This window comes from Lepidochelys kempii, chromosome 8 (assembly GCF_965140285.1).
Source record: "Lepidochelys kempii isolate rLepKem1 chromosome 8, rLepKem1.hap1, whole genome shotgun sequence".
NCBI classification, from domain to species: Eukaryota; Metazoa; Chordata; order Testudines; family Cheloniidae; genus Lepidochelys; species Lepidochelys kempii.
This window is the reverse complement of record NC_136387.1, coordinates 97,105,489-97,307,380: the sequence shown is the minus strand read 5'-3', so window position 1 is coordinate 97,307,380 and position 201,892 is coordinate 97,105,489. Positions and strand designations below refer to the sequence as shown.

At 42.3% G+C, this 201,892-nt stretch overlaps 5 protein-coding genes across 20 annotated transcripts; 3 read left to right on the top strand and 2 right to left on the bottom strand.

Moving 5' to 3' along the window:
* Nucleotides 1-2,830: 2,830 nt before the first annotated feature.
* ORC1 (origin recognition complex subunit 1) lies at nucleotides 2,831-37,975 on the bottom strand. Of its 2 annotated transcripts, none has more exons than XM_073357704.1 (18): nucleotides 37,828-37,975; nucleotides 34,194-34,469; nucleotides 33,284-33,411; nucleotides 24,830-24,999; nucleotides 23,315-23,699; nucleotides 20,308-20,602; nucleotides 18,669-18,779; nucleotides 18,450-18,554; nucleotides 16,130-16,331; nucleotides 14,962-15,068; nucleotides 13,930-14,031; nucleotides 13,157-13,328; nucleotides 10,505-10,612; nucleotides 9,623-9,772; nucleotides 6,797-6,916; nucleotides 4,933-5,099; nucleotides 3,632-3,719; nucleotides 2,831-3,177 (listed from the first exon to the last, which is right to left on the bottom strand). In XM_073357704.1, the coding sequence occupies exons 2-18, from the start codon at nucleotides 34,280-34,282 to the stop codon at nucleotides 2,983-2,985; spliced, it is 2,694 nt and encodes an 897-aa protein (XP_073213805.1). In that variant the 5' UTR covers nucleotides 34,283-34,469; nucleotides 37,828-37,975; the 3' UTR covers nucleotides 2,831-2,982. The 2 variants fall into 2 exon arrangements, with proteins under 2 accessions (XP_073213805.1, XP_073213806.1); XM_073357705.1 differs by having other exon boundaries at nucleotides 34,194-34,287.
* A 92-nt stretch (nucleotides 37,976-38,067) lies between these two features.
* Nucleotides 38,068-43,228, top strand: PRPF38A (pre-mRNA processing factor 38A). Of its 2 annotated transcripts, XM_073357715.2 has the most exons (10): nucleotides 38,069-38,313; nucleotides 38,785-38,944; nucleotides 39,782-39,903; nucleotides 40,551-40,636; nucleotides 40,796-40,906; nucleotides 41,463-41,575; nucleotides 41,739-41,765; nucleotides 41,844-41,941; nucleotides 42,320-42,368; nucleotides 42,712-43,228. In XM_073357715.2, exons 1-10 carry the CDS (start codon nucleotides 38,184-38,186, stop codon nucleotides 42,752-42,754), a joined length of 939 nt encoding a protein of 312 aa, XP_073213816.1. In that variant the 5' UTR covers nucleotides 38,069-38,183; the 3' UTR covers nucleotides 42,755-43,228. The 2 variants fall into 2 exon arrangements, with proteins under 2 accessions (XP_073213815.1, XP_073213816.1); XM_073357714.2 differs by having other exon boundaries at nucleotides 38,068-38,313; nucleotides 42,320-43,228.
* Nucleotides 43,229-45,673: 2,445 nt separating this feature from the next.
* On the bottom strand, nucleotides 45,674-121,849 carry TUT4 (terminal uridylyl transferase 4). Of its 14 annotated transcripts, none has more exons than XM_073357688.2 (31): nucleotides 121,658-121,849; nucleotides 117,628-117,652; nucleotides 111,296-111,436; nucleotides 110,355-111,033; nucleotides 108,023-108,186; nucleotides 106,393-106,509; nucleotides 102,076-102,253; nucleotides 97,991-98,079; nucleotides 92,466-92,517; nucleotides 87,395-87,464; nucleotides 85,911-86,037; nucleotides 82,879-82,998; nucleotides 81,277-81,495; nucleotides 80,968-81,142; nucleotides 77,728-78,479; nucleotides 75,201-75,351; nucleotides 73,499-73,585; nucleotides 71,221-71,324; nucleotides 70,791-71,048; nucleotides 70,047-70,136; nucleotides 65,716-65,829; nucleotides 64,512-64,589; nucleotides 63,933-64,110; nucleotides 63,504-63,551; nucleotides 63,327-63,409; nucleotides 60,287-60,402; nucleotides 59,245-59,405; nucleotides 55,242-55,342; nucleotides 52,778-53,303; nucleotides 50,205-50,378; nucleotides 45,674-49,128 (listed from the first exon to the last, which is right to left on the bottom strand). In XM_073357688.2, the coding sequence occupies exons 4-31, from the start codon at nucleotides 110,917-110,919 to the stop codon at nucleotides 49,037-49,039; spliced, it is 4,989 nt and encodes a 1,662-aa protein (XP_073213789.1). In that variant the 5' UTR covers nucleotides 110,920-111,033; nucleotides 111,296-111,436; nucleotides 117,628-117,652; nucleotides 121,658-121,849; the 3' UTR covers nucleotides 45,674-49,036. The 14 variants fall into 14 exon arrangements, with proteins under 14 accessions (XP_073213789.1, XP_073213795.1, XP_073213797.1 ...); XM_073357694.2 differs by having other exon boundaries at nucleotides 111,296-111,400; XM_073357696.2 differs by lacking the exon at nucleotides 111,296-111,436.
* Nucleotides 121,850-127,559: 5,710 nt separating this feature from the next.
* Nucleotides 127,560-157,512, top strand: GPX7 (glutathione peroxidase 7). Its single transcript, XM_073357716.1, has 4 exons — nucleotides 127,560-127,797; nucleotides 149,140-149,401; nucleotides 153,927-154,259; nucleotides 157,204-157,512. The coding sequence occupies exons 1-3, from the start codon at nucleotides 127,561-127,563 to the stop codon at nucleotides 154,088-154,090; spliced, it is 663 nt and encodes a 220-aa protein (XP_073213817.1). The 5' UTR covers nucleotide 127,560; the 3' UTR covers nucleotides 154,091-154,259; nucleotides 157,204-157,512.
* A 5,658-nt stretch (nucleotides 157,513-163,170) lies between these two features.
* Nucleotides 163,171-186,056, top strand: SHISAL2A (shisa like 2A). The gene is made up of 4 exons (XM_073357717.2): nucleotides 163,171-163,352; nucleotides 174,800-174,939; nucleotides 180,978-181,054; nucleotides 184,598-186,056. Exons 1-3 carry the CDS (start codon nucleotides 163,171-163,173, stop codon nucleotides 181,004-181,006), a joined length of 351 nt encoding a protein of 116 aa, XP_073213818.1. The 3' UTR covers nucleotides 181,007-181,054; nucleotides 184,598-186,056.
* The last annotated feature ends 15,836 nt before the right edge of the window (nucleotides 186,057-201,892 follow it).

Below are 201,892 nucleotides of genomic sequence, written 5' to 3'. Positions count from 1 at the left end.
GATAAGTGCAGGGTCCTGCACTTAGGACGGAAGAACCCAATGCACAGCTACAGACTAGGGACCGAATGGTTAAGCAGCAGTTCTGCGGAAAAGGACCTAGGGGTGACAGTGGACGAGAAGCTGGATATGAGTCAGCAGTGTGCCCTTGTTGCCAAGAAGGCCAATGGCATTTTGGGATGTATAAGTAGGGGCATAGCGAGCAGATCGATGGACGTGATCGTCCCCCTCTATTCGACATTGGTGAGGCCTCATCTGGAGTACTGTGTCCAGTTTTGGGCCCCACACTACAAGAAGGATGTGGATAAATTGGAAAGAGTCCAGCGAAGGGCAACAAAAATGATTAGGGGTCTGGAACACATGAGTTATGAGGAGAGGCTGAGGGAACTGGGATTGTTTAGTCTGCGGAAGAGAAGAATGAGAGGGGATTTGATAGCTGCTTTCAACTACCTGAGAGGTGGTTCCAAAGAGGATGGTTCTAGACTATTCTCAGTGGTGGAAGAGGACAGGACAAGGAGTAATGGTCTCAAGTTGCAGTGGGGGAGGTTTAGGTTGGATATTAGGAAAAACTTTTTCACTAGGAGGGTGGTGAAGCACTGGAATGCGTTGCCTAGGGAGGTGGTGGAATCTCCTTCCTTAGAAGTTTTTAAGGTCAGGCTTGACAAAGCCCTGGCTGGGATGATTTAATTGGGGATGGGCCCTGCTTTTGAGCAGGGGGTTGGACTAGATGACCTCCTGAGGTCCCTTCCAACCCTGATATTCTATGATTCTTCATTCATCTCACTGGACTTACTATTAGTTTTCAGAGTTGTTATTTAAAGCCAATTTTATTAACTATTTCACTGTTGATAATTTTAGCAGAAATATGCAACTATGGTGGTTTATTCCATCCTAAACTGCTACCCCCCACCTTCATGTGCCAAAAGTTCTAAATATGCCTACCTAATTACCAAAACCTTCAGATTTACCTCCACAGTCCACAATGCAGTTGTGTTAAACACCAATCAGTGGCAAATTTGAAAATTTAGACAGAATAAAAACAAAATATTGTACCGTTTTATTCTTTAAATCATGACTTCCATATTTACATTTTCCCTAAGGCTGCTTTGAAGTTCCAGTCTCCCACAGAAACTGGGGTCTTGCTATGGAATTTAGATCCAGTCTGCCACAATATTTTGGGTTATGAGTTACTGTAGAAACTGATGAGTTCCTAGCTCTCAACTAGTGTCGATTCCATAAAAACTCATTGTGAGGTAAACCCTCTATCTGTACAGTAAGCCATTCCCACATTTTCTAAACTGAAGTCACTTAGTACAAGCTTGAACTATTTTTGCAGCACGTTTCACGCTAATAAATCATTTTAAAGTGATTAAAATGTCATTTAAAAATAGCAGATCAAGATATTTTTGGTAATTTTTTTCTCAAGTACAGTTTCACACTGAAAACACAATTTAACCAAACCTCCGTCAGCTATCTTCAGGCAAATCCTCTGAAACTCTTCTTTGTAACAGATAAATATGCTTAAATTCAAAGTGAAATGTAAAGCTCATTCTTCTATGAAAATACAAATTTCCACTGGCATTTTTATTTCCTGTAGCAAACACTCATGCTCCCCCCACCTCTTTTGGCCTTGCCTACAGCTCTGTATACTTTCACTGCACATAAGGCTATGTTTTAGTCATAAGTATTTTTAGTAAGTCACGGACAGGTCACGGGCCGTAAAAACTCACGGCCCGTGACCTGACAATGATTTATAATGTATAACCCTAACTAAAACTTGCGCTGGGGGCTGCAGGTGCTCTGGATGGAAGGCACGGGGGTGCCACAGGGCAGACGGCAGCGTGAGTGCTGGGTGGGGAGGAAGGACAGCAGCACGTGGTTTGGGACCCCTGCTGGTGCTGGGGTATGGGGGAGGGTTGGCGGGGCTGACAGGCTCCCTACCTGGCTCTGCGCAGCTCCCTGGAAGCGACTGGCATGTCCCTGCAGCTCCTAGGGGGAGGGAATGCCGGGGGGCTTCGCACACTGCCCCCGCCATGAGTGCTGGCTCCGCAGCTCCCATTGACCAGGAACCGCAGCCAATGGGAGCTGCGGGGGCAGTGCCTGCAGGCAGGGGCAGGGCAGAGCCCCCTATCCCCTCCGCCTAGGAGCTGCAGAGACATGCCAGCCACTTCCAGGGAGCCCCCTGAGGTAAGCACCTCCCCGCACCCCAACCCCCTGCCCCAAGCCCCCGCCCACACCCAAACTACTACTACTGCTGCTGTTGGGATGGGGAGGGTTGGGAGCGCAGTGGCCCAAGACTGCCCCAGCAGCATCTGGTGTGGCTGGCCCAGGGGCTGCCCAAGCTTCTCGGGCAGCCCCGGAGCCAGCCACACTGGCTGCTACAGAAGTCACGGAGATCACAGAAAGTCATGGAATCCATTACTTCCGTGACAGACACGCAGCCTTACACATAAGCAACAGATGAGAAATTTAAGTTTAGAACATGTTTGAAAAGTGTTAATCAGGTCTCATGTATCCAGTTGAAATTTTAGAGGGAAAATTACCTAAATTGCAGTTTAGTAAAGATACCCCTACTCTTGCAAAAAGTGCTTTAGCATCTTTAGCAACCACAAGTGGTCAAAATCTGTTTTCACATCTTTCCACGGCTTATTTGAAAGAGGGCACCTTCCACTTTGTTTCATGGCACTCTTTCAAGTACTGGCTCAGAGGAGAGAGTGCTACCTACTGAACATACCACTTACTGCAGCACCGAAAAACATTCAAAACAAGTGATTTAAATGCAAAGGTATAAAACACTTAGTAAGGAATTCTTTATTATACAAAAAAGTGCTTTAATAGATTAAAAATTTAAGCAAAGAGTTTAAAAACAATGGTTTCTGGTATGTTCAATTTTTATCAACACAACTTTTTAAAACCAGTCTTTTTAAAAGTTTAACAATATTTAAAATATTTACACCTACAAATATACACAAAACCTCTGTTGCCTTATTCCTGCTTGAGTGCATACATGACATCATCTTGGCTGATATTCAGGCGCACCCGCACGTGCAGGTATTTATTACTGGACTCTACCAGCAAGAAACGGCAGGCACCAAGTCTTGAGCAAATTGCCATAATTTCTGATACCGTAGGAATTTGCAGACCTTCAATCCTACACAGTGCTACATGCTGATGATAGATCTAGAGGAACAAGATACAACTCAATTTAGACACTATATTAGATTGGAACAGGAAACAGAAGAGGTGGAAAAGATGGGCTTTCTACTCTCAACCTCTATGGATGGGGAGAAACAAACAATTGAATCTGTTTGGAATGAAGATGACACACATGCTGTTGAACACAGAACATTAGGACTATGTCCATGAAATAAGAAATTGTAACTCAGCTAAATTTCCTCTATGACCCAACCATACAAACACATACAATAAATTAGGATGCCAGCATTTATGTTTTTTTGTTCTATCAAGACCTTTCCATTCTGATCCTCCTTAGCTTTTGTGAACGGGGTTATATCAATTACATATATTATCTTTGCTTCTATGATTTGTTTCAAATAGATTTACACTTTGAAAATAGTCAAACAATTAAGACAAAAGCTAATGTCCAAGTTATAAAAAAAACCAGTAAATGTACCTGTTGAACTGTTGCTTCCTCGAGCCCTGACCTGCGAAACTCTGCTATAATTGCTTTCAGGAACATTTGCTCATGCAATGAAGCATTCCTGAAAGAGAATAGGAAAATCTTACTACCAATCTTGCTCGACCAAATCTAGGGCTTCACTGACTCGTAGGAGGTGGTTTGAGTTGTAGGAAATATCTGATAAGGCCTTGCTGAAAAACATTACATACATTTTTTCCCTTTTCTGCCTCAGAAAGTAAGATTATTTAGTGCATCGCCCTGCCAACATATTCTCGTGTCACATTTCACCCCATATATTGTAACACAAGGCTTTACAAGGTATTTAGAAACATTTCATGCAGTTTAATCATCATGCCACTATTTACAAGCACTCACATACTACGATGATGGGACCATGTATAGGTACCTAGATAGGCAGAGTGCAAGTACTTTAATATGGCAGATCTGTGGAATTAAAAAATTCCAGCACCTAATGATATTTGTATTTGTCCTTCTGGTGAACAAGTCTGTATCTCAGTAAATAAAATACTGGCGCATGTGCAATGCTCAGTATGTTATGAATGATTTACATTTGTGAATTAAGAATTTCACGTTCTAGTTTTGACCTAAAATAAATATTTAAAGCACAGTTCTACTCTGAAAAAATGACACCTTCTTACTGAAGGCATCTCTTCCATGTGTGCCTTCAAGTCATATCTGCTTGCTTTACTGACTAAAATAAAATATACTTTTTCTCCCATTAAGCTCTGCAGAACTGAGGCTGAGCCAGATTCTCTCCTTTCTTGAGTTTCACGAACAGCTTTCTAAATTCATGTCAGTTACAACCTGTGCAAATGCACTGAAGGCAATTGCGTTCCACAACTTTAACTGAGAGACTAATTTGGCCTGCAGAATTTCCTGATGCTCAAGAAAGAATCCAGTTTAAATTGTTTCAGAGTAACAGCCGTGTTAGTCTGTATTCGCAAAAAGAAAAGGAGTACTTGTGGCACCTTAGAGACCAACCAATTTATTTGAGCATAAGCTTTCGTGAGCTACAGCTCACTTCATCGGATGGGAATCAGAATCTTTGCATTCTTCCCAGATCTGTCACTTGCCACAACAAAGCACTTATTCTGTACCTTCATCTGGAAAAGAGAAATGCTTCCTACCCTCCTAAAGGTGCTGTGAAACAAAGTTTGTAAAGTGCTTGATATAAGTGCAGATATTACATATTCTCCCAGATAAACAAAAACTATATAATTGGGCTCGAGGTTGGGGCAGAAATATGGGAAGATACCGCTAAACTGCAATTTTACCTGATTGAATTTATATAAGGGGATGAAAACATTTCATCTATAGCTTTCATGACATGGGCCATGCTGACCAATCCAGAGGTACTTTTCTGGCTTGAGAACTCGCAGATCTCAGTGGACCTTCTACAGATATCAAGACAACGCCTTGCATCACCAGATAATGCTGCTACCTGAAAAGGAAAAGCATCACATCAATAAAAGTAGTTTCCCAGCAGCTGAGAAACAGCAACAAGAATTGACAGGGTTCTTTTAAAATCAGCAGAGCTGTGCCATTATAGACAGCCATTCCTAGAGATCCTTGTTTTAAAAATGTAACTTTTATTGATGAAACCCAAAAATCCAATCTGGTCATTACATCAATTGCTGTAAAGGTACATGTATAACAAGTTCTACATATAGGGCGGGATTTTTAAAAACCTCTCTGCATTGGCTCAACTCTGCACCTATCAAAGTTAATGATAAAACTCTCACCAACTTCAATGGGAGTAGAGTTAGGTCAACACTGGGAATTTTTGAAAATCTTACCCATAATCTGTATTCTAATCAATTTTCAACCAGAAAAAAATCATACCATGAGCAATACACACAGGTGTTTATCACTCAGTAATGCTTGGTATTCTCATCTGTTGTTTCTAACAGACTGCAGGAGAACATTGCAAAACGCTTTCCCCAAATATATAGCTGGGGGATTTTCAAAAGTGCCTGATATTTCATGCCCAACACCCATTGAAAATCCCTTAAGTGCTTTTGAAAATCCCATCTGTAGTTTACATTTTAACACAGGAAAGAATTTGTGTGAGAGAAATATAGTAGTGGCCTAATTTTCAAAGGTGCTCAGCACTTACAGCTCCCCTTGTTATCAACAGGAGACAAGCCAGCAATACTTTTGAAAATCTGGCCATAAGTGATTGTTCTTACAGAGCGCAATCTCTTTAAAAAAAAAAAAAAAAAAAAATCACACTGACCAGAAGACCCATTGCAGATTAATAATGTTAATTTTGCAGATTAGTCAGTAATCTTACCAAAATCCAAGCTAGTTCATAAAATGTTTTTTTTTTAATTTTGACAATTATTTGTGAGAATATTTCATAGCATACTAATTTATGTTTTGCAATAGCAATGAAGTCAGGAAAAGGCACCTCACTTTTAAATCCATGTCAAGAAGTAAGTTACGATTGTGGGGTTTTTAAGGAGAATTATTGGTTTGCAATTAACAGTGAGAATTAGTGAGCTAATGTGTATCTCAAAGAAGGTTGTAATGATCAATATTAACAACATACAATAACACAGACATTTTAAACTATTTATACATCTTAATTTGGAGTGTTATTGACTTCAATATATTTGTACAATTTTGTACACTAAATTGAATATTAATCAGAGGAGTGTATCAATCTGGAAGCACAACAGGTTCCAAATAAGAGAGACAGAATGGTGAGGAGTACTTTGGAGCCTGATCATCTCATTGAAGAAAGTGGATCTGGATATTTCCATCATGATTATCAGACTAATTTTTGCAAGGCCACACAGTAATTCACATTATGCCAAATACTGGAGAAAGATATCACCACTTTATATTATCAGGATCCTACTGCAATGCTCCTAGTCTTCATTACTGTGTGACATTACTGAACCAAGAGGGAACAGGCAAGCAGATTGCTCCAGCATCACACCTTACAGCACTGCTCTGCACACCAGTCTGTTGAGGGCACAGTGCCAGCATCCTCCTCCACCCATTGGAATGAAATGTCCAACCATGGGGATGGGTCTGCTCTCCATTACTGGCTATAGTCTGTTATGTTCCTCTGACACTAACCCCCTCACTTAATGGTGCAACACAGATAACCCAGTCCTGTACTGTGTTTACCTTTCTGGAAACTAGCTGGATTGCATCCTCTTCAAATGCTTTTATGTGGTTCAGCCTGGATGAGATAATCTGCTGTAACTGTTTGTAGGTGTAGGGCTGGAAGGACATTCTGGTGAGACCCTATAGAGAACAAATGAGTAAGAATTATTTACTTGTTAACACACAGTATGGATTTATTGATGCTGTGTAATTTCACAGCAAGGAGTGCTTGTCTAAATAATTTCTTGACTCTTAAGGAAAGCGTCCCCTCCTCACCAATTAAAACTCTTAGGGTATGTCATGTCTACACAGCAAAGAAAAACTCATGGCTAGCCCATGCCAGCCAACTCAGGGTCGTGGGGCTTGGATTGTGGGACTATTTCATTGCTGTGTAGGCTTCGAGCTTAGGCTGGAGCCTGAGCTCCATAGATGGTCCTAGAGCTCAGGCTCCAGCCAGAGCCCAAAGTCTACACAGCAATGAAATAGCCCCACAGCCCAAACCCCGCAATCCTGAGTTGGCTGGCATGGGCCAACCACGGGTTTTTATTTGCTGTGTAAACATACCCTTAGAGGCTGTTCTACATCCCCTTCACACACATTGCAGCCTGCGCATTAATGGCTTCCAAAATAGCTCATTGTCAATCTTCTCACAAGCATGGCTTGCTACGGATAACTTTTTCAACTTCTGCAGTGGGAACAGTCTCTCCATTCATCCCCCAAGTCCAGTTCAAAACTTTCATCATTGCTGCACCATACATGCAAAAGAAAAAGGTGCACCCATTCAAGTGAAAGCCATTGAAACTCTCCAGGGAAGCTGACAGCATGGCCTGCCCCCACTGCAATGGGCCTGAGGAGAAGGAGCACCTACTTTCAAAATGCAGGTTTCCAGCACAGAAACTATGGGCCATTAGGCTGCCCCAGTCAAGGAAGCTTTTAAATGTGACTCATTTGTCTCAGAATCATTCAAGGAGAGACTCTACTCTATGTAAAAATAGCCCTTTCTCACTTAACATATATACCTGTGTGTGTACATAAACATGCAAAGTCTTAACTACTGACTTTAATGACTAAAGTACTCCTTTCAGAGTAGCAGCTGTGTTAGTCTGTATTGGCAAAAAGAAAAGGAGTACTTGTGGCACCTTATGCTCAAATAAAGTACTCCTGTTATCCCTGGACAGTTAGTAACTATTAGGAGTGAGATAGTTCTGTTCTGGCTCAGGCATCAATGGAATTAACTAAATGTCAATTGTCAGGCCAAACTGTGCCTTTGGTTGCACCCGTGCAACCTACTGCCTTCAATGTTCCACAAGACAACAGAATTTAGAACTACCCAGAATCTTTATTTCTATTGATTATACATGAGCCAAAAAGTAATCAGATCCCAGGTTAAGTTTGCAGGCCGGGCATTTAGAAAAAATAATTTTACTTGTAAACTGAGATCTGAAAGTCACTGAAGGAATCAACCTGCAATCCTGGTCCAATTTTAACAAGCCACTTTTCTGAACAGCATTGAAAATATGGTTAGGAAAATATAATCTGTTACACACTGGATCAGACCATGTCCAATATTCTGTCCCGAAGTAAGCAACACCTTATACTTCAGAGAAAGGCAATAAGCCATTGTGCAATGATGTGATGGAGATGAGAAGCAAAGGAATTTTCTCTGACGCTGGGGCAATCAGTTTACCCAGTGAAGTATGACATGTAATTATCCAAATCCTAACATGTATAACTGCAAATTTTATAAAGTCATCTGGCTCCAATTTCCCTAATTCATCCGGACACGAAAGAATACAGAGGGCTCCTGTCATAAATATAAAGGGAAGGGTAAACACCTTTAAAATCCCTCCTGGCCAGAGGAAAAACCCTTTCACCTGTAAAGGATTCATAAGCTAGGATAACCTCGCTGGCACCTGACCAAAATGACCAATGAGGAGACAAGATACTTTCAAAGCTGGGGGGGAGGAGAAACAAAGGGTCTGGGTCTGTCTGTGTGATGCTTTTGCCGGGGACAGAACAGGAATGGAGTCTTAGAATTTAGTAAGTAATCTAGCTCGATATGTGTTAGATTATGATTCCTTTAAATGGCTGAGAAAATAAGCTGTGCTGAATGGAATGGATATTCCTGTTTTTGTGTCTTTTTGTAACTTAAGGTTTTGCCTAGAGGGATTCTCTATGTTTTGAATCTAATTACTCTATAAGGTATTTACCATCCTGATTTTACAGAGGTGATTCTTTGTACTTTTTCTTCTATTAAAATTCTTCTTCTAAGAAACTGAATGCTTTTTCATTGTTCTTAAGATCCAAGGGTTTGGGTCTGTGGTCACCTATGCAAATTGGTGAGGATTTTTATCAAGCCTTCCCCAGGAAAGGGGGTGTAAAGGTAAGGGAGGATTTTGGGGGGAAAGACGTTTCCGAACGGGCTCTTTCCTAATAATAATAATACCGGTTAGATGTTTGGTGGTGGCAGCAAAAGTCCAAGGGCAAAGGGTAAAATAGTTTGTACCTTGGGAAAGTTTTAACCTAAGCTGGTAAAAGTAAGCTTAGGAGGTTTTCATGCAGGTCCCCACATCCGTACCCTAGAGTTCAGAGTGGGGAAGGAACCTTGACAGCTCCCCTTCTTGATATAGCCTCTATTTAGCGAGCTGGCTCCTGCATTTCCTTTCTTTGGATCCAGAACATTCATCCACCACCTTTTCCCCCCTTGAGAGAAGGAACTAAAAAGGCAATATTTTAGGTTTACTTCTGTAATGTTGCTCACCCTCTGCCTCTTCCCAGTCACACTGGACTGCAACTAATCTCCCCATATCGCCTCTCAGCATAGCAATCAAACTTGTCAGGACATACCAGCCTGCTAGCTACTCTGTTCATCATGATCCTCTCCGGCAAATCCATGGTGTTAGCAATGGCCAGGATGATCAGCTTGGCTTGCTTTTGGGTTGGCCAGTCAAATAGATTGTACATCACATCCTGCTTTCGGGTCCACAGGAGGTCAAGCTGGACCCAGGAGAGAAAGGAGACCGATGTTAATTGGAGAGGAAGGATGGTCTTCCATCCTTTATCTGTCTCATCTATTTAGACTTTAAGCTCTTCAGGGAAGGGACTGTCTTTTACTAAGAACTTGTACATTGAATCCAGTCTTAGCTGGAATCTCTTGGTGCTGCTATAATACTAATTCTACTATTACTAATAGGTTTGTAAGACAAGATGCTTGTGCATCCGAGTAAGATCACAGCACCGAGTGTGGTCTATTAGTTTTTCATTACTACACATAGTATGCATTTGCAAAAAGTTTGCAAATAGAAGGTTTACAAACTAGGACACAGTGTCCCCATAACATTACTGAATTTGCGCTTGCAGTAAGAAGAAAACACCCAGACAACAGGCAGCCTCTATTGTAGCTGAATCACAGTCTATTTTAAGTGCTTTGCAGACTGTAACTAACTCCTTAAATTGTACCTAGAAGCGAACCGGAAGCCAACACAGAGCAGAGTTATAATGTGCTCTCATTGGTCTAACCTACTAAGGCAGCAGAACGGCTCATTCTGTACATTCAGTTTCATAGGATTGCCCAAAAGATTCATTTTGGTGCCTTAAATCTCCCACTGTCTCCTAATTTTAAAACACATACAGGCCATTTGATAATCCCCCTTGCATTCTCATCTAGCCCCCAAAATATCCACTCCCTGTGATATTAGAGTTAAGGGGGCGTGGGACCCTTCTCCTCACCTCATCCACTATCAGCACTGTGGTCTTCCTTTTTGGCCCTGGTGTGCTGAATAGCTTTGCCAACAGCTCTGCAGCATGGGTTGCTGTCACCTTCTGACCGGTCAGTAGCTGAATGAGATTAAACAGTACACAAGATTAATCAGTCTGTAGTCCAATACCTAGGGGTCTAATTCTTAGTCTGTTTGACATCTGTCTACTGCATATCACCAAGTAGCTGAACACTATACACACACACAAGTTAACCCGACAGAACTGGGCTCAGGAGCCCTCAAAAAGACAAATCACTCTACCAAAAACTGGACAAAAAGGAAAAGAGGAGGAATCAGGAAAGACCTAGTTAAAAGGAAGGTCATAATGGTCACGGGTGACTTGTTCAAATAGAGAGATCTTGCAACAAACCCTTGAAGATAGTCTTAGAAATATTTAAGCAGGCACACTTAAAGAGGGCTTCACAGAGACCCTGAAATAAGAAAGCCCTGCTGCCAGCCCAAAGCAGTTGCAAGAATAACTTGTCTGACTCCATCAATCTCGGGTTCATATTAAAGAATTTATGTTTAGCCAAAGAGACCTTGGATTGAATACTCTTCTGTCTAATCTTTCTCCAAGTTTACTTCTGAATTGATCTTTAAAGCAAGAGGTGGTAATGTAAACTGCTGTCCATATTATAGCTTTTCCTTTGCAGCTCTTGAGGCGCATAGGAATCAGTGTGACCATTTCAGAACTACATCACATACATAACAGTCAGATAGCCAACAAGTTCAGAATCATGCGGGTACAGGAAAACCAGGTAAACATGACTGTTTAGGAAGGGGCATATAAAGTACATTCTTTTCCCTGCCATACATTATAAGCCAGGGCACTACGAATTCCATGACTGCAGAACTGTGCTCCAGAATATCAGCTTTCATTTAAAAAAAGTGTTTCTAGGACTGAGGATTGCAAGATAACCTTGAAAACACAGAATGTAAATCGATGCATTATTTTCTTCCTCAATCTGAAGACAGCCTGAAACAACAATTGAGAGGTGTGCACTCCCTTGGTCATCTGAGTCAGGTCCCATGGACTCCATGATTCCACAGCTATGGAATTTTGCATTTTCCCAAGATGCCATGGAATTCAGTATTTTTGCCACAGCATGGGGCCTGAAGATCTGTTTTCTCACTCCCTGATCTCTGCCAAAACCTGCTGGTAGCTGCCTGTTGCTTTCCTCACAAAGGAGAGTCAAATGGATTACAGTGATTGTTCCCTGCACTGTTCCATGGAGCCATATAGCAGAAGGTCAGGGAACCAGAGCGGGACAAGCTTTCAGCCAGGGAAGTAGCTGGAACCAGAAGTGTATGTTGACTGGCTGAGCTGCCTGGAGAGCAGTGCAGTAGTCAAGGCCAGGGGAACCAGAGAGATGAGTAGTTTACGTTGGCTACAAGCTCCCTTTGCCTGGAACCCAGGGGAGAGGAAGGATGTTCTAAGCTGGGATGCCTGCATAACATCACAAATGGTGGGGCTGACAGAGACCAGCCTTATGGAAAGCAGTGAAAATGCCCTATTGTCAAAACTAATCATTGCTGAAAATAATCCTTGACCTATTTTACACCAGTGAGCGTTTTCTACAATGATCCATAGTTGTGTGTGTTTTTGTCAGAGTTGGGAGGATGGATATCTTATGGCAAAAAAGTACCTTGGAACGGAGAGGTGCTTGCCATGGAACTTGGTTTCATTGTGCTGCAGAGCAAAGGGCCATGACTACAGCAGCCCTTTCCTGCACTCCTCTCACCACTGTCTTACACTTGCACACTCCCCCCACAACAAATACCTCTCTTACTTTAGCATAGAAACATTTGTAGCTCAGCCAATACCACCAGCCACCAGGGCAAATGCAACCTTGAATTTTAATTAGGAACAGAAATCTTGCAAGGGAAGGAACTGATGTTTCAGAAAATTTGTAATGGAACACAGAATCTTTCTTTTCTAGGTCACTGGTTTGACAGCCTAGACTGACAGAGGCCATGAGTTGTTACCATTGATGGCTATTTAGTGATCTCAGTCCAGTTCTTAGAAGACTGGTGTCTACACAATAAAATACTTTACCTCTCAACTGGCAGCATTTGTGGCAGCTTCGAGAGAGATACTAAGGATTAACTTGTCAGGGAGATTGAAAACACTGTATGTTCCACAGAGGCAGTCCCTCTTTGTCAGGGCTGAAGCATGGTGGCTATCAGGTCTGTCACCCTTTAGGTAACTATTCTGTTGCTAGAGTGGGCTCTTATATAGTCAGCTCAGCAACTTTCAGACACACAGGCAAGCATGCACAAAGAATTATGGGGGGAAAAAAATCAGGAATCTACTTTGTAATTTTTTTTAAAGGAATTGATGTTATAAAAACTGATTTCCTTGGTGCTGCCGCCTTGGTGAAGTTCAATACATCAGAGTACTCAAGGAACAATTTCTGCAGCCTTAATAGTAGGAATCTCCAAAATGAGATCACTTTACAATCCTGTCCTAGGAGAAAAGCATGCTGTTCCTTGAGAGGACTGCTGGGATGTGTTAGTTAGAGTTATGGCTCACATAAGGCTGGGTATAGGGATCTGAGAAAGAAAAGTGACTGGAGTTCAATTTCCCTTCATATCAGGGATATGTCAGAGAGGCCTTACTCACCTGTAATATTTGCACATAGGCCTGGTGAGGGTCAGTCAGCTTCATGCCATTGATTTCTATGAATTGGAAGGATGGTAGCTCATCATTTTCTACTGCTTCTTGGAGACAACGAATTACTTCGTGAACAGTTGCTGTTTTGCCTGTTCCAGGAACCCCAGAAATGTACATACACCTGAAACAGGAGAGGATCCATTCATGATCTCAGTGATCTGCACACAGAACTGGGAGCTGGGAACTCCCAAATTCTAAACCCAGCTTTGAAAATGACTCTCTTCGGTTGCCTTGGGTAAGTCCCTAAACGTCAGTTTTTCTATCTGCACATTGGGGATAACATTTGCCTGCCTCACAGCAGGGTCATAAAGATTATATGCTGAGTTATTACTACTTCTATAGAACAGGCAAAAAAAATTATCTTTCCCAGCACATCTGAAATTGACTAGATATCTCAGTCTTTAGTTGAAATCTCAGTAAGCAGAGAGACTGCATGAGAGTTTTTTTATCAAGTAGAGACAAAAGCAAAACCCTGCTAGGATTATATGAATTTCAACAAACTGGGAATAACTTATTCAGAAAGATAGACAGACAGACTACTGCTGCTCTTTTGCCACAGACAAACATGATCTGGGTGAGTTACTGCCTCCTTTCCTTTCCCAAATTGCATTTCAGTGGAATAAAATTTCTCTCTATTTACCCAAACAGCCTGCTGAAGTGCTTATAGGTGCCTCTGACCAACCCCTCAACTGTATACAGAAGTAGGCCATCAGACAACTCACCCTCCTGTTCCATCAATAAGTTTGCTTTCTACAAAATTATAGATATCCTGGAACTCCTCTTCTCGGCAAGGCAGGGAACCTGGGATGATGGAAACGTGCAGCCTTTGATTGAAACAAAAAAGAAAACACACTAGTCAAGATTTAAGAGTTTTCAAAGCTCCAACTTGCAGAAAGGCAAGTGGGAAGAATCCCCCTCTTCCTACACACACAAATACATATAGATACCTGGAATCTGCCTTACACTGTAAGAGTGCTTGGTTTATTTTTTGTTTTTGTTTTAAAAGGAACCTTAAATCTTAAAGTCTTTTAGAAAGTGACCGTAACCTAGCCTTCACATGTGTTCTCCAAAAACTTCCAGATGCCACATGCTCTAATCTTCGCAAGCAAACAGCACGAATGTGCAAAAGTCAGGAAAATTAATCTACTGCTTGTCCAGACAAATTTACAAAAACCACAAAAAGGAAAGAATGAAGGAATAGGAGAACCTGATAACAGGAAGTATTGGGGGTGAGACAGTCAAGTAAAGGGAAGGAATTGAGAGAAAGACACGGCCAATCCTACAAGCATTTATTTCAATGGAGCATGTAGGACTAAAAACTAGTGGTTTTTTTCACTAATGGGAACCAGTACGTAACTGCCCTGCAGAAGGTAGGAGAGACCCATTGATTCTCTAGCATTGTGCAGAGTAAAATAAATATTGCTACCAATTTCTGTAGCTCAGGGATCTTAGTAATGAATATTGTTGAGAAGCAAAAAGGAAAATGTTGGAAAAAAATTTACATATCCAGAAACCTAAACTTAGTATGCATAGACCAGTCTAAATGTTTTTAATCCTGAAGAGTATTCCTGCCCTTAGTCTCTGAACCAAGGATGCTTCTGCTGTTGCCAGTTCTTGAGGAAACCCTTAGCTTGGAAATTGCATGTGTGCCTTTACCCCATAGGAAAAAAGCAAAGGTGGCATTTCCTTGGTGTTACCCCTTGTTCCTCATTTCTCTGCTGAAGTAACAGGATAATCCCTCTGCTACACTTTACCTTAATCGGGCCTCTTCTAGCACATTGGCTGGTTTCTCTGTTGCTTGGTTTCGAATGGGAATTCTGGGAGTAGCATTTCGGGGCGTCTTGGGGGTTCTTGGCTCAGACTGCAGAGAAAAGTCAAAATCCTCAAACACTAGAAGTAGGTTCTGGATAGTATTAGACGTATTTATATTAGAGACCATCTTCTGTCTACATTTGCAAAAGATTGTTTATGCTCAAAGATCATTTGAGGATTTCAGGGTGTGAAAGTGAGGAGAGAGCTGGACTTTATTAAGGATATCTGACAAAGATTTAGACATAAAATTTGGGCTTTTTTTTTTTTTTTTTTTTTTTTTAAAGAGGGATATTTGAAACCCCCAATTAAAAAAATCCCATGAAACTTTTAAGCATCTGAAGACTTTTTAAATTTAAACAATCCCCCTTGCGATGCTGTAAAACCACAAGAACCAGAGAGACTGAATAGGCAGTGACTCTCATGTCTAATTTCAGTGACCAACTGAAAAACAAAGCAAACAAACAGCACCTCAATTATTTGTATTACCACAGTGCCTAGAAGAACCAGTCACCAATCAGAACCCCACTGTTAGACACTGTATAAACACAGAAGACCATCAATAGCGACATAGATTTAAATAGTTTCAGTTTTAATAGTTTAAGGTGGGATTCTTCAAGTATTCTGTACATCACTTTTTCAAAGAAAGATTCTTTCATGGACCACCTCCCTACTAAACATCTCAATACCTCTTCACCCCTTGGTTCTTGATTTTTTATTCTATCTACCATCAGCCAGGGACCTGTGTCCTGATCCACAGTTTGAGAAACACTGATTTCAGGCATTAGTAACAAAGGACTTCATTTCTATTGTGTTTCAGGAAGCAGAGGCGTAATCCAGAAGATAGGACATCATGCACATCTATAATTTATCTTTCACCTCCAGTCCAAAACAACATTTCCCCCCCCCTAAGGCTGGCCTCTTCTGATTTATAGTGGCACAATATACATAATTCAGCAGGTACTTTACTTCGCACACTGAGCCACCTTGCTCCAGATGATTTGTTCACCTTGGTATACATGCATGAAACACTCAGATGAAACAAATGGCTTAGTTAGAACTAACAAACCCAGAGCAAATGTTTTTCAGGCCAATGGCCTGCAGGAATCTTACAGCATTTCTGGGGGTCTTAGCAGGGGTGGTATCAAAGGATTTCCTCGAAGATATTGGGGTGCTCAGTGTGGTGCTTGATCTTGTTTTCCTTTTGGGTGTAGAGGGCACCATGCTCTCCTCTTCCTCACTGCTACTGGAATCAGAGCAGTCTGTGCTGGGCAGGTAGTCATCTTCCTGATCCTGCTCAGATATATTTAAAAAACTAAAAAAGAAAAACAGACAGAGGATTTGGAAAAACCAAACAAGGAATTTCTAATGACAGTATAAAAACAGCAGCACAATGTTTCAGTCACCTGGGAATAATTATTGATAAGAGAAGGTTGCTTGTTGTTGTTTTGTTTCTCTAATTATCATGGCAATGAGCAGGCAAAGATTTTGTACCTGCCCTTGTAAATTTTCCATGGTCATTACGCTAGGCTGGTTTAAGAAAAGTCAGTTTGCTGATCATCAAGTGTAACTATCATGTTATTAAGTCCTGCATACTCTATACTCATTTTTGTTGCTCTGGAGCTGCATTTGAACTTCTTGCTATTACCACTCTGCTTCTGGATGCTCAAGTGTCAGTATTTAAAGACTTGTAATAGCAGGTAACATCATCTGGGCTGTTTCTGTTGTCAGTGTCTGGGACAGAACTCTGTATACATTAGAGTAGTTTGCTAATACTGATCATAGGTACCCGAACAAGTGGGCAGTCTATAGACTCAGTCCTGGCCCACAGAGAGCCTACTTCTGATTCACCAGACCCAGAGTTTGACAGACTTCCCAACATCAGGAATAGCATGTTGGCTTAGTCAGGCTTTGTGAGAAGAGATCTATTCACTAGTGAAGGCAGCCATTGGCTAACATTAATAGGGTCGTCTGACTGCCCCATATGGATGGCAGTTCTATAGTACTAATATGAAGCACTTGCATCTGTGCTCTTTATTGCTCCTTTGATGATGTATAAAGACAGCCTCAATTCACTCCTCTCCCTTCCAGTTTATTTTTAACCTTAGAAAGACCGTATTCACTCCAGATGCTTCAAGCAGACTTTTTACACCAACATGCAAAAAAGTGACCTCACAAAGCCCACTTGGGACCGCTATTATCATTTTACATGGACAGTGTTCAAATATTATGGTGATGGGCTGCAATATAAAATCCTAAAATAGAACCAAATCTTTTTGTGTTTATTTGCAAGTTAAAACAGAAGATACAGTCCACACCATATTTATTTTATCTGTATATTTAAAGGCAAACTGTAAAGTAAAATTTAGTTTGTGCCTCTTCCTACTCTTCTTTTCTGACGTGTGAAGATGACCTCACTGTTTCCAAATACATATATTCCCTTTCCTCCTTCCCCTCCCCATTGGTAATATCAGGAACATCAGATTCTTGCTCCTCTTAGGACTGCTAATGTAAGGCCAGTCTGCACTACATCACTTAACTATGATTTTGTAACCACTTAATGGCATCATCAACTGTTCACACAGCAGAGGTCTTGCTATCTCAGTTGTGCACATCCAAACCTACTATGCTGTCTAACCCTTAATTCACTGGATTCTGGGAAAACAGTGCGTGGTGGATGCACATACAGAGCAGCAGCATCTGCATATGGGGCAGGGCACTAGATAGGTGGGAAGGAGGAGGACTTGTCAAACTGGGTACACAGGCAGAGAGAGAGTGCTGTTTGAACTTCAAAAAAGCATGCTGAACTGGTAGCGCTCCAGGGGTGAACACTGTTAGTCCTCAGTTACTAAATAAGTTTTTTATATGAAGTGTGAACATAAACCTATTTAGAGACCACTGGCCTGGTAACTACCAGGTTACAAACTAAACTAAAAGTTGCACCATGGACAGGACCTTGGACTCAAGACCCCTCTCCCACTCAGATGAGAACTAGAAAAACTGTCACTCAGGCTTCAGCCATTGGTGATGTCACCATTTCACTTCACCTCTCAAAGAATCCACCAGCAAGAAGAGTGGAAACATCAAATCCCAATTATCAAGTAAAACAATATGCAGAAAGCATTTTTGGGAAAAAAAACAAAAACAAATGAGTGTCTTAATACATCACAGAACAACAGTAATGGGTAAAACAATTTTTCTTGTTTTTTACTTGCTGTTTACTTTAATTAAAGGATGAAAGTAATTAATTTGAAAATGCAGCAGAAGGATTTTGAATTGTTTTCTTGAGAACAATTTGCCTTGCAATCACACAAACTATTTCCTTGCATGAATGAGATTCATTTGATTTGCATTTCAACATTAGACTACGTCAACACTCAGAGCTGAAAGCCACCAATGGCAATCTGACTCAGACACAATGGAGAAAACTTACTGGAGTTGCTCTGCAATGCGAGCAGTAGTCTTCTGCACACATTTCCTATGAGAACGTGGGATCACCACTGGACTCCTGGTCTTCAGCTCTTGCTCCTCAGCTAAACTAGAGAAAGAACAAAGCTATTTGTATCTAGTCTTTATGTCAAGTGACCGAAAAATCACTCTTGGAATAAGTGAACATAAGACATGTGAACATCATTTGAATATCAGGATTTACTTTGTGTCGCTTTTAGAATTGCTCTTGGAAGTAGCTGCTTGTTTGGTTGTTCTTTTGGATTCCCTGGTTCTCTCCTCAGTTTCCTCCTCTTCATTTCTACTGTTCAAATGCCTGATGAAAAAAAAGGGACATCTACCTATAGCATTACAAATACAAATTGTCCATTAGATGGGCCATATTGTGGTGAATTGCTCACTTTAATTCATTGCAGATACCTCTTTATTCTTTTAGATTTCTTAATTGCACTACATTGCAGACTCTGAGTGTACAACACAACAAACATTTAACAGCACACCAACACTGTGTGACCAAAAGACTTTAGATCACAGTTCCATCAAATGTCAGGTTTCAGAGTAGCAGCCGTGTTAGTCTGTATTCACAAAAAGAAAAGGAGTACTTGTGGCACCTTAGAGACTAACAAATTTAGTTCCATCAAATGTTTGCTCCATAGTAACACTTCTTTAAAAAGGACATGTAAAGAAAAATGTGTCCCTTTTTGCATTTTTATGGATGTACAATATAAAGACGACCTGATTTTTTTCCTGCTTGTTGTGATTTTTAGCGATTATTCTGATAGAAAATACACTGAGCAAATTTAATTAAGATTATTGTGTGGAAGATTTTTTTTTTTTTTTTTTTTTTTTTAATTTGCCACAAACTTAAATAGATTAGCACATAAAGTCTGGAGAAGGACTCATATGACAAATTTTATGAGGCCCAATATAGCTTGGCTATCTTTGAGCAGATCTATCTATATATATGTGTGTATGTGTAGCTTACACACATGGGGTGATAGGAGAGCTGTGGGGTATATATGCATCAAGTGAGGGGAAACTGATGAGGAGAGGAAGAGACTATGATGGCAGTGTATAGACTTGTAAGGGTCAACATGACTAGACCACCTCCCCTTTCTGCATCCCCATCATATCTGCCCTGGACCCCTACACTTCTCACTCTAACATCCTGACCTGTGTAGCCCACAACCCCATTTTCCAAACCCCTTACATTCCTCCCCCTCCATGTACCCTTTTGCTCTGGAAGCTCCTCCATAACCCAGGTCCATGGAGCCTCTTGTAATTATTAAAGCTTTTCTACATCAGTAGCAGGCAAAGCATTTGAGCATATTCTGGGATTTCACAGACTGTCAGTACTCTCCTGTGATCGGAAAATTGTTCAAAGTGGGATTTTTTTAAAATAAAAATTGAGTAGGAGGGCAGGGAATAATGGGAGCAAAATAAAATATAAAACATGGTAAAGCTTTCCCCACTACTCCAAGCAGATAGAGGAAATAGCAACCAATTTGGAAAAGAAAATGAAAGCTAAAAAGTCTTCCCAAAATCCCAGTATTAAAAGTGTTAGGTTGTAAGTATTTTTGGAAGGGCACTGAATACTCAGTTACCAACCCTCATATCCAATATTTTGTCTCTCAGGGTGTAGTTTTTATATGGATTCCCCCAATTTGCTGTAAAGAACATCTACTGTTAACCAGTGACATCCTTGCAGGAAGCACCTGCTCTTTCCTGCAGGATCTTTGATAATATCTTGCTTCAAGACAATGATTTATTTTAAAAAAGGGGAAACAAGATACAAAGAACAGGGGTGCCAATCAAAGATGCATTAGAACAATGCTGCCACTTACCATGTGTCATCATCTTTCCCATCAAGATTCTTGGCTTTCAGGCTGGAATCTTGGCCCCTTCTGTAGGGAGATATCCTTATTGTTTCAGCTAGCTTAGTCCAGTCTCCCCTGATACTCAGTGGTGAGTCTGGCTCACCATTGGTGCGAGATATTTTTGGAGGTGAGCCCAAAATCTCAGTGAATGTCACCTTTCTCTTGGTAGCTGATGGTTCCAGGGCCTCTAAAGCATCACAGTCATCACCCAAGAGTTCTAAAACATCGCATCCTGTGAGTTTGTTTCTAGATTTCGTAGGACCTAAAAACCAACACCATAACAAAAGGTCACCAAGTTTTAATATGGCTGATTTGGTTAACTCTTAGCTGCCAAGCCACTCATGGCATATAATCTAACTGCTTTTTAGGGTTACATGATGGAGGATGAATAATTGAACTACTTAATATGAAAAACATTTCTTTTGTGAGAAGATGGAACACAGATTTAGGGTCTGAATTTTCAAGCCCCATATTCCCTCTTTCCCAAGTATAAGCTCATCTGAGCATTAGCTTGCATGTGAACATCCAGACGTATGTGTATTCTTGATTGCACACATACACAGCTAAACAGTCTCTTATCTAGCCAGGCCATAATGCAAAGTAGCCACCTAAACATATGCTTAACCAGTAGACTGGAATAATCTGACCCTCGGTGTCTACTGAAGTACCCACCTACTCTTCATAACAGGAGACAGACATCAGAGCAGGGAAATTATCAACAATGTGTATGTGCTGGTTGATCCATTGCCCAACACTCCCGCTTGACAGATGATGTACATATTTTACAATCACCAACATAGCAGGAACATTGCATGATTTACAGCAACCTCAAACCAGTACTTTTGAAATTAAAGGGATCTAACTCTTAGTACTCCTACAGACAGTTTATCATCCCCTTTAAATAATGGCCCCAATTTACAAAGGTCATTCAAACAAAAATACTATGCTTACCAGACCAATTAATTTTCACTGCACTCTTTTTTGTTTTGCAACTTCTGTATTAAAAAACAACTAGAGCTTTATAATTCTATCCAAACCTATATCATTCCTGAGCCAAAGCATTCTTCTGCTCTTGAAAATGACATGAAAATTGCACCTTCTTAGTTAGCAGATTTGCTCCCCCACACCTGAACTGAGACATTCTATTTGCTACAGTAATTAAAATATGTTTTTACTGCTGCTTGTTTGTTATCCATGCATAGCCAACACAGCTGAGAGAGGAGGGAGCTGAATGTAATTCCTTCCTGTGCAAACAAAACTGCTTATAAAAGTTTATTAAAGTTATAAAACTGTTTACAAAGATTCCAATTATTTGAACGTCTGCAAATCTATGCAAGACTCTAGGGAATGCACAAGGACATTACTAAGAACAAAAGCTGGCCTACAGAACTTTTATCATTGGTAATGATATGAGAGAAGGAAAGAACCCAGCTTGACTCAGATCCCAGACTGAGTTTCCAGGACTGCCAGTTGGAAATAAGTTTTGCTTGTAAACTGAGCACATTTGATATAGAATCGTTGAGACACAAACATGGAATCCCACAATGGACCACCACACTAACTTCAGCACTGGCTAATCCTTCCCCACTTCGAGAAATTTTTTCTAATACTTCCTAACTAAGCAGCAGTCACTGAAATTTATTATTAAATGGATTCCCCAGGCGACATCCCATTAAAGCACGTGGATCAAATTGGGCTGACTTCTGGCAGCTTGGCAAACCAGCACTTTTCTGTCACACATGGATTTTGTGCTGCAGTATATCATCTTTCATTTAAAATGCAGATTACATCTCTAGCCCCTATTGTTGCAAATGTAACTATTACTACATGAACAGAATGCAATTCAATGCAATGGCTGAGCCTTTGGACTACCTGAAATAATAGCAACATGCAAGATAAATAGATAAAGTTTGTTCCTCTGTAGGGCATTAACTCTGAAGCCTAAAGAGGCTAGTTTAAGTGTCAGTGTTTACTATTTCACTGATCAAAGAACACAAGAAAGAAGAGGGACAATCATTCCAAAGATCTCCCCAATGTATTGAGTACAGTCCCTGGTGGTTGGGGCTTAGGGTGAGGGTGGAGAAGGGGAGTGTGCTATTACTTCTTCCTCCTTCAATTCAACCCGAGAGTGGCCCGCCAATTGTGTTAATCATAGCTAAGTGGCTGGGTCACATGCAGGGACTGAAGCCAGGGTCTCTGTATCTAAGAGAACAAACCTCTACTGCTTGAGTTAAAGATCCAGGTCCATTAACTTAGAGGTGGAAGCAGTCTTCAACCACTGCACCTGGTCTAGAAACTAAAAGGGGACAAAGAGCCATATTGCATGCACACGGGTTACATCTACTAGAAAACCAGACTACCTTTTCGGATTATTTATTTTCTTCTTTATGTGACATCCTTTGCCCAACGATAACTCCTTCAGTGCAAAATTCCCTACAGTATTTACTCAGAAAATCTGTCATGACAGGCAGTAATAAAGATCTCCAATACACCTCAAAATACATCTCCAATACAGCTCAAAAGGCCAGCTACTAAGGGGACGATGATCAATAGTCAACTGCATAGAAAGGGGTAGCCATCCTCAATGTGCTGATCCCACACTGGTCAGCATTTTATATCTATTCCTTATGACATATTCAGTGGCTGGATCAGCTATGAAGCAGGTAGAGATGGGACTCTTGCTCTTGATGCTGCTACTACCCAAAACAAGAACCCACTTGCTGAAAGACTGTACTCCCTATAAGCCCCCTTTACCACATTCCCAAGTGAAAAGACCTGGCAGTGAGATCACAGCAGCTAGAGGAAGGCCAGGCCCACAGGAGTTACTCAGAGAGCTGCTTCTCCCTGTACTATGAATAAACACAAGACTTCAGTCTCCAGGTCCAGCAACTCTGCTATTAGGTTTACTACTAGTTGCCAAATTACTAGTAAAACCAAAAGTATTGCATTGGATAAAGTATTGCTGTGTACATACTGTTTAGCTGTAACTTCTTCCTTGCTCCTGGGGTGTTAATGCCATTTGCCACCCTTTGGGAATGTCTCTCCTTAGACAGGGAGGACTTGGAAGCAGAGTGTCTTGATTCTATTTCCATCTGAATGTTCTTGGTTTTCATGGTACTCCGAGTGACTCTGTTAGTCTCTGTTTTCAAGGAACAAATGAAGTCCGAAGAAAACACCTGGCAGTCAGTTAAAGGGCTTGGGCTGCCAACTCTTTTCTTTTTCTCTGCTTCTTTCAGCTCAGACAATAAGCCAGGGGACAGAGGCTTAAAGCATTTCCCATCCCAAGATTCCTTTACAAAGAATATCTGTTTTCCATTTGACCTAACAGGCACCTCCTCCTCTGGGGCCAAAGGTATCACCTATAAATGGAGAAAAATATCAAGTCACCCTTTAGTATCTGCTGTTTACTTAGTTCTTTGTTATTTTTCCTAATCACGTATCTTAACATTTTATCCCATGACTGTGCTATTGGTACACCTGTAATGAAGAATTACAGAGGACACTGTTGTTAGACCATATTAAGTATTCTACTCCTGGGGGAATTCTGTCAACAAGTATGTCTGTAACAATACACAGCAAAAAAAAGATTCTGGTAATTTTTTTTTTGACAGATTCCTTACTAGGCATATTAATACAGAACATTGAGTTATTTATTTAAACTATAATACAGAACTGTATTTCCTGCACCTGTCAGAAGTAATGCATAGGCTTAGGTGAGTCAGGGGAAACAGAGGAGCTGAGGGAGAAGGAAGGAGCCTAGCAGTGGAGGGTGTTGAGTGGAGTGGGTGGGTGGGTGAATTTTTTTTTGGGGGGGGGGAGGGGAGGGGGGGAGATTCTTAAGGAGTTGGGAAACCTCCCCCATGCAGACCCTGGCTGACCCCAAGCCTCTCCCATTCAGTCAGGCACATCTGCCCCCTCCCCTCCGATCCCCACAGGTCTCTGCATCCCCCCTCCCCCATGCTCAACGTTGTCACCCCACTAGCTCCCGAGACCATGCCCCAGTCTGTCCCCCCGTTAGCCATTCTGAACCCCAGTCTGTGACCACCCCCAGCAGCCGTGTGCGCCCCACTGTGTTCTAACCTGGCTCCGCGGGCGGGGTGCTGTGATGAACTTCTACTCCTGGAGGAATTCTGCAGCACTAGACATTTTATTTTATTTATTTATTGGGGGCGGGGGGGGGAGGAATTCTTTCTGCCCCAGAAGTGCTACAGTTCTGCCTCTGGTGGCCAAAAGGCAGCACTTAGGCAAAATGTATTTTTTGTGGAAAAATATAAAATTATGCAGGACAGAAAAATTCTGTGCGTCCGCAGATGTGCAGAATTCCCCCAGGAGTATAAGTATTAATGATTCCCAACATCCCTACAGAGCTGCATTAAGAATTCAAATAGGTTTCATGAGGGCAAATAAGTAGTTCCACCCTTGCTTTAGGCTTTCCAAAGTTCTTCCATCCCCTCCTTTCCTGCATGCAGATCGTGACCTGGGTACACACCTTCACGTTTTTAATTATGGTCTCCACATTTATGTCAGTGTCATATCCAGGACCTTTATCCAAAAATATCTCCTGGGAAGAAACCTCTCTTTGCAGCAGTTTCCGTTTATTGAGTGGTAGCTCTGTAATACGAGAGAACCATTGAACAACTGCATGCTTTTCTTGAGAGCCTACAGCAGAGGGAAACAGGGAAAAATTGAATCAGCATTCAAAACTCTAATTTTAGTTATAGCATTATTATTCATTATTTGTATTATAGCAGGCCAAAAGGCTCCAACTGAGATCAAAGCCACATTGTGTCAGGCACTGTACATACACATAGTAAGAAAGAGCCTTCTATCCCTAAGCATGTAGTCAAAGACCTAGTCTATGCTACGAGTTTAGGTCGAATTTAGCAGCGTTATCTCAATTTAACCCTGCACCCGTCCACACGATAAAGCCCTTTTTTTCGACTTAAAGGGCTCTTAAAATTGATTTCTTTACTCCACCCCCGATGAGAGGATTAGCGCTGAAATCGGCCTGGCCGGGTTGAATTTGGGGTACTGTGGACACAATTCAACGGTATTGGCCTCCGGGAGCTATCCCAGAGTGCTCAGTTGTGACCGCTCTGGACAGCGCTCTCAACTCAGATGCACTGGCCAGGTATACAGGAAAAGGCCCACGAACTTTTGAATCTCATTTCCTGTTTGGCCAGTGTGGCGAGCTCACCTGCACAGGCCACCATGCAGAGCTCATCATCACAGGAGACCATGCAGTCCCAAAATCGCCAAAGAGCTCCAGCATGGACCAAACGGGAGGTACGGGATCTGATCGCTGTATGGGGAGAGGAATCCGTGCTGGCACAACTCCGTTCGAAAAGACGAAATGCCAAAATATTTGAAAAAATCTCCAATGGCATGAAGGACAGAGGCTATAACAGGGACCTGCAGCAGTGCCACATGAAAATTAAGGAGCTCAGGCGAACCTACCAAATGTTTGAAACCATTCCCACATGTTATGAAGGTTAAAGAAGCCAAAAGACCGTGGTTTACCATGGCTACTGCAAGCCGAATTCTGCTGCCCGGCCCTGCGTGAGTAATCCCTCACACCAACCGGCATACCCTCAATAAGAGGCAAAATGTGACCTTGTAACGAAAGTACATGTGCTATGTAATGTTAACAGCAAGGTTTACTGTGAAAGAGTGTACCCATTGTTCTATAAAATGTGTCTTTTTAACTACCACGCTCCCTTTTTTTCCTTCCACCAGCTGCATATGTTTCTCCTTCCCAGAGGCTAGCAAAGATTAGAAGCTGAAAAAAACGCACTTGTGATGAAATGTTCTCTGACCTCATGCTGTCCTCCCACACTGACAGAGCACAGCAAAATACGTGGAGGCAGGCAATCTCAGAGTGCAGGAAAACATAATATGACCACAAGGAGAGGTGGCAGGCTGAAGATGGTAGGTGGCGTCAGCTTGCTGAAAGAAGGCAGGAGTCAATTCTCAGGCTGCTGGAGGATCAAACTCATGTGCTCCAGCGTATGGTTGAGCTGCAGGAAAGGCAGCAGGAGCACAGACCACCGCTACAGCCCCTGTGTAACCAACCGCCCTCCTTCCCAAGTTCCATAACCTCCTCACCCAGACACCCAAGAATGCGGTGGGGCGGGCCTCTGGCCACCCAGCCACTCCACTCCAGAGGATTGCTCAAGCAACGGAAGGCTGGCATTCAATAAGTTTTAAAGTGCTGTGTGGCCTTGTCCTTCCCTCCTCCAACACCCCTCCCGGGCTACCTTGGCAGTTATCCCCCTATTTGTGTGATGAATAAATAAAGAATGCACGAACATGAAGAAGCAATGACTTTATTGCCTCTGCAAGCAGTGATCGAAGAGGGGAGGGGAGGGTGCTTAGCTTACAGGAAAGTAGAGTGAAATCGGGGGGGTTGGAAGGGGTCTGTTAAGGAGAAACAAACAGAACTTTCATACCGTAGCCTGGACATTCCAGAAACTGGTTTTCAAAGCTTTTCTGATGTGCACCGCACCCTCCTGTACTCTTCTAACCGCCCTGGTGTCTGGCTGCACGTAATCAGTGGCCAAGCAATTTGTCTCAACCTCCCATCCCGCCATAAATGTCTCCCCCTTACTCTCACAGATACTGTGGAGCTCACAGAAAGCAGTAATAACAATGGGAATATTGTTTTCGCTGAGGTCTAACCGAGTCAGTAAACTCCACCATCGCGCTTTTAAACACCCAAATGCACATTCTACCACCATTCTGCACTTGCTCAGTCTCTAGTTGAACAGCTCCTGACTACTGTCCAGGCTGCCTGTGTACGGCTTCATGAGCCAGGGCATTAAGGGGTAGGCTGGTTCCCCAAGGATAACTATAGACATTTCAACATCCCCAATGGTTATTTTCTGGTCTGGAAAGTAAGTCCCTTGCTGCAGCTGTTGAAACAGACCAGTTCCTGAAGATGCGAGCGTCATGTACCTTTTCTGGCCATCCCACGTTGATGTTGGTGAAACGTCCTGTGTGATCCACCAGTGCTTGCAGCACCATTGAAAAGTACCCCTTGCCAGTAATGTACTCGCTGCCTTGGTGCTCCACTGCCAAGATAGAGATATGGGTTCTGTCTATCGCCCCACCACAGTTAGGGAATCCCATTGCAGCAAAGCCATTCACTATGACCTGCACATTTCCCAGAGTCACTACCCTTGATATCAGCAGCTCAGTGATAGCATTGGCTACTTGCATCACAGCAGCCCCCACAGTAGATTTGCCCACTCCAAATTGATTCCCAACTGACCGGTAGCTGTCTGGCGTTGCAAGCTTCCACAGGGCTATCGCCACTCGCTTCTCAACTGTGAGGGCTGCTCTCATCTTGGTATTCTTGCGCTTCAGGGCAGGGAAAAGCAAGTCACAAAGTTCCATGAAAGTGCCCTTACGCATGCAAAAGTTTCGCAGCCACTGGAAATCGTCCCAGACCTGCAACACTATGCGGTCTCACCACTCTGTGCTTGTTTCCCGGGCCCAGAATCAGGGTTCCACACCATGAACCTGCCCAATTGACACCATGATGTGCACACTGCAGGGGCCCCTACTTTGTGAGAAGTCTAAGTCCATGTCCTCATCAGCCTTGTCACGGCACTGCAGTTGCCTCCTCCTCACCTGGTTTCGCTTTTCTTGCAGGTTGTGGTTCTGCATATCCTGTTGGATAACGCGCGCGGTGTTTATAGTGCTCATCATTGCCGCGGTGATCTGAGTGGGCTCCATGTTCCCAGTGCTATGGCATCTCGCTGAAAAGTGGTGTGAAACAACTGTCTGCCGTTGCCCTGATGGAGGGAGGGGCGATTGACAACATGGCTTACAGGGAATTAAAATCAACGAAGGGGGTGGCTTTGCATCAAGGAGAAACAGAATGGCCCCCTCAAGGATAGAACTCAAAAGCCTGGGTTTAGCAGGCCGCTGATTTCATGGAGGGAGGGAAGAAGGGAGGAGAAAATGAATACAAATCAAATCTGGTCAATTTCTTGTTTTGATCCACTTCATCTATCTTTATACATCTTGCTGGCAGCAGACAGTGCAGTATGACTGCTGGCCATTGTCATCTCCTGGCTGCTCATTAGAAGACGGTGCGGTATGACTGCCGGCAGGACTGAACTGCCATAAGACGAAACTTAAAAGGGAAATGACCTGGCTGAGTCACTCCCATGTTTGCCCAGGCGCCCCTGACCGACCTCACCGAGGTTGGCTAAAAGAGCACCCTCGAGTACGGCGACAATGGCTACCAGTCATACTGCACTGTCTGCTGCCAAAAGGCACTGAGCTGCTGCTGTGTAGCAATGCAGTACTGCATCTGCCAGCACCCAGGAGACATACGGTGACGCTGAGCTGAGCGGGCTCCATGGCGTCTGCACGGGTAACCCAGGAAAAAAGGCGCGAAACGATTGTCTGCCATTGCTTTCACCGAGGGAGGGAGGAAAGGGGGTGCCTGACGATATGTACCCAGAACCACATGCGACAATGTTTTTGCCCCATCAGGCATTGGGATTTCTACCCAGAATTCAAATGGGCGGCGGAGACTGCGGGAACTGGGGGATAGCTACCCACAGTGCAACACTCCGGAAGTTGCCGGTTGCCTCGGTACTGTGGACGCACTCCGCCGACTGAATGCACTTAGAGCATTTGTGTGGGGACACACATAATCGACTGTATAAAAACGCTTTCTACAAAACCAACTTCTATAAATTCGACCTAATTTCATAGTGTAGATACACCCTAAGTAGGCCAGACACAGAGAGGGAGAAAGAAAGTACTATTATCCTCATTTTCCAGACTGGAAATTGAGGAACATAGAAGTTAATTAACTTGCACAAGATCATACAGGGAGTCTTTGGCAGAGATAGGAATTGAATCCAGAATGCCTAGGTCCCAGCCCAGTGCCTTAACTCCAAGATCATCCTTCCGCTCAATTACTAATAGCCACAGTCATTCTAGCTAGACAAAAATAGAAGGCATATAAATCCTTGTGCTGCAGCGCATAAGGCTACCTTACTTGAAAAAGGTTAAGAAGAAATTCACGTTATGAACCGCTATTCCACAAGTGTTCACTATAGGGTTTGTTGAGGCTTTGTCTAAAAACTTCAGGTCACAATCAGTGAAAGGATATAAAACTAAATGGATTACTGGTCTATTTCAGTATGGCAATTCTTATGTGTCTATTCTATTGTGAAGCTGACAGGCCTACACATAAAAATTGAAACCCAAAATTGTGATTTTAGGAGGAAAATACTTTTTTACTGTGAGTTAAAGTCTAACCTTTCTCCCAGATTGTGTGTGTGTCAAAAAAATGCTGTTCAAAATTGACCTGCTGCTCAGTACCAAAATATAAAGAAGTTATAAGCATCTCTCTGTAAAACACAAACCCTCCCTCTCTGGGCATGGCTGAATGAACATCTGATTGGTGTATTTGTATGATTTCAGTTCCAATCTTTTTCTAGCTTTGTATTTTTGAAGTTATTTTTGTATTGGGAGTTTAGGATGGTTGAGATAACGTCTGTGGACTATGACCTCAAATATCCCAAAATACGTATTAACCTGACTATCAGTATATTTTTGGACCTGTGGACTTTCTGAGCCCAAAGTTACAGGGATGGGGAAGTTCTTCATTTGCATGAAGGTGACCTAATCAGACCCCACTAGGTGATGCCAGTGATGTTGCGAGTGCCCCATTTTGATTCACTAAGAAGCTCCTGAGAAGGTTTCCAAAAAGGAGGAACCAACTACATCACCATGTTCAAAAATTGAATGAAAGGAAGAAGTCTCATTACCGGTCTCTAGCTATGCAATGCCATAATGCCTGATAAAGAAGTGGTGACACTGGCAAACCATCTAACCTGTTGTCATAAATATAAAGGGAAGGGTAAACCCCTTTAAAATCCCTCCTGGCCAGAGGAAAAATCCTCTCACCTGTAAAGGGTTAAGAAGCTAAAGGTAACCTCGCTGGCACCTGACCAAAATGACCAATGAGGAGACAAGATACTTTCAAAAGCTGGGAGGAGGGAGAGAAACAAAAGGTCTGTGTCTGTCGGTATGCTGCTTTTGCCGGGGATAGAACACGAATGGAGTCTTAGAACTTTTAGTAAGTAATCTAGCTAGGTATGTGTTAGATTATGATTTCTTTAAATGGCTGAGAAAAGAACTGTGCTGAATAGAATGACTATTCCTGTCTGTGTGTCTTTTTTGTAACTTGAGGTTTTGCCTAGAGGGATTCTCTATGTTTTGAATCTAATTACCCTGTAAGGTATCTACCATCCTGATTTTACAGAGGGGATTCCTTTACTTCTATTTACTTCTATTTCTATTAAAAGACTTCTTGTAAGAAAACTGAATGCTTTTTCATTGTTCTCAGATCCAAGGGTTTGGGTCTGTGGTCACCTGTGCAAATTGGTGAGGATTTTTACCAAACCTTTCCCAGGAAGTGGGGTGCAAGGGTTGGGAGGATTTTTTGGGGGAAAGACGTGTCCAAACTATGTTTCCCAGTAAACCCAGTTAGAGTTTGGTGGTGGCAGTGGATATTCCAAGGGCAAAGGATAAAAGTAATTTGTACCTTGGGGAAGTTTTAACCTAAGTTGGTAAAAGTAAGCTTAGGAAGTTTTCATGCAGGTCCCCACATCTGTACCCTAGAGTTCAGAGTGGGGGAGGAACCTTGACACCTGTGTACAACCCATAACAACTTAACAAGAGGCATTACAATTGTATCAGGACAATTCACTTGTATGTGAATATCAAAGAAACGTACTAGACCAGCAATCACTAACCCATTCATTTGTAGTAACAGAAATCAAGGATAGATGCTAAATGTGTTTGTCTGGGTACCTGTACCCTGTTAGAAGTTTACCAAATTAGATTTTAGATATTAAATCCTTTTCATGTCTTAATTACCTTACATTATGTATGCAACTGTGTTCAGTTAACCTTAAGATCAAAGATGTGAGACACTGCAGGAAATTAATAATATTATCTAATTGTCCTCAGCTTATCTATCCTTGTTATAATGAATGACCGGCTGTTGCCTTATGGTGTAACTAGATTACCTAGTATGCACAGGAAATTGAATGTTAACTTCAAAGTGGTGGGTCAGTGTGTCCTCAACAAGGAAGAATCCTCAGTCACATGCTGTGCTCAAAACACTTGACAGCCTGACAGCCAGCTATAAAAGTGAAACCTCCGGCCTGGTCCTGCACCTCTAGTCTGCTGAATTTTAAACAGGGAAAGTTTAAGCCATGGGATTGAGATCTTCCAAGTAGTTATTTGGAATACCCTGGAAAATGCATGGAAAGACTCTAGCAGACTTTACATTTAAACTGCATTTGTATTCTAATCTTTTGGGATGATTCCAGAGATTTTTGCAAGCCAGCAGATTCATCCATCACTGCCACAAATCTGATATAAGGACCTTGCAGGCATTTGTAATGTATATAATATTTTAACTATTCAATAACTCTTCTTTTCTTTTATTAATAAACCTTAAGTTAGTTTACTAAGGATTGGCTGACAGCATGATGTTTGGGTAAGATCTGAGATACATACTGACCTAGGGATAAGTGTCTGATCCTTTGGGATTAGTAGAACCTCACATATGGCAAATTGTTTTCGGGAACAATTTCGGGTTTTCAGGAACCTCTCACTATATTAGACCTGTTTGCCTAGATGGGAGCCAAGGGCTGTAATGCCTAAAGGGGACTGTGTTTGCCTTCTTGTTAACCTGTATGTTGCTGCAGGAGCTCTTTTGATACTGGTTTGGTGAGACTAATTATAGAATAAACCTCCAATTTTGGGGGATTGTCTGCCCTGTTTCTTGCAGTCTGCCCTGAGTGTGACATTCTCAGTGTGGCCTATCCCAGGCATCCAGTCTCAAAGACCTATGCTACCTCCACTCTTCTGGCTGGCCACCAAGGCGTAGGAGTCCAACATACAACATCTATATCCTCATTGTCTAAATGACCACAAACACATATATTTCATGGGTTACGAACTGTATACTTAATCCTGAGATGTTATTTGTTATTGAAATATTATATGTAACAAGATGTCCCATCCTGAGTTATATTGGAATGGTCATAAATAAAAAGGGAAGGCTAACCACCTTTAAATCCCTCCTGGCCAGAAGAAAAACCCTTTCACCTGTAAAGGGTTAAGAAGCTAAAGATAACCTCGCTGGCATCTGACCAAAATGACCAATGAGGAGACAAGACACTTTCAAAGCTGGAGGGGGGGGAAAACAAAGGGTTCTCTCTGTCTGTGTGTTGCTTTTGCCGGGACCAGAGCAGGAATGCAGGCCAGAACTTCTGTAAAGAGTTAACAAGCAATCTAGTTAGATATGCGTTAGATTCTGTTTTGTTTAAATGGCTGATAAAATAAGTTGTGCTGAATGGAATGTATATTCCTGTTTTTGTGTCTTTTTGTAACTTAAGGCCCTTTCCCGGTTATATTTGTTAGATGCTTGGTGGTGGCAGCAATAAAGTCCAGGGACAAAAGGTAAAATAGTTTGTACCTTGGGGAAGTTTTAACCTAAGATGGTAAAAATAAGCTTAGGGGGTTTTTCATGCAGGTCCCCACACCTGTACCCTAGAGTTCAGAGTGGGGAAGGAACCTTGACAGGAATGTTTTATTGTATCTATGCTGGAGTGAGGGGAGAGAGATCAGCTACTACTTAACCACCAATAATTTGGGAAAGCTGTCAATTAATTAAAATGATGATGTTTTTGTTTTAAATGACTTAGGTCCTGAGTTGTGTTCTGGCACTGACTTACAATGTAGCTTTGGGCAAGTCATTTAGCTTCTCTCTGCCTCAATATCCCTAATGTTATACCTATCTGACAGTGGTGAAGAAGTTTAGTTAGCGTTCGTAAAGTGGCTTAAGATCCCCAGATAGAAGGCACAATGGAACTATTATAATGAAAATACTTGCTCTTACCATCTTCATATAGTTTCAGGAGTTTTGCCACAAAAGGTTGATCCGCATTCTCCCCTTCTACTAAAACAAATTCTCCAAGTAGTATACACATTTCTGTTAGACTTCTTTCTGATTTAATCAAGACCCCCCTAGAAAATGGAGGTACATATAGATTAACAAATTCATTTCATATTCTTTACAGATCAGAGACTATCAGGTTGTCAGTCAGTCAGATTTGGATCTTGTTCTTGCCCTCTTGCCAGATCTCCTTGCAAAGTCCATGCATATGTCTCCTCCTCAAATGTTTCAATTCTTTTCACCCACAACAGCAACTAATGTAGGTAGGTCAGAATCCATGAGTAACCGGACAGCTAGCTAGCTTTCATGCAAGCCATGGAGTTACATCAGTGATACTACCAAGGAATTATCAGAAACAAGCCCCTGCCCTCATCCCATCCCCCCCCCCCTTTTTTTTTCCCAAGAGTCACAGACTTACATTTTTATAATCCCTTTTATCCCAAAGAATACAAAGTGCTTTACAAACTCAAGCCCACACCACAAGAGTCACTTACCTCCACCAGTAGATGCAGAAAATACAACAGCACAGAGCATATATATAAACTGTTTAGGTTGGAGTGTTGAATACCTTATCCAGTTGCCAAGATGTCTAATTTACAATGCAAGAGCTTTGTGGCCAGTCTTGTTTGATGTTTACAATATCATACAAGGCAATAGCACTGAGCCTTATTTGAGATGACGGTTTTCATAAGATATTGCTTATGCTTATTCCAACCCTGTTACATATACCTGACACAAGTGCTAGTAATACAGTTAGTTGTTACTACAGCACTTTTGTCCATGATTACTCCCTAAAAAAAATGGCATGTTTCTTTAGGAGTCTCTGTCTCAGCCTAAAATAAATATTATTTACCTATATTGAAAGGTCTTCAGTTGCTGGTCTGAGCTCTTTGCTCTTCCAACCCATGAGTAGATGCGCTTGCATTGCTGTCTTGTATTCATGATTTCTGCGGCGAGATTTTAGAACGTATCAAATTAATTTTGCTGGTGAATGCAAGTAGTGTTGTCTAATGACCAAAGCAACAAACTGGAGTCAGTATTCCTGGATTCTTAATTCCTTGCTCTGCCACTGATTCACTGAGTTATCTTGGGCAAGTCACTGGACCTCTCCATGCCCAAGCTTCTCCAGCTGTCAATTGAAATTATTACATATTTCAGAGGTGTTAAGAGAATTAGAAAAAAATATTTAAACTGGGTCACTAAAGTTAAGCACCTAGATAAAGAAGTCCGATTTTAAAAAGTGCTGAGCTTCCAGTGATTTCCATGGGACAGAGTGCTTAGCACCTTTGAAAAAAATCAAGCCTCTTATTAGGGTGCCTAACATTAGGCCCTAAGTTTGAACATTTTGTCCTTAACATTTTATAAAGCACTCTGAGCATTCCAGTGAAAGGCAATCTGAAAATGCCAAATATTTATTTTTACAGACCAGTATTTTATGTAGTAGGGCTCAGTACCCCTGTGGTAAAATTGTAGAACCACGTGATAACTGTACCTGAGAATGCCCAACTTGCACCCTCTTCACTAACACATCTCCACCAGGACCACTTCTAACATTCAAAACCTCTGAGCCACTCAAACAAATCCTAATGTGTGATTTCTCCCCTCTGATTATACTGGTTCAAGGTTCAGAACCAGTAATAGTCATTTCTGTACCCAACAGTAGCACATGAAGGTGGGAAAAACTCTCCTTTCCCCCCAACCAGCAATGCCCTACTGAGAAAACTCAGCCTCTCTGGTACTGGAAAGAGAGAGGATGCAGAGATTTTTAATAGCAGACTGTCCTTGGACCCTGCACTGGGGCCTCTATTTTTCATATCAGCAGCTGGCTAACAGTGATCTGATAAATATGAAGCACCCTTGTAGCTGCTGGAAATGAGATATACGTGTTTGTCTTTTCACCGCTCTCCAAAGTCACTGCCAGGATTGAAGGTCCTTCTTCTGTCTCTCACCAAGATCCTCCTGACTGATGCAAGCAGGCCGTGCCGTGAGATAAGGACCATCTAGTCCTCCCAAACTCCCTTTTCTATATCTTCCTCCCCCACAAATAACTCCAATGCCTGTTTCTGCTGATGGCTCAGCTTTTTCCCCAAGAGCAGTAGAAAAATCACATGATTATTATTTATGCACTTGTTGTTGGGCATAGTCCTTGACAGTAGCAAAGAGGACAAACATAAATCTAGTCAATTTCAAAAGAGTTTAAAATAGTTTAAGGTATTACAATGGCCTGAGTACCACCACGATTTATGCTTTTTACAACCACATTAGATTGTGAGCTCTTCCTGTCTGGGATCTATCTCTGTATAGCATCTAGGACAATGGGCCCATTTGAAATGTTTTTCTTTCTGTTACTGTGTCAAAGACCCACACAAACACAAGAGGAAACTGAAATTTATACAAAAAGAGCTGCCAGGCCAGAAGGGACCATCTGATCATCTCGTGGCCACTAAACCCCACACATTTACCCATGTATTGAATCCAATAACCAGGATTAAACTACAGTATTATAACCCTCAGGAGACTGAACTATTGTGTGCCACATGCAAAAAACAGAAGAGACTGAGGTGTACCAGTGCCCAAGACTCCTGCAATGGCAAAGAATTGATATGCTGAGATATACCCAGAGCCCTGAAAAGAATTTTTTCTCTAGTCTGTTACAAACAACACTTAAGATTACTGTAACAATAGAAGATAAAACATTTTCAGACTCATCCCTTCAAACTCTGCAGAAATTGATGGTGTGGGTCCACCAACCACCAGAAATTGATATATTTAAAGTCTTCTGTTCAAAAAAGGCTGGTTTTGGTCCAGATCCCACAATTTGCTGCACTCATGCAGACTAAAGTACCAGTAAAATCTTTTCAAACACAAGAAGATTTTTAAAGTATTTTTTTTCTGAAATACACTATTCACAGAACCCTGACAGCATGGTGCACTTAAAGGTTTTATTTACACCCAAGGTCTGTGACCCATAACCATCTTCCCCAGGTTATTTAGGGTATAGCTACAATTTAAGTGCTGCAGCTACACCACTGTAGCATAGAAACATACTACAGCAACAGAAGGTTTTTTTTTCCTGTGGTTGTAGTAAATCCACCACCTTGAGAGACAGGGGCTAGGTCAACAGAATAATACTTCAGTCACCATACTGGAGTTTTCAGTGGGGGTTAGATCAACCTAATTACTTTGCATCAGGCGTGAAATTTTTCACAGCCCTGAACAAGGTAGCTAGGTCGACCTAAGATTTCGAGATGTCAGATTTATGCAAGACACGAAAAAGCACCAGGCAGGGCTCCAGCCTCGGTTAGACTTGAGGCTTGTCTACATGAAAATTTAGGCCTTGTCTACACTTAAAATTTATATCTATATAGCTACGTTTCTCAGAAGCATGAAGAATTCACACCCCAGTGTTGTAGCTATGCCAACCTATCCCCCAGCGTAGCAGCTAGATCATGAAAGAACGCTTCCATCAACTAGCTATTGCCATTTGGGGAGGTGGACTACTTATAGTAATGGAAAAAACCCTTCCTTCACTGAGTGGAAACTCTATGGCGCTATAGGGCAGTACAAGGCTTAAATTCAGCTGTGTGGGACGGGGTCTTGGGGCTTTAGCCCTATGGGGGGGGAGGAGGAGTTCCGGTAAATATTTTCAAACCCACAGCAGAAGGCCAGATGCACCCCCCACTCCACCTCCCGGGCGAGGCTAAAGCCATGAGATCCCTGCCCCTGCAGCCCCGAATCTGTGTGTGTGTGTGTGGGGGGGGGAGGTGGAGGTGTGAGAGGCTCCAGGAAATAATCTCTGAGAATTTAAACCCTGACGCTGCGTACCACTGTAGTGCCCATAGTGTAGACGTGGCCTTAGTTTGCAGCAAACTGTGGCGTAAATCTAGGCAACTATGCCCTAAGTGTCCACATGGAGATCAGTTCCTTAATGCGCTTTCATCTGCCCTGCTTTGAAACTGGAGTCGATTAAAATGCACCAGGGAACTTTTGCAGCACAGCAGCACGCTCCACATGGACACTTAGGGCGCAGCAGGTTAGATCTAAACGCTTGCCTAGACAAGCCCCGAGCGAATGCTAGGCAAAATTCCAACAAGTAAGGATTTGTCCGCACTGGAAAATTAATCCGGATTAAGGGTGGGCGTGAATTTAAAGCACAATAATTCTAGAGTAACGCCACGTGTAGACAAGGCCAAAGTCACAGCTGCTGTTTTCTAAGCCAAGGAACCAAGGAGGTGTCAGACTGGGGTGGGGACCTGCCTGGGCCATTGCCCCCCACCACTGAGACCCCCAGGCAGAGGCTCCCTAGGGACCCTATAGCTGAGGGAAACAAAGGGAAGGAGGAAGCAGGAGCAGCGCTCCACGGGGTTTCTACCAACCGCCACCGCGGAGAGAGGTCAACAAGCCGGGCCTGCTCCGGCCGCTCCCGGGGCTCTCCCCGCGAGCCTTCCTACAACGGGGGACCCCGCGCAGCATCCCCCGCTCCTCACCTGCTCAGCCCCAGGCCGGCTCGGTGGCTCGCGATGACCGAGTCACAGGATAGAATTTCGCGCCAAACCCAGCTGCAAGCTCCGCCCACCCCCCGCGCGCGGGAGCGAGCAAGCGCGCCCTGCCGCCATCTTGGTTCCGGGCGCAATGAAGCCCGTAGCGGGCGGGTTGCCCGAAGCTAAGATGGCAGCCGGCGAGCGGCGACAAGACAAACTCCTCCCCTCCCCCGCGCCGCGAGACAGACCCGGAAGTGAAGCGAGGGATCTCGGCGGAAGCGGAGTCGTGCTCCCCGGAAGCGGAAGAATGTGAGCGCCTTGGTGTTCAAGTCCGTTCGTTCCTTTTTCCTCTCGGTCCGGCCATGGCGAACCGGACGGTGAAGGACGCGCACAGCATCCACGGCACCAACCCGCAGTACCTGGTGGAGAAGATCATCCGCACCCGCATCTATGAGTCCAAGTACTGGAAGGAGGAGTGTTTCGGCCTCACTGGTAGGGGGGCCGGGCCGGGCCGGGCCGGGGGAGGAAGCGGGGCTGGAAGGGCCAGGGTAGAGGCGGCGGCGCCCCAGCCTGCCCGGTGCTGGGGTTTCGGGGGGAGGCTGGCGGGGTGTCGTCGGCCCCATCCGCATCCCCGAGCCCAAGCGCTGGAGGGGGCTCTTGCGCGGGGTCGGCCTGTTGGGCCCCTGATGTGGGCGCAGGCGGTGACCCAGGCTGGCAGAATCCTTCCTGGCGCTTACCAGCCCGGGCACTGAGTCCTCTCACCCCCCCGCCTGCTCTGGTGAGGACCCAGAGGCCTGTTCCCCACCCCCGCCCCGGGCAGCGTGAGTCGGCCAAATCCCCCTCCTGTGCTCTGCCCCGAGCCCCGCTAGGGCTCTAGAAGGGGTGATGATATTCGTTAAGAGCTGACAACGTGCTTAGCTCTAGTTTAAAGCCTGTAATTCCTTTCGTAACCCCCTACTCTAGCTGAGCTGGTGGTGGATAAAGCCATGGAACTGAGATATGTTGGTGGCGTTTATGGTGGAAACATCAAGCCTACACCATTCCTCTGCTTGACCCTGAAAATGCTGCAGATCCAGCCTGAAAAGGACATCATTGTTGAGTTTATAAAGAATGAGGATTTCAAGTAAGCAGATGTTGTTTTCTTTAGCTGTCATATCAGAGACACAAACTGAAAGCAAACAGGAAAAGAATGGGTAATATAGATAAAGTGGCTTGGAGTGCCAGGCTTGGCAGCAGTAGGAAGCCAGTTAATAGTCTTTCTCCCATGCATTGTTCATAGTAGAGTCCTCTGGACAAATCATGCATTTCTCCATGCCTGCTCTCCAAAAATGTGCTCCACACCATGCAAATTTCCCTGTTACAACTACTCATCTCAGTGACACCATTTCTCCTTTCTACCATTACACTCACTTGTGTTTAAGGTGATCAGATTCACCTGTTTCCTCTAGCATAGTGATATTCAGACCTCAGTGTTTCAGGAGCCAAATTAGTGATCAGCATTACCTAAAAGAGCCACAGTAGTGTGAAGTCATTGTTTCATTTACTACAGTATATATATTCATATTTAAACAGTATGACAGGAAATATTTAATTTATATATTCTCACAGTAAAATGACTGACCCAAGTATTATCTTATCATATCATGGAATTGGTTAATACTTAAAACAATGTTTTAATATCATGTGCTGCAAAGAGCCACAGGAGAGGCATTTAAGACTCAGTCTGAGTATCACTGGTCTAGCATTTTCTTCAGCTGCGAGACTGATAATGCAGTCCCTGCATGTGCAAAATCCACGTAGGGGCTTGTGGGACTGGATACTAAATGAGAAAAATTGAGCAGTCTCCCATATTGTGTTTATTGTACTAAATCAGTCTGCCTCTGAGAAAAATGTAGAGTTTTAGATTATCTGTGCAGAATGATCAGATTTGTAAACTACTATGTGACATTTTGTGTTCCAGATATGTCAGAATGCTTGGTGCATTGTATATGAGATTGACTGGCACTGCCATTGACTGCTACAAGTACCTTGAACCACTGTACAATGACTACAGAAAAATAAAAAGTCAAAACAGAAATGGGGGTATGTATGAATTGCTTATGTAACCAGCGTTAGGTACTGCAGCATAGACTGCCTTTTATCAGGAATCTAGACGTCTGCAATGCTAATTGTATACTTTATCAACATAGGCTAAAGTATGTGGGGGAAGAGTATCTCTCTGGTATATTGCTTTTGTATTTATTCACTGATTACTGCTGTTCATTCACTGATCCTAGACATGCTACATTGCCTAGGCAGTATTAAATCAGCTGCCTTGATTCTGTGTACGTGTCTTCAACTTGTTTGTTTGTAACATGGAATTGATTTTCAGTAGACAAGGGAAGAGAGGTATGACCAGAGCACAGAATTGGAACTTTGGAATTTTAGCTCTGCCATGATCTCCTTATCTATAAAATAGTTTTAATAATCTTCCCAGCCCTTGGAACTTTGAGGATTAGTTTTATTCAGCACTTTGCATGGAATGACTCACAAATGTTAAATGCGAGTAACTAGGGTAAAGGTTTCAGAGTAACAGCCGTGTTAGTCTGTCTTTGCAAAAAGAAAAGGAGGAGCTGTAGCTCACGAAAGCTCATGCTCAAATAAATTGGTTAGTCTCTAAGGTGCCACAAGTACTCCTTTTCTTTTAGGGTAAAGGTGACTGCTCTAAATACTAATTATTTTTCTTCCAGAATTTGAGCTGATGCATGTGGATGAGTTTATTGATGAACTCCTTCACAGTGAACGTGTGTGTGATATCATTTTGCCTCGACTGCAGGTATGTAGGCTGGTAATCAATGCCTTGTTAATGATAGCACATTAGGAGCTTTCTAAATTACCAGCTTAAGGGCCTGTCAAGTGCAAAGTTAGTCTGATTTTGATGTACTGTATGTTCGTATTTGGATTATATAAGATGAAAACTTGGTGTTTCTTTTAGAAACGTTATGTTCTGGAAGAAGCGGAACAACTAGAGACTCGGGTTAGTGCTTTAGAAGAAGATATGGATGATGTAGAGTCCAGTGAGGAGGAGGAGGAGGAAGATGAGAAGGTTTGTGAATTAGCCCACAGTTTCTGTTATTTTAAAGAGATATTTACTTTTGGTGCTGAAATCTCTTATGCAGTAAACTGCTCTCAGATGATTCTAACTGAAGTGGGGAGGCCTGACCTTTACCTGTAGTCCTCACATGAGTGGAGAAGAAATCTTCATGTACCATGCCAATGGAAATTTTCTTGGTCATAAAATAGCAGCAAAATACTCTATTCAGGATTATTCTTTGCTGAACTCTACTAACTTGAATCTACTCTTTCCTATTTAAATGGATTCCTATAAAAAATTATCAGCTTATGATGGTCAGATTTTTTTAGTTTGTCCATTTTGATATAGTTTTTTGGAGGGTAAGAGAGAAGCAAGATAGGGGTTGCCTTAATTTCAATGTATGTGTATACCACACAATCATCAAAGCCAGGCAGTTTCATTTTATTTAAAGTACTTCGTTTGAGTAGAAGCTACTGATCTTTGAATGGTTGCTTGGTCATCCTGGTTCATAACTAATATGAAGGTCAGGGGATTCTTACAAAATTGTATATTTTTGCAATGCTTTCAGCTGGAGAGGGCACCTTCCCCTGATCATCGCAGAAGAGGCTACAGAGACCTAGATAAACCCCGCAGATCTCCAGCTCTGCGATACAGGAGGAGTCGAAGCAGGTCTCCAAGAAGGTGATGTATTTAAACCATCTTTTTTTGTTATAAACAGTTTCACCCAAAATAATATTTATCTGGTGATGTTTGCAAAGAATTAAAACTGTTAGTGAGTTGTGTGAATGCTTCACCAAAGTTCTGAAAAATCCATCCACTCTATTTTTTCCTTTTTAATTCACAGGCGAAGCAGATCTCCAAAGAGGAGAAGGTAGGAGAGTTATTGCTTTAAAACTGCATTATAAAAATTGTTTAAAATTCAGTTGTCTAACAGTCTTCTTCCTACTAGCCCCTCCCCACGTCGGGAGAGACATCGCAGCAAAAGCCCAAGGCGACACCGGAGCAGGTCCAGGGAGAGGCGCCACAGATCAAGATCTAAATCTCCAGGTACTCTAGTGCTTATTAGTGACTTATGGCAAGCGTGTCAGAAATGTACCTGGTGGTGGAAAAATCTAGTTCCTGCTGTCAGCTAGTAAATATGTTTAGCTTATTAAATGGCTCAAGTTGTATAGTTACACTTTGCAAACTGGTTTAATATGTGAGATTGCAATGTAAGTTTGTTTATTTTTCAAATAGCTCTACCACTAACTCAGTATCTATGAAGAAATTTTAAAGTTAACTGCCCACTGAGGACAAGTGTTCAGCTATTTTTTGACATTTTACATAGGGTATTGACACAGACTGCGTTAATGGAAACGGAGAATTAAACATGTAATTGTTCTGCTCATGATTACCACACAAGTAATTTACCTTTTATCTCAACAGGGCATCATCGTAGCCACCGACACAGAAGCCATTCTAAGTCACCTGAAAGGTATAGGCTAGCTGTCTTATTTCTTAAAGATGTCCCTTTATGTGAAAGTGTCCCTCCAAACAAATACAGGGGCTTCTTTCTTTACAATGAACCTGAACTTTTGAGATTTTTCACACCACTTTTGGGGGTACTGACTTCTCATATCACCTTTCTCCTATCATTGGTCTTTTAAAGCCAAGACAGCTTGTGGGGCAGCTTTCTCTATTAAGCATGGAGTGATGCATCCTCAGTGCCAGTACTGGAATGATAGTAACGTTGTTTGTCCTGCATAAAACAATGTACAATTTCTGTTGTCTCAGATTATCTTTAACACACGACATAAGTAATTTTGTTGCTGTTTCAGATCTAAGAAAAGCCATAAGAAGAGTCGGCGAGGGAATGAATAATGGACTAAATCCACTAGGCAGTTTAGGGACCTTGAACTATAATGTTTGTAGATAGTGACCTATTTACATTATGGAACAGCAGGATATGTACTGGCTGCTTTGGCAGTCAGATTTTTTTTAAAATCTTCCTTCCAACCACCCGTTTATCCCCTTCTTGTAAAAGAGCTTTTTTTTTTTTTTTTTTTAAAGGCAGGGAAACTTTTAATGTACACTATTCGTTTATCCTTCTAGTAGAAAGCATTTCTTAGTGGGAGGATGGTTGTTGTTTTTAAATGGCTTTCTTGAAAGCCAGTGTAAAATATAAGAGCAAGATCAAGTTGTTTAAAATACTTTGTACATTTTTTAAAATTGTTATTAAATGCTCTTGTTCCTAAAGGCCACTTGCTGTTCCCATATTACTTTGTTTGTATTCATTTACACAAACACTGCCAAATGTATTGAAAACATTTCTATAAATATTTGTTATAGGATTAATCAGCTATTTGGTAAATCTCCTTCATGAGACAAACTATCAATGTGTAGCAATGCTACTTGTTTGTATGTTACATTTTTGGTGATAGTAGGTCTGTATGTGTTATAAGCAAAGTATATCAGTAACCATTCAACACTGAATACACATTTAACAGGCAGGTGGAGTCAAAGTGGCTACAGCACGCAGAGCTCAGAGTTGCAACCCTCAACTCTTATTTACTAAGAAATTCTAGTTATTAAAAACCCCTCAGTGTTCTAGCCTAACAAATCGCATTGCTTTTTTTATACTTAAACCATTTTTATCGTAACATGTTAAATAAATCAAGCATATAAACAGCTAGTACACTTCTAATACTAGCTTCCAACTCAGGAAATTGGGCAAGCGTTAGCTCAAATGGGCAACTCAGTCTAATGTAGTAATTGACTACAGTTATGTGCATAAACTGTTCATATCATTTGGATCAAAGTTTAGAGAAACAGTTTCAAGTGTATAGTTGTAGGAGTATACAGTCCTTTCTCCTACTGATGATCTGAGTGGCACAAAGTTTTGAGTAGAACAACTTGAGGTTTGTGAATAGTAACTGAAGTCTTAATTGTCATTTATTTGGTACATGACTGTCACATTCAGCATCACTGGGAGGAAAGGCTTCACTGCATGATCCATCCTTTATTCTTCCTCTGTGTGTGTTTTTCCTTTTACACTTTCTTCCCATCTCTCTGCACTAAAATTAGCTGTAATTAAGTAGCTAATAGTTATATTATGAGCCCTCTGCTTAAGAATTAACACCTAATGAAATTGAGGGGTTGTGGGTGCATTTACTGTTAGAGCCATTGTTTCAGACTGTCCTTGTGCAGACTCAGGGAGAAAACACTGCATCAGTTTCTAGTGTTATATTTGGAAGGTTTGTTCATAACCATGAAGCTTATAGCAGTTAACAAAAAGCATAGAATCTGAAGCAATTGCATCAACCACGTAAGCCAGAACTGCACAAAACAGGATGGGCTGACCCCCTTGACCACTTAAGCTGTGTCTTAATTGCAGTTAAGCCTGGGTTTTGTCTCTAATTCTCCCCTCCACACACAAAAACGTGTCAGCTGAGTTTGGTGGTGTTTTCAACTCAAGTTAGTTGGCTCACTTGGGGCTATAGGCTAATGCCTGCATGAGACTTTTGCTTGGACTAGTAACCCACACACACAGCAGTGAGGACACAGGTTAAACTTATCAAGTGTAGATAAGTATGTTTCATTGAACAGCAGAGGTCACTCAAACCAAAGCAGGTACCTTTTGCAACAGTGAAATCCACAATAAATGAAGTAAATAAAAATTGAACTATGGCTGGTAAGAAATCAACAAATTCCATGAAAAGTTATTCTTTATGTATAACAAAAGGTAGGACATGAGGAGGGAGACTATCACATTACATGTGCAGTCAAGGATCAGGCTCATTACAGATGAGATTTCTTTACATTGCAGATGACAGTGGAGAGAGGTTATTGATTGCAATGGGTGTATCAATTGATTGCAATAGATGTGAATTATGTACAGAAGAAATATTAAAAGTTAGGGGTCTATTGTCCCATCTACGTATGCTGTAGGATTTGCAAACCAAAGTCTCATCATCATTAATGGAAGTTCCCCATGTAAAGATCCTGTGCATCAATGGGAGATCAGATCCCCAAGCACGTATTCATGGTTTTGTTGCATAACAGAACAGAAATTCAACAAAAGGTACCTTCAATGGCAATGCATTTGGATGTCCACTGTTTCTCAAAGGTGGTTAGTAGTTTCTTCTGCCGAATGCTGATCACATATTCTTTGAAGTCAAATTCTTCAGTGTAGAATCGCAGCAACCCTAACCAGAGTTCTCCAAGTGACTCGGTGTTCTTTCCAGGTGTGTCTTAAATAGTTCAAGTTACTAACTATATTAATAAAGACACTGTAGAAATTGCAGTAATCAAGGTATCAGCAGAGACTGAAGAATAAAGTAGTACTGAAACAGGCTGATAAATTAAATAGCAACAAATCACTAGGACCGGTCACTCAAGTGCTGAATGAAGTGGCTGAGCTGCTAATAAATATGCACTCATTAAAATCAGTGACTGGAGAGCAGAGCCTATTCTGCTTAAAAACACTTTAGCAACTCTTAAAAAATAAAAAGGCTTTAGGGGTGACTTTACAGAGCACTGAGCCTTACATGAGTAACCAGGGAGGTAGTTACTACTCAACGCACAGCAGTGTTCAAACACAAACAAAATGTTGATGTATGAAGGACTGAAAGATGAGAATATGCCATCTAAATCAGTAGAGCATCTTCACGAGGAATGCTGAGTTCAGGTTTGGTCACCGTCTTAAAAACGATATAGGAGGAGATAAAACAGAAGTCAGTCATCATATAAAGGGCCATAAAAATATTCCTCTGTTAACTGAAATTGAAAAGACGAGGCCTGGTAAATCAAATGTTGTTTATTGTCTAGTTTTACAAGAAGAAGGGTTTATCCAATGAAACTAAACAGCAATGCATTTTAAACTGAAAGGATTTTTTTAAACAACCAGTGCAATAAAGTGTCAAAGTCTAAGAGCTTAGCAGAGTTCAAAAGGGTTTTATATGATTAATGAGAATACCCATTGTTAGAGAGGATTTTTTTTTTAAAGATGCTTATGTTTCAGGGCATAAGCCTGTCACTAACAGAAGGAGGAAGAAACTTCCACGAAGGCAGGGTTATTCCATAACAGTCTTACAGAGATTCGGGCACCTTTTTCTGAAGCATCTGGTACTAGCCACTGTTGAAATACTGATATTGAAATAGGTGGACTCCTAGTATGATCCACTGGGGGAAATTTCTGTGTTCCTAGCAGCATCTGCCTCATTAACTATCAGCAGGAAGAGGGGAGTGACTAAGCCCATACCTGTTTAATAAATCTGAATGAGAACAACTGTACTGTCACCATTTCTGTTTATCTTTAATAAGAGGTTAGCAACTAAAAAGCTGAACAAGCATGTTGTTCCAAAGCCAAGGGGGCAAGAGCTGAAACATTAGCTTAGACTACCTTAAAAACAAAAATTCAGAGGAAGGATATGCAATTTTCATCATTTTAAAAGTGTTATATGCTCTTACAAATAAACATGGCTATAAAATTAACACATCAACTGACACTAACCAATTGATTCAAGGAGGTGCGCTAGGGTTACCCAAAAGATCCCTATATAGAAAAATGTCTAAATCATCTTGGGCAAAAGACTGTGCAATAGATGGGACTTAAAAATGTACCCCGAGGTCCACAAATACAGGCTTTGTTGGACCAGTGGCAAGTGAATTCCAGAATCTGAGGCCCCTTACTGAGCATCCTGTCATTTAAATCTAGAACCTGTTAGCCCAAGCAAATCTCAAGTGTTGGCAAGAGGGAGTCTAAAGAATAGCCAGAAAGAGACTGACAGTCCAAATCAACATCTTGCATTGGAATCAGAAGCAAACTGAAAGCCACAGTAGACAAGTATGCTGGCAGGCTGCTCCTTGTTTGAATCCGCCACCACCAGCAAATTGAGCAGCAATGTTTTGCACTAGCTGAAGTTTCCATATTGTCTTCAGTTGCAGCCACAAGTAGAACATGTGGCCATAATCGATGATGAAGACAACAAATACATCAATAACTGTGGCAAGGTTACTCACCAAATGCAGATGGAAAACGCTACTTTGTCTAAAAGCAGTTGGGGATCCAGAAGGCCACATTGGATTGCATCCCCTATTAACAAATAGAAACAAGTGTCCTCTGGAGGATTCCCCATGCTTACTATGATCAACTCTTGTCTTGTCCAAATGGAATTTCAGGCATTTATCCCTCACCTAGGCCCCATTCCTAGTCAGATACAAAGATGGAGAGTTTGAGCATCATCAGTGAACTGAGCCTTTATTCTAAATCGGTCCACACATCCTAATACTGAATTTGTTACAAATCCAAAGACAAACTAACAGCATACATACATAACATTAAGCACCTCTCATGACAGTCACCCTTTTCATCTCATGCCCTATCCCTTTGCTATCTCTTGTTATAGATGTGTGTAGACAGGTCATATTGTCTGTGACTCACTCGTGCCTTCAGTGCTATATACAAAATGGTGAGGGAACCATCTTTTCATCCTCCTTCCAACTGGATTAGTGACCAACCCTAAAAAGGAGCAGATAACAACTGAACTTTCACACAAAAGAGAGCTCTTCATACTCCATGCTCAACTCAGAGAAAAGATATCCTGTCAAGCACTACACCACCTGTGCCAGTTGGGGCCTGGCACCACATCAGTGATACCTCATGGTCAACACACTCAAAGGGAGCTAATTTTTAAAAGAATGTCTACTACATCTCTCAATCATTCCGTCAATATTTTTAATGATATGAAACTATGGCTCTTTGGGAGACTAGTGAGTTCCACATCCCAAAGCTTTCTCAAGGCCAAGGGCAGAATTAGTGCAGTTGTTGGTCATGTAGGGAACAATAATCTCTTTGGAAGGAATTTTTTCCACTCAAAAAGAGTATCTTGTGATGATTTTTCTAGATTTCATAGATTGATCCAAATCTGCTACTATAATCTGGAAAACAACCTTCAGCCCATGGCATGCTAAAGACGTAAGATACAAGCACAGGGACTAGACGCTCAGGACTGCAAGCAATAGCACAACCAGCTTTTAACATATTAGATAAAGTCAGACAATAGTTGACAGAGCTAGGTAAATTCAGAATGGAGTTTTAAGACTGTTACACAACAAACTGGCTATGCTATCAAATCAGCGGTTTGGGTCAGATTGTCCTAAGGAAGTCAAACGAAAGACTAAAAATTAGCAACAAGAAATCACCTCCCTCTTTGAAAGGCATGAATTCTAAAAAGTCAAGACAGAATATATCCCTGCAGGTTAAAGCCTCTATCAACTTACAGAGTATATGATGCACAGTAAGCACGCAAGATGCAATTTATTGAAGGATCACCTTAATGACCGGTTCCTCTCCCCCTTGACTGAGGCCCTGTGTCACAGCACAGCTTGATTCCTGTTGAGTACTTGCACATAATTGGATTTAAAGCTTGTGAATGTGGAAGCAGATGTACACTCTCTTCCTCCATATATACTGAGTACATTTAGAGGAAAAATGTGTGATCAGTAAAATACAGTAATAGTATATGGTGATGGTAATGATTTTAGAAACACTTGAAGTGATCAGGTACATTTTGGTTCTGAATATATCTGACCCAGGTTTCCAAGCCACTTACAGCTTTCAGATCCCTTCTTTCAAAAAGATTTTAAGCTGGAACTATATTTTATTTGTTATATTAATTACCCAAATATGGACCAAACACATTCCAATATACAAGTATGGAAAAACCTTAAACCCTGGTTTTGCACTTTTGTTTTATTTTCTCTTTTAAAAAAATTTTTGGCACTACATAGTTCTGTAAAGAATAGAAGTGACAATTTTTTTAAAACACATGAAATCCCTTTCTAATTTTATTTTTAGAACAATATATATAAAGTCTGAAGCAACCAAAGTATGAATACAGCTAATAGAAAATAAAGAACTTAATTTTAAAAATTCTCTCTTTACAGTTTACCAAGATAAAACAAAACACAATTGCCCTTAAAAATAGGGTAATAAAATAGATGAAATTTGTATCACTCAATTTTGTGATACTAGTAAAAACTATAGATCATATCTATATACAAATGATACAGTTTAAAAACAGTCTTAAATAATCTTGTATCTAAAGATGTTGCATTAAGATTTTAAATCAGAACCTGATTTTTCCCCCCCTCCCATTACATTTATTTTTTCTGCTGAATGTAATTCATATTCAAGTGTGGGAGTCCTTGAGACAGAAGCGAGAACCGCTGGTTATTCTGCATCAGTGGACCAGCTAAAAGAAAATGAATTACAATTATTTTAGCAAAATAGATGTACTTAAAAGTGCTTGGCTATATTCAATATATTAGATATTTATAAATAAAAGCATCTACTTGACCGGTACGTTGGATACCAGCACAACTGGAATCTCTATCTGTAAGGCAGCACTATTTTAACCCAGTCTCTGAATATCCCACAGAGTCATCGATACACTTTTATTTGCACATTAGTTTATCCGAATGCATTTAAGTTACAGTAGGAGATAAAACAGGGCAATTTCAGAAGAGATGGAAATGTTGGCCTCACTCATTCAATAGATGCAAGTGAAGGAAATAACTGGACTTACATACTGGAACTTTCACCCTAAGGATTCTCTCTAATATTATATAAGATTGTCCATCATCATAGTATCCTGGCACCTTCAAATTTTGGGCCTGATTCAACTCCTACGGGAGTCAAAGGACAACTTTCCACTGACTTCAATGGGATTTAGATCAGGTCCTTTATCAACTAAGAGCCCAACCCTGCAGGATTACACAGAAGTCACTAAAAGTTGAGAGTGCTCATCATGCTGAAGATTAGGCCTTAAGGGCCTATTCCCTTAACCTTTACTCACGCAAGTAGTCCCTGAAATTGATGTATGGAACACAAGCAATAGTGAGTGAGGAATATTCATGGGTAACACAGTTGCAGGTATGGAGCATAACACACAGGAATTGGTTTACCCCTACTGAAATATAAGTGGCTCTATTGTTGGGGGCAACAGTCAGGAGAGAAGGATGGATGGCAGGAAGGAGTAGGGGGTATTCTGGTCAAGGAAAGCAGTGCAAACCCCTATGCTTTCAGAAAGTGCCATAGAATGTTTGTGCTCATGCAGTGAACATAGGATCTTGGATTTTAAAGTCTCATTTAAAAAGATCCCAACATAGACTTCAATTGATCTACTATGTGAGGATGAAGTGTTGAGTTGACTCTGTTGGAATTCAAATTGTGCTTCCAGGGGACCTAAGTATTTGAAACATGATTCATCAGCCTCTAAGCCACTGAAACAGTAAGAGAGACACAGCTTTTATTTATTTATTCTAGTACCTTGAGGGTAGAAAGGTTTGTTCGGTGGATAGCTGGCATTTCCCTGCTGCATGTAGTTCTGAGGCATATTGTAAGGCCACACTCCTCGGAGGAGAGGAAAATGGGTAGGGGTCCCATGGTCCCAAGGGACAGAAGGAGGGTTCATTTTACCAAACTGTCCTTGGAAACCCTGATCTATTTTTCAATTGAAAGGGAAAAGCATATTGCAAAGTTCAGATGAAATAATGAAACAGTCAGTCATAAAATACAATTTGCATCTCAACAAATTACTATGTGGGACTGAAAGCAGCCAGATTTGGAAAGTTAAAAGCTTAATAAATAAATTATATTTCACATAAAACTACTGTTTGTCACCTTAATGACTCAATTTTTAATGTAATACTATTAGCTTGTTGGTGCCAGAAGCTGAATTAGCACTTAGTATCAAGATATAAAATCTTGCCTGTCAGTATAAAAATAAATTAGATGTACTGTATGTTACTCTAACAGGTTCTTAAAAACAATGTTTATATCTAATCCTGAAAAAATCTTCAAGCATCACTGATGTCAGTGTGACCTGAGGGCAATCATCCTATTACAAAACTGGATCCTTAAAAGAAGTGATGTGATGGAATTTTACTAATTTTTGTACGTTTAATAAACTTAATACAATACATATACAATACCAATTTCTCTTAATATATAATTCTAGAAAGAAGTATTAAAAAACCTCTTCAAGTACTATACAGTACGTATGCTAATCCATTCACAAATCAAGTATTACTGGAACATTAAGGATGAGAAATCGAGAACTCAGAAGTCAGGGCATTCCAAAAGTTAATGTTGAATGCTCAATCGTAACTCTCCCCTCTTGTGTGTTTGCCTTACAATTTCAGAAGACAGAATATTACATATCATTTTTTAAAAAATAATCAGATGAATGATCCATATTTATTAATTTCAAAATATTCTTTAATAAAACTAATAGTATCAACCCTTCTGCGATATCAGAGACCAACTCTCATGTAGTTCTCACTGCTTCAAGCAAAAAAGCTTTTACATATGCATTTACGCAGACTGGTATTGCTGATGAACCATGTGGTTGTCACATGATTGAAAAGATTTTAAAAAATGAAAAATCAAATTCAAATTATATACAAAAAATAGTATTAAAAGAAAGCACTCAAATTGTTAGGAAATGCCAGATTTAAGGTTCCCTGTGCAACCTTAATACAGTCCCCTAATGAGTCTTTACAAGATCACACACCATTTTTTCCACAGGACCCCTGACTTATTCAGTACACAGGATGAATGGTGCTCTAGGCAGTAAAGGAGGCTGTTGTCTGTAGAACCTCTGCCTCATTTGTTGCTAAAGCTGGAAGGTGTGTAATGAATGTGGCAAGGGGCTGCAAGAAGAGAAAGGACCGTCTCATGGTTAAGGTATTTGAATGCTGCCCTGGAGAACTGGATTCTATCCCTGCCACTGCTACAGAGAAACTCTGTGATGCCACTTAAGCCACTTAACTTTTCAGAGGCAGTCATTAATTGTGTGTTCCTCATTTTTTGGGTATCTGACTTGAAATCCTGTGGTCTGATTTGCAGAAGCGCTGAGCACTTAACAGCTTCAACTGAACTCAATAGTAGCTGTGCTTGAGTATATAAAATGCTGTACAATGCTAAGTATGCTGAAAACTCAGGCCCTAGGACTCCCAAACTGGGCACCTAAAATTAGTGGAAACTTTTCACTTTAATCTCTCTGTGCCTCAGTCCCCTCACAAAAGTGTTGTGAAGATTAATTAATGTTCATGAAGGCCTCAGACACTATAGTGATAAGCACCACAGAAAAGTCCATGAGGAAATTAATAATTCTGCCTTCAGAATAGGGTTTGAATAGTGTGCAGTAATCAAGGCAGGATCACACATTGAACAAAGAGGAAGAAAAAAAACATTGAATAGCTGTTCACTAACACCATGCGTCCTGTGCACTGAATGAGGCATTGGTGCTATAGAAAAATAGTACGTGATAATGTAGTCTAAGCCGGCCTCTGCATAAGGGGACTGAATTAAGGTTGTACAGGCAACCTTAATTCTGGCATTTCCTAACTTTTGAGGATGTGACTTTGCAACCTTATTAATGTTCTTTTAACTTAACTTTTTGCGTCTAATGTATTATAATAATAAAGGTATAAACTGAGAAAACAAATTCATAAAATTATGGTTGAGGTTCATATTTAATTATTGGAATTTTCTGAACTGAGTGCTTGATTTCTCAGCCTTATTGGTGCATTAACATTGCCTTTTTTACATTGATGTAAAGGTTCACTTCCTTCTGCCAACACTAATACTACTGGATTTCTCACTGGAAAGTGCCACCATGTTTCCTGTGGATGCTAATGGCAGGACCACCAACCCCTAATATCCAACCCAGATTTATGTAGTTTTTCTGGAAAAATTGTACAGCCAATGTCAGTGACTCAGTTCTTTAAACTTCACATTTCTTTAGGGTAAAACAGATTTAGAGAGTTAATTGGTTCTGTAACATTTAGCATTTGTACAAAATGTGTGAGATGTTTGATACAACAGAGAAGAGTTACCTGAATTCCCCACAGTGCCATTGTTCACCAGTGAGTTTGGAGTCACGGGGTTGTGCCAGTGTCCCTCATGAGAAGTGCTGGGGATTCCCATGGGCCTGGCAGCAGGCTGTGCAAAGATGATACTGGGATCATTCAAGCTTACACTGCTCTGGTTATTTGTGGTGTTGCTGCTGCCAGACCTCATAGAAAATGGAACATTTGTTGAATGAGGAGGGTTACCCGGTGCAGAATGAATAACGGGCCCATGAATAGGCCACGAAGTGTTGGGAAGCTGAATTTGGTGGTGATGGTGCATCTGAAGTAGTCCCAGGTTATGCAAGGTGGAATACTGACCTGGGGGAGATTGGGTAAAGTTAAACAAAGGCAGCTGGACCTGATGGGGTGGCTGTGCACCCTGCTGTGGCTGTGGAACGTGCTTAGACTGGGACATTGGCTGTGGCTGAGCCTGGTTAATAGAGGCTGGTTGAGAGGAATTCTGTGTAAATTGCTGAGGCTGTGGAGAGTAAGATGACTGATGCGAATCAGACTGGAGGGGAAAAAAAAGTACGTATTTCCATTAGTTCACTAGCTATTTAATGTTTCTCTTTAATAAGCACCTGACGTATAACACTCCTCATAAGGAATGTAAATACTACCCACCAACACATTATCTGAGCTCTGACACATGTTGAGCCAAATTCTCTGCTGGTGTAAATTAAAAAGCTCCAGTGACTTCCATTTTCACCAGCGCAGAATTTGGCCTGTTAAAGCCATTTGGCACATCCCACAGTCTGAAAAGTTATGCTGGGCAACTGCCAGCCCTAAGCCACTATTAGTTTCCTCCAACATCAGGTTCTGATTTGTGGTCAGAAGTGTCCTTTCCTGCCTCTTCTTCTATAGCACAGAACATCACTAATTCCCTCAAAACCCCAACAGGTTTACCTTCCTCCTCAGCAAAGAGTTCAAGAGTGGCTCTCAGCTCCACATGCATTTTTGTAAGTGTTTCCATAGTAAACACCCAGTAATTTTTGAATCTTTATTTAACCTGTTAATGAGAAATTAGACAGGCAAGGTGGGTGAAGTAATATATTTTACTGGACCAACTTCTGTTGGTGAGAGAGACAAGCTTTGGAACACTTTTCCAACAGACGCTGGTCCAATAAAAGATATTACCTCACCCATCTTGTCCTTCTAGGATCCGGGGGCCGACACAGCTACAACACCACCATTGAGAATAACAAATGAGAAATTGTCATTCCAAAGACCCAGCCTCATCTACTACTTCTTGGTGCCAGGCTTATGAGGCGAAGTATTTACAGCATGAGCAGGCTGTCTTTTTTCTCTCTCCAAGCTCTTCCCATACAGCAGATAAACGTAGGAGTAGGGAAGAGCCAGGGAAAGCTGCTTGTTGCTGCCACAGGGTAGAGGAGCATGCCAAGAACTGGCCTGACAAGGAAAGAGAGAATTTCCCTGCTCCCTTAGCACAATTCTTTACAGAGTTCCTGAACCTGGTCGATTACCTTGTCTGCTCCTCTCTCTATCTAGGTCAGCAGGTTATTCCCTCCAGCAGCCAGTAGAATAGTAACGCTTCTCTTAAATCTCTCCCAACCCTAGGTTTCTCTTCCACATTGACAGCCCACAAATTGGCTCCTTAGTGTGGAGGTGGATGACATGCAACAGGCAAAGCACTTGCCCCCTGCTGCTACTCCAGTTACTCCTGCATCAGTCTCAGCCAGTTTCATCAAACCAGGAAGAGAAGGCAAGGGTTGAGAACTGGCAGAGACAACTTCTAGTTTAAAAGCTTATACAAGTTTTTAAAAAATATAACTGAGGACTTACTACTATAGACATTTTTAAAATGTAAAAGTGTATTTGGTGGCATGTAACCCACCCATATTAGCAGATCACTATAATGAGGTGGTATATTACCAAGACTCTACACCTGTTATAGAGAATTCTATCATGAGACTTCTTTTCCCTTCTGCTTCCCATTTTTTCTACCTGCCCCTGATGGTCACCATCCCAACTGATCATCGAAAGGCCCTGACTTATTTCATCTTTTTAAGCTAGGGGAGAGACAGAATTATGAAAATCACCAATTCACAGTCCCTTGCATGGCTGAGTTGAGCTGTGCTCTAGTTCAGATTTAGTTTTATCTATGTGTATTTCTAGTGAGCTCATCTCTATGATAACTAGGCACAAAGCCTCTTAGTTTAGTCTGACCGGTAGCAAGGCCGGCCTTTAAGAACTGCTGGTTGCCCAGAATGAAGCTTGCCACAAGCGGTCTCTAAATGACAATGCATGGCAAACCAGATATCAGTTTCAGTAGCTGGTACTGTTGAGTAAATGCATTGTTGTCATTATAAAAACCAGAAGTCATTCAGAGCAATTAGTGCAAACATTTTACTAGCTCAGACCAGGTTTGCTGGTTTCATTATAATTAAAAGTATTTTATTTTAAAACTTTCAAGCTAATTGGAACTTACACATTCTGACGGTTGTCTGGTACGTAATGGTCGTTCCACTTGTTGTTGAACTGACCCTGTCACTAGCTGTGCATTTACCAGGCTTCGGACCAACTGGGCACCTAAACAAGAAAATATCATAAACAGAAGTTTTAATATAAAATCAAGAGACTATGCATTCTAAGAGACTAAGAAAAGCTATCCTGGGTCAGACCAGTGCTCCATCTAGCCCAGTATCCTGTCTTCTGACAGTGGTCATTGCCAGACGTTTCAGAGGGAATGAACAGAACAGGGCAATTATCAAGCAGTCCATCCCCTGTCATCCAGTCCCAGCTTCTGGCAGTCAGAGGTTTAGGGATCCCCAGAACATGGGGTTGCATCCCTGACCATCTTGGCTAATAGTGACTGATGGACCTATCCTCCATGAACTTATCTAATTTTTGCACTCAGTTAGACTTTTGGCCTTCACATCATCCCCTGGCAATGAGTTCCAAAGGTTGACTGTGCATTGTGTGAAGAAGTATTTCCTTACATTTGTTTTAAACCTGCTGCCTATTTATTATACCGGGGGACCACTCGTTCTTATGTTATATGAAGGGGTAAATAAAGTTACCTATTCACTTTCTCCACACCATTCATGATTTTATAGACTTCTATCATGCCCCCCCCCCCCCAGCTGTCTCTTTTCTAAGCTGAACAGTCCCAGTCCTTAACCTCTCCTCTTATGGAAACTGTTCCATACTCCTAATCATTTTTGTTGCCCTTCTCTGTACCTTTTCCATTCTAATATATCTTTTTTGAGATAGGATGACCAGAATTGCAAGCAATATTCAAGGTGTGAATTACCATGGATTTATGTAGTGGTATTATGATATTTTCTGTCTTATCTACCCCTTTCCTGATGGTTCCTAACATAGTTAGCTTTTTTGGCTGCTGTTGTACATTGAGCAGATGTTTACAGAGAACTATCCATGATGTCTCCAAGATCTCCTTCTTGACAGGTAATGGCTAATTAAATCTCCATCATTTTGGATGTATAGTTGGAATTATTTTTTCCAATGTGCATTACTCTGTACTTATCAACATTGATTTTCATCTGCTAGTTTGTTGCCCAGTCACCCAGATTAGTGAGATCCCTCTGTAACTCTTCACAGCCAGCTATGGACTTAACTATCTTGAATAACACTAAGCAAAGGACCAGGAGCAAAAAACTCCTGAGTTCTAATCAAAACTCACTGTATGGGTTTAGGTATATCACTTAATCTCATTAGCCTTGTCTACAGCAGAAAATTTATCCATTAATGAAAACAGGTGTTAGCAATGAGTGCAACACAACTGGCCGTTTAACCTTGTTCTGAGCAATATGAATGCTCATGTAAACAAGACTCCTTATCTAGAAGGCATGGAAGCCCCGTCTAAATCAGAGCTTCAAGAATTGCTACCAGCAGTGGAACTTTACCAGCATTAGCATCATTGGGAAATTTTTGCCAAAAAACCCTAATGCAAAAAATGGGGTAAACATTTTCAAAAGCAACTCTGAAACATAGGAACCTAACTCCTTGATTTTCAATAAGACTTTGGCTCCAAAGTCAGTTTTTAAAATAGGATCTAGGCTCCTAAATGATTTAAGTGCTTTTGAAAATTTTAGTCAAGGCCTTTGTGGGATTATATTTACCTAAATCAGAGGGATGCTGGAGGGTTAATGTTTGCAAAGCACTTTCAAGAGGAAATGCACTACATAAATGTGAAGTATTGTCATTTATTATTAAATGCATCAATCAGGGAATGAAAGGCATTTAACTATAAAACTTTGGATGGGGAATCAAATATGATATTCTGAAACTAAGACTAGAAACTAGATTACTTACATAATGGTTTTTAGGCAAGTCAGGCAGAAATTGTTGTAAATTATTAAGACACTTAAAAAATCTATTCTAATGTCAATCACTGTTTTATGTAAGGGTTGCTCTGCCTGCCATTTTTTCTGAAATTTTAAACCACTGATCCCCATTCCTCCCTCTGCAAATCGCAGCATAGGAAGTCTCATTCTAAATACCTCTCCACTCTAACAGTATTTTTGCCTCATACAGCAGAACCTTCACTTTCAGAGGGATCCATGAAGCAGCAGACAGCGTGTGGAACAGTCTATTACAGCAGTTAATTAGAATTAGCATTTTTTTTCTTTGCTAGTCTAAAAAGCAAGATATTCTGTGGGTTCATAGAATTTGGTATTGTCAAAACAATGTGTGACAGCACTTTGTAATGTCACAGAGAGACAAGGGCACAAACTCTTACCAAGGGATACTGTAAGTGGTCTTGTGAATGATATATACAGGCAATACAAAGAACTAGTCCATGATACTAGTCCATGTGCTGGCTAAAGAGCAGGGCTGTAGTAAGACTAACTGAGGCCTGGACCCACCACAATTTCAGCACAGCTATATCACTCTCCCCATTCAAAGACCTTGTCTACACAGAAACTTAGTGCAGGATAAATACGTGTAAATCTGTAGTGCGCTAGCTTGCCATGCACTGATTGGTCATGTGTACACTGCTTCTGAGCATTAAGCTCCATAGTGCACTTTGATGTATGTCAAAATGTATTAAGGAACTTTTAATGCAGGGTAACAGGATCCACATGGTAACATAGCGTGCATCAGGCTACTGCGCTGTACAGTCACATCCTGGGTTGCTGCGCACTAAGCCTCCACATAGACAAGCCCAAATAGAGATATCATCTCCCAACACTTTCCTCCTTACTCTTCCTTCCCAGCTCCTCTGGTTATCTACCCCTGTTTGGTGGTCTTGTTCTTTCCTCACTCCCAGTCCCCATACTCATACTATACTTAATTTCTCACTGCTTTATGCTGTTGGGCCCCTTCAGACCACTCAGTCATGTCCCAAGGATCCTCCCTTAACCCACTCTTGCCAAACAGTGAGAAACTACACTTTATCATTTCAGAAAGAGATATGCAAGGGAGCCTGATGATATTATTTAAGAGAGGTGTATGACCAAAACCCTGGATCCAAACACCATTGCACTCTAAAGGATTTTGGATTTCAACTTTACATCTTAGACCCACCTCCAACTATAAAGCACTTCAACACAGAAAAAGGTATATAATTTAAAAGTATGTTTATTTGTGAGAAGAGAGAAATAAAAGCTAGTGTTAATTAAACCGCCATACCCTTCCTGTCTTCACTATAATGGAATGCACTTTCACACAGCAAGGCTCTGAGTGCAACCCCCCCTTATAAATTACACACACATTTTTTTAAATTTAATACCATTATAAATTCTGGAGGTGAAGTGGGGTTTGGGGTGGAGGATGACAGCTCGCGACGCCCACATATTAACCTCACAACCCCCTGAGGGGTCACGACCCCCAGTTTGGTCTCAATGAACAAGAGCTAGGATCCCTGCCCCCCGTTGTGGCTGCTTTGAGCTGGTCATGCAGCATAAAATACTTCAGGATTCTGTTTACATAGGGGAATACCCAAAAGGGATTAAGCTGGTGCAGCTGACTCTAAACCAGCCAATCCTGGCCCTTCCAACGTGGCGTAGGGTGGGTAGGCCAGCGGCATAGCCTAACATGCTAAATCCTTAGCCAGCAAAGCAGACCCTTCAATAGCCGTTCCTGGTGGCATAATTTACAGCAGCGCTTAGGTTGCTTTAAATTATGCTGGGGTCCAAAATACCTCCCCAACTTTTCCAGGATCAAGAGAGTGGAAAGGTGACTTAGATATACCTTTTTCCATCCATTCACTGTGTCTTATGATGAACTCAGCATATCTGGACTCAAGAATCTGGTCCAAAGATTCTAAAGCTTGAGCAACATCCCTTTTGGAGAAAAGAGGTGCTTAAAATGAAGCTTGTGTTGACAGACAGTGGGTGTCTTGTGCTGCAAATGTGAGAAGGTGTAATGCTGAGGAGGGTGGTGTAGAAACCCAAATAGAATAGAATAGCCTCAGAACTTTCTAATGACAACAACAGAAACCGTTATAGATGAGACCGCTTGTTTACCTGGCACGCTGTTATTTCTCTGTCGAGTTTGTTTGAATTCAGGACAATCCCTTCGAACATGTCCCACATCCCCACAGATGAAACATCTCTTCTCTCTAGTCTCTCTATCCTCTTCCTTCACTTCTTTTTCATCGTCTTTCTCATTCTCCTTCTTCTTCAGCCTACATGGTAAAGTTTATTAACACTGGTTAATAAGTTTATTAACACTGGTTAATGATGTTTATTAAAACATCATCTGTACAATTCTACAATTCCTATGCCCAGGAAGGAATATCATGACCAACATATGTACTGGAACACAACTACCCCAGAGCCCACAGGGAAACACTTTCCAGAGCCTGGGCTGGTTAAGGAACAGCTTGTAGTAGAGTCAGTGAACTCAGTTTCTGTTGGATGGTGGAGGTGCTACAGCACAAGGTATTCTCAGGAAGAATACATTAGCATCCTGGTCCTGGCCCAGCAACAGCACTGATGGGTGCAGCACAAAGCAGTTGAGCACTGACAGAAGAAATGGCAAACTGGAATTAATGTGAGGAATAAGAAACAACCTTTCTTTAAGCTGCACTGTTTTTTCATCATAAGCAATACAATAATCCACTGTAACAGTTTATACAGTTGTACACTTTAAAGTCATGTGGTAAAACGTAGTCCCCCTCCCAAAGCTTACAATCTAAATAGACAGTGTATTGACAAAGGCTGGAGGACTGCTTGCAATGAAGAGCAGATGATAATACTGGTGTTTAGCACATATCTTGTTAGTTCAACCATGCATGTGTGTGCACGTTCTTTCAGGAGAGCACTGGGAACTGGTTGTGGTTAGTCATACAGCTTGGGCAAGGCAAAAAGGGGGTGGGAAGGTGAGGTCAATGGACTCTTAAGAAGGATAATGGGAAGCTTTGATAAGAAATACGCTGTACTCTCTGTAATATGTTTTTCTTATCTGCATTGAACATGCAAGCCATGAAAGTCCTCCTCAGTTAATATGATGATCGGAATTAAATAAATTTTAATGTAAGATGTCTGCTTCATGTATTTTACCCACCTTCTCCTTTTCGGACAGTCTTTCATGTAGTGACCAATTTTTCCACAGACACGACAGCATCTATCATTGGGTGCCAGCTCCCCATCTGTCAACACTTTGGAATCAAAGAAGTATTCCTGCAGACAAGTATCAGACTTTTACACTACAGAAGTTATTCATTTATTAATTTACAACAGCCAGAGAGGACAGATAAATCAGATTGTCCCAAAGACCTAAAGTGGGGTGGCATGCTTTCATTTCCTACTCTCTCATGTTCGTTCTATGACAGACTCCACGCAGCCTTTAACTTACTCTAAGTTAAAGCCAAAATATGTGTTTTATAAAGAGAGCAGCTTGATCTACAGGAGTGAACGTAGTAACTCCCCTGTTATAATCAGAGCTCTGGGACAGACTCCCATTGTGAACTTGGGCAAATCATTTAACTCATCTGTATGAATGGGTGTGATCTGGAGGTGTGGGGATTAGTTGTTTATTAAAGTGCTTTGAATAAATAAAACATTATAATACCATAATTCATAGTATTTCCCTCATGTTAGGGTGCACAATTAGGGTGCATATGTTGACTTGGCCAACTTTTCTGTTAAATGTTGGATGAAACCTTGGGACAGACCACTGCAAATTGAAGAACATCCAAGATATTTCCATTTAGGTACTGGAGCATCTTGTTGAATGCCCTTGCAAACAATAAACTCAGATGCTGCTTGAGAGACAGTTGATTAATAATAATCTGTGAAGTGGTTATTACATAGACACACATACACTTAGTTCATTTTATTCCTCAAACACAAAAAACTAAGTCTAACATGCTAATTTATTACTTATTAATTGTATATATGCAACACCCAAAAACCCCAATCAGATCAGCACCCACTGGGCTAGACACTGTCTAAACACAGAGCAAGAGACAGACCCTCCCACAAACAGCATATGATGCAAGCTAAGACAAAATACAAGCGAGTATAACCAACAAATGGAAAGAGTGGAGGAAGGAGGACCATGGTAATTGTGATAGCCATATTTATTTACATATACCAGTTATATGTCCAATTTGCAGATTTTGAAGGTGAGGGTTTTTTTGTTTTTTTTAAAGATATAAGCGAACAGTAAGGTTGAGATTTTCAAAAGCACCTAAGTGACTTAGGAGCACAAGTTCTATTAATAATTAATGGAACTTGCACTCCTAACTCACTTGCTTTTGAAAATCCCTTCTTATCTAAATAATCCCATCTGGCCACCTGCTTAGCTATTATTTCAGGGGTGGGCAAACTACAGCCCATAGGATTGCCAACACGGTGGTGCCGCAGGCCCCGTGCCACTCCCGGCACCACGTCCCTACGGTCCCTAGTGGGGAGCGGGGCGAGGGGGGCTGCAGGCTCTGCGTGCTGCCCTCGCCTGCAGGCACCACCCTGTGCAGCTCCCATTGGCCAGGAACGGGGAACCGTGGCCAGTGGGAGCTTTGGGGGAGGTACCTGCAGACAAGGGCTGCAGGGACTTGGTGCCGGCTGCTTCCGGGAGCAGCGTGGGGCCAGGTCAGGCAGGAAGCCTGCCCTAGCCCCGGTGCGTGCCACTGTCACCCTGGAGCTGCTCCAGGTAAGCAACGCCAGGCCGGAGCTCGCACCCCGAACCCCTTCTGCACCCCACCCCCTACCCTGAGCCTCCTGCCACACCGTGCACCCCAAACCCCTGCCCTCAGCCCCAAGCCGCACCCCTCCTGAGCCTCAACCCCCTGCCTTGAGCCCCCAACCCGCTGCTGCACCCCACACCCCTCCTGCACCCCAACTCCCTGCCCTGAGCCTCCTGCTGCACCCCATGCACCTCAACCCCCTGCCTTGAGCCTCCAACCCCCGCCGCACCCCACCTTCACCCCAACCCCCTCCTGCACCCCAAGCCCCTTCCCTGAGCTCCCTCGTACACCCCGCACCCCTCCTCCTCCCCAACCCCTTGCCCTGAGCCCCTTCCTGCACACCGCACCCCCTCCCACACGCCAACCCCCTGCCCCAGCCCTACATTCGTGGCCCTGCATGTAATTTCCCCACCCAAATGTGGCCCTCAGACCAAAATGTTTGCCCACCCCTGTATTATTTCAAGGTTTTTCAAAGATGTTGTTTGTTTTCTGTCTAAGATACAGGTGTTTCAGCTAAGACCCTTCCTTGGGGTGTAAACATCAGTCTGCAAGCACAGGTTCTTTGAAATACTGATCGCTTAATGGGAATGGATTTCTGATAGTGGTTTACAGTGGACAGTACACGTTCTACTGGTTAGGCTTGAAAAGTTTATTTTCTTAATGAGCAACCAGTCATTACCACTGAGTGTAGAAATTAATAATACTGGGTATGTGCAAAGCCTGATGCGATTGTTCCTTCTATTTAGCAACTAATTCAGACTATCACCAAAGTTCTTAAAGCCTTTAGTGTGTTTTAAAGCTGATTAAGCAAAAAGTCTTCTGACTGCTTTGGCAAGAAAACTAGTATTGATCATTATTTTAAGGATTCACACTCAATTTTTGCTCCTAGATAAAATCTAGGATTCTCTTCCCTTTTGATGATGTATTTTGTACATTAGAGCTGCTTAGCACATAGCTGGAGAGCCAAATGCTGCTCCCTGTCTGTAAGTCTAAGACAAGAACAAAGCTCATCAGCTTCACATTTTTATTGCTGAGGAACTCAAGCAATAAGCAAATTTTATTTGTTTATCAAATAAAATATAATGATAATGGTTATGTGTGTACTCTTTTTTTTTAAATAAAAAAAGTTATAAAAATCTACATACAACTCAGGTGCTTCTGGGAAGTTGCCAGTGCAGTACTTACTATTACAAAGGGTTTGATCTACTACATAGCTCCCTTCTCTGAGAATGCTGAAAATACCTGCTGGTCTGTTTCTATATGCCTAGTACTCAGCCTTCTATCCAGTTGTACCTTTTTTATTCAGTTTATGCATGAGTGCATGTCACACAGATTTGAAAGAAGCCAAGAGAATGCACCACTGATAGATATAGGAAAGGAAACTATACTAAAGCTTAAGACACAAAGAGAACTTACAGCTTCTCTTCCCAGGATTGGATAGAATGGGGTACCAAACAGTTTTCTCCCATTGATGAATGCCTTCATTATGAAATTGGTCACTAATGAAGAGAAGATAAAATCATTGGAAGACAAAAGAAAGGCACTTTGCTTTAGAAATTAGTAAGAGCTCTGTAGTAGGAATAAATATCTTACTTTTTCTGGAGACTCCAGCACCAAGATTATGATTCAAGTCAAAAGGATCTAAGGGAAGGAAGAAAAATATCCAAGAGTGGGCAAAATATGTTGCAGTATAAAATATTCTCTCACTTAATGTATCTATTTAAATGTGTATGGTCCCTTATTACATATACCTATAGGTGGGAGCAGAGCAATTTTTTGGTTATTGATTGCAATGGGTGTATCAATTGATTGCAATAGATGTGAATTATGTACAGAAGAAATATTAAAAGTTAGGGGTCTATTGTCCCATCTACGTATGCTGTAGGATTTGCAAACCAAAGTCTCATCATCATTAATGGAAGTTCCCCATGTAAAGATCCTGTGCATCAATGGGAGATCAGATCCCCAAGCACGTATTCATGGTTTTGTTGCATAACAGAACAGAAATTCAACAAAAGGTACCTTCAATGGCAATGCATTTGGATGTCCACTGTTTCTCAAAGGTGGTTAGTAGTTTCTTCTGCCGAATGCTGATCACATATTCTTTGAAGTCAAATTCTTCAGTGTAGAATCGCAGCAACCCTAACCAGAGTTCTCCAAGTGACTCGGTGTTCTTTCCAAGTGAAGGCAAACGCTTCTTCTACATGCAATTTAAGACACAGTTCATATAGGTACAATTAATCAAGTACTTTCCCCCACAAACTACACATCTTAATAAGGGGCTTGTCTACATGAAAAAGTTATACCTGTATAAACTAAGCCACAACTTTAAATGGATATTTTTATACTGCCATAACTCCCCAGGTGGACATTTATTCCAGTACAAGAGTGCCTTTTTCTGCTTTAACTTATGTTGCTTTGGAAGCAAGTTTGGGGTTTTCAGTTTAGCTTACTCTTATACTGGAGTATGAGTATCTACACAGGGAGTTATAACAGTATAATCATCACAATTTAACTATGCTGGTATAACTGGTAAAACTCTCCCATGTATTCAAGTAATGGTTTTATGTTTTAGTGAGTATTTTGGAATTGGAACATTACCAGCTCTTCCATGTCATCAAAGAAAAAGGCATTCCACCCATCAACCATTCTCTGTGGAATCTGTTTTCCATCAAATATCTGCAAAAACACAAGAACAGTTATTTTCCTCGTGTTCACTGCCACCTTGGGTTTAAGTAATCATAAAACAGTGACAGTTTTGCTGCGAAGACTCTTGCAAGAACAGCTTTCTATTTCAGTATTAGTTTGAAAGGTGCTTGGCATTACATGGAAAACATTCAAATGCATTTTACCTAAAGGCAATTCTGCTCATCTATCAAATATTTCATGTATTTTAATTTCTTTGTTCCTTAGAACTAAGAAAATGTGCATAAAATCCTCCCACCTGGTTGCAGTCAGCTGCTCTTTCCTATTAAGTCTCTAAATTAAGAGAGACCATAGCTGGCCTCACCCATCATGACTTTAATTTGGATAGGCCAAAGGGAGACTCAGCTGTTACTTAAATACAGCCCCAGAAGTAGCAGTATTAGACCATTAAAGTAGTGGCAATGAAGTAATGGTCTCAAATAGAGTGACTCAGCCAGAGTTCCTCTTTTATGCAAAAGAGGAAAAGGCAGATAGATCTGAGAATTATTCCTATCAGGGAGCTCCAGAGAATGTCAACATTTCAGGGAAAGGCAGATGGCTGAATAAATGCAGTTTGCCTCACCTTAAACAATAATGGAGGTATATAATGTTATTTTATTAGTAAAATTTCTTAGCATTTATGTAACACAATCTTCAAAGCGATAGAAACATTAATTGTTCCAACACCTTATCAGGTAGGAACATAAACATCACCCTTCTTTTGCAGATGACGAAGCTGAAGAGCATTTGAGTAATATGCCCAAAGTCATAGAGCAAGTCAATAGCAGAGCTGGAATTAGAACTCAGGACTTCTAACCTGGACCATCATTACACCTCCTTGCTGACTGAATCCTCTTTCTCTTGATTGTACAAACACCATAATTTGACCAAAACCCAAGAAAGTGAATGCGGTAGCACATAACCAGGTCCAAAATACATTCCTGGTTTTGCTGCTGTTTTCTTTTTAAGTGTTACTTACAAAGTAAAAGTTAGAAAATGGATGATGAAAAGAGGCCCAGGATTTTCATTTGCACCCAATACCCCTAGGACAAAAAACTCTCAAATCTGACTTGAAAAAACAATGCCATTTTTTCCATTACATCTTTTCCTGAAAACCTACCTCCTGAAGAACTGGGATAACTGGGGGATTTCTCTGTTGCAGAAAGTACAACACCATAAGGATATAGGCATATGAAGATAGGCTTCCTCTGGATGCATCTCCAATGTCGCAACGCTGGACAAAATACATTTTGAACAAAGCACTGAATAAAAATTAAATGACAAGGTATTTAACTCTGTGAACTATGGAAATGAACCAAAACTCAGTTACTGTTTCAGAATTAAAAACTGTTTAATGAAGTCTGAAAGATAACTATCAACAAATTTAGAGAGAGACACTGTCAAGTAGTTTAGGAACAAAATTTGACCAACTCACAAAGCTTCAATGATCTGATGGGAAAATGTCTTCCAAATTCTATGGCCCAAATTTTCCAAAGCAGCCTCTAAAATTGGGCAGTTTTTGATATCCAGCTCAATTCAGTTCCAAAACTTCTATGTTGTGAAACCAACGTTTTCCTAACCTTACGTTAACAAAGATGCTTCCATATTTTTAGTTTTATTTTTTATTTTAAATTTTTATTTTAATGATTTTGATGTGAAGTTAGTTATTTTCCTGTGGTATTTGCAACTTACTTAATTGTTACATTACACTAGTGTATAACACCCGCTAAATGTGAAACCAGCTAGCCTACTTTCATTGCCTGGGCTCTATGAACATCACACATAAATGGTGAATTACCTTATTAAAATTGAAAAATGTATAATTTATTATGGTTTTATTAGTCACAGATATGGACATAAGATTTTATGAAACATATCAATTTTAATCTGGCAAATTCCCTTTAAAATATTTTGAAAATATAGATGATTGCTTTGCTGTAAAAAAAAAAATCTTCTTTAGCTATATATTAACTGTAACTATTATCAAAATGGAAGACATTTATTAACCTGGTCTGGAAAAATGAGAGCAGTATTTTGTGCTACTTACTGACCCCTGAGCTCACATGCTAACATACAGATGTGCTTTTAAACTCTGTTCCCATGTCTAGCATACAAATAACTCTTATTGGCAGTTCACTTTACTCTAAATACATACACACAATGCAGTGCAATTTTAACAGCCTCTTATTAGGGCTGTCAATTAATTGCAGTTAATGCCTGCGATTAACTGAAAACAAAATTAATGTGTTAATTTTTTTAACACGTTAATCACATACCTCTGGGCGGGGAGGAAGGTATGGGCGGCGGGCGGCTGAAGCGCTCTAGGGGCGGCAGAGGGGCTGAAGTCACAGCTCCACGGGCAGCGGGGAGCTGAGACCCCAGCCCGCAGCCCCGGTGGCAACGGGGAGTGAGGGAGGGCTGAAGCTGCAGCTCCAGGGGCGGCAGAAGCCACAGGAGATGGGTGGGCCTGAAGCCACTGCTCCGGTGGGCAGTGGGGATGGGGGCCTGAAGCCACTGCTACGGGGATAGCGGGGACCAGAGCCCCGCATCCCGAGAAGGGCTGAAGTCTGGTGTCCCCCACCCTGAGGGGGGTTTAAGCCTAGCGGCCCCCATCCCAAAAGGGGGTTTAAGCCCCTCACCCTGAGCGGGGCGAAGGTGTGGGGGGGGGGCAATTTTTTCGGGGGGGGGGGGCAAACATTTTTTTTTTTTCGTCAAAATGGGGTCACCATCACAAAAAGTTTGAGAAACATTGCCATGGAGAACAGAGGCCTGGCAAACTCAGCGTCCCTGCACCAGCCTCCCCTCCCCTGCCGCATGCCAAATACCTGAAGTAAAAATCCACCCTCCCTTGTATACAAGAGCTAAGTCAGCTAAAGGGAGTCATGTAAAAATAATAATACCCCTCTACCCCAATATAACGCAACCCGATATAATGCGGGTTCACATACAACACGGTGAAGCTCCGACATGCTGCTCTGAGCAGCGTGTTAAGGGGGCCAGGCCAGGGCCGAGGGGTTGGATAAGGGGCAGAGGGTCTCGAGGGCGGTCAGGGGCTCCCCGCACCCCCAGGGTCTGGGAGGCAGGAGCCGTGAGGGGGCACTTTTGGGGGCCCCACAGTCCCAGAGTGGCCCAGGTGATTAGCAGGGGGCCGGAAGCAGCCCGCTCTGCTTCCCTTGCCCCAGCCCCAACCGTGTCGCTCGGGGGCAGGGGCTTGGGGGAAGAGATCCCCCCCGCAGTCACCAGCAGCAGAGCAGCCCGGTCCCAGCCCACTCCACTCTGCCAGCTCCCAGCCGCTGTGCTCCGCTTCCCGCCGCATGTGAGTGCAGGACCTTTCCCCACCCCCCAGCGACACGGCTGGGGAAGGGGTAAGGAAAGCGGAGCGGGCTGGGGCTGCGTTGCTCCGCTTCCCACCGCAGGTGAGTGCAGAGGACGTCCTTTCCCCAAACTCCCTGCACTCACCGGTGGCAGGAAGCAAAGCAGCCCGGCCCCAGCCCGCTCCACTCCTCCAGCTCCCAGCTGCAGTGCTCCGCTTTCCACCGCAGGTGAGTACAGGGGGCATCCTTTCCCCAAACTCCCCGCACTCACCGGCGGTGGAAGCGGAGCACCGCGGCTAGGAGGTGGCAGCGGAGTGAAGCAGGCTGAGGCTGCGTTGCTCCGCTTCCCGCCACTGCCAGTGAGTGCCTGTCAGGAGGCGGAGCATGTGGATAGGGGTCAGAGCAGTCAGGGGACAGGGAGCAGGGGGGTTGGGTAGGGGGTGGGGTCCTGGGGGTGATTAGGGACTGGGTCTCTGAGGGGGTGGTCAGGGAACAAGGAATAGGAGGGGCACCAAAGCAAGTTCAATATAACATGGTCTCACCTATAACGTGGTGGGATTTTTTGTCTCCGGAGGACCGCAACCCGATATATATCGTTATATCGGGGTAGAGGTGTAATAATAATTCTACATTTGTAAGTTCAACTTTCACAATAAAGAGATTGCACTACACTACTTTTATGAGGTGAATTGAAAGACATTTCTTTTATCTTTTTTACAGCGCAAATATATGTAATCAAAAAATAATATAAAATGAGCACTGTACACTTTGTAGTCTGTGTTGTAATTGAAATCAATATATTTGAAAATATAGAAATCATCCAAAAATATTTAAATAAATGGTATTCTATTATTGTTTAACAGTGCAATTAAAACTGCGATTAATTGCAATTCATTTTTTTAATCACTTGACAGCCCTAGTAAATATTAATCCAAATTCTTTGTTATTAATAAACACATCACACCTTCCACTATCCCAATTTTGACAGACAGGGAAACGGAGGCAAAAGGATTTAAGTGATTTGCAGGCCAGAGGAGGAGTGTCCCAGCCAGAGAAAGTCAGGAATTCCAGGCTTTCAGTCTTGGGCTTAGACCCTATCCCTCTCTCAGTTCCCATTGTGCTCTTCCAAAGAATGTAAATACAGAGTCTAATCCCCACTTGTGAATTAATTATTAGCATAAGTGATAATACACTGGACAAATGACTATCACATTCTGGAACAAAGTCAGAAGTATATTTCAATTATCTCAAGGGACAGCAGTACATTAACAGCTTGTATTATGGTACAGCTCTGAAGCAATAATAAAACAAATTCCACTAGTCTTTTCATGAAAATCCATTCATGTAGTTAATTAAATAATGTAGAGCAAATAAAGAGATAGTGTTTCAGTCAACAAACAAAGAGGCTGCATGCCAAGTCATTTACAGAGCCACATACCATTTATCTCCAAGATCTCCCTGCATAAAAAAACAATTTCTATTACGCTTTTCTGCATGAGTATAGGGGAAAGAAATAATATTTTTTTTAGCTAGAAAAAATACCATCTGGATGCACAGTGCATTCTGATTCCCAATTATATTGTTAAGCTTTTTTGTTGGTGTAGCTGGCTTGAGTTAAGGAAATTAAAACCTACTTTTTCAGAATATCAGCTTTCCATCGAACACAAACGGTTCAACAGCCAACAGAGAGCATTTAGGCCAATTTCTGCTCTGGAATATGTTTGCAACTTCACTGGCTTCAATGGGAACTCACCGTACATACCTGAGGACAAAATCTGGTTCTAAGAGCTTGTCTACATGAAGCGGCAATGCGCTCTAGAGGGGTGTGATTTCTAAAGAATACTATGGAAGATTAGTTTGTGCCAGCAGGGTCTACACAGGCCATTTAGTGCACTTTAAAAGTCACACTCTTCTAGTGCACATGTATAGACATGCCCTAAGGCTTGAATATGCCCATACACAGCCATTCAGAAGGTAGCATCTTAATTCTCAGATTAAGAAGATTCCGCTTGTCTCATTTCTAGCTGGCATCAGCATCATGTAAGCTCTTTGGGACAAGGACAGTCTAGCACAGTGCATAGTGCTATACAAATAATAAATATTGATAAAGTCATGTTGTACTGTATCTTTATACTACCTTAGCAAAAACTTTCATTGTATATCCCAAATATTGCACTCTAGGATCAATAGCTGCATACGTAGCCAGCATTCTTGTGTTATGCTGTGCCTGGAAAACAGAAAAGTATTAGACATAGTTTAAAATGGTACAGCTTGCAGTTCAGACATGGGGATGTAGAGAGCCAAAATATACAGGGAGGCAAATTCTATGCTCAGTGACACCCATGCAACATTTCAGTGTGGTTGCAAGAACACAATTAAAGGCTGACTTCAGACCAGTATATATGTAAAAATTAGCACCTGAACACACCAGCTTGTTCAAAGATGGAGTCACTCAAAAACTGAGCGAATCTGGGGCAAACCCTGGTCTCTCCTTTGCTGGTCTGGAGGGGTCCACGGCAGGGAAAAGCTGTTTGTTTTCACAATGTAAGAAAAGAGCCAGAAACTGAAGGACACACAGGTTCCATTAAGCTGAAAGGCCACAGTGACTCCTCTGCAGCTCAAAAAAGGAAGGCCCCTCCACCACTGTGCCACAAAACTAACCAACTACCTGGGCTGGGCACTGGGGTGAGGATTTGGGACTATTTTAATTAAAATATTTTAAAAAATAGGATATGGTAGTTTCATTTCTAATTCAGAATTATTCCCTAGTAACTTTAATGCTATCTCCATCTTTTAGACGTCCAAGTATCACCACCTGTAGGCAAACTTTCCAAACAATCCTGCAAAGTATGCATTAGCTTTTACAGAAAGAGACACTTACTAGCGTATTGTATAAGCTGATGTCTCCCTCTAAGCCACTCCGTCTGTGTTCAAATTTTACTATAGGCACTTTGGCTGTTGTTATAGGCAAGATGTTTTTTAAACCTGAGGAGGCAGGATAAAATATTTCCATAAATGTTAAACATACAAATAGATACATGTAATTGTAAATATCATGTAGAGTACATTTAAAATACATACCTGGATGCTTTTTAAGAATTTTTGCCAAACCTTCAATTATTTCCTTACAATTTAGTTTCTAGAAAAATAAATAGCAAAATCTGAGCAATTAACTATGGATCCTCGCCCCACAAATTGAACAAATATTATATTATATTTCATGGAGTAAGTGAATGAAGGATCATAAATCTTTCCTCATTTTCAGTATAAAATGTAATTGCAACACGTATTTTCAAATATTGAACTCCCACCTCTGCATTTTCATGGCCTTCCAAGGTCATGCAGATATCCAGATCACTGTCCCGGAATCCAAATCCATTTTTTGAAGAGCCAAATAAGCACAGTCTGGCTTTGTCTAACCAAAAGAATAGACAAAAAAGTCACTTTTTTTGTAATATCTTTTGGCACTGCTTACTACTGGAAATTGTTTATTTGAGATGAGAGGCTGGACCCAATTTTGCATAATATATTTAATGGACTTTTAAATCAGTTTTTATTGGACACCTCTGACATCTCATGTCAAACAGAAGTAACTGGTACATTATTTTAATTTCTATGTGCAACTGACGAGAAATTAAAATGCAATTTTTGATGTGCCTGCTGTGTTAGGGACTCGGTAACTAATTATTACATATAAATTTCTACATGCATTAATTGGTTTTTTACTGTACAATACAGTTTTAACAGTTTTGAAAAGTATATAAGTACATGCAAAAAACTAGTCATAATACATGTTAATGACACCGATACTAAGGTATAGCTATTCGTACTTGATTCTTTGTGATTTTTTGGTTCGTGTATACTTCCCATGGTTTTGCAACTGTAGGGATATAGGCTGACAATAAACCAGGATGGTTTTAAACTGAGCTGGGATATTAGCATGAGCATTAGGCTCAAAGCAGGTGACCAAAAAGAATGCGATCATGAGAAAGAAGAGTTGTTGTGTTAAACTGGCAATGACCATTTGAAATACCAATGTTATCTTATTTAAGGTTGGGCTGCAGTAATAAAAATAAAACAAGGTAAATTGGGAACCAAGCGCAGTAAATAATTGGCTATGTAAGATACTGCTTCTTCTGGCTTTAGCTAAGGTCTGATAATTGGCAATGATATCACTTGTTTGTTAATGGGTATAAAAAGGTAAACTCAGAAGTTCATTGCTAATACCTGCCTGATCAAGTTGGAGCTGACAATATAGGTTTAAGCACCCCTGAGTTCAGCCCATTTGTAAGTGCCTTGATCCAACAGCTTATAAATGGTTTGTTGCTCTTTGGATGTAATAAATTGCTTATTTAGGCTTTATAGGCATGTTTAGAGCAATTGTAAACATATTATTGGGCTTTGGATGTAATAAAGGAATTTAAGGTTAAATTGTTGTTGTGGTAATAAATACAGGTAATAACCCTGTATAAATCATGATAATTCCAACAACAACATGAAAATTCCATTTTCTGTTACTAGGAAAGTTTGGTTGATTGGGATGTTTCTCTGTGCCCGTTAACCATAGTCTATGGTACAAGATACAAATAATTAAGCCAATGCAGTTCCTGAATGAAACTTTTTATTTCCATTTTGGGTTATTCATTTCCATTTTTGTTTGAAATTTATTTTCACTCACTTATTAATAAGCATGGTAATATAATTGAGAAGAATTTCTTTCTGAATGACCTGTTTTAGATCACTATAATTTGTTCACTTTGAAATCAGTGATAAGAAACTATGTCGATCAGCTCATGGCTACTTTCAAACCTTTGATGGAATCAGAAACCTTCAGTCTTAAGTTTTTGTGACAGAAAGATAGTGCCCTCAATCCTCAGCTGTCACCAATAAGCACAGGGCACAGCTGAAGAGTGGGGCTGCAAAAGCAGCATTCACAGCTACCTGATCTTGGGGCCAATTCTGGAAGAAAGAATGGTCTTCTGGGTAAGACAATAGACTGGAACTCAAGTGACCTGGTTCAATTCCTGATTGTGCTACAGACTCTGGGTGTGACCTTAGACAAGTCACTTAGTTTTTCTATGCCTTGGTTTCCACAATAGATATATATTGAGAATAATGTTTCCTACTTCATGGAAGTGATGCGAAGATAAAATCATTAGGATTTCAGAGGCACTCAAACACTATATTGACAGGGTCCATGTAAGTATATGGGCCACAATGCTACTCTAAACTATATGTAGTTGGCTACAGCCCAATAATACTCTTTCCCTCCCATGGCATGCCTCCTGAGCTTGGGGTCAGCTCAAGGGTTTGGTTATGTCAACCTACATCATGAAGGCTTTTCCCCATGCTGGGGAGATGCACCAGTTGCCAGCATCACTGGGGCAGCACAAAGGGGCCAGAGAAGGGTTAAGGATTGAGTTTATATGTCTACAGGTACCTTTATATACACAGTCAAAGGGAAGATGCCACCATTTTAAAATAGACAAAGGAACAAAGAAAGACAGTTCTATATTAATGGGCTAGACAACTGGAATGAAGGGAGAAATTTTAACAACAAATGATAAGTGGTTACCTATTATTACATACCATTGTATTCTTTTCTAATAAATCTTTCCAAACTTGCCAGAATTTGTTCTCTGTTTTGTTGCTCAGAGAAAGGAGGTGATAATTCATCTGAGAAAAAAAAGTTAGACTCTGATGTAACATTCCACTACATTTTTGGCCCTAAATATCTGATTTTATGAATTAAAGTATTTGCTAATATTTATTCTCTTTGAATACCGATTTTTTTTTTTTTTAAAGTCTGACATTTTCTATGGTAGTTAGTACTGACTGCATTTTACTTTGGGACTTGATCCTGTTGTCATTACTCAGGCAAAACTCTTGGGAGCCAATAAGAGCTTTGCCTGAGTAAGAGCTGTGCAATCTGGCTAATACTGAGGGCTTGTCTATGGTAACAGTGCTGCAGCTGCATCAGTGCAACTGTGCCGCTGTAGCATGTAGTGAAGATGCTACCTATGCCGATGGGAGAAGCTCTCCCATCGGCATAGGTACTCTGACTCCCCAAGAGGCAGTAGCTACATCGACAGGAGAAGCCCTCACGTTGACATAGTGCTGTCTACACCAGGGGTTAGGTCAGTATAACTGCATCACTTAGGGGTGTGGATTTTCTACACCCCCGAGTAACGAAGTTATACCTGAGCAATGTAGTTATACCAACATAACTTGGTAGCATAGACCAAGTCTGCGGCCACATTGCTTACCGCACCAAATCTCTATTACTCCTGGGGGGATTCTGCATCAAAATATTAAAAATTCTGCCCCAAAAAATTAAAAAATGTGAAAAACTCTGCAAATTTTATTTGTCAAAATAATGCAATATAATCAGTATAATATATATAATAATATATAATGCAATATAAACCAGTTTCAATTGTTTTGGTAAGTTATTTAAATTACAATATAGAATAAAGTCACAATAACCATCAGCATTTCCTAAACACATGAAAGTTAAATTACAAATGCTTGGTAACTAATACCCTGCATTCCACTTATAATCCTGGATTTTCATTTAAATTAAATTACAGATCACCAAACAGCAATAAAAAAAAAAAGTAGAATGTCATTTTAAATTGCTCAGACTTTTACACATGAAAGTCGTACAGTTTTGCTAATCATTGTCCTGGACCTGGCTGAGTACTTTGGGAAGTGCTTGGTTCTGCTTGTCCTGACATTTTATTGACTGCTTGGTAAATGTTTTATTTGCGCCATGACAGTGATCAACGTCTCCCCCACAGGCACGCATGCCCAGCCTCCCTACCCGCACAGTGATTTGCCTTTCTGAGGCTGCTTCAGGCACGCTGGAACAGACACACTGTCCCCCTGCATACATCTTTTGCATTTTTCTGTGTGGGGGGCATGGAAATATGTAGACCATATGAATTCTACGTGCCTGCAGGTGTGCAGAATTCTGTCAGGAGTACTCCATGCACATTGGCTGCCTGTTCTCTCCAAAACCAATAATAACTGAAGATAAAAATTCTTGCTTATTTTGGGGCCAAATTCTTTGCCAGCATAACTCTACTGACCTCAAACTGTATGACAAAACAATATGGGCCAAATTCTGTTTCAGCTACATTACTGTACTTCCTCCCACTAAAGTCAATGGAGTAACCATCACATTAAAGGGAACAGAACTCAGCTCTACGGCTTTAATTTTTAGAAATTATGAATTACAGCCTATGAAGTGAAAAGTCCTACACTAGTCCAACAGTAATACTGTACTTACCAAAGCATCTCTTACACACTATATCAAGTATTTCCCGAAATCTGTTTGTCATTGGTGGTAGTGGTTTTAGATCAATTTTCTTAAAATCCTCTGGGCAGTCATTTTTGGAATGGCCATCACGTTTGCAGATGCTGCATACTATAGTTGGAGGCTATTAGAAGAAATAAAATAAACAAATTTTAAAATATTTCAATAAATGCATACTATTTCCATAGGAGTGTGGTGAGCAATAACAGCATTTATCTACAGAACAATAAAAGAACACCCCCCTTGACAAATCACCTTTAGCTCTTGCAGTGCACTACAGAGCTCAGGAATTCTGCCCCCAGAGGACAAAGGGAAAGGAGAGGGCCGAAGAGGAGGGAATCACTCTCCTACTGAAAACAAGAGCTTTTCATGAGGAGGAAGGGAACTAGCCTTCCTACTCCAAAATTGTATTTGCCACCAAGTATATGCACAATTAACCTCCTAGATAGCCACCCACTGACTGATCTGTTAAGGGTGATAAAAATGTAATGTTACAAGCCCAGTCATGTAGTACTTCTTTACAACCTTCTGCCCCATAATTCTCTCCTGATTCTAAAAGTCAAGGAGAATCGAAAAGATTGTTGGACAGAAATCTGATTGTTACCAGTGTCCCTTTAATAAATTGGACTTTTACAAAAAAAAGTCTGAAATGACTAAAACATTTTAAAAATCAAAATGAGGAAATATACGTTTATATTACACAGCTATCACTCACAACAGATCTAGGCCCTTAGAAACTCCACTTTCATAACATGCTATATTATCATCTTTAATACCACATGTTATCTGACACTCTGAAATTACAATCAGACTGTTCTCCAGTCTAAGTGTCAAGAAAAGGTGGGAGTGGATAAAAATCAATGTTTCAAACAAAAATTAAATATATTTTTATTTAATTTAAATAAAAATTATTTTAAAAAAATTAAATCAGATTTTTTTATTTACATTTAATACAGGTTTATTTTTAGGGGGAAAAACTAGTTAAAATTAAATTTGAAATTAACAACCTATGTTAAGGTCTAAACTTTTTACAATCGATTAAAATAATCTAAATTAAATACAGAAAATAATATTAAGCAAGACGTTTCCTACCAAGTTGTAAAAAAGTCAAAACAGCGAACTCATGGAAGTTACTGGCTAAGCACCTGGAACCAGAGTTTGCTGAAATGCTACATTAGTTTTTGACAGCAATTGCCTCTTCTACAGGTGCAGAGAGAATGTTTTCCTCATTTCAGTTTATTCAATTAATTCATTTCAATGAATAGTTCATTCAAAGCTAAGAAAGCAATGGGAGTTAAAAAGCAGGAAAGCTTGTTTTCCTCTTCCAAATAATGAATAAAAAGTAGATATGAGATTCACTAATTCTAAAATATTGAAAAACATGATGACTAGAAACAATAGTTCAAGTTACTAACTATATTAATAAAGACACTGTAGAAATTGCAGTAATCCTATAAAGTCTGGCAGAATTGAAGTAGCACATACCCTGAACTCCCATTTAATTCCTTCAGTGGCAGGCAAAAGAAAGGAGATGTAATCAAGCTGGAGTCACTGACCATTTTTTGATAAGGCCTTTTTGGCTCTGGTCACTTTTGGCTGGGTGCAAACTGAGTGATGTCAATTTGCTCTAAAACATCTAATATTCAGGAAGATGCCTGCATACTTCTTATCACTGCACTGGCAAGTCTTTTCTCGGAGTTACATTTTTTAAAACTGAAAATCTGGAGTTTTCCATATTGGAATTTATCAGTTGTTTTTACCTAGAGAAGGAGAATATGAGGAAAGCCAACCTTCCAGTCCTTGGGGATAGCTATAGCTAAGGTGGTAGCTAAACATTAGTCTGGTACATTTAGATAGGGTCAAATTAAGTAATGTTTGTACAATCCTTTGAAAACTGGCAAATGATATAAAACTACTATCAATAAGTTTTATTCAACATAATAATTTGCCTTCTTACAAATGAACAAAAAACAAAAAAACAAAAAAAATCAGGTCCCCAAAAAGATGGGCTATCCATCTTTCTTTCATTCTCTTCTATGGAGAGCAACTGCACTGCACTTCCCAACTGTGGAAAAGTAATGAAAGTTAGAAAATAGCCTATACCTCTCTAATCTGACACAGTGAGGAACATCACATTATATAACCAAGATAATTATACATCTCTTTGTACCATAGGTAAATGGGTCGAGGTGCTGGTAAAGGTATGTTGTAACTCCTCTCAAACCATGGTGATACCCTGACATGTTAACTTATTTCAGCCCCCTAACAATATATGCATCTGTGCTGAGGGAGCAAGTATTTGAAACAGGAAAAGTAGTAATCCATGACAGAGAATGGAATAATTACTAAACCATTCTCCCACCTAGCAGTCTAACAGTTTGGAAGCAGGAATACAGTTCTAACAGGTAGTGAAAGGAGATACTTTGCAGCCAACTGTATCTTTTATTGATATGGGAGTGAAATAACTCCATCACTTACATATCTTTAAAATGCATCTTACCTTTCCAGAAGTCAAAATGAATTTATCAAACACATAATGCATTTCTTCTCTGGAGAGTTTATCTTCATCTTTAAGGTTACAAAGATCTACCATTGCTTTGCAGTTGTGCGAGGTAGCTGATGTGCTAGTGCACTTATTCTTCGGTGAACACTCCATTACTGAACTCTGTCCACTTTCAACATCAACAAATTCATTCACAGAATTTGGGTCATGGAACCAACGTTCACTGCAATTACAATGGTGACTTAGCTTGTCTTTAGTTAGACAAATTTCTGAAAGCTCTAGATCATCTTTCTCTTTGAGTGATTTTTGCTTTAATTCACAGCATTCTTTAGAAATAAGAGATACTGTTTCCTCTCTGTCTTCATCATAATTGGAGTCCAATGCATCTGTTTTATTTACTAACAAACAGTCTGTGTCCTCAGAAACACATTTCCTGGATGTAGATTCCATTTCATTACATTTAAGTTCATATTCTTGTATACTACATCCATTTCCTGCGTTCTGTTTCTCTAAAATGTTTTCTCCCTGTGAAAGACAACAGTTGGCTACAGGTTCTCCAGATTTTGCAGATTTCTTGCTGCTAATTTTTTCCTTTTCTTTTTGCTTGGTATCTGATTTGGATTTAATCCCATCTTTAGTTTGTGGACATGCAAAATATTTATAAGCTGTCCTGAACCGCTCCAGGATGTACTCAAACACCATCTGGCTATTTAGGCTTCGTGCAACATTCCTCTTTAGTGCAAAAGGATCTAGAAAAAGACAATTCAAGTAGTAATTTACTACTTTACATTAAGTAATACTTACACAATAATGTATTTCAAATGCATAAATTATTAGTATTTTGTATTTCAAATTACAGAACCCTATAATATAGTCCAGAACTATATTTATCATGCTATACATCCTCTTCTTCATTTCATCCTGGTACCTGACTGTTTTCATTACAAGGCTGAAGGATATAATGGAATAAATAGCTCATAATCATATATTGTTCTTAAGTACCATTTAAGGATCTGGATCCCAAGAGAGTCTTTAGATTTTTCTGTATAATCACCATATATTTACTGTAAATGTCTGATTTAATTAATGAAAAATTGTGTACCCTTTCTGCTTTGTTAAAAAAATCCCACATTATGGCTGATTCCTAAACTTCAAAGTAAAATAAATATCCAGACATTACAATCAATCTTCGGGCAACTCTGCCCAATATTTTCCTCCTTCTTTGATTTTTTTCATTGATTTAATTTGATAAATAATTTATTTAAAAGTGAAGCAACAGTCAGGAAACTGACTATTTAAAATGATCTCATAGAGTTTCATATTTAGTCTCTCCTTGTAACTTACAGATCAAATTTGTGGTTTACAAGTCAAAAGAGGACCTTCATAATTGCAATTACTGATCATTCCACCTCAGATCTTAAGTATCAAGGTGGGTTGCTTCTTCCTCTTACACAACTCCTGTACTAAAAATTCATCAAATGGAATTTAGCTGAAAATATTGTTAAAAGAATATAATCCCTCCCTCTTAGAATAACCCCTATTTGATCATTATCTTGACACACTTTCCCTTTTTTCTCATGGTTCAGATACTCTTTGACTCTATTCAGTTCCTTACTCTAATCTCAGGATATGTCTACACTGCAATAAAAGACATGCTGCACCAAGTCTCAAAGCCCAGGTCACTTCCTTGGGCTCACAGAGCTCACACTGATGGGCTAAAAATAGCAATGTAGATGTTCCAGCTCTGGTCGGAGCCTAAGCTTTGAGACGCGGTGATGCAGGTTTTTCTTTGCAGTGTAGAGATACATACCCTTAGGGACTTCAGTTTCCAGGATGATGACTAGGTTGGATTCTCATCTCCCAAACTCAAAGTTTATTCACACAGACTTAACTTCCCCTCCCCAACATTTCTTTGATCATGTCCAATACAGATATCCATCTTACCAACACCTCCGTCACCAAGGTCATTAACAAACTTCCTTTTAGCAATGTCAGAGGAAATATTTTCAAATCCTATTTCACTTTGTCTCCTGCCTTTGACACATTTCATTACTGTTCTCTCTACCTTCCCTAACACTGTTCTCCTCATATCTCGTGGATTCCTCCTCAGCATCCCTTTGCTGACTCCCATTCTCCTCTTTTCTGTTGGCATTCTTTAAGATTCTCTACTTGATCCATTCCTTTTCCCTCTATGTGCTTTATGAGATCTCAGGCACTACCATTTCTAAGCTGATAACTAACCAATCTACCTCCTACTTACAACCTCCACCCCTTTTGTCCAGTTTCTCGTATCTAGCCATCTCTCCTATACCCCCCTCCTGGCTGTCTCACTATTTCCATCTCTTATGGAAACTGAACTTATCTTCTTTCCCAACCTTTTTCCCCACTTCCTCACTTTTCTATCACCACTGACAACAGAGTTCTGGTACGTTATTTGCTGATCTTTCCGAACCAATACTGTTTATTTTTTTAAAAAATAATAAACAAAAGATTAATGTTTTCCAAATGGAAATGGATAAAACTTAGGCAAAGAAAGGGAACTATTCTTTCTCCCATCACCACATAAGGTATCACCATCAAATTTATTTTGCCTCAAGGCTCCCAAATGTATTACTTATGGTCAGACATCTAGTTTTTAATATATTCTCCAGGACATACTCATCATTCCACTATGCTGACAGTCAGCTTCCCAGTGTGGGAATATGGCCCATGGGAGCTTTTACTCCACTGAGCTGGTTCCATTCACTCCAATCAATGCTCTCCTCTCTGCTCTGCCCATATGTCAGAAGCAGGGGAAATAAACTGATGATCAGAGGCAACTAGAAGACCCAGTGGTATGGGATCTTGCAGAGGTAATGTTCCCACAATCCCAGAACAAATGGAGGAAGAATGGGTGGAGAAAAGTGCAGATAATGGGGAATGAAATAGATGGAGATGGTTCAAGGAGAAAAGGAACAGTACTGCAGAGACGGAATGGAAAGAAAAAAGGGCTGGGGGGAAATGGTGCTCCATCCATATTTCAGGAGTCATTGTACTCATACTGCTATGCTGGGCAGATGACACATCCTCAAGTAGCCTGATTAACTTTTGTACATTTGCCAGCTAAACTGGTACTTTCCTCTCCATTTGCATCCAATGCAATTTCTTGTCCAAGTACTAGAAATAAATGTTAGATAAGTAAAATCCAAAGAATAAAGCATAATGCCTGTAGACTTGGTAGAAAGAACATTACCGCACCTTCAATGGCTATTCGCCTTTTAGGCCAGTTTTTGTTCTCTCTGGTTAAGAGTTCTTGTACCCGTATACTGATGACATATTCCTCCAAAGCAAATTCCAGTGTGTAAAACTTCAACAGTTCTAACCACAGTTGCCCCAGGGATATTTGGTGGGGTTTTTCAAATGCTAAGGGAGACTGAAACAAACATGAATGTTTAGTTGCAGTAAGAAATTAAGATTCCAGTATTTTTCTAAGTTTTTTTTTTTTAAATAAAAAGTTTAAAGATCAGACAGCAGATGTGGTCTCCATTCAGATAAACAATTACTCACTTTGCCATGTTTCTCCTTTGCATTACTTTGGTTGTCCGTTTCTGAGCTTGTTGACTTCTTACCACCTTTCTGCTGTTCAGCTTTAGCTTTGCCGTCTACACCACTTGAGTTTTTCCCCGCTCCATTATTTGGTGGCTTGTATTCCCATCTTACAAACTTCTCCTCTTCTATACCTCTCAGTGGGTAGTCATCTGCCCTCTTTAAATCAAAGCCTTCAATCTAAATACAGTTAAAGGATTTCTGAGAACAAGATTGTATGTCACATACCATACTTGGGCCAAAACACAAAAATGGCAATTTCAGGGCCTAAAAAAGATAATTTCACCAACACTGCTAATGCTGGTTATGCATGGTAAGAAAAGGGTATCACATCTCAGTGTGTCAACTGAGTTAACCCTGACCCAAAGCACAGAATTGCACAATTGTCCACGTGTATTATGAGAGTCTTTCACTTTCCTCAGAAGCAACAGGCACAAGTCAACCACACAAAGAAAAATGTGCTAAGGTCTTTATTTGCAGCAGGGTCTCAAACACGCAGCCCCCGAGTTATTTCCTGCAGCCCGCCATAGGCACTGACTCCCCCTCTCTGCCCCTCTCCCCGCCCTCCCCTCCTACCCGTCCCCCCAGAAAGCGCCGCATCCCTGCTCCTCCGCCTACCTCCCAGCGCTTCCCGTCACCAAAGAGCTACTTGGCGGCACTTAGGACTTTCCAGGAGGGAGGGGGAAGGAGCGATGATGCGGCGTGCTCAGGGGAGGAGGCAAGGAAGAGGCGGCTTCAGGGCTTTGTTGCAATGCACGTTCTATCAAAGCCTGTTCTGAAAGGTGCTAAGCACCCTGAGATCCCACTGGTCTCAGTAGGAGGAGAAGGCATCTCAGCTCCACACAAAGGAAGTTCTAACAGAGAGATGACCCAAGGGAGGAGGGGGGATTCAAAACCTGCGTCCCAGCCCCTTGCTGTTCTGGGCTGTGACCTGAGGCTGAAAAGTGCTGCCAGCTGCGGGGTTCAGCGCATGCTCACGGCCAATGGCTCTTGGCCCATCAGTCCCCATGACAGCTCCCTCTGCTCCCGCAAGGGTAATGGCAATGTTTGGAAATACATATATATGTGAACATGAAGATTAACAAATCCATGAAGATTAACAAATCTGTGTTAACGTCAAGGCTCACTGATGAACATTTGCAAGCAACACTGAGATTGGTTTCATCTCAGGATATCAAACCTAATATTGATGCTCTGGTTGATGCAAAATGCTGCCAGCTAAGTGGCCAAAAATGAAATGACTGTCAAAATTAGCACTGACTTTTTGCATTACAGTTTTTAAAAAGTTAATACATTGACTTTTAATAGCATACTATATTACTCTTCATTTTTTTCATTTTTGACTATACTTTTGTATCGTTGTATGAAAAGGTTTCAATGATGTGGCCCTCGGGCCAATGTACTAGTCCTCATGTGGCCCTCATTGTGATTTGAGTTTGAGATCCCCAATTTAGACTATTCAATCTCGTATGACACATTTTATGATCTGTAAAATAACCGTGCAGCACTGCCCCTTAAAAATATTGCAAGTGTAGGATTATTATATTGTCAAAAAGAACTTACCCAAGTGCCTAAATAGGATGGTAAAATGGGTGGTTTTCTTTGTTGAAGAAAAAATATCACCATTAAGGCAAAAGAATATGAGGGAATCCCACCTTCTGCCTGGCAGTCAATATGGCACAACTACAAAAAGATAAGACAGTTATAGTTTTCTGATAAGATTTTAGCATTTTAATTATATAATACATAATATAAATGAGCCATTAGAAAAGTTCAAAAGGAATATGGAATATATGCTAAAGCTAACTAGAAAGTCTTTCATCTCAAAATCTAAGGAAACAGTAAACTTTTATATAGATGTTTTCTGTGTTATCTCCTTCTCACTCACAAGCCATTCAGAACAGAGCACCTCACCTACTTTTTTCCACACCTTGCAACTCCCATGTTACAGCAGTATTCAGAAAGTTACAGTAGATATACATTGGCCAGAGGATAAAATGTAAACTCTAATCATTTGTAAAGTTCTTCAACTTTACTATTATTATTATTACTATTATTTATGATTACACATTGATTCTATTATAACTCTGCAGTTGTGGTTCACATTTATGCTTCTGCCAGGGATTTATGTTTTTGATAAAGAGAACCTGCTATTGTGCAATCGCCAGGTATTCTTCATATCTGGCTCTATGCTGATAAGATGCTTTTCCATGTGAGCTCAACAGGTTTTTCAGTATTTTTAAAGTCAGACTTCAAACAGTTCTCTTTTCTAGTTTGTAATGTTATGTTCTTATGTATTGTATGGCACTAATCGATTTATGAAAGCCTCTTCACAAAAATATCAATAATATTAATAATACTATATAATGGAATGCACTTTTCAATAAAGTCAAGTCATTTAAAGTCAAGTATTGCTTAATAGTGACCCCAAACCTGAACTATAAAAGGATTTGACATCTGAAGTATACTTTATACAGCTGATACAGCTCAATTCTTATACTCAACAATGGTATCTCTAGATGACCCAGTGGGAGATGGAGACAAAAACTCGTACAATTGTTTTGCTGGCAGCCTGACATGAGCTCATTTTTTAAAACTGCCTTGATTTTGATGAGTGGTGGGTTTGGCAAACGATGCTTGCTTTCTTGGGATGAATTCTGGGAAAGTTCCCAGTCCTAGAATGAGGATCTGCAGAGCCCTGCACCTGTTGAAACTGTACTGTGGGTGTCCAATGTTTGCTAGTTGGTCTGCTTCATAATGTTATGGAGGCCAGAATAGAGCCAATGATATAGAGGCAATTTCAGAAGTGTGTATAATATAAATGAAGGGTGAGATCCTCACCCCCTCTCTGGCCCCTTTACATCAGATAAAAGGGCCAGAGCAGTTTAAGGGGGCATGTCAGAGGGAGGCTAGCCCCTGTGCCACAGCAGGTGCTCCTAGCTGGGCACATTAAGGGGGTAGGGGCTGCACCTGGGCTATAAATGGTAAGAGGCTGCTCCAATACAGGAGGACTGGCTGTGATAATAGAACTGAGAAAGAGGCAGGAAGCTGCAGGAAGCAGGAGCAGCAGGACTACCACAGTCCTCTGAGAGGGGAGGCAGGGAGTGCCCAAGATGTGAAGGTTGAGTGAGGAACTGTTTAAGTTTGAATAATAAAACTGCTAAAAGGAGATTGTGAGTGTGGCAGTGTGTCTTTGCAAGCAGGGGAGAAGTCATGCCTTGTACAGGGCCCTATAAGCCCCAGTTCTGACTAGGGGAGAATTCCCCTGCACAGGCACGGTGGACAACAGCCATAAGACAGCCATTCAGCAATCTCCTTGCAAGCCCTGGAGTAGGGGGCATGCCAAGGGTGTGGATGGGGGCAGGGCTGCAGAGATTCTGGCCAGTATCACAGCCAACAGGGCAGCCTTGGACATCATCCATAACTTTGACAGGCCCCATCCAGCCCCCAGAGTAGCCCAGGATCAGGAGAGTACAAAAGTGACTTAAAGGTACCTTAGCTCTCTCCTCCCTCTGGGCTGTAAGAGTTCAGTGCTGGCAGAGCACAAAATCTTACCCAGTAGATCTTTGGCCAAGTTCCACTGGAAAACTCTTCATGAGTCACTAGTGTACTGCAACCTGGGAAGATTTCATGACTTTTACAAGTTAGACTTTTTCAGGAATCTAGCTAGGAATTTTAGCAACACAAGTTCCTTAAACTTAGTTGCACCACTGGGAGTCTGCAAGCAATTTAATATAAAACATCTCTCCACAGATGTCAAAAAGGCGGCATATACTTGCCTCTAGACACAAAGTGGACATATTCTGCATTACATGCCACTGCATACACTTCAACTCACAATACAGAACAGAAGAGAGAATTCAGAGTCATCGGGTTTTTTTAAAAAAAACTATCTATTGTAACCATGCATAAGACTAAGCACATAGAGCTGCAATCTACTTCCAGGTTCTGATGATATTAATAAATCATTCCAGAGACAGTTCACTAGAACTCACAAAGGTTTATAACCCTTTTACATACAGCTAAGATTGTGTTGCTTCTTGTATTTCAGAATCCAGTTCAGAACTACCCTCCTTAAGCTTACTGTAGCCTACTTCATAGACCTTGTCTTTGTATTCCCTCTACTCATCTTGCACCTCTCTACTCCCTCTTTTCGTTCATCAAAATCTTGTCCCTGTTGATGAAAGAGTGCCTCCTCCTCTGCAGCTCCTCCTGTCAGTTCTCCATCTCAGCCTCAAATACGGCTCTGCCTTAAGTCTCAGAAGAAAGTATTTTTCACCCTTCCATACCTCTCCATTCCTCTCTCCCTATCCTAACATTTCTTTCTGTAATTGTGGGATACAAATGCTGAAGAACTTGGGGACACAGTTTACAGGAGAGATGGATGCTACATTTGACTATAGTACATTTTGATTTAGGAAAAAAAGAAAAAATTCATTACAAACTTTGATACTACTGTATTACAAATTACATGCTGGTGTCTGTGTCCCTGGAAATTTACTCCCATAACACATTTGTTGCTGTATTATATTTTATGTGCAATCCTCAAGGGGAGAACAGACATGTTTAAGCGGTCTTTATTTGTATTAACTTACTCTAGCCCAGTAGCGGAAAGCCAACACCAAGGGAGCAAGGACAGGTTCCAGTTTGCCAAGTGCAGCCAGCAAGTCAGTTGTAAGACAGGCCACATCATTTCTAGCACTCACTTTACAAGTTAAACCACTGTCATTAAGAGAGAAATAAGAAACCAGTTTAAGTTCATAATTTTAACTACAAGTATGCAGACAAAGTTGGAAAGATTGCCACTCCCAGCATACTGAAAGCAAATACCAGAACACACCTCGTGAATGAAAGTGACCATTTTAGCAAGCAACATGATACCGATCAAACTGAGTTAGATTTTCATTACTGCAGGAGTTGGATTTAGAACTCACAAAAATCCCTTCCAGCTATAACAATGAAAAATGTCATAGATCTATGCTCAACTCTGCCACTGATTAACTATGTAACCTTATGCAAGTCACAAACTTCCTGTGTATCTTATCTCCTCCTCCTATTTCCTTCCCCATTGTTCACTTGACATTAAATGATATTGGGTACAGAGTGGACATTTGACTGAGATGGGTTAATATTTGTTGCCCTTGTGGAGAAAGTGAATCTGCAGGAGCGGGAGGAGTGCCAAATCAAAGGAAACTTGGAAAAGCTAGTACTTTAAATATAAAATATATGGTAAACTAGGGCCTTAATTATCATCTCTGAAGTGCACTTTTTTGGTTTCTCTTTGTATTATCTTGATTTATCTTCTCTCTCAGATTTTTTTTTTTTTTTTTTTTTTACACCAAACAGTAAAAGGGCCTTGACTTTTTCAGATTAAACACAAAAACCAGAGCCAGCCCACTCGTTTAAGATCTATGCTATGTGTTTATTTTTTAATGTAAGAGCTGGGATGTACCAGCTAAATCTTCTCTCAAGAAACTTCATTCTGCCTCCCTAAATTATTATTTACATTGTGTTGGTACCTATAATGTGCTAGCAACATCCACACACAAAGGAAGCAATAGTTCCTGCCCCAAAGAGTAGCCAGGGACTCTCCTGGGTTCAACCAAATACTTCCTATCCTAAACTGTCATATAGTGGTGCTGTACACCATTAAACAGCACCTAATTTCATTGAGGTGGCTGCATTTCAGTAGTTGATGAAGTTAACTGCCCATCTCCCCTTTTCAGCCTCTCACGTGGGTAGTGAGGCTTAAATTTGTGAAATGCTTTGAGATCCTTGGATTAAATGGTTGGTATAAATTTTAAGTATCCCCTGAGAATGACTTTCCCTTTTCCTTATTTAACTCCATCCAGAAGGGACATGACCAGATTCTCTCAACTGGTGTCCTTGGTGAATCAGGACTAGTTCAAGTGAGAAGATGAAGCCAACCTCTCTTTCTGGGCTACCCTTTCTACTGTTAGCATGAATATTACATTGACATTTATTGCTGGGAGTGCAAGCAACCAGCTGCCAGGAGGTATGAATAAGCAGAATAAATGTTGATATATTGTTAAGGATCCTTTTGAACTCTTAAACACACCTTTTAACATCTCTGCAAAAGACAACAGGAACTTTGGCATGGAAATCTGACTCCACATCTGAGTAAAAAGCTAAACAAGGAAGAGAAGACAAAAATGTTAGCTATAAAAGTCTTGCATAGTTCTCCCTAATTGTTTCTTTTAGCTGCTAGATTCAAATTAAGTACATTTAAGTTGCAGGTGCCATATGTCTAAATATTTTCTGATCACTTTGGATTCTCACCACCACGAAAGTATATTCAGTAAGGAAGAAAGGTTACAGTAACTATGGTTCTTTGAAATGTATTGTTCACATGGACTACATTCTTGGTGCACATGCTCCTCATGCATCAAATTCTTTTTTGCCAGCAATGTCTGCTGGGGCTGCATCTGCACCTTCAATATCCTCCTATCCCCTCACCCAATGGCATAAAGGGCTAAGGAAGCCTACACATCCCTCAGTTCCTTTGCCAATACAGAACCCCAAAGGAGGACTCTAGAGTAGCGGGAAAGGAGGTTGGAGCATGGAATCCAAATGGACAATACATCTTTAAGAACCACAGTTACTGTAAGGTAAGTAATCGTTCTTTCTTCGAGTGATGGTCCACATGGATTCCACTCTTGGTGACAAACAAGCAGTTACCTGTTTGCTAGGATGTGGATCAGAGAAGTCTTACTTAAACAATAATTCCAGAACAGGCCTGTGAAAATGAGCATCCAATGTTGGAACCTCTACCAAAGAACAGTGTCTTGGAAATGTGTAGACTGAGCTACACTTTGCTGCCCTACAAATTCCGGAAACTGGACATACTTCAAACAGGCAGCACAGGCTGCTTAAGCGCTATTGAAATGAGTCTAATATGTCTAGGTGTATCTAAACTGGTTAACTCTCTGACCAGTGAGTAAGTATGGAATAGCCCTTTGAGGAACTTTGATACCATCAGGTGGGGGCGGGTAGGGGGAGGAGGGAACATGATTTTAGAGGCAGACCGTAAGCCAAAATTGCTACAAGATGGCCCTTAACAGAACTGAACAAAAGGCCAGCCTGTTTTAAGTGTGATAGGTAGTTGAGGGTCTTTGGTATTAAGGCCTGGATCAGGTCCAGAACCTCTTGAGCTGCCCATATTTCTTGTTTATGTTTTCCTGCTCTCTATTAGGACTTCCTGGACCTATAGGGAGCAGTCTCTCTATGGTACTCAGCCAGCCAACAGCCACACTGACAGTTGCAGTGACTTCGGGTCTGGGTGGAGTATCTGGCTGTGGTGCTGTGAGATCACTTTTGGGCAGTCTGGGAGCTAGATCAGTGTCTGAATGGACATGTGTATTAGTTCTGTCAGCCAAAACTTGCTAGTGCAGAATATTAGACTAATCGTGGCTTTGTCTTGTGATTTTGGAAGTTAACCTGGGGATGAGGGGAAATTGGTGAAAAGGCATACAGAACACCATGAGATCCTTGCAGAAGGAAGACATCCAGTAACTACCCCAGGTTTACAACCCCTTTGGAACAAAAGTTCTGGCTCTTTGCATTGCCATTGGGGTCAAACAGGCCTATCAGATGGTTCCCCCAATGCAAGAATATCGGCTCTATGATGGATTTCCTCAACGTACGCTCATGTGTGATAACAGACTGACTGCCAGGTTGTTGCTGACTCCCACGAGATGAAGAACCATTGGGGTTATCCCATAGCGGTGGCACCATGTCCAGAGCTTCATAGTTTCTAGAACTAGGAGGAACAAGTGTAAACCACCTTACTTGTTTATATAGTTCATTGTTGACATGTTGTCCATCACTATATGCACTGTGGAGTTTTGGAAAACAGGTAGGAAGGGCATACAGGTTAGTGTGATGGCTCTGAGCTCCAGGGCATTGATGTGAAGCACCGTATTTTCTAGGGACCAAGCCCCTTGGATCTTAAGATGGTCCGGGTGGGCTCCCCAAGCCTGTTCCTGACACATCTGTGATTAAAGTCCTTGTAGGGGAGGGAACCCACTGCACACATTTGTGGGTTTCTTCCACCATCTGAGTTCTGTGATGATGTGAGATAGAACCATGATCTTCTCGTACTTCTGGTGTTTTGCCAGGGAACAAACCAATCTGAGACAGATTTGGAATGGGCAGAAATGAAGTCTGGCAAGTGTCATCACATACATCCATACTGATATATGGCCTAGCACCCCAGACATGTCTGACCCATCATAGACAGGTTTGATTCTATCCCAACCAGTAGTGACTATACTGAAACCCGGAGTCAATTATGGCTCTGTCGCACTCTATTGCCTGCAATACAGTAAGATGATTTTGTTTACCAGGAGGCCCAACTGAAAGAACAAAGTGTCCATTCCAGGCTTGCTGCCATCTCAGCCTGGGATCTGCACTGCTTCAGCCAATTGTCCAGGTAAGAGTAGATATGAATGCCCTTCCTGCTGAGATCTGCTGCTACTATCACTAGGCACTTCATAAAGACTCTTGGTTCCATAGAGTCCAAATGGCAGTACCTCATACTAGTAATGAGTGGGCCCTACCACAAATCTTAGGTATTGCCTGTCAGATGGATGGATGGATGGCTACGTGGAAGTACATATCCCAGATGTCAAGAAACACTCATCAGTCTTGAGAAATGCAGACAAGCATTACCATCCTGAATCTGAGGTGGTGTATATACACATTCAGTCTCCGCAGGGCTAGGATAGGACAAAAACCACCTTTCTTCTTTGGGATAAGGAAAAATTGGGTGTAGTATCTCTTCTATGCCTCCTAGACAAAGCAATGAGGCCATTTCTGTTTATAACAGGCTCTTGTGAGAAGGATCCCTGCAAACGTATGAGGAAGAGAGCAGGGTGGGTAAAGAATGGAAATGTAAAGGGTAGCTTTGGGCAATGACGACTAATGCCCATTATAAGCTGTGATGGCCATACAGTCCTGGGGAAAGTAGCAAGGTGGTTCCTGAAAGTGAGAGAAGGCTCTGAATGTCTTTAGGTATGCTTCAACACTCCTGTTAAAGCTGCTGCCTCCAAGAGGCTTGCCAAGGAGGGGCAAGATGGGAATCCCCTGAAGCATCTGGTCTTCTTTCTGTGCTGCTTCTCTCAACTCCAGATGTAAGAACCAGTCCTCTCTTTGCTGGGGCTGATGCTTGCATAGTCTTCTATAGAGAGCCAGTGTGTAGATTCCCAGGGACCACAGTGTGGCCCTTGGCCTTAGTCTGTTCTCTGGCTGAAGAGCTCTAATCCCTCAAAGGACAGATCCTCTACAGTAGCCTGTACTTTGCATGATACCTTGCCCAGTGCTTGGAGCCATGAGGCCCATCTCATTGTGACAATCCTGGCCACTGATCTTGTGGACATATCAACCACACCATGGCTGCCTATAACAATCTCATAACCACCTGAGATTCTTCTGAGATCTCTTTTTAACTCTTCACGGTCTGCTTTGGACATAACTATCATGAGTAATTTTGTATCATCGCCAAACTTTTCCACCTCACTGCTTACCCCTTTTTACAGATCATTTGTGAATATGCTGAACAGCACTGGTCCCAGTACAGATCCCTGGGTGATCCTGCTATTTACCTCTCTCAATTCTGAAAACTGACCATTTATTTCTACCCTTTGTTTCCTATCTTTTAACCAGTTATTGATCCAGGAGAGGATCCCTTCATCTTATCCCATGACTGCTTACTTTGCTTAAGAGCGTTTGGTGTATGGCCTTGTCAAAGGCTTTCTGAACGTCCAAGTACACTATATCTACTGGATCACCCTTGTTCACATATTTGTTGACCCAGTCAAAGAATTCTACTAGATTGGTGAAGCATGATTTCCCTTTACAAAAGCCATGCTGACTCTTCTCCAACAAATCGTGTTCATCTATGTATGTGGTTATTCTGTTCTTTACTCTAGTTTCAATCAATTTGCTTGGCACTGAAGTTACGCTTACTGGCCTGTAATTGCCAGGATCGCCTCTGGGGCCTTTTTAAAAAATGTGTCATATTAGCTATTCTCCAATCATCTGGTACAGAAGCTGATTTAAATGACAGGTTACATACCACAAATAGTAGTCCTGCAACTTTATATTTGAGTTCCTTCAGAACTCTTGGGTGAATACTATCTGGTCCTGATGACTTATTACTGTTCATCAATTTGTTCCAAAACCTCCTCTACTGACACCCCAATCCAGGACAGTCCTTCAAATCTGTCACCTGAAAAGAATGGCTCAGGTGTGGGAATCTCCCTCACATCCTCTACAATGAAGACTGATGTAAAGAATTCATTTAGTTTCTCCACAATGACCTAGTCTTCCTTTAGTGCTCCTTCAGCACCTCAATTATCCAGTGGCTCCACCGATTGTTTCGCAGGCTTCCTACTTCTGATGTACTTAAAAAACGTTTTGCTGTTAGTTTTTGTGTCTTTTGCTAGTCGTTCTTCAATTTATTTTTGGCCTGCCTAATTACACTTCAATACTTGACTTACCAGAGTTTATGCTCCTTTCTATTCTCCTCAGTGTGACGTGACTTACAATTTTTAAGGCATGCCTTTTTTCCTTTAACTGCCTCTTTTACTCTGTTGTCTAGCCTTTGTGGCATTTTTTGGTCCTCTTATTATTTTATTTGGAGTATACATTTAATTTGAGCCTCTTTTATGGTGTTTTTTAAAAGTTTCTACGTGGCTTGGAGGCATTTCACCCTTGTGACTTTTCTTGTAATTTCCTTCTCGAAGTTAAAAGCTATTGTCTTGGGCTTCTTTGGTATTTTCCCTCCACAAAGATGTTAAATTTAATTACATTATAGTTACTATTACTAATCAGTTCAGCTATATTCACCTCGTGGACCAGATCCTGTGCTCCACATAGAACTAAACTGAGAATTGCCTCTTCCCTTGTGGTTTCCAGGAGCAGCTGGCTCCAAGAAGCAGTCAGTGTCAGTCTAGCACCATTCACTAGCATTAAACTGATTGAAAAAGGCTACAGTAAAACATAAAATCTCTATCCTTTTTGTAATTCAAATATTCTGTGTGCTTTTTGTTGTATTTTTCCCAGCAACGTTAGTACAAAAAGCAATTAAATAAGCAAAGCGTTAATTACAGATAAAGAAGTTAACTCACCACAGGTTTTTAAAATGTCAAGCACCTGTATCAGAACATCCGGGTGACTCATCTAAAAATGAGGACCAAACAAAATTAGGACAGGGTTATTTTATTCAGAAACTGAGTTACTGAATTTTATAATTAGTTTAACACCATTTAAGGTGTACAATTTAAATACATAATGTTTATTGTAAATTTTCCTACAATAATTCATTGTATTCATCTACTGATATTTATGAAAAATGTTAAATATATTCATCTACTCCATGAAAACGGGCACTACTAAATAATTCAGACATCTTTCACTTTCAAGTTATATTCTATGAACTCTTCTGGTAAACCCATCTGCTCAATCTATCCATTAAAAAATAATTTGAATCCTTAAGTACCGACGTTGAAATCTGAATCCTCTGATATAGCATATGTTCAGCTGTGAGTGTTGGATCTTTACTCCTGGGGGAATTCTGCGCCACTGCGCATGCACAGACTTTATATCCCCCAAAGATTTCTTTGCTTCCCCATAGAAAAATGACTTTCTGACGAGGAAGTAAAGAAAACACACAAGAGCAGCCATACAACCCTCCCCAGCGTATGTTTCAGGGGCCCAGGGCAGCCAGCAGAGAGGTAAATCACTGTGGGGCAGGAAGCATGACTGGGGAAAACCCAGCTGGTAACTCCTACCCTGCACCGAGCTCAGCGGCTAGTCCAGGCTGGACTGGGGAGGACAGGACTTACTCTTCCCCTGCACAGCATCCAGGGCCGGGTCAAATCCGCCTCCAGATTTTTCCCCCAGGTGCAGGAAGCTATGCAAACTCCCACTTCCTCATCCCATCTCCCTGCTTCTTGCACTCATCCCTCCTCAGCTGCCGGGGGAGAGATCCCTGTACAGAAAGCTGCTACCCCATCCACCCAACCCCCTTGCATCCAGACCCCCTTATACCTATACCCTCCCCAATGAGCCCCACTCCCGACGAGCCACCCACACCCAGATCCCCATCCCACCGAGCCCCCCAACCAGTTGCACCTGGATCTCCATTCCACTGATCCCCACTCATCAAGTATCTGGACCTCCCCACTGAGACACTCACACCCAGACCCCCCTGCCGAGTTCTGTCCTGCACACCCAGACACTCCCCCCACACGCTGAGCCCCAACCACCTTCACCTGGACCCCCCTGCAGAGTTCTATTACCACTGCACCCAGAAACCCCCAAGTCCCTGTGCATCCAGAGCCCCTCCACACCCAAATCCCCCATTGAGCCGCCTGCACCCAGACTGCCCCACACAGAGCCCTCTCAACTCACACCTGGATTCCCACACATACTAAGCCCCTCCATATTTGGATCCTGCCTTGCTGAGCCTGCCTCCCACACTTGGTGCACCTGGCATGGAGGAGCAGTGCCCTGGGGTGTTTCTGGGGCAAGTCCAGACCTAGCACTGTCAGGGTTGGGTGCAGCCTCACCCCTGAGACCATGTCTAGGGAAGGGGAGGGGGAAAGGGAAGAGGGGGGAAAGCTGCACAGTGATCTCCCACCTCTGTGTAGCCAGTAGCCTGTGCTCCACAATGCCATTCTGGAGCCTCTACATTTATTTGACAAATAACATTTGCAATATTTTGCAGAATTTTAAAATATGTGCAGAATTTTAATTTTTTGGCACAGAATGCCCTCAGGAGTAGCTCTTGAGCTCGTCAAATAAATATGTATCATGAACTTTGGTTTACTTAATGAATTTTGTTAAAGTAACACATTTTTATACATGGAAAAAAATCTTATTTTCCAGAAACCTAATACACTTTTCAAAACAATATTTTAAAGGTGAACTGGAAATAAATAGTTTTAACAAAAATGAGTTAAAAATTATTTTTATGCGCTCAGAGACCCAACCAACAACAGACATGAGGTACTGAGCATATATTTGCTTTAAAAGGTATCCCAGTGTAGCTCCAGCTGATCCTAATTACTGAAACACCTCAGAATGCAATACTGCACCCCAAAGTACCAACACAGATGTCATGAACTTCACTGGAACAACACAGTCAGCCCAAAAGGGCCCACGGTAGTAAGGTTTTTGAGTATGTTTTGAGGGTGTTGGTTTTTGTTTGTTTTAATTATATGTTTTGTTTCTTACATTACTTTTGTATTAAGTTAAAGATGATCACCCCATGTATTATAAAAATGCACCAATAACCTTAGCCTCCTAAGGGACAGCTCCATTATTCTGGAGGAGTTTTTGGTATTTGTGATATCTGAGATGTGACAGCAACAAGGAGCTGAGTAGAATATCAAAGGAAATATTATGGCAATTTTAATACAACTTTCCATCAAATTTGAGTGTTTAGTGACTTTTCAACACTTACTATTTGGGCATCCTGCACATAAAGATACAAAACTTATTTGGGGTAAACTATTTGCATTTAATCTCTAATGCTTAGAAGCAGATTCAACAGAATAGAAAACGAAACGGCAAGTAGCCCACATAAAGCTGCAAAAAACTGAAATTAAAGCTACCACATAGATGTAATTTTCTTGAAATGATGCAAAATGATAAAACTTGTCAATTTGACTTATAATTAGGGCTGTCAAGCGATTAAAAAAATTAATCATAATTAATCATGCTCCTAAACAATAACAGAATACCATATATTTAAAGATTTTGGCTGTTTTCTACATTTTCATATATATTGATTTCAATTACAGCATACAATATGAAGTTCCAGTGCTCACTTTATATTTATTTTATTACAAATATTTGCACTGTAAAAACAAAAGAAATAGTATTTTTCAGGTTTCAGAGGAACAGCCGTGTTAGTCTGTATTCGCAAAAAGAAAAGGAGTACTTGTGGCACCTTAGAGACTAACCAATTTATTTGAGCATGAGCTTTCGTGAGCTACAGCTCACTTCATCAGATGAAGTGAGCTGTAGCTCACGAAAGCTCATGCTCAAATAAATTGGTTAGTCTCTAAGGTGCCACAAGTACTCCTAGTATTTTTCAATTCACCTAATATAAGTACTGTAGTACAATCTCTTTATCAAGAAAGCTGAACTTACAAATGTAAAATTATGTGCAAAAAAAAATCTTCATTCAAAAATAAAACAATATAAAACTTTAGAGGGTACAAGTCCACTGAATCCTACTTCTTGTTCAGCCAATTGTTCAGACAAACAAGTTTGTTTACATTTGCAGGAGATAAAGCTGCTCGCTTCTTGTTCACAATGTCACCTGAAAGTGAGAACAGGTGTTTGCATGGCACTGTTGTAGCGACGTCACAAGATATTTACATGCCAGATGTGCTAAAGATTCATATGTCCCTTCATGCTTCAACCACCATTTCAAAAGACTTGTGTCCATGCTGATAACGGGTTCTGCTCAATAACGATCCAAAGCAGTGCGGACCGATGCATGTTCATTTTCACCATCTGAGTCAGATGCCACCAACAGAAGGCTGATTTTCTTTTTAGGTGGTGTGATAAATGAAAGGCGGGGGGCAGAGGGGAGGGGGCAGCTCCCTTTTATGGACCCAGTCAGCCAGTTAGCTATAAAATCCCTCTTAGCAGCTGTTCTCTACTTGCTTTACCTGTAAAGGATTAAAAGTCTCACTGCAATGCATAGGTAAAAGGAAGTGAGTGGGCACCTGGCCAAAAGAGCCAATGGGAAGGCAGAACTTCTAAAAATTGAAACAAGACTCCCCTTTTGTCTGTCTGTTGTTGTTCTCAGGGAGAAGCAGACAAGGCTACAGTTATGCTGTATGGGCCAGGTATGAAAAATCATCAGTATCATACCTAGAAACTACTCATTTGAAATCCCAGATATGTAAGTAGATCAGGAAATGTCTAGGAAGACGCGATTAGGTTTCTCTCTTTTTATTTCTTTATTTCTTGTAGACTCCTCTGTGCTAACCCCAAATGATTTTGTTTCGCTTGTAACCTTTAAGTTGGACCTCAAGAAAGTTATTCTTGATGATTAATCCTTGTGTTTGTTTTTTAAATCTAGCAATAGCCTGAGTGTCCAGATGTATTTTCTTTCTTTCTGTTTTTAATAAAATTCACCTTTTTTAAGAACAGGATTGGGTTTTTGTGTCCTAAGAGGTTTGTGCGCATGTTGTTTAACTAGCTGGTGGCAATAGCTCATTTCCTTTGTTTTCTTTCTCAGCTCTTCTCCGGAGGGGGGTGGGTGGGTGAAGGGGCTTGAGGGTAGCCTAACAGGAAGGAATTCCCAAGTGCGCCTTCCTAGGTCCTTAAAGGGGTTTTGCACTTGGGTGGTGGCAGCATCTACCCATCCAAGGTCAGAGAAAAGCTGTAACCTTGGGAGTTTAATACAAGCCTGGAGTGGCCAGTATTAATTTTTAGAATCCTTGCAGGCCCCCACCTTCTGCACTCAAAATGCCAGAATGGGGAATCAGCCTTGACAAATGGTTTGGGATCTGCAGTTTCCACTTCGGAGTATTGCTCTTTTAAGATTTCTGAAAGCTTGCTCCACACCTCCTCCCTCTCAGATTTTGGAAGGCACTTCAGAGTCTTAAACCTTGGGTTGAGTGCTGTAGCTATCTTTAGAAATCTCACATTGGTACCTTCCTTGTGTTTTGTGAAATCTGCAGTGAAAGTGTTCTTAAAAAGAACAACATGTGCTGGGTCATCATCCAAAACTGCTATAACATGAAATACATGGCAGAATGTGGGTAAAATAGAGCAGGAGACATACAATTCTCCCCCAGTGAGTTCAGTCACAAATTTAATTAAAGCACTATTTTTTTTAACGAGTGCCATCAGCATGGAAGCATGTCCTCTGGCATGGTGGCGGAAGCATGAAGGCACATACAAATGTTTACCATATCTGGCACATAAATACGTTGCAATGCTGGCTACAAAGGTGCCATGAGAACATCTGTTCTAACTTTCAGGTTACACTGTAAATAAGAAGTGGGCAGCATTATCTCCTGTAAATGTAAACAAGCTTGTTTGTCTTAGCTGAACAAGAAGTAGGACTGAGTGGACTTGTAGGCTCTAAAGTTTTACATTGTTTTGTTTTTGAGTGCAGTTGTAACAAAAAAAAAATCTACATTTGTAAGTTGCACTTTCACAATAAAGGGATTGCACTACAGTACTTGTATGAGGTGAACTGAAAAATACTATTTCTTTTATCATTTTTACAGTACAAATATTTGTAATAAAAATAATACTATAAAGTGAGCAATGTATACTTTGTATTCTGTGTTGTAAGTCAAATCAATGTATTTTAAAATGTAGAAAAACATTCCAAAAATTTAATACATTTCAACTGGTATTCTATTGTTTAACAATGCAATTAAAACTGCGATTAATCATGATTAATTTTTTTAACCGTGATTAATTTTTTTGAGTTAATCACATGAGTTAACTGCGATTAATTGACAGCCCTACTTACAATATATTAAAATACCAAATAACATTCAAACTATGGGCTATTTGCTATTACAACAATTAGCCTTAGTGGAAGATACAGACAATGGAGCAGATATAAAGTGCAGGTTATTTACTCTTTTTAGTTTGACAAGATACTACTCACCTTGGAGGGAAATTTTATGTCAATATTAACATCACTGGTTTTAAAAGCAAATCTAGTTAGACAGGAGCCATACATCCTCAGTGAACACTCTGGAAAACAGAGAAAGGCTTTGTAACTGAGCTGGTTGCCTCCACTACGCCCTCTTATGGCCTAGGGTAAGCTACAGGTAGCCTGCCTCGTTTTCCCCTCTTGGACTGTTCTAATAAAATTTCCCATCAGGCTTTGTCTTGGTCAAAAGCAGCCCTCTATGAAGACTGGGTTTATTAATAAAACTCAAAACCCCAAAACAAAGTCCATTCATAAGTCCACACATCCCAAGATTTTTCTTTCTCTTCCCAGATCTTCCTGCCTGGGACCTTGGCAGTCTCTCCCCAGCTTGGAAAGAGTCTTTCCGGGAATGGGGGGAGGGCTGGGAAAGCCAGCAGGAAGTCTTACAGTATGGGACAACTGACTTGGCTTGCGCTAGGGGATAAAAAATAGCAGAACAGACATTCCTACATGGGCTCTGAGATCTACCCCCTTCACCATATTTCAGCACAAGCTTAGTCAGTTAACCCAGGCTCTGAGACTTGTTGCATGAGTCTGCTTGTTTTTTTAGCAGCGTATATGTATCATCCCAGGCCTCTGTGCCTAAGCTTTCCTCGGTCTCTGCAGACTCCACCACAGCTTCCTGGGCTCTCCCCACTTCACTACAACTTCCTGCTTCAGGGCTGAATTACCTGATTCAACTCAAGTATGCCTCATTCTGTAATCAAGGTTAGTTAGCTACAGCCCTCCTAGCCCTTAAGGGGCAAGCCACCCTATTATAGGTTTAAGTGATGATGGGCCAAATTATCCCTTCACTGAAGACATTTAAAACTTTCTTGAGACACTATATCTAACCTCAGCAGTTATACCCTAATGAATGATTAATCACCTCCCCCACTCGGTTACTCATTCTAGCCACACTTCCAATGTGGCATCACAGGAAACTCAAAGAACAAAATTTTCACACTCTCACAACAAAGAAAATATTGTTCTCTAAATTTTTATGCTGTAATTTATTTATTTTTTATCCTGTAAACTACAGTTAGTGTCATGGTATTAGTGTATACTTTTTAATAATGTTTAGGTGGTTATCAAGTAGCACTGTTCCACCTGAGTATCCAATGCCCTGCAAAACTTTTCTCTGATATACTCCTTTGCCACAAATATTACTCCTTGTATTTACCATGGCATCTGTGCCAAATAATTAGATTAGCAAGTGCTTGTGCATTATTCACTAGTAAAACTTACACACAAAACATAAGTTACCAACCTGGAAACCATCGTAGCCACAGAAGTACAGTAGCTACTTAAACAATTGTATTTCTATAGCTACAATGGTTTCTGACCAGTTGAAATACACATTAGGTCTGCTCTAAGCCAAACAATGGTATCGTAAGCAAATGCCATTCCATTGCACAACATCATTTATCAAACATTTTGATATAATTTATGTAGGAGACAATTATTCTGTGTTGTTTGTGCTGTAGTCATTGAACAAAATCTGGCTAGCCACAAAACTGGCAGTAGTCCCTCCTCCCCTCAATTTAGGACATGCTGCTAAAACAGTGTTAGTTGCCTTTATCCTGGCTGTGATCAAACCAAAGAATGTACAGATTCTCAGGAGAAATCATGGTTTGGTAGAAACTGTTTTCCACATATATACAGAACATTCCACTGACCAGAAGTAATGAGGCCCTGTGGAATAGACTTGTGTACGTTAACCATGGAGCTAAAGTTGTCAAAATCATCATTTTTCATGCATCCCTGCAAGACAGGAGTTGACTTGTTGTTGTTATGGTGGGCTCATGTGAACAAAACAAGCCAGAATGTTCATTTGTTCCTGGACTGTTACTGGATAAAAAATTTAGTCAGATTTTGATAAAAATCAAATCCAGAAACCAGTTTTTAAAAAGGAGCACAACAAATTGTCTTTCATTACTAGTATCATTTTCTCTATTTACCATCATATTTTAGTTAATATGCATAGTGTATGTTTAAGAAGCATAAGAGATAATTACCCCTAAAATGAACAAAAAAAGTCATAATTACTACTACACTCTTATTGAGAAGGAAAAAAAGCAGCTATTTATCAAACAAAAAAAGATGATAATATACTAATTTCTAGTCAGTTTTGATATAAATGAAATCTGCTAGAAAAAGCTATTGTCTACCAATGAAAAACCAATACCTCATTCACTGCAGCTTCTCTAATAATTGAAATATTGCTAACATAATGCTGACATATTTGTCTAACTTCAAATATCTGCTCTCTTGTTTTGAGTCTACCAATTAACATCATAGGAGATAACAAGAAGTTAAAGCGAAGAAGGAAAATAAAACCAACAATACAAATTATAGGGACATACATAAATTGGATTTGAAAGTTAAATATTTTGTTAGTGAAGTAACATGAGGGATGGCTGATGTATGAAGGTTTACAAAATATGTGATCAAAATAAAGCAAGAGAAGGAGGATGGATAAAGCTGATACTGAATCTACAGAGAGGTATTATGTATTTTGGCTGACCCAGCAGAGACAGTTTGCACAGCTGTTAAGAACAAAAAAGGTATTCAGGTGATTCTTGGAAGCCATAATAGACCTCCAGAGCTGTAAGAGAAGGAGAAGAAAGGAAATAAAGGCAAAATTAAAAAATTACATCTGGAAGGTTTTGATGAAATTGAACAAGACAAAGGTACTTTAATCAATAAGTGGAAATTCTGTAAAAAAATAAGCAACAAGGTTATCTAGTCTATTAATTTAAATGGAATTTACATTTTGTCTAGAAAGCATATATGGCCTGATTTTAAAAGGTGATCAGCACCTGCAGCTCCCACTGACTTCAGTGGGATTTGTGGGTCATCAGCACTTCTGAATATCAGACCCATAGTGAATGTTAAAACAGCAACTTTCTTGATAATTTTCAAAATTCTGATGTTACTATCCATAACCACCACAGGCCTTTGCAATGCATGGTTCATATCTGGCAAGTGCAATAATACTGAAATCACTGAAAGTCCAAAGAAAACAAATTTAAGGCCAGAGTTAATCCCACTAGAAACATACACCTATCAGGAATAATTATTTAAAGAGATCACTGAGACTGAAATGTCATTGACTGCACACAATCTTTTTCACTAACAGATGTGCCATCCTGGTTATTTACTAATCCCCAGGTTGTTTACAAATTCAGTCAAGCTAGTTTATGTCATTACTGCATTGGTGAGGGTCACTCACCATTGAACTTCTACCTGTGAGTGGCAGTAAAAAGAGAGAGCACAAACAGCATGAAATAACATTTAGAATTTAGATACTCAGATTTAAACAAAATTATCAACTTCTACCAGCAATTTTGCTCAGTTGAGGATCCATTGCCCTCATATTTAACATGGAGAGACCTGTGAGAGCTATGCTCCTTCTTGATTTGAGCGACCTCCACTTTCAGTAAAAGAATGCATATGAGGACCTGTAGGCCATGTTTCACCTATGTATCAAGAGTGAACTGTAAATAAAACTATTGGGATTGGGTTGTTTTTTTTGCTGTTTCTTTTTAATTTTTTTAAAATTTTATTAATTAAAGTCTTGTCTATCCTGACAGATTCCACAGACAACTGGAGAACTAGTAGAGAAAAAGTAAAAATTAATTGAGAAGGGAAGTGATATTTAGTCACACTGTTTAAAACTCTTTATTTTGTTTACACCTATTTAATTTAAATGTATTACAAATACTTGTAAGAAGAAAGATCTTCGTTGTAGCCACACCACTATGATTAAGGACTGGAACTTTGATCCTAAAAATGCTTGTGTAACGTTAAGCGCATATGTAAGAGTTTGTGCAACTGAGAGCTAAATCTCTTTGAGACCTCAAACAAGCCAGCTAACAAAACCAGGGAAGGTAAGACTTGACATTCCTGATACTTCTAAAGATATAATAAAGATATTTCAAAACAAAATTAAAACTATTCCAAACTGATGAAGAGACCAAGATTTAACTTATAATTGTTAGAATAAATTAAGAGAATGTCTTGTATTTAAAGAAAATGAGGGAGATCACACATACCTGGTAAGGGCTGTTGAATAATCTTCTCCATCTCGTTTACAATTTCTTGGCGGATTCTGAAGTCATCATCCGATATGCCTTGTTCATTTGCTGCCTCCATGAGCGTAAAAGTCAAAGCAGCCACCTGTGCAGGGGAGGAAGGTGGGAGGCCACGCAGCTCATTTTCTTCCTGTTTTTCCTGGAGAATTTTTGGATGATAAGAAGATAATTGTACTTGATTATATTATTTTTAACTTGAGGGTTTGCTTTATATGGTGCCCTGAGCAGCCCATTTCCACAGGATTCAAACTCTGCACAGCCCAATTGGCATATATGACAACTGGGCTCATGGAAATGACACTGGATGCTCCATTTAGCAAAGGAGCAGGTTCTTGCAGAGCCAACAGCCAAAGAGGGAATCTGAAAGCTTATGTTCCCTGAATTACATTTGCATGGCTGAGAGCTCTGAAACAGAGTTTATCCGAAGACATGAAAGAAGATGTAATTTTTTTCTTGCACAATAAACACTAGTGATTGAAAGGCGAGCCCATGTGCAGGACTCCAATGAGGCAAACAGTTTCCTCTGACTCCCAATTAAATATAAGGGGCTGGTTCTCCTCTCACTACAGCCCAACCAGTTACTCTCATCAGGTGCTAGTTTTAATCAATTGCATTGTAATAATTAACTTCATCTATTGGAGATAACTACTTTAGGAGCATTAAAACCTGATACATCTCAGATCACATGGAATCAGCAGTGACCACCAATTGGTTCTGAAATTCACTGATTAATTGAAATTGTATGACTCACCATGGAAACATCTTAAGCAATAGCATAGTTTTTGAATAAGTGAATAACAACCTGTTATGCATCCACACAACATACCACCATAATAAAAGTGTTCTACCAGATCTCCACACTTATATGAACACAGTTAAGTTTATTTATCAAGTTAGCTCTATTTTGATTTCCTTACTTTAAAAATTAAAACTTGACAACAAAAAATAATATAAATTTTGCAAGATTTTTTTAAATTATTTATTTTGTCACTGTTGGGTTTGCTTTTCTGTGGGGTTTGTTTTTTGTTTGTTTAGGGGTTTTTTGGTGCAGAAGCTGCTATTGGTAAGCTAGTTTAGTCACTCATTAAGATAAATGTATCTATCCTCAGCTCTACTGGAATATTAATGTTAAATAATATTAATAAAAAAGAGTGTATACTTAGATGTATAAAATTAGAAACACATGATATTTTTAGGGCTTGACCCAAGTCTTAGACCCATTGGATGGGAATGGATGGGCATATTTTACAAAATACCATTTAAAAGTTTATTTTGCACCCATCATTGCGAATCTGGACTTACTCTATAAATTAAAATTACAGTGGACAACAAATGGCGTAGATCAAACCCAGCTCTTCACTCATTAATTAGAAGTATCCACATCTCACCCTCCCACCCTGACTATTCGGATATACCAATGTAGCAACAGTGGCCAAAAACACCTTACCTCACATCTCCTGGCTAGATCATGCCCTTTGGTCTCAAATGCAGAACTAATTATAGGGATCTGTGATTTTTGTGACTTCAAGATTGGATTATTACAACACACTATACCTTAGTCTGACCCAAAAGACAACCCACAAACTACAGATAATTCAGCACACAAAAATCCACCTATTAAGTGAAGCAGACCAATGAGAGCACATCATACCAAAACTTTGTGCCATACATAGGCTGCCAGTTCAGTTCTGAGAAGTCCAAGAGCCCAGTCCTTATCATTAAAGACCTAAATAGGCTAGGACCAGTCTATCTCAAGGACTTCCCCTTTCTGTGCAGCTCCCCAAGTCATTCATATTCAATAGAGATGTCATGAGTGATGGAATCCTGATATGAATTATAAGCTGAAGAAGCTCTTTCTCAATAGATTCAATAGAGTGCTCTCAACTGTAGAATATGCTACCACTGGAGATTAGGGTATGGCCAAGTCTTGCAATCTTCAGACCACAATGTAGAACTCTTCATCAGGTATTTGCTCCAACAACTAAGCTTCAGAATGTCCCCAGCAACCTGCTCCTGGAGAAAAACACTTATATCCATCTACTCATAATGGAGTGGCTTAAAAGTAAATGGTGACAAGGGAAGATCAGGTTTCTTCTCTTGAAGGATTAATGAGGACCTTTTTTAAAATTTTATGGCATTTAGATATTACAGAAATAGACATATTAGAAATTACTCCTGGGAGAATTCTGCACTACTGCGCGTGCTCATAATTAATGAGCCACACATATTTTTAATTTTTTGCACAGAAAAAACCATCTGATGAAATGTGGCTGCAGTTCTGCCTTTTGCCCACCAGAGGGTGCTGTGGCAATAGAACACAACAGCAGTTCCCAGCCAGCGAGGGAAGAGAAAGAGCCTGCCTTTCTTCACAGTACCAGTCAAGCCAGGTCAGGAGACAAGAGCTATGCGGAGACAGAGCATGGGCTGCTGGGGGAGAAGGGGTGTTCAGACAGGGGCTCATAAGGGCTAGTGGGGGAGGACAGACTGGGGCACAGGCTGAATGGGAGTGGAGGCAGAGGGCCACAGGGGTGAGGGAAGTGCAGGGCCACATGGTGATGGGGTGGGGGGTTCAGAGCTACATAGGGATAGGGAGGTGGCTGGAGAGGAGCACAGAGACACATGGGGACGGAAGAGTGGGGACAGCGGGAGGGGGTGCAGGGTCACATGGGGATGGTGGAGTGGGAGTTTGAGTGGGGGTAGAGGGACACATGTGGAAGGGTGTGCAAGAACACATGGGGGCACAGGGAGACAGAGGCAGATGTTCCTGACTGAATGGGAGAGGCTAGGGATCAGCCAGCGTCTGAATGGGAACACTCCCTAACAATCCCTCCCCAACTCTCAAAAAATTTTGTTCCATACTTTTCCCATCCATACCCAACAACCCTCCAAGTTCACACCCAGGCTCCTTCCAGGCAATTTACTTCCCTCTCCCTCAGCTCCTCCATTATCCCTGATTCCCCCAAGCCTCTGCACTGCTTCTGAGGGCTGCGGGAAATATGGTTCTGTATTGTAGTTTAAATGAACTATTATCAGAGTTCTGTATTAATATGCCTAATAAGGCATCTATTTGTCAAAAAACAAAAACATTTCCTGAATCTTTTGTTGTCGTCTGTGTTGTTACAGACATACTTGTTGACAAATATTTTGAAATAAATGACCAAAAATAATTGAAACTTGCGTGATTATATTGTGTTATTTTGACAAATAAAATCTACAGAATTTTGCATAATATATTATGCACATAATTTTTAAATTTTTGTTGCAGAATTCCTCCAGGAGTATAAAAATGCTTCTGAAAAAATTACTATTTTTATATGCGACATTATAATGGGCCACACCAACTGGCTAACATGGCAATGTACCCCACAGAAGTTCTGTTTTTTATAGGTAGTACTTCTAAGAGTGAACTTTATCAAAAATTTTAGCTCCAAGTATCAGAGGGTGAATTAGACACTTCTGAGTCACCTGGATAGGTTTGTGGGTCAGGTATTCCACATTCTGTATTTTCTAGTTCAAAGGAAATTTTATATTATATAGAGAATTCTGGTTACAACATAAACAGTATTACCATATATACTCGTTCACAAGCCAAATATTTTTGGTAAAAAAATGACACATCAAAGAGCGGGGGTCAGCTTATAAACGGGTCTACACCAAAATTTGATGATTTTAAACTCTATGAAATCATTGAATTGAAAATCTAATACATTGTTGTTTTGTTTACCTGGAGCATCTGCAGGCATGGAGCCCCTCAGTGCCCTGTGGCCACGGATTGCTGTTCCCAGCCAATGGGAGCTGCAGGAAGTGGCACTACTTCCCGCAGCTCCCACTGGCTGGGAATGGCAAAGCACAGCCACTGGGAGCAGAGGGGCTCCGTGCCTGCGAATGCTCCAGGTAAACAAATCATCCCGACCTGCCAGCGGCTTACCCTGACGGGCCGGGAACCGAAGTTTGCCAACCCCTGAAATATAGGGTCGGCTTATGAAAGGGTCATACAGTTTTTACCATTTTTACTTATCCATCTTGGGGGAGTCGGCTTATAATTGAGTAAATACGGTACATATTGTAAAGTACATTATAAAAAGATTAATAACCTGAAATAGATTCAGTTACAAAATACTTAGCCAGCACTAATCTCACAAAAAACAATTACTTTTTTTTTTAGTTCTGATTTATCAGATTCACAGCATATGCTATCAAAAAAGTAACCTGAAATTCTTACTACAAAACAAAATGTATGTATTTCACCAGACTCAAAGTCTTCATTAATTAACTTACCATTATATTTTTCTTATGGCGTTTTTCTTTAATGTGCTTGTGAGCTCCCTGGATATTTTCAATGTGAACCAAGCAGAGTTTGCATAGATACTGGCAATTCGCATATTCTGGGGAGCGCTGAAAAAAAGAGGCCAACATTTTTTTTAAAAAGAGACTTAAATACTTCTGCCAGTACTCCATGACCAATTGTGTCAATAATAAACAGTACTTGGCATTAATACAGCACTTTTCAAGTCAAAGTACTTTACAAATATTAATTAATGAAACTTAACAAGACCTCTGTGGGTTGGATTATCCCCATTGGACATGAGATGAAAGTGACTTGCCCAAGGCCACGTAACATGTTAGTGTCAGAGCCAAGAGTAAGACTCACAAGTTTCTGGCTTCTAAACCTTAGCTCAGGATCACTAAGCCAATCCCTTCTCTTTCTCAAGCTCTTAAAATGTAAGGATCTGTAAAATCTCAGCATCAATCCTCCCAATGTCTTTTTCCAAATTGACAAGAAGGGATATATTCACTATAGTGTCAGCCTACACATGTACTCCCTTTTTCTGCCATCTTTTGTAATTTTAAAAAGTATGTATTACCATCATCCCTCCATTCTAACATGTTTATATTTGATAAATCCACAAAGCATTTTGGAAATGTCAGCTATTCAAATAGTATGGGGATTAATGCATACATTAATTTTAACATTCATTTTAAAACACTATTTGCTCTTGCTGAATTTGGTCTTTTGTGGTTTCACAAAAACTTGATATTTTCTGAATACGCTTAATATTTTCTGATTAAAATGTCAATGTAAAATAACGTGGCCATTTTGCTTTTACCAACATAATACTCTGAGCCTTTATTTCATTTGTTTGACGAAGAAACCGAACAAGATAAAGCCAAATATCAATCTGCTGGGGCTCGTTTGACTAGTTTGGGGGGAGGGTGAAGGATCTCCTCAATACTGAGGCAGACCAAAAAATCTTCTGAGTACACTTCAAAAGCAGAGGGAATCTTTTTGTTTTCTTAAATATCCATATACTGATTTGGGTATTGCTTTAGATCAGTTTAAAGGGGAAGGTTTTCAGGGATAGAAATGTATGGCATATGTAGGGTATTTACCAGTGTTTTTAATTTTATAGATCTAAAGGATCCACTGCTTATCTATCTTAGGTGTTTACAGAATGTCACTTGTCCTAGTACTGTAAATAATGGAAGTTTGGCATTCATTATTTACAGTACTAGGACAAGTGACATTGTGTAAACACCTAAGATAGATAAGCAGTGGATCCTTTAGATCTATAAAATTAAAAACACTGGTAAATACCCTACATATGCCATATGGGAGATCTATGTTCAATTTTCAGTCAATGTTTCTTGCTCTCCAGGCCAGCAAGACTGAGGAAGCAGTCAGCTGTAATGGATAGTGTCTTATGTCACCCAAAAGAACCATTCTAAATAAAGAAGGAATAGTGGCAATATGGTCAAAAGGAAGTCCTATCCAAACAAAAGTATGGTGATCATGATGCGAAGTCTCATAGGCCTGGGGCTAAAAAGGCTCTTTACCAGAGCTACAGAATACACTGAATTTCCCTTCGCCCTAGATGAGAAAAAAAGGAACAAGAATATTACAACCTACTTTTTCTAGTCGGGAGATATAATCTCTTTCCAGTCGCTCTTCTGCTTGTTTCAAGCCTAGTTGCTGTTCTGCCGTCAAAGTAGACTCATCAATCACAGCAGTGTTTTCTAAATATTCAGTCTCCAAATTATGTTCTTTAGTTGATTCAGGATTCTTCATTTTGCCTGGAGAAAGAAGTTGGCACTTAATTATTGTTTTCCAGAATAACTTTTTTTAAATGGGGAGGACGACGAGGTAAGCATTAGAAACAACATAAGGTATTCTGTAGGTGCTTTCACGCAGGAGTCAACTCTGTGGGCTAAACATGAGAACATTCACCGGTACTTTTTAAATAGCATCACATCGGGCTTTAGTTACTTGGTTCCCAAAGACATCAATGGGAATCAAATGGAAAATATCATAAACAACAACAATATAAGTGTAACCTTGCGTCTCTACAGAGAAAAGACTACATTAGAATCTCTTCAATGCTCTTAAGATACCATACCTTCCAATGATGCATTACAGGCGAGTCTCATCTTACGCTGGGGTTACATTCCGCAGTCAGCGCATAAAGCGAAAATCACATATAGTCAAAATTATACTGAGTGTAATGGCAGATGGAATTGCCCACACTACGGGTACAGGATTTAAATGGTTATTTTTCTCTTTTTTTTTGTTTTTGCTGACCGCACAAAGCTGAATTCGCGCATTTTAAATGCACGTAAGATGAGACTCGCCTGTACTATTGTTTGTTTACCACCCTTAAGAGGAACTAAAGAGCCAAGTATTTAATATAAGTGTTCTATCAAAGAAGAGAAAAAATGTAAGATATCAGTACTGTGTAAGAGTTTTGTGCAAAGACGATGTTGTAGGAGGTAAGCTGTTTGGTGCAGTAATCATCTTTTTGTTATGATTACATACAGCATGTGGCATAAAAGGACCGTGATGTGCCATGAGAATACAAATAATAAATTATAATAAGATTTAAATTGTTACACTGCATGTTTAGTCAAGAAAACTACCAGAAAGCTACTTTAAATAAATTCACAGAAAAATGTTTTACAAGGCTACTATCTAGACATTTCAATTGCACCCACTTACTAAGTCAATATGATGTTAAGAACATACTTATGTTCTGTGACACATTAGCATTCTATGGCTGTTCACAGCAACCATGCTGCATTGGAATGTTGTCATTTATAAATATATAAGTTTTTGAAATTACAGTCCCTCCTGAAGACTATAATCTGCACACAGTTTGTTAATGTACGCAACCATCTACAGTGTACGCTATTCTTATGAGCATAGACCACATCAGTGGGAGTGTTACCAAGAACAACTAGATTTTACAAGAGTAAGGAGAAGAGGGCATTGAGATAGATAGCCTGGTGACACAGACTGGAAATTGCTTAGTTATCTGATCCCTAAGTATGGTCTGTGGATGACTGGTGGTCCATGCAACACTTGCTGGCTTTCTATATATAGCTGGCTAGTCATATGCTATTGGTTTTCCAAACTGGTTCCTGCTGCTAAATTTTATCAAGACAGTTAAAAACACATTAAATATTTTACTAATATTACTTTTCCACATCAGCAGTTGCTGTATTTACCACAGGGATGCAGTGTGACCACAAACAAAAGGGAAAGCAGTCTTCACAATAGCAAGTGGCTCATGACCCATTTCTATTAAAAGCCACACTTTGAAACAGTTCGAAAATTCCTGAACTAAGGGGCTAACTCAGAAGGAAATGAACTCTGATGCATGGATTACATTCTGAAGCTGAAGCAGACTTAAATACGAAGGGTTCACAAGAGTGGCTGCTGGCAGTATCTAGACTGAAAAGAAGCTGTCTTTTTTTGCAGAACAAAAATAGCATAGCAATCAGGTAAAGGACAAGTGTGTGTGTGTCTTCTTCATGTTTACAGTGAAGTTTTCTTAAACTTGGATGTAGTTGATTTTTGTCTGCACTTTAAAAACAGTATTACTAACAGGCATCTAGGTAAGAGAGCATGATATTTTGAAGATTTCTGTTTAAATGTTTTCTAATTTCACAAAATAGCCTGAAATTGACACACAATCAGTTAAAATGTGGTTCTAAATAAATTTAAGATATTGCATAATCACTTTTAAACAACATAGAAAAGAAATTTAGTTAAATGCTATTCTTATGACCTTTATTCTCCAAGTAACAAAGGATCTATATTCACAGTACACTCTTTGTAACCGTGCTTGACGATTTTCTGTATGTAACTGAGAAGATATGCAAAGCAAAAATACTTCAGAGCCCATTTCAGATTGTTAACAATTTCTCAAAGAAACCTGAATGAAGTAGTGTGCTTTAATACTCACTGAAGTCATCAGACTTGTGCTCCACTGTTCTTTGTTCTGAAACTGTCTTACCAGAGTCACCAGTCTGATCCATGCTTGTTTTCGACATATGAACTCCTGGTGGATTTTCCAAAACCAATTTTCCAATTTGTGTAGCTGGTAAGGTTTCCATACTGACTCCATTCCCAGAAATATGGGAGCTTGGAGAGTTTTCTCCTGTCTGCTGAACTTTTATCTGTTTCAGGTTTTCTGCTGCTGCTGCTGGTAAATTAGATTTTTTTTTTGCTTTGCCATGACTTCGATCCTGAAGGTTTGACCCCACATCTTTAGATCCAGGAATACAACTATTTACTTTACATGATTTATTTTCTCCTGATTTTACAGAACAAACATCATTTTGTTTACTCTTTTTGCTACTGTTCCCACTTGGAGAACTTCTCCCAACATCTTTTACAGATTTATCATTTCTACTGTGTTTATAATTCTGATTGTTTATAACTCTGACTGCTTTGCCTTCTTCACAGACAACACAGGTAGACTTTCTTGGGTCATGATTTCCATTTTTTGAGCTCTTGGCCTCTTCCATTATAGCGAAGACCTGCTTCTTCTGTCACTTGAGACTACTTGAAACGCAATTCTCCAGTAATATTATGTTGATTAAAATCCACTGTTTGGGCATGGGAATCTGGCTGATTGTCTGCTGGAGAAAAACAACAGTAAGCATTTAAAAATATGACAGGAACAATATCAAAACTCTAAGAAAATATGTATTAAACAGACCTCTCTCTAAGGAGTAAGGAAATGTATTGAACTGAATTATGTTGAAAGGAAGAAGTACTTTTCCAAAAACAGTTTTCAACAATAAAATCTATATTATTCTTAAAGTAAAATAATGAAAGACTCAAGAATATTTTCCTAATAGGGGAAAGGAAGAGACAAAAGAGCAGCAAAAAAACTCTCACACAGTTTTAAACTGTCATCAGGTCTGTTTTCTCTCTTTTCTACACTGTTGTGGTGGTGTTATATATCGAATATTTGTCATCAAATACCATCTCCTCTTCTTTTGGCTTTAGAAAAGCAGTAAGAATTAAGGAAATCTATAACTACAGTGAAGAAAACAAGTTAATTGAAATATTAAAAACACACAAGACAAAATTACTCAAATAAAATGTATGACTAAAATCAGCCCCTGAGGAAAGCTAATTCAGTTCTATCAATTCAAGAAAAATAATTTTTTTCTCGCACTCAAATGGTTAAGAAGCATGGATTTGGCCCTCTATTTACTGTGGAGCCTGTATGCACAGAACCTTGGGTAATAAGCTTTTGGACATAAACTACTCAGACAAAATGTCATGACAAATACATTAATTTATATAATATGTAGCTTCTTCAACTGCTAGAGTTGTCTAAATAGTCTACCTAACCTTAGATTAGCTAAACCCCTTTGAACCCTGATTCCTTGAGGAGGGCATCATCAGCACTCAATTCTGGGGTACAGGGCTTATTTGTTTGACCAGGCTTTCAATTTAATTTAACAGTAAATGGGAAGACTGATAAGCAGTAGGATTCCGTTTGTTTGTAACAACTGATTGTTTGTGTTAATGCGAAGCAAGGAGATGGATTTGTGATAGGCACTAATACAAATGTCTAAATAATTTTGAAATGATAAGTATTATAAAGGGCTGAGAATTAAGTGATCCATAATATGCAGGCAAAAGAACAATTCTATATGTAACTCCACAAATATGTGAATATGAAATGTAAAGCTGACACTTTACCAACTATGTTACATGTTGTGGGTAGCAACCACGGGAATTTATGGGTGCTTATTTAACCATCAAAACAAGTACCCATATTGTTCTATTGGGAAAAAATGTAAGACTGACTAAATGGCAATTAAGTTCAAGCCACTAGATTCTACTAGATTGTAATTCATGCAAAACTTCATTAAAACTACAGTGGAAGGAACAACAATCAGGTTAAAATTATATACTTGTAAAAACCAGATTTCCTTATATGTGTTATAAAACCTCAGATTATATACACTGAACATATAAAAGGCTAATGTACTAATAGTCACTTATGATATTTTACTTTCAGCATTTCTCTCAGCTTGAAAATAGACTAATCAATTTCACTTTCTGGCTTGTTAATTTGTATTTTTTGGCTAGCAAACACTTCAGGAAAAGGTTTAAATTCCCTACTACAAACTGTTGGAAACCATGTATTTATATTACTGGTTTTATAAAACCTTACCTTAAAAAAAACTCAAACACACACCATCACACTGTATTTTGGGCCTAGATCTATAAGGCATGTACGGTAGTTTTAATTTACTGTGTATTTTGCCTCTTCAAGAGCAAAGGGAAGAATAATAACTGTCCAATATTTCAGCTATAACTTTCTCCATAAACAGAATGCATATTATCACTGTTTTCAATTGGTTATGTTGGAGCACATAGATTTAAAAATAAATCAATAAATAAAATAAAGTCAAAAATTGGTCTTGTCAAGTTAAGCCTCAATAGTCATCAACTTTAGTTTTACATAAAACCATACAAAATGAACATAGAAATGACCTACATATTATCAAATTCATTCCAATGCACAGGCAGAAAAGATTCTCTCTTAACTATACTGAACTGATATTACAACTACCAGCTATTAAAGTGTTATTACACTTCACTCTAACTCTAGCTCTTGGCCCAATGGCCAAAAAACCAAGACAGTAAATGTGATTCTTATTGGGCTTGGAATTAATACTTTTACATTCCCTCTCTAGTGTGAGAGATATAAAATACTACACAGATAACTGTAAGCTATACTACTGTTGGATCATATTAAAGAAGTTCTGTATTAAAATCACAAATGAGTTTGATTCCCCGTAGTTTAAATTCCAGGATATTACTAATTAAGAGGTATCTTGGGTTTTGGTACTGTTTCTCTCCCTCTATGTGTGAAACTTGCAAGTTGCTAATTGTATTAGTATATTCTAAGACAGAGTCTGTTCTCAAAGCAATCCTTTGTAACAACAACGACTCAAATAGAGAGAGACTCAAAGCAATACTCTGTAACAACAGAAACAGCACCCAGAGACTCCCCGCCCTTTTGTTGTATTCATCTCGCTTTGTTAACAATTGTGATTAAAATAGAGATAGAGGATGTATGTGGATGGATGCTTGGTGTGGATAATAACTGAATGATCAGGGAGGTGACAACCTAAGAATCCAGTGTCCATCGGCTGAAGAAGGCATCAAGTGGAAATCACCAGAGGACACCCAGAGGGCAGACTGGAATCCACCCAACAGCCTCAAGAGTGGGAGAACCAAAGAACAAGATAACATCTGGCAGCACGGAGCCATCAGGAATGTGCCATCTGCTGACTGATTCAGCAACAGCATGATGAATCAATTCCCATAGACTGGCATAGGAAGAAATTCCTATAAAAATGGACTCTAGAAAGTGAGAACTTTGGGGTCTGATTCTGCAAACCAACTTCCAGGGGTATCAGATGAGCATCTGACGAGGCCCTGCTCCCTCCTCATGTCCAGGCCACCTGGCCAGTGGCTTGGTATGAGCAACTCTAAGGCTGGTAACTATGATGACAACCTTGCAGAATGTGTGTGCGTGCGTGCAAATATGAAATTGAATGGAATGTTATCGCTATAACTAACTGCTTACTATGATGATTTCTGTATTCACAGTAAATGTGGCATTTTGCCTTTTCCCCTTTAATAAGATCCTGATGGTTTTTATTTTATTGGTATAACACTACCGCACAGTATTTTGAGGCTCTACAATGAATCTCAAGATGTTTGGGTATCACCAGAACCCAGTCACAATTTTCCAATGTTTCATCCGTTTCACAGACATGTCTCAATCATATATAACATATATTACACACCCTTTCTGCTGTCCTTTGGGGTTTAGCTGTTGTAATTTTGAACTCCGTAGGATTTTCTTTGAGATTTAATACTACTGGAAAAAATCCTTCAAGACATCTGACGTTCAGCTCTGTGTTGCTACGGTGTGTTGTGGAATTAGAATATTAGAGTTGACCAAATCAATCTATGTAGAGCTGACTTCAGCTCCTTTTCATAGTATATACACACCAAAACTTCCAGCCACAGTGAGTTTAATGCAATTCCTATTGGCTCTCCCCCTTTTGGCTCACCTAATAGAATGGCTGCCTGTGAAGCACCTGAGTCCCATTTTGAGTCTTGGCTGAGACAATATGCAAGCAGCAAATCCAAACTGGGACTGGGAACCCTGCTTTAAATTGTTTTAATGTTTGACCACCAGCTGGCAGGCACAAATCACTGCTATAACGACTAGTGAAAATGTTATATCTGATAAATGGACAATGTCAGGTTAAAGAAAGTTCTATTTTTAAAAATTTCCTATGTTACAAACAAGACTTTAGATTAAAACTCAAATAATTTTTAAAATCTAAACTATTACTGTTTGTTTATTTTGCATTTTTCTCATCCTGGACCATTAAAATAGACTACTTAGTTTCATTCTTATTTCTAGTTAGTTTCTGACTTTCATGCACCTGAAAAATACTTGAATTTATAGACCTTCTACTAGTGATAAAAGCCACTGAAGTAAAGCTTGCCTAGGCCAACTGGAATTAGAACCTGTAAATTATAGTACAACCTGAAAACACATGGACAGTTAACAGCTATTAATATTGGTTACCACTAGCAACTCCAATACCAAAAATCAGAAATGTGAAGTTTAATTTGTATTCTAAACAACATAATTGAAGAGTGCTTATCAATACTGCAACAGCAGGATGGCAACAGCTCTGTGCTTTTACTAAAAATCAAGACACATTTCTATCAATTGCCTTGCTTCTACATAAATAATAAAAAGTGTTTTTCCAAAATAGTGATGTGGGCTTATCTAACTTTGCTCGACAGATATTGCAATTTGGGCTGTATATTTATCTTTAGAGTGGAATAACAAGTCCACCATCATCATGTGAAACACTCATATGAAAACATAAGTTTGCCTCTCCTTTGTTCATAAAACTGCTGCTAAATTAAAGGAAAATAGCAGAAAAAGTTGAAAACAAGATAGCTGCTAGCACTAGAGACATCGGTAGTAAGTCTGATCATATCCTAGCAGGCCACTATTTACCAGGTTTTATTTTTTTAATTAATTTAAATCATTATTGGTAGTTGTGGGGACTGGATGGCTCAAGGGACTAATAATGCAGTAATTTCACCATTAGGTCACTGCCTCAAATCCAACAGAGATCAGTGATCAAAAGTCATTATTTTACATTATCTAAAGGCTATTCTGTGACTAACATGAGCCAGTTTGGTGATCTAGGTCGAGTTCCTCGAAAACATGAGTCCACAGCTAAGTTGCCACTCAAACAGATTTCCTTGCAGTAGTTAGGAAAGAGGACAAGGAAAAATATTGAATATTAAATTATATTTAATCAAGATAGCCATACATTTCCTTAGATTTCCTTCAGCTGGATTTTTTTCTGTCACATTTAAAACACCTCGACCCTCACAGCACAAGAACTTGAATGCTATAATAATGTTACATATTGACAGAGAGAATATAATCAATATTAAGTTAGTTATGGCCAAAGTACAGCAGTGCTTTATCTCTGAGACAATTATAAGAGAAAACAAGTGGGCAGTTCTTAATACTTGGGTATTTTCTAGGATCCAAAAAGGTGAATATTTCAGAGGCCAATTTTAGCCCTGGCCTAAGCAAGTGAAACTCCATTGTTGTCAGAGTTCCATTTAATGGTGCCAGGCCTGAATTTGGTCCTTCTTGCACAAATAATTACAGGAATTTAATTTGCTATACTGCTGCAACACGTACTCAAGAGTACTTAGATTTTCTAACTACAGGGTAAACTGAATAATACAACTTTTAAAGAATTTGTTTTACATTTTTTTTAAGATACTTCCTTGCATTACTATAATTGACAGAATATATAAAATCTAATTTACTCTTCTCCATTTTTACAATTCATTTGGCTTGCACAATGAAAGAACTAGACATTTTCACTTTTGTTTCTTGACAGTTTGTAAGTTTCACTTCCTGGCTCTCAGACGTCAGTACAGGTGAGTCTCATCTTACGCGTATTTAACGTGCACGAATTCAGCTTTGCACGGTTGGGGGGGGGGGATAACAATTTAAATACTGTACATGTAGTGCTGGCGATTACACCCGCCATTACACTCAATGTAATTTTGACTAGACGTGATTTTCGCTTTACACGCTGACTGTGGAACATAACCCCAGCGTAAGATGAGACTCGCCTGTATTAGCAAATATAGTGTTTAAAACTGCAGGGAAATGTTTAATCCAAACAGTATGAAAAGCTCTTTTTATTGATTTATTACAATTCATGGAGACATTTCTATCATTTTGTAAAATCTTTCACCCCACCCAAATAAAAAGTTAAATTTTGCACTTAAACTACCTTTAACTATCCTTTTAAAACTTTCATTTTGTATCTGATTTTTTTTATACCAACATATTTTGGGGGTGGGGGAGAGAGGGACTTTGTGCCCAGACTGTATATAGCCTTGGTCTACACTTGTGCCATATACAAACCATATGGGTGCATATACAAACCATTCACGCTTCTATCATACTTTATGACAAGAAAGTATTTCTTATCCTATAGTTGAGAGCAGTTAAATCTCCATTCATATAATTAGATCTGGATTATGTTATGAAACCAAAATTAAGGAGATTTAAAATTCAAAGAGGCATTGTCAGTGGCTACTGGAGACTGCAGCTCTTTAGATTTAAGGATCCACCACCAATAAACCCAGGACATAGGTACTTTTTAGTTAATGAATGTAAATGCTGAAGGACAACACATTACAGTGCTGTTTCTATGAGAAAGACCAGTACTGAAAAACTGACAAGAACCTTACTCCAATCAAACAGGAAGAGCAGAAGAGAATGCAATGTGCACAGTGTGTTATGTGTAAGATTGTCATTACAACAAATCCAGTAAGAAGTTATGATTTTAATAGGGTTACAACCCTAACTCTAAGGACAAATAGTTTTGGCAGTGTTGTTCCAAGTTCAGACTTTGATAGAAAATATTCCATGCAAAGTTTCAGCATGGGTCAAATGCTTTATATCTGCATTATACAGCTGCCTATTGGCATTTGCTTGACGTGAATTTAGCAGTTAGATATGGTACAAGCATTAAGATTATTTCCTTAAATCTCTAAAACATACAGGACAGTCATCATTTACAAGATATGCTTGCTACAAGCTATTTCTATTTGCAAAGACATACTTTTTCTGAGCTGTCATTCTTCATACTGGGTAAAGACGAACAAGTCAGAGAGGAGGGGACGGGGGTGGTCTCAGCACAGGACCAAGAGCCAGGGACTCCTAAATTCTAATTCCTGCATTGATAACAATTCTCCCTGCAGCTGGGCAAGTCACAGTCTCAGTTTCACCACCTGTAAAATGAAGCTAAAAATACTCCCCTATCATACAGGGGTGTTGTGAACGTTAGTTACAGTTCATCTTGCTACGGTACTGTGCAGATGGAAAAACACTATGAACCTGATCCAGAACCCACTAAAATCAGTGGACCCACTGACTTTGGTCGGACCCACTGACTTTTGGATCAGGCCCTGTAAGTGCTAAGTATTATTGTAATAATTCCAGTAAAATATGTATGTATTTTATAAGTTACAGGAATGCATTCTACCACACCACTTAAACAGGACAGCATTTTATCTTCAAAGCACTCCACAAACTATGGATTACTTTAGAATTAACTGTAAGCAGTTGAGATGTTTTTGACATAGGAATTTGTATGGTAGAAAAGCTGTGGCGAGAATATGTTAAAACACTTCAGTATACAGACCAAGTCTTGGCAGTCTGCAAACAAACTACCGATAGTAGTCTCACAAACCAACACTTATTTCAGTCAAGAAAGAAATTTTGAAGCTACTTATCACTGCCAATTTTATATTTAAAAAATAGTTTTTATAAAAGGCTTTTACCTCAGCCTTGCTTCACAATGGCTGCATTTAGAAATATCAGCTATTATTGTCAGCCTCACTGTAACAGAAAAAGATAGCTGATTTCATAATGAAAATGGATTTGATTTCATTTGCAGACAAAATTAGTTCAAGTATAGGTTTGTTGTAACATCATAGCCAAAGGGGGCTAATTAGAAACCATGTACTGTGTATACAATTGTACATGTGTGATTCTGAATAAAAAACTGGGTTTACTCGCAAGATCATTGAGGTCAAAGGACAGTGTATAATAACTTCATAAATTATAATACTGCAAAATTCAAGAGATAATTATTGAATTATCCACAAGAACATTAAACAGAATTTGTGACTATCACCAACTCATAGTTTAGGTTATATCAGTACATTGACTGGTAATGTGTAAAAAACAGTATAAATATTGAGTAATACATTAGACTTTGATCCTGCAACTGGGTCCATATGAGCCAGTGGCATGATCAGGACTTTAATTTGTGTGTAGTGAGTAATTTACGCTAAACTCTTCTATAGTTCATTCAGTGGGACAGGGACAATGATAATATAAAGAAACTTTGAAATTTAGAAAAGAATATCAAAGACCAATACTCCAATACCTAGAAAACATTAGGATCTACTAATGCTGTGCAAGATTTTGCACTGGCTTATAAAAAGAACACTGTGACTACAAAAAGCAAAATTATTATTCTTCAGGCAGAGCCACAACAGAGTAGAGGAAGTCCAGCTCACAAGAGGCGATGGCTGGAGGTATTTTGCTTTCAGGGATGTTGGAGGGAAATGTGCTCATTGGCAAATTGTGCCCCACCCCCATTTTGAAACTCTTCCCAAAACAGATCTCCATGCATTTTTCTCTGCATAGGTAGAACAAGACCACCATGGCCTTGTCCCCGACTATCCAGATACCCCTTGTGAGTAATTCTGTACTGCAGGCAAGAGTGCAGACAGCCAAATCATGGCTCCTTCCTATGGAGGTCTTGGAGATACACCATGTGGAGAAAGGGACTCCCTGTTTCCACTCCTCCTATGTGCACTGGACAGCCATAATTTCACCCGAAAAATCACCTTTATAGGGGGGACTTTCATACTGGGGTAGGTTTAGCAGAACTATTATACAACAAGCAATTACTTTGCAGGAGGTAGAATTGCTGATATGTTTGGATAAGAGATCTCTTCCTCCAAACTGTTAAGAATTATACCTGATAGGACACGCACACAACTGCTGCGAATTACACCTGGTAGGACACGCAAACAAATGCTACGAATTACACCTGGTAGGACACGCACACAAATGCTACGAATTACACCTGATAGGTTTCCTTAACAAAACGTAGCTTCTTCTGCCAGATGCTGCAATTAAGTCATACTTCTGTGATTGGGTGGTTCCTTGGAAATAACGTCATAACCATTTAGGGCTTGATTATCAAAAGCACCCACAGGAGTTAGGAGCACAAGTCTCAATGAAAGTCAGAAATATTATGACTTCTCAGTAGATTCAAACAGGAGGGAGGAATCCTGGATCTAATGCATATTGTCCAGGAACCCAAATCAGCAGAAAGTAGTGTGAGACAGCACATGCAAGGTTATTAAATCCCTGTTTAAATATAATTTAATATTGTACCTAGTATCACAGTCCCTCTCTAATGATTAACTCAATATTTCAGAAAATAAGTCTACATCTGCCTGTTTTGCCTTATCTTCAGTGTTTACTGCTACTTTTGAGACCTCTTTAAAAGAAGGCTCAAAGTAACCTGACATTTTCAGCCAATTGACAAATCCTCTACATATGGCAAAAGCATGTATTCATTCAGCTGCATTTGTACCTATTTTAAGCCAACACAAGGACAGGAAAAGATTAGCTAAAGTGATCCCTGTGTACAGTATGCAAGGAATATTGGGATCTTGTAGGATGGATGACTACATACTCTAGGAAAGAAAGATCCCTTCCACTCCATTACCCCCAAAACTTTAGTACATGACTTAGAAACAGCTAATATGATTCTTAAAACCTTACAAGTAGCACCAAAGTGCAGTAACTGTCACTAAGATTCCTAGGATAGTAAAGAATACATGGGGAAATCCTAAACTGATTTAAAAACAATGCAACTGGCTAAGAAGAAAGCAGAGAATTATGCCAGTTTACAAACCATATAAAGCCCGCCCCTGACAGTTTATCTTCCATATGTAACATTAAAATAATGAATTACCATGGAGATTAAAAATCAAGAAAGCCCTGTCTTGATGGACAAAAGTGTGTTTTTCAACTGAGTTAGTTTAACACAACTAAAAAGTCACGTTAAGATGCAGGCTAATAAGTTTGAAGTTGCATTCACTGGCTGGGTTACAGTCTAGTGGGGGAACCCAGACTGCAACATGGCCTGCTAACACAGCTTCAAACACATTAACTTGCATCTTAACAAGGCTATTCTGTCATGCTAAGCAAACACAACTGAAACACACACCCTTTTCACCTGTCAGGATCTACCCAAGGAAGAATGGCCAATGGGAGGGGGGAGGGATTCTTCTTCGGCAATGCGAAACATGAACAATTCTGTTACTTCTGAAACATACATTTAGGTGAAGTAAGGAGGAAAACAATCACTTGAACAGGATATGAAAACATATCTGCAAAAGAGTAATCTATTAATAAACACGAAGTATAGCACAGTGGCTATAGCCAAGGATCAGGAGCTGGGAGATCTTTTTGCGTTGTAGATCTGAGATGGACTTCCGGTGTCAACTCGGGCAAGTGGCTCCACCTCAGCTTCCCCAGCTGTAGAATGGGGCTACTGCTCTCCTCTCGCCAGCCATTGCCCCCCTTGGATCGAGGGGACTGGGGAAAGGCAGAGCGCTGCTAAGGCTGTGTACCTGGCTGTCATGCCTCCCACCCAAGGACCTCCACGGCAGGCCCGCCCCGGGCTCCCACCCCCAGGGAGCATTCAGTGCCCGCACCTGCCCCCTCCATAGGGATTTACACCCTCCCCCCCCCCACAAGTGGAGAGAGGCCAGAAGCAGGGAGAGAAACTGCGGAGCCCCCCCCAGCGGGAGCAGCAGGGCTGGGCGGGACGAGTCCCACCACAGGAGGGCACCGGGAGCAGAGCGCCGAAGGGAACGTGCCAGGTAAGCAGGAGCCTCCCCCCCGCGGGAAGAGGCGGGGAAGGGCTGGGGGCGGGCGGGGGTCCCCAGGAGCCGCCGCCCCCAGCAGAGGGGAGAGCCCAGAAGCAGGGAGGGGAGCAGCGGCCGCCTCTGAAGGCCTCGGGGCTCCCAGGAGCCTCCCCTACGCCCCGAGCCCGGTACCTGGCTGCTGCCCTAGGGGCGCTGAGGCTGCGCCCCCCCCATGCCCGGCTCTGGCTGCTGGAGGCCCCGACGCGAGCGGCTCAATCCGGCCCGGCCGCCATGTCAGCCGCGCCGCGCACTGCATTGTGGGGGGGAGGGGGCTCACACCTCCGCCTGCCCGGAGGGAGGGGGATGGCGGCACCTCCAACCCCTGCCCCGCCCCCCCGGGGGGGGCTCTAGGCGGGGTAGACCCTGACCCCCCACTGCAGGGGAAAGGGGGCGTGGCTGAGCCGCAGAGAAACCTCTGCCCCCCCCCCCGCCATCCCAGGGACTTAAAGGGCGGGCCGGGCGTATGATGGGCCCCTGGCGATGCAGCCCCGCGGAGGCGCCTCTCCTGGCCTCGCACCCCCGCTCCCCAGCCCGGGACAGGTGGCTCCGAGCCTGCCGTGCCGAGGCAGCCGGCTGTGGGGTTTGTCCCAGGCCGACGAGCGCTTCGCCAAGTGGGGCCTGCCGGGAGTCCCCGCCCTGCTGCTCTGCCTTAGGCCCTGCTGTCTGCTCGGGTGAAGGTGCCCGCCCGCCTCACGAAACCGCTCTGGCCTCCGCCTGACCTTGGCGGTAAAACCCTCTTTGCAGCTGGGGGCGGGGGCTGGACCCCTACAGCCTGGCGGCCGCTTCCCAGCCCTCGCCAGGGGCTTGACTGGCCTGTGGGGCCCGCCCTTGGCATTGCACTGAGGGAAGCGGGGGGATGTTTAGGTAGCTCAAAACCTCTGGATGAACCAGCGCTGCCCCTCACCAGCAGCAGGCGATTATGGCATTGGCACCTAATAACAGCTGAAGGAGGCCTCCCGAGAAAAAGGGGAATTGAGGATCAATATAGCACCATTCAAGAGATTCAGAGGAAGCTCTTGAAAATAGTGTATGCTACTACTAGAAGAAATAGCACATTGCTTTAGACTTTATATGTCTAAGTAAATAACTGCATTAATTTTATTGAATGTTACACACACTGGCAAGATGTGCTCTTGACAAGATGCAAAAAAAAAATACATTGTAAAAATGGCATGATCCCTACGAGCGAATGTGCTCCCTCCTGGTGCAGTTGAAAAAGGGTGAGGATTGTTGCCCGGTAGGAGGCCAAGAACATCTGAAATTCTTTCTGTAGATCAGCCAAGGCTTTTCTGTGAGTCAGCTCCCAAACCCAGATTTCAACCTGCCACTTCAAGTATAATCTGTTTTACCATTGTACATTTGATGTGTCAATATCCTCTAGCTTCCCCAGAAAGAAATAGATCCTTCTTCAGTTTGGCTTGTTACTGTACATGTCATTTTACAGGACACAGAGGGGAGGGGGTGAAGAGTGTGCAGGAGCTCAAAGACATGGAGGGGGTTGAAGGGAGACTGAGGCAAACAAGAAAGGTGGAGTCTTAACCACCTTAAAGCTTTTACACATTTAACATACTTAAAGTTTTCATTGTGGATAAAAGACTTCCACTGCATTCCCCTACACCATCCATTATCCTCCATCCCAGTGCCATGGATCTTTTTTCAATCCCTACCCCAAAACTTCTTATGGACTCAAAGTCTCTAGTAGGGGAGCCCTACTTCGGTGGGCCTCTTGAGAGCTATCAGAATGTATAGATTCTTACTAAAAAAGAAAAGGAGTACTTGTGGCACCTTAGAGACTAACCAATTTATTTGAGCATGAGCTTTCGTGAGCTACAGCTCACTTCATCGGATGCATACCGTGGAAACTGCAGCAGACATTATATACACACAGAGATCATGAAACAATACCTCCTCCCACCCCACTGTCCTGCTAGCAATAGCTTATCGTACTGATTTTCATTTATGTTAAGGCTGCTTTACACCACATTGGCAGAGTAAACAGGCCTTAAAGTAGCAGTCCATTTTAAGGTTTCTACACTGCCAGGACAGAACATTATTCTCATTCATGCAGTGTAAAATGGATATAATAATATTTAATTTTATTCTGACAGAGTTCTACAAAAGAAGGAAATTTCCCCACCAAAAAAACCCTCTTAAAAATGTTAATGTTGCAAGTGTGTTTCAATGGAGTCCTACTAACACCTAAATGTTACTTTCTTTACTGAAATTTTACACCTTAAAAAAAAAAAGTTTTACATGTAAGAAGTCTGGAAATGACCAGTTAAATGCAAATCTCTCAACCTTCAGACAAGCTTGTGGTTGATGTGGTTAGATGTTTTACTGCATCTGTGTGTGTTTTTTCTGTGTGCTGTCCCAGCTCCTTGATCAAACTGCCCAATAACCACAGCAAAAGAACTTGGTCAGGTTTATTGTCAACGAAGCATGGTCCTAATGCCCTGGCTCAGTGGTTACAGGTACACTAACACGTATGCCCATGGCAATGGACTAGCTCAGTTAGTGGTGGAAATTTCCCTTATCCCCTAGGCCAGCCAAAGACACTCCCTCTGAGACTTCATTTTATACCCCAATACAAACAAGTTACATGTTGCCCCTCTGGCAATTGCTGCCCCCTGACATAGGTTGTTACCACCCATTACCTTGTACATGTTGGTTCAATCAAAACATCTCTATCCGTCATTCTGTCATCCTGACCTTATCTTTCAGATGGGTCAGCACGTTCCTGTTATCTTTAGGGAACGTGTTGATATTGAGGTGTTCTGGTACCACCCTTCTGGAATGTGTTTGCATGAATGCTCTGTGCCTACCACCTCTTAGCAATGTGTGTTTTTGCAATATCAGCCATGTTCTTGCCAGATTCTGTGAGCAGGGCCTTCCTCTTGCTCACAACCTGACTTTGCTTTATGTCAGCAAAGCTTTGACCACTACATTAGCTCGGACCTCATACCAGGCCTCTGATACAAGGGCTTATGTCTCAGGCTCTCTTCCTACTACAGGTGAAAGAAGTGATCAACATGTGAGAAATTACATAAAAATGTGGACCACCTTTATTTTGTTGTACATGCTACAATTGACAAATTATAACTTTTAAAAAATATATAACTTGTTTTATATTTGAAAAATTTGAAATTGATTTTTAAGGATATATTCTCACTCAAATAAACCAGTTGGGTTTTTTTTATTGTTTTTAAAGAGAGTTTATAAAAGTTTGAAATTGTTTTTTAAGGATATATTCTCACTCAAATAAACCAGTTGTTTTTTTTTTATTGTTTTTAAAGAGAGTTTATAAAAACAAAAAGCAGGAAAACCAAATGTGCAACCAAAAAGACCTTTACGTGGGGTATCAGTAAGGTGTGAATGCTGGATCTTCAGATTACCAGCAGAAACCATGACCATTTGCATGAAGGGTATAACTGTTGTCCTCTATATGGACCAGTCACTAAAGGGGAACTTGGCATACTTTGCTGTTAGGTTACGCAACTATTTGCTCAATATCACAAGAATTCTTGAGATCAGGAATCTTCAGATCAGTTCCTGGCTCTGGAAGAGGCTATGATCTGGGGGTTAAGGCAGTGATATATGGTCTAGTGGTTACAGACAACGTATCAAGGATAATATATTTTACTTTTTGTACTGAAAGGCTATGTGACAAAACAGATAAGGTTATATTTGCCGTCGGGTACTCCTGGGGGGATTCTGCGTGCCTGCAGAAAACGCCGCCCCCCCGCAGAATTTCTGTGTTTCCCTGCAGAAAACGGCAGGGAAGCGGCGATCAACCATGGGCACAGTTCTGGGGGGGGATTGTCCCCCTCCAAACAGAGGCGAGGCATGGGGGGGCAACTGAGTTACCTATCATTGCCCCCCCTCCCCATTTCTGCCAGCGCAGAGCTCCCCAGCTGAAGAAGGCTGCGTCTGGGCTCCGCTGACTCTGCAGCTGAACATCGTCTCCTGGGTCCTAGTGCCCGTCGTATTCCCCTTCTGTGTGCTGCGAGTCTTCCTGTTTTCTGTACTAACAGGAAGTGCCCGCAGTGGGGCTGGGTAAGGGAGGGGAGAGTGGTGAAGGGGTGGGGGGAAGAGGCAGTGGGGAAGGTGGGGCGTGGTGGAATAGGGCAGGGGTGTATGTGGGAGTGAGGGGAGGGGAATGGAGAAGAAAAGGGGATGGGAGAAGTGGAAGCCCAGCATGCGGCGTCCCCTCAGCATCAGCTGGGGCGCCCCCATTAAGCAGGCCCATCGAACCTTCCCCCTGACAAGCCCTATCCCCCTACACCTGGACCCTCTGAGCCCCCCAGATCTCTACCCCACTGATCCCCCAACGAGCTGCACCTGGACCCCCACCCCATCAAGCCCCACTCCCCTGGCAGAATTTTAAAATGTGTGCTTAATTTTTTGGCACAGAATTCCCTCCAGAGTAATAGGAGAGACCTGGGTTCCATTCCCAGCTATCCTGAAATGACTGTATGAAACCTCTCAGTTAACTTATTTGTAAAACAGGGGAATGATACCTGAGTCCTTTCTATGGCAGGAGCCTTTGCTCAATAATGAAAGATCACAAGTGCATAGAAATATAACAGTAGTCAGTAGAGGGGAGATCAGAACTCCTGGTTCCCAACTCAGTGGACCTTTCCCTAGGCTGCTGGGGGGGGGGGGATTTTTTTCTCTCACTCATCTGTGGAACATAGCTCAGTTTGGTGGGAAGTAGAACAGGTAGCGTGATTTAGCAGAAATGTGGAACATCCCATAAAACATAGGAAACAAATGTTTCAGCTAGTTCTCCATTGCCATATAATCCTGCCCCACTCACCTATCCAAACTTAATGTAGACCCCTAAAATTTGCAAAACTACATGCAAAAGCGAAAACAAATTACTAGATTACAGAATTTAATTTCCTATTCAAGGGATCAATTTCCAATATACTATACATATGCTATTACCTTACTCATTATAAAACACTACAGGTTATTTCCCCCTTTGCCAAAGAGTAGCTGAATTCCTGACATAGCAAGTCAGTTTCCCCTTGGAGCAGAAATTGGTGACATGGAGTCAGGTATTTGCTTGGTGTAATTTATTTACAAGTACACATGTCCAGTTCCTTCAAACAAGGGTGAAAATAAATGGCACACAGGCAACTCCCTTTAGCAAAGAAATCTCTTGCAAGGCCCAAAAGTAGGTGTCTTGCTGTTTCTTTCAAGGCTCTCACGCCAAACTCACTGTTTAACCCTAGTTACTAGTTCCAGGCCCAAGCTCCTGCATTTTTACCTGGAAAACCCTGCTAGCCCCCAGACTCCAGGGGTTGAATAAGTGACTTGACCCTTAACCGCTCCTTGGTGAAACTGCTCTGCCACACAGAGCTCAGAGGCCTAATGAGGGATGTTTTAACCCACATAAGGGGTCAAAAGCAAGCAGGAAAAATGCCCACTTCTGTAAAAAAGTGGGGTGCAGAGAAACGTGCAGGGGGGAGTGGTGACACGAGCCCTGCACAGGGGGGAAGAAGTGTTCACGTGTGGGTTAGGCAGGCCTCAGGCAAGCGGTTCTGGCCAGCTGTGTGGGGCAGCCGCGGGGAAGCGGCTCAGGTCAGCCCTGCACAGGTGGTGGTGTGGGGAGTCTTAGGCGAGCGGCTGGGGTCAGCCCTGCGGGGGGGGGGGGGGGGGGAGCCTCGGGTTAGCCCCACGCAGCAGTTGGGGGAGAGGGAGGAAGGTGAGGGCTTGAAGGGCTAGCCTCACCCAGTGTCCCATTTTCCCTTTGGAAAGTAGTCATTCTACTAATGCTAGCTGAGTTGAAAGGACCAGCACAGAGCCAGACATTTATATGTATGCACCTACAACTGGCCTTATTTACTATTACACCACACAATACTTTTTTTATGAAATATTTTTATCCCCCAACATTTCTGGAAATTGCATACCCTCGGAGCATTGCGTGACACAGCCACGCTCCCAGATCTTGAGAGAGCCAGTGTTGCAAGCCCTTTTGCAACAGCTCTTTCTTTCCGGCAGTGCTGTGTGATTTGTGCAAGTGGTCTATGCAGCACTATGCTCAGCTGTCTTGCAGCATGCTAGATCCTGAGGGCAGTGTGGAGCACAGGGCTTCCTCCTCCTTCTTCAGAGTTTTTCTCATCCCTCTAGCCATGCTCCTTGCTGTAGCCGCGCTGTTTTTCTTAGCATTCGCCGCCTCGCAGCAGAAAGAGAACGATTTTTACACATTTAAACTGGTAAACATCAGGGGCAAACTAGTCTCTCTGGAGAAATACAGAGGCTCGGTAAGTTTGCAAGGAGATTAGCAGCTGCTCTCATTGCAGACTATAACTAACCAGCCCATCTTTGCATGCTTGCATAAGGGATTGGGGATCCAGAGATTGTACATTAATTTGCATGCATGCACGTTTATAGTGTCTCATTTGTGCATTTTGTGTAACGGATCTGGAGTATTGCTTGCATGTCTACTTTGATATCGTTCCATAGGTTTCTCCATTCTTTTAATAAAACGTTTGCTATCTAACCCCTATGTGTGTGACTCTGTTCCTTGGGTAGGCTGCTCTGTATACGTGGCACACGGGGTTGCTTGCCGTTCATTCACTATACATAGTACTCTATTATGTCTATGATTAATCATGAAAACATTTCTCCATGATTGGAAGCATGTGGCATTTTAAAGCAAAAATCTGTATTTCAAGATATTTCCCCATTTGAAAGACTTGACTTTTGCTGATATTGTTTGAGGCAGAAGGGAAAAACGAGGATGGTGTTTAAGAAGTATAACAAGTAATGCACCATAATAATAAACGAAACTGAGAACATAAAGCAAATTATTATATTAATCTACAATTAAATTATAGACATTAAAGATAGTGTGAGGAAAGGGGCAAGACCGCAGATCTGTTTAAAAACAATTAATTTAAATTTTACTGACATATTACTCAGGGAGTCCTAAATGAAACTCTCTCCCCAAAAGATGTACACATTTTCTTAAGTTCTTTAAATGTGATTACGATAGTCATAAGGAAATTTATCACAATTATGTATATTCAAAGGTTAAGAAATAACTTAGTCAGCATATGCATTTAGAAACTGAGGCAAATCAGGGCTGGTTCTTCATGTTAGAATGGTGGAGAGAAAAGCAACTGTAAACCGGGCTTTATTTGCCAGTATGCTCCATGTTATTTGTGGCACAAGGCAGCTGGACTGTACCTGTGAATTTGGCTGTAAAAGTTAAAATTGGCGAGGAGGACCTAAGGTTGATGCTACGGTCTTTAACTCATTAAAGATGTCACATGATAGCATTTTCTTTAGTTTCTTGTTTAGTGTTCATTTATGAAAATATTAATAAAGTAAGAAAACACGGAAATTTCCAGACCAAAAAATATGTTAAACTGAAGTTAAGGTTGAGAGTAAATATCAGTAATTTCAGAGTGAAAAAAAATAACAAGAACGTTGTAATTATTCCAAAAATAAGCAAATTAGAAACCCAGAAAATTCAGAGTTAAGTTAAACTTTAAAAAATAATCCACACATGTTAAGAAATGAAAATGCACAGTGAAAGTACCCAAATATTTTAACTCTGCCCTATAGTGATTCCATAAGGAAGCTATTATGAACAAACCAAATATACTAATCTACCTTTAAAATAAGTTTAATCTAATGTGGGACCATAAATACTCAATATGGGTACTGTATTGTGTAACTACAGGACAGAGTTAAAGAGACTAGTCCAAGGTAACAAAGCAAGTCAGTGGTTAGAACTCCAGGAACAGAACCAGGGTCTCCTGACTCCCACTCCAGTGCCCCATCTAGTGGAGATGTATTGTCCAAATTTCATAGTGCTTTTTTGTAAGTGTTTATGGCCAGAAGGGCCTGTTATGATAATCTAGTCTGTCCTGCATAATACAGACTGTAGATTTCACCTGGTGATTACTGCATCTAGTGTAACATCTTCTGGTTGAACAAGAGCATATCTTTTAAAAAGATAAGTTTCAGAGTAACAGCCGTGTTAGTCTGTATCCGCAAAAAGAAAAGGAGGACTTGTGGTACCTTAGAGACTAACAAATTTATTTGAGCATAAGCTTTCATGAGCTACAGTTCATTTCATTGGATGCATTCAGTGGAAAATACAGTGGGGAGATTTATATACACAGAGAACATGAAACAATGGGTGTTACCATACACACTGTAAGGGGAGTGATCAGGTAAGGTGAGCTATTACCAGCAGGAGATCTGTTGGGAAAGAGGGGGACGGACCTTTTGTAGTGATAATCAAGGTGGGCCACTTCCAGCAGTTGACAAGAACGTCTGAGGAACAGCGGGTGGGGGGGGAGGAATAAACATGGGGAAATAGTTTTACTTTGTGTAATGACCCATCCACTCCCAGTCTTTATTCCAGCCTAAGTTAATTGTATCCAGTTTGCAAATTAATTCCAATTCAGCAGTCTCTCCATGGAGTCTGTTTTTGAAGTTTTTTTGTTGAAGAATTGCCACTTTTAGGTCTGTAATCGAGTGACCAAAGAGATTGAAGTGTTCTCTGACTCGTTTTTGAATGTTATAATTCTTGACATCTGATTTGTGTCCATTCATCCCTCCACGCAGAGACTGTCCAGCTCGGCCAATGCACACGGCAGAGGGGCACCGCTGGCACACGATGGCATATATCACATTGGTAGACGTGCAGGTGAACGAGCCTCTGATAGTGTGGCTGATGTGATTAGGCCCTGTGATGGTGTCTCCTGAATAGATATGTGGACACGGTTGGCAATGGGCCTTGTTGCAAGGATAGGTTCCTGGGTTAGTGGTTCTGTTGTGTGGTGTGTGGTTGCTGGTGAGTATCTGCCTCAGGTTGGAGGACTGTCCGTAAGCAAGGACTGGCCTGTCTCCCAAGATCTGTGAGAGTGATGGGTTGCCTTCAGGATAGGTTGTAGACCCTTGATGATGTGTTGGAGAGGTTTTAGTTGGGGGCTGAAGGTGATGGCTAGTGGCGTTCTGTTATTTTCTTTGTTGGGCCTGTCCTGTAGTAGGTGACTTCTGGGCACTCTTCTGGCTCTGTCAATCTGTTTCTTCACTTCAGCAGGTGGGTATTGTAGTAAGAACGCTTGATAGAGATCCTGTAGGTGTTTGTCTTTATCTGAGGGGTTGGAGCAAATGCGGTTGTATCGTAACGCTTGGCTGTAGACAATGGATCGTGTGGTGTGGTCTGGATGAAAGCTGGAGGCATGTAGTAGGCATAGCGGTCAGTAGGTTTCCAGTATATGGTGGTGTTTATGTGACCATCGCTTATTAGCACCGTAGTGTCCAGGAAGTGGATCTCTTGTGTGGACTGGTTCAGGCTGAGGTTGATGGTGGGATGGAAATTGTTGAAATCATGGTGGAATTCCTCAAGGGCTTCTTTTCCATGGATCCAGATGATGAAGATGTTATCAATGTAGCGCAAGTAGAGTAGGGGCATTAGGGGACGAGAGCTGAGGAAGCGTTGTTCTAAGTCAGCCATAAAAATGTTGGCATACTGTGGGGCCATACGGGTACCCATAGCAGTGCCACTGATTTGAAGGTATACGTGGTCCCCAAATGTGAAATAGTTATGGGTGAGGACAAAGTCACAAAGTTCAGCCACCAGGTTTGCCATGACATTATTGGGGATACTGTTCCTGATGGCTTATAGTCCATCTTTGTGTGGAATGTTGGTGTAGAGGGCTTCTACATCCATAGTGGCCAGGATGGTGTTTTCAGGAAGATCACTGATGGATTGTAGTTTCCTCAGGAAGTCCATGGTGTCTCGAAGATAGCTGGAAGTGCTGGTAGCATAGGGGCCTGAGGAGGGAGTCTCCATAGACAGACAATCCTGCGGTCAGGGTGCCAATGCCTGAGATGATGGAGCGTCCAGGATTTCCAGGTTTATGGATCTTGGGTAGCAGATAGAATACCCCTGATCAGAGTTCCAGGGGTGTGTCTGTGCAGATTTGTTCTTGTGCTTTTTCAGGGAGTTTCTTGATTTAAAGACTCCAAGTGATAAATAATGTACCACATCCTTTGATAATCTATACCGATGGTTAATTATCCTCGCCGTTAAAAGTATGTATATTTCCAGTTTGATATTTACTAAACTGTTGTTGCAGAGAAAATGCCTGGCACACAAGAATCGATTGCACATGGTTTCATGCAAGGATTGTGGTCACTTAAGGACATTTCTTGCATACTCCATTCTATGTCATTGTGCTACTTATATGTGATCCTTGTACTTTTGCCAATAGGAATGAGAGCTGAAGTTGGGGATTGTGGGAAAAGAGTTAAAAATATCTAAGCTCAAAAGGGAAGCTCCTTGGTAGATTTCGACTAAATGAGGCCCAGATCCAGTTTGACCAAAGCTCCCAACCCACCCACCCACCAATTCAGACTGCACTTAAGTGGTACATAGGCCTCACGTTGGCCCACAACATAGAGGAGAATTTTATCCATTGCACACCCAGGTATTTGTTTGTTTCCAGGAGTACCCACAACTTGCTAAATGCTGTACAAACATTAATGTTTGTCTAAGTGTAGTTTGTTTTATATATATATATATGTAACAATGTGTAAATATATAATGTGGTGTCTCTCCCAGATGGACATAATATATATGGGATACCATCAAATTGCTTGTTATTATACAATAGCTGGCTTTTTTTCAATAGTTTGTTCCCATAATTTCTTCCAATGGGTCTGTCAAGAGTCAATAAATGCTCTGACTGGAGCACATCTTGTCTGCAGGGCAGCTGTGGCAGCTCTGGCTTTTGAAGGAACAAATACCTTCTTTAGCTTCAGTAATGCAGAGCCAGAATCTCCTGGGGGGAAGTTGAGGAGGAAAACTCTCCAAAGTTAGGTTTCAGAGTAGCAGCCGTGTTTGTCTGTATTCGCAAAAAGAAAAGGAGAACTTGTGGCACCTTAGAGACTAACCAATTTATTTGAGCATAAGCTTTCGTGAGCTACAGCTCACTTCATCAGATGCATTCAGTGGAAAATACAGTGGGGAGATTTATATCTCCCTACTGTATTTTATATACATTTATATAATTTATATATTTATATAAATCTCCCCACTGTATTTTCCACTGAATGCATCCGATGAAGTGAGCTGTAGCTCACGAAAACTTATGCTCAAATAAATTGGTTAGTCTCTAAGGTGCCACAAGTCCTCCTTTTTTTTCTCCAAAGTTACTCCGCACAAATCATTCTATCAAGGGACAGAGGGTATTTGCCCCACTGCAGAATGAGCTGCAGGGCCCATTCTCACATCTCATGCCCCTGCTCCACCTCTGGGTTTGCAGCTTCGTTGCAGCTATGTAGTTAGCACTTTCTCTAGGGGTGACCAATCCCGTGATCTCCCATAATGGAGGGCTTCTCACCACAGAGAAGTACTGGGGAAGCATCATCTTTCCTTCTTGGACTCAGCTGTCCCCACCTTGACCAGCACTCACCCACCACAAGACCATCCAGTTCCTCAATGTGGTTCTCACACCCATGAGAGCCTTTCATGGGCTCCTTGTGAGAAGGCCAGGAGGAAAGGATGCCATGAAAGTGGAGACCCCCCATTCTGAGTGGAACAGCAGAGACTCACATGTAGGGGGCCCCACCCTTCTCAATCCAGTTGAAACTTGACTACTCATATGCAAATATTTAAATGAGATTAGAACAATAAAATCTCCCTTATCTCCCATCCTCTTGCTGTGGCTGGGCATTAGTGACACATCCACATGCACTCTCTTTCAGAGGTAGGTAATGATTCCATGGTTAGAGTCTGTCGCACCATAAACTGTGGTCCCATGGACCTTGTAGTCATCCATGGGGATAAAACTCAGAACCCCCTGCTCCAAAAACAGAGGCTCTGACCACTTGAGCAGAAGGAGGGCTCCTCTTTACTGTAGGAATGTTAGGGCAAGTAGTCTCTGTGGGTTGTAGCCACTACAGTGTGACATGCATCTCACATGCATGAACAAGTGTAACATTTCATCCAGGCCAAAGCAATGGTGGAGATACATTATAAATGGTTAGTAGGACTAATGGGTTTACACATAGGACAACTTTGGCCCAGTATTTCTTAGGAATCTGTTGAGTTAACTTGTGGTCCATCTTGTCCCGGTTGCCTTAAATAAATAAAGTATTTTTAGCCCAGGAGATGTGAGAGATGTTCCTGAGAATGTCTCTTTTACTATTTTCACAGAGTGCCGGTTGTCTGCGTTCTTAAGACCACATGTGGTCTTAATGTGTCTCCCTTCACAGAATAGTACAATGGATTGGATTTAGGCTAACTAGGAGAACTGGGTTCTATTGTCCGTTCGGCTAATGACCTTCTTGGTGACATTGGTCAAGTTCACTTCACTTCTCCATGCCTCATTTTCCCCCCATGAATGATGATATTTATCCTCTGTTGTAAAGCACTTTGACAGCTACCACTGAAATATATTACATAAGTGCTAGATATTTCTGCCATATAGTCATATAAGTGCGTAGAAACAAGGCCTAGGCTGTGAAGAAGTGCTATAAGAGAATCAGCCAAGGAGATGAAATGCCAGCTTTTTTTGTCTATTCCATCTCAAAGCAACCTACTTCTGCTTTATCTATGACATTGAGAGAGAAAGTGGGTGAGGTAATATCTTTTACTGGTGCAATTTCTGTTGATGGGAGACACAAGCTTTCACAGAGCTCTTCTTCAGATCTAGGATAAAACAGAAGCATTATATGATCTACCTATATTAGATATGAAGTGCAGTGAGCCAATCATAAAGAGCTATCAGAAAATAAGGAAATTTGTATCTTGAGGTAAACAAGGAAAGCTCATATTTTATTTTAAAGGTTTTATTGGTTTCATTTTTCAGAGTAGCAGCTGTGGCACCTTCGAGACAAGACTAACCAATTTATTTGAGCATAAGCTTTCGTGAGCTACAGCTCACTTCATTGGATGCATTCAGTGGAAAATTCAGTGAGGAGATTTATATACACACAGAACATGAAAAAATGGGTGTTATCATACACACTGTAAGGAGAGTGATCACTTAAGATGAGCTATTACCAGCAGGAGAGCGGGGGTGGGGGTGGGGGGGACCTTTTGTAGTGATAATCAAGGTGGGCCATTTCCAGCAGTTAACAAGAATGTCTGAGGAATAGTGGGAGGGGGGGAATAAACATGGGGAAATAGTTTTTATCCCCCCCCCCGTTCCTCAGACTATTTCCCCATGTTTATTTCCCCCTTCCCCACCCCACCCCTGTTCCTCAGACATTCTTGTAAACTGCTGGAAATGGCCCACCTTGATTATCACTACAAAAAGTTTTCTTTCCCCACCCCCTCCAGCCCCCCCACTCTCCTGCTGGTAATAGCTCATCTTAAGTGATCACTCTCCTTACAGTGTGTATGATAACACCCATTTTTTCATGTTCTGTGTGTATATAAATCTCCTCACTGTATTTTCCACTGAATGCATCCGATGAAATGAGCTGTAGCTCACGAAAGCTTATGCTCAAATAAATTGGTTAGTCTCTAAGGTGCCACAAGTACTCCTTTTCTTATTGGTTTCATTGTCACTGTACTCAGCAGAAACTGGGAGGCACTGTTTTTTAATGGTTACTACATATATGTAGTAGTCAGCACTTTTTGGTTCTGGTCCCCTCTCTTCCACTTCTCTGCTGTGTAATTTTAGCCTCAGTATACACATCCAGGTATTATAGCACTTACCTACCTATTATATATAAGCCTCGCAATAGTATACTTAGCTAAACTAATTAATGGTAGTAAAATGTTTTGAGAATCGTGAATGAAAGGCAGTATACAAATGCAAAGTATTATTCTACTGCTGGGAGTAACATTAGGTGTTCTGCATGAATCAGATCTCTCTGCAGTCTGAGAATTTAGTATTATGTGTAGAAATAAAGTAAAAATATTTAATTACTGTACAAAGCACTGGATTTTTTGGATAATGAGTCTGCAAACCAGTGTAATTTGTCGTTTCTGGATAGGTCATTGTTGGGTATATAACCCAAGACCTGTGATTTATACAAGGCTCTGCTGCCTCAGCTAAAAATTCCACATCTGTTAACTTGAAGGCAGTAGTAAATTAATAAACCTCTCTGTGATCCATCCACTAGAGAGCCATAATGTGTAAATGACTTACACCAGTATGTAATATTTTTTGCAATATTGAGTTTAAGATTAGAATGCTTGGATTTTCTAAGTAAAAGAAGGAAAGTCTAGTATAGTAAGGTCCAGCAAAGGCTAATGCATGTTGCAGCTTTATGAAAATATTTTTGGAAAAGTCAAGGATTAATTGTTTGCATTGTACACTAGATGGTGCACTTGACTCACATTCAAAATTCCAGGACAGGGTAAGAGAAAAGAAAGCCTACATTAAACTCACATGTTTTACTAAAAGAAAAGGAGTACTTGTGGCACCTTAGAGACTAACCAATTTATTAGAGCATAAGCTTTCGTGAGCTACAGCTCACTTCCTGCATCTGAGGAAGTGAGCTGTAGCTCACGAAAGCTTATGCTCTAATAAATTGGTTAGTCTCTAAGGTGCCACAAGTACTCCTTTTCTTTTTGCGAATACAGACTAACACGGCTGTTACTCTGAAACATGTTTTACTAAATAATCAATGGCTTAAATAATTAAAATTTGAGTGCACAAGTGAGACAAAAAGTAAAGTGACTTATTTATAAAGAAAATTGTAACATGCTGCAAACAGATCAACTCGTTTAATCTTCTGTAATGCAGAATAGAACCACTTAAAGATGACCTGCTAACAATTTTAAAAAAATAGTTTTGTGCCTTTTTTGCTCGTTTATGATGTTTAAAGAAGGCATGAAAGGGTTTCTATTTTTAATTTTTTTTTGTCTGCTTGTTTTATTACCTCAAATCTCGCAATCCTAGTTTTGTGGGAGACCCCCTGGAAGGTCTCAAAATGTGCATTGTGAGCACTCTCATGTAATTTGAAGGAGTTGTTGTGCTAGCAAAGACTTCTTTCTCCAAAATGTTAAGTCATTGAAGTTAAATAGATGTTAAAAAAATCACATTTTTATTGACAAAATTCTTTCAGGCCTTCTTTACAAATACTGTATATTATAATCAAGCAAAAATGACAAGCATTTTTTTCTTTGCAGGTCATCTTTCACATTTCTTCACATACCCATAGAATTCTATACATTTTTATTCCTCTGTAGCCACCTGGAATAAATTGTTTATCAACCCCAGATGGATTTTGGGTGGGGCATCAGAGGGGCATTGCAAACTGCAAGCCTCAGGCAGGCAGTTTAGTGTTCAACACAATATATAGTACAATATATATGATACAATATATGAGAACATAAGAATGGTCATACTGGGTCAGATCAAAGGTCCATCCAGCCCAGTATCCTGTCTACCGACAGTGGCCAATGCCAGGTTCCCCAGAGGGAGTGAACCTAACAGGTAATGATCAAGTGATCTCTCTCCTGCCATCCATCTCCACCCTCTGACAAACAGAGGCTAGGGACACCATTCCTTACCCATCCTGGCTAATAGCCATTAATGGACTTAACCTCCATGAATTTATCCAGTTCTCTTTTAAATCCTGTTATAGTCCTAGTCTTCACAACCTCCTCAGGCAAGGAGTTCCACAGGTTGACTGTGCGCTGAGTGAAGAAGAACTTCCTTTTATTTGTTTTAAACCTGCTACCTATTAATTTCATTTGGTGGCCCCTAGTTCTTATAGTATGGGAACAAGTAAATAACTTTTCCTTATTCACTTTCTCCACACCACTCATGATTTTATATACCTCTATCGTATCCCCCCTTAGTCTCCTCTTTTCCAAGCTGAAAAGGGCTAGCCTCTTTAATCTCTCCTCATATGGGACCCATTCCAAACTCCTAATCATTTTAGTTGCCCTTTTCTGAACCTTTTCTAATGCCAGTATATATCTTTTTTGAGATGAGGGGACCACATATGTACGCATTATTCAAGATGTGGGTGTACCATGGATTTATATAAGGGCAATAAGATATTCTCCATCTTATTCTCTATCCCTTTTTTAATGATTCCTAACATCCTGTTTGCTTTTTTGACTGCCACTGCACACTGCGTGGACGTCTTCAGAGAACTATCAGCGATGACTCCAAGATCTTTCTCCTGATTAGTTGTAGCTAAATTAGCCCCTATCATATTGTATGTATAATTGGGGTTATTTTTCCCAATGTGCATCACTTTACATTTATCCACATTAAATTTCATTTGCCATTTTGTTGCCCAATCACTTAGTTTTGTGAGATCTTTTTGAAGTTCTTCACAGTCTGCTTTGGTCTTAACTATCTTGAGCAGTTTAGTATCATCTGCAAACTTTGCCACCTCGCTGTTTACCCCTTTCTCCAGATCATTTATTAATAGGTTGAATAGGATTGGTCCTAGGACTGACCCTTGGGGAACACCACTAGTTACCCCTCCCCTTTCTGAAAATTTACCATTTATTCCTACCCTTTGTTCCCTGTCTTTTAACCAGTTCTCAGTCCATGAAAGGATCTTCACTCTTATCCCATGACAACTTAATTTACATAAGAGCCTTTGGTGAGGGACCTTGTCAAAAGCTTTCTGGAAATCTAAGTACACTATGTCCCCTGAATCCCCCTTGTCCACATGTTTGTTGACTCCCTCAAAGAACTCTAATAGAATAGTAAGACATGATCTCCCTTTACAGAAACCATGTTGACTTTTGTACAACAATTTATGTTCTTCTATGTGTCTGACAATTTTATTCTTTACTGTTGTTTCAACTAATTTGCCCGGTACTGACGTTAGACTTACGAGTCTGTAATTGCCAGGATCACCTCTAGAGCCCTTCTTAAATATTGACGTTACGTTAGCTATCTTCCAGTCACTGGGTACAGTAGCTGATTTAAAGGACAGGTTACAAACCATAGTTAATAGTTCCACAATTTCACATTTGAGTTCTTTCAGAACTCTTGGGTGAATGCCATCTGGTCCCGGTGACTTGTTACTGTTAAGTTTCTCAATTAATTCCAAAACCTCCTCTAGTGTCACTTCAATCTGTGACAATTCCTCAGATTTGTCACCTACAAAAGATGGCTCAGGTTTGGGAATCTTCCTAACATCCTCAGCCGTGAAGACTGAAGCAAAGAATTCATTTAGTTTCTCCACGATGACTTTATCGTCTTTAAGTGTTCAATATAGTGTTCAGTGTAAAGAGTTCTGCAGAGGAGACAGGAGACTGCTCCCAGCTTGCACCCCTGAGGCAGGAAGTCTCAGAATTTTGTTTATTAACAGAGTGATTAACAGGTGATTTAAGATAAGAAAGGGCTGTTAGGATGTTTCCTAAAGGTAAATGATCTGTTCCAAGGTTCGTGAACTACAAAAAGTAAGTAGCCTAAATGATAGAAAGTAATTGTAGATTTTTCTACAATTGTTTCAATTGTTGTATTCAAGAAGTAGTTACAAAGTTATTAATATCTTTCTTTGAGAAGATAACTGATTTTTTAGACAAAAGAAATGCCACAGATCTAATCAGTCTAATCAGTCAGTAAGGTATTTGATACAGTTCCACATGACAGGTTTCAGAGTAACAGCCGTGTTAGTCTGTATTCGCAAAAAGAAAAGGATGAATCTTGCCCATATGCTCAGGGTTTAGCTGATCGCCATATTTGGGGTCGGGAAGGAATTTTCCTCCAGGGCAGATTGGAAGGCCCTGGAGGTTTTTCGCCTTCCTCTGTAGCATGGGGCACGGGTCACTTGCTGGAGGATTCTCTGCTCCTTGAGGTCTTCAAACTACAATTTGAGGACTTCAATAGCACAGATATAGGTGTGAGGTCTTTTTTAGGAGTGGTGGGTGAAATTCTGTGGCCTGCATTGTGCAGGAGGTCAGACTAGATGATCATAATGGTCCCTTCTGACCTAAATATCTATGAATCTATGAGTACTTGTGGCACCTTAGAGACTAACCAATTTATTAGAGCATAAGCTTTCGTGAGCTACAGCTCACTTCATCAGATGAGAAATTATTAGTTAAACTGGGGAAGATGGGGATTAATATGAGAACTGAAAGGTGGGAAAGTATCTGATTAAAGGGGAGACTGCAACAGGTCATACTGAAAGGTGAACTGTCAGGCTGGAGGGAGGTTACTAGTGGAGTTCCTCAGGGATCCGTCTTGGGACCAATCTTATTTAACGTTTTTATTACTGACCTTGGCACAAAAAGTGGGCATGTGCTAATAACATCTGCAGATGACACAAAGTTGGGAGTATTGCCAATATGGAGGAGGACCAGAATACCATACAAGAAGATCTGGATAACCTTGTAAACTGGAGTAATAGAAATGGGATGAAATTTAATAGTGGAAAGTCATGCATTTAGGGACTAACAACAAGAATTTTTGCTATAAGCTGGGGACTTCTCAGTTGGAAATGACAGTGGAGGAGAAAGTCGTGGGTGTATTGGTTGATCAGAGGATGACTATGAGCTATCAATGTGATGCGGCTGTGAAAAAGGCTAACGTGATCTTGGGGTGCATCAGGTGAGGTATTTCCAGTAGAGACAGGGAAGTGTTAGTACCATTATACAAGGCACTGGTGATACCTCATCTGGAGTACTGCGTGCAATTCTGGTCTCCCATGTTTAAGAAAGATGAATTCAAACTGGAACAGGTGGAGAGAAGGGCTACTAGGATGATATGAAGAATGGAAAACTTACCTTATGAGAGAAGACTCAAAGAGCTTGGCTTGTTTAGCTTAACCAAAAGCTGAGGGGAGATAGGATTGCTTTCTATAAATACATCAGATGGAAAAATACCAGGAAGGGAGAGGAGTTATTTAAGTTAAACACCAATGTGGACCCCAGAACAAATGGCTATAAACTGGCCATCAACAAGTTTAGGTTTGAAATTAGGTGAAGGTTTCAAACCATCAGAGGAGTAAAGTTCTGGAGCAGCCTCCCAAGAGGAGCACTGGGGGCAAAAAACCTAACTGGCTTCAAGACTGAGCTTTATAAGTTTATGGAGGGGATGGTATGACAGGACTGCCTACAATAGCATGTGGCCCATCGCCAACTGCTAGAGACAGGACAGTAGATAGCGAGGGCTCTGAGTTACTACAGAGAATTCTTTCCTAGGTATCTTCCTGGTGGGTCTTGCCCACTTGCTCAGGGTCTAACTCAGGGATCTCAAACTCAAATCACCACAAGGGCCATATGAGAACTAGTACATTGGCCCGAGGGCCACATCACTGAAACCTTTTCATACAACGATATAAAAGTATACTCAAAAATGAAAAAAATGAAGTGTAATATAGTATGCTATTAAAAGTCAGTGTATTAACTTTTTTAAAACTTTAATGTGAAGAGGGGTTTTAATAAAATATAAACACTCAGGAATGCACCTCACACATTTACTTTTAGATTTACTTTTAGAATTACTTTGGTTAAAGTCACCCGTCCCACCCCCAGTATTGCCCCCACTCCACCCCTTCCATGAGGCCCTGCTCCTGCCCCGCCTCTTCCCACCCCATCTCTGCTCCCATTCCAATCCCTTCCCCAAAGACCCTGCCCCAACCCTGTCCGCTCCCTGCCCCTATTCCAACCCCTTCCCCAAATCCCTGGCCTGGTTCCGCCTCTTCTCCACTTCCTCCCCTGAGCACGCCATGTCCCAGCTCCTCCCCCCTCCCTCCTGGAAAGTCCTAAGTGCCGCCAAACAGCTGTTTGGCAGCAGGAAGTGCTGGGAGGTAGGCAGAGGAGTGGGGACACAGAGCGCTCAGGGAGGGGGGGGCCAGGGGTGAGGGCAGCTTGGCTGCCGGTGGACGCAGCGCCTATGGCGGGCCGCAGGAAATAACTCATGGTTGAGACCCCTGGTCTAACTGATCACCATATTTGGGGTTGGGAAGGAATTTCTCCCGTGGTCAGATTGGCACAGACTCTGGGTGGGGTTTTTTTATTTCCTCTGCAGCATGGGTCCACTTGCAGATTTAAACTAGTGTAAATGATGAATTCTCTGAAACTTGAAGTCTTTAAACCATGATTTGAGGACTTCAGTAACTCAGCAAGAAGTTAGGGGTCTATTATAGGAGTGGGTGGGTGAGGTTCTGTGGCCTGAAAGCTGTAGGAGGTCAGACTAGATGATCATGATGGTCACTTCTGACTTCACTAAGAGTATCTGAGTAAGAATACACTTTATACAATTTTGAACCTAACCAGTGTCACTTAAGTGACTTGCCACAAGATGTCAGACCATGTTAGTATTAGAGCTGTATGGGTCTAATATTTAATTTTCTTTCTTGATATAGGAATTAGATACAATACTCCTGTCAGATAACTTAGAAATTATCTGCAAAAAAAAAACACCCTAGAATTTTCAGTTGCTTAAGTAGCCCCTGGAATCACGGTTAAAGTTGCTCCCCTCCCTCCCAAAAAATCTGAAACGGTTCTCCTGTGGGCAGGCATGGAATTTGCTCCCACACGCACAGCCCTGTTGGCCTCACTGGAGCCACCCCCCAACATAGAAGTCAAAATACACCTATGTTATTAACTATTGTATTTTGATTCCAGTAGTAGGGGTTACCATCCAAATAGGTATAACACCACTAACCTATATTACATGCTTGTTGCAAGGCTCAAATCATGATCATAAAGTGCTTTTATATCCTTCTATGAAAGGAACCACGGGCTGTGGGTATTGAAGCCCAGGGGAGGCTAAGCCTCCTCTAACCCAGGCCATGGCCCTGCCTATGCTCTGCCCTGAGGCGCCGCCCTCACTCCCACTCACCCTTGAAGCCAGTGAGAGCTCAGCTCCAGCCAGTGGCCTGGAGCTCAGGCCAGAAGCCCAGGGAGGCTTAGGCTGGCTTGGACCAGCGGCCCGGTGCTCAGGCAGGCTAGCAGAGGGGGAAGAAGAGGCCTTAGGGCTAGCTTCCCCAAAGGGAAACTGTATGTTTCATGAAAGGAACTGTATGTAAGTGCAAAGGATCATAACAATTTGGTCTTTGTTGTAACCAGTATAAATTATTGTTAATAATGGTTGGTAAGAATAAGTTATTCAGGCATACTTAAATTTTCAATAATAGGTTGGTGTTCAATTTATTTTAGGACTGTCAAATGATTAAAAAATTAATCATGATTAAGACTACATTTTAGTTACGGGTATTTTTAGTAAAAGTCACAGACAGGTCACAGGCATTAAACAAAAATTCACAGCCCATGACATGTCCATGACTTGTACTATATACACCCCTAACTAAAGCTTGGTCCGGGACCCCCATGGGTGCTCCGGGTGTGTGTGTATGTGTGGTCTGGGACCCCCATGGGTGCTGGGGGGAGGGCGGGCAGTGGCACGCAACTCAGGACCCCTGCTGGTGCTGGGCGGGAGTGGGCGGCACGCAGCCCGGGACCCCACTGGTGCTGGGGGACAGGGGGGAGAAGGGTTGCAGGGATCCACAGCCAATGGGAGCTGCAGGGGCGGTGCCTGCGAGCACGGGCAGCATACAGAGCCCCCTGGCCCTTCCACTTAGGAGCTGCAAGGATATGCTGGCTGCTTCTGCGGAGCCCTCCCTGCCCGGAGGTAAGTGCCACCCTGCACCTCAACTGCCTGCCCCAGCCCTGAGCTCCCTCCCACATCCAAACTGCCCCAGCAGTGGCTGATGCTGCTGATCCAGGGGCTGCCTGCTCTGCTCTGGTAGACCCAGAGCCAGCTGCACTGGCCACTGCAGAACTCACAGAATCCATGACTTCCATGACAGACATGCAGCCTTAATCATGATTAATCGTGAGATTAAAGAGGTAGTCATGATTAACTGCAGTGTTAGTCGCACTGTTAAACAATAAAATACCATTTAAATATTTTTTTATTTTTTTCTACATTTTCAAATATATTGATTTTAATTACTACACAAAATGCATAGTGCTCACTTTATATTTGATTACAAATACATGTACTGCAAAAAACAAACAGTGGTATTTTTCAATTCACCTCATACAAATACTGTAGTGCAGTCTCTTTATTGTTAAAGTGCAACTTTAAAATGTAGATTTTTTTTTAACATAACTGCACTCAAAAACAAAGTAAAACTTTAGAGCCTATAAGTCCTACTCAGTCCTACTTCTTGTTCAGCCATTTGCCAAGACAAATGTAAACAAACTTGTTTACAGGAGATCATGCTGCCTGCTTCTTATTTACAATATTACTGTACCTGAAAGTGAGAACAGGCATTCGCATGGCACTGTTGTAGCCAGCATTGCAAGGTATTTATGTGCCAGATATGCTAAACATTCATATGCCCCTTCATGCTTCAACCACTGTTCCAGAGGACATGTTTCTGTGCTGATGATGGGTTCTGCCCAAAGCAGTGCAGATAGACACACATTCATTTTCATCAGCTGAGTCAGATGCCACCAACAGAAGGCTGGTTTTCTTTTTTGGTGGTTCGAGTTCTGAAATTTCCGCATCAGAGTGTTGCTCTTTTAAGACTTTGACACCATGTTCCACACCTCATCCCTCAGATTTTGGAAGGCACTGCAGATTCTTAAACCCTGGGTCAAGTGCTGCTGCTATCTTTAGAAATCTCATATTGGGACCTTCTTTGGGTTTTGTCAAATTTGCAGTAAAAGTGTCCTTAAATCAAACAATATATGCTGCGTCGTCATCAGAGACTGCAATAACACAAAACATGGCAGAATGTGGGTAAAACCACAGAGCAGGAGACATACAATTCTCCTCTACAGAGTTCAGTCACAAATTTAATACATCATTTTTTTAATGAGCATCAAAAAGCAAGTAGACCATGTTCATTCAGTCTGTATCTATATGTTGATACTTTGAAAGTTAGCTAGATGGCACCAGAACATACTTTGTATGCCAGTGCATAGGGATTCCCTAGATTGTGCCTTGTTGTCACAATAAACCATTAAGGATTATTAAAATAAACTTTTGTTTTATGGGTTTGTTTTTCTGAGAGAAAACTAAGGGAGGATGTAGAGACCAGTTTTAAATACTGTATTGTGATCAGCTGTACTGTTTATGTGCATCGTTGCCCTCTATTAGGTGCAATTAGAACTGCCCAACTGCAGGCTATAGACCAGGGGTCCCAGAATTTTTTATCTTGTGCTCCCTTACCACTACCCCCCACCCCCACAGAATCATAGAATATAAGGGTTGGAAGGGACCTCAGGAGGTCATCTAGTCCAACCCCCTGCTCAAAGCAGGACCAATCCCCAACTAAATCATCCCAGCCAGGGCTTTGTCAAGCCTGACCTTAAAAACTTCTAAGGAAGGAGATTCCACCACCTCACTAGGTAACACATTCCAGTGTTTCACCACCCTCCTAGTGAAAAAGTTTTTCCTAAAATCCAACCTAAACCTCCCCCACTGCAACTTGAGACCATTACTCCTTGTTCTGTCATCTGCTACCACTGAGAACAGTCTAGGTCCATCCTCTTTGGAACCCCCTTTCAGGTAGTTGAAAGCAGCTATCAAATCCCCCCTCATTCTTCTCTTCCACAGACTAAACAATCCCAGTTCCCTCAGCCTCTCCTCATAAGTCATGTGTTCCAGTCCCCTAATAATTTTTGTTGCCCTCCGCTGGACGTTTTCCAATTTTTCCACATCCTTCTTGTAGTGTGGGGCCCAAAACTGGACACAGTACTCCAGATGAGGCCTCACCAATGTTGAATAGAGGGGAATGATCACGTCCCTCAATCTGCTGGCAATGCCCCTACTTATACATCCCAAAATGCCATTTGCCTTCTTGGCAACAAGGGCACATTGTTGACTCATATCCAGCTTCTCGTCCACTGTAACCCCTAGGTCCTTTTCCGCAGAACTGCTGCCTAGCCATTCGGTCCCTAGTCTGTAGTGGTGCATGGGATTCTTCCGTCCTAAGTGCAGGACTCTGCACTTGTCTTTGTTGAACCTCATCAGATTTCTTTTGGCCCAATCCTCTAATTTGTCTAGGGCGCTCTGTATCCTATCCCTACCCTCCAGCGTATCTACCTCTCCTCCTAGTTTAGTGTCATCTGCAAACTTGCAGAGGGTGCAATCCACACCATTCTCCAGATCATTTATGAAGATATTGAACAAAACCAGCTCGAGGACCGACCCTTGGGGCACTCCACTTGATACCAGCTGCCAACTAGACATGGAGCCATTGATCACCACCCGTTGAGCCCGACAATCTAGCCAACTTTCTATCCACCATTCATCCAGCTCATACTTCTTTAACTTACTGGCAAGAATACTGTGGGAGACCGAGTCAAAAGCTTTGCTAAAGTCAAGGAACAACATGTCCACTGCTTTCCCTTCATCCACAGAGCCAGTTATCTCGTCATAGAAGGCAATTAGATTAGTCAGGCATGACCTTCCCTTGATGAATCCATGCTGACTATTCCTGATCACTTTCCTCTCTTCTAAGTGCTTCGGAATTGATTCCTTGAGGACCTGCTCCATGATTTTTCCAGGGACTGAGGTAGGGCTGACTGGCCTGTAGTTCCCAGGATCCTCCTTCTTCCCTTTTTTAAAGATGGGCACTACATTAGCCTTTTTCCAGTCGTCCGGGACTTCCCCCGATCACCATGAGTTTTCAAAGATAACGGCCAATGGCTCTGCAATCACATCCACCAACTCCTTTAGCACTCTTGGATGCAGCGCATCTGGTCCCATGGACTTGTGCTCGTCCAGCTCATCCCCACACACACTCCCCTCGAACCACAGCTGGGAACAGGGCCACGGTCATGGCCGGGTTTGCAGCTGGGAGTGGGGCTGTGGTTAGGGCTGGGGTCCAAGACCAGAGCTGCAGCCGGGAGCCAGAACCAGGAGCACAGCTGGGGCAGAGTTAGGGCTCCCTCCACACCCCTTGTGGGGGCTGGCCTGGGCCCCATCATGTCCCCCAAACATTCCGCTGTACCCTCCCTCCCCCAGAGGGCACACCCCACAGTTTGGGGACTACTGCTTTAGACCTTAACCTTAGAACAGCTAAAGTGTTCTCCCTCAAGTGAATGGGGCCTGTGCTTTTGGTGCAGGAGAACTTGGGTTCTCTCCTGCTGTGAAGTTCTGAATGGCCACAGTGTCCAATATAATGGCACCCATGAATTCTTGGTGGCTAAGAATTTGTTGCCCTGTATTTATTGTACAATCTGCAGCCATATTTTATTTTTCCCTTTCAACTAAACCAAGTTTTGATGTGCTTTATTGATTGGCCTATGATATTTCATTGTGAATTTTATAGCAGGGGGAGGAAAGGCTCTGAGTGAATTTTTAGTGCTCAGGAAAGGTGCTGGGTTGACAGCCCTGAACCCCTCTGCTCATCCACATGACATAACTACCACCTTACAAGGAGGTGGATTAACTACACTGATGGGAGAGCTCTCTCCCATCAGCATAGGAGTGGCTTCACTTAAGTGCTTCACTTAAGTATATAGACCTGCCCCCAGTCTGTGCCTCAGACTCCCTTTTTCTGTTACATAGGTCAGAATCACTGTTCACAATCTCACAGTGGTCATGTAAAACTTGATACATTAATTTGTGCAACACTTTGAGCTCTTTGGTTCAAAGATACAGGATATAAATCAGGGCAGATTAATTGTATGGCCCCATTGAGTTCAGTAGGAGTGCACAGGTGTAAGCCTAATAGGATTTGGGCTGGAATCCTAACTCTTTTCTACAATATACTTGAATTAAATTTTCTGGTTGAGAAGAAACTTCTCTAATTATTCTAACTGGTGAATTTAATTGGTTAACGTTTATAAAGTGCTATTTAAAGTGAAAAAGTTTGTAGCACTATGCAGATAACATGCAGCACTGCATAAGTGCAGAATATTGTAATTAATTATTAGAACATCCGAAAGATCTATGGCAATTGGTTTTAATTGCCTCCAAAGAAAACATTAGAGGAGGGTTATTTTAGGAAGCGAGTTGCAGTTCTCCCTTGTAGCAGCTGCAAGAATACCCTAAGATCTCCTGAACGTTTTGTAAGGATTAAATATTTTTAAAAATCTTCAAAGCATATTTGAAGCCTGCATTAATAACAACTTCCACTATTATTTAGAATTTTAGGGCTGTTTTGAGAACTCAAATCATTTAACAAAAATACGTGAAGTCTGAGTTCATGTACAGATCAGGAAAGAAACACATGCACAAATTCTGCTTTCAGTAGCCCCATGGAAATCAGTGGGATTAAGAGAAGAATTTAGCTCCATGGGCAGATGTGGCCATGGTTGGTGTAGACATGTGTGACTCAGCTGATTTCAGCAGAGTTGGATCTGCTTACACCCAGACTGACTCTGGCTCCACAAGTCCTAACTTTGAACCCCAATCCCAAACCAGGGTAGTCAATGGTGAAACTCCTGTTCATGTCAATGGGAGCAGGATCAAACTTTCTTATTCAAACATGTAAAAAGGGTGTAAGAGCTTCATTTCAGTGGGCCACAATATTCTCTTTACCTCGATGACTGGCATATTTGAGATCTGTGTACACACAGACACACACACACACAGAGTGAGGGAATGCTTCCCACATGGCCTCATTTCTCCCCTCCTCACTCCTGCATGTGCACCATTGGTATGTGGCTCTACTGAGGTTTGGGGACAGGCACCACTATCTTGCTCCGTCTCCAGATTCTGTGGAGGGTGCTCCCTGATGTTAGGGATCTGTCTGTAGAGCACTGTGTGTAAGGTACATCAGGCCTGGGGAAGGTCCCCACCATGGATCCTTTGCAGAATCTGCTTAACAATGATTACAGCTTGAGGCTGTGCTATTGTTCAAGTGAAGCCCTACTATGCTGCACACCCTCCCAACAGCAGGGCTCCAAAGGCAGTGGCATGTGGGAGAAGTGTTGTAGCCCACAGAATGTACATTTATAACAATGTAATTGTGTGTAATACAATAGTCCAGAAGCTCAAGGATGATGGAAGATGAAGTCAGAAAAATTCCAGCTGGAAAAAGGATTCACATTTTTAAGGCTACTTAACTACTGAGGCAGCTTCCCAAGGGAAGTGGTAAATTCTCCACCACTTGGAGTCTTTAATTGAAACTGGATGGCTTTCTGAAAGATACCCACAAGTTAGTGGGCTTGATGCAGTAATCACAGAGTGAAGTTTAATGTCCCATGTTATGTTGGTCAAGCTACATCATCATGATGGCCCCTCTAGCCTTAAGTGCATCAGTTGATTCAGCATCAATGCTGTGAGGGGGAAGATGTTGCACATCTAAAAACATTTGAAAGACCTGGAATAATTAATATGCACCAAACAACCTCATGTGAACAGTCATTTCTTTACATGTGCTGGATTGTTTATACTATAATAAATGTTTAGAAAATGCCAAGGAGACAGGACAGAGGAGATGCTGGTTTTTCTGAAAACAGAATTAATACCCCCAACGAATTTAGAATGTATTTTCTCAGCATGGATGCTACATCTGACTTCAATAAAGTGAATATTAAAAACTAAGTCTCCCTAAATAATCAAAAGAATTTGAAACAGTTTCAAACAGTAGCAAGATGCTCAATCCCAGTTCACTGAAGATTCTCAACCTGGATATTTTTATTCTGCTGAGAATGATCTGCAGTCAAACCTCCTTGGGGGAAGCTCATGTCAAACGGAGATATGCAGTGTGTTTTAATCTCTTGTGTTTAGGTATCTCTGGTCGTCAATGTTGCAAGTGAGTGCGGATTTACAGATAGCCACTACAAAGCTCTACAACAATTACAGAGAGACCTTGGCCCGCATCATTTTAATGTGCTGGCATTCCCATGTAATCAATTTGGGCAGCAAGAGCCAGACAGTAACAAAGAAATTGAGAGCTTTGCCCGAAAGACTTATGGTGCCTCCTTTCCTATGTTCAGCAAAACTGCCGTCACAGGTGCTGGTGCTAATGCTGCCTTCAAATATTTAATTGGTGAGTAATATCTAGAGAAGCTATATTTAAGGAGGTAAGTCGCTGGCATTGAATTCATCTGATCTGGCAAGACTTTTATAAGGATTATTTATAGTGTTCATGATTGCAAATGCGCCTGTTATAATTATTTCACATACACATTTATTAAATAACCCTATCTAATGCCTATCCAAATAGGGATTCAGAATGTCTAGAAATACAAAGTCTGTGTACATGGGAGTGTGATACATTCCCGTTGTACCTGATCACAGGGTCATGAACGTGGGCAGTTGTGCCTGGTTTTCTCCACTTAGCAACCATTTCTCCAGAGCATTCATGTCAGGACACATCAGGCCAGATTTGATCAGATGCATTAGCAGAGCTGTAGGGTAAGAGGAGGCAAAAGGTCCTCAGTATCCATCCAAACCCCTCACTTTCACAAGCTTTGCATTCACACACAAAACAGTGCAACCAGGTGCTGATAGTGATTTTCTGGAAAAATTCCTTCCATGTTCTTCACCAGGAATATGGAACAACCAAATTGTAAAACCCATCCAGCTATTTGTACAAGAACCAATGCATGCTAGGACAGGAGTCTTTGGGAGTTTTTGTTGGTTCCTGGCAGACAGCTAAGAAGCCTTCAGTAAATTAGGTTATTCTTATCTAAAGACTATATTTTTCTGCATAGGTTGAATGCTCCAAACACCATTCATATACTGAACTGAAATTGGAATTTTCATCCAATTTTTTAGGAAATGAGTCAAATCTAATCAAGCCCACCATCACATGACAGCACACTGAGTCTCACCTCCTCTACCCAGCAACAGTGTTCCTTCCACACTCTCCCATGGACTTACAGCACAGTTGTTTGTACTACTTTTGGCAGCTACATGCAGTCTTCCAGAGCTGACATTCCTGCAGGTGAAGCTTCCCCATGCTCTTCTTGTAGAGTTTAAGGCCAGAAGGGACCACCAAAGCATCTAGTCTGACCTCCTGTACATCACAGGCCACCAACTCCAACCTGCATCCACAAACTAAACCCAACAACTAAAATTAGACCAGAGTGGTACAACTCCAGGAGACTAGACTATTATGTACCACAGGCAGAGAATAGGAGGGACCAAGGTGCACCAATGCCTGAGTCCTCAGCAGTGACAAGGGCATGATTGAGATTTAGCCAGGTAATCCCGGTAAGAGACCCACACCCACACGCTGCAGAGGAAAGCAAAAAAAGACTCCAAGGTCACTTCACACTCTTCCAGTTCTGGTTCACCAGGTAGGATAGCTGCTGTGATGGGTTGGGTCACAGAAACTCCCTCAAGACGGTCACTAGATGTGCTGGGATACCACTGAGAACAAACCCCCCTGCCAGAAAAGGCTTCCCTCCACTCTATTTTGCTGAGCTAGTCACACCAGTCAGCTTCAGCACAGACCAGGAGGTTGGGCCACACATCCCTGCAGTTCACAGAAACTAAGATCCACTTAGCCCCAGGGGCTTCTCAGTTAACAGGGACTTTTCCAGTGCCTAGTATTCAGTCTTTCTGGGAGCCTAAACCCCAAATAAATCCATTTTACTCTGTATAAAGCTTATACAGGGTAAACTCATAAATGGTCCACCCTCTATAACATGGATAGAGAGATATGCACAGCTGTTTTCTCCCCCAGGTATTAATCACTTACTCTGAGTTAAATAATAAACAAAAGTGAGTTTATTAAGTATAAAAAGTAGGATTTAAGTGGTTCCAAATAATAACAGACAGAACAAAGTAAGTTACCAAGCAAAATAAAACAGAACACACCAGTCTAAGCCTAATACATTGAGAAACTGAATATAGGTAAATCTCACCCTCAGAAATGTTCCAATAAGCTTCTTTCACAGACTAGACACCTTCCTAGTTTGGGCCCAATCCTTTTCAGACCAATGTTGTAGTTTATGGCCTGGAACCAGCAATCACTCACACACCCATTTGTCCCAGTTTCTTTCAGGCATCTCTTTGGGGTGGAGAGGCCATCTCTTGAGCCAGCTGAAGAAAAAATAGAGAGGCTTCCAGGGCCTTTTATATTCTCTCATGTGGGCGGAAACCCCTTTTGTTCTTCTGTGCAAAATCACAGCAACAAGATGGAGTTTGTAGCCATCTGGGCAAATCACATGTCCATGGATTCAGCTTTTTGCAGGCCGACGCCATTGTTTACATGTTAGTTTGAACGTTCCCAGGAAAGCTCAGATGTGGATTGGCGTCTCCCAAAGTCCATTGTCAGTTAAGTATTTCTTGATTGGGCACTGACTCAGAATAGTCCTTTCTCAAGAAGCTGACCAAATGCTTCACTGATGCTACTTAGAAACAAACACATTGAGATACAAGTACATAGCCAATATTCATAACCTCAAATACAAAAATGATACATGCACACAGATAGCATAATCATAACCAGCAAATTACAACCTTTCCATAGACACCTTACTTGACCTCCTTTGTACAAGATTTGGTGCAACTGTAGGACCTTGGTTACAGCAATGATCTATACGGTCACAGTTCATGTCAATAACGTCTCAGCTGCCACTTGCATATCGCATGCAGATTGCAAATCCCATCCTTCCCCAATGCTCCACATGTAGCATGAGGCTGTGAGAGTGGGACAGTCACCACTGCAACGTGAAAGGACAGTCACCAGCATAAGCCTGGCGGTGCAGTGTGACAGGAAACACTCACCTCTCATTAGGGCCTCCTGTCGGTTGTGTGCAAACCTGCACTTTCTCTCTCTGCTCCCACCACCGCTTTTCAGCAGTCAACCTCATCAGGTGGGTCTTCACTAGTCCAGCTCTCTGGCCAAGTGACATACAGTCAATGTGCATTAACAAACCCCTTCCAGGATAAGAGGTCCAAACAGGGCCTGTCCCTGTGCCCTTGTTAAAATCTTTAGCCATGTCTCTGTGCTCAGTCCTCAGCCCCTTCTAGGCTGGCTTTAAGACCATGCCTGCCCTGGTATAGAGCAGTACCTCTGGGGCTTTCTCCCTGGAGACTCTTTGTCATAACAGTTCTTATTGCCCCAGCTGGGTCACTCCTTCAAGTTCAGCTCCCTTCCAGGGGACAGGAGTAACAAAGTTCAACAAATGGTTGGCCCTCTGCAGAGTCTTCAGCCATTCTTGAGTCCTTTAAGTTCCATCCCTGGGCTTGGGCTACTAAACAAAATATGCCCCCTTCTCAGGGCCTTGGCCACGTTGCCAGTGGCAGGATCCAGGCCTGTCTACTATCTAGGTCCCAACCCAGGGACCCTACAAATGGCAGCTACATACTGCTTCGCTTCCTTCAGTACTTGCTGCTGCTATTCCCCAGGCTGCTTCCCACATAGCCCTTTCCTCTTCACCTTTACCTCAGGGCTGAAGTTCTCTACTCTTCTCCTGCCTCACCAAATGCCATTTCCACCAGAACCCATCTTTTGTGTCTCACTTGAGTTCTAGCAAGGAATATCCTTCCTTACTCCTCTGGTCCTAGTCCGGGACAGCACTGCATACAGCCCCTGCAGCTCCTTTTATTTGAGCCTGCGGTGCTCTGATTGGCTGCTTCCCTTCTCCTTTTCTGGGGCAGAGCATGGAAGGACCATGAGGTCTCCAGCAGGGGCCTCAAAGGGCCTGGTACACCTTGTCACATGCACCTTGGCAATCTGTCTGATTCCACATGGGGGTTTGGCCCAGAAGTGGCAAGAGATGTAACCTTGTCCCAGATGAAGCATGTATAGCTCTGGACCTGCACATTCTGTGCTCCTATCTTATGACCTCATATTTATGGGCAGAAACTCCTGCCCTTATTCTAAAATGCATTCCTGAACTTTTTCATTTCATAAAATAGAATCATAGAGGTTAGAGCTATGGGAAAACCTGTTAGGTCATTCAGAGAATAACCCAATCTCTAACTAATGAGGGTTAAGAAGAAACTTCTCCTCGGGGTAGGTTATTCCGTTATTTCCTTCTGCAGAGTTTCTTGAAACATTCCTCTGAAGCATCTGGTAATGGCTACTATGGGAGATAGCATACTGGACTAGATGAGCCATTAGTCCGCTCTAATATGGCTGTTCCTAAGTCCATCTCCCTGCCAGTGCATGATTATTCCAAATGGTATATTTTCTGGTTTCAGAGTAGCAGCCGTGTTAGTCTGTATTTGCAAAAAGGGGTACTTGTGGCACCTTAGAGACTAACAAATTTATTTGAGCATAAGCTTTTCTGAGCTACAGCTCAGCTCACGAAAGCTTATGCTCAAATAAATTTGTTAGTCTCTAAGGTGCCACAAGTATTCCTTATATTTTCTGGTGCTTTCTCCTGTCTATATGTCTTATGGATTGGGCTTCTACTAGTTCCCATGGTAGACTATTCCACAGTCTAATATATCTCCCTGTCAGGAAATCCTTCCTGATAATCAACCTAACGTTTTCCCCTTGATGTTATGTACTTTCTTTCCTTAAGGCGCTGATTAACACATCATCATACTAAAATGTCAGGAACTGGTTCGTGTGGTTTTCTCTTCTGTTTGTATTTTTTTTTCCTTCACAGAATCCACAGGAGAAGAACCAACCTGGAACTTCTGGAAGTACCTGATAGCCCCTAATGGGAAAGTAGTAAAGGCTTGGGACTCAACTGTCACTATTGAAGAAATAAAGCCTTACATCACGGAGCTTGTGAGGAAAATCATCCTGAAGCAGAAAGATGAACTGTGACTTTCAAAATTCCCATCACATCTATTATACCTTGATTGATAATTAGGACTGTAATTTGACTGTTTGCATTCCAAAAGAGAAAATAGAGGGACAGGAAATCATTATGACTAATTGAAGTTTCCCCCATCATCCTAAGAATACAGGAAACAATAACTGAATGTGGTGAAAGGTGATTTAACTTAGGTTTGTGCTATCATTACAAAGTTACTGAATTTAATATGTGCCTTCTCAGAAAAAAATTATCAGCCATTTGTTCATTTTACTAACTCAAATAATGAATTGTTGATGGTATTATGAAGAGCCAATTAGGATCTTTTTGGCAGCCAGGCTCAGTACAGCTAGAATTTCCTTAGAGAGACCTTACTAGCAACTGCAATTGATTTGTCATGATTTTGACCATGAATTTCATTTAAAAATGCAACCCAAAGTAGAAGAGTGCACTCGGCATAGTATGGACACAGTTATAAGGGGCAGGCAAAAATAGGTTTCCTCAAAGCAGACACACTTATAATGATATGTGTCTGCTTAGTTATAAAGGACAGACACTTCATTTTCTTTATTTGTGTCATGGGTAACTGGGGGAGAAGGGCATGGGGAGGCCTCATCTATAGAACCGAAATAAAAGACAACATTTCCTACAAAAAGATTCTCCATAAGTTGTGTGAACTGTCTTTAAATTCTTTGTTTAAAAAAGGGTTACTGAGTGACATTAGAAAAATCTGTATAATTAATTTGAACATCTATAGGGCCAGATTCTCCTCTGGCTAAATCAATTTAGCACCATTAAAATCAACGAGGTAAGATGATTTATCCCAGCTGAGAATCTACCCCTATTGTTAGGTTTCTTTTTTCAAAAAGTTTTTGTATGGTGCTTCATGTTTTGGGAGAAAGAACAGTACTGATTCTGAGTCAGAGTTAAGGTGGTTTTGAAATCTGCTGGCACCATATGAATAATGTGTTTATTTTGTGGGCAATGTAAGATTAATGATGTCCTTGTTTATTCAGTTTTAAGTGCTTCGTTTTGATAAATGATGTGATAGCCAAGTCCTCTGATATCACCCAGAAACTTTAATTATTTTTAAAATGTAGCCAAATGTAAGACAGCATTTTTAAACTTTTAAATAAATGGGACTGGACAGATTATTAAATTAAAGGAATTAGTGGTGCTGTCCAAGTTTAATGGCTTCTGCAAAACCCTACCTCATTCAAAGCACATCTGACAAAAGCACACACATTTACCGTGGGGCTGCTCTAGTGTTTGATCTGCTGCCCTAGGTCCCCTGTGGAACCTGGGAAGCAGAGAATAGCCTTATAAATATAGAAACGTGTTCCCAAGGTACCCGGTTGCACACGTTAAATAAATAAATAAATGTTCCCAGTACTCTTTGCAGGTGGTGGTGGTTTTGTGTTTGTGGGGAGGCGGGGGAGCATAGGAGTGGATTAGAGCAGGCCTAGCATCGTCTGTGCCAGCTGGTGAGGCTCTTTATGTAGGGTATATTCTCAGGGGATTGTTTCTGCCAAAGCAGCAAAAAGGGGCCTTGGTATAACAGAGAATTATATACCAGTACAGTATAAGGGGCCTACAGCATAATAAAAAAAATGAGACTACTCAGTTCCTCAATCAGGAAAATGGACCTGTACCACATTTCATCCTAGACCAAAGGGTGGATCATGCAGGAAGGAGAATCATTAAACCAGATCCTGACCTTTCCTTTAACTCTGGAAAGTAGCCTTGGCCAATTCAGAGCTCCATGGTGAAAATATTCTTAGTCACTATGATATTTTTTTCCCTCAGTTTCACTGACAGAATCATGACAAGTGAACAACTAATGGAAATTTCTTACGCATTTTACTGTTTTTGCTTTTGAAAACTGCCTCTTGTCTAAACCAATGTTAAAATCTATGTTCAGTTTATAATTCAAATCTTGTGGTGTAATGTGATTGCATTGGGCAGATCTAAGGATAGAGAGAAACATTAGAAAATGCAAAATTTTCAAACTGGTGACACTTTAAAATGTTTTAATCTCAAAAGATACTTACTCAGTTTAATCAAAATGTTCAAAAAACATTCCAGTTGCCAGTGAGCCTTAACCCTAATTATTTAAAAGCATAAAGATTTCTATCTTTCTTGGGGGATAGGGAGGTGGGCAATAGGGAGAGGAAGTGGTTCTTAGAAGGAAGATTAAATCCGCCTTAAAATTGGACTGTGATTGGAACCTTAAAAATGGCAATATTCTCCCCTCGCTAATATAAAACTTCATAGACCTATTCAGCTGAGATAAAAGCTCTGTTACTTTAGCTCCAAAAGTATGAGGCTACTACCACTTAAGCTAAAACAAAGACCTCTGTTAGCTGTCACCTACAGAAACACTCATAGGATATCTTTTTTAGCATAGCCAACCAGTGGAGGGTAACATGTTCTTGCACACATGGTGTCTACACTACACCGTTAACTGAGGCTCTTACTTAGGTTTTAGCCTTACCCCTCCCTGCCATCCATACAGAAAAACTTCTGACCTGGGTTTGGAGGTGCTTTAAGCCTAGGTTAGCTTACTCAGGTGTCGGGGGTTGGAGCCTGCCTATTTTGCAATGAGGACATAGGCAAAATCATTTAAATGCTGATAGTCCTCCAATACCTTCCCATAGTTTCCCTCCAAAAGAATACACAAGTTCTCCCACAGTGGACAGGGAAAGAATCCTAGAGCATCTCAGCACAAAGAACCAAGGGGTATGCAATGCCTGTCAATTGTGGGATAACTTTTCTACCCTTTGAGGGGAACTGTGGGAAGGCACTGGAGGACTATCAGCACTAGATAGTAAAATAAGGCAATTATTTATAAAACAAGCTCTAGGGGCCAGCATGCTCCTAACCCTAGGATGCTTTAAAAAAGTATAATATTGCCCAGTTCTAATATTGTTGACACAATAAAGCTGGTTTGTGCTGCATAGTGTTTTTAAAATGGTAAAACAATAAACTTTTTTAGCATTTTGCATACAGTGTAAACACTTTCCAAATGGCTGTTGCAATCATACACATTCATAATTATCCCGGTGTACTCCAGTAGAATAAAGAGGTGTGTGTGTGTACCATGATGCCTCCTGTCTTGCAACAGGGTGAGGAGCAGATGAATGGATGGAGAGGAAAGGAGAGATGCTAAAGCAATTGATGGTTCCTGGACCTGCACAGCTGCTGCTAGGGTCATGGATGCCTATCAGGAGCAGTCCAAGAGGGTAGAAGCTGGAACTGCCTTGAGACTTGCAGAAAGGCCAGGGGAACTGGAACCTGAACTGTGTTTTCTACTGCATCAAGCAAGCTGACATCATCTGAGAAAATCTGATGAGTTTTTAAAATAAATAAATAAATAAAATAAAGGGGCAGGGGAATAAAAGGAAAAAAGTGTGTGTGTGTGTGTGTGTGTGTGTGTGTGTGTGTGTGTGTGTGTGTGTGAGAGAGAGAGAGAAGACATAAAGGAGATGGAGGGTCAGATCACAGCCCCAAGGCAGAAGGGCAAAGAATCTCTGAGCCAGGTGCAGTTGGAAATTGTGGAAATTTCCAGAATCAGGCAATATTGACACTAATTAACATGTTCAGTCCTACAAACCGATGTTAGACTAAAATGAAGGGCGTAACTTACACCTATGCAAGCAAGGAAAATCAGTGCTAGTGGGTGTGGCACATAGATACATGGGCATGCAGGAAGAAGAGAGCAGCAAATCCCCAGGTCTTTTCTATATTATTCAGTCTATTTGCTAAATGAGTCGTAGCAGTGACTTCATCACACCTCTCAAGTGAAGGAGAGTCTGGTGTGTCTGTTATGTGGCAGGGAGATCACCAAGGAGAATCCAGGGTAATGGAAGAAAAGTGATTAATGATTCAGTATGTGGCTCTCTTCCCTCTACATAAATACGGAAACAGTGTCCCAGCACGGTAGTGGCAGGCATTATGCTGCTGGAAATACTGCCCTTTGGATAAGGTATATAACTGAGGCTCTGACCAGCACAGAGCACTCTTCATAATAATAGGAGCATTAGCCCCAGTGTCCTAGCCAAAGTTCAAGTGTGGTAATTAATACAGTCTGGTTCCTTAAATTCCTCTTCACTTTCTGTCCTAAACTGGTGGCTAGTGATGCTGCACAGTGTTAAACAGCTGATGCAGTCCACCTTACCAGTGGCAACAGTTTAGTGGTGGATGAAATGAATACTATGTAAGCTAGTACACTTAAACCCTGATCCAGTAAAGGACTTGAGCACATGAATGCTTACATTTAAGTTAACAGAAATAGTCATGTGCTGAGAGTTAAGCATATAACATGTTTAAATCCTTTGTTGGGCTGAAGTCATAGTTGGTAGAGCAAGTTTAGGTCTTTCAGGATGAAAGGTGCTAGATAAATGTAAATCATAATTTTTTTATTAGGAGAGAAATCTGTCCTCTAATCATTTGATATGATCTTGTCACTAGATAGACAAACCATAGATAACAAGCCAAATTGCACTGGATTGTATTTGTTCTCTGAGGATTCAACAAGTGTGTAGATATCAGAAATTATTCCTTTGGCTTATGAATTCTAACACAGTTCAAGTCTGACAGGGATCTTCCCTAGGGCACCTCCTGGAAACTACGTAGAACCATTGAATGTGCCATGCTTAAATCTTATCTGCATTGCAACTTGCCTGTATTACAGAAAGATTTGGTATGTGTTAACAAACATACATTTTTGTAAATGGATAGCAATTGTCTAGGGCTTTAAGATTTATAGCATGCAGATCTGACAGATGTAGACTATCCCTGTAAGAAATACGTCACATTGGTTTAACGTCTAAGATAAGTGACGAGATACATAACTGCACGTTATTATATGTCCCTGTATGGTATGACAGAGGAAGAAGAAATCACTTCAGAGCCTGGTCTCACAGCCATTATTCAGACAAAATACCTGTTGACTTTAAGAGTTTTGCCTGAGTAGACATTGCAGAATCAGACCCACATAATACAAAAAATTTGTTTGCAAAATGGGACTCATAACCTGAAATATTTACAATGAAACAGGGGTTTAAACATGTATTTTTGTTTTGGTTTTTGGTAAGTGACAAGCTTTATGGGTCTGGTTTATCTCTGTGTTATTCTAGTTTTATGCTGGGATCATTCCATTTTCATAAATGGAATGACACTGGTTTAATGCTGGAATAACGCAAAGGTGAGTAAGGCCTAATGTGACTTTGTTGGATGGTACCTAATGCACCATTTACAACACATTAGCACATTGCTCAACAACAGGCTGAATGTGGTTCAAATTACTGAATACAGACATCCATTTGTTCAAATGGACTGAGTTTTATAGTAAACTACAGTCAACTCTTGGATCAGCCAAGAGTACTTGTTATGTTGGTCAAGCTACATTATCATGATGGCCCCTCTAGCCTTAAGTGCATCAGTTGATTCAGCATCAATGCTGTGAGAGGGAAGATGTCACTTCATTGGATGCATTCAGTGGAAAATACAGTGGGGAGATGAATCTGATGAAGTGAGCTGTAGCTCATGAAAGCTTATGCTCAAATAAATTTGTTAGTCTCTAAGGTGCCACTAGTACTCCTTTTCTTTTTGCGAATACAGACTAACACGGCTGCTACTCTGAAACTTGTTAATAAGTGTAGAGGCTATAGCTTGCATTTTTTGCTTTTCTTTTACTTGTAAACTTATGTTTCCAAACCCTTATAGTTGCTTTTATTTGAATCCCAGTCTCAAGCTCTGTTAAATAAACTTCAATTTTGTTTTACTGTAGACATGTCTAAGCTCTTGTAATAAGGAGAGTGGTGAACTGGGGTGGCATGCTTCTGTGGAGGTGGAAGCCACCTCACTGACGAACCTGTCACTTTCCTTAATGCAGCACCAGGTGCTAAGGTGGCTTTCAAGTGCCTGAGTCCAGTTCTCGTATTGCTCAACCTTTAGGCACCTAGGGCAGCTGAATGATTCTGGACCTTTGTTGGGGATTCATACATCTACAAATTGAGAGGCAAATCATGGCTGCAGTTCTACAGGTGCAGGAAGCCTGTAGGTTGGGGAAGCAGGAAAGCAGAATTTGGGAGCATGCAATGGGTGTGATGCTGGGGTTATCCCCTAGGCTTTGTTCTTAAATGTTTATGTGGGAATATAATATTCACAAAAGGTGCCACTTTTTAAATGACCACTCTGGAGGTTTGAAGTCCTCTATTAATCCACAGAACAGAACCATCAGAGACAGCAACCAGACATGCTTTCTAGACACTCCCCTGCCAACATACCTCCCTGTCCTGGAAAGAAAATGAGAACATAGTTCCATCTTCATGTCCATTCATTCCACAGCTTTTTACTGAGACTGTCAACAGGTGGGTTTAGATACTGTCATCTCTGCTGATGATTTTAGGGATGTGGATGCTGGATTGAAACCCCTACTGCCAAGGAATCTTTAAATTCTCCTCTGGATAGCTGCCAAGGACAGGCAGAAGGAACCTTGCCTGAATGCCTATTTGGAAGTTATTCCAAAGGAAATGTTTAATGCTTACGTCAATGTTTCCCAAAGTGTGGGATGTGCCCCCGAGGGATACAAAGAACTAGCTGAAGGACCCAGACAGGCTTGTTGATTGTTCTCCAGCTTTATTGTTTTTTTAAAGGAATTGTCTAGCTGTTATGGTTGCAGATTAAATTCAGTGCTGATAAATGCAAAGTAAAGAACATTTGAAAAAATAATTCCAACTATACGTAGAAAATGATGGAATCTAAATTAGCTGTTAACACTCAAAAAAGAGATCTTGGAGTCATCATGGATAGTTCTCTGAAAACATCTGCTCAGTGTGCAGCGGCAGTCAAAAAGGCTAACAGAATGTTAGGAACCATTAAGAAAGGTCTAGGTAATAAAACAGAAAATATCATCATGCCACTATATACATCCAGGGGATGTTGCGAAGTCCAAAAGTATAACTGGGTTAAAAAAAAGAATTTAATAAGTGCCTGGAGGATAGGTCCATCAATGGCATGCAAACCCATGCTCTGGATATCCATAAACCTCCAACTGCCAGAAGCTGCCATGGATCGCTCAATAATTGCCCTGTTCTGTTTATTCCCTCTGATGCATCTGGCAGCAGCCACTGTCAGAAGACAGGATACTGAACTAGCTGGACCAGTATGGCCATTCTTATGATAAATCCTTGTAACTGATGCAGTGATATACACCTGAGTTTTCTGAGAGCCTGAAACAAATGCCTCATTCACTTCAATAGGTGCTAATCCTAGGGCTTGTGTAGACTAGGATAAAATGTGTATTTTAAAAACTTTCTAGCTAACATGTTTTTAAATCCTAACATAGGCAGGGAAAGTAGCATTATAACATGTTGGTTGGTAGATATGAACTCTTGGCTCCTCCTACAGTTCTCTCAAGACAAGCCTGAAATAATATAAACTACAAGCAGAATCATTTTGTTGAACCCTTTCACACCTTTTTTATACCACACAAAAAGGACAGGACTATTTTCTCCCTTGGAGGGTCACTTATGGGGCAGAGGACCTTAGGGCTTCAGCCAGACTCTACTGAGTCTATGGTAAAGACTCTATTAACCTCAAAGGGTTGTGGATCTGGCTCTTTATAAAGGCATCCTGAACTACAGGTGACATTCACCCATAATGATTTGGGATCTTAAAAAAAAAAAAAAGAAAAAGAAAAGGAGAGGGGGATGTTTTGACACATTTTTAAAGCTTTGCACTTTCCCTTTGACTTAGCTTTTAGTTTGGATCAGGAATTTATCTCTGTACATTTTTAATGTCAAAAAACCAAAACTAGAAAATTAAATACAATGTACTGATGAAATGATATTAACAAAATGACCAGAGCTGGGATTTTTTCCATATGCAACTGGTCTCCAAACAACATAATTAACTATAACATTCCTATATGCTATTGAAATGTATTTTTTCAGTGTAATGGCTATGACTACTGTAGTCAAGTGTTCATTATTCATATTTGGTGCCAGGTGCCCATAATAGGCTTCAGGCAACATTTTGTAGAAAATTATCTTCAGGCTTTCTTTCTAGATACGCTGAAATGTCTAAAATTTAACAACGATAGCAAAATCCACGTGTCATTTGCCATGTTGGAGGAGGAAATGCTCTTGGGAAAGTTTGAGATAATGCGTCCTGCCCCGAGGTGGCAATGTTGGAAGTAAAGGATCATTATAAACACTGGGTTGTCTGCAACTGGGATTGTCCAGCTACATCAGATGTCTACATCATGACAGTTGTTGGGGCTGAAATGGTTTTGGGTTAAAGGGATTGTTATGTTTTGCAGAGAAAGACAATTACTGTATTTTAAATAGTGAAAAGTACCCTAAGGGGTGAAAACCCTAAGGGGGGGAGGGATAGCTCAGTGGTTTGAGCATTAGCCTCCTAAACCCAGGATTGAGATTTCAATCCTTGAGGGGGCCATTTAGGGATCTGGGGCAAAAATTGGGGATTGGTCCTGCTTTGAGCAGGGGGTTGGACTAGATGACCTCCTGAGGTCCCTTCCAACCCTGATATTCTATGAAATGTCTCTCTTGGTTATAAGCGATTGGTTTCGTCTGTATGGATAAAAACTGTCAGCATAACAAAAATCACCTCAGTGAAAGCTCCGTACCTTCTCCGTCTGGTCTGCAGAGGGCAGTGGGACGAGAGAAACAAGTTTTAGGAAAGTCTTTGGACTTAATCCTTCCCTGATGTAACCGAAGTGCGGGGGGGATCGGGCCCCTTCCACAGAATCCCAACCGCGGCACAGTGCAGAGCTTCCCGGAGCGGTCCTGGAGGGGGAGCCCGCGGGCTGGCCCGGGCGGGAGGCGGGTGGGATACAGTGGCCCGGGCGGGGTGCGAGGCCCCCGCCCCAGGCACCGGGGGGCCGCGCTCCGCTCTCCAGGGGACTCTGCGGAGCCGCCTCTGGAGGCGGAGGCGGGGGCGGGGGCCGCTTGCCCGGCAGCATCTGTCGCGGCTCCCCACGGCGCGGCGCGCTCTGGCACCAGCTCCAGCCAACTTTGCCGGTCGGGAGCCGGTGAGGGTTCCCGCCCGCAGCGCCCGCCGCACCATGAGCTCCGACTGCACCGGCTACCTGAGCGCCGACGGGGCGCTGGTGAGCGGCTTCAGCTGCCCGCGGGCGGACGGCGAGGCGAGCGCCCTGTACTGCTGCGGCTTCCAGGACGTCAAGTACTGCTGCGATGACCCCCACAGCTTCTTCCCCTACGAGCACGGCTACATGTGGTGGCTCAGGTGAGAGCGGCTCCCTCAGCCGGCCACGAGGGCACAGACCGGCCCGCCCGGGGCGTCGGGTGACGGGGGGGGCCGGGGGCACAGACCGACCCGTCATGGGGCGTTGGGTGACGGGGAGGAGGGCCGGGGGCACAGACCGACCCGTCCCGGGGCGTTGGTGACGGGGGGGGCCGGGGGCACAGACCGACCCGTCATGGGGCGTTGGGTGACGGGGAGGAGGGCCGGGGGCACAGACCGACCCGTCCCGGGGCGTTGGTGACGGGGGGGGCCGGGGGCACAGACCGACCCGTCATGGGGCGTTGGTGACGGGGGGGGCCGGGGGCACAGACCGACCCGTCCCGGGGCGCTGGGTGACGGGGGGGCCGGGGGCACAGACCGACCCGCCCGGGGCGCTGGGTGACGGGGGGGCCGGGGGCACAGACCGACCCGCCCGGGGCGCTGGGTGACGGGGGGGCCGGGGGCACAGACCGACCCGTCCCGGGGCGCTGGGTGACGGGGGGGCGCCGGGGGCACAGACCGACCCGTCATGGGGCGTTGGGTGACGGGGGGGGCCGGGGGCACAGACCGACCCGTCCCGGGGCGTTGGGTGACGGGGGGGGCCGGGGGCACAGACCGACCCGTCCCGGGGCGTTGGGTGACGGGGGGGGCCGGGGGCACAGACCGACCCGTCATGGGGCGTTGGGTGACGGGGGGGGCCGGGGGCACAGACCGACCCGTCATGGGGCGTTGGGTGACGGGGGGGGCCGGGGGCACAGACCGACCCGCCCGGGGCGCTGGGTGACGGGGGGGCCGGGGGCACAGACCGACCCGTCCCGGGGCGCTGGGTGACGGGGGGGCGCCGGGGGCACAGACCGACCCGTCATGGGGCGTTGGGTGACGGGGGGGGCCGGGGGCACAGACCGACCCGTCCCGGGGCGTTGGGTGACGGGGGGGGCCGGGGGCACAGACCGACCCGTCCCGGGGCGTTGGGTGACGGGGGGGGCCGGGGGCACAGACCGACCCGTCATGGGGCGTTGGGTGACGGGGGGGGCCGGGGGCACAGACCGACCCGTCCCGGGGCGTTGGGTGACGGGGGGGGGCCGGGGGCACAGACCGACCCGTCCCGGGGCGTCGGGTGACGGGGGGGCGCCGGGGGCACAGACCGACCCGTCATGGGGCGTTGGGTGACGGGGGGGGGCCGGGGGCACAGACCGACCCGTCCCGGGGCGTTGGGTGACCGGGGGGGCCGGGGGCACAGACCGACCCGTCCCGGGGCGTCGGGTGACGGGTGGGGTGGGCCGGGGGCACAGACCGACCCGTCCCGGGGCGTCGGGTGACGGGTGGGGGGGGCCGGGGGCACAGACCTACCCACCCGGGGCGCTGGGTGACAGGGGGGCGCCGGGGGCACAGACCGACCCGTCATGGGGCGTTGGGTGACGGGGGGGGCCGGGGGCACAGACCGACCCGTCATGGGACGTTGGGTGACGGGGGGGGCCGGGGGCACAGACCGACCCGCCCGGGGCGCTGGGTGACGGGGGGGCGCCGGGGGCACAGACCGACCCGCCCGGGGCGCTGGGTGACGGGGGGGGCCGGGGGCACAGACCTACCCGCCCGGGGCGCTGGGTGACGGGGGGGGGCCGGGGGCACAGACCGACCCGTCCCGGGGCGTTGGGTGACAGGGGGGGGGCCGGGGGCACAGACCGACCTGTCCCGGGGCGTCGGGTGACGGGGGGGGGGGCCGGGGGCACAGACCGACCCGTCCCGGGGCGTTGGGTGACGGGGGGGGGCCAGCGGCACAGACCGACCCGTCCCGGGGCGTTGGGTGTAGGGGGGGGGGGGCCGGGGGCACAGACCGACCCGCCCGGGGCGCTGGGTGACGGGGGGGGGGCCGGGGGCACAGACCGACCCGTCCCGGGGCGTTGGGTGACAGGGGGGGGGGCCGGGGGCACAGACCAACCCGTCCCGGGGTGACGGGGGGGGCGGGGGCACAGACCGACCCGTCCCGGGGCGTCGGGTGACGGGGGGGGCGGGGGCACAGACCGACCCGTCCCGGGGCGTCGGGTGACGGGGTGGGGGTGGCCGGGGGCACAGACCGACCCGTCCCGGGGCGTCGGGTGAGGGGGTGGGGGGGGGGCCGGGGGCACAGACCGACCCGTCCCGGGGCGTCGGGTGAGGGGGTGGGGGGGGGGGCCGGGGGCACAGACCGACCCGTCCCGGGGCGTCGGGTGACGGGGTGGGGGGGGCCAGGGGCACAGTCCGACCCGTCCCGGGGCGTCGGGTGATGGGGGGGGCCGGGGGCACAGACGGATCCGTCCCGGAGTGTTGGGTAAGGGGAGCGGTCCGCGCGGGGCACAGACCACCCGTCGGGGGCGTGAACACACGTGTATAATAGCCTGCCCCAGCACTATTAATATTAGGGGAATTGCTGTCAGGTGAATTGGGGCCTGATCCAGTTAGCCCTGGACTCTTGAGCGTGAAGTTCCCATTGACTTCCATGGAATTTCCACATGTGGAAGCTCTGAGGATTCAGCCCTTGATGGGCATTCTAGGAATGGGAGATGTTTGGAAACTAATCAATTACATCTCAATAGACCCAGTTCTGTAGGGTTTTTGCATCCTCCATTCCAGAGGGACAAATGAGGAGCAGTTGAGGTCAACAGCATCTCTCAAGAGGAGCTCAGCATTGTGTGGGATCAGGCTCCAAATGTTTATACTGTTTCCATCTCAGACAGAACTAAAGGTGAAGTAAACTTTCAGTAAAAGGGAGTAGAAAGTGATACTACGGGGGGGCACAATTCTTAAGGCATTGCCAACCCTGTTTCAAATCAGACATAAAATCTGTACTACAGCCGATGGAAAAAAATTCAGTTGAAACTGTTTTACAACTAACACTGAGATTTTTGATTAATTTTTTTGTAAAAAGCATCTACTTTTTGTGGAAAACTGAGCTTTGTTTTTTGTTTTTCAAGTTTTTGATTTTGGAAGGACACTTTTAGTTTTCTGACAAACTGTCAACGTGAGGTACTCATCTCTAATCTTTACCCACTGCTGTAAATTGGCTCATAGAGGACCTTTGTCAATTTTGGCTATCCACTTTCAGATGCCACTAGTAAGATCATAGCAGTTAGAAAAGATGTGTTAGGTTGAGTCCATATGTGCTTATGTGAGGCCCCATGTTCACTTTCATTTTGGAACATGCCTGAATCTCTCCCAGCACTGTCTCCTTTCCTCTTTGTTCAACAGTTGGAAATCTGTCTGCAGCTCCTTGAAGTGCAACTTGAACTGTTAAAGTGTTTGAAAATAATACTGTGCAGCACACTGAAAAGGAAACTGGGATTGTGTAAACTGCTTTGTGCAAAGGGAGAAATTGTGGAGACACTAAAAATAGTATATTTTGTTATCTTGTGCAGTAAAAGATTAATATCCTTTTGTGCAGTAAACAAACAGAGGGAAAAATTATCTGTTTGCACAACTGTATTGAAGTCAATGGAATTACACCAGCGGGGAATTTGATCCTGAAGTCAATAGAATTACAACAGTAGGGGATTTGACTGTGAAGTCAGTGGAATCACAACAGCAGGGAATTTGGCCATAAGTCTTGAGGATGTCCTTATTTGTTCCACTGTAGTGCTAGGCACTCTGTCACAGCTACCAAATCCAGCTAAGAAGGTTTGGTCTGGACTCCATCGTGATTGTTAGAAACTTTTCTCAATCTGCCATAGAATCAATATAAAACAACATTAGTCTTTTCCTCCCCACTCTCCCAAGAATGAATGTATCTCCTTGAAGCACTTGTCAGAAGCTGGTGTGCAAAGAGACTGAATCCACAAGAACAAAATATTTCAGCAAGTTGACTCCTCCTTAGGTGACATTTTTACTACTACTTACCTCCAGATTGTTAGGTGGTGGATACTCATGTTGAAAGATGAATCATTGCAACCAGAGGGACTAGTTCTAGAGCCAAGATGTATATGCAGTCACTTGGTAAAACTGTAGTGGGGGTCTGGGGGAGGAGGGAGAGTGCCACCAGTAATGTCATAATCCATTTTTCTGGGAAAACCACAGTTCATTCTGCAAAATGGATCAGATGTTCTAGGCTTTTACTGTACTAAACATACAAGTAAAATTCATGAGAAAAATAATGTACAATTTTAATTGTTTAACAATGGGAATATTTAATTGACTCACTCTCTATGTTTGCAACCATGCCTCCTTGTGTTGTGTTTCTATTAGCCTTCAGAGACTAAGCAGGTTAGCTTAGGTGGGAGACCTCTGAGGGTCACTGTCACCTAGGTCTTCAGAACATGATGTTTGTGATTGTGTCTTCTTCCACTTCAGTTCATTAGGAAGCTAGTGTCCCAACATAGTGCTGTGGTGATGTTTTTCCAGGTGAGATGTAATATTAAGGTTCTCCTTCCTAATACAGTCTCCACAGAGCCCCGTGTAGGAGTCACCTGGCCTAACCTAGCCACACCACATGGCTACAGAACCTATTTGAGCAATAGAAGGCAGTTAGGAACGGTGAGCAATTCACTTGAGCCCAATATTCTAAAGACTGAGGGTCTAAATATCCCTTTCCCTCTAACGATCCATCAGCTCTTCTATCCAGCTGCAGTGGTCCTGGAACCAATGTTTCCATTTCCATGCCATGTGTACTATTTAGAGCTAGGTATAAATAGTTATTTTACAGCACTAGCCTTAGTGTAGATTAAATTGAGTTGTAGGGTTTTATTTTGTTAGCTATTTTTAGACTGTTTTGGTTGCGGTAGGTCTTGCCCAAGATAAGAGACTTCTAAGAAACAGGGTTTGAGAGGTCTTCCCCTTATTCCCACAATGTTCTCCTTTGGGGAGTAAGGGAGGTGAGTGGGTTTTGGAATGGACATAAGCAACACATCTCAAAGATCAATTGTTACAAAAGGTAGGTAACCATTTTTCTTCTTCGAGTGGTTGCTCATTCAGTTCCAAGTAGGTGGCTCCCAAGCAGTCACCCAGAGGACGGGTCAGAGTTCACTGAGTTGCAGACTCAGCTCTGCCAAAAGCACAGCTCTGCCAAAAGCAGCAGCATCTCTAGCCTGCTGAGTGATGGCATAGTGCGATGTAAACGTGTGAGTAGACTACCACGTCGCAGCCCTGCAGATGAAGCTTGCGCTCTCGTGGAGTGAGCTGTCAACGGTGGGGCTGGCAGCTTTGCTAGGTTGTAGCACGTGTGATACAAGCCATGATCCATGAACAGATCCTTTGAGATGACACCAGTAGCTCTCTCATCCATTCTGCAGTTGTAACAAAGAGCTGGGTTGACTTCCTAAATGGTTTCATCTGCTCAGTGTAAAACATTAACACGTGTCTGACATCCTGGGAACAGAGCATATGTTCTCAGTTAGTGGCATGTGGTTTAGGGAAGAACACTGGCAGAAAAATGTCCTGATACGCATGAAATTGCAAGACCACCTTTGGGAGGAAAGCTGGATGTGGCTGCAACTGCACCTTGTCCTTGTAAACCACAATATAAGGGGGCTCGGACTTCAGGGCCTTGAGCTCAGATACCCTCCTAGCTGAAGTTATAGCCACAAGGAATGCCACCTTGCAAGAGAGGTAGAGGAGAGAACATGTCACCAGGGTCTTGAAGAGAGTCTCGAGAGCACCAGATTGAGATCCCATGGGGGAATCGGCTGTCGTACTTGAGAATACAGTCTGTCTAGCCCCTTGAGGAAGCAGCCAGCCACAGGGTTAAGCAAATACTGAACGGCTGAGCCGGGATGGAAAGCAAAAATCAGAGCCAGGTTCACTTTTATTGACAATACTGCCAGACATACTGCCAGGTTCACTTTTATTGACAATACTGCCAGACACTGGAAACTCTACAGCTTCCCAACACTATGATAATGGTTTATAGTATGTGCTATTTGGTAAAATTTTGTCCCACATGACACTCACTCTGCACTCATGTGAATGACTACACCAGGGCTAAAGCAGTGGAGAATCAGGCCTTACATCTTCAAAGCAATGCACAGTAATCAAATAATGAATCAAAATCCTTCTAGAAGGACCACCTCTAAAAGATGACTCTCCTTTGACTGTTCATTGCTATTCTGCTTGAAAATATAATTCACAGAAATATTGTTTTCATGAGCTTTCTTTGCAACCATGTCTTTAGATGAACCTGGGGAGCGATTGAGACTAAGCTGAGTAAGTTAAATGCATGATGTATCCATATACTGTAGGTAGAAGGTAACTCAGTTCTAATTGTGTTTGCTCTATAATACGTACCATTTTTAATATTCAAAGTTCTTAAAAAATGCTGCATAATGAATCCTTTCAATGCATTTGGGAGGGGGTGACTGGCCCACCAAGGGCACACAGGAAGTTGGGTGTCACAGCTAGGATTAGAACTCAGAAATTCCTGTCTCCAAGTTCTGTGCTCATTACACTGCTAGTCATGCCTCTCTAATCAATAATAGTTACCCTTCCTAACATGTGCAGGACTTTTTTTTTTCCTGTGGGTCTCGTCCATGGTTAATTATAGAGTCCTGAACATCCATCATGAGTGTTAGATGCTTTCTCTCACTGATTTTTTTTTCTTCCAGTTATTTTTCTTTGCATTTGTTACCCACTCCTCACCTGTTTCTTTCTATCATTTTGTTACAGTATCTCTGTTTCTGTGGAATTTTGCTTTTGTATTTTTCCAGAGCTCAGTTGCTTTCTCATGACTTATTCGTTATTGAACTCGTTTGCTGTCTTTTCAGTCCTCGTTTTCCTTTATTGAGACCTTGTCCCTTTACCTATTTCTCATTCTCTCCCTGACTTCTTTTCCCACAGATGCTTTCACACTTTATTTATTTTGGCCTTTTGTTTCCTCTTTCACATCAGAGCCTGGCTTTTATTAAGGATTCTTTGTATGAAGGTCTATGTAGCTGAACCAAGGCTTATATATCTTTATGGATTTATTAGCTCCAAATCTGAACTGTGGCTGAGGAATGCTCTGTGTAGTTCAGGGGAGAAGTGCAAAGGTGTCTTTATTTAAGCCACCTTTGTGTGCCCTCAGTTCTGGATTGATCTACACCAGTCAGGTACCATTGCACAATTTAGCATGGCCTTAGTCTGCTCTAAATTGTGACAACTCCCTGTGGTGTAACTGTTACAACTGCTAGCTATAGCTATGCTCCTTTTCCGTAACCACTCCCCCTGCACTAGCCAGTGGGAGGGGGTTGGGATTAGAGCAACTACACAGGTTAAATTTATTTTTACTGCAAGATTAACAAAGGCTAGACACTGATGTCTTAAAAAAGAGCCCATATTGACAAGAACATGCAGCCAGTTGCATTCCAGAGCCGCATTCCATTCAAAAAGAACATACATACAGTTTATTTCAAGTTAAAAGGTAAAAAATATTTTAACATACCAATTCCACTGCTGCACAGCATATCACTAACATGTTGAGGGCAGAGAAATTCTAGGCAACCCAAATATCCTCCTTTGTGGATTGATCCTCTGATAACCATTTATGCCTGCTTTAAGGCAGCCTTTCATGAAGGGCTCCTTAACAGATACCAGTACTGTTATGCTTGTACTCTGGTTTCCCTTTAAACTTTTATTGTGTGTGGCACCTAATCAAGAGAAAGTAAATTCAATTTCTTTCAAATCAGTGCTTATGAGCTAATGCATGGGTTACCCAGGAGGTGGAGCTGAGATAACAAAACAATTAATAATTTGCCTCTGTCCAGCATCTCAGATCCAGGAACTCCTCAGCAGAGTTTGTATTTTCGGCTCTCTTGGTTGGTGCCTCCACAGGAAGTAAATTAAAGAAATACCAAAGAAGAGAATATTATTTAATAATTTTGCTTATGAAATATATAATTATTTATTAAAAGCTTGGAGGTAATTTACTTTGCATTTTTATGGTGATTTTTTTTTTCATGAATTACTTGTTTTTGGACATGACCTATCCATGACTTTTACTGTATAAATACCCCTGACTAAAACTTAGCTGCTCCTGGGGCCCCAGGACACCACTGCTGTGGGAGCCCTGTGGCCTATGGCTAGCACCCGCATTGGCTGCAGGGGCTGACTGCCCCCAGCCACCCCTGCTCCAAGGTCCCAGGGACTGCTGCTCGGGTGTTCTCTGGGGCCAGCCGCCCTGGGACCGCTGCTTGGGTGCTTCCCCCAGGCTAGCTGCCCAAGCCGTGGCCAGTGCTTGGGCACTCCGCGGGGCTGCCCCTGAGACCGCTGCTCAGGCGTTTACTGGGCCACCCAAGCAGTGATTGGTGCGGCTAGCCCTGGAGTTGCCCCTGGGACTGCTGCATGGGTGCTCCCTGGGGCCAGCCGTCCAAGAAGTGGCTGGTGCGCCTGGCCCCGGGGCTGCCCCCAGGACCACTCCTTGGGCACTCCTCCGGGGCTGCCCCTAGGACCGCTCCTCAGACACTCCTCAGGGCCAGCCACCCTGGGACTGCCTGAGCAGCAGCCAGTGCGGCTGGCCCCGGGCTACTCCAACTGTAGCTGGTGCGGCAGGCTGTGGGGCACCTGAGCAGCGCCTGGTGAAGCTGTCCAACGGGGCACCCAAGCAGCTGGCCCCGGGATCAGCTTCAGCAGCCATTGCAGCTGTGAACGTCACAGAATCCATGACTTTCTGCGACCTCCATGACCAAATCTCAGCCTTAGGCTTGTCTACACTTAACATTTTATAGCGCTCTAACTTGCTGTCTCAGGGGATGTGAAAAATCACACCCCTGAGCGCAGCAAGTCTGAGCAGTTTAAAGCGCTAGTGTGGACAGGCTCAGAGCGCTGGGAGAGCTCTCTCTCACAGCGTTCATGCGTGACCCCGCTTGTACTTCAAAGCGCGCTTCTGCGTCAGTGCTTTGAAGTTTCCAGTGTAGCCATGCCCTTAGTGATAAGTGGGTCTAGGACATGGCAGTCTTTCAGATGTAGAACACTTCCTTGGTGTCATGCTGTTCTGTACCCTTTTACTTGTGATGAGGAATGCTCAGCACTCCTCTTGCTGCAGTAATCCTCCTTAACTTTTCCATTTTTACCCCGAATGGTGGTCTGCACATGCCATGTAATGGTAGCACAGATGTACTGTATAAAGAAATGCCTCTTGAGATGATTAAATGATGGGTGTCATGGTAAGTTGCAGCTGAAGAGGTAGTAGCTGGATGCATGAATAAGGAAGAGAGCATGTTAGTCTGCATAATCCTGATCTTTCCTGAACATGCATAGGTCTCCTTAATATTTGGATAGGAGACTGTGGACAATCTTTCTTTTTTGTGCTCCAGTCTCTGGGTTATTGTATTCAGGCCTTCAGCTTGTAGAGCTAGTATTAACTGAAAAGAATCAATACTGTTTTTCTTTCTTAAAAGCCTCCAGATTCAGTTTCATGCTGGATTGGACTCAGTCATAAGGAAAATTGTTCATTTGATGGATGCTCATGTGGATCCCTTCCAGTACATTCCTTGTGCTTTGTCTATTCTGGTTATAAGTGCCTGAATTGAAATCTCAGAAATGAGATCAGAACCCACCTGGCGAGGTACAGGCAGGGGGCTTAGGGCAGGGAGTTGGGGAGCGGGGTGCAGGAGCGGTTTGGGCTCCGGCCTGGCGCCACTTACCTAAAGCTGCTCCAGGGTGGCAGCGGCAGGCGCCAGGGCAGGCTGCCTGCCCTGGCCCCATGCCGCGCTGCTCCAGAAAGCAGCCAGAGCCATGTCCCTGCGCAGCCCCCGGGGGAGTGGGGACACAGGGCTCTGAGCGCTGCCATTGCCACGCCTCCAGGTACCTCCCCCGAAGCTCCCATTGGCCACGGTTCCCCATTCCCGGCCAATGGGAGCTGCGGGGGGTGGTGTCTGGATGCAAGGGCAACACACAGAGCCCTCTGCCCCTCCCACCCACCCTGGGCCCCAGGGACGTGGTGTCGGCCGCTTCTGAGAGTAGCATGAGGCCTGCGGCACCACAGGGGGCATTCCCGCAGGACGGATCCAAAGTCCTGACAGGCCGGATCTGGCCCACGGGCCGTAGTATGCCCACCCCTGAGATAGCGTCTGCTGCAGTAAATTAATATTATGATATAATGTATGTCTTGGTTCATTTCCCATCTCCTGAATATGTTCCCTTTTTTTTAATGCCTTTATTACTATGTGCAAGTGAATTAATATTCAGTTTTACACTGCTCCTTTGCAGCAGTGGCTACTGACAAAGGGCTTAGAAGCAGCAAATTGGTCTGCCTTCAAAACTTGTTACACTGAGTGCATGTCTTCACTAGCAACGTTAAAATTCTGCCACGGCAGCGCTTTAAAGTGGCTGTGTAGTCGCAGCACCAGACCTCTCCCAGCGCTATAGAAAAACCACCTCCACCAAGGGAACAGCTTCCAGTGCTGGTGCACTGTCTACACGGCTACTTTACAGCGCTGAAACTTGCAGGGCTCAGAGGAGTGTTTTTTCATACCCCTGAGCAAGAAAGTTGCAGCGCTGTCAATTGCCAGTGTAGACAAGCTGTAAGACAGAGGCATAGCGGGGGTCATGGAGTTCCACTCTCCCTTGCAAAGCTACTAGCAAAAAAGAGTGGTGCTGTTTGAATCATTAAATAAACTCCATTAGCCCTTTTTACACACATTTCAGAACCAAAAGGAGAGAAGCCTGTGACAAATATGTATCCGCTACATCAAACATGTTCCTATTAGGTTTTAAAATAAGTGTATTTTCTTGAAGTACAAAAATTAACCTTCAATCTAAAATATTTAATACCCTTTACGTTTCTTCAGAGAAGAGAGCCAAGAATGAAATATTTGCATGGACTCCTAAGCAGTCTGTTAGCAGGTTGGGAGCCTTTTCTTTTATAGTGCAACATCGGAAGAAATGTTTTTTCCTTTGTCCTTTAAATCAAAGTTCCATGGTAGAAGTGCCAATAAAATCAGGGACGATTGAGATAAAAAATCAGGGACAATTGTGAAGACAAGTAATTCCCCAGTACTTTTTGTTGATTTCTTGTTAGTGTGCCTTTGATGTTGTCTGATTTGATTTTTAAGAAGCCCTGAGTAATTTCTTCCAGCCATTTCACACACAGGAACTGATTGCTGCAGTAAATGATGAGCATTTCCCAGCAAAGAATATACATTTCTTTACATTTTTCTGAGGCGGGCTCAGGACTAGAGAGAGAGTTATCTCACTGATACCAGTTTTACATGGGTGTTGCTTCAGTGGAGTTACTCCTGATTTACATCACTGTAAATGAGAGCAGAATCAGGCCCAATAAGTAGCAGGTAACATGATAAAAGCACTCAGCTACTGTAAAATGGCTTAGCTCCACTGAGGAACTTTACACCAGCTAAGGATCTGGTCCTAAATCTATACATGTAGTAAAAATGTAAGATTGTTTCCCTGCCCTATTGAATACAGGTAACCTCCAGATCCCATGTTGGGCATTTGTTTGACAGACATCACAGATTAGTGTGTACACTTAATCACTTTGTTTTCTCTCTTCTCAGTGTTGGAGCACTTGTGGGTCTGTCAATAGCAGCGGTGGTCCTGCTTGCTTTTATCATCACAGTGTGTGTTCTCTGTTACTTGTTTATCAGTACGAAGCCACGCAACAAGCTGGATACAGGTTTAAGCTTGCAGATAGCAGGTAAGATCAGCTTTGTGTTGTTGACATCATCTGCAGCGATAAAGGTTTACTCCAGCAAGAATTTTAAAACCCCACTAGGCATCCATCTGGGTACCTAAATATCCTTAAAAATCTGTCCCTAAGTGTATGTGTACACTGCAGTAAAATACCCATAGTTGGCCTGTGTCAGCTGACTTGGGCTTGCGGGGCTCAGGCAGCAGGGTGTTGTAAAATCTCAAACCATTCCTGTTATAACTCCTTAATTAAAGACTATGCAGGCTATGCTGAGAGTTTTGTTTTTAACTATCTCTCTGGGTATTTAAAATCCCCATCACAAAAGAACTTCTGATATGCTGGATTTGCCTTCACCAATTCACTGATGGAGTAAATCTTTATCTCTTCAGGGTAAAGGCTCTTGCAGGGTTCCAGAGCCCAAGCTGCAGCCCAAGCCTGAACAGCTATATTGCAGTCTTATAGCTCCAGCTGTTTTTTTTTTTTTTTAATTGCAGTGTACACCTACCATTTGTGATCTGGCCAAGGTCACACAGGAAACCTCTGGTGGAACATCCTTTCTCTCAAGTAACCTGTCTTGTCTTTATAGTTAGGTAGAATCTTTGCAATAATTCCTCTGTGAGAGGGCTGTTTATTTCTGCTGTAAGGTGTGGCCAGGACACTGCCTCAGTTGGGAGCATAGGTCAGCCCTCTGGCCAAAACCAAAATGGCTTCTCCTTTCTGGGGCCACAAATGCCCAAAACAAATTCCAATCTAGAGCTTTACACTAAACACTCTCCTGCAGGAACTTTTAGTTTACTGGAGTAAAGGAAATTCAGTTACAGTCCATGTTATTTTTTTAAACTTTACACTGTCATTGTGTATATAAGTATTAACCCCTTCAAAATTCAGGACGGGGGAATCAGTGGAATCTCTGTATGAGAGGGATGGATGGAACTGTTGCAGCTGTGGAGGAAAACGGGAGTTTAAGCTGTGAGAGGTGGGCAAGGGAGGAGAGGCTCCAGGCAGGCAGGGGAGCAGGAGAGGAATATGGTGGAGCATAGCTGCTGCATCATTTCATAGGAAGGTGCAGCATAGTCTCCCCTCCATGGCTAGTTGGTGGGGAAAGGGATCAGCAAATCTACCCTGTCCCTTTTGAAATTACTGGCATCCCTGTGGTCAGTAGCAGTGAGCAATCCCTGAGCTCCAGGACTGCAGTTCTGGCTGCTTCTGCTCCGTGGTAAAAGAATAGTTAAAGGCTCCTTTTACTCTCCCTGCATATCACCCTGCACGTGGCCCACCAGTCTGACAGCATTCTAACAGTTCAACTATATGTATTCACCATGTAATGTATATTAGCTTGGACAGTTCTCTAGGTCAGGCTATCCCACTCCGTTGCAAAGTGGTGATAATAAATTACATTTTATGATGGGCACTAACACTGTCCTTTAAATCTGAGCCTCTATTTAAGCTTCCTGTGGTGTATTCAAACTCAGATTACAGGGATCTCTGGGATGGAATATGGAGACAATTACAGACTTATAAATTACTAGTAAGGGCTTGAAAAGAATAATTTTTAATACAACAATTAGTTATTTGTTCTTACAAAATTAGGAGATTGGACTAAATAAGCAAGGTTTCATAATTTCATTTTACAAGGAAAAGCTTAGCCTGAAAAAATAGCGCATTGACTTCTTTGTATTCTATTATTAAAGATCCCTAATTGTTCAGATATGCCAATCATTTGTCTGTAGCTGGTCAGGAATTTTTTGAATTCTTTTTTTTTCCCCCTGAAATGTCAATTTGTGAAAATGGGAAAGGGTACTTTTTGAGGAATTTCTTGGTTTTAAAAATGTTCTGATATTGTTTTAAATGAAAAATTCTGTTTTTCACTTTGAAACAACTTTTCATTAGAAATATAGGCTAATTGTCATTAAAAAATTTGAAAATGTCAAAATTAAATGTTTTGGTTGACCTGAACCAAAATGTATTTCTGATTGTCAGTTTGCAAAAAATTTCAAGGTTTGGAATTTTTAATTAATTAATTGGTCCTGATTAAAGACAGGAAATTTTTCCAAAATCTCAGAATTTTTCCAAGGACAAGAAAGCAGTTTCCTTCCCAGCTTCACCTGTCTCTCCTGTACTCTAAATGCTCCTCTGTATGGGCTCAGGCTACATGGAGGAAGAAGCTGCCTAGTTTGAATGCAGAGGGCCATAGGTGCTGGAACTAGGGGTGCTGCGGATGCTGCCGCACCCCCTGGCTTGAAGTGGTTTCCATCATATACAGGGTTTACAGTTTGGTTCTATGGCTCTCAGCACCCCACTATAAAAAATTTTCAACACTCCTGCAGAGGGCACAAGAGCCAGACGTGGGAGAGGTGGGGACGAAGGGAGAAGATTGGGACAAGGAATTTGCAAGGGAGGGAGAGGATTGGGACTGGAGGCTTGCAAGGGAAGGAAGGGGGAACTAGGACTGGGAGTTGGGCTCTGGGGGAGACTAGGAAATGGGGAGGAAAACATAGCAGCGGGACTCAGAACTAGTAAATTTGGGTGGGGGGAAAACCTGAGATTGGACAAGGGCCCAGAATGGGGGAGTCTGGGAAAGGCTGGGCAAGGAGAGTAGGACTAAGAATCAGTGGGGTAGGGAGAAGGAGATGATGTGGGAGGGGAGACATATTTGACAAGGGGCCAGGTGCAGGAGGGAGAATAAGGACTGGCTAGGTAAAGACTCTGGAGGAGCACTGAGAATGGATGAAGAGCCTGGGGAGGGAGTTTGGGCGAGGAAGTCAATGTGGGTGGGGTGAGAGCAATTGGTGACCACAGTGGTAGGGAACTGGACTGGCTAGGCAACGAATCTGAGAAAAAGGGAATTGTGTGGGGTGGGGATTGAAAAAGTCTGGGTAAAGAGACTGGAACTGGAGATAAGGGAAGACGAGATGGGGGAGTCTGGAGAAGTGAGACTATGACTTCCTGGGCAAGGTGACTGGGATGAGAAGTGTGAGGAGTGGAGACTGGGACTGGGGTGAAGAGATGGGACATGACAGAAAGGGTCACAGTTGGTGGGAACAGTCATAAAAATCTGTGCCCACCAGAGCACAATCCCCTCCTGAGCAGGGACTGAAACCCAAGATTCCTGAGTCTCACCATTTTTCTGTTGTCAGCAAATATCTGTGAAACTTGCTGGCAAAGTGTGTCTCATCCCCTTTAGTCCACAGAACCTACTAACTGATATGACAACCTACTACTGATATGAGTTACTCAATTAGCTTAAGTGGCAGAGGTCTATGCAGTACATCTAAAGGTTCCAATCCTGCTGATGATCCATCTGGGTGTCACTAAGATGCCTCATGTTGAAATTTCTGTTTTTCAGTTTGTTTTTTGTAAAACCCTAGGAACCTACACACACAAAACTACTTTACAAGAATATTATTATGATTACAAAGGCAAGCAATAAAAAATTAGGAAATGCCAGAGTTAGATTGGCTGTGCAATCAGTAAAATACCTAACTGCCGTTTGTGCCTTGAAAAATCTCCCCTTTAATCTGTCTGCAAAATGACGGTCATATTTCCCTATGTTACAGAATGGTTGTGAGACTTCTATTGCAGAGTGCTTTGTGGTCATTGAGTGGAAGGTGCTATAGTAGTGAAAAATATTATTGTAATGTTATCCAGTGTTTTTCCAATCCATTTTAAATGTCAAACATAGGGGAGTTTCTGCTACAGGTATTTCCTTTAGGAAACTGTTTTGCTGTTTAAAAGATCTCATTATCAGCAAAGCTTTCATTGTAATCTAGGCTATAGTTTCCTTTGTTGAATTTCACCCCATGACTCCTAGTTATGCCACACCCTGTGCCACCCTAATAACTCTTCTTTATCCTCTCCATTTTCTGCTATATGCTGGAGGGTTTATGAGACAGAAACAACAGAGGAAGAGAGAGACTTGGGTGTATTAGTCAATCTCAGGATGACTGTGAGCAACCAATGTGGTGAGGCTGTGGAGAAAAAAGGCAAATGCAATCTAAGGCCTTGTCTACCCTGCCACTTTACAGCGTTGCAACTTTCTCACTCAGGGGTGTGAAAAAACACCCCCCTGAGTGCTGTAAGTTTCAGTGCTGTAAAGTGGCAGTGTAGACAGTGGACCAGCGCTGGGAGCTACTCCCCTTGTGGAGGTGGTTTTTTTTTATAGCCTTGGGAGAGCTCTCTCCCAGCGCTGGTGCTGCGACTACACAGCCGCGTTAAAGCTCTGCCATGGAAGCGCTTTAATGTTGCTATGAAGACATGCCCTAAGCATGTATCCGGTGAGGTATTTCCAGTAGAGATATGGAAGAATTAATTACATTACAAGACACTGGTAAGACCTCATTTGGAATACTGTGCACTATTCTGGTCATTCGTGTCAAAGAAAGTTTTACTCAGTCTGGAGCAGGTGCAGAGAAGGGCAATGAGGATGATCAGAGAAAGGAGGACCAATCTTACAAGAGAAGATTAAAAGAGTTTGGCTTGTTTAGCATAGCAAAATGAAGACTGAAAAGGAATATTATTTCTCTCTATAAATACATAAGGAGGGTAAACACCAGGGAAGGAGAAGAGCTATTTAAGACAAAGGACAACGTTGGCACGAGAACAAATGAGTATAAATTGGCCATGGATAAATTTAGGCTGGAAATTAGAAGGGAGTTTCTATTTAGAGGAGTGAGACTCTGGAAACGCCTCCCAATAGGAGTAGTGGGAGCAAGAAACCTAACTGGTTTCAGGATGGAGTTTGAGAAATTAATTAATGGGATTATATGACAGGGGTGCCTGAGGTAGCAGGGGACTGGACTTGATGACCCAGGATGCCTCTTCCAGTCCTATGTTCCCATCCTGATGTTTATCTTTTTCTAACGTGTCCCTCAGTTATCACATCATAGGGTGTGTTTACACTGCAATGTTAGCCCAGTATTAGTAGAACTTGAGTTAGCAGACCCTGGGTTTGTTAACCTAGGGTTTGAGCATCTATACTTATTTGTAACTTTAGGTTAGGAATTGTTGAACCCTTGGTCCCAAACTGAGGCTCCAGTGTCTACACTGCATTGTGCAGGCCCAAGTCCAATCACCCATACCCCAGACTTCCTTGCACCCTCCCAAAATGTGGCCTCTCTAACCCTTTGTTCATGGTGCAGTGTGGGAAAACTTGACTATCCACCAAACTTGACTGTCTAGAGGACAAAGAAAGTCACCCCATGGCATTCTTTTGGCAGACTCACAGAGAATGAATCTAGTGGGGTTGTATCTACACTGCAAAGCAATATGGCTTGAACCCTGGGTCCCACCTTGACTCAAAGGATCGGACCCTCACCCCTGTGGGGTGCTGGGACCCTGGGTCCAAGCTTGGGTTGGGATGATTTGTGTGGAAATAGAAGGGGGCTTGGGCTTGAGCCTGAGTTTGAACCGTGGGTTTACACTGCACTTTAGACATACCCATAGAGATCAGAGACCAAAAAAAGGGCTCCGCTATCAGGTCATCTAGTCCAGAGGCTCTCAACCTTTCCAGACTTCTGGACCCCTTTCAGGAGTCTGATTTGTCTTGTGGACCCCCAAGTTTCACCTCACTTAAAAACTACTTGCTTACACCATCAGACATAAAAATATGAAAGTGTCACAACACACTGTTACTGAAAAACTGCTTACTTCTCATTTTTGCCATATAATTATAAAATAAATCAATTGGAATATAAATATTGTACTTGCATTTCAGTGTATAGTATATAGAGGAGTATAAACAAGTGAAATGTTTAGTGTGAAATGTTAAGTTTCTACTGACTTCACTAGTGCTTTTTCTGTAGTCTTATAAAACTAGCTAATATCTAGATGAGTTGATGTACCCCCAGAAGACCTCTGCATACCCCCAGGGGAACACGTCTCCCTGGTTGAGAACCACAGATCTAATCCATGCCATCCCCTCAGCTAGTGAAAGATGGTTCCCAGTAGTGTGTTTTGTAATGCTTTGGGCAAGCTATACATAGTTATTTATTTAACTGAGAGAAGCATATTGCTGTTTGTTTTACTGAAATGTTTTTGTTTTTCAGGCAGTGAGACTAGAGGGTGTTCTTTGTGAAAAATAGAGAGGCACTGGACCGGATTCTGCCAGTGCTGCAATACATAGGTACAGTGAAAATGTTATTCACCTTTCCCCACCCTCCATGCCCTCAGTTCTCTAAGCAATGTGATGGGCAGTCATTTTTCAAAATGCTATAAATTCCTAGGTTGATTTTTAGGATGTTGAAACATGCTAATGGCAGAGAGTGGATGACTTACACACTAATGACCCCTTATCAATGGGTCTGCTTGATTCACCCAGAAATGCTCCTTCATAGTAATAGTCTGAGAGCGAGCAAGCATTCCCCTCATACTGTAGTTACATTAGTGGCCAGGTAGCTCCGTGGCTCACTTATGAGGCAGCCAGTGTGACCTCTTTTGGGAAAAGATTCTTTGGTGATGAACAGGTAAGAAGGCATTTGTGTAAGAAAAATAGGGACTTAAATATCAGATAAGTAGTTCAGTATTGTTCTGTTTTCTGAATATACAGTCTGTACTGTTGCTATGCCAAATCGCAAAGAGAAATGGAAGGGAATCTCACAAAAACCGAGGTTTCTCATTCTGACTTCACTGCATGCTGGACTTGTTGTAAAAGGTCAAGTTGCCTGCCTCACAGACCAAGCTAGGAAGCATTCAAAATATAATGACTGTGCTTCAGCCTTGAGAAGGAATTTATAAATAATTTGCAGGACATTAGGTGAAATGAAACAAAATACTACTTTTTACCTGGGGTGAAAGCTCGTGGCTAAGCATCTATAGAGTGCATGCAAGGCCATGGACCAACAGTGTCTGTCAAGGGGAAGAGGGAACCTTTATTGCTCAGCAGCTGTTCTTGGAACAACAAGGCTATGTAATAAACACACCTACAAGCAGTGAGAAATCCGTGCCTGATGTTACTTTGACATCCCATTTAGCAAACTGAACCAAATGGTATCTCTGTGCATTTCCCTTAATCAGCAGCACGAAAGAGGTTGGCTTGCGTTGTTTTGCTACTTGTTTTTTTATTGAAATATTTATTATGACAAAACTCATTTTGAAATACAGCATTGTACAAAGGAAAAAGATCATTGCTTCCTATTGTTTCAAATTAGATGGTTTATGGGAGAATAATGCCATGGTAAGATGGAAAAAGGCACCTGAAACTAGGAAGTCGCCCATAAATAAAGTCGTATTTGTTTTGTCTTATTCTTTCCATTACACTGTGGGTTCTAAGATTAAAAGTGCCTGCAGCCCATGTGGCTTTAAGAAAGTTCCTCAGGTAAAAGTTTACTTTGAGTTCAATGATTTATTCTGAGGCCATGAGACCTAGTGAACAGATTATGAGCTAGGACCCCATGAGTTCGAATCTGGCTCTCATATCAATGTGGCCTTGAGTAAGTCATGCTCTCTGCCTCAGTTTCACCATTTCTGACATAGGGATGATAATAAGAAAAGGAGGACTTGTGGCACCTTAGAGACTAACATTTATTTGAGCATAAGCTTTCGTGAGCTACAGCTCATTTCATCGGATGCTAACTCTCTACCTCCCAAGGGTGTTGTGAAGAGTAACATTTGTGCAGTGCTCTGAAATGTAGCATGTTAAGTGGTGGTGCTTATTGAGAGGGAGGGGAGAGAAGAATCATGTGGATAAGACAAGGGAAAAGACACCTAATTAGGGAAAGGGGACTTCAGTGAGTTTGGCATTCCAGTTCAATTTTGATAAAGACCCAAAGGTTCACAGATTAACTGAGCTTCTTGAGTCTACAAAACTGGGCTGGAAATACCATGAGAATTAGTTTTCATATGAGTCGTCTTGTGGGATTTCTGTTTGGACTGGAAATAGAAAGAGCCTCTCAGTGTTTAAGCAATTTTGCTTCTAGCCCTGTCAGGAATTAAGGAAAAAAAGGAGGTGTCTGCCATGAAAATGAAAAATAATGTGGTGATGTGGGAAAGTTATCTGAACTTTTCTGAACCTCAGCAAATATTTGGTTGAAGTTTTGGGGGGAAAGTTGGAGTCCAGATAGGTTTCTCCCATCCCTGCTTTAAATATTTTCAGTTTGTTTAGTTGCTGGATTAAAAAAATGTCATTTATTTTACAATAGGCCAGTATGTTTTGATGTCACCAACTATTACCGGGAGCTAACCCAGAATGGCAGGAATTATCCCGCCAAAGCCTATAAATCACCCCAGATCTGTCAAAAATTCCATCCAACGCTCCAAACCTTCACTTGCCGAAGAAAGCTACACAGAAGATGCTGGATTTTGCTTAATGTGCATACAGTATTTCCTCCACCTAATCCACTGTTTCTAAAATAGTAGTAGAGCACACCCCTTCCCCCCAGTAAACTCATTCTGGTTCCAAGAACAAGCTTGGGAAAGGCGTCTCAACCCACTCACACTGGCAAGTGTTTAGATTACATTAGTGCAACATGTGGTCACATTCAAAATATAACTCAATTAGGTATACTGTAGACTGTGCACCTACTTTATTACTCCAAGAGGCCTGTGGGAAATATCCTCACCCCAGCTAAGTAAGATTAAAACTCCGCAATGTGACCAAAACTTTGCCTCTGAGGACTGAATTTTTCTCTTGATTTTTAGCCACGCCATGCCGTGTTGATCACTGTGGAGGAGCTAACCTTTAACATCCTGTGATGTTACCATACATACACTGCATAGGCATGGATTTCTTTGCATCTATTTGGCAAGCAGAGAATGGCTGAAATATTATATAAACTAGCAAAATATCAGCATCAGCTGCTGTGTTTATGTGTTGATGAAAAGTGCTGGGTAAACAGCTCTGCAGACCAAAATCCTCGGTGTACCCCTAGAACAGCTACAGCCTGAGAAGCAGTAGTGCAAGCTTCCTCACATCCTCCCACACTAGTCTCTGTCCTGGAAGGACCATCCCTGGGGGCAAGAAGGTATAGTAATTCATTCTTGGTGTCCAGTCACTCCTTGGTCACTCTGCCAGGGTTACCCACAAGGGGACCAATACAGGTAGTGATTTTGTGACACGGACACACACATCCACTAGGAACTGGACTGAAACAAGCTGTGAACTTCTCATGTACCATTTCAGCCACTTCCAACCTGGCCCTCATTAGAATCTGTGACTCACAGATGAAGATCTTCATCTCCCATTATAAGTCCCCTGCACGCCCTCTTGTTTTTTCGCTAATGAGAAATTCTGGTGGGGAAGGGATTAGTGGTAGTGGATGGAATCTGTGTGGCATAAAGAATTTGCTGTGCCTTATATTTTATTTTAAAATAGCCAAGGAGTTTGTTATAATCCCATAACTTCTGAAGTGCCATTAGCAGTGTATGTTGCAGCCTCAGAGGGCGCTGAATATAAATGTTAAACTACACAGTCTTTGATGCAGTTATCCTTGGTCATTTCAGTCCAAGCATATTTCTAACCTTTATGCAGAGGGCCAGCACAAGACATGGCAACCATTTAGGTTCCACTTAAGCCCTCTTTTGAGTACTTATGTGGATTTAAGTGGTGCATCAGTCTTGTAGGGGCTGTCTGTGCAGAGGTGGATTTCACTCACAATGAGCAAGAACAAATTTTATAAACAAAATCCCGCTGTTCTCTGTGTATATCTAAATGATGGTTGCTGTTTTCCAGGCATGGAACCGTATCCTTCAGAAGGCACCAGCTGAAGCAGTGCATCTGCAGAGCCAAATGGATTCAGGAAATGCTTCTTTAGCCATAAACTGGACTGTGTTATACCAATAAAATAAAAACCAGCAGGATCTTATTAAAGGGGAAAAGGCAAAATGCCACATTTATTGTGAATACAGAAAGAATCATAGTAAGCAGTTAGTTATAGCTATAACATTCCATTCAATTTCATATTTATTCACATATTCATTCATACACACATACACAGGTTCTGCAAGGTTGTTATCATAGATACCAGCCTTAGAGTTGCTCATACCAAGCCACTGGCCAGGTGGCCTGGACGTTAGGAGGGAGCAGGGCCTTGTCAGATGCTCATCTGATGCTCCTGGAAGTTGGTTTGCAGAATCAGACCCCAAAGTTCTCACTTTCTAGAGTCCATTTTTATAGGAATTTCTTCCTATGCCAGTCTATGGGAATTGCTTCATCATGCTGTTGCTGAATCAATCAGCAGATGTCACATTCCTGATGGCTCTGTGCTGCCAGATGTTATCTTGTTTTTTGGTTCTCCCACTCTTGAGGCTGTTGGGTGGATTCCAGTCTGCCCTCCAGGGGTCCTCTGGTTGTTTCCACTTGACGCCTTCTTCAGCCGATGGACACTGGATTCTTAGGTTGGCACCTCCCTGATCTTTCAGTTATTATCCACACCAACCATCCATCCACATACATCCTCTATCTCTATTTTAATCACAATTGTTAACAAAACGAGATGAATACAACAAAAGGGCGGGGAGTCTCTGGGTGCTGTTTCTGTTGTTACAGAGTATTGCTTTGGATCTCTCTGTGTGTGAGTAGTTGTTGTTACAAAGAATTGCTTTGAGAACAGACTCTGTCTTAGAATGTACTAACACAATTAGCAGCTTGCAAGTTTCACACAGAGAGGGAGAGAAACAGTACCAAAAACCAAGAGACCTCTTAATTAGTAATACCCTGGAATTTAAACTACGGGGAATCAAACTCATTTGTGATTTTAATACAGAACTTCTCTAATATGATCCAACAACTGTGATAACCAGTCCACAGACTATGACAGACTTTCCAGAGGTGTTTTATGGCAACTATAACCACCATTAACATCCAGGGCCAACATGAAGCCGGTCCCGGTTATGTGTTTCTTACAACCATTAATGTACAGATGTTGTACTGAGAAGCAATGGTGTATTTTGATTTGCACACTTAACCAAATGATGCTAGACTTCTTGGTGTAAATTCTGCTCTGACTTCCCTCCATGCAACTCCAATGAGTTATCATAGGTGTAGATCAGAGAAGAATTTTGCCCATCATATTGGACTGCTACTTTCTTTCAAGCCTTTTCAGTATACCATCTCAGTGTTGTATTTGTTTGTTGCCTTTATATTGTCTTTACTTCTCTAATACATTCTTCTTTAGCTGAAGGTGATAGTTTGACTTGCAGATGTATCTGAGTAGCATATCTTAATAAAAGTTTAGAGTTGTTGTAGGTCTTTAAAATTTCACATTTTTTGCTCACTCGTATTGCTGTGCAAGCTGCACATCTTATTTCCATGAGGGTCCCAGGGGAACAGCAACCATACACAGTGTTATACTAGCATACTTCTAAGTGCTGTAAAAATGCAGAACATATTTCCCTAAGTAGAAAACACCACTGACCAGTTACAATTCCAGTTTAACTTGACAAGTTTCTTTAAGATATGAGATGAAAAGATTTTCTAAACCTGACAGCATGTGTGAGTATTTTAATGGAACAGACAGATTTATATAATCCATTTAGGGCTGCAGTCCCAAAAGTTCATCTACCAGTCAGTTTTGCCTCCAGGCACTTAAAAACTGGGTCAAATAAAGATTTTTGGAACAGAAATATTTCTAGAAAATAGTATGGATCTTAAACTTTCTTCTTCTTATGCTTTTCGATGCACAAAGAACATCGTGCTTTTGATTTAGCGGGGTGGTGAGAGATAAATAACTAAAGCAAAGCCTCAAGGAGAGAGCATTTCTTCTGTAACATGCTGCATAAACTTTCTCTCTCAAAATTACAGCTGCCATTGCAGACACCTATGAATTTAAAGGCACAGTACACCACAGCTGCAGTTCATGTACCATAATTTCCAGCCTCCCAAATTCTCAAAGGAGCCTAAGGGAGTTAAGCATCCAACTCTCCCTGATTTTAGCCACCTAATTTGCTTAGGTTCCTGGGAGAATCATTATTGTGGTAGTCTGCAGGAGCAGTGCACATTTTATTTTAAATAACTGTCACAGGGTGGCTGGCCCTCAATGGGAATCAGGGCCCAAGCTATGACAGGCTTCATTAGGGAGATTGAGCCCATCAGTGTCAGACAATGCCCTGAAAAACAATAATGGAGATAGTTCCGAAGTGGAATTTTAAAGAATTTCTTGCATCAGTTTACTTCTGTTTTATTTTCATGTTATTCCAACATGGCCATTGAAAATAAAAGTATAAACTAGTAGTCTGGTAAATTAAGCAAAATATGCTGTCTTGATGTTTTAGCTTTTAAGAAAGTTTGTCTAATAGAATTATGGATATTATTTATAACAGCTATTGCTTTTTCAAAGATGGGCCTCATTTAGAACACCCTCCTCCCCCAACTCGGGGAAGTTCCAAGACTTTGTAGTTAAGGCCCATCTCTACAAGATTAATTTGAAAGGGAACAATTAATCCAGTCTTCCTGAACTAAGCATAATGTGAAGGTTAAAACAAGCTGTGGAGGAAACTGAAGCTAAAGTTAAACAAGTGAACTCAACTCCACTTCGCAGGGCATGTGATTAATGAAGAGGGGTGAACTGTGGTGTAGTCAGCAGTTTCTTCCACCCTAGGAGACCTTGTATGGTGACACTATCCACCGTAGCCTGCGAGCTACAGAGCTAAGCATCAAACGTGTCCAGCAGCCTTAATGTTCATTACTGTCAAGTCCTGTCTCTTCTCTGCATGAAAGACACTACAGGATCAATCCTCTAACATGCATAGATAGTGATCAATTGTGCAACAAAGATTTACAAGCACTGACTGCATTCTAGTAGGCAAATCAGTAAACTTAAAAGAGTGAGGTGAAGTTAGTAAATTGTATAGTCAGTTGCTTGACCACACTTTGGTTCATTATGAAATATACTTGAGACCAAATAATCAATATCCGTCAGTTTTATTGCTAAAAGTCAACAGTAGTATAGTACAGGAAAACAGGTTCAGTATGATACCAGTTTCTGGCAAGCCATGTCTGGCAGTATTGTTAATTCACCTTATACAGTGTCTGTGCTTCCAAAGTTACACATTTCATGTAGGAGTACTTATAGGATGATTTTACAAAATACAAAAAACTCTACATGTCACTAAAATACAACCCACCGGTTTCTTTACTTGTTCTGTACGGTCCTTATCTTTGTTTTGGATACTAGCATTCCAGGTCCTGGTCCATCAATGTGTCAAGGTACCTCTCTAACTTATATCAGGGCAGAAAATTAATGTGTTTTGCCTTTTTCAAGTTCTCTATTTTCTAATGCCAAAGCTGACTTCATCTTTGCAAAGTGTTATGGCTGCTTAGCATAAGTGAACAGGATTATAGGAAGACACAGGCCAATTCAGGCCATGTAACTGCTAGGAATATGTATGCATGATATAATGCTATTCATAGTGTATGCTTAATGCATATTAACATGTTGTATGAATAATACATACTGATAATGGGATATATACATTAGCCAGTATATGCTGGTCAACAGAGATTAATGGGAGAGATGGCTTGATGGTCCCAAGGGAACGGGATGATGGCATGGAAGAAGTAATGATCTGAAAGTCCGACTTGCATTTGAATTGTTCTGCTTGCTTATAATGTTGTGTGACTCAATAATATTGGTTACAAACAACAAAAGCAACCTTAAGGGCAACTGGAAGTTGCACCACATGATGCAGATTTGATGTATTCAGTTGCCTGCTCTGTTGTCTTGACTGGGAAAGCTCAGCGCACAGATCCAGGAATGTGGCCTTCCACATCGGAAAGTTCTGCAACCACTATTGAGCATCCCAGCTGTGCATCATGATACAGTTCCACCTCTCAATGTTTGTTTCTCGGGCCTCATGTCTCCACCACATGGAGCTGGTCAGTGAATGCCTGCAACACCCTGTAATTTTTATGCACTGTCGGTCACAACAATCTGCTGTCCTAGGCAAAGCTTCAGTGTACCACCCCCTTCAACCTCCTCAGAACATCAATATGACTGAGGCAGTGGTGCCAGAAGGAATGCAGAAGGGGGAGGGGGCAACTGGCATTGTGATCCCATGCACCAAGTCACAATGCCACTTGCTCAGATTTGGCCTTGCTGCCTCTCTGTTGTGCCAGCTGTGGAAGGGGCTCCATGATTATACCATCCAGTGGTGCTGTTCACTTTTCCCAGAAATCCAACACACTGGGAATCTGCTGTCCTACATCTGCCTTATTGTCAATAGCTTGAGTGGCCCCAGACTGTCAGCATCATCCACTCATCCATTTTGATGTGTCCTGTCTCATTGTCATCACAGCACCACCATCCACTGTTGTTGTGGTAGTCACTGAAGGAAGTTCTGCAAATACAGAACAATTGTGTGCCCTGTCTCCAAAACAGACACAAGATTAAGAACTCTGCTGATCTGTGGGGGATCTGCTGAGATGGCCAAGAGAGAGAAGCAGTGTGACCAACTGTAAGAATTTTTAAAATGGCACAAAAATTATGGACTGGAGAAAAGGGAATTGTGGGAACTTGACCTTGAGCTCCTATAATTCCCTGAGCATAGTGCAAGTATCTCACAATGCACTACAAAAAATGTCCCACAAGGCATTGCACCAGATGGCATGCAGAAGACACTGGGACGCCTATTCATGGTGCACTGTGTCTCCTGTCGACACAACCTCTCACCGTGAAGACATGTGGTACTGGGAAGGCAGCCAGTTGTACATGCGCTCTAAGGCCATAGCAGTGGTGACAGCTGTAAGCCAGCAAAAGTTCTGGCAGCAAAACTCTAGTGTAGCCATGGCCCATGTGTGCTGACAGCCTCTGTGCCTCAGTTCCCTCATTCATAAAATGGGCATAAAAAGCCTTTTCTCACAGGAAGCGTAATTAAAGTTGTGAAGTGTAATTAAACGTTCTTAAGTGCTTTGGGGTCCTTGAGTAAGGTGGAATGGAAGCAGGACCCTTTGATAGCAACAGTCAGCTTGGCCTTCCTGGGAATCACGGACATATCTCAGCCTTTTCCTAAAACTGGTCTATACCTGGTGCAGCCCCAGCAGTGCTAGCAATGGGGAACCACTACAGTAAACTAGAAGCTTGTGGCATAGCCTCAGCCTAGCCAGTCATTAGTGGCCAGAGACTGTTTCAGACTGTTTAAGTGACCACTGTAAAGCACATGTTTATGTACCAAGGCTGCAGCTAAGAAGAGATCTAGGCCCAGTCTACACTGGCAAGTTTCTGCGCAGTAAAGCAGCTTTCGGTGCTGTAACTCCCGAGGTGCGCACACTGCCAAGCCAGAAACTGCACAGCTGTAGCACTTAACAAACCCATCCCAGTGAGAGGAGTACAGCTTTCTGTGCTGGGGCTACGGTGCTGCGGGGCCAGTGCAGACACTGTGGCGATAACAGCACTGTGATGGGCCTCTGGGAAGTGTCCCACAAAGCCTGTTCTTGCCTCTCTGAGCATCGGTTTGAACTCTACTGCCCTGACCTCAGGTGACCAACCATCATCCCTACCCCGTGAATTCCTTTGGAAATTTGGAAGTCCCCTTCCTGTTTGGTCGGGCTCAGCGCATCTTTTCAGGTGGCCACGCCTGCGCCACGCACCAGGCGATTCCCCGCTTGGAGCAATGCCGAGCTGCTGGACCTCAGCGGCGTTTGGGGAGAGGAGGCTGTCCAGTCCCAGCGGCGCTCCAGCCAGAGGAATTATGATACCTGTGGGCAGATTTCATGATGCACGACAGGAAGGGGCCATGACCGGGACACACGGCAGTGCAGGGTCAAAGTGAGGGAGCTGCGGAACGCCCGCCACAAGGTGCGGGAGGCAAACCGCCGCTCCGGTGCTGCACCCACGAGCTGCTGGTTCTACAAAGAGCTGGAGGTGATACTCCGCGGTGACCCTCCCTCCACTCCTGTTGGGGGCAGGAGGGTTGCAGGGAGCAGGCTTGTCTCCCACCGCATGCCTAGTCTGAGTGGCGGAACAGGCTGTTGATTGATTCCTTCACATCATGGGAATCTCCCTCAGAGATCTCCAGGAAACTCTCGTGGAGATATTGGGCAATCCACTGCCGCAGATTCTTTGGCAGAGCTGATTTGTTTCTTGCCCTATGAATGGTAACTTTCCCGCGCCACTCTGCCGTCACGGGGTGGGGGTGGGGAGACACCACTGCTGCACACAGGCGAGCTGCATAGGAGCTAGGGAGGAAGCCGCAGGCTTGGAGAAGATCCTCCCTTGATTCCCTGCTCACTCTCAGCAGCGAGATATCTTCCATAATGAACACAGCCTGTGGAAAGTGTGGGGACAGGAATGATTATCAGGCCCCCTCTAGAGTGCTGGCTCTTCCCAAGAACCATGTGCCCAGTGTACAGCAGGGTCCGGGAAGAGTGATTTCCCCTGCCCCTGCAGTTACTCACCATTTTGGAGGTCCTGTGACTCAGGTGTGCTTGCCTGGGGCTCAGCCAGTTAGTGACGGGTGTGTGAGTACTGGCTGTGTTTTAAGTCACTGAATCAGTGCTGTCTGTGTTGCAAACAATATTGCTTCTGTATGTTTGCATTTAAACTTCACAGATATGACCTTGGGAGCCCAGTCCCCCTCCTTGTTATCGGCAGCTGAACAGCTGCACAGAATTAGAAAGAGGCCAAGAAGAACTAAGGAGGACTTGCTGCATGATGTCATAATGCACTCTGCCGCTGAGAAACAGGAACTGAAGGAGTGGCGGGACAGCGAGAAGAGGGACAGAACGGAAAACGCTGCGTGCCAGAATGAAGCCACGGAGCGGCTCTTACAGGTTATGGAGCGCCAAGCAGACATGCTCCAGGCGGTACTAGCTCTTCAAACCGAGCAGCTCCGCGCCCACCCACTCCTGCAGCCGCTGTCACAAAACCCCTACCCATGCGTCCCCCCCAGACACCGCCAACACACTCTTATCAACCTCCTGGCTCCAGTCTGTATCCGCTGCATTGCACTCCTCCCCCGTCACAGTCCAGCCCTGCGGACTCTCACTACCCACTGCACTCAACACCCGTCCCTCTGCAGTTTGGCTCTGCTGAAGTACAGTACCCACTGCAGTGTACTCCAAAGGAGAAGCTTGGATATGATCCCTGGACATACACAAATCTTTAGCCATCCTGGGATCCCTCCTCCTCCTGGGACCTTCCCTTTCCCCCTCCTCCTCCCTGCTTATGGTTTTGGGGTTTTTTTGTTTGACTCTCTCCTCCGTTGTTCCTCTTTTAATAAAAGAATTGTGTTGGTTTGAAAGCAATCTTTATTCTATTAACTGAAAGCAAAAAGAGCCCTTCAAAGCAACATACAATTATGTTAATCCTCCTTATTGCATCATGTGCACCAATCACCTCCTAGCATTACAAGTACTGCAATCCTGAGCATAGCAACAAATATTCATGGCTTTCAGCTTCGAATTGCTGCCTCAAGGCCACCCTGATCCTCATAGCCCTGTGCTGCACCCCTCTAATAGCTCTGGCTGTTCAAACTCAGCCTCCAGGCACTGAGCCTCTGCGGTCCAACCCTGAGTGAAGCTTTCACTCTTCCCTTCACAAATATTATGGAGCATACAGCACATGGCTATAAGCATAGGAATATTGTCATCGGCCAGGTCCAGCTTCCCACAGAAGCAGTGCCAGCGGGCTTTTAAACAGCCAAAAGCACACTCAACAGTCATTCTGCACTTGCTCAGCCTGTTGTTGAACCACTCCTTGCTGCTGTCAAGTTGCCCTGTGTACGGCTTCATAAGCCACGGCATTAAGGGGTAGGCGGGGTCTCCCAGGATCACAATGGGCATTTCAACTTCCCCTACAGTGATCTTCTGATCTGCGAAGAAAGTCCCTGCTTGCAACTACCTGAATAGGCCAGTGTTCCAAAAGATTCATGCATCATGCACCTTTCCGGACCAACCTGCATTAATGTCTGTGAAACGCCCATGGTGATCCACGAGCACTTGGAGAACCATTGAGACATATCCCTTGCGATTAATGTACTCGGTGGCTAGGTGGTCTGGTGCCAGAATTGGAACGTGTGTGCCATCTATCGCCCCCCCGCAGTTAGGGAAGCCCATTTGTACAAAGCCATCCACAATGTCATGCATGTTGCCAAGAGTCACGGTCTTTCAGAGCAGGATGTGATTAATGCCCTGCATACTTTGTCAACACAAGTCCAGCAGTCGACTTTCCCACTCCAAACTGGTTAGCGACTGATCGGTAGCAGTCTGGAGTAGCCAGCTTCCACAGTCAATTGCCACGCGCTTCTCCAATGACAGGGCAGCTCTCATTTTCATGTCCTTGCACCACAGGGCTGGGGTGAGCTCATCACACAGTCCCAAGAATGTAGCTTTCCTCATCCAAAAGTTCTGCAACCATTGCTCGTCATCTGAGAAGTGCATGACGATGTGACCCCACCACTCAGTGCTTGTTTCCCAAGCCCAAAAGCAGTGCTCCACTGTGGTCAGCACCTCTGTGAATGCCACAAGTGATCTCGTGTTGTAGCTACTACGCATGGCGAGATCAATGTTGCTCTCCTCTTGCCTTTGTAGTTTAAGGAAATACTCCACTGCCACTTGTGACGTGTTAGTCAGAGCGAGCAGCATATTGGTCAGCAGTTTGGGATCCATTCCTGCAGCCTGAAGAGGCAGGGCGCGCAGTACACGAACCGCTGAAAGATGGCGCCAAATGCGGACGGAAGCCCAGGGATTGCTGGAATACGAAGCAATGCCTCACGGGGCATTGGGACAGGACCCAGGATGCCCTGCGACCCCCTCTGCCTTCCCACAAGTCTTAGCGGCAGAAGAGGAAGAGATGCTCGGTGGGATAGCTGCCCAGAGTGCACCGCTCTGAATACCGCTGCAAGTGTCACAAGTGTGAACACGCTGTTGCGCAGGCAGCTGACAGTGTGAACACACAACAGCGGTTTCCCTTCAGCGCTCTCTGAGCGGCGCTCTAACACCTGGCACTGTATCTTTGCCAATGTAGACGTGCCCCTAGTATTTGCAAACCTGTTACTATGGCTTTTTCTCAGTTGGAAGGAGTTTTGTTAATCAAAAGGACAAAGAAAAGGGCATAAGAATGATTAGACAGTGAGCATTATGCAACAGGCCACACTTACTGCATTGCTAAGAAACCCCACCCTGTTTTATCAAATGGGCAGGACAGGGCCTTATTCTACTTGGCAACAGATTGAAAACCGTGGAAGAGTTGTCACTGCTTTCAGTAGCTTTCTTGCCATTGATCATTTAAATAAATGAATCTTTTAGTTGCTGGGCTGCTCTCGTGGTATATCCTTGCTTTAAACAGGATGCCACAAAGGTCAGCCCTCATGGATCAGATTGCAGAATCTCAGCCTTAGGTTGTGCACATGACTTAGTTATCTTTAGCTGTCTTTTTCAGCTGAACTGCAGGTTGCTAGCTATCATTGGATATTAACAACTTCAGGTAGTAATTTTTACTACTTTAGATGGGGAAAATGCAAGATCAACGCTCCCACATCATCAGATAAATCCTTAAAGACCTTAACAAGTTCTTTTATTAAAGAAAATTAATGCTTCTTAAAAGTTTTGGCCTTTACAAGTTCTAATCTGAAGAAGAAAGACTGATGAATAGTTCTGATTATAGGAAACTCTCAGCCTTCTTTCTGCTCACATTCAGCATTAATTATAGCCTAAATGCTCCTTCTCCTATGTTTTAAGTGTCCTCAAAAGTTAGGTTTCTCCTCCTTGGCTCAGAATCTACTTATTCTATGATATCCGCATGAGGAAATAAGGAAACAGATCAACAGAGCCAGACGTGTACCCAGAAGCCTCCTGCTGTGAGACAAGCCCAAGAAAGAAACCAATAGATTCCACTGGCCATCACATACAGTCCTCAGCTAAACCTCCCCAATGCATCATCAGTGATCTACAACCCATCCTGGACAATGATCCCTCACTTTCACAGGCCTTGGGAGGCAGGCCAGTCCTCGCCCACAGACAACCCGCCAACCTGAAGCATATTCTCACCAGCAACGACACACTGCACCATAGTAACTCTAACTCAGGAACCAATCCATGCAACAAACCTCGATGCCAACTCTGCCCACATATCTACACCAGCGACACCATCACAGGATCTAACCAGATCAGCCACACCATCACCGGTTCATTCACCTGCACGTCCACCAGTGTAATACATGCCATCATGTGCCAGCAATGCCCCTCTGCTATGTACATCGGCCAAACTGGAGAGTCCCTACATAGAAGGATAAATGGACACAAGTCAGATATTAGGAATGGCAATATACAAAAACCTGTCGGAGAACACTTCACTCTCCCTGGATACACAATAGCAGATTTAAAGGTAGCCATCCTGCAGCAAGAAAACTTCAGGACCAGACTTCAAAGAGAAACTGCTGAGCTTCCGTTCATTTGCAAATTTGACACCATCAGCTCAGGATTAAACACAGACTGTGAATGGCTCGCCAACTACAAAAGCAGTTTCTCCTCCCTTGGTGTTCACACCTCAGCTGCTAGAAGAGGGCCTCATCCCTCCTGATTGAACTAACCCGTTATCCCTAGCCTGATTCTTGCTTGTATATTTATACCTGCCTCTGGAAATTTCCACTACATGCATCTGAAGAAGTGAGTATTCACCCACGAAAGCTCATGCTCCAATATGTCTGTTAGTCTATAAGGTGCCACAGGACTCTTTGCCACTTTTACAGATCCAGACTAACACGGCTACCCCTCTGATACTTATTCTGAAAAGTTATAGCTCTGTTGAATCAACCCTGTTCTTTTAAAAGTCTCTATGGATCTATCTAAACAGTTTGCTGCAAATATTCAATATTCATTGAGGTGTTTGGATTAGTTATGATTGGTAAACTAAGTCACATGGTATTGTTTCTGTCCTGAATTTAAGTGTGCAAGCAATGCCAACATAAATGCTTGCATGCACAACTTGGCAATTTGTTTACTATGACCATATGTCCCAGTAACCTTTAACACCTAAAGATCCCCACTGGCCTTTGCTTAATCGTACTTGTATACACTTATTTTGTTTTTAAAGTAAAAAGATGGGAATTTTTTAAATTCTGTTTGTACCCATAACTGAATGCCTGTATCTACTGCAGTGTCCTTATGCTGACTCTGGCCACCCCACTCTGTCTAAGGCATTTTTGAAAAGAAACTTGAAGCTCCCTCACTAAGGTTAAATATCTATAATAAAAGATTTTCAATGCAGACTAAATGTAAATAGCTAACCATGTGTTTGTAACCTAGCGGGGAAAAACTTTGGAGATTAATAGACGATGCATCAGAATGTGATAATCAAATACGTTTTTCAAATAGAAAATAAAGTGGCAGCTGTGGGGAGACTAAAGGGTGGACTATTTTCAAGGTATAAAAACAAACCCTCCTATCTAATAGTAGGGTTCCCATATGTGGCGATAGATTGGTCTGTATATTCTGCCAGGGCCAGATTGTTAAGGTGAGGAGCAGCACCACTGAAATCAACAGAAATACCCTATGAGTAAGGTGCTGTTCAGTGAGACTAGGAATGACAGAATCTGTTTGTAGTTAGTTATTACAGGTAGTATGCTTCTGCCAGTGGCTGGACTGTCCAGGTGAGCTCCACTTTCCAGCTGAGCAACTTTACTGCCATCCTTCCGACTGATAACGGGCATTATGTTTATACCCACTTTAAGACCCTTTATACTGCGAAGAGCAGTGTACAATGGCCCTCCTGTAATTGAGAATCAGGGTTTGAGTTCAGCACACTCACCATGTGGGTTTAATTTTTTATAAAATTTTATGAGTAAAAAATTGGTGGAAGAAACATTTAATTTAAAAGTGAGCCCTTTATTAAAACTACCTCAGAGATAACATTTGGGGGGTTCCGATAGCCAAAGAACCACAGTTCCTAGAAAGCCACAACTTCCACAACTGTTTTCTCCTTGGTAACAAAAACCCAGTGGAACTTTATTTCTGGTGGCCACAGAGCTGTCAGCCTGCCTCCCTGCTCCAGCAGCTCTGCTATGCACCACATCTGCTGGGCCAGGGAGGCAGGCTGCCCAGTAGTGGAGATTTAAAGTCCTAGGGAGAAATAGGCTCAGGAGGCATGGAGGGTTCTGCATAGCTGTGGAGGGACTAGCAGGGAATGGGCGTATGCATAGGGTCAGGGAGGTATAGGTGGCATGGGGTATAAAGGCATAAGGACTGGGGCCACTGCTCAGCCCTGGGCTCGGCTCTACTCTGCTCCCTACTCCACAGCTCAATTCAGTGCCTCTCTGCTATGGCTGTTTCCCTCTGTTCAATTCTCCTGCTCAAAGCCCCCAAACCACCTGCTGAAATTATTAATATGGGAAACCACCAGACACCAATTTAACCCTAAAATCCTTTATTAAATCCAAAGGCCAAATGGTATTTATACAATTGCTCTCAACTGCGGTCAGGCAGGTATTAGCAATGAATCCTTTAGGAATTTATTTTTATACCCTTTAACAAACAAGTGATGTCATTGCCAGTTACTGACTTCAGCTAAAAACCAATTTGAGACTGTTCACCCTTATTTCCAGTCTTAATTCACGTAAGATTTACAACCTCCTTTCTTCCAAAACCTTCCCTCCCTATCTCCTCCTCTGGCCTTGCTTCCCAGCCGAACAATCAGAAGGTCTGTGCTTTTTTATTTATTTATTTATTTACTTATTAGGACAGTTTTGGTCTTGTTACTGTAGCTCTTTATTTTAGTAGTTACTTTTTGAACCATACATCCTTCCCACACTACACATAATATGGAATACTACTTACTATTCTCACAGCCTTCTTTTACTTGCTTATCAGGGCCCTTTCTTTACTCCCCACAAACCATAAAGGAAATATATTGTTTTCTTAAGTAAACTTAAGCTATCTTTAATTCTTTTAATTTTATAAGTATCCCTACACTTCTCCTCCCCAGTAAGCATGCCCCACTTCAGGAGCTGCATCCTACCAGGCTTGCTGAGGTTTGTTGGAGCAGAGCAGCCTCATTCAAGCAGACTCCCATCGTTCCAAGAGGGCTTGCCTGAGTAAGAACCCCAGGATCTGGCCCACAAAAAGGAAGGAAGGAAGGAATAGCATCTTGAGCTACAATGACTCATCCAAAACAGAGCTGACCATGAGGAACATTATATGCTGATTTGCTGTGACAACTCACGTTCTATGCATGGCAATCATTACACCAGTGGCTAGGCCTCAGGACCGGGCTCCTCTTTGTTACTGTGTGTGTGTTATATTCACGTTCTTCTCTAACAGTACATGGAGTTTAAGGAAGCCCTTGTGAAGGTTCAGCCAAAGCCTATGAGGATGCTACTTCCTGCTTCACCACTGACTCAGCATGTGACTTTCAGTCACTGGATTGCCTTTTGGTTTCATGGTTCACTCATTTGGAAAACTGGGGAGAAATGGACAAGGATAATTTTTTGGGTAAACTTTAAAAAAATATTGTCCTTTCAGTAGGAGATGAGGACAGATACACACTTTTCTCAATTCAGATTAGTCTGGCTACCTGACCTACAAACAATATATTGCTGTGTTTCATTTTAAGCTGAGTGCCCCTTCCCTTTGTGAACGCACTGCACAAATAGAATCAATATTTTCTCTTGAAATGCGTCACCTACAGCAGGCTATACTTTCTGAAATTCTCTACCGCTGAAATGCCAGACCAAAATGTCAAAACAGTACATAATTATGGAGAAGAAATTAGGCAACACAGTGAATACCAGCAAGTTATTTATGAAATGCTGTCAATCACTGATGCTCTGCCTCCCTTCTGGAAGATGACAACACATTACAATTATAGCACAGATCCAGCAGTGGAGAAATTGACTCAAAATGACTTGAGAGCACAAATTCAGATTTTCAGACGCACCAGCACTCTGTACAGTGTTTTCCCCAGGAATTGAAATTGGGGGGTGTGGGAATATTCGGGGGGGTGAAGGCCAATGAAGGTTGAGACCATGAGGGCGAAGGTGGGCTGTACGGCACCAGAGTAAAAACTGAAAAATGTTTCACAACCATTTTATTAGATTTAATTCATGTTTTAAAATCATCACAAAAATTAAAGTTGGCTGCTCAAGCCTACTATGAAGCACTATATCTACAGCCTTCTTTGTTTCTTGTAATTTTGCACTCTTTCATGTCTTCTTGTGTGTCCGGTACTTCCAGTCCTTCATGATATGTTCATGGTCACCCCATCTCAAAAAAGATATATTGGAATTGGAAAAGGTTCAGAGAAGGGCAACAAAAATTATTAGGGGTATGGAACAGCTTCCATATGAGGAGAGATTAAAAAGACTGGAACTTTTCAGCTTGGAAAAAGACAATTAAGAGGGGATATGATGGTGGTTTATAATATCTTGACTGGTATGGAGAAAATGAATAAGGAAGTGTTATTTACCCCTTCACTTAACACAAGAACCAATGAAACAAGGGGTCACTCAATGAAATTAATAGGCAGCAAGTTTAAACAAACAAAAGGAAATATTTCTTCACACAGTACACAGTCACCTGTGGAACTTTTTGGCAGGGATGTTGTGAAGGCCAAAATTATAACAGGATTCAAAAGAGAACTAGCTAAGTTCATGGAGGTTAGGTCCATCAATGACTATTAGCCAGGATGGGCAAGGATGCAACACCATGATCTGAGTGTCCCTAGCCTCTGTTCACCAGAAGCTGGGAGTGGATGACAGCGGATGGATCACACAATGGTTCCCTGTTCTGTTCTTTCCCTCTGAAACACCTGGAATAGTCACTGTTGGAAGACAGGATACTGGGATAGATGGACCATTGGTCTGACTCAATATGTCCATTCTTACATAAAAAATAATTATAATAATCAAAAAGTTTAGTACAGAAACTCCCCAAGATAATGACCTCTTGAGCTAGCGATGATGTGAGATAATGACCTTGGCAAATAATGCATTTTAAAAATCTTGGCCTACTAGGAACTGTATATTTATATAAGTTTCCCAGTCACAAATCTAGCATTCTGGAGCGAAGTCACTAAAACAGAGGTTGGCAAACTACGGCCCGCGGGCCACATCCGGCCTGCGGGACTGTTCTGCCCGGCCCTGAGCTCCTGGCCCAGGAGGCTCGCTCCCGCCCCTTCCCCACTGTTCCCCCTCCCCGCAGCCTCAGCTCACTGTGCTGCCGGTGCAACGCTCGGGGCAGCGGGGTTGCGAGCTCCTGGGGCGGTGTAGCTGCAGAGCCCGGCCTGACCCGGTGCTCTGTGCTGCGCGCTGCGTGGCTGGCTCCATCTGGGCGGCGCGGCTGCCAGTCCTGGTGCAGCTGTGCCGCCAGCCACCAGTGCTCCAGGCAGAGCGGTAAGGGGGCAGGGAGCAGGGAAGGGGGGTTGGATAGAGGGCAGGGGAGTTTGGGCAGTGGTCAGGGGCCAGGGATGTGGATAGAAGTCAGGGTGGTCAGAGGGCAGGGAACAGGGGGCGTTGAATGGGGGCAGGGGTTCCGGGGGCGGTCAGGGAGAAGGGGTGGTTGGATGGGACAGGGGTCCCAGGGGAGCAGTCAGGAAGGAGAGGAGGGGTTGGATGTGACGGCAGCGGGCAATTAGGGGCGGGGGTCCAGGGGTAGTCAGGGGACAGAGAGCAGGGGTGGTTGGATGGGGCAGGGGTCCCAGGGGGGGCAGTCTTGAAGGAGAGGGGGTTGGATGGGGTGGCGGGGGGCAGTTAGTGGCGGGGGATCTGGGGGCAGTCTGGGGACAGAGAGATGGGGGGGTCGGATAGGGGACGGGGGCTGGGCCACGCCTGGCTGTTTGGGGAGGCACAGCCTCCCCTAACCAGCCCTCCATACAATTTCTGAAACCCGATGCAGCCCTCAGGCCAAAAAGTTTGCCTCCCCCTGCACTAAAACATAGTCCAATGCTCTGGCCGCTGTTGTTTGTGGTGCCACCTTTCACTCTATTGCTCCATCCCAATGGCCCTGCACTGTCACCTTCTGCTGCCACCTGCCACTGTGACCTCTGGGAGTCGGTGAGCTCTCAGTGGGGGAACCTCGCTGCTAGTGCAGGCTGAGCCATCTCTTCCCGTGAAACACTGTGTCCCAGCAGGTCTAAGCACTTGGACCTGATTCTCAGTGATTTCAGCTGCAGTGGTCACTTAACAAAACAAAAGACTCTCTATGGAGCCTAATCAGCTCTGTCTTTAAACAGTGGAGAGGGGCAGGTCAAATAGTACTTGTGACTCAGGCAGACCATCAAGCAAAACACCTGTCCCCACCCTCTCTCTCAATGCCCTCAATCAGCACAGGGTAAGTACAGTTCTCCTGCCCTTTACTCACACAATAAGAACATCAACATTTCATCCCCCCCCCCCCCCCCCCGCATTCAAGTGATTTGTTACCCAACCCCAGCCAAAATCTATCACTTGGGCAACACAGCTGGATACCTGGGTAGATTAAAAAGAAAAGGAGTACTTGTGGCACCTTAGAGACTAACCAATTTATTTGAGCATGAGCTTTCGTGAGCTACAGCTCACTTCATCGGATGCTCACGAAAGCTCATGCTCAAATAAATTGGTTAGTCTCTAAGGTGCCACAAGTACTCCTTTTCTTTTTGCGAATACAGACTAACATGGCTGTTACTCTGAAACCTGTCATTATGGGTAGATTAAGTGTGAATATAAATCCAATCTGGTCCTGAAGCCTTTCCCCCTAACCCCCAGCTCATCACTAGCTGTCAGGGAGAGCTCATTTAGACTTTGCTTCCAAATCACAATTTGAAATTATTAGGTTGGCCAACATCACTGAAATGAATGCACTGACATTGTCATAAAAAACAACAGCTGTATAAGGAAGCTAGTCTATGTTCATACTTTTCAAATCTATTATACTTTTTCAGATACACATATTTTATCATACACTGTATATGCTTTTAAAGTGTGTATTAATGTTTCAATTTCAATTCAGAGTTCCAAACAATCACTAAATTGGCTACACTGCATGTAACTAGTTCACAAAATTGGGGGGGGGGGGATTTGAGGAAATTATGGGGGGGTGTAGGGAAATCCCTGGCGCTGTAGA

Excerpts from the sequence above, each read along its gene's own strand:
- ORC1 (XM_073357704.1), bottom strand. The coding sequence starts at position 34,282 with ATGAATACAAGACAGCAATGCAAGCGCATCTACTCATGGGTTGGAAGA. Across the intron at positions 18,780-20,307 it reads GGGAAAGATGATGACACATG|GCATTTGAACAGTAGAAATG; the intron begins GTAAGTGGCAGC and ends TTTTTTCATCAG. Across the intron at positions 13,329-13,929 it reads CTTATTGATGGAACAGGAGG|GTGTATGTACATTTCTGGGG; the intron begins GTGAGTTGTCTG and ends CTCCTGTTTCAG.
- PRPF38A (XM_073357714.2), top strand. The coding sequence starts at position 38,184 with ATGGCGAACCGGACGGTGAAGGACGCGCACAGCATCCACGGCACCAAC. Across the intron at positions 38,314-38,784 it reads GGAGTGTTTCGGCCTCACTG|CTGAGCTGGTGGTGGATAAA; the intron begins GTAGGGGGGCCG and ends CCCCTACTCTAG. Across the intron at positions 41,576-41,738 it reads CGAAGCAGGTCTCCAAGAAG|GCGAAGCAGATCTCCAAAGA; the intron begins GTGATGTATTTA and ends TTTAATTCACAG.
- TUT4 (XM_073357688.2), bottom strand. The coding sequence starts at position 110,919 with ATGGAAGAGGCCAAGAGCTCAAAAAATGGAAATCATGACCCAAGAAAG. Across the intron at positions 108,187-110,354 it reads GCACAAGTCTGATGACTTCA|GCAAAATGAAGAATCCTGAA; the intron begins GTGAGTATTAAA and ends TTCTTTCTCCAG. Across the intron at positions 81,143-81,276 it reads CAAAGGAGAAACATGGCAAA|TCTCCCTTAGCATTTGAAAA; the intron begins GTGAGTAATTGT and ends TGTTTGTTTCAG.
- GPX7 (XM_073357716.1), top strand. The coding sequence starts at position 127,561 with ATGCAGCACTATGCTCAGCTGTCTTGCAGCATGCTAGATCCTGAGGGC. Across the intron at positions 127,798-149,139 it reads TGGAGAAATACAGAGGCTCG|GTATCTCTGGTCGTCAATGT; the intron begins GTAAGTTTGCAA and ends TCTTGTGTTTAG. Across the intron at positions 149,402-153,926 it reads TGCCTTCAAATATTTAATTG|AATCCACAGGAGAAGAACCA; the intron begins GTGAGTAATATC and ends TTTCCTTCACAG.
- SHISAL2A (XM_073357717.2), top strand. The coding sequence starts at position 163,171 with ATGAGCTCCGACTGCACCGGCTACCTGAGCGCCGACGGGGCGCTGGTG. Across the intron at positions 163,353-174,799 it reads GGCTACATGTGGTGGCTCAG|TGTTGGAGCACTTGTGGGTC; the intron begins GTGAGAGCGGCT and ends CTCTCTTCTCAG. Across the intron at positions 174,940-180,977 it reads TTTAAGCTTGCAGATAGCAG|GCAGTGAGACTAGAGGGTGT; the intron begins GTAAGATCAGCT and ends TTTGTTTTTCAG.